We start from the raw sequence: 218,636 nt of genomic DNA on the forward strand, positions 1-218,636 counted from the left end.
CATGGATCACGTTTTATTATGAAGGCAGAATGAAAGTCAAATTAATTAACACTGCAAACGTGGGACAATCCTTTTGTCCCATTTTGCCAGCAGTCCTGTAATTTTTATAATAACTAATGATAATTAACTAAACAAAAATGTTAGCACATTATAATGACCAAACTGAAGTTCATGAATTCTTATTTTGCAGACTGAAAGTCAGTTAGAGGTTGCTATGGCTTCATTTCTCCAACAGATGTCACTGTTCTAAAGCCCTCAACTAAAAGGCCTACAGTTGGTTTTTTAATTAACTTTGTTAATCACTGTATTTCCATCTTAGCTTTATTTTACTTCCTCTATTAAACCCCTTAACTTCTCTTTTCCTACAGAGGGGCTTTTTAATGTTAGATTCATTCATAGACATTCATGTGAAACATCAGAAAGTGTCTTGATGACTTGTTAATATGATGCAGCATAGACCCCTTGCACGTGACTTCACAGCACCTGCGTGAACGGCCTTTCCGCCTTTTCGGAAGTGAAACAGAGCGTCACTGACAGATTTTTATTGTGTATTGCTACCCCATCTGAAACGCTCGACTGTTTGCCTTTGATCCATCCAGTCCAAGTTTTTTTCAGAATAGAAGCTTAAAGTGTCTGAAATAAAAAACTGTCAGTCCTTATTTACACTAGAAACATTTTGACCAACTGAACCAATTGATGCAGAGAAAAATAATCCAGTATATAAATAATATTAAATCTAAATTGTTCTGAAACATGAGCACAGCAGCACCAGTATATTTAACGTTTTTAGTTTGAAGAAATAGGTTAAAAACTATGTTCATTTATGATCGCATAAAGTGCAGCTGTTTTCCTGCATTACCTGCTGTCTTAATGTCAAATACTGACACCAACTAAACGACAGGCAGACAAAGAATGCATTTATGGAAAATAAAGATATGTCATCAAAATGTCTACAATAGTTAAGCAGGAGGGGAGCTTTTCCCAAGTCAGAGATCTGTCTCCCCCTCTGGCCACCAGCAGGAACCATCATCTGAGTTCTGATCACACCAGACTTTCATTCACTCAACAACTACAGTCTACTTAAGCACTGTACTGAGTCACGCTCAGTGCGAAGTATTGTTTCTGGCAATCTGCCTTCATTACCGAGCGTTGTATTTGGACCTGATCTTCTGCCTTCTGACCATGAATCTGTTTGTCTGCCGCCTGCCCCGACTATTGCCTGAATTTTGACCACCCTGCATCTCCTCTGAGGATTTAATGCCTGTTATTGACTCCTGCCTGCCTGACCCTGATTTGGCTTTGTGGACTTTTAGCTGCGCTAATCAACCTGCTGCACTTGGATCCAGCCGTCTGACTGTTCTTGTGACACTTGCCAGTTAAGATGTGCCAATGCATGCTTTCATTTCTAGAAAATTAGATTATTGTAATGCCTTGCTCTCTGGTCTTTCCAGAGGAAAGATATCAAACCTTCAGCAATTACAGAATTCATCTGCATATTTGCTTACAAGGACCAGTGAAGAACAGTATGAGTTTTATATTTTTTCTGGTTAGTCTCGTTTTTAATTTGTAAATTGGTAAAAAAAAAAAAATAAAAAATAAAAATATATATATATATATATATATATATATATATATATATATATATATATATATATATATATATATAAGCATTTTGATTTACATCAGCCAGAAAAGTGCTCTACAAATACAGTGTTTTTTGATTTGATCAATAATTCCAGAAAATATGTTTCCAAGATTCTCCATTGGCTTTGATAAAATCTCTTCCTTAAGCAGCTTGTTTACACTCAGACTTGAATCTGCTTTAATTTTTACATTTGTGTTTGATTGGCGGATTTATTGTGTCAAAGAAAACAAATCACATTTTTCTAAAATTGTGAATAAGCTAAGTTTATAAACAAGAGTATCTCTCAGTGTATGTGGCACTAACCAAGACCGGTTCGATGATCGACTTTGTATACGCCTTCCCAAGAGTTTGTCTCACATACCAGAGATCCTGAGGATGACCCATGTCTGTGTAGAGACACAATGTCTCTCGGCCTGCCTGTGAACGCCTCGGGATTCTCTCAGAGGAGCTGGAGGAAGTGGCCGGGGACAGAACTGTACGGTCATTATTGCTTAGACTGCTGCCCCTGTGAGAGCAGACGTTTCAGTAAAAATCTCCTCAGAATGGACAGGAAAATTCATGGATAAACAAGGAATACCCAGTAAAATCAGCACAGTTTGGTGTATGCAGATTAGTGCATAAAAGATAAAAATCAGTTTGACATTTCATTGGTCTCTGGTTTCTTTTTGAGCTTGTTTTCTGTCTTTCGTTTAACAAATCTCTGAATGTCTGGTTCTCAGATTCGTTCTGTTTGGAGGTTCTTCTCAGCACTGCTCTCTGCAGCTTCATTTTGGGTTGGTTTAGGTTACTTCTCCTAGATTTCCTAGTGTGCTTATGTAATGTTTCCTCCTCCATCTGCATCTGACGTTTTCAGGCCAGTTTACAAGCATCCTGCAGCTCCTAACAACCTTTTTAATGTCCACCATGTTCATGAGTGTCAGTAAACGCCTGGTCCATAACTGATATTCTGACTGCTAAAGTAGGTGCAGTTGGTTGACAACAGGCAGGATTTGGGTTTGATTTTAGGAAGCGTCACACTCTGTGTCAGGAGGAGAATCTGACAAAAAACCTTTCTCTTCAGCCTCAAGTTGCAGGTGAAACTCCACCATCTGTTGCCCCGCCTCCATCAGGTGGATGGAGGCGGGTCTTCTTTATTTAGAGTTACTGATCTGTGCTGGAGCTGCGTTTACACGGTAAGTGGAGACTCTTCCTCTTCAGATCTTGAGAAAACTAAAGTTTGGTTTTTCAACTTTGCCTTCACTAACTTGTTCACTAACTGTTTGTTTCCAAATGTGTTTCTAAATGTGTGGAGAAAATCTTCTTTCTCTGCAAACTCACATCACTCTACTCTTTCCAAAGCTTCATCATTGTTCGATTATTGTTTATTAAGTAAACAACAATCAGCGCTTGTTTGTTGTGTTTTTTTAAATTTCTTGGAGCCAAACTGTGGTCTTCAACATCAACGTGGATGTTGATCAGCTGACTGTTGATACATGTTAGAGCTTTCCAGAACACAGACAGAAGAAAGCGTTTCTTTCAGAAACACAAACCATCACATACCTCTGAAGTTCAAATGCTTAATTTCTGACTCCAAAACTTTCCTGTTCTTCTCAGTACAAATCTGTGTGATCTGTGATTGTGCTGAACCACAGTAGTGTAAGGCATTACTGATACCTGATGAGTAATGTTTTCCTCATTCAATGGTCAGGAACTCTTGGATTCCAACAGAGAAACCACCAAAATAGAATTTTATAGCAGAGAGACCTTGAGGTATTAGTGGATGAAAAATTGCTGCAAGATATTTTTCTGCTGTTGTTTGATCAATTTGAGCTTTTTAAAATGCAAATGAACAGAAATGAACTGGATTGGATTCCAGGTTAGATGTAACTTGTTCAACAGTGTGAAACAAAATCATCTGTAAGTCTCTTTTGGAGCTTTGAGAGGAAGAATTCTTATCTTTCATTCTTTTCACCTCATTGTTTTGTTACTGTCAGTTTTTCTTGATCTGCTTCATTTTTCCTGAATTGAAGAAACAGGAAGTTTGTATTTTCTTTGTTGAGGTGACTGAATGGAAATGTTGCTCGATCATGGAATGTTTATTGCTGCTGCTCCATGTCTCCATCTGGTGGATTGAGATTTTCAAAACAAACACAGATGGAGCAGAAAGATCTTTAATTGTTGGACTTCTTCAGTCAGACTTTATCTTCAGTCCGAGTTCATGTTGGAGAAAGCTTGGATAGAATTTATAGCATCTGTGTTGCTGCAATAGTTTAATTTGTCTCGCAGAAATGATATTCATGTATCAGTGAGCAAAAATGTCTACATTTTGAATCCGATTTGCAGCAGCATCTTCTTGCAGCTGCTTGGTCTCTTCAAAGATCCGCAGATCTCTGTTTTGATCACTTCCTTCATCTTTCTGCTTTGACCTGTTGGAGCTGACAGTCTTTGGCTTGAAGGGCTGCAGAAAAGAAGGGCTGGAAGATAATCTCCTGAAAACTAGTATAAAGACTTTCCAGTATCATGGTGCTGAAATTCTCCCATGAAATTCAGTGCTGTTTGTGGAAGAGCTAAGCACTAGGAGGAAATTGACTTTTTTTGCTGTTTGAGCAGAAAGATTAGTTGGTTTAGATGCAGCCATAAGCTGATGTTTGACTTTCACACTTCTTGGACTTGTTCACTGAACCAGCTGCATGTAGTCCTGAATGTTCCTAAATGTTCCTCTTTGCTTCTGCTGGACTCGTCTCATCCGCTGCTCTTGCTTCACAAGTGTAGCCCCGAGAAGAAAAAAGAGGAGGATTAAACAAATGAATCCCATAAATGATCAATATTATTATTAATATTGATATTACAAAGTTACTAAAAGGAATATGTTTGAATAAGTCTAGAAGATGACACAGATTTAACCAGAAGGAAATGGGTTAAGTGTAAATAACAAGGTTATTGTTGTTTATTGAATGATGTTGATTATGGGTTTACTGTAAATAACAATGTTATTGTTGTTTATTGATTTGTTTTGGATTATGTAACTTCATCAGCGTCAGTTCACAGGACTATATCTTATTTTGAAGAAATGCGGAGTGTTCTGTGGAGTGTTCTTTGGTTTTGATTGGACTAAGCTGATTGGCTGAGGAGAGGATCGAAGAAAAAAGAGAAAAGGAAAAAGGTCTGGACGTGGAAGCACGCGGGGAGGTGGAGAAGAAGACGGGAAAAAATAAACTTTCTGCAGGCCAAAGTCAGGAGGAAAACTTGAGAGTGGTTTCCCGTGACAGAAAAGGTGACGGAAAGTTTCCCGTTTTGGAGTTTCTCACTTGAGCGTGAACCGGAGTCCACGGAGCGGAGCTGCAGCGCTGAGGACGTTGGATTTTCCCCGCGACGGACGACAGGTGCTGTGGAAGGGCGGAGCAACGGCTAAAGCTGCACGGAGAACGCAGGAAGGCTTTGCACGGAAGGCTAAGGAAGTCGGTGATTTTTTTTTCAGGCCTGCAACGAGGTTTTTTCCCCCGGGGGTAATAACTGACTGTGTGAATGAGTGAGTGAGTATGGGCCCAGTTTGTTATTTTTCATGACGTGGTGAAGTATTGCAATATCTGTGTTTGAAACAAACTTTTGAAACGAACTTTTAAAACCAGTTTATGAATGTTCAGTGAGTTAAGTTGTGAAATTTACATTTACTCAAGGTTCATATTTTTTTTTCCCGTTTAAGAGGAAGAGTATAAAAACCAGATATATTGACCAATATTTTTGTTTGTTTTGAGGGTCAACTCTTTATTTTATTAAACCTGAAACTGTGTTCAGTTTAAATGGTTGTCTGGTGTCATACTTTTTAGGAAGACGTACTTGTCTACTGTGAGTTCTGTGACGTTGTAACTCTTTAGATTTAAATAGGTAACCCGATTGGGAGCTACCATAGCTCAACGAACCCAATCCCCCCCATCACGACTCCGTAGGTTACCATTTTGTTAAAGTATTGCTGAGTGATGGGGCTACATAAATGGAGGCACCGCTGGGATAAATTTTGAGTTGTTATAGTTTGCCTGACCCAGACAACCAGTAGGCCAGAGAAAGTCAACACAAAGAAATAGCTTCAAGTCTACTTTCTCAACATTGGGGTTGTTTTATTTTAACTCAAGTTTGGGTTATTATTCAAATTCAAATTAAGCATTGTGTGTAAACATCAGAGGTATCATTTACCTTAGTGATCATTAAAAGCAAATAAAATGTCTCAGTTATTACATTGGTGTAAAGGTGAGGGTATTGACCCTATACATGCCATTTTAGTCAAAGATGTCCCAGAGGACACCGATGTTGGTGTTATTGAAGAAACCTTGCAGAGCATTAAAGCTCTTGGACGTGTGAAAGTCAGAGGCAGGATGTTTGATCCTAAGAGCCAACGTTTAACGGTTTTATGTGAGTGTAGAGAACCAGTAAACACTAAAGCTATCCCCTTGGATGTGTTGGCCGATGGTAGTGAGTCCCCTTGGAGGATTTTCGGGCATTCTGAGGTTGAGAGTAACCGTACCGACCAGGTAGACAGTGATGAGTTACAGAGTCAACCACCCGACCTTAATCTCTCCTCCCCCCTTCAAGCATCCAGTCCGGAAGCTATCATTAGAGCGGTAGGGGATGTGTTGCAGCTGGCATCGAGGCCAGGCAGTGATGCGGGTACTTTTAGGAGGTTGCGCACATTCTCAGGGGTGGTTCCAACACCACTTGGAGAGGAACATTTGGAGAACTGGCTGGAACAGGCTAGGCTGATGATAGAAGAGTATGATCGGCCAGACAAAGAAAAGAAAATTAGAATAATGGAAAGTGTAAAGGGTCCGGCATTGGAGATCCTGCAAGCGGTCAGGTTCAATAACCCTGATGCTACGTCACAAGACTATCTTGATGTGGTGGAAAACACTTTCGGCACACCAGAAACTGGGGAAGAACTCTACTTTTCATTCAGGATGTTGGGACAGCAGTCTGGCGAAAAGCTTTCAGAATTTCTTCGAAGGATGGAGAGGGTTCTCAATAAAGTGGTCCAGAAAGGGGGCCTGCAACCAGCTGTCAAAGACAGGACACGTCTTGACCAGCTCATTAAAGGTGCCACTAGGGCCGACATGATGATTTTAACTCTAAGGTTAAGAGAGCGACGAAGCAATCCACCTACTTTTGTGCAGTTGTTAAATGAGATACGCATTGAGGAGGAGCATGAAGCTTCTCGGCGTAGACTGAACCCCACCAAATCAGTGCATGTCAGAAGTGCTGCGGTAACAGCAGATAAGGGAGTTGAAGACCTTAATGCCGAGGTTGAAAACCTTAAGAGGCAAGTGAATGAGCTCACTGTAAGGTCAGCCATGCCATGTTTCCCGTCCACTGATGTGTCAGAGATGATTATTGAGCCATCAGGAGGAGACAAAGGCCTCCAGGCCCTCAAGAAAGAAGTGGTTAGATTACGAAAGCAGGTTTCTGTGTTATCTGTCAAGCCTACAGTAGCTGAAGCAACCCCACCAAGCCAAGAGACTTCCTTTGGGCCTTCGCGACCTAGATCCACATCACAGCGAGAGTCCAGAGATTTTTTTTGTTATCGTTGTGGGGAAGATGGGCATTTTTCCAGCAAGTGTTCTGCTCCAGAAAATTATCCCCTGGTAATACAAAAACTGATCAGTGCTCAACGTAAGGGCAAGGCAAACCAAAGGGGCCCCAAAACTACTGCTGAGGGGAGTACCACCAATGCACATGTTAAAAGAAATGCTGCGAGCGTGCATAGTAATAGTTTGCCAGAAGGACTAGTAGGTCCACAATCTACCACTAGGGTGAAGGTTAATGGCACTCCTTGCGTTGCCCTTCTAGATAGTGGTTCACAGGTAACTGTGGTGTTTGACAGTTGGTATGCTAAGCACCTGTCACATGTACCCCTACATCCAGTGTCTGGATTAGCCATTTGGGGGCTAAGCGAGTCGGAGAGTAGTTATCCGTTTAAGGGCTACATCCAAGTTGAGTTGGAGTTTTTTGAAAAGACAAAAGGGAGGGGCACGCCTATTCAGGTGCTGGCCCTAGTGTGCCCTGACCCACGGTGCTCAGATACACTACCAATGTTGATAGGCACCAATGTAACCAGAGTATGGCCACCACCCGCAAACTGTGAAAATGAGAGCTCACATAATGTTAACACAACAAGCATTTGTGTGACAGGGCCAAAGTTGAAAGCCCAAGACACATTAAATCTGCTTCCAGCCGAGGTGAGTGACAACCCTGTGGCTGAAGTAAGGTGGGTGGGACCAGGTCCGCTGGTCATTCCAGCAGGTAAAGACCATCTAGCTGTCTGTAAGGTCACAGAGAGGTACGCGGTGGGAGACACCATTTTAATAACTGAACGGGCGTCTTCCCCAGCCCTCCCTCCAGGGGTGTTGGTGCAGCCAACTGTATTATTCTCTAAGAAGCTGGATAAAGACAAATTTCTTGTTTTATTACGCAATGAGTCCCTAAAAGACACTGCTATTCCAAAAGGCACCGTGCTGGCACGGCTGTGTGTAGCTGACACAGTGACTGAGGTCCTGGGTGAAAAAAACAGTACGTCCCGCCAGATTAACCCAGCCTTGTTTCACTTTGGTGACTCACCGATCCCAAATAAATGGAAAGAAAGGCTAAGACAGAAGCTGTCTGAACGGTCAAATGTTTTTTCAACTGATGAGTGGGATGTGGGTTTAGCTACAGGTGTGGAACATTGTATAAGACTGAAAGATGAAACCCCATTCAGGGAACGGTCTCGTCGCATAGCGCCTGCTGATCTAGAGGACATGCGCCGCCACCTGCAAGGGCTTTTGGCGGCAGGTATAATAAAGGAATCCAGAAGTCCATATGCGTCACCGATTGTTTTGGCGCGGAAGAAAAGTGGGCAGCTGCGCATGTGTGTGGACTACCGAACGCTGAATCGTAGGACAATACCCGATCAGTACACGGTGCCACGGATTGATGACGCATTGGATTGTCTATCCGGAAGCAAGTGGTTTTCTGTGCTTGATTTGCGAAACGGTTATTACCAAATACCCATGGCAGAAAATGATAAAGAAAAGACTGCTTTCATATGTCCCCTTGGGTTTTATCAATTTGAAAGAATGCCCCAAGGGATCACTGGAGCTCCTTCAACATTCCAGCGACTAATGGAAAAAGCAGTAGGAGATATGCACATGCTGGAAGTCATTGTGTATCTGGATGATTTGATTGTATTTGGCAAAACCCTGGAGGAACATGAACAAAGGCTTCTCAAAGTTATTGACCGTCTGGAAGAGACTGGCCTTAAGCTGTCTCTAGACAAATGTCAATTTTGTCGTCCCCAAGTCACCTATGTGGGACATGTTGTCTCTGAAAAGGGCATTTCCACAGATCCAGCCAAGGTGGAAGCTGTGGCTAAATGGAAGCAGCCCACTGATCTCCCTTCATTGCAGTCCTTTTTAGGATTCTGTGGGTATTACCGTCGCTTCATTAAAGGCTACTCCATCGTTGTCCGGCCACTGACAGAGTTGTGTAAAGGTTACCCGCCAACCCAGAAAAAAAACAAATCTGGGAAAACACCGGTGAAGTTTTATCATAAGGTTAATGAACCTTTTGGGGAAAGGTGGGATGAATCTTGTACAGAGGCTTTTCAGCAGATTCTGCAGTGCTTAACAAATGCGCCGGTCTTGGCATTTGCTGATCCCTCCAAGCCGTATGTCCTGCACGTGGATGCCAGTTTTCATGGTTTGGGGGCTGTATTAAACCAGGAGCACCCTGAAGGGTTGAGACCAGTGGCTTTTGCTAGTCGGAAGCTCAGTTCGGCTGAACGGAATTACCCGGTGCACCAGCTCGAATTTCTGGCTTTGAAATGGGCGGTGGTGGATAAATTCCACGATTACTTGTACGGGGCACAGTTTGTGGTGAGGACTGACAACAATCCGCTCACCTATGTTCTTACCACAGCAAAACTAAATGCGACGGGTCACCGGTGGCTCGCCGCTCTTTCCACATACAATTTCACTCTTCAGTACCGACCAGGGTCCAGTAACATTGATGCTGACTCGCTGTCTCGCAATCCTGTTGTGGAGACTGAGAATGAGTGGCAAACCATGTCACCCGACAATGTTAGAGCTCTCTGTAAACAGATTAAATATGAGAGGACCATGGGAGAGGGTACCAGCTATGCAGAGTCATTAGGGGTTTCCCCTCAAGCCATCCCAGAATGCTATGCTTTTCCTACCAGGCTAGACCTGGGTTCTTTGGTTCAGCTAAGCAGAGCAGACCTGATGAAGGCTCAAGATGAAGACCCAATGATTGCGCCCGTGAAAAAGTCACTCTGTGATGGACAAGCTTTTCTCACAGAAAAATGCACTAACTCAGGAGCATTGTTGTTGCAACGGGAGGCTAGTAAGTTGGTGTTGGTTGATGGATTGCTGTACAGAAAAGTGGAGAAACCACTCGGCACAGAAGTACATCAGCTAGTCTTACCCAAAGAGCATGTTGCCAGAGTGCTTAAGTCCATACATGATGAGTCAGGCCATCTGGGGGTAGACAAAACAGTTGAGCTTATCCGAAATAGGTTTTACTGGCCGAAGATGGGAGCAGAGGTGGAACAATATGTAAAGACATGTGGGAGGTGTATCACACGCAAAGCTCTACCACAGAGAGCAGCACCGTTGAAACAGATTACTAGCAAGGGGCCATTGGATTTGGTGTGTATTGATTTTCTGTCCCTTGAGCCTGATTCGCAGGGATATGCTAATATCTTGGTGGTGACAGATCATTTCACGCGGTATGCGCAAGCATTCCCAGCCAAAGACCAGCGGGCATCCACGGTAGCTAAGATTCTCTGGGACCGGTACTTTGTCCATTATGGACTTCCTGCACGAATCCATTCCGACCAGGGACGGGATTTCGAAAGCAAGCTGATTAAAGATCTGCTTAAAATGCTGGGGATTCGTAAGTCCAGAACATCACCATACCATCCTCAAGGTGACCCTCAACCTGAGAGATTTAATCGTACACTGTTGTCAATGTTGGGTACCCTGGAGTTGAAGCATAGGCGACAGTGGAGTCGACATGTCAGTCAGTTGGTGCATGCCTACAATTGCACCCAAAATGAAACCACGGGGTACTCTCCATACCGTTTGATGTTTGGGAGGGAAGCTCGACTGCCAGTCGATATCTGTTTTGGGGTGCCTGAGGAAAGGGGGCAGGGTTTAACTTACACTCAGTATGTTACCAAACTGAGAACAGATCTGCAGCAGGCCTACGATCTAGCTACAGAAGCAGCAGACAAAAAACAGCAGAGAAACAAGCAAGCCCATGACAAGCATGTTAAAGAGCAGACCTTGGAGAAAGGAGACCGGGTGTTGCTTAGAAACTTTGGTCTCACAGGTAAACACAAACTAAAGGAGAAATGGAAGACAATGCCATACATTGTTATTGAGAGGTTACCACACTTGCCAGTCTACAGAGTGAAACCAGAGAGGGGACTGGGGGTGGAAAAAACGGTACACCGCAACCATTTGCTACCTATTGGTAGCCTAGTCCGGCTGCCTGTTGAGGATGAAACAGACTCTGTGCAAAGACCAGTCACAAGAGGTAGGCTGAAGTTGTCTCAGAAACCAGTACAGCCAGTCAATGATGATGCACTATCTTCCTCAGATTCTGAGGTTGAGGAGGTAACCACCACATTAACCCATCCAGTAACGTTAGGAGAGTTCTTTAGACAACCGGAGTTGTTGTCAAAAGACCGCACTCCTGCCAGCCAAGAGATGCCTACGACCTCATCCAAGGAGAATTTGGATGAAGCTGAGTTATTCCCAGCCACTCCGGACATTTCTGATGTTTGTCTAGGCCCTGACCTTGGGTTAGATGGGGAAGACCAGGGGAGTAGCGACCTTCCAGTGGGAAGAGAGGAGGTGGCTGTAGAACGCTCCAAGAGGCTCAAAAAACCAGTTGTTAGACTTAGTTACGATGTACTAGGTCAACCTTCCAACCAGCCTGTGACGATTTTAAGTTGTGGAGTGCTGGTTGGCAGTGGAACTTATGGAGACTCAAGAACTCATCCTTGTAACACCTCGTGGTGCCATCCGATGGCATTGTGTTCCTACTGTGTTAACATCTGTCAGCTTACACTCTAAACTGTGTTTAGGTTAGCTGGACCTAACTGTTTGATAGGGACATCAAACATTTTAGAAGGGGGTGAGTGTAGCCCCGAGAAGAAAAAAGAGGAGGATTAAACAAATTAATCCCATAAATGATCAATATTATTATTAATATTGATATTACAAAGTTACTAAAAGGAATATGTTTGAATAAGTCTAGAAGATGACACAGATTTAACCAGAAGGAAATGGGTTAAGTGTAAATAACAAGGTTATTGTTGTTTATTGAATGATGTTGATTATGGGTTTACTGTAAATAACAATGTTATTGTTGTTTATTGATTTGTTTTGGATTATGTAACTTCATCAGCGTCAGTTCACAGGACTATATCTTATTTTGAAGAAATGCGGAGTGTTCTGTGGAGTGTTCTTTGGTTTTGATTGGACTAAGCTGATTGGCTGAGGAGAGGATCGAAGAAAAAAGAGAAAAGGAAAAAGGTCTGGACGTGGAAGCACACGGGGAGGTGGAGAAGAAGACGGGAAAAAATAAACTTTCTGCAGGCCAAAGTCAGGAGGAAAACTTGAGAGTGGTTTCCCGTGACAGAAAAGGTGACGGAAAGTTTCCCGTTTTGGAGTTTCTCACTTGAGCGTGAACCGGAGTCCACGGAGCGGAGCTGCAGCGCTGAGGACGTTGGATTTTCCCCGCGACGGACGACAGGTGCTGTGGAAGGGCGGAGCAACGGCTAAAGCTGCACGGAGAACGCAGGAAGGCTTTGCACGGAAGGCTAAGGAAGTCGGTGATTTTTTTTTCAGGCCTGCAACGAGGTTTTTTCCCCCGGGGGTAATAACTGACTGTGTGAATGAGTGAGTGAGTATGGGCCCAGTTTGTTATTTTTCATGACGTGGTGAAGTATTGCAATATCTGTGTTTGAAACAAACTTTTGAAACGAACTTTTAAAACCAGTTTATGAATGTTCAGTTAAGTTGTGAAATTTACATTTACTCAAGGTTCATATTTTTTTTTCCCGTTTAAGAGGAAGAGTATAAAAACCAGATATATTGACCAATATTTTTGTTTGTTTTGAGGGTCAACTCTTTATTTTATTAAACCTGAAACTGTGTTCAGTTTAAATGGTTGTCTGGTGTCATACTTTTTAGGAAGACGTACTTGTCTACTGTGAGTTCTGTGACGTTGTAACTCTTTAGATTTAAATAGGTAACCCGATTGGGAGCTACCATAGCTCAACGAACCCAATCCCCCCCATCACGACTCCGTAGGTTACCATTTTGTTAAAGTATTGCTGAGTGATGGGGCTACACATGTTTGAACTTTTTCCAAACTTTCTTCTTCAGCTCTGAACACTTTTAAAATATGTGAAGATGAAAAACACGAACTTTGTCTTTAAGCTGAACTCTTTGTTCCGATTCAGGTTGATGAACTGCGGTTTGCCAAATACCAGCTGTGGTGACCTGGTCTCAGCTTTAAATTCCAACCCATCCCACCTGACAGAACTGGACCTGAGGTTCAAGAACCTGTGGGCTTCAGATGTTCAACAGCTCCAGGATCTGGTTGAGAGTCTAAACTACAAACTGCAGATTCTGAAGTCAGTGGAGTATAGAAGTCTGTCCCGATTCTTCAAAATGTTTTTTTCTAAGACTAGTCTGAGGGCAAAGATGCAGAGTTTCCTGTAAAGGTGTAGCTTCTCAGTGAAGCTCTAAGGAGAATGATGACATGCTTCAGGATAACAGTCAGCCAATCAGAGCAGCAGAAGCTCCAACAAGTGAAAATGATATGAAGCTGTTGCTCTGAACAGAACTGAAGTGCTGCTCTTTGCTGCATCACTGTGTACCAGTTGAAGATGAGAAGACATTCATTCATCTGTATGTTTCTTTATTGTTTTCACAGGTGGAGGGACTAAAGTCTTTCCTCCTCCTTGTGGTCTGCAGAGATGTTCATCATCACCTGGGACTGGGAGGTGGAGAGCAGAGTGATGGAAGAATCAGAGGAAATGGAGTGTCAGAGTTGCAACAAGAACTGATCTGAAATCAGCTCCACTAGTCGCTCTAAGCATGAAATTATGGTGCTACAGCTCCCCTGGTGGAGTAATGGAGAACTGCACTTCATCTTCTCAACTTGGAGTGTTGGGAATTCTTCTGCTTCTCTTTTCCCTCATTTTGGGAGCTTCTCTTAACTTTTTCCTCGTGTAATTGCTGTCGCTGATGCACTACTACTGTTAGATTCCTTCACTTCTCTGTACCGCAGACAGGACCAGAAAGCAGCAGCATGGTTGTTGACCAAATAAAGTCCATCTTACAGCAGTTCTGGCATCATAATTCTCCATCTGTGTGCAGCTCAGCTTGGATAAAGACTTTCCTCCATCATGGAACTGAATTCTCCCATGATTTAGTGCTGTTTGTAGAAAAGCTGAGCAGAAGGACGAAGTGAACTTTTTCGGCTGTTCGTGCAAAAAACATCAGCTGGATTCAGATTTTAAGCAGCTGTAGAACCTGGAGAGCAAAAAACAGACATGCAGACTAATAGAAACCAGAGAGTTAAAAAAAGGAATCATTCATTGGAACTCTACTATAATGTAAATAATAATGTTGTTGTTGAAGTTTTATTCACCATTATTCCATACTTTTGTATACAAAAGTATGGAGAATGTCTTTTATTTTTATCTATTTTTTTCCATTATCACTTTCTTGTATATTATTTGTTACAGTTTTTCTCAGTCGCTTTAGTACAATTCTCAGATCAGAATTGAAGTTTGCAAATATGTGTGTGCATTTCTCAAAACAATTTGTACAAACAGCAAAACACTATGGATTTCTTGCAAAAGCCTGTAACTTGCTCAAAATCTTTAGTTCATCTCTGAAAACTAAGTCTTTATGTCATTGAATATGTCAGTGCCATCAGAATGTCAAGTCCTTGTGTCATTGTCTACGAACAAGACAGTCAAGTTACTTAGTCATGTTGTCAATATAACTGTGTACTTTAGAGGGAGGTTCTGATGTAAACTATGGCTAAAGTTTGGATGACAATTACCATATCATACCAACATAGAAAAAACCCACTGCAAACAGTAACACAAAGGGAAATAGGACAATATTCTGTACAACAGTGCAGGCAGTGCAGTAGGAATTGGTGTGGTCTTCCTACACCTCTTGTCGTTCCTGTATGTTGGGCCACACATTCTCATCCACATTACAGCGAATATCCTCTCTTGCAAAGCAGCGTGGAAAGAATCTTTTAGAGTGTCTTAGCCAGCCTCTGCAGACGTCTGCCGTGGTGTCATCACACGCTGCATCCATGGCAGCCAGGAGGGTCATTTGTGTATGTGGCTGGCGATCATAAACTTTCCATTTCTATGCTGAGAAAAATTCTTCAATAGGGTTACAGAAAGGAAAGGAGAGTAGCGTGAAATGAACTCCATCCGCATCTCATCAGGAACAAGTACATGTCTTCGGCCTCTTCCTCGGTTTTGCCCCCTAACTCCTCCACCACGCAACCTCACTACTCTTTCTCTTCTTCTTCTCTCTGGCTGTTGACCCCGCCCAATTCCTTGTCCTTCCATTGTCAGACATAGAACATTGTGTTGCGCTTCAGCCATATACAGTATATACTTGCCCGTTGATTGTCAATGAGATGCACCTTTGTTAGAGGAAGTCAAGTCACCTGAGAGCAATTTACCAATTCAGGACAGATTTAGACAAAAACATATAATGGAGATGTATAGAAATATGTTTGTCACATTATGACAACTTGGTCAACCATTTTGCAGTTAATGACTTATACGGTGAACTAATGACTAGGTGTTTTGAGGAATAAGACTATTGCACAGTGAACTATATAATACATTTTGACAAACATGACATAGACAGTTGATAATGTAGCAAAGAGCAGAGAATTGTACATAATCATTTGCATGGATGTACCAAAGCAATTGCAACTTGTTCAAAGAAGTGAGAAACTGCTTATATGATGTGCACAAGTGACATCATGATGTGAAGATTGAACAAATAGTTTTGGGAATTTCATTCTGATCTGAGAATTGTACTAAAGCGACTGAGAAAAACTGTTGTAGAAGTCAGTTTTTGACTGGACCAGTCCTGAGGAGCCAGCCAATTCTGGCTACCTTTGGAGGTTTCCAGCAAATCTTTAAAATACATTTTATTTAGGAAAACTGAAAGTAGCTGGAGTGGACCAGCGACTATCTCACAGACATACCACAGTATGTGAGTATGTCAATGATTTGTGATCTTGACTGGTGTCCATGGATTACATGACATCTTTCCACCTTTATCCACCTTTGTCATGGTAGGAATAACACCTCAATGTAAGGGTGGGGTCATCTAAAATAGCACAAGGGTTAAAGGCCTGGCCCAAAGTGCTAGTCCCATTCACCCATGCACACACTGTTGCCGGCTCCATGTCTAACACTGGCACCAACCAACACCATCAGGAACAATGTGTGGTACGGTGTCTTAATATCATAAACAACCTTGGGAGTATTTCAGGCAGGCAGGCAGCTCAAGCAGTGCGTTTAACCTGATTACTCCTCCCTGCAGGCGGTTCAGCCCAATTAACTCACCTGTTCAGCGTCCTACTAAAGATCCAGATGTGCGGCCCACGCTCTCTTTATACAATTCCGCGAGCTCACGTTTGTCGCCCCACCCTCCTCCCCGGCTTCCACCTGTGAGTTCCGTTAGGGGTAGTTTTACAGCCAAAGTGTTCTATGGAGATCTTGATTTTATTGAATCTGAACGGAGCCTTGTGTCAAACTAAAAGAAATATGGAAAATAAATCTTTCTTACTGCATGAGTTGTCTGACTGAAATGACACTTCAACACATTGGCGCGCAGAGTGGGAACCAAACCTGCATTTTTCCATTCAGAGGTGGACCACTCTACCTCTGCACCACAACCGCCCAATGTTTAAATTTAACCCTTGTGCAATCCTAGGCACTTTAACATTGGGAGTTGGGTCATCTAGACCCACTAAACAGTGCGCTGAACCTTTTTTCTTCAATGATTTGTGAACCTCACTGGTGTCCATGGATTACATGAAATCTTTCCACCTTTATCCACCTTTTTCATGGTAGGGAAAACACGTCAATGTAAGGGTGGAGTCATCTAAGATAGCACAAGGGTTAAATAACCCTAGTAGGGCCCTACTAGGTCTTAAATGTTCACCAACCTTAAGTTTTTTAAAAGCTTTGGGGTTAGAATCATGCTTCTGCTCCACTAAGGCCGTTCCTTCAGGCATTCATTCCATGCCTGTGCATCGATCAATAAACTAATTCTGATTTACAAGACACAAAACACACTTATTGTTGCAGCACTTTAACACCAAAAGATTTATTTTAGCTGTCACAAATACAAATTAAGCTTTTTTTTCAAGTTTTTTTTATCTTGCATGAGGTAAACATGACATACCCAGAGACTGAAAATGCTTCAATGGTACACAGAAAGCATGTAAATGTTTTTTTAAATTAGGAGGCAGTAGAATTTTAACTCCCAATTTGATTTGCAAACTTCATAAACCAACACTTTCTTCAGAATTCTCCAAACTCTTCCTGATCTGTATATATTTTTTTTCACCACTTTGATTTGAAGTTTAGGTGACATGCAGGAGGAGGCATCACTTGTCATCCGTGTACAGAGGAGGAAAGATCAATGAATGGTGGGCACGTTATGGTTCAGTCCGCCTCACAGGAGCAAGTCTGGATTGCGGGTTCACTGGGGTAGAGCTTTGAGGATGGCGTTCACCTCCTCAGCCACTGCAGTCAGAGCAAACTCAAACTGGTCCTGGACACAAGTATAAGTCAGAATTAACTGTCATTTATCTGTTTCACAAGTAGAGGGCAGCATATCATCACTCTGTCGGCTCCACAAAATACAAAAGTTGTGCTCTGACTTTATGCAGCTAAGTTTTTAATGTGACTAAATCTGCAACCAAAACTCAACTGAACACACTTAAACCTGAAGTTCCTGCTTTCTGTCTGGGTTAAACCTAAAATAATGCTATTGCAGAAATAATAAGAGGAGTAAACATCTGCTCTGGACTCACCTTGGTGCGCACCATCCCAGGTCTCTGGTCCCGCACGTGCTCCAATGTTGCAGCAATGTCAATCTCTTTTACACCTGTTGGACAATAAGACTCAAGATCATTCTCAAAAACCTTTCAAATTCTGTATGAAATGAATCCACTCTACCTTTAGCCATGCGGTTCAAAACCATGTCAATCAGGATGTATGTCCCGGTCCGGCCTGTACCATCACTATGGAAACAGATTCAGTCAGATGTATTACACTACTTTATAAAAAAAAATATTTAAATTTTTTTAACTTTTACTTGATGCCCTTTTTCCAGAAATGACTTTGAATCAACAAAACTGATCACTATGGAAACCAGATGAATGATTCTGGACAGAGGAGCTGGGATTTCTTACCTGCAGTGCACAATGATGGGGCAGGATCGGCCTCTGTAGCACTTATTCACCTTTCTATGAAAAAAGAAAAATTAAAATGAATATCAATGAATAAAACAAGATCAATAACAAAAAGCATTAGGAAGTCGCATAATTACTTATTAGGATAAATTTTGGGATCTTTATGGAATGAAATACTTTTTTTTTAGAAATGGATGGATGTATAATTCTTTTTCTCTTGCACTTTCTCTTGGCTTACTTGGGTTATTTAATGGTTGGACGTCAAATTTAAATATAGTGGTGCAGAGGCAGAGCGGTCGACCTCTGATTGGAAGATCGCATTACTACTCATTAGGCAAAATTTTAGGATCTTTTTGGAATTAAATAATTGTTATTTTATGTGGATGGATGGATGATTATTTATGAGGTGCCGTGTAGGACATTATTCAGAATTAGCATTCATAAACACATGTGAAATCTCTCACTCACACTAGTGAAATGCTTGTATACATACAACTGAAAATGTATTCATTCACATACACATGTGAAATCTCTCACATACACATGTGAAATGCTCTCACACACACTACTGAAAATGCTGTCACATACACATGTGAAATGCTCTCACACACACTACTGAAAATGCTCTCACATACACATGTGAAATGCTCTCACACACACTACTGAAAATGCTCTCACACACACTACTGAAAATGCTGTCACATACACATGTGAAATGCTCTCACACACACTACTGAAAATGCTCTCACATACACATGTGAAATGCTCTCACACACACTACTGAAAATGCTCTCACATACACATGTCAAATGCTCTCACACACACTACTGAAAATGCTCTCACATACACATGTGAAAATGCTCTCACATACACATGTGAAAATCCTCTCACATACACATGTGAAAATCCTCTCACATACACATGTGAAAATGCTCTCACACACACTATCCAAAATGCTCTCACATACACATGTGAAAATTTCAATAGAAACGGAAGGCATTTCAGTAGAAACAACGTTTTTTTTTTTACTTTATTGTTAGAAACGAAGTTGGTCGACTGAAGGCATTTCAGTGGAAATGAACCTGTGTCCGAATTCCTGCCCTGATCCCTAACTACTAAAACCCTATATAGTGCAGAACTATATATAGTTCTCTGAATTTAAAAGCAATTCAGACACCCGTGCTCAGTACTTTTTTCTTTTGGGTGTTGTTCATAACGCGCTTGACACGGAAACAAAGTGGCGCATTACCGCCACCACCTGGTCTGGAGGCGAACTACTCCTATTTAACGCGGAGAATGACACTTATTTGTCAGAGTAAAAACATAATAAATATGAACATTTTACAAAGACTATTTATGAATCTGCTGTGTTCTGATCATGGAAAACGTGACTGATTTATAAATAATTAAATTACAAACACTTTGGCGTTGATTTAATGTATTTGTTCATAAATAAACCCCCAAGTTATTTTTTCATGCCAATATTTATTTTGTTTTTGTGCCGCTGAACGATTAACGGGCTCTTGCAAGGAGGCATTTTTTTCTGTAGTTTTCTTACACCTTACTGAAAATGGCTTTGAAAATGAATCTGTCCGTGTTCCTGGCAATAATTCAACCGTTTTTCGTGAGATCAAACTGAAAACGAGCAGATATGCAGCATCACAGTACGGCAAGGACAAGCAGACATCTCAGAAGATTTCCTCTGGATGCCCTGACCAGACAGAATAACTTGTGAGTTAAACTTAAAGCTTTTTTTTTAGTTAAACTTAAACTTTAACTTAAACTTTGTTACTAATCATGCTCAAGGTTACACAGTCTGCTGGGTAAGAGTTTAACATTCTTTTTCAAGTGAGATGTGTAGTCCAATTACATGAAACACTTGTGAGTTCAAAGTTTAGAATTTTTTATTCAGAGTCAAACCATATCACTTGTTTTAAACAAAAACAAAACAAAAACTTTCATTTTTAAAAGTTTAAATGAAAATCCAAAAACCCAGCCAAATAAAAACCACGAGATTTTCCAGAATTAATAAATACTTCATAATCTAAAATGTAAGACATCAAAATAAATAGAAACATTAAAAAAATGTGATTTAATTTCCTCAATGAAATAATTAATGTTGCATTTTCCAGGGTCTTCCACGTCTCTACTGCTTTACCAACACAAAGGTGTCTGTCCTGGCCCTTTACGCTGACGGTCAGTCCGACACAAGACTGGATTTTCGGTTGACCCGCAGGACCATCGAGCATCTGGGTCGATGGTCCTGAAGTATCAGCTTCGGGTTCCTCACACTCTGGGGGGTCACAGGAGACTGACGTCCTGGTGTTTCTTTTCTGGCTGGCGTGTGGCACATCTTACAGTGTGGTAGCCAGAGTCTTTGACATGACACGGTCCACCATGAGCGATGTTGTCCACAGGACGGCAGACCGCATCCTCCAGCTGATGAGCAGGGTCACCCAGCTTCCCAGTGGGAATGAACTACCATAAGTCGCCTCTGGATTTCAGCAGCTCGCTTGGTCTTTCTCCTTCCAAAGGGTCACAAGGAGCATTGATGGCTGCCACATAAGAATAAAGGCCCTAAAAGAAAATGCAGCTTGTTATTTTAACAGGAAGCTTTTTTATTCCATTAAAATGCATGCTGTATGTGACTCTAATGCCAAATTTATAGATATTTTTGTTGGGAATCCAGGATCAATCCATGATTCACGGGTTCTACGTAAAAGCCCAATTTATGTAAATCAAACAAACCCACCTGAAGGATCCTTTTGGGTGATGGTGGGTATCCCTGCATTGCACATCCCATCATGCTGCTGACACCCTACAGGGAACCCATGAGGAATGCCATTGAGGCAGTTACAACCAGAACCACTCCAGAACACGCTCTGTTGTGAAGAGAGCATTTGGCATGATAAAGATGAGGAGGAGAGCAATATTTCTGGGGGCACTGGAAGTAAAACCAACCTTTGCAATGAAAATCATTGCCTGCAGTTCAATTCTGCACATTCTGTGCATCAGCAAAGGCGACTGCTTAGCCACAGATGTTGAGCCACAGCAGGACAACACCAGGAACATGCAGGACGAGCAGAGTCACGTCCGTCTGCAAGGACAAATCTTTGCTTTCCTTTCAGCTCCAACTGTGACACACATGACTCTAGAAGACCAGGATTATTGTTAACATGTATAAAAATAAATATTAACATATAAAACGAAATTCTAAATATGTACATCTGATATTTATATGAAAATCCTTTTGAGATTGTTAAAAATAGCTCAGATTTAAATAATACATGTAAATTATTCATTTTTGTTCATACATTTATTAAACAAATTGGAAAAACAATGGCTGCATTACATTTTAGAACAATAATTTCAACTCAAGTAAACTTAACAGACTCTCCTGTCGCTGTTCCTCCCTTCTAGCCCTTTCCTCCTCTCTCTTCTGGGTCTTTAACATAAACCTTTAACCCAGGACGACAACGATTAACCGTTTATTAAAATGAAGTCAAATCTGATCATATGTCTCTACCCATCTGGCACGAGCTAGCTTGAAAACAAACAGGCTATCTTTCTCCATCCGCAAATGGATCGGATTTTCCTCATCCTCGTCTGTCCCTACATATATGAACACATTTAAAACATGTGTTAATAACTTGTGACTACGGTTAGAAGTCACTGCTTTTTGATGTAATATCTAGCGTTTGTTTTTAGCCTTCGGCGCTAATTCGCGTTAGCGTTAGCTTTAGCATTACTGAAATTGATGAGCTTCAAAACAATCTAGTTTGTTGATTGAGTAATATAACATATTAAACACATCATCTTAAGTATTTACAAATATATTTTACAACAAATACTGGATTTTTTAATATACTTACACGTTTCGGTGGTTTTCCTTGCGCAACCGGCTGCCATTTTCGAATGATTCAGACGAATGATTATCTCGCGATAATCAGCCAACTTCCGTTTCTACTGAAATGCCTTCCGTTTCTGTCGAAAATTTCAGTATTGTATGTGAGAGCATTTTCACATGTGTATGTGAGAGGATTTTCACATGTGTATGTGAGAGGATTTTCACATGTGTATGTGAGAGCATTTTCACATGTGTATGTGAGTGCATTTTCACATGTGTATGTGAGAGCATTTTCAGTAGTGTATGTGAGAGCATTTTCACATGTGTATGTGAGAGCATTTTCAGTAGTGTATGTGAGAGCATTTTCACATGTGTATGTGAGAGCATTTTCAGTAGTGTATGTGAGAGCATTTTCAGTAGTGTGTGTGAGAGGATTTTCACATGTGTATGTGAGAGCATTTTCACATGTGTATGTGAGTGCATTTTCACATGTGTATGTGAGAGCATTTTCAGTAGTGTATGTGAGAGCATTTTCACATGTGTATGTGAGAGCATTTTCAGTAGTGTATGTGAGAGCATTTTCACATGTGTATGTGAGAGCATTTTCAGTAGTGTATGTGAGAGGATTTTCACATGTGTATGTGAGAGCATTTTCACATGTGTATGTGAGAGCATTTTCAGTAGTGTGTGTAAGAGCATTTTCACATGTGTATGTGAGAGATTTCACATGTGTATGTGAGAGATTTCACATGTGTATGTGAGAGATTTCACATGTGTATGTGAATGAATACATTTTCAGTTGTATGTATACAAGCATTTCACTAGTGTGTGTGAGAGATTTCATATGTGTTTGTGAATGCTAATTCTGAATTATGTCCTACACGGCACCTCATAATTATTTCTCCCTTGCACCTCCTGTTGAAAAACTATTATGGTTTTATTCCTTTCAGCTGTTGGCTATCACTTTATTACACCTCAACTCGTTCTGATTGGCTTATCTTTAGATGTAGTACCTGCGGAAGTCCAGGAGGGGGCGGGTGGAGGTTGGAATGCCTTGTGCCGGCCAGCTCAGGAAGTGGAACTGTGTGAGGGTGCGTGTTTCCTGGGTCTGAACATTCTTTAAGTAAAAGCTGCGCACCAAGAAGTCATTACACCAGATGTGCTCAGACACCAAGTTCACCTGGTGGAACCCAGAAAAAAAGATGATACACGCTTTGCTTCAGACAAAAACACACACAAATAGAGAGACTTTTCCAGTCACACACTTTATTTATTCTTTAACTGACAGCATTGATATGCTAAATTGACCAGGATCACAAGGCACTGAAATGTTTTCAGATTTTTTGTAACGTTTTGAAGTTTTGGCCCAAAAGTTATAAAATATTAATCAATACTTTTGGGTGTGTTTTTTTAAATCGAGAATAGGCATTAATTGGAAGTAAGCAAGGCTTTGCACAATTGTTGCTAATATCTAATCATGAAATGCTTCATCAACACAATGATAGCTTTATAGGGGCAGTGGTACATTTCAAAAGAAATGCAAATTGCCCATAAGAATGTGCTACATTGATTAGAAACCCCAAACTAAAAGAAACTAAATAAACTAATAAAACCAAATTGTTTTCATCAGAAAAGTGTCCTCACTTTAACAAATGTCCCCACAACACTGTTAGATGTGACAGTCTCCGCATCTGCACAAATACATGTTTACACACACACCTCATAGATGTGGTAGAGGGACGAGCCTTCATCAGGCCAGTAACGATCGCACTGCTTCTCTCCATCCTCAACCAGAGCGGTCATCATCACGATGACCGTGCAGCCGTTCTCCCACACCATCTTCACACAAAAACAGAAATATTCATGGTCCCAACACACAGCCTCTCAGGCAGTTCAGTGCACGATATTCAGACTGAGCAGGCTTTATCTTACTGCTGGGATTTTTCCTTTGGGTCACACTGACCTGCCAGAAGTCAGAGATGGTATGAGACAGAGGTCCCTGCGTGGCGATGTAAGCCGGCATGCGGGGGTCATGTTCAATCTGCAGGACCATGAACAGTGAAGACACAAGTGTGAGTCCTCGAAAACACTTTCTCTTCGTCAACATATTTATTCAAGGATGACTTTGGCAAAGGAAATTTTGTTAACATGTTTAAGTTTTGTTTTAGAAGGTAACTGCAGACTCACAATGGTGCTGGCATTAATGTAGTCTGACCGTGAGGGGTTGATCTCTGCTTTCAGCTTCACTCTGGAGTGATCATCTACAGGTCAGAGGACATGCTTTATTTATAGAAGCAATCAAACCGCAGAACTTTAATAAGCAGAAATAAAAGCTTTCCAGTTCTGTTCATGAAGCTAAGTCTGAGTAAGAAACTAGCTACTTTGGACTTACAGGGTACAGAATCAGGGATGCGGTTCTTCTTGGCGTTAGCTTCACTCTGAGCCACAGAGACTGTGCTGGGTTCGGCTTGGTATGAGCACAGAGCTTCCCACTCCTTCATCAGACGGTCTTTATTCCTCAGGTGATCCTCCATGTAAGCCTTCATTAGCAAGAAGTATTATTAAAAATTAGAGCTGTCAACTTAATCATGATTTTATTAGGTGAACTCAAATATTTCTCATGTTTTAAGCATTTTAAAAAATACTGTAGGTGTACTTTTTTTTTTTTTACAAAAGAAAACTCTTAAAACGGCAGATACATTTCATTTATCTTTTTTATATAGATTTGTAAAGTAACAAGGCTCAACCAACATGCCGGCAAAACACACTCAATTGTAATCAGTCAAGTTTGAAAGTTTGCTTTAAACTAGCTCATTTTCATGTGTTTTTGCACAGGCACTTTACTTGTCTGTACCCTCACTTGTAGGCATTAAAAGTGTTCAATCATCTATCATTGACAAAGTTGTCTGTTGTTTTTACGTTTGTTGGTTTTATGTCCTTTTAACACTGATAAATGATTTATCAAAAACATTTAGAGAGAAAGTAGACTTTATCAAGATGATTTTTTAGTTAGGGGTATGTGATTTTGAGCTTTTTCATCTTCTAGTTTTCCGTTTGATGCCACACTGTAATCATTCTACTGTGGAAATATTCAATGTTTCATTTAATTCAGAGTTTAATACTTTATGCTTTTTTCCATGTTTTTTGTTAAGGTTTCTTATCATGTTTTACCCTTTTGTCTTAGTATGCAGTCTACCAAAATTCAAAAATATGCTTCAAAAATGTCATAAACAAACAGCTAAAAATAATATTTCAATTAGTTATGATTTAGCTATTGATGTTAAGACTTTAAATCAACCGTGGAACCCTTGTGCTATCCTAGGCACTTTAACGTTGGGAGTTGGGTCATCTAGATCCACTACATCTGAACCTTTTTTCTTCAATGATTTGTGATCTTCACTGGTGTCCATGGATTACATGAAATCCTCTCCACCTTTATCCACCTTTGTCATGGTGGGGAGAACACGTCAGTGTATGGGTGGGGTCATCTAAGATAGCACAAGGGTTAACCCAGAAGCTGTTGCTGGCAACGACAAATAACCCACAATCTCAAAACAACCGTAACTCTTCAACCATTTAAATGGACAAGATCTCATGCTTGTAAGAACCCTGGGCACTCCAAGTTGGAGAAGAATGTAATGACAAGAGTTTGCGGTGGCAATATAAAAAGAATAACAACTGTTCTCCCACTACTAAGCCTGGTAAAGTTTCAACTCACTTTTATCTGATCTAATATTTTCTTCTGGTGGCCCTTTCACCCCAACCCAGTCTCAATTTCAGTTTGAACTAGCCTATAGCTGTGGGTCAAAGAAAGATAAAGTGATGGGTTAAGGAGAGCCATCATAACTCTTAAGAGTTTTTTTTTACTAAAAAGCTTCAAAGCTGCATTTTTCTTAGGATCAGAATCTGTTGGAATTACATTAAATGCAAAAACAGTTGAAGACTTACTTTGGTTCAAAGAGCGAGTGGTTGTTTAGCTATTGCCAGCAACGACTCCAGATTCAAAGGGTTAAATATCCATTAAAATAAGGTTTATTATTATTAACTGAAAAACCAGGTACTGACCAGAATCATGTGACCGGTGGAGATGTCCATGTTGGCCTGTGCTGGCTCCTCGCACCAGGATGGCGTGCTGCTGTGGGAGCTGGGACTGGGCTGGGCTCCATCGCTGAACTGGGACGAAACACTGCTTACCCTTGAATCAGGACCTCCTCCTACAGCACCTCCTGCCCCAATTCCAATTCCTCCTCCTCCTGCCCCTCCTCCTCCTCCACCACCTGCCCCGCTGGCTCCCCCCACGGCACCCAAAGCGGCAGCCTCCAGGCGCCCAAAGGCGCCTTTGGAGGCCATGTGCTGGCGACACAGGTCCTGGTGAGTCAGTTTGTATGTGTCACGTCGTTACAGTGTTGCTGATGCTAAAATGTTAAAGTTTCTCCTCTCTTCTGACTTTTCAAAACCTCAGTTTTCAAACCGACCCAGTTTTTCCTCACCTGGTACTCCTGATGGGTGAAGCTCCCCCCCTCTGGTCCCAGACCCAGCTTCTTTGCTGCCAGCCGGTGGGCGTGGTGGCGGAGGCAGGCGATGGTCATTCCCGCTACCACGATACCGCTAACGCAGGCCATAGCCACAAGGGTGGAAAAGAGCCAGCGAGAACCAGGCTTAACTCTGGTTGCCAGAGGCGATGCCTTCCCATCATTCTTCAGTGACACCAGAGCAGAAAGGAGCAAGTTAGCCCATCACATTCTAACTTGTTAAAAATCAAGGTAAACTTGAAGGCAGATGAGCAAGGGTTTAGTAAATATTGGAAATTAAGACTATTAGGAAAAAGAAGTATACAAGGTTTAGGTTTCAAGTTAAATCGGTCTAATTTTCTGATCACTAACCTCGCCAATGTTGCTCTGCAGAACATTTAAGCTTGTGTCAGACGCCAGGAAGTTCTTCTCAGCAACTGTAGAACATCAATTCTTATTAAAGAGAATCTTTTGCAAAGAAACTAACACTTATATGCTTTTTATTATTTTATTTTTGATATTTTTTAAATGTGTAAATCTATTTTAAACTCTAAATGTTTACAATTCTTATCCTTTAAACTGTAACTTCAAACCTTCTCTTTCTTAGATTTCCTTTGCCATCATTCGTTATTCCTTCGTTTGTGAAAATTTTTTCTTCTTTATTTCCCTTACTTTCCCTAAAAACCACCTTTTTTTTTCTTCCTGGCTCTATATATCCCATATCAAAAAAATATTTTTCCCATTCTTCTTTTCAAAGTCCTTTTTCAGACATTTTTATTACTTATCTTAACATTTTCTTTCCTCGTCCTCAACCTCCTTGTCTGTGACACAGTGGCTCTGTGGCGACCACTGTTGAGTGTTGCTGTCTTCTATTTTTCCTCAGCAAAGAAGCATCAAACTCACTCTTACTTGCTTTGTTGGCTGCATCTGCTGCTGTCAGGTTCTTGGAGTTTGGTCGAACATCGAAGGCGACGGCTTTTCCGGCTGTGCTGCAGACAAGGAAGACGTAGAAAAGACAGAAGATGAATGATGCAGAATTCCTAATTGCATCACTAAATATAGTGTAGTCTGTCAGTTTTTACTATAAACATTTTTGGCGGAAGTCTCTCCAAGTTGAAATGCAAAGAAATCTACAACCTTAATCAAAAGCACCCATACAGAGGTTCACCCATAGGGTTGCTGTGAGTTTTGGTTTGTCCAGGTCCGCGGAGGGCCATAGAGAAGACCAGCTGTATTTTAATGTGTGTGTGGGTTGCAATTCCTTTAAGGATTACGTCATGAAAATTGAACAAATGATTGTCCTGCGTGTGGTAAAAGTATCATAAAGTGAGGATAATGTAGCTTGCACCCACTTGTGGTGTACGGGTAATGCTGTTGCACAGTGTCTTTTACAGCGCACTCTAATCGTTAGTAAGGGGCGAGTACCAGCTCTTTAATGACCATCCGCAAATTGTATGTAAGGTGATATGTAAGCCCCCATAAGAAGCCTGTAAGGTGTCCACAAAAACTAAACTCTGATTGTCAAATTTTCTCATTTCTAATAGTCACACAAGGAACACACAAGGAGCCCACAAAGGACAAACACTCATCACATGAACAGCACTAAAGAGCTCCTTACGCTGTGTGCAGGATTTGGGGATGTCTAAAAAAAATCCATACATCACGCCTGCGTTTCACCTGCTTCATATTTTGTTCACCATCTTGTGTAAGTATAAGTGTTTGCTATGACCTGTGACCTGCAGCATGTCAAAAGAAAAAAAAGGCCCTTAATACTTCTGCTCTGCAGACTCACTGAGTGATCTAAGACCATGACATTTTGTGCAGGCCACCTGTAATATAGTATTGGCCATTTTTTGCATGCAGTATCTAGCCACAAGGGCAGTTGTGACTAAGGTTTAATACGGTGTCACACAGCCAACTACGTACATTTTGCAAGTATTGCATGGATGAAAATTTTTCATATGTGAATATACTTGAAAAAAATGTTGTGGTCATAATGTAAGATTTTTACAGATGTATTACAAGTGAGCCATGTTAAGACCACAGAAGAAGTATGAATAAACCACTACAATAGTGATTTAGGGTTGTGATTTACAAAATAGAGGTCTACTTAGTATTTTTTTTATTATACAATTAATGTAGGGTGAGTTCTAGAGATCTCTTGTTTTGAATTTATTTTTTGATGACACAAACATTTTTTGATTGTTTCACAAACAACAAAAGGAAAATACCACACTACATGTATGCTTTCAATCCTAATCCACCCTCTTTTTTTTCCATCTTTTCCATCCATTTCTTTCTCATTATGTTCTGAACAATATTTCTTATCAGTATGTTTTTTTTCCCCTTCATCATAACTTATAGTCTACAAATTAGCTTTTCGTTTTTCCTTCTCATATGATGTGATTCTGGAAGACGTGGAGCAGCTTTACCTTTGGTTGGTGATGATGTAACCTGCTCCTCCCTGGTTCTCATCTTTAGAGGGTGCGGCCTCTTTCTGGCTGGAGTCTGGTTCACCCACGGAGCCTAACTTTGTCTGGGCAACCGTTTTATAGGACATGGAACCTTCTGTAACCTGATGGATGCAAACACATGATTGATATATTAGGCGTGAAATCCTTTGAAATATAATTTGTTTTTTAATATACATATGAAAATGTTCACAGATGCTACAAAACATAACTGACAGCAGATCCTCCAACCTTCTTTCCTGTGGCGTCAACACCATTTTTAACTGAAACACAAACGATGTCGAGTTAATGCCCTGAACAGCAATGAGGAAATGATGAAGAGCAGCAGTGGCATCAACCTTTGTTTGGATTTTGGGTGTAGGAGCTGTCCAGCTGCAGCTGCTTCAGAGCCGCGGGGCCCTCATCCTTCTCTGCAGACAGATCTTTCAGGTCTAGGCCGTAGCGGTCCAGCAAAAGAGCCAACCTCTGCAGGGAGCGCTCTGTAAACACAAAGGAGTGGATTAATTGCAAACACAGGACAGGTCTTTATCATTCCACCGTAATAGAATCACACACACCAGAAATGCTGCTTTTGTCTTTGGAAACTTAGAATGAAGGAATAACTGTAAACATGTGATTGGATGTGGATGCAAACAAACGATTACACATTAACATGGAAAAAAATGTGTATGTAAGTTAGATCCAAAACACAAATGATCCATTTTGGCCCCAAACATTTGACAGCAACTATCTAAAGTATGAACACCATGGGTTAAATAGATCTTCTTTCTCTTTCGGCTTTTCCCATCAGGGGTCGCCACAGCGAGTCATCGTTTTCCACCTCACTCTGTCATGGACATCTTCTACCCTAACATTAGCCAACTTCATGTCCTCTGTTAAGACATCCATATATCTCCTCTTTGGCCGTCCTCTTGCCCTCCTGCCAGGCAGCTCCATCTCCAACATCCTTCTACCAATATATCCACTGTCCCTCCTCTGAACATGTCCAAACCATCTCAGTCTGGCTTCTCTGACTTTGTCGCTAACACAGGCAACATGAGCCGTCCCTCTGATGTACTCGTTCCTTATCCTGTCTAACCTGGTCACTCCTAAGGAGAACCTCAACATCTTCATCTCCGCTACCTCCATCTCAGCCTCTTGTCTCTGTCTCACTGCTACCGTCTCTAACCCATAGAGCAGAGCTGGTCTCACCACTGTCTTGTACACCTTTCCTTTGAGTCTTGCTGACACTCTTCTGTCACACAACACTCCTGACACTTTCCTCCAACCGCTCCAACCTGCCTGCACTCGCCTCTTCACCTCTTTTCCACACTCTCCATCACACTGAACTGTTGACGCCAAGTACTTAAACTCCTGCACCTTCTTCACCTCAGCCCCCTGTAACCTAACGCTTCTACCTTGATCCCTCTCGTTCAGACACATGTATTCTGTCTTACTACGACTGACCTTCATGCCTCTTCTTTCCAGAGCAAACCTCCACCTCTCTAGCTGTTCCTCCACCTGCTCTCTACTCTCACTGCAAATTACGATGTCATCCGCAAACATCATTGTCCAGGGAGATTCCTGTCTTACCTCGTCTGTCAGCCTGTCCATCAGCATAGCAAACAAAAAAGGACTCAAAGCTGATCCTTGGTGTAGTACCACCTCCACCTTGAACTCCTCTGTCTGACCTACAGCACATCTCACCACCGTCATACTTCTCTCATACATGTCCTGAACTACTCTGACATACTTCTCTGCCACTCCAGACGACCTCATACAGTACCACAGCTCCTCCCTCGGCACCCTGTCATACGCCTTCTCTAAATCTACGAACACACAATGCAGCTCCTTCTGACCTTCTCTGTACTTTTCCAACAACATTCTCAAAGCAAAAATGGCATCAGTGGTGCTCTTACGGGGCATGAAACCATACTGCTGCTCACAAATCTCCACCTTCTTCCTAAGCCTGGCTTCCACTACTCTTTCCCACAGCTTCATTGTGTGGCTCATCAACTTTATTCCTCTATAGTTGCTGCAGTTCTGCGTGTCACCCTTGTTCTTAAAGATCGGGACCAGAACGCTTCTCCTCCATTCCTCAGGCATCTTCTCACTCTCTAGAATCCTATTGAACAAACTCGTTAGAAATTCCACTGCTGTCTCTCCTAAGCACTTCCATACCTCCACAGGTAGGTCATCAGGACCAACGGCCTTTCCGCTCTTCATCATTTTCAGAGCCTTTCTAACCTCATCCTTTCCAATCTCTGCTACTTCCTGCTCCACAACAACCACATCTTCCTCCCTTCTTTCCCTGTCATTTTCCTCGTTCATCAGCTCCTCAAAATACTCCTTCCATCTTTTCTGTACACTCTCCTGGGTTGTTAGCACCTTTCCATCTCTGTCCTTAATCACCCTTATCTGTTGCACGTCCTTCCCATCTCTGTCTCTCTGTCTGGCTAGCCTGTACAAGTCCTTCTCTCCTTCCTTTGTGTCTAGCCTGTCATATAGCTCATCGTAAGCTTTCTGTTTGGCCTTTGCCACCTCTCTCTTCACTCTACGCTGCGCTTCCTTGTACTCCTGTCTACCTTCCTCAGTCCTTTCTACATCCCACTTCCTTTTAGCCAACCTCTTCCTCTGGACGCATTCCTGTACTTCCTCATTCCACCACCAAGTCTCTTTACCATCTTTCCTCTTTCCAGATGACACACCTAGCACCTTCATACCTGTTTCCCTTATAATCTCTGCTGTAGTTTCCCAGTCCTCTGGAAGCTCATCCTGACCACCCAGGACCTGTCTCAACTTCTGCCTAAATTCCTCACAAGTTTCTTCATTCTGTAGCTTCCACCACTTGGTCTTCTTTTCTGTTTTCCCTCTCTTTTTCTTCCTGACCTCCAGAGTCATCTTACACACCACCATGCGGTGCTGTCTGGCTACACTCTCTCCTACCACCACCTTGCAGTCATTAACCTCTCTCAAATGACCTCGTCTACATAGGATGTAGTCCACCTGAGTACTCCTACCTCCACTTCTGTATGTCACTCTATGTTCCTCTCTCTTCTGGAAGTAAGTGTTGACTACCGCCATTTCCATCCTCTTTGCAAAGTCCACCACCATCTGTCCTTCCAGATTCCTTTCCTTCACACCAAACCTGCCCATCACCTCCTCATCACCTCTGTTGCCCTCACCAACATGCCCATTAAAGTCTGCTCCAATAACAACTCTCTCTCCTCTGGGGATACTCTCTATGACCTCATCCAACTCACTCCAGAATCTCTCCTTCACTTCTAACTCACAGCCAACCTGTGGCGCATACCCACTGACTACATTCACCATCACCCCTTCAATTTCTAACTTTAGGCTCATCATCCTGTCTGAGACTCTTTTCACCTCTAGAACACTGTTTACAAACTCCCCCTTCAGAATCACTCCTACCCCATTTCTCTTCCTATCAACACCATGATAGAACAGTTTGTATCCTCTTCCAATACTACGTGCCTTGCTGCCCTTCCACCTTGTCTCCTGCACACACAGTACATCTACCTTCCTTCTCTCCATCATGTCTGCCAGCTCTCTGCCTTTCCCTGTCATTGTGCCAACGTTAAGAGTCCCTATTCTCAAACCTATGTTCCTGCCTTTTCCCTTCTCTCTCTGGCCACGGACCCTTCTGCCTCCCCTCTTTCTTCGACCAACAGTAGTCAAATTTCCACCGACACCCTGTAGGTTAACAGCATCGGTGGCGGTCGTTGTTAACCCGGGCCTCGACCGATCCGGTATGTCTAAAGTGTTGTGGATGGTTAAATAGATGTGATGAAAATATAGTTTAGAAAAAAAACTAAACTAAAACCCCTTTTTGTCCACTACTTTGCCTTTCTTACTGTGAACACTGATTCTATAAGCTTGTCTTTTCAACAGAATTTAAAAAATATCACGTAAATATATATTTTTAATTATCAAGAACATGTTAAAAAAAGGTATCAGAGCAAGAATGGTTATACTGACAAATATATGACTTATACAGTAAATGGGCTGGATACACCAACGATTCATGGGTCAAGTGGAGGTTGGTGTGTTTGTTTCAATTTTCTGTGAATGTACCTATTTGCATGTTTGATGATGAGATTAATCAAAGAGATCAGAGGATTTCTGATCTATATAGAAGTTTTGAAGCATCAAATAGTAAGAGGCATGAGCATTGTAGAGAGACGCACATGGCAGTTAACAATCACACTGACATTTGCAGCTCAACCTATAGCTCCAAGTCCTTAACTTGCCCAACTAAAAATAGTGCTTGCAGTCTTTGGACTGGTGGGGAAAGTGGGCAACAATTTGGAGAAACGGGAAAATTAAATCCAGTTGTCCAAGAACCTGGACTAAAAAGTGTCTGAAGACTCAGCCAGACCAATCAAGGACACAGCTGGCAGACAGAGTATGCTGGCCCCAAGAATTATTATTTTGACCTCCATGAGTTGAGTGTACTTTGCCCTTGGCTCATCAAAACATCTCTGTTGCAAAAAACGAAAAATTTGTTGTATTTGGAGGCTGATACATGTTTTCTTCGCTGGGCTGCTCCGCCACTCTTTAACCACTAGTTTTACTGCTCCTCCCTCCTTTGGACAGTGCAGGAGCTGGCAACACCTAGAGCGCAGGTGTCAAACTTCAGGCCTCAGGGGCTAGTGTCCTACATGCTTTCCAACTAATGTACCACTGGCACTTCCTACTGGCTGATTACCTGATCCTGATCCAGGTAATCAGCACCAGGTAGGACTGGGTTTTCACAAAAAACGTCCGGTTGTTGATCCTTGAGGCCTGGAGTTCAACACCCCTGTAGAGGCTGCAGCTGCGTAAAGTAGTGTACCAGGGTCACAAAAGCCTGCTCCCTAATCCCATATCATGTGTATCTGTTTTGTACTTCACTTTTCTGTAAAAGTGGGGTCTGATTTTCTCCACCTATACCCTGCCCCAAAGATAGCAGAGAGCAGATGTATGCTTCTTTTGCCACCACTGTTCTCCTCATCTATTTCCCTTTACTCCAACCTAAAAAAGAGCAGTTTTGTTGTACTCTAAGTAAGAGTAACAATAAAAGATAGTTAATTTAATTGTTTGTTAATGCAGTATTTCTTTTTTTCCCCATTTATTTAGGAAACAGGAAAACAACTAAGAATTCCAGGAATTGAGGAATAATATTTGGAAAAAAAACGTGTTGAGGATGATGAGGTTGGAATGTGCTTTTTCATCTCACCGTCTAGTCCAGACAGGATGTCGTGCTCATTCTGAACCTTCTTCTCCATCTGCTCCCGGGGAGCCTGCTTGCTGAACTGTGCAACCTGGGAAATATAATCCTCGCCATAGTCTAGTGGGAAGTCCAGATCCGAAAAAAAGGGCGAGGAGGAAGAGAGGGAGGAAGCAGCTGCAACCGGTGCTCTGTGAAGGGACAGGGACTGAGAGGGAGAGGAAGAGGATGATGAAGCCGAGGAGGAGGGCTCGGTGAGGTAAGACACCAGCAGATCCTGCAGAAGCTGCCGGTCCCGGTCCAAGGAGTTCCTTGCTGGTCCAGATCGACTGAAGGATGGATTCTCATCCAGGGAATTAAGCGAGCGTTCTTCATCGTTCTGGTAACCAAACTGTGGCTGCTACAACACACACACACACACACGTTTCCATTAACCACCAGGGGGTGCAGCTTAGTATGTGAGGCTGCAACTATTCCTACCTTTTGGTAGGAATAGGAGTCCATTAGGGGCATCTGCATGTGCACTGAGGAGCGGGGAGAGCTCTGGACCATGTAGTCCAGGTACTGCTTCATCATCGCTGGGTCTGCTGGGTCTCCTGGAGCTCTGGAAAAGGCATGGAACATTTGCACCCTTTAAAGAGTCCTGCTTAATATGACTAAAGCGGGTTTTCTTACTTTTTGGGTAAGTTGTCAGTGAGTTTAGGGCGAAGGGTGGGAACATTTCTCAGCTCTTGGCTGATGACCTTCTGTGTCACATCATCCTTCCAGGTCAGACCTAAGCAGGTGGACACTTAGATCAGATTCTAACTATAATTTGTGTTTTTCGCTGCTCTTATGAACTCACCCTGCAGCATCAGGTCCTTGAGGACCTCCTGCAGCCTGCGGAGAACTGGGATTGACACTTGGTACCGGGCAGGCTCCTGGAGAGGATCCTGGCACTGTCCGAAGAGGCCATCTGCAGACAGAGAGACACTGAACCTGCAGACTTTCTCTGAGAGCACACAAACACACACACATTCTGTGAAAACACAATATAGTCACTGTGTGTATGAGTGTGAGAGTGTAAGCCAAGATGACTCATCACGCGCACCCCCCTCCCCCCAGCCTATCATCAAACACGAGAGGGAGACACACCGTAGTCAGGCAAGTGATGTCATGGTTGTCACGGAAACGGTGAGTGAAGCACCGATTGGTTAAAAGCGGCTGACGGAGGAAGACCTTGTTTACGTCTCTTTCATTCCCCCTCCCCCCACCCCACCACCACTACAGTCCTTCCAAAAAACATGAGGAATAAAACGATGAGAAATATAAAAAATAACAATAGAAAATCACAAAATCATGTCAGAAATGCAAACATTAAACACGTAAAAACCAGCAGGTCAACTGTCAAATGAAGGAGAAGCTGTAGAGTTAATGATTGGTCATAATAAAATATTATTGTTCTAAAATAGCTGTATATTTCTTTCTTTTTTGATAAAAAAAATACCTTGTACTTGACATTTATAACACTTTGCTGATTTTAATCCCATATATGGAAGCCTTTTTTTTACATTTGAAAAAAAATAAATAATAATAAGTGAGATGTAGTGACATCCACTGCTAAGACATATTTTTGAGGCAGATTGCAAAGGTTTTCCAGCATCTTGTTGCCCTATATTTGTGGATCACAGACGAACTTCCTTTAGAAAATTTATTTATTAGCTGTAGAAATGTCTTTGGTTTTATTGCTGAGTTTTCTTTGCACAAACATTTAGAATTTTTTTTAAACAGCTTTTAAAGTCTAAGAAAAATGTTATTAGAAGATTTTAGAGCTACTTTTTTTTTTAACAAAAACATGTTAGCAAGGCTAAAGTCATAATTTTTCTAGAGCAATGTAGATTAAAATCATGACACCAAAGTTAGAAAAAAATATTTCAGGATGAACCAGATTATATTTGGTGCTTTTTAGCTGAAACTTCTCACACCAACTGTAAGGCAGAGTGGTGGAGTGTTGATATTATAGACACCATAAACATTAGGGTTTTTTATTTTTAAAAAAAGAGCAGAAATATGAATATTTGTAAGATTTTGATAGTGAAATAATAAAGTCATAATCAGTAATTCATTTATTTTAGGATCGCATTTCACAGTGTTTATGAAGTGCATCCTTCCTCTTTTTCTTTTTCACAAACTGACAATAGCAGCCCCTCTAAGACTTTCGCCTGTAAGAACAAGCTTGTCCACTCATCAGTAATGCAGTTTCACTGTTAGTCTGAGGCGCACAGGAGGACACACACTCAACACAAAACATCCTCCTCCTGTCTGAACGGACAGCTGATGAGACGGGTGCAATCAGAGCGGCCCCATTTACAAACATGCTTCAAAAATGCAATTCTGTACGAGAGAAAAACTAAGAAACTTTGTTGTGTAAAAAAATTCGGAAAAATGTAAAACTGCTCTTTTCTTGAGTGTTTACGAGAGATCCAAGAGCAACATATTACAAATGCCCCAGCCTTCTGACTAAGGGTCAAAAGTTAAAAAGAAACAAATCAATTTAAAAATATTTTATATTTTTTTTAATCCTTACACAACTCCCATGGGGGGTTAATTAAATATACAGTGTTCCATAACTCTCCCTTCTTGTTATGTCACCATGGCAACTGAGAAAACCTTATGAGGGCAGCAAACTGATCAAGGTGGTCTGCTCGCAGATTTGCAATTTAGACTTCAAAGCGCCACAGACATGACCTTTAGTCAATCTGATAAAAGAAATAAATAAATAAAAGAATTAAGATTTCGCATAAAAACATTGGCCAAAAGATTACGTTCCCCTGACGCAATCAGACATAATTACTGCATTTAATTCTTCTTAAAGGTTTTTTTTTATAATTTTATTATCATCATAGATGAAAATAACTGTTCATTTCAATGCTATAAGTTGCTGCACAGTTATCAACAGAAAACATAAAGACTCAAATGCTAAAAAATATTTTATAAAGGATTATTTGCATGAGCAGCTTATTTAAACCCGTAAGTAACTTGTAAGAGAGTTACAAATGCTAATTAACGTCTTTATAAATATCTTAATGCACTTTACTAAGGATTGTTAATGTCCTATAAGGAATCTTACTCTAAAGCAGTGCCCTTTAATTTGTCAAATGCACAGCTTTCACTCCAACAAAGAAATGCATAGGAGTGATGTGGTTGCTATGGGCCCCTCACTGCATGTGGACCATCATTTTGAACCAAAATACCTGTTACAACTTTGCTGTGGACCAATAAAGCCCGATTTGTCTTGGTGAAGTGAGGCCAAGCTAAGTCCTGGACTGCAGGAGGTTAGAGATTTGTGCGTTATTGTTTGTTTTCAATAATCCTAAAATTTTTATCTTTATCTGTATCGGAACCACAGAGATAATTGGTAGTATCAATCCAAGTGCAAGAATTGTTTGCAGATGGTATCCTTTGTTGATTTCTGCCGTTTTTCTTCCGTATTTACTCTAGTACAGATCTTCAGACTTGATTTTTACATTTCTTTTTCCTCTTAGATGAATTTATTTAGCAGAACACATTTAAAAAATAAATGAAATGACACCAGGTAAAAATTTGCAACTATTTATAAGCACAATCGCAGATTCACATCAAGAAAAATGAAGCTTTAAAAATAGTTAAGTAGAAATGTTTAGAAAATTAGGCCAGTTTTGCTTTCTATGAACTTCATATCTCTTGCTCTCAGCAGAAAGGAACCAGAATGCTGGAGATCTGATATAAATCTGGTTTCACCTTTTTTTCATTCAACATCTGCCATTGTAACAATGGCAAAGCGGGGAAGGTAAACTCCAAAATCTAACTGATGTTCCTACTCTCCCCAAAACAGAAAAGTTCATTAAAGACTAATAACTCTAAATTTACTTCTGATATTGTGTTGTTGAAAAATCCAATCAGAGTAGAGTTTTGTTGAGTAGATCTGTAAAACGTGAACTCACCATCACTGCAAAGCTGGTCCCTGGGACAGAGCTTCTTCTCAAATAAACAACCTGCAAACACAAAAATGACAACAAAAAAAAGCTGATTTGACTAAAATTGAACAGACATCAAGGAATTTCATGAACCCACTTTTTTGTTTTGTTTTTAAAAGTTTGGTTTATGATTTTTAAACATTGTCCAACAGAATTTATGGCAGCAAACAACTCAAAAAGCATGTTAAAAAGCATTTTTAACATTCAAAATAAACTTTCCACAACAAACTACATCTTTTTCCAGTAAATGCTTAAAAATTAAAAAATGTCACTATGGGGTGTTTTGAAGACAAGTCAGTGGCTCCAGGGAGGAAGAAGTTAATGGATCCAGAGATCATTACAGTTGGCTGCGTCAGATGTACTGAAGGCTTTTATGATGTTTTTAGTTCAAACTGTCAAACATAAATGTGAGACACTAACTGACTTCACGAGAGGGAAACATAATCAGAGTCACATTTAAACAGATGCAGGGAACTGTTGCTAAGGGGCTGCAGATGGAACGTTAGCAGGGACGTGCTGTGCTCCCGCTGACCTTTTCTCAGCCTGTAATGAGCTGTAGGATCAAGAAAACAGCAGCTGACCTGCAGCTCTCAGATGTTTGTCAAAGCTACAGGCTAATCCAGCAAAATCTACTGTAATTAGTAAAAATCTGAGAAAATGTTTCACATCAATTAAACAATTAAAGTGAAGAAAATTCAGCTATGAAACTGAAATCTTCATCTTCAAAGCAAAAAGGAAAAAATAACGATTCAGAAAATCTATGATCACAAGTTGAATATGATATATTTAGATAGGAAGCAAAAAATAAATAAACAAAATTAGCAGCAGCCACTCTGCACATGAAGTGACAGAAGGATGTGAGAAAGCCCACATCCCCAAAGATCTGTGGTTAGTTCTGCAAGATGTTTAGATAAAACCTACCAGCCAAGTTCCTTCAATGGAAGAACTGATGCCATTTTAAAGACATCTTAATTTAGTTTGGATTTCTCTTTTGTTCATTGACAGCATTGTGTCGACTGATGAAAATAACCAATTCCATTTCTGAAAGCATTCATTTTTTTGCATTTTTTCATACCTGCCTGAAACGTTTGCAATGCACGGTATAGGATAATATTTTCACAATATTTATAATCTAATTAAGCTATTAATAACTTTGCGTAGTTCCAACATCCCACCAAAAAAATACATTTTCTAAATTAAACAAAAATATTTGTCTAATTTGTCTGACAGTTTGTCAAAAAACAATTCTTCCTCATGAACCAGGTTTATTCAGTGTTCTGTCCTGGTCTTTTGGGGTTTCAGTAGTGTCAAACTTGTTCAGTCTGTGCTGGAGTACTGGAAAAAAAACGTGTTTTAATAGTGCTCAGTGCTTTCATCTTGATTGAGTACATGAGAAACTATTTTTGTTTTTATCATTAATCATCCAGAAAAATGAAAAGGGTTTAGTATCATCTGAGGATGTGATGCTACTATGTAGCAGAGATTCTGCCTTTAACATTGTCCATCCATCTATCTATGCATCCATCCACCCATCCACCCATTCATCTCTTGGTCAAAGCAGCCTCCATTCGATGACAAATCTCTGCCCTCTCTTCTCCACCCACGCATCTCCTACACTCCCTACTGTTTGCAGAAGGTCTCAGGCCTGTCAAACCTGTCTCTGCACTACACATCCACTGGGAAAAACCTTCAACTAAAACCTCACAAATGAAAAAAACGTACATTTCTGTTAAATTTAGCTACAAATCCCCAGAGTGGAGGAAACTGTTTCCATTAATTTATTTATTGAATTACAAAGGTTGTGAGGTGATGGAGACGAAACCAGAGAAAGATTAAGGCAGAAAAATTCCATCTGTAATCTTCTTTTTTTAATTATTATTCCCCATCTGTGGGCTTCCTATTTGTTCAAGAGGAAGAACAGAAAAGCTAATCATGCTCCTCCTGCTCTAAAAAAAACAGATAAAACTTTTGGAGCGATAAACCCTCAGATAAAAGGATTCAGTCTGAAGGATGCAACATAAAAGTGTCACCATGGCAATCGCCCTTCAACAAAGAAAGATTCTTAGTAAATGACCACACTCCACTTTTTGTAATTCTAATTTCTTCACGTCACTGGCAGTTGTAATATTAGTATTCATGTTATCATGGTCCTGCCCCGGATCACCCTAGGGGAAAGTTTCTTTAAGCTTTATCTGCTCTAGCAGGACAACAGTTGGGATGAATATCCCAGATTTCTACTGGCAATATGGAAAATGATCATTTGGAAATGATGAAAATAGAAAGATTATTCACAGTGAGGTGAGAGGTGTTGGGGAGGGTATGGAAAATGATGTGTCACTTCCTGTTTTATTTTGTAGTCCTGTCCTTCCCCTGTTTTCATTTCCAGTTCCTGCTGTGTGATCTGCTCCTCCCTAATGTGCCCCACCTGTGTCTCATTGTCTTCCCTGTATAAGCAGTGCTTCTTCACAAGGCAGTGCCAGATTGTCTTTCTTTCACTGTGAGCAATCCAGCCATTATCTCCGGAGTTCCTAGTGCTTTTGTTCCTGTTCGTATTTCTCTTTTGGACCTTCTGGACTTATAATAAAGACTCTGATTCTGCCACTCCCTGACTCCACAATTGTGTCCGCCTGAGCTGCACCTGATAACATTGAAATATTGGGAGTGACTATTTTTTATAGGAGACATCATTGCTTGTTATTTGAAAACAACAGTTTTCCTAGATCCTCAAACTTTGCCTCTATTCAAACCATCTCTAGTCATGTCGATATCAAAACTTGCTGCAAATTCCGAACCAATTCCTGAATCAGTCACGTGGTACAGCCAGGCAGCGAGGCTTCTGATGTCATCATTTTTAGCTCCTCCGTTAAATGAGGCAAGCCTCAAAATATGCTTCACGGAAATACTCCCTACACTTCTCGACATGTGACTCAAAGCCACGATACAGAACTTCACATACTGTAACTACCTCCAACAGACTTTAGAGTGAGACCATCACCAAATCTCTAGATACTTTAAGGGATCTCATACTGCAGTGATCTCTGTTTCCTGTGTTTTACTGTTCATCACTAACTGCTCGGATTAACCTTTAGTCATTCTTTCTGTCTCCTATCAAATCTTTTCACCCCTACATGACCAGAAGTACCTGCCTGTCCTCCCATCCCTGTGTGCCAGAAGCCCTCAGCCAGATTTAAATCTCGCAGCCTCACAGACTATTGACAAAATTCTCCTCTTGCTCTGAGCGGTGTGCTATCCGGGATCCATTCCTCTCAACCTGACATTTGTAGGATAGGACAGCGGTAGCAGCCAATGTTCCTGAGATGGGGCCAGTGATCCAGAAGACTGAGTTTAAACTGCTGTTCCAGATGTGAGGTTATTCTGATGTAGCACCAGGAAGACAACAGCTGTAATGAAAAAAAGGGTGAGCTACACCACATGGAGGAAAGCTGACTGTAGGAGTCCATAGCAACCATCGACTTTTCTTCTTGGCTGGGACTGATAAATATGCACTGTAATTATTTTTACTTCTAGCTAACATATCAGAGTTTGTATGGAAACCAGGGTTTACACCAAGCCTCCACCCTCCTTTTCTAAAATTTTCTGTACCACATGTCGGAGTTCCTCAAATGCCACTGGAGGCTGGTAACACAACAGAGCAGTTTCCAATTGACTTCCATGTTACAACTTACCACAAAACACCAAAGGTAAATGCAAGTCAACACACTCCGTTTTTGGCACATTGTTGGGCTGAGTGTAGAAAACTCTACTACTACTACTCCATACTACTCCATACTACTCTATACTCTGTATACTTGCTATATGGTTACATTTGGTTACATTGATAACACCTATGACACTCAACTTTCCACTGTTGACTGTTTTATTTTACTGGGAAAATTGAACATGCTCATCAGGGCTTCACAGTGTTTTAAAGTTTTTAATGGTAATATTGGTAAAGTTGGTACCAGTACTTAAAACTTTTTGAGTGACCTGCAATGTTTTCACCGTCCGAGTTTACTAGCGTCAGAAGTTGCTTTCTGCCATAAAGAAGTATTGTCTCTGGCTAATTTTTTCATGTTGTGAAATGACAAAAGTGTAAAGGTATTTTTTAATTGACAGTAATGCAATCTCCTTGAGGTTGTCATTGCAAAATTATAAAGAAAAATGCACCGCCCACTTCACTTGCTTGCAGTTTTTATAGACGTTTACAGACAAGTTTGCAAAGACAAAGTTTTTTTTTAATGATCAATATGTAGGTTTACTGAACACTCAGTTGTAAAATACAAAATAATGATAAATACATTTGAAGGGTACAGTGGGGACAAGCATGGAAGTTTAATCACAATATTGAATGTTTGAATGAAAAATAATTGAAGTTAGTGCATCAAAAAGCAGTCAACTGAACAGCAAGGTGGTGGAAGCATCATTGTGTGAAGAATATTCAGTTCAGGAGGGACTAATGTGATATAAGCAAAGTCAACAACTATTTTAACCTTTTTTAAAACAGCAAAAAGTGTGATTTTCTATCATTTAAAGTTATTTTTCAAAGAAATTAGAAAACACAAAGCACAGTCCTGAAGTCACATTTGACCCAACATTTCCTCTTTTTCTAAACATTCTGTGTAAAAAAAAGTTCAACAAGACCAAAATGTATAGGACAATCTCTGTAAATGTCCCAAAAATATATCATATTTCAAATATGCTTTTGAGCTGCAGCTAAGAAGGGCTGATCAGGTTATGTGGCTTTTTTTCTTTTTTCTTTTGACATACTGCTGCAATCCAGCCTTTCAGCTCCATTATCATTATGATCATCGACATCCGTGCTCTGCTTCATTGCCATTATCTACTCTTGTCGTGATGGTCATTTAAGGTGGAATGAAAGCGCGAGAGTGGCAGTGGAGTTCCAGCCTCCACACAGCTCAGCTGAACCTCTGACCTCCCACCTTTACTGCCTGACAGTCCAGATAACCTTCAGACAAAGCGTGGGTCGCAGGCTTCTGCACCTAGAAGAAATGCTCCTCTCAAATGCATTTCTCACTTTTTATATTCATCGCAGTCTTTTGATCCAGTTGATCTTAAATTGAATTTTGATCTTGAATTTATCTCCTCGAAGGGAAAATCCTACACATGCAATCCTAATTTTACAACTACATTTAAAACCAGAGCAACAGTCATAAAGATAATGAAAATTCTACACTGTAAGCACTCAAGTTACAACTAGAATGATGTATTCTTTTCTGCATGTCTCTCATGACGTGGCCACATTTTCACTTCCTAATTATGTACAAATACACTAAACCTATGGATTTATTAGAAATGCTTAATACTTGAATATTAAAAAATAAAAGACTCTGGCCACTTCGAAATGTCTCCATGGCAACTCTGAATACAAAACCAATAAACCTGAGATATTCCAGGTTTTATTTTTTCCTAAAACAAATAACATTGATTTTGCTGATAGAATTGTCTTTGTTGTCCCCCCCCCCCCTTTTTTTATTTTAATTTGTTGTTGGATAAGGCTACTGCATTGTTGTCAAGCATTGTTTTCCCCACTATGCACAGTTAATCTGAAACCAGGTTAAGCACATTTAAATACAGTTTTAACAATTAATTCTACGATCAAATATGGAATTGGAACTCTAGTCTTAGCTCTGGTCCATGAACAAATGAGCCACGTTCAGAAAAAAGTGAGTGGTTGTGAGAAATAAAATAATCGTTCCTCTGACGCCTCAATGTGTTAAAATGCTGGTCTGCCTCAGAGACAGGAAGTGTCTGTTATTACTGGGAGCAGACGCATCGAAGCAGTCAGGAGTGACTCATCTCTTGATGACGTGGTTTTCACCGGCTCACTTGACTGTGCTTTTTTTTCTTTTCTTATTCCTGTGTTTATCTTTGCGCTTGTTTTGTTCCAATGAGTCACTGATTTATGCCTTATATTTGGACATAAGTGTCTGCAAAAACATCAGGAAATAAATGTTGTAATAGCCAAACTGTAAATGCTTAGAGCGTTTTTTAGCTGGCTTAGGGATGTCCTGAACAGGATGGTGTCATCGGCATTCTCCAGGTCAGTCAAATGGTAATTGCCAAGGGACACTTCAGGGACTTGCTCACAGATCCGGGACATCAGCTGATCTAGGATGTAGTTAAAAAGATCAGGAGCTGCCACAAAGCCCTGGCGAACACCACTGGAGATGGGAACCAATCTCAGTCTTTGCCATTTACGCAGACACAGCTTTCTGCATTGCTGTAGTGCAGACTAAACAGAGAAACAATCTTGGGTGGTGCTCCAAGGGCTTTAGGATATTCCACAGTGAGGTATGGCAGACGGTGTCAAATGCAGCCTTTAGATCTATAAACACAATGTAGAGATGGCGATCTTTACAGAATTCATAGGTCTTCTCTATGAGTAGACGGACGGCAGAGATGTGGTCTGTTGTGGAGCGGTTGAGCACAAAGCCAGCCTGCTGGGGACGTCGGCTGCTTCTGATGGCTGGGAGAGCACGGTTGAGCAAGATCCTGATGCCCGCCGAGTTCTGCCATCTGGGCTGTACATGGTCCAGTGATGGATACGTTTCCGGGGGGAACCAGGTATTAGCAATGCAGAGGTTGGTTTGGTGGCAGAGTAAGAGGCGGCGGTTGTCGTCGTTTGTGAATGTGTCAGCAAAAGTTGTGCCGACTGGAGAGCCGATGGACCGGTCGTTGTAGAATATGGTGGCATTGGCATCAGTAAGGATGATGAGGATATCGTGCGATGGAATTTGACTAATAGCCTGGTGGAGTTGGTCAAAGAGCGCATCTTTTATGTCTTCATCTGCAACATTTGTGGGGGCATAGGCAAATATTATTGTCATCTTGCCATGTTTATGTAGGAAGCGGGCAGATAGTGTTCTGTCGCTCAGGGGTGTCCAGTTGAGTAGGGACTTCCTGATGTCCTTTGGGATGGCAGGGCCACTCCAGATGTAGCAATGGTCGCCTGCATTCAATATGCCGGTACCTGACCATCGTATTTCACAGAGTCCTGCTAGAGTCATGTTATAGCGACAGAGCTCGTGGGATAGCAATGTGGCGGCTCCAGAGCGAAGAAGTGTCTGGATATTCCAGGTAGCAATACAGGTTGTTTGACGAAGGTCAAGCAGTATTCATTGGTCAGGGGCAAGCTGAGGTCTGTTACTTTGTTTTGTTTTCTGGTCGGTTTCGTAACAAGGAAGTTTCTCCTGAGTGGATTGTTGGCCCTCGGATAGTGGAGCTGCCACCTTAAAGCGTTCCGACGAGCTGTGGGTCTATGTTTGTCTGGAACCTCGCCCAGGTGACCGGCCCGCCAAGGGTGGCCCTACCAGGAGCAAGCTCCAGACGATATTGCTCCCTGGGTCATCAGTTCACAAAAGCCCCCTTGCTACGACAAGGCCAGACCCATAAGGGGACTGAGCTACTACAAATGTATTGTTCTTAAAAAACAAAAATGGCAAAAAACCCTTCAATTATCTTTTGATCTACTTCAATATCTTTCCCAGTAGTCTTTTATTTGTGATGATGCCATTTTTAGCAAAGAAAAAAAAACAGTCATTTTCTATGATAGAGCTTCAAAATGGACCAGAGCAGGGGGCTTGTGGCCTCTGGGTTGTAGTTTCCACATCACAACTATATTCATTTTTTTCATCTGCTTCAGATTCACGATTTAAATAAAGAAATACTCAGAAATGCAGTTTTAATTTTAATTATCCATAATCAGAAAAACACTATAATAACATGTTAAAAAAAACAATTTTCATAGGTGTGGGGCTTTGATATATTCAAACTAACATTGAATTTTTTTTTACTTTTTGCACGAGACAGTCAGTCTCAAAAAAGGTTTCACATTTGTTTTGATTGCTTTTTTCTAAAAAGCTGTCTTCCTTGGATAAATTTTTAGGTTTTACCTCTATGTTTTCAGTTTTGAGCCACTCTGATTGTTAGGTACCAGGAGGGGCCAGGGCGGCCGATATTGTTTTTGATTCACTTCCTGTTTTATTTTGACACTTCCGGTTCTGGTCACTAGTTACACTCGTTGTCTTTACCTCATTGATTGTTTTCACCTGTTTCCACTTTAGTCACTGTATATATTCTTTGTCAACCCAGTCATGGTCTCAGGATCGTTTCGTTTGTTTGTACTCTCACGAGAATAGTCGATTAAATTCGAGTTATACGTATCCGCTGGCGTCCTGCGTTTGTGTCCACCACCCGACCCTGACATTACGATCCTGTCACCAATGGACACAGCGGGCGCTGATCATTCTGGAGCTGATGCCGTAACCAGGAGCGGATCATCCAGCTCCAAGCAGAACAGCTTGATTACCTGCGTCGAGGGATGCTGGAGATGGCCGGTCGCCAGGAGCAACAGTTAACCACGCTCCATAAACGCCTGGACCTCCTGGCCACACAGGTTCAGCCGTCTTCTTCATCTCACACGCCTCATCCTTCCTCCTCCTCGCCGGCTCCTGTGGCTCCTTTTCAGACTTCTCCGGCTCCTGTGGTGCAGCTGGCCCGGCCAGAAAGGTTCTCCGATGACTCTGGGAACTGCAGGGCGTTCATCAGGCAGTGTGAGCTGCACTTTGAACTGCACGGCGCAGCGTTCCCTACGGAGCGGTCCAAGGTGGCCTTCATGATATCGCACCTCACGGACAGAGCTGGAGCATGGGCCACAGCAGAGTGGCAACGTGGAGCCACGACCTGCGCATCTCTTCCTGCCTTCCTGGAGGCGTTCACCCAGGTCTTCCAGCACACAAAGCCTGGGAGGGAGGCAGCCCGGGCGCTTATGCGGCTGCGACAGGGGCCTCGGCGGGTGGCTGATTACGCCATAGAGTTCCGGACTCTCGGTTCAGAGAGCGATTGGAACCCCGCTATGCTGACGGACGCTTTCCTGGAGGGTCTTTCCAAGGAGATGAAGCCCATCTCGCACCGTTGGAGATCCCGTCGTCCTTGGAGCCCCTGATAGCCCTCGCTATCAGGATTGACAATCGCCTGCAGGATCGCAGAAAAGGACGTCGGGCAGAGGTTCCCCGTTTCGAGGGACACCCCGTGGACTCTTCACGCTCCTCTCATCATGCTTTGTCTGCTGCTCCCACAGATCCTTCGGAGCCCCTGACGGACGAACCTATGCTTTTGGGACATGGGCGCCTATCCTCCGCTGAACGTAAATGCCGGATGACGGCAGGTGAGTGCCTTTACTGTGGTCAGCGGGGTCATTTCTGCAGGGCCTGCCCAAAAGTCACCGCTCTTCATTAAGTGTGGGGACACTGACGAGTGGAGGTCCAGCGCCAACCATTTCTAGTCCTGCCTCGTGCTTACTGGAGGCTCATATTATGTTTAAGGTTGGGGGGGGTTCCCGTTCGGGCCTTATTGGACTCTGGGGCTGAGCAGAACCTCATGGATGCCGAGCTGGCCAAACAGGCGGGTTTTACCACCGAGTCGCTTCCCCGTCCGTTATTAGTTAGCTCTCTTAATGGTGAGATTGTTTCCACAGTCAACCAAATTACTGAACCAGTCCATCTCATAATTTCAGGTAATCATCACGAGTTCACCCGGTTTTACGTATTCAAGTCAATCTCAATCCTATAGTTTTGGGGTTTCCCTGGCTCTTGGCTCATAACCCCGTTATCGACTGGCCCTCTGGTCGCATCACTCGCTGGAGTGATTTTTGTCATGAGACCTGTTTGCGCTCAGCTCGACATCCGGTGGCCGATCCCGCTGTCCCAGTGGGGCAGCTGCCCTCACCTGACCTATCCAGGGTGCCTCCCGAATACCATGACTTGGGGGAGGTTTTTTCTAAGGATCGGGCTCTATCGCTTCCACCTCACAGGCCCTATGACTGTGCCATCACACTGCAGCCAGACGCAACGCTGCCCAAGAACGACCTCTACAACCTGTCGAAACCGGAGAGGGAGGCCATGGAGCGGTACGTGGCTGATTCCCTCAGGCTCAGACTCATCAGGCCGTCCTCGTCGCCTGTAGGGGCCGGGGTCTTTTTTGTTGGAAAGAAGGATGGGTCGTTACGACCCTGCATCGACTATCGGGGGTTAAACGCCATTACTGTGAAGAACCGGTATCCCCTTCCTCTGATGAACTCCGCCTTTGAGTCACTGCAGGAGGCCAGGGTGTTCACCCAGCTGGACCTGCGGAACGCCTACCATTTGGTGCGTATCAGGGAGGGTGACGAGTGGAAGACTGCATTCAACACCCCACTCGGACACTATGAATATCTGGTGATGCCTTTCGGTCTGTCTAACGCCCCTGCAGTGTTTCAGGGATTCATTAATGATGTGCTTCGGGATTTTGTTCATCACTTTGTTTTTGTCTACCTGGATGATATCCTGATATTTTCTAAGGATTCCAGCGAGCATAGGCGGCATTTTCGTCTGGTTCTCCAGCGGCTTCTCGAGAACAAACTGTATGTAAAGGCTGAGAAGTGTGAGTTTCACTCCCCTTGTGTTTCGTTTTTGGGGTTTGTCATCGCGGGTGGGGAGGTACGAACCGATCCTGCCAAGGTTAAGGCGGTTGTGGAATGGCCCACCCCTGTTAACCGTAAACAGTTACAACGGTTTTTGGGGTTTGCCAACTTCTTACGCCGCTTTATCCGTAATTTTAGCTCTGTCGCAGCACCCCTCACGAGCCTGACATCCACCTCCTCTGCCTTTCAGTGGACGGAGGCCGCTGAGGCTGCTTTTGTCAAGCTGAAGCATCTGTTCACCACCGCGCCTGTCCTGATCCAACCAGTTCATCGTGGAGGTTGACGCTTCTGATATTGGGGTAGGGGCTGTGTTATCACAGCGGTCGGGCACGGATGACAAGCTCCATCCGTGCGCCCTTTTCTCCCGCCGGCTTAACCCGGCCGAGGTGAACTATGATGTGGGGGACAAGGAGCTTCTAGCGATTAAGTTGGCTCTTGAGGAGTGGAGACACTGGTTGGAGGGAGCGACTCAGCCGTTTGTGGTCTGGACCAACCATAAGAACCTCTCGTACATCCGGACAGCTAAACGGTTGAATCCCAGGCAGGCGAGGTGGTCGTTATTTTTCACCCGTTTTGATTTTGTTGTTTCTTACCGTCCTGGCTCCAAGAATGTAAAACCTGACGCCCTCTCTCGGCAGCAAGAACTTATAGTGAAGGATCAACAACCGAGAACGGTCATACCGGCATCCTGCGTTCTAGGTGCCCTCACTTGGCGGTTGGAGAGGGACATCAAGGCTGCTCAGGCGCAGGACCCAGACCCAGGTGGGGAGCCGCCTAATAGACTTTTTGTTCCCAGGACCTGTCGCAGCCAGGTTCTCCAGTGGGCTCATGCTACGCGCCTGACCTGCCCCCCCGGGATCCGCAGGACCATCTCATTCCTACGCCGACGGTTCTGGTGGCCCAGTCTAGCAAGGGACACCCGGGAGTTCGTTTCTGCCTGCACAGTCTGTGCCCAGAATAAGACCACCAACCATCCTCCTGCTGGGCTCCTACACCCTTTACCAGTCCCGAGCCGTCCTTGGTCCCACATTGCCCTGGACTTCGTCACAGGTTTGCTGTCCTCAGCTGGCAGGACGGTCATCATGACAGTGGTGGACCGGTTTTCGAAGGCAGCTGCCTGAGCTGCCGAAGAAGCTGCCTTCGGCCGCGGAGACTGCCAAACTCATCACTGATCGTGTTTTCCGGCTGCATGGTATTCCGGTGGACCTGGTCTTGGACCGGGGTCCACAGTTCATTTACCAGGTGTGGAGGTCCTTCTGTGCAGCTTTCGGTGCCACCGCCAGTCTCTCCTCAGGGTTCCATCCTCAGTCTAACAGGCAGGCTGAGAGGACCAATCAGGACCTTGGGGCGGCCCTCAGATGCATCTGCTCTCATCACTAGACCTCCTGGAGCTCCATGCTTCCCTGGGTGGAGTATGCCCACAACTCCATGACCTCGTCTGCTACTGGTATGTCTCCTTTTGAGTGCTCCCTGGGTTATCAACCTCTTTTGTTCCCGGAGCAGGAGACAGAGGTGGGGGTACCGTCCATCCAACACCTTTACCGCCGCTGCAGACGAGTCTGGAGGGAGGCGCGTGCCAGACTGCTTCGCTCTTCCGCAACCAACAGGAGGCTGGCTGACCGGCACCGCCGCCCAGCCCCCGCCTACGCGCCAGGTCAGTCAGTCCTCCTCTCCACTGCTAATATAAAGTTGCGGACAGAGTCGAGGAAGCTCTCCCCCAGGTACATCGGACCTTTCGAGGTGGTGAGGGTGATTAACCCCGTCGCGGTCCAGTTATGCCTACCACAAACCATGCGGATCCATCCAGTTTTTCACGTGTCTCAGCTTAGGCCACACATCACGAGTCCCCTGCATCCGTCCCCCAAACCACCACCGGCGCCTCGCATCATCGACGGTCAGCCCGCATGGACCTTCCGGCGCATAATGGACGTCAGACGGAGAGGACGGGGCTTCCAATACTTGGTGGACTGGAAGGGATGTGGGCCTGAAGAACGGTCCTGGGAACCGTCGACCCGTATTCTGGACAAGGACATGCTCCGGGACACGCTCCGGGACATGCTTCTCAAGGGGCGCCAAGGGGCGCCCCTTGAGGAGGAGGTACTGTTAGGTACCAGGAGGGGCCAGGGCGGCCGATATTGTTTTTGATTCACCTTCTGTTTCATTTTGACACTTCCGTATCTGGTCACTAGTTACACTCGTTGTCTTTACCTCATTGATTGTTTTCACCTGTTTCCACTTTAGTCACTGTATATATTCTTTGTCAACTCAGTCATGGTCACAGGATCGTTTCGTTTGTTTGTACTCTCACGAGAATAGTCGATTAAATTCGAGTTATACGTATCCACTGGCGTCCTGCGTTTGTGTCCACCACCCGACCCTGACACTGGTATTTCTTCTTTCAATGTTGGTCACAACCTGGGTATTACAGCAAATCTTAAGAGTAAAAATTAAAAACTCAGGGATAGTTGGAGGCAAATTTAACTTTTGGCTTTCATTTGCATCAGTGTGCCAGTCTTTAGCAGAGTGTATTTGGCAGACAAATAGTAATGGGAATTTCAAACAAGTACACACTTTTATTGCATGAGATAATTAAAGCAGTTTGAAATTGCTGCCTTAATGAGGTTTATCTTTGAAAACTGTATACTTTTTATATTTGAGTCTAAAAAACCGGTGCACAGACTCTATGTCAAAGTACATTTTTCTAATTTGCTAATTATTTATTTGACAATCTTACCTTTAAAAAACAGTTTTGTTTGGTTCTAAGAGCATTGTTTTTGCAGAAATTAGAGGATTAAACTGAAATAAAAAGAGTTTACATTTCTAAGAAATGAATTCAAAATAAACTCACAAAAAAGCAGACGTTAGCCTAAAACAACACAATAGTAGTGGCTTTAAAAGAAAAGGTCTTTATATATTTCCAAAACAATGTAGAAATTTCCGTTTTTTTTATTTTTTAGATTTAACTACTCCATGGGATGCCGTCTATAAAGTGATAGAGTCAAATATTAAAAGCAATTCTTGAGTTTCTGCTTGAATTTCTTTGCAGGATGTCAGTATAGCCTCCCAGAACTGCTGTTTGGATGTGAACTGCCTCCCACCCTCATAGGCAATTTAATGGAGGATGCTCTAAAGGTTCTCAATAGGGTTGAGGTCAGGGGAGGATGGGGGTCACACACCATCAGTTTCTCTTCTTTAACGCCCATTGCATAAAAAAAGCATCTACTGATGCAGAAATGAGATGGTGCCTTGTCATGCAAGATGATGACTTTGTTACTGAAACCATGGTTCTTCTTTTTGTACCACGGACGAAAGCGCTCAGGTAGAAACTCCACATACTTTTCAGAGGTCATTTTCACGCCTTCAGGGACCCTAAAGGGGCCGACCAACTTTCTACCCATGACTCCGCCACCTCCTTGCTGACGTCGCAGCCTTGTTGGGACATGGTGGCCATCCACCAACCACCCACTACTCCATACATCTGGACCATCCAGGATTGTATGGAACAAATCGGTGATTTGGAAAGCACTGCATCTATTAAAAAACCTCTGGTGCGTGTTATTCTGAGCTTTTTTTTAAATACATTTTTAATATTCCTTGCAAATAGAAATGAGCGGCCATGGTGCAGCGGTAGGGCGGTCAACCCCTGATCGTAAGATTGCAGGTTCGATTCCCGCCTTGCACGCCCATGTGTCGAAGTGTCCTTGGGCAAGACACTGAACCCCACCTTGCCTCTAGTGGGAGGTTGGCGCCAGTGTTCGGCAGCAGAGCCGCCGCCAGTGTGTGAATGTGTGTGTGCATGGGTGAATGGGAATGTGACTTTAAAGCACTTGGGGCCTTCGAAAGGAGGTAGAAAGCGCTATATAAATATGCGCCATTTACCAAATGTCCCAGACCATTTAAACAATAAATAATTTTTAAGACAAAAAGTATGAAAAAAGTTGCCCTTTACCTTTTTCATCGGTATTATTATATATTATCGTGTGTTTAGATCATTCATTAACCTTTATTGAAAGAATATGGTGTATTCTTAATAAAATATCCAATTAAAAAAAAAAAATTCCTGGACCAGCCCCCATCGGTTTCCCTCTGACTAAAAATGTAAACTTAACGGTCTTAATCGACCAAAAGATAACACAGTAACTTTTCAAACATTTATGCAATTATTGTAATTTCAACAAGTTCTGACATGGAGCAAAGCATCTTTGCGCCGATACACAATTGAAAGGGGTGCAAAGATGCTTTACTCCACAATAGAGTGAGCTGATTTAAGTGTATTGTGTAATGTCGCATGTCAGCGCGAATCTGCTTTTCTCTGCTTCAGAATCTGTTTGTTGACTGCCTGAGCTGTGGAAAAATTACGGTGATTCGAAGAATGCACTCCGGCGTTAAAAGGGTTAAAAGGGTTAAAGAGATTGACGTGGTTGCTGGACTCCCATCAAACTCTGCAAAAAAATAAAAAATAAACTCACCTTCACTCAAAAAACCTTCACATTGAATAAACATTAAGAAAATTATGGAAAGGATTTCCACCTGATAAGATAGCTTTACTTGAACAAAAATAAATCACATTGGTCCTACTTAATGCACCTAGGTTGGGTCAACTTAATGTATTTAGGTTCAACCTAATAAATTTAAGTTGATTCAATTTTAAATACTACAGTTGGACCCAACTTAACTAAATATTGTTGCAACTAATTTGAAAGATGTTGGTTCAACAAAATGAGACTATGCACTCCTTAACTTCCCTGAGGTGGCATTGCACATGGAAACTTGTAAAATGCAAAAAAGAAGACGAACTCAACATGGGCGGGGTTATATGGAAGCGATTTTGTAGCATTAATAAAAAGCAAAGTCAAAACCAGAAATGCTTTTTCATTTTCAAAATGAAGCTGCATTTTTTGACTAAAAAAGAAAATGAAAAAGCAATCCACCAAAATGCTTTTCCATTTCCTTCCTCAACACAGCTTTTTCTGTCACTTAATTAAAATTAAAATTAAAATGGTATTTGACATTTCATTTTCAAAACGTTCCATGGTAAATGTGTAGCATAATTCATTTAGAAATGTTTAATTTGACATTTAAAATGGATTAATAGAAATGCTTTTTAATTTTCAAAATGAAGCTGCATTTTTTGACTCAAAATTAAAAAGAAAAAGCAATACTTCAAAATGCTTTATCATTTCCTTCCTCAACACTGCTTTTTCTGTCACTTAATTAAAATGATAAAGAAAATGGTATTTGACATTTCATTTTAAGAAAGGTCCATGGTAAATGTGTACTAAAATTCATTTAGAAATGTCTTATTTGACAATTAAAATGGATTAACAGAAATGCTTTTTAATTTTCAAAATGAAGCTGCATCAAATGACTCAAAATTCAAATGAAAAAGCAATATTTCAAAATGCTTTTTCATTTTATACTTAAAACCGCTTATTCTGTGTCATAATTAAAACGAAAATGCAAAGAGGGGATTGCATTTGCAATTTCAAATCCACCCTGCAAAACTTGGAGCAATATTCATTTAGAAAAAGCATTAGCAGAGGGGAGGCGGGGCGATGACGTCACTGCTTTCTCCGTGTGTCCGGCCGCTGACACACACACACACATGCACCAGGAGCAGACTGTGTTAGCGGCAGAGAAGACGGCTTTGAGTTGGTTGTGAACTTCTGATGAGTTTCCACAGCTTCTCAGGACTACATAGCAGCATGTCCGCCTTCTGCGGTCCTCCTCCTGACGCACCGCGGACAAGATTTTTTCTGCGGACCGCCAGCTGCCTTCGCACAGCGGAGCGCGAAGCTCCCGATGATCGCTGAAGGCGGAAATGCTGCTGCGATCTGAGAAACCATCAAATGAATTTGTGTTTCCAGTAGTGTCCAGAACAAAATAAAGACTCATGTAATTTCCACATATTTACACATTTATTTGCAGCTTCGCGCTAAATTTGCTGTTTGATGACATCTGGAGCCCCATCAACAGATAGCAGATTTCACCGTACTAAACGTTGCTGGTTGGACCAAAAACACTCACTCAGCGCGAAGCTGCAGGAGACTATCTTCATAATGTGCTTTTATTACTGTCAATATTATTATTAAGGGCCTGCTCTACTCGATCATATGTTTTTAAATCCGTGCGGTCAGACGACGCTGAAGAAGTTTGGTTGCGATTCACAGCTTCTGATTCACGAGGGAGCTAAAGGAACATTCTGCTGCATTTTTCGCATTAAGATCCAGGAATCCAGGTTTGAGCAGTCCAGGTCCAGCGGTTTGTGAACAGGACCCGGTTTTAGGTGATCTTAATGCGAACACAGACATACCAGGTCTCTCAGCGACAGCTTCCGGACACACGGAGAAAGCAGTGACGTCATCGCCCCGCCTCCCCTCTGCTAATGCTTTTTCTAAATGAATATTGCTCCAAGTTTTGCAGGGTGGATGTTAAAATGCAAATGCAATCCCCTCTTTGCATTTTCGTTTTAATTATGACACAGAATAAGCGGTTTTAAGTATAAAATGAAAAAGCATTTTGAAATATTGCTTTTCCATGTGAATTTTGAGGCATTTGATGCAGCTTCATTTTGAAAATTAAAAAGCATTTCTGTTAATCCATTTTAATTGTCAAATTAGACATTTCTAAATGAATTTTGCTACACATTTACCATGGACCTTTTTTAAAATGAAATGTCAAATACCATTTTCTTTGTCATTTTAATTAAGTGACAGAATAAGCAGTGTTGAGGAAGGAAATGATAAAGCATTTTGAAGTATTGCTTTTTCTTTTTAATTTTGAGTCAAAAAATGCAGCTTCATTTTGAAAATTAAAAAGCATTTCTATTAATCCATTTTAAATGTCAAATTAAACATTTCTAAATGAATTTTGCTACACATTTACCATGGAACGTCTTGAAAATGAAATGTCAAATACCATTTTAATTTTAATTTTAATTAAGTGACAGAATAAGCTGTGTTGAGGAAGGAAAAGAAAAAGCATTTTGGTGGATTGCTTTTTCATTTTATTTTTTAGTCAAAAAATGCAGCTTCATTTTGAAAATGTAAAAACAAGCATTTCTGGTTTTGACTTTGCTTTTTATTAATGCTACAGAATTGCTTCCATAGGGTTAACATTCTGCAGCGTTCAGGCATTCCGCGACGTTGAGCGTTCCCCAGGCCGCCGCCAGGTGTATTTGAGGAATCTCGCATAATCTCGTGATATTGTGAGGTTATCTAGGCATAATACAATTTAATGGTATCTTGTTGGAGCAACAGGATTGAAATTAGTAACTATTAAATTGATTAAGTTTATGTACAATCGACATGATTCATTCACGTATGATTTACAAACATAAAACTTTCTGGTTGAAATGACAAGTTACATTTTCGTAAAGTTTATTGGCTGGTAATTTCCTTTTTTGGAGTGTGTTATAGAATTTACATAGTGTTACAGTCCCAAAACCCTTCCAATTCATAGCCCATTACATTAATGTATTTGTGCCGTTTTTCTTAAAAAACAAAACAAAAAAACGTATCTTTTATGAAGTCATTGATCCTCTGCAAATGAAATCATCTGTCCATTAAAGCTATATAAGATATTTTCTCTCATCCCCCTTTTCAATCATTGAAAAGGGGGATGAGAAGGGAAAAAAATGGCCAGATTGATTCTCTGACTCAGCCAGATGCGCTCAGAATATCTGCGTCAGTGACGCACTTGGCATCGATGTCAACAGATGAGGCAGAAAGGCTAAAGTCCGACAGAGTTGAGATCTCCTGCTTTCAACCAGACAGATAATCACTTAAAAAAATACTTTTTTTTTGCAACAAACAAAGCAAGAAAGCGCAGCTCGTGACAAAATCAGATAATCATGGGAAACGGAACACAAAGTGCTGAGAGGCGCAAACTCTGTTCCCTCAGCTCAGAAGTCGTGATTTACGCACCGCGCCTGGCTTCTTTCCTGACCGTTATCATCATCATCATTGGTGCTCTTACCGTGTCGGGCGGCAGCGTACAGCCGGCAGGAGGCGGTGAAGAGGAGGAGGAGGTACAGAGCCGCCCGGAGCCGCGCAGACATGGTAGGACATCCAACATCCACAGAGAAGAGGCGGGAACAGCTGCTGCGCCTCTACCAGCTCTCCATTTCTGAGAGCCCGCTCCTGCTGCTGCTGCTTCTGCTGAGGGGGAGGAGGAGAAGGAGGCTGCCAGACAGAGTGAAAGTGAAGCATGAGGTGAGGGGGAGATTAAGAGAAAACAGACCACAGGGGGCGCTGTTCTGCAGAACATGCACCTGAACACATTTGCATAGCAGTTTAGAAAAAAAAAATTCCAAATCGTTTAATCATTGGATTTTGAAGAAAAAGCGTTATCCTTAAAATACATATGTATGGTACAGTAAAAATAACAACAAAACAAAACAACAAAATAATCTTTAAAAAGTTCGAAAAATTGCATGTCAGAAGGCTATTACAACGTTAATCACAACATTAAGTTAGAGCCAGAGAATCAATGACAAGGATTAATAAAAAAGACACTAATATGATATGAATGTGTAAAAAAACACAAGCAATTTGAGCTACACTTTATACTTTTAAGAAATTTGTTGTGATTTTCTCATACTCAGACCAGATAGAGACCAGAGAGAGAGAGAGAGAGAGAGAAAGAGAGTGACGGACAGACAGATGGATAGAAGGAGGGATGGATGGATGGACGGACGGATAGAGAGAGATAAACTTGCAACAGACAAGGTAAAGACAAAACTAAATCTAATACAAACCAACAAAAACAGCACAATCAACACCTTTAAAATTGGGCAAAAAGTATTCATCAAGTCACAGTTTCTGCAAGTTGTCTCACCTAAAAAGACAGTGGAGGTCCGTAATGTTCATCATAGACACATTTCAATTGCGAGAAATAGAATGTGAATAAAGGACACGGTGCAGGCTCCGTACCACACGGATGCAGCTGGACAAGGCGCCATCGAGAGCATCCTGTCCAGCTGTTGACATGCATGATGCTGCAGGGCTATTATCAACATGTAGGCATGATGTACTTATAATTTGCTGTTGACATATTTTTTTTTAAACCTATATACAGTAAACTAGGACTAGGGGATTATAGTAATATAGATTTATACATTTCTGACTCAGTGACTGAACTTTACTTGCAGGTTTCCAATGGATTCAGACTTAAGGTAAAAGTGGGCCTTAGCAATAAAAAGAGCTAACCCAGATGAATCGCTGTGGTTACCAACTAGAAATACAGTCTGGCTATGTTCAAAACATTTCCTTATTATTATTATTTATTATTATTGACGTATTATTTATTTATTATTCTTATTGACTTACTATTGATTTATTATTACTTATTATTAATATTATTATTATTATTAATGAGTTATTGTTGGGCTTTTCTAAATAATTTATATTACATGTCAAAGAGGTTTAAAACTTCTAAAAGTTTAGAAATTATTTTAAAAAATTGTTTGTAATAATTTTTTAATTTGTAAGAAGTCCTGCAACCATGCATTTTTCATTAAAGTTTGAGCTTTTAAGGCTGACTGTTTCTCTTACTTTACAACAACAAATGATGCATTTATTAATCAATATCTATATCTATATCTATATATATCTATATATATCTATATATATATATATAGATATATATACACATATATATATTATAATAAATATTTTTTTATATTTATGGTCCTGACTGTATATGTATAAATATAAATATATATAAATTATATAAAAGCTACTCAGATACCACTAAAAGCTATTGAAAGCATTGTCATGTGGGCGCCGACGACCTCACCAAGATGGCGACGCGGTCGGCCACCTTTGGCCAGGCTTCCAATCGGGCGTTTCTCCTCTAGCGATATAACTCATTGTTTTTTGCACTCCTTGATACAAAATGTGTGGGGGGTGGGGGGACATTATCTTGAGACAAGAACCAGAGGATGGCCAAAAAGTAGCAAAACGGCAAGAAAATAAACTAGAGCTAAAACATCACATGGAAAAGAGTACAAGAAGATGCAATGGCATGACAGCAGAATCGCAAAATTACAACATAAAAGGAGACAAAAAGGAAACATAGACACCTTTCATAATCAGTGTCAGACTGTGCCATAACTGTGTAACTAAATACTTTAAAGCATTAATAAAGAAATTTTAGTATTATTTTAGTCCTTATGTGCTCTTATATCTAAGTAAATATAGTTGTTGAAATGAGACGTTAACAAGTAAAATAAAAATGCATTTAACCCTTGTGCTATCTTAGATGACCCCACCCTCACATTGACGTGTTCTCCCTACCATGACGAAGGTGGATAAAGGTGGAGAGATTTCATGTAATTCATGGACACCAGTGCAGATCATAAATCATTGAAGAAAAAAGGCTCAGAGCACTGTCTAGTGGGTCTAGATGACCCAACTCCCAATGTTAAAGTGCCTAGGATAGCACAAGGGTTACATGTGTTTCAGCTACTTGGATTAATAAACACACTCAGGCTCATGGGCCTTGAGTTCTCTTTTTTCTTAGATTAATTACCCTATTATTTTGTTTTATTGCTTCAATTTGCAAATAAAATAAACTAGAATGTTATATCAGTTTTGAAGGATTGTCACTTCAGACTGTTTCCCTCTAGATTAAAAAAAGAAAGTAACTTAAAATGTAATATAGAAGTCAAGTAATACCTTACAATCCTGAAACAGCAGTACTGTAAAGTACAGGATTACTTTGGTAAGTAATTTGTAAATTAGGAAGGAATACTGCCACCTCTTCCCAGCTGATACGATCTTTTATGATCATGTTTTAGATGTTTTTTTAAAATAATTGCTTTCCCTAAGAGTGTTCACAAGATAGTGACGCATCAAAGAAGCAATATTCACAAAAGAAAATCCACAGTTCAGGTTTCTTGAAGATTTTATTTTCCAAAAGAAAATATTTTTTTTGGCTTCCAAAATTGTTTTTTCTTCTCTGACGAGATCGTCGCGACCCTGAACACTTATGCGAGGCCTTCATGACCTAGTCCACCAACAGCTTGCTCCTGACAGCAGGGAACAACTCGAAGAATCCCTGCAGGTGGAGAAAATTTACATGGAAAATAAAAAAAAAATGGTCTGCAGAGTTCAGAGAGATTCAAGCTCTCATAAAAAGTATATTAGTATTATTTCAGACTTGATGGAAGCTCGTCAGGTCAATTTCACTTTGTTATATCAGAGACACTAACATTTTTTTTAAAGTTTGCAAACTCATTAAATAAGAAAGTAAAACACAAACCTTTTTTTTTTTTTAAAAAGCTGCATAATATCCCCCCCCCCCTTACCAAGAGGGAAAAACAACCCTGCAAAATACTGTAGAGGCTCAAAATTTAAGTTTTCTCTTTGTTGTTTTAAAAAAAAATCTTAGTCCCTCAGTTACTTTAATTTCAAAGCAAAACTTGAGTTGTTTCTCTGTGATTTGGTGAGAGTAGCACTTACCTTGAAGAGGGTGGTGCTTTGCAGCACGCTGGAGGTGCAGCACATCTCCCTGATGGAGTGCATGGAAAGTTGGGGGCCGCCAATGTCCACCACAGGGATGCCGAGTCGAGCGGCCAGGATGGGTCCGATGGTGGTTCCACAAGGACTGTCGTTACGGACCATCACATCCTGCAGCCAAAGGGAAAGCGAGAAGTCTGAAAGCTGGTATCTGTTAGAAGGGGGGGCTCTAGTGGTCATTCAGGGAAGTGTCGATTGTAGAAAGATTGAATCTGGACTTTAATCCATCCCAATCACAAAATATATATATATTTAAAAAAAAACATTACAGTAAATATAAAAAGGGTTAAAAAATCTTTGAATTAATTTTTTGGCAAGAAAAAAAAGTAGCAAAACTGTTGTGGAAAAAAAAGACAAAGCTTTTCAAATTTGTCAGTGACCACAAATTACCAAAAAATGCTATGAAACAGAACAAAAAAGACAATAAAAAACACACAAAACAGCTAAAAACTTTGCTTTTAGAAAGAAGAAACAAGATTTTTTAAAAAGTATTGCTTTTCAGAAGAAATTAAATTTCAAATTAAAGGATAAAGTTCTTTAATCTACAAACAAACTGTTTTTAGATAGTAAAGTAAAAAGCCTGTTTTACATTTTTAACAGAAGCTAAACAAATTACAATACAAAGTTTTTAAACCATTTACATCTCTTTGAATAAAAAAAAAACAATATTTTCAGTAATAAACATTTCTCTTAGAATTGTACCAAAGACATACAACCTATTTCTGCCAAAATACCTGCAGAGGCACGTCCACCTGGCTGGCCACTTCCCTGATAATGGCGGCGGTGACAGCTGTGGTGGCGTAGCGCTGATTGCTGTTAAACTTGATGACGGGGCCCTGAAGGAACGAAACTTGAGAACGTCAGGTAAACGCACGACTCGTTTTGTGTCATCATTTTTTTAAAGATCCAAGATTACCTTATGGAAAGACGGTCTATGGTTTTCTTCATGCTTCTCCCTGAAAGAAAAGATCCAAACTTAAGCTGCTAAAGGACATTAATAATTCAGTGGTTGTTGTTTTTTTTAGGTCAAACTGTTCAAACTCAGAAACCACTATAGGTTGAGGCTTCAGAAAAAGCCCTCCTTCAGGTTTCGGGGACTCACTGGTAGTTGGGGTGAACGGCGTGTGCCATGTCAGCGCTGATCATGAAGGACAGCGGCGCCGCCTGCTGAAAGGAGGTGAGGTTGGAAGAGGAGGCGGCGAGGCGACTGAGGATCAGCTCCGTCAGGTGTGAGTGGGCGCCCTGAGCGCTCTCTGAGCCCACCTGCAGCAAACATGACCACACAGACTCACAATGGCACAGTTCATCTGAACATGACAGAGAGGACGGATGGAACTCACCTCCTCGTTGTCGTAAAGAGCGATCATGCGAATGTTTGGGTCTTTGTTCAGAGAGTCTCCAGAACATGATTCCACGAGACCCTGAGGAGACGAAAAGAAGGAGGCTGCAGCAGGAGGAGGACTGACAAAACATCTGAAGTAGGTTGCAGTCGCTGAGTCTGACCTGCAGGGCGCAGTAGCAGCTGTGCAGGTTGTCTAGCCGGGGAGAGAAGATGAACTCCTCGTACACGCCTCCTAAAACCTGCAAAGACACCTCTCATCATGAGAAAACTACATAAAAAAGAATGTGTTAACAGTTCAATTAAAACATTTCAATGAAGTCTTGATTCATTTTTGAAAATCTTCTTTTTTTGATGAAGAGAAACAGTTTAAACTTATTTCTGTTGCAAAGAAAAGTGGCTTTACTCCTATTTGCAACACTTTCCGTTAGTAGGATACTTTCTGTTAGGAGACACTACGTTAGTAAAATACGTTACGTTAGTAGGACGCGTGTCAAACTCAAGGCCCGGGGGGTCAAATGTGGTCCTCCATGTCATTTTCTGTGGCCCGTGAGAGCATAAAAGTTTTTTATTTCTTAAAATAAAAAATTAAAATTGGTGTGTACTTATTCATATCTAGGGGGAATTGGACTTGAAATATTGGCTATCTAAACATTAGGACTTAAACACTGTCCATATAACATAACCTGACAGAATCAAATTTAATAAGATTTCTGTTAGAGTAACAAGCAAACATATGTTTTCTATGCAACTGTAATTGTCACTTTAAAAAGTTATAATAATGTAAAAGTTATATCTGGTACTTTGAGGACAGCCACTATGCTGATGTGGCCCTCGGTGAAAATGAGTTTGACACCCCTGCTTTAGTAGGACACGCGTGGTCAGTAGGACATGTTAAATTAAATTAGTAGATCACTGTTTGTTACTTATTGTTTGTTTGTTACTATTTGTTTCAAATGAATAGACAACGTTAGTGGGACACTATTTGTCGGAAGGACACTATACGTTGGTAGGATGCTTCAAATTAACAGGCAACGTTAGTAGGACACTCTTCATTAGAAGGAGACTCTTCGTTAGTAAGACACTATTTGTTAGTATAACACTATTTGTTAGTATAACACTACGGATAATAAGATAGTAGAACAGTATTTGTTACTAGGTCACTATGGCGGTAGGACGCTTTACATCAAGAGACACCATGTTAGTTCTACACTATTTGTTAGAAGGACACTATAGGTTAGTCGGATACTATATGTCGGTAGGACACTATACATTGGTAGGACACTTCACATTAAGAGATATTACATTAGTAGGATGCTGTTTGTTAATAGTAATAGGCTAGTGGGACAATTTACTTTAGAATACACTCTGTAAGTAATACACTTTCATCAGTAGTACACGTTAACTTAGGAGAACATTTTATGTTAGTAGGACGCTTAATGTTGGTAGGATGCTTAACGGACGCCCTATGTTGGTAGGACACAATACATTGATAGGACACTACATGTTGGGACACCTTGCGTTAGTAGGAAGCTTAACGTTGGTAGGACACTATGTTGGTAGCTTCAGAATCTGTTTGGATCATGATAACTGCTTTACACAGTTGAAGAGTTGTAGTAATTGTAAGAAAATCATCATTGGAGCTGAAGCTCCAGGGTTAAAGTTCTTTGTCTTGGGGGGGAACTCACCGCAGGATGAGTGTCAGTCAGACACAACTCAAAGTCCATCAGAGCTTCTGCATCAACACCCAGCTCTGAACACAGCACCTTCACAAGCGCTGGATGATGTTTCTCCGCCTGAAGGGCAAAGATGATGAGGAAAGCCTTTCAAAACCTTTTCACCACCCACGAGTATATCTAAACAGGTATTTTAGCTTCAGTCAAAGTGATACCTGTATGCAAACAAAACTGAAACAACAGAAAAGAGAAGTTAAGATCCAAGGGGCGCTTCTGAAGCAAACAAGTGAAAGCTGGTATAGTAAGTGCGAATGCTACATCACAGATGAGCAAAACATAAGCCGGCGCGTGTCTCCGATTTTACCGTGCTGGAGGGTGAAGAAATATCTGCAGAGGATGACGATCCTGTCTCAAGCTCCTCCTGGACAGCGGTGGCGAGGATGGGCACACTGACACACAAGTCCAAAGAGTAAAAAAAAAAACAAAAACAAAAAATGCTTCTAAATGCTTTAAGCCTGCTTCATTCTCACAGGTGATTTTCCTTGTTTGGACCGAAGGAATCATTGATGTCGCGCTGGAGGTGGATGGCCAGGTGGGGGATCCTGAGCAGAGGCCTGGAAACGTGAACCAGGTGATGGACAAGCTTCCCCCCAGTCTATGTGGACAGAAAGAAAAAAAAAATGTTGCGTCTAAATATCAGACTTTCAACCAAAAAAAAAAGGTAAATTTGCTTAAAGAGTAAACATTTTTTTCCCATCAGCAGAATCTGGTACCTTGACCATAACCCGCCCAGCGACAGTGAGATCTCGATCAAACCAAGTGTTCCAGATGCCGCCTCCATAACACTCCACCCCCACCTGCAGACAACCCTGCTTTGTCCTTTTTGATCTCGGCTTTACCTGAAACACAAAAATAAAATACAATTAAAAACTAACAGTGTATTCAAATTACACCCTTTTTAAAATGTCTAAAACATAGTTATTCACACACAAACAAAAATATTGCTTTTTTTATAACACTGAAAGAAACTGTCTTTTTTTTTAAGCTTCATGTGATGTTATGGTCTGAGTACCCCGTCATACTGAAACAAGAACCTTGCTTTGCATCATGTGGGGTTTCTTGTTCCACTGTCAGAGATTGATGGTGATACAACCGGACTGATCTGCGGTGTAAAAATGAAACCAGCAGGCTGACGAGAGGAGGAGGCGGACAGGCTCTCACCCTGAGGCAGGGGCTGTCTGTGTGCGCTCCAATCATAGAGAACCCATTTCCAGGCTTGTATTGTCCCCCCACAGCGAAGGCGATCAGGCTGGAATAGTTCCTGGTCACAAAGTACTGCAGAGAATAAAAAGAAATATCATCTCTTTTTTTGTTTTTTGTTTTTACAGTCCTAAAGTCAATCCCCTTTCAGGGTTTGAAAAAAAGGAACAGAAATCCACCCCACTTTGCTGGCTGGTTTGATGTGCCATTGCTCCGTCTCCTTAAGCTCGATAAATCCGGCCTCCCGGAGGCGCCTTTTGCATTCCTCAACCACTGCAGAGGGGAAGAATAGGCAAAACTATTTTAAGATTCAACTGCAAAGTGTTTAAAAGGCTCAACTTACTCTGTACCTGTAGAGTTTTTAATCAAGCTTCTTATAACCCCCGATTTTACGTCAATTTACCTGAATTTCTTCACTAATAAAGCTCAGATGCATACATGCTCAGATTGACTACTTCATTTTGTAAAGGGGTGTGTACAACAAACAGATAGAATATAATACCGTCTGTCAGATATTTCTGTTCAGATATCTGACAGAAATGTCTGACAGAGACAGGGTTCCTGAGAAATTGTGATTAAAAAAATGACACAATATATGGTTGATCTTATCTCAAGTTCAAAGTCACCCATCAATCTTCCCTATATTACCACCAGCTCATGCGTATTCACACTGTGACATATTAGTGTTTTTAAATCTTTAATTATGTATAATTACCGCTATTAAACCTTAAGCTGTTTATTTAGTGTTGCCGAATTTAAGAACCCATAATTTAAATTAGAATTTAACCTCACGAAATGTGACCATATTGCATTCAAACACACGATTGAGGAACTGCATGTCTCTACTAGTCAAATACTGATTGAACAGAGTTTGGTTTGATGCTAACTCCAGCAGTCAATGCGTTAGTGAGGTTGTGTTTGTGTAAGTGTACCGTGATACGGAGACACTCCTCTGTTGACGAACTGCAGAAACTCCTTGGCGGCTGCCTGCACGGCCTCTTTGGAGCTCTTCATGATTGTAGACTGATGGGGAAACGGAAAGGAAAAGCTTAACCAGCTCAGCTGCTCAGCTCTGTTGCAACACTAAGCAAATCACATGGGACTATTCTAATTATAAAGCCTCCACCGACACGCTACGACAACACAATAGAAAACACTACGGATGAACATTTGACTGTCAGTAAAACATAAATAAAGTTGGAAAATTCGTTTTTTCCGACCTTTTGTCCGATAAAGGAAACACCGGCGTTCAGCTAATCTTACCTATCTCTTCTTCTCCTTGAGTATTATTCTAAAGGTCAAAGTTAACGCGATTCTCAACAAGAGAACCACACGTTCAGTCGGAGGTTCAAAACCAACCACTGTGTGAGGTGCTTACCTGCATTAACTGCACGTTCAAAGTCTAGTCTTTGGCTGCAGCGAGACAGGACTGAGTTAGCTACACATTAGCCAAGCTGACAGCAGCAAAGAGAGTAGCCCTTTCCATCTTTGAACCGTGAGCGTCATCAAGCGGCCAGGATGTGCAATGACAGTTTTAAAAGACCTCGCACTGTTATCTCAACGTTCCAATTATTTGCCACAATGTCAGTGTCAGCTTCTGCAATTAATTTGTTTTGTGCAATTCTTTTTTCATGTATCATGTATTTTATTTTATTTTTTGTGTATGTGTATTACTGAGTGGCGGAACCACAGAAAGCTTTTTGTTTTACCACAATGTAATTAAAGAAGTTCCATATGGTGGGAGATCAGTTGGTAAAGAGGAGGTCCAGCACAAGGGGAATCAGGGTTCAATACCCAGGGGCGCAGTGAGCTTCATCCAGTAAATCCTTAGGCAGCACACTTTGTGTCATTGCCTAATTATGTAGCTACAAGGGGGCCCAAGTCTTTTTTTTTTTTTTTTTTTTCTTTTTTAACTTGTCCTGTCCAACAGCTAGGCAGACAGATGAGAGCTGAGGGCCTCTTGGGTTGGACATATTTTACTTTAACAAGAGAGGTTATTAATCTTCAGACAAACCAAAGGTATGTCTGAATAAACCCCTTTTGTAATTGAGGCCAAACTTTATTAATTTCAAACATGTCTGAAAATCTTTGGTGTTGGACCGGACGGAAAAGGAAAGAGGGGAAGAAGAGAGAGGGACGTTAGAGAGAGGGGGGGTAAGGGGTGATAATAGGAGGGGAAGGGGGATAAGACCATGAAGCAGCATAAAGCAGCAAGTTTACTGGTTGTTAATCATTATGGTAAGGTTCAAATGTAAAAAAAAAAAAACAAAAAAAAAAAAGGGCGGAGCCTGTCCACACACACACTCAAATGTTATAAACACACCTGTTAGTTGCAAAAATGTCCACCTGTCGACATGTACACAAAACAGATAGTGTTCACACGCATACTTATGCCTTAAAACCAACTAGTGTGAAATATTTCAGTCATTCAGTCTGTTGAGCTAACACCTGTGCTCAGGTGAGTGTTTATGTTCTTCTAAAATGGATGGTGGAACGTGAAAAGAAGGAGGGAGAGTGCCCAGCCATCCCCACCCCAAGACCCCCACCGCACCAGCAGCGGCAGCCGGAATCCCCCCAACGCCACACGGGAACCGGCAGGGAACAACCGCCGCCCGGGCGACCAAGCCCGCCACCCAGGCCAGGGCCAGCAGGGCCGCCGCAAGGCCCCCAGAGCCAGAGAGCAGGGAGGCACGGAGGGAAAGAGGGCGCCGCCCCAGCCCAACCAGGAGAGCAGCCCCCCCGCCGCGCCGGGAGAACCCAACGCAGGGCCCCACCGGAGAAGGACGCCCACAGCCCCAGACGAGCACCCCACCACCACCCAGGAGTTCCGGGCATCCCCCCGCCCCAACCCCAGGTACGAGCCAGGACCCCCCAAGGGAGACCCACTCCGCACTCCAGGCAGCCACCCGCCCGGCCCACGGTTGGTCCAGGGAGGAGCGAGGCAGGGGCCCGCCGCCCCCGCCCAGAAGGGGGGAACCCCGGGGAAAAAAGAGGGCCCACAAGGGGTGTTGTAAATATGGCCCGACCAGGCTCGGCCACAGTTGGAAATTTGGCGGGGCCCAGCACTCAGGAGCAAGGACCAGAACCCACCCCCCAGGGACACGAACACCCCCGGCTCAGATGTAATGTGAACCCCCCCACCGCGCGGAGAGAGCACCGCCGGGCCCAGGAAGCCGGCACCCCGGGGACACAGCCGCCGTTGCAAAGGGGCCCGTACCCCCCACCAGGGAAGAGGCAGGGGACAGATGGTCCTAGGTCCCACCTTCCTTGCAAAATGTGTGTGCGTGTATGTGTGTTTGAGAGAGTGTGTGTGTGCATGTGTGTGTGTTTATGTTGGGATGTATATATTGAGGGGGGAGGGGTGTGTGTACTAAGGGGGGTGCGGTTAAAATTGGCGGGTAGGGCACTAAGGGGACGTCTCCTGATTACTCACAGTGACGTCCCCTCACCCTCCCCACCAAGGGGCCCTAAATGTCTAAGGTGCGGTTAAAATTGGCGGGTAGGGTGCTAGGAGGACATCCGCTGCTTGCTGGCAGTGATGTCCAAGCACCCCCCCTACCAAGGGCCCTACATGTCTAAGGTGCAAATAAAACCGAAAGAGGGGGGGCCCACTCCATACGGCAACCACAGGAGGGGGGTCACTGCCTAGTAAACCCCCCCCCCCAAGGCTCATCGCAGGCTAAGCCCCCCACCCCCTCACCCTATTATGAGGTTATATGAGGAAGGGGGGAAGTTGGGGACAGATGATAGACTGTCCCCCGGTGGTCAAACAGCCGTCCCCCGCCCCCCCCCCAGCAAGGGGGCCAGGCCCACCCAGCCCCGGGGCCCCACCCCCGGAGGCGCAGACACCCCAGGCCCAGCACCACCACCCCCACACAGAGAGAGGGGAGCCAGAAAGCGCCGGCCCCCCCCGGAGCAAGCCCAGGCCCCCACCCCCAAACGCCGGCCCTAGAAGAGCTCTGGTCAGGCCTCGACGGGACCGAGGCAGCCAACCGGCCGGGGAAACCGCCGATGGCCTCAGCGGAGACCCCGACCCGTCAACCCCCCCTGCCCCGTACCAATAGTGCCCCCCCCCTCCCCGAAAATGCCCCCCCACAGGACAGGGCCGACAAGACCCCCACCCCACCCCACCCCCAGACCCCGCAGTCGAAGCGGATGACACCCAGAGCGACCGGGGGCCCCAAGAGGGTTGTCCCGTCCCGCCCCAGAGCCAGGGAAGGGCCGATCCCAGCCCCAGGTGTAGACGGGAAGCCCATCCAGCGCCGCTGGGCCCCCCCCCCCGAGCAGCGCCCCCCGCCAACCCCCCCCAGCACAGGCAAAGGGACCACCCCCCCAAGCCAAGCCAGACCACCACCCCACCCCCCCACCACGCACCCCCACACCCAAGCCCAGAGGACCACGCAGCGCCCCAGGCCGCCCCACCCAGGCGCCGGACCCGACCCCCCGACCAACGGAGCCCCCACCCCCCCGGCCAGGCACCGGAGGCCCCGACCCCCACCCCGGCCCACGGCAGAAGGGCAAGGAGCAGCGACGACCATGCCCCCCCCACCCCCTAAGTCACGGAGTTAGCTATGGGAGACCAGAGAGACCGAATTCTTTCAAAGTTACTTGAACTTTGGGCTGACATTTTTTCCAAGCTGATATGATCAAGCAGCAGATTTCTGTGTTGACTTATATTTATATTTTTTTTGCTTTTCCAATTTATTAAAATAGTTTTTTTAGCAATGCAAAGAGTTATGAAAATGATAGATGCTAATCCTCCTTCTACATCGATGGCACTCATGTCACCAAGCACACAAAGTGACGGTGAAGCTGTGATTGAAACCTTAAGCCAGACTGATAGATCGGCACATACCTGCTGCCAGAGAGCCTGGACAGGCGTGCAGAACCATAGTGCATGCATGTAATTGTCGGGTAGATTACTGTCACAGTGCTGACAAATGTCTGAGTTACTGAGACCCATCTTGAACATCCTCTGTCCAGTGTAGTAAATTCTGTGAAGAGTTTTGAAATGGATTAGCTGCAGATTTGGATTTTTTGTCATTTTAAAGGTGTTTAGACAAAGTTCTGACCAAAAACTTTCATCTGTGCTGATGCTCAAATCCGCATCCCATTTTGTTGTCGGAAGTGAAATATTGTTATCTAAATTACATAAAAGTTTGTATATTTTGGAGAGAGTTTTATTCATTGAGAAATTGATCAGAGTGGTAACTACATCTGGTAGCTTTAAATCGTTGTCTCTGTATTTAAACTTTTTAGTAATAATTGATTTAAGTTGCTGATATTCCAAGAAGTTATATATTCCATGTTTGTCTTGAAGTTCCTGGGGAGTTATGAATCTTCTATTAATAATTATGTGCTCTAGTTGTTTTATGCCCCCTGCTTGCCAAGCTGGGAAGTGGATAATTTTTTTGTTTATGAGGATGTCTGGGTTGTTCCAGATGGGTGTCATTTTGCACGGTTGAATTGATGATTTTGATATTTTGAGAAATTCCCACCAGGCTGTTAAAGTGGCATTTATATTAATACTTTTGAAACAATCCTGTCTTTTAACTATTTGACTAATAAATGGAAGATCTGACAGGTTGATCTTTCCACATAACGCCTGTTCCAAGTCTAACCATGAGTTGGTTTCTGGATTATTTTTTAACCATTTTAAGATGTATTGTAATCTATTTGCAAGAAAGTAATTGTGGAAGTTAGGTAATTCTAATCCTCCACAGCTTTTTGCAGATTTTAAAGTTTTTAGACTAATTCTTGCAGGTTTATTGTTCCATAGAAAGCTTGATATGGATGAGTCTTGGACTCCCTGTGCCAGTCCCCAGCCCGGATAAAATACATAGTTGTGTCAGGAAACAGCATCCGGTGTGAAAATCTTTGTCAAACCATCTGTTCAAATGAGTGAAAGCTGATTCACTGACGTGACCCCAGAAGGGATAGGTGAACAACAGCGTATGCCAGGGGGATTGGGAAAAATAAAATGAACATTAACAATGTTGGATTAAAAGATTTTCTTCTTCTCTTATTGATGTATGTAATCTGTTAATGTAATTCGTCAAACATCTAATTTTGATTATTTGTGGATTAGTTTGACTGTGACTTTGTAATGTCATTTACATCGGAAGAATAAAGTCATCCATTGCAACAAACTAGTCCAGTTTCTTCAACCGCAAGAGCGATACAAATGATACACTAAAAATATATATATTGTACTGTGCTGCATTATGACTGTGATTTATTGAAAATGTAGTAAAAGGGAAAAAATAATTACATTGTCATTTTTAAATTCAATTAGTATGAATTTTGACATTTATGTGATAGTCCTACATAGTTTTATTTTTCAATTTCACTGATATTTCGGAAAATGTATGCTATTTGTCAAATTGGACAAGTTTCTGTGTCAAATAAGCTTCCTGATTAAATTACTTTTAATTTGTACAATCTTGATTAAAAACAGATTTTTTTGTTTTTTTTATTATGGAAAAATAAACCATTCAAATGACTTTTCTGTGTTTGAGGGGCAGGTCTCTTGATCATCTTATAGTTGAACCTCAGATCCACAAACAGTTTGGCTATCCCTTGTGCTATCCTAGGCACTTTAACATTGGGAGTGGGGTCATCTAGACCCACTAGACAGTGCTCTGAACATTTTTTCTTCAATGATTTGTGAACCTCACTGCTGTCCATGGATTACATGAAATCTTTCCACCTTTATCATGGTAGGGAGAACATGTCAATGTAAGGGTGGGGTCATCTAAGATATCACAAGGGTTATATTGAACAGTGGACCAGCTCTACACCCTCTTTAGGGTGCTGGAGGGTTCATGGGAGTTTAGTTATTCTGTTCATTTGTGTTTTGTAGATTGAAGAAACATCGGCCGTGTCTTCTATGGTGTCATATAAAGAGTTCTCTTGGAGCATGGTTATACCAACAGCATCTTGATTGGATAAAAGGTACCGGTAATGTGTTTACATTGATGGCACAACTCTTGATGTTTCTGCCATCAGGTAGTATAGAGGAGTGCGTTAATTTTTTTTCTGGAAATGATCAATGGTGTGTTCCTCCAACTCATCACTATGCTGAAAAATCCATAATGCAGGTAGTAAAACCGAAGAAAAACACACTTTTAGAGTACATGGGTTTCATTTGTTTTTAATAATACTGATCTGATCCTGCATCAGTCACACGGTTTAAAAATAACCTCTTTTATGTGATAAATGTGGAATTCGACAGTGTACTTAATTAAAAAAAAGGCCTGATTTTGAACCAAACAAAAAGGTTTAGATTTAAGATATTTTTTCCTCCTACTTAGCTGCTCAGTATTAAACAAGTCCAGGGGTTTAACAAATCAGAGTTTTCTGAAAACCAATGAACACATTGGTTTAGATAGAATTTAAACTTTTAATTGTTTCTAATGACATTTTAACAATAATGTTTAGTCTCTTAAAAACTACTGTTCCCTTTGAAAACCTACAACAAACTGAACTGTGTAAACATTTAGTAATGCAGGACTTAGACAGCAAAATAAAGTTTGCAGAAGTGGTGTACCACAGGGATCTGTTCAAGGAAATCAGTTTTTCTCAGACAACTTTTTTTCACAGATTGATGCCACTGATATCACAGTAAATGACAACATAATGAAATCCTTCATGCATAAGAAAAAAAAAGTTCTTATAAAGTTGCCTCATCCAAAACTAACTGAAAAACTGCAACATTGGGTGCTATATCCGCTTCTGATCTGGTTGAAAAAATATAATTCAGGGTTTTAAACTTTTTGTTTTTTTTAACCCATTCGTGATGTCTGCCACTGTTCTAAAAAACAAACAAAAATAAAACGTTTGCATGATTTGAAAAAGTAGTACAGATATTTGCATAACAAAATTTTCATAATTCCGAACATTTGTTTTGAAATAACTTGAGGCAAATTCCCATGAGTGAATAACACACAATGTGAAAAAATGTGAACCAATTAAACCTGAAGCAGACATAAGAACTTAAAAACTGATGCATCAACTCTTGAACAACAGTGTCAGAAAGCAAATGCAGCTTTTATTCTGGAAAGGAAAAAAAAAATAAAAAATGGGATAACCTTTTGACTTTGCATGATCACCAACAGGCACTGTTTCCAACTATTTTCTATCAAATAAGATGTAATTTTTCAGTACAAGTTTCTGCTGAAAATAACTTGTTTTGGTGGACATTATTAGTTTCAAATAAAATCTGCAAAAATTGGAGAACAGGAGGCTTTTTTTGTGCCTCAAACTTTTTGGGTGAAGTTCTCAGGAAAAACACCTTTAGCTGAAATGTTTTTCTTCTGCAACCAGTGCGACTCCTTCAGGCCCAACAGCCAGCCATCATCCTGCACACAGACACAACAGACACAGCCGCTATCAGTCTAAAATATTCAGACATATGAGAGGAGAAACTATTGATTATAATTTGGAAAAATCTACCAATATCAAAACATCTTTTTAAAACAATGCCAAAATCATTCGTTTATTGACATTTTTACAAGGATTTACAGACCTGTTCATCTGGGTTGTCAAAAGCCAGAACTAGAACTATGTCGCCAACGTTCAGCTCCAGTTCATCGCCATCTGTGGCAGTGTACTCATGTACTGCTTTTACCTGATAAATAAAAACCAAAATGGAACATATCAGTGCATTTACTGATTCATCTGCTTTTATTTTAGATCAGACATGACTAACTTTGTAGAGAAACCCTGGAGGAAGTTCACCATCTGAGCCATTGGCCACTGTACTCTGGAACAAAGAAAATGCACAGAAAAGTCCTGCTTTTTAACACAAACTTTGTAGAGAAAAAAAAGACCTAAAGAGTGACAAGTAAAGAAGAAAAGATCAGAAAATGAGATTTATGTTTTTTTTTTCTATTTGGGAAGACTTCTGGACCAGTTAAGACATGAATCAGGTTCCAGTTGGCCCCCTCTTCCAAAATTACCTCCTCATCCCCCCATTCACCCTGTCCCACATCATCATCATCCCAGCTGGGCTCTGTGTATGTCTGAGCCGCATAGTCTTGGTCATGGCTCCAGGCCTCCTCCGCCTCAGCTGCTTCCGCATCGTTCCAGCTGTGCTGAGGGCAACTCTGGTTGGTGGCGTCATTGGAATTCCAGTCACTTTGGGTTTCTTCTGTGCACTGGTCCACAACAGGCTGAGGAGTTGGCTCCGTGGCACTCTGCCCTTCCTATGTGGTTTGGGTTTGTGGGGCAATAGGAGGTTTGGAATCAAGCCAAAGTCCAGAAGGATGGAGGGAGGACAAGCAGGATAACAAAGGGGTGAAGGAAAGGTCAAAGGAATTTTGGGGTCATGATGGAAGATTGCACAGGGTTTTTAGAGGCCAAAGGAAGGAGGTTGAAGAGTTGGAGAGTTTGAGTCCACAGATGTAGAAATGAGTAAACTGAAACGCAGCGGTGGATTTCTAAAAAAAGGGCAGCTCTACAAAAACATAATGAACCCATGCTTACCCACAAATCCCACGAGGGCCCCTACCATGAAGCAGTGAGGACGAAACAAAAACGATTTAAACAATTTAAACCTTTTTGCTTTCTGTGGATGGGTTTGATTTGAAGAAAAACACCCTCAGAAACACCAGATGAGCAAAAGCCAAAATACAGGAACTCTGACATTCATGGACACAGGAGCTGACAAACTATAAAAGAGTTCCTTCATGGCCAGAAAGTGTTTACATCCATAAATGCACACTCATGCACACACAATGATTCTGTTTACATGCAAGTAAAAAATTTCAAGCAGTTTCCTTTAAATATGTCATTTTAAGCCACAGAACCTCACAATTAGAGCTACTTGATCCTTATTAGTGGTCTGATCACTCAATGATAGTTGTAGTCCATAGCAACAATACATTTCTTTCCTGTTGTGAGCTCATAAATATTTGTGGTAATTTTATTTTCTTTACATCAAAGGAAATTTTCAACGTTTTCATAGCTATGAGTGTTTTCACTTGCCATACCCTCATTATTTGCACAATAGCATTAAATTGTCAGTTTTTATCTGACAACAAAAACTTACAGTTTTAAGTGTTAAGTGGGTGAAGCATATTTTATCATCAGTTTTGATCATCCTCCAACATTAGACCCAGATACTCTCACCTCAGCCTCTTTTTCCTGAGTCCTAAACCTCTGACAACCATCGCATATCTCAAAAGGACCAACCGCCTGTCCAGTATTCACCATCTTCAGCTATCTTCTCAATTCATCTTTACCAATGTTTAAAAATGTCATTATTTGCCCTTTGTCATCTACACATTTTCCTGTCTGCTCTCTACAATCCTCAGTATCATATTTCCATCAAAGCTTGTGGAGATTCCAACTGCCAATGGGAAATTCAGGTTGTACTTCAGGAGGTGGGGGGCAAAAAGATCAATAACTTGATGTTTTGCATGCAGATGCAATTATCAATGGTCCAGTTTCATCAGAATGGTTTGCTAATGTTCTACTACTTGGCAGGGATCTTGGTGTGGCTCACTGGTGGTGGTGGTCATCGTTTATCTGTGTGGCAGGTGTGAATGAGATACTAGTCTGCTGGGCAACCATAGTGTTTTTTGGGAAAAGCACCAGAGTGTTTTGACAAAAACAAAAAAAGATGATAAAGTTCGAGCTACCAGATAAGACAGTGAGAGTCAGTGAGAGTCAGTGATGCAGATGATGGCACTCATGTTGGTGCTCATGCTGGCACGCTTACATTGAAGTAAAAAATTACAGCTTTAGAAATTCAGCACAAGAAACCAAAATATGTCAAACTCTGAATAAAGAATAAATTGTGTCCGACTTTGGAAATCCCATGGGAAAGTGAGATTTGGGGTCCATGAGCTTGGCAGAGTTTGAAGGACTTATATCTGGTGAATGAAGTGGAAAAATGTGGTTGCTGTTTCTAAAGAAGCATCATGTTTGGCACCAAGACCAAAAATAACATGCATTATTTTTCAAGGACATGGGTGATGCTTGAAAAATAAAAACACCAGCAAAAATAAATAAAAGCGGTCTTGTGATGATAGCTAAAGTTTTGAGGAGTGGGACTAAAAAGGTCCTTTGATTCTAAAAGTTTATCCCCCCCATGACTTTGAGACTGTTTTACCTTCTTTCTGAAAGCCACACAAAATTCCTCTGCCCTGGCATTAGTCCCTCTGTGTCATCTCCACTTCCTACCACCTTTTGCTGTGAGGTCATGATTTCAAACACTACAAAGCTGCCGCGATTTTTTTCAGGTTGAAACTTCTACACAAAAGGTTTTGAATGCGATTGGTGCATTTGATGTGGCCTGAATTTTATATCCTTCCAAACGCAAATCTCTGCTTTTTTCTGGATGTTGGACAGATGCAAGAAGTCACTGGATTGCAAGTCTAGTGCAGTGTTTCCCAACCCTGGTCCTCAGGGAACACTGTCCTGCATATTTTCCATGTTACCCTGCTTGTACACACCTGATTTAGGTCCTCATCAGGCTCTGCAGAAGGCTAAAAATGACAGTGAAAGGCACGTGTGTTTGGTCAGGGTTAGATTGAAAAAAAAAGCTGGACAGTGCTCCCCACAGGGTTGGAAACAGATGCATTAGAAACACCCCAGGCGTTAGGACTTATTGCCTAACCCCACAAATGCCATATTTGTAAACAATTCAGTAAATATGACCCTGCACAACTATGAAAGACCAATGTCTGTAGAACGGCAGTGGGCAGAATTTTCTCAGGATAAGTTAAGGGCAGTAACATTATATCTTGTCGTTATGACATCCTCAATGCATAGAATTAAAGAGATGCTTTTAATTTTTAATTTCTTAAACTGGGCCTTTTATAGGTTGAGTGTATAAATAGGGATCTAAAGCTCTACAACTAAAGAATCAGTTCAATCTTTTTTTAATTGAACTGCATGTAAACATGATCATCCCCATGAAAGAACTCAGCAAAAATCTCAGCTCAGAAACCAAACCCACCTTTGGTACCGGAACAGCTGCTGGTTGTAATACCTCAACATCCCAGTTCAGCAGGTTTAGCCCTGACCAGGGCTCACACCGCTTCACACAACACCACACACACATACATACATGTACACATACGTTTCTGTCAGGAAGATTTCACATGTTTTCTCTTCTTGTTCATCTTTAGACATTGTACTAAAAGTAAAGTCTCAACAGTTTTAGGACTATTTTTCTTCTGCTATAAAACAGCCTAAACTTGGTCCTCAAGATCCACCATCTTTGTTTTCCAGCAACCTCTACCTCACTCCCTGCTAATAAGCTGGTTTGGACAATCAGTCAACCAGGTTCTGATTCCCTGAACTCAGCTGACCTGGACAATCATGTGGAAGTAAGGTTGTGAAAGAGCTAGAACAAACAGGGCAGTGGATCTGAAAGAAAAAGTTTAAGCATCCCTTTCTGCAGAAGTCATAAAAGCTTAAGAGCCGAGTAGAACCGTCATATCAGAAAGTAAACCGTATTAATTGGTCTAAGATTTAGTGCTTGGGTCAGATTGATAATTAAGTAACTGTAGTTCCTCAATGTCCTGCTTTTGGGCTCATTGCTTTTCAAATTAATCTTGTTACCATTGACTCCAAATAACAATAACTAATTGTGCTGTGTTGCAATTTAAGTACTCAGGTTTCATTTATTGCTTATTACTAAGGTGTCCAACTCCAGTCCTCCAGTTTACAGTAAGTGGGAGAGTAGAACTTAAGACTAACTTGCCCCTACCCAAGTCTTGTAAATATCACATGTATCAGACAAAATCAATTGACTAAATATTCGTCTGGTTCTATTGTAAGCAGTTGCTCTTCCCGGCCAGTAGGAGCTGACATTATTGATTCTGACCTGCGGCGTCGGGCTGGTGCTCTCTTTGGTAGTGGCGGGCACCAAATCCTCATCCTCGTCAGCACAATGCTGCCTCAGATCTGGGGACGGCGTTAGTCTCGGGGGAGGCCGACTGGGAGGAAGACCGAGCTTCTAAACCATGCAGCACAGTCATGCACACATGCAGGTTAAGTTAGAAGCACAGTCAGCATGACGTTAATTGTGCAAACGATTGAAGAGTTCATTTAAATCAAAGAATGTTATCGCTTAAGCTAAAGCTCAGCTGTTAAAGGGTTAACAAAAATATAGACAGAAAAATATAGACATCTGATTCCAAGTTTTTTTTTAAAGAAAAACCTAAATTCCTTTATTTACACTTGCAAAATAAAACAAAATTTTACAGCTTTCAATGTTTTTGTTTTTAAATAAAAAATGAACAGCGGAAACAAATGCACCAGTAGATTTAATTTACCTTTGGCGCAACAGCAGCTGACTCACTGTGGTTGGCTCCCTCACTAAAGTGAAAACAATAAAAAAAAAAAAAAAAGCAATCAAACACACAAACACAAATCAGAAAAAACATTTTAGTAATGAGATTATGATCTCTGCCTATTTTTTTGTCAATGGTTTAAAAAATTCCCACAGAATTTTCCAAGTAAAAATCTGTATTTTTCTAGCTTCCAGTAATCGCTGTCACTGTTTCATTAGTCATTTCATTAAGGTATGTGGCAGTAAATTGACACTACAATCTGTAAAACCGGAAAATCTCAATACAGTGTTCCTTCGATATATTGCAGTTCACCTTTTGCAATCTCAATGTTGTGCAGATTTTTTTCAGCGCAGCAATGCATGCTTTTTTTTCTGTTATAGCGCACCGTGTTCTGCGTCCTGATTGGCTGTTGACCTTTGTCAATTAATGTCTTCCATGTCATGTCTGCTTTACAGAATGCATTCAGTTTGCCGTGTGTGAAAACGTGTGAAAAAAGTGTGAAAATGTTCATGTCTGTCTGAGAAAAATGTATATAGTGTGGTGTTACGTGTGTAATGAGTGGTTTTACAGCCTTAATACCTTTGTCTTCCTATTTCGCAGAATATTTAAGAAACGTATCTCCCACAATAAGCAAAGGAACACTGTATCCTCCAGGGAGCACAAACAAATAGCCCTAAAACCTGTGAACACATGCAGCCTTCACAGGAACAGCATGCAAGGACACGCCGCTCAGTTTACCTCTTTTTTCCTTCCCCTTTCTTTGAAATTGCAGCATCATCTCTTCTGCAGTGGTGAGCATTATAAACAACATTACACCTATGTCCTCTGCAAGCCTTTAAATCTTTAAAAACCAGCCTGAACCTACTTGAGTTCCCGCTGCTCCTCCAGTTTGGTCATGATGTCATGCAGGTTTTGGGTGAGCTGTGGACAATGAGGGAAGGTGTAAATAAAAAAAGGGAAAATTCCCAGACTGATCGGTGATTTTGCTGGTTTAAGAATTTCCAGCTCATTGGCTTTACTCACGTTGCCCATCTCTCTGTGGAACTTCTCCTGATGGTTTGCCAGTTTCTGGAATGCGTTAACATAGACGCCAACACGACTGCAACACACAGACGCAACGTTAACCGAGTGCTCTGAGCTGTGAGCAAAAATCCTGCCTCTTGGCCAGGACTCCATTGGAAAAGAGCTTTTTAATCTCAGTGGGACTTTCCTGGTAAAATAAAGGTTAAATAACAAATAAAGTAGTGTTCAGAGTCTCACCTGTCCCACAGTGTTGGGAGTTCATCCTGTAACTCCACATTGAGCTCCTCAAATATCTTCTGAGCTCGGCCCAGTTCCTCCTCCGCCTGTGAACCCACATGAATGATTAGTGTGTTTAGCACAAAATACTGAGCAGACATGCAGGAAAACACAGCAACTGAAACAAAGCGCACACAATTGTTTGAATGCAAAACCAACAGCTACACTCTGCAGACATAATAAACCTTGGTAACGTCCATCATTACTGTAATATTTTAATTTAAGCTTGAAAATTGGTATTTTCCACCTGCAGGTGACAAAAGTTGGAAAACATCTTTTGTCAAATCATACCAAGAATACCAAGAATAAAAATCCACATATGACCTCTGACCTCTATGTCCATTTTTTCACCCTTTTACAATTCAATATGCATGTTTAAACTGCAAATAGAATTGTCAATTGAGACTTGAAAATCACTTAAGTACAGATGACAAAATCTCAATTGTTATGACCTGTAAACTAACCTGCATGACAGGCAGGGGGCGCTGTTTTTCAGTTTCTCTTAAAGTTTGACAAAATTAAAATGTGATAGGTTTTAATATGAATTTAAAGCAAAACAAGGCATTGTAACATTACTTTTTTTATGTGTGATGACAAATTTTAAAATGCATTTAGAATTATAATAAACAGCCATAACAATTTAAAATCCAATTGAATTTGCTTTTATTTTAAATTTTATTTTTAAAAATGAAAGATTGAATTGTAATTGTGCAAATAAAATTGTCCACTGCAAAATGTATTTTCAAAACGCATGATCAAATATCAAATAGAAAATTGAGTATTACTTTGAATTACAGGTGAAAAAAAAAATCTTTCATAGACCTTCAAGGAGGCCACTACTTCAAATTCAAGTGTAACTTGAGTTCAAAAGTATGCAAATGCATCTACGAGAATACACAGATGTGGTTTATGTGATTTATCTGCAGACATAAAGATTTTGATGTTGCTGGATCCTTAAGTGTATTTTACAGAACTACAATGGTCATTTCTTCGTAATGTTGCAAAGACACAATCAAGCAGTTAAGCACTATTACCCCATGTTTTAAGTATCTTTACTGTTTTCAGGTTAATTATGTAGACATGAAAAGTAGTAACATTACCACCTTAATAGATATTGTGAAGTATTTGTAGGAATAATGTACACTTAAGGTAATATTTAATGTACATGATGTCAATGCACACTCAAACGTGCTCCGATTGTCTAGTTTCCTACAACATGCGTATTGAAAAACAGTGTCCATGCACATTTTTGCTCTATGTGTTTGCCAAGTCCTCTACAACCTTGACATTTTGTACGGGTCACCTGTGTGCCCTACCCAGGTTTGCCCATTTTTTGCTGACAAAGAGCCTGTATCCCCCCGTAAGGGCAGTTGTGACTAAGGCATAAATGAGCAATTTCTTAAACAAATAGCTTCTTCTGTGATTTTTCTCTCTTTTAAACTGATCTGTTAAGGTGGAAATTGGGGACTTATGGGAAGATGACATGAACCAGAGCATCACCTGGTTGTAGGAGAGATTAGTCTGAGCCACCTGGTGGGCTGATATCAAACCCTGAGCCCAGCTGGGTGCTGCCATCTCCAACAGGGCTGCTGGCTAACCATACACACCATGCAGGAGAGACAGAGAGTTAGGAAGAGGAGGATGAGGGGGAAGATGGAGAGTGAGAGAATTGGAGAAGAATTAAGAAAGAAAAAGCAAACAAATCAGCACAAACATGTTGATTCGGGTTTAGTCTGTGAGAGAATAAACATTCGTTTCTTTCAAATAAAAATGAACCCACTGCAAAGTCAAGTCAAACTGTTCATCTGATTGATCCCAAGGTGGTACGACATCAGAAACAGAAAAGTTCATCAGACAATCATCTCTGAGAAACCTCTACCTTACACCGATTTGTCAGAATGAGATAAAAATTGTCATTTGGTTCTTACATGATCTTAATGTAATTATGACAAGCCCACATCATCAATGATCCACCTCCATGCTTGACAGTTGGTTTGAGGACTTCCAATTCAAATGTATACTTTTCTTTGCTTTATGACCAAATGTGCTCACTTTATTGGTTGTTTCTACTAAAGGCCCTGTTCAAGAATCCTATGATATGTTCAAATTTGGTGCAACACATAAGAGACTCTCTCAGGTTTCATAACAAGCTTTTTTTTGTTCAGTTTTAGGCTATTTTACAATGACACGCTAATGGAATGCTGGAAAAGATTTAAGTTTTTTTTTATTTCCAAAATATTCACACTTTAGTCACATGTCCCAACAGCTGCCATGGATATGCTAATGTGTGTGTGTGTGTGTGAATGGGTGGATGAGTCTTTGACTGTAACGCGCTTTGGGCGTTCTAAGAAGGTAGTAAAGCGCTATATATAAATATACCGCATTTACCATTTTTCTAAAGCTCTGTTTTTTTAAAAACTTTCTTTAACTTTCTAATCTATTAAATTGACAGATTTAGAAGCTTTTTGCATGAACTGCTGACAATGTCACCGTACAACCTTAGGTCAATGCTTCTTTCAAAGCATGCTCAAGCACAGAAACTGCTGACGGTTACCTTAGCAATCTTGGCTTCGTCCTTCTTCTTGCTTTTCTGTAAGGAGGTGAAGTGATGGCGGGCGCTGTCAAAGTCCACCATCTTCCTGTCGCGCTTTGCTATACGAGCCTTTTGGATAAAGAACACAATGAAATCATTATTGCAGTGTTAAGTTTTGGTTCAAGTGTTCCCTAGTTTCCTGTGGATGGTACGTTCCATAATCTGCGATAGGTGAAAACCGCAAAGTAGGACTCACCTTGATTTCAGGAAACTGAGCCAGGTATGTGTCCACACAGAGCAGGGATTGGTCGGTGATGTTCTGGTGATATTCTAACCACAGAGTGTCCAGGTCCTGAAACACATAATGCCTTTTCACAATAGCAACTTAGATCAAAGCTTTGAATCCCACTGAACTCAGCTTCTCACACTGCCAGACTCTTCCTGCAACATCTCTGTACTTTTTCCTCAGAATTGCGTTTTTTGCTTGGTTGCTGTTAAACCGCATCTTTGCTCTAATCTGCAACTGACCAAAGTTTATGGAACAATGTCTTCTGGATGCTTTTGTATGCAGCCTTTATGAAACACTCTAGTCATCAGTAGGGTGCGAGTACTGGCCTGATACTGCACAAATGCCTTACACACGTGCCCATAGGAGGACCATGGGATGTCAACATGAATCATGCTCCGATTGTCTAATTTCCTAAATTCTATCAGTCAGGCTGCATGCAACAAGCACACACTTATCACGTGATCCACACTAACAAGTTCTTTGAGCAGTTCACAGGGTTGGGTGGGGTTCATAAATGAAAAATCTGTACGACATGCCTGCGTCTCACCTACTTCACCCATTATGTACCCCCTTTGTGTTGTTGGCTACAACTTATTGCTTCCAGCCTAGAAAAAAATTTGCATTAACATTTTTGCTCAACGGGCTAACGGAGTGGTCTACGATCTTAGCATTTTGTGCGTGCCACCTGCATGCCCCGTACAGGTTCGTCCATTTTTGACCCCCAGACAACTCGTATCCACCCGTAAGAGCACTTGTGAATTAGGCTTATACCCTGTGATGGGAGGATAGTAATGTGGGCTTCTTTTGCCAAACTGTGTGAAACCTGAGAATGTTGTTTAAAACACCATGCTTTTTGATAAATTCATCAATTTTAAATCTGGCAGTGTGGAAACATCTACATAATGATAAGGTTCTGCTACAACTAGAGCTGAGCGGTTGCTTCCTGCCCCGCTGGGTTGAAGCAGAGAGTCCCACAGTCTGACCAGAAACAACAGTCTCTAAAACTCTCATTCTAAAGTACCTTGACCTAATCTGTGCGACGGAAGCTCTACGCATTTTACCTCCAAGGTAAAGTCCAACTCTTTCTCAATCATCTCCTTCAGTGTGAGAGAGACATGCAGTTAGAGAAAACAAAGTCAGAATCCCAAGAAAACCACACAAATGAGAATCAAACGTGTAACCCGGAGATAATGTTCCGATTATTGTTCCAATGATAGCATGTTGGTGGTGTTCTCATGAGGTTTTATGGTTGAGAAGAACCACTTTTTTTGGCTCACCTCTGCCAGCGCATCTGTCTCCTCTTTCCCATACCAGTCGGGTTCGTACATGTCAGCCAGGCAGTCCTGCAGCCGGCGGGAAGCCTCATGCATCGCTGCGGCACACAAAAACACAAATAAACTAATTGCAATCAGAAGCTTTTAGTGCAGATTCTGCTTCCTTGTCTGTCATATTTGTCTTTTTTTTTCTTTTTTGTTGTTGTTGTTGAACACAAAGTGTGATTCAGCATAAATAAAAACTTCCTCTCTCTGACATTGTACCTGCTACTTGTTGCAGCTGACATACTGTACTAACAGCGGCACTTATAGGACAAAGGTGGATCAGCACAATGCAGCATCAGACTCACTTTTCACCGCTACCATGTAGGCCTTTAAGTCTTTCTGCAGTTTGGTGCCTTCTGTCTACAACAACACATAAAAAATAAAGATACTTTTAAAGAGAACATTTTTGCAAATAAATAAAGGAAAAAGGAAACCTTTACCAACCATTTGCTTGTTGAAGTTGGCCACCATCTCCTCAAAGGCAGCATCTCGTGTTTCATCGGCCTTACCCAGCTTCTGCAGGACCTGCAGAATGGGGGCCAAACCATTTTGTTATTATTTCAAATCCATTTGCTTTTGTTTTTTGCACAAAAATTTAAAGATTGAAGACAGAAACTGAGAAAAAAAGTTTATATCAGAGCACAAATCTGCAAGTTCCTTCAAAAAAGAAAACGGACAACTGAATAAAAAAGTTGAAACATAGAAAAGCATAAAAAATATATATAAAGACATATATGTGAAGAATTTTCTTTCATTTTTGGGGTCAAAATGTTAGGACCTTTTTGACTTTCTGTTACATACACATCCTGACATACAGGATCAAGTTCAGGTATGCTGTGAAATAGAAAATAGAAAATACAAGCTCTCTGGTCCTCTCCATTCTGATGCATCCACTTGCAGACAAATAGATCCAAAAACGTCTTTGATTTCGTCGTCTGAGCTGGCATCTGGCTCAAAACTGTACGGCTGGTTAGCTCCTATATTGTTTGCAATTTTTGTTGCATTGCAAATGTTATCTTGGTGTTGTAAGGGGCTTGGCGTTGTCATTTTCTTCCTTTTTTCCTTTAATAACTTATTGCATTTGCTTTTTATTTACCTATTATGACTTTTGTAATTTTTCATAAATTGTGAAAATACAAGTTTTATGATTTATCTTTTAACATTCCTTTTAACATTCATGTCATATTTTCTCAGCAGACATCTATTTTTAGACATTTAAAAAAAAAGCTTAAAATCAATACAATTAATAGTCTGAAAAATATTTTGTAATAAAATTCCTATTTTTGATATCAAATCTAAAAGTTTATTGTTTCAATAATGAAGAGAAAACATTGATTGGTGATCTGCACAAGTTGCTCAGCTCATCTCAGAAATGTATTTTCTGTCAGAAAAGTCTTGATACTATCTTAATGCATTGTAATTGGCATTGCAATGACACGTTTCTTCCGTTTTTGGCAGCTGAATGAGGTCAGCAGCCAATCTGATCAGATGAGCAAGAGTGTACACGTGCTCGAACCTCCGCTTTCGTCACCTCCACCACCTGCCGCCATGATCTTGTGATGGACACATAAGCCGGCTAGAACAACACGGAGGGGACTTCCCTGTGCTGCTACAGTATGTTTATAGAGGAAAGTCATCAACACCTCTTATTCTGAAAACTGTTTTTAATGTAAACTTTAAATAATTTAGAGTTAGTTCAGCAAAAAAAAAAAAAAAAAGGTATTAAGCATGAAAAAAAAGATAAGTGTTCCATGTGTTTCAAGGAAGACCTGTGAGTGTCTATGTTCTGGTCTACATAACTATATGAGGACCTTGCACATTTCGGTGTACACGGAGGACTCTTTTTCAGTTAGGGATTCATTGAATTCTCACAAAAGCAAAAGAACAAGGGATCATTAAAGTTTTCCACTAACCGCTGGCGTTTGATTTCAACCCTCCAAAAATACACACAGGCAGTTTGCAGGGTATTAAGGGTGACAAGAAGAGGGTCTGTGAGGGTAAATATAAATATACCCTGAGCCCACCCCACAGCCATGAAGCAAGTTGGGAGAAAGGGAAGAACAGGTGTGGAAGCCAAGCAGGGTAGCATTGATTAGATTGGATCCAAAACTACTCCTGGAGAAATTCACATTAAAAAAGGGCAATTTTGTTCTTTTTTTCTGTTTTTTCAGTCACAAATTGTTGTAGGTTGTTTTGTTGTTTGTTTTTCTCCATAAAAAGTCACCTAAACCCCAGAATAAATGCATCTGGTTCTCTGGTTCAACTTTAGGTTGCCTTCTCTCTAGAGAATGTTTTGAGTTTTTTGACAGTGAAGAACATTCATGACAAAAATAAGACAAAATGAATTATCCTCTCATTCTGAGGGCTTCCATAGAAGTTACAAATCCAACAATAATTCTTGCAAAAAGTATAATAAAACATAATTCTGAACTTTTATATCAGTTGATCAGAATGTAATGACATAATAAAAGCAAAAGAAAAGCGCAATACATCTTTTACATATCTGTTCACAAATGGAATCAGATATTCAATAACAGACGCAAGGTTCAGCAGAATCCAGTACAGATGTTTGAATCATTAACTCTGTCTAGGAAACGTTTTTTCATATATATATATATATATAAAGTTACATTGATTAAATCAGGTGCTCACTTTTGCTAATATTCTTGATTTTTTTTTTTATTGAAAGTATTTGTTGAGCAGTTTTCAGAAGTTTTTTGTGACTTGTGTGATTCTGCTCTAATTCTGCATCTGATAGAGATATTACAGTCCAGGGGAAAGGTGATTAAGACTTCTTTCTACCGAGAGGGGACTCCAACATCCCCAAACTCATTCCCATTCATCTGATGAGAATCTTTCAAATGTGCTTCTCCTTGCACAGCTGACTGGCATTATGTGACATTACGATCACATGTTGCTATGTGAGTGATGGTGACAAAGATCTGTTTCATGAGTAATCCAGTAAAAATCAGAGCAGCTTATTGATGCTTTTGAATCTCAGGTTTTCGCCTTTGCGTTTGCCAAAGATGGTCACTAACCTAACCATCATTCAGCAACTTTGTCTGATTTCTTGCTGAAATAGATTAGTTCATAGGTATGACAGTACGCATAGAATTCTGGGATTCTTTGTGTGGGGTAATATCTACTCCTGTCTAAAGTAAAAGAAATTCAATTTGTTTTATGCAGAGGCGAGGCATGTAAGAAACTGGCCCAAATGGCTCTTGTAGCATTAAAGGTTGCAGACCTTTAATTTATGTAAACCTCTTGCAATAAAACTACATCCATCCATTTATCCATCATCTTCCGCTTATCTGGGACCGGGTCGCTGGGGTTGCAGTCTGAGCAAAGATGCCCAGACTTCCCCCGCCCCGGCCACTTCCTCCAGCTCCTCTGGGGGGACCCCGAGGCGTTTCCAGGCCAGCCGAGAGACTTAGTCTCTCCAGCACGTCCTAGGTCTTCCCCTAGGTTTCCGCCCAGTGGGACATGCCTGGAACACCTGCCCAGACATCCAGGAGGCATCCGGACAAGTTGCCCGAGCAACCTCAACTGGCTCCTCCTGATGTGGAGGAGAAGTGATTCTACTCCGAGCCCTCCGCGGGTGACAAAGATTCGCAAACCGATCTCTCAGGGAGTGCCCAGCCACCAAATGGAGAAAGCTCTTTTCAGCCGCTTGCATTCGTGTCCTCATTATTTCTGTCATGACCCAGAGCTCATGACCATAGGTGAGTATTGGAATGAAGATCGACTGGTAAACTGCACTAGCAAAGAACAGACTGATCGGTGACATCATCAATAATGACGAAATATTGACATTCAGCTTTAATCAAGTTTTAATGACTAAGTATTTTGTAGCATTTGTGGCAGTCTAGTCAAATTCTGGCTGCTTATATAACTGTACACTACTCCGTATCACATTGATATGTCTTTAATCATCTAAGAGAGGATCAACTATTTTCTTTTGGTCAATGCAAAACTGTTTTCTGTAGCATTCAGATCTTTTAGAGAAATGGATATATATTGCATGACTTTAGTTAATTAAATCAAGCAAAACAAGGATACGCTATATATTATATTTTAGCTGTCTACTAGTAGCAGAGATGTCTAATATATTTAAGTAATGCATCATGTAGGCCTAATATTGAAACAGACAAATGTAATCAGTTAAAATCACAGTTTATCAGTACAAATACTAAGTTCAGTTATAGACCTGTCAAATGCTTTGCATGAAAACTCTTCCTCTTCCTTAAGGCCTGTACACACCGGGACGAATTTCGCGCGCGATTTTCGCCGACGTTTAACGCCTCGTGACTAAACAAAGGGCACCAATGTGAGTGTGCACACCGACGCGAAAAAATGCCACGCGTCAAAGCGTCAAAAAAAAACGCCTCGGGTTCGTTTTTTTTTTTTGACGCGTCGCGTCGAAATTTATTCGACCAATGAGAATGGCGCTTTTGCACACGTGTCTGGAGCCTCTGAAGTTACAGTAAAACACAACTTGGGGGCGCTCAAACACAAAACTGCCTTGCTGAGCACACATACCAGCGAAGAAGATAGACGCCAAGTTGCATCTACACAGCCGCGAAGAAATAATGATGTACATTCTAAAATATCCCAGAACCAAGCACCAGTTGGAGCAACTGGTGCTTGAAATATTCATGTTTCTTTGTATGATTCTAACAAGCGCGTAAATACTTGCTCCCTTCTTCTGAGTGAAAAGCGACTTTAAGAAGCGTAAAGTTGCGCAGCGCCACCTTGTGTACAGGAGTATTTTTGTTTTACATTAAGCGCCATCTAATGTCAGGGAATGAAATTGCATGTTCGCTCGGCTCATCGTCAGCGAAAATCGCCTGGGTGTGAACACAAAAAACGTGGCGAAAAACGCTGGCGAATAACGCCTGGCGAATATTCGTCCCGGTGTGTACGGGCCTTTAGTCGGGATGAGAGGTATTCGCATTACATCTATTGCAATAATTGATCCACCAAGGGGCGGTGGTCCTGTAATTCTGTATTTGAATGTGCATCATAATGGCTACGTTTTGGCTTGGCGGTTGCCATGTTAGCTGTCCGAAGAGGCCTTGTCCTTTGAATCCAATCATGTGCAGTCATATCTATGAAGTGGTCTAAAATTTTTCCATTATGGATCTTAAATTTTTTTTCAACAAAGCAGCGCAATAGTTTGGAGGACAATGCCTGAATTTTTTTTAAATCTATTAGTTTGTCAGCCACATCTCTCACAAGCATGCACACATTTTTTCATTTTTTTGTGTTTATTTTGTTTGAATCCAAGCATGCATACTTGGTTCTATGTAGAATTGTACTCAGCAACAAGCTCTTTCCACCACAAGCTTTCAAACCCGGGTATAGTACACACCGTCATATACGTCCATTAACACCAAGAAACAGGAAGTGACATTATCTAAAATTTGGTTTATGTTCAAGTTTTGTCTGTTGAACTTGCAATTGAAATATGTAGAAAATTGTTGTGAAAAAGAATGAAATGTTTGTTTAATTGGCCTGTGCGAGAGGCTAACTAACAACCCCAACAGAAACAATTGTTATATTTTGCTTGGGACCAACATGTAGGACTGGCACATGGGAAACCAGGGTTCGTTTCCCAGGGGATGCAATGAGCCTCATCCAGTGTTGGTCCTTAGCCAGTCACATTACTGCTTAACTATGTAGTCAGAAGGGGGCCCAAGTCTGGATCTCCCTGTACCTGTCCCCAGCCCGGATAAAATACAGGGTTGTGTCAGGAAGGGCATCTGGCATAAAAGTCTCTGTCAAGCCACTTGTAGTTGTATTTGACGTTAAGAAGAACCTTGTCACAAACATTTACTGGCACTAAAAATCAAACTTCCAGTTGGATAGTTGCACATTCAAACCAGTCTCTAGTTCAAACAGGCTGATCATAGAATGGAGATGCTTAAGGTGACAGAGGGAGTGCAGCATGCCAGGAGAAGGACAGCTGAAGCCAACTCACTCTCCTACCCCCTCCCAAACCCCCCTTAACCAGCCTTCAGAGGGAAGATGATACTCCGACCCTCCTTTTTGCTCGCAGCAGCTCAGCCAACAAGCAAATCATGCCTTTGCTTTTTGTCTGCAGTGTTCAACCACTGATTTCCGTGTCACACAAAAGGACAATTAATTCAAAGGAGTTGTGTGGAAATATTGTGAATTGTTTTTAGTAGTTTGAATGTGTAGAATTAATTGTAATACTTGTTATGGCAGGAAGCTAAAAATACTAAACTGGTTGAGTTATAATTTCCTACTAAAAAGAAATCCACTTGATAATCTGTTTTGTTAATGTTGTGTGGATTGGTTAGTTTTGCTTCTGTACGGCAAAAGAAGCTCCAGATTTTCAGAAACATTTAACCCAGGAGATCACTGTGGCCCGATTTTCTGCGGTTAGATGGTGATGATGAGCATCGAATGACCATTAGAGCAGCTGTGATACAGGGGTAAGGCGGCCAAACTTTCATTGGAAGATCACAGGCTTGGTTCCTAACTTATCTGCCTAATGATGTCTTGCCTTGGGGAAGACACTGAACCCCACATTCCTCCTGGTGGTTACAAGTTGGGGCATTGCATGGCAGTGGGTGTAGTGAGGGGTTTAACAACTTAAAACAGCTGTATTCATACTTTACCAATTTCATCTGTTGGTGTGTTTATTTTTTAGAATATAACACCTGCGATAAACAAGGAAAAACTGGTGTCCCCTTTAATTCACCTAAAAATAGAGCTGTGAAAGGAAAAGCATGGAGCAAGTTTTAATTGATTTGCACGGCTTTGACATTTTTCACCAAGATTCTTCTAACTGTAGGTGGCAGACATGAGCTAGTAATAGATAAAAGAAAAGAAGAAGTGGCCCCTCCCTACTTGTTCAATGTGAACACCATGGGCTAAACGTGTTTAACCCTTGTGCTTTCTTAGATGACTCCACCCTTACATTGATGTGTTAATCCTACCATGACAAAGGTGGATAAAGGTGCAGAGGATTTCATGTAATCCATGGACACCAGTGAAGATCACAAAACATTGAAGAAAAAAGGTTCAGCGCACTGTCTAGTGGGTCTAGATCAGTGTTTTTCAACCAGTGTGCCGCGGCACACTAGTGTGCCATGGGAGATGGTCAAGTGTGCCGTGGGAAATTGTCCTCATTACCTGATTTAACATTTTCCATCTCCAGGATTTCAGCTCATTGTTCATCCAAACAGGTCCTGATAAAACACTACAAAATTAGCTATATGAAAGATCATAAAATACTTATTTCTTTGTGTTTATTTGATTCTATTGAAAACATTTTGATAAGAATGACGGTACCGCGATTTAGCAGCAACTAAAGCCATTTTCTGAAAAGTCCCGCCCCTTTAACTGTCTCCACCAATCATTCTTGGATTCTTAATCACATGTCATCAGTCTGACCAATCAGAAGTGGTTAAAGTCTTCACTTCCTTGCTCTGAATTCTGCTGATAAAGTCGCTCAGTTCTAACAAAAATACAAGCTAAAGCTCGTCTTTAGCGGTGTAACTTTCCACAGAATCCGGTGTCAGACCGTGGAACAAGTGAAGAAAACCATGAAGCTCAGAGACGCTAGTCTTTCTGCATTCGGCTGATTATTTAACTACCTCTCCCATGATGCATTGGGTTAAAAGTGACAGCGTGAGCGTGTCGGCGCACAACGAGTCTCTCCTCTTATGGTCTTGAAACAACAGCGAACACAAATCAAAAAGTTTTTAAATCTTCTAACTTAGATTTTATTACATCTATTTGAAAAAACAGCTGCAACTTCCAGCTTTTTCTGCCACAATTATCATAAAAATGCATGCGAGATCATGGAGGGACTGTGGATCAATACAGACTGCTGTTATCCTTTTTTTTTCTTCTTTTTTTTTATTGCTGGTGTGCCGCGTGATTTCTGTCAAGGTTAAAGTGTTCCGTGGCTCAAAAAAAGGTTGAAAAACACTGGTCTAGATGACCCAACTCCCAATGTAAAAGTGCCTAGGATAGCACAAGGGTTAAGAATACGCGTTTAGCATGTTCTTGAATTCGCATCACATCCCCGGTGTGCTCGTAGCTTTACGCCTTCACTCTGTTACTGCAGCCAAATTCCATAGAGTTAACCCCTTTAATACCAGAGATGTCACCTGCGATACTGCGAAAAATGCTGTTCAAACTACTGGAATTCTTTGAATGTATATGAAATTTCTGTAATATCCACCGTATTCTGATATTAAAAATAGGAGCTTTGGCTTGATATGCATCAGAATCAGCTGATTTTTGTTAATTGTTTAAACACTTCACTACTCTTGTTAACAAAAAGTTAGTGAAGGAAACTGTTCAGCAATATAATTTGATCACATGGAAAATAAAATTATGTGGAAAGAATCATTTCATCTGATGCTATATCACATTTAGCATCACTGTAAAAAAAAGCCTGCTGAACCTTTTAACACTGCAGCTTTAGCTTCAGTCTTAATGTTTTGTTGAATTGCAGCAACTCTTTACCGTTTATCCAATTACAGTAATCCCAACAGATTCCGAAGCGGAGAGAAGCAAATATGTGCTGGTATGTAACCCTATACAGTAGCATAGTTTTTACAAATTCAACATAAACAAGCTGATTCCGATGCAATTTATCCTCATCAGAATCGATTGGGATTACGTTAATTGCTTAAATGGTTGAAGAGTTACAGTAGTTTGTAGAGAGTGTGTTACAGCTGCCCCTCTTTCCAACCCTCCCCTGTAGCTCCATCCCTGCTGCTACCTCCGTCAAAAAAATGACCCTGTCTAAATGATCGATCAAGGGTCGGAATTTGGTTCAAGTGATTAAAAGCAAAAGAAGACATTTACAATAACAGCAAACCTACCACAGTGCAGATTTCGGAGTTTCTTCATATATTGTGTTTCCGGAAGTTTAAGTGCATTTATTGTGGTACTTTTATCCATCACCAGCTTGATATAAACTTCTGTAATTTTTTACAGAATTGTAAGATTGTTAACTGCAGGGGAGATCGTTTTGTTCTCAATGGAGAAGATTTGTCTATGAATCTCTTCTTTCGTATTCCTCTGTTTCCTGCGAATGTAGAGAACCTCCCTGCAAATACGCTTGGTTCCTAAAAAAGCTTTGGCACTAAGATGGCGGGGAATGCGGACATGGCTTTGGACTGCAGTTGACTCACAGCACCTGCTTTGCACAATCCATTCAGTGGATAGATACGGCTGTGAGAACGTTAAATCAGCAGGCCAAGCCTTCGCTTGATGATTTGATTACCCGTCTGTCCAAATAAAACTGTTACAATACAAAATAGTATTATTGGTGTTTTACAAAGCTTGAACGAGCTCACTGGTTCAGTTCCTGATCAAAAATTAATTTAACTTAGTGTCACTTGATCTAAAATCAATTAAAAATCATAAGTCTATTTTTAAGACTTAAAGGGCAAATGAAAAATCAAACATTCATAACATGAAAGGCAGCAATTGTTTTTATTTCACTGATTACAATAATAAACTTTAACTTTTATTATCAGAGTTTGAATTGAAACTGTTCTCCGTTCTCCCCATGCATTTCTCCAGGTTCTCCGGTTTCCTCCTACTGTCCAAAATGATGCTTCATTGGTTAATTGGTGATTCTATATTGCCCCTAGGTGTGAATGTGTGGCTCTACAACAGACTGATAACTACTTCAGGGTGTACCCTGAATAAGTTGTCAGTCTGTTGTCTGCAAAACAGCTATATTGCAGTCACGCTGTATCGCTGATGTTTTTTGTGCAATTTTGCATGTTCTTTTTTTTGTTTTTAAATAGCCCAGTGTTCTGTGTTCTGATTGGCTATAGGTCTTGTCAATAGATCTCATCTGTGCCACGTCTCTTGTACAGAATATGTTTGGTTTGCCAAATTTTCATAAATATTTAATCAGAAATTTTATTATATTCTACAATACTGGACCTATTTTTCTATGGTTTGAACATTCAGAGTTCAAACAAAAGAAAGGTGTGAACATTTTTCCCTGAGAAAAGTGCAGAATCTGTGTAGTGATGATTTTTACAGATTTAAAACATCTATAATCCTTGTTTACAGATTTTAATTATTGTATATCAGTTTTAAAACATAACTGTTCCAAAACGAGGTAACATTATACCAAAAGAATAATGTCTAAAGAACGGATTAAAAACATGTTAACTCTTTAGTATCAGAGGTGTCCTTTAACTTCTAATGAGTCAGTCTGTCTAAAGGAGGAGTCATCTTAGGTGAACATAATAATCACACTCATTTTAAGAGATAAAGACTGGAAGACCTTCTCCAAGCTGCTTGATACTTTCTTTTAACATCCCCAGAACTATAGACTGTAAACCCTCCTGGTTACAAAAAGATGTTAATGATGCAAAAAAATAAAATAAAAAAACTGTACAAAAGACAGAAAAGGTGGAATCCAAGGTGCATTCAAATATTACTAATTGACTATTTGTTGTCATTTGAACCCCTATGGACTTTATCGGAAAAGCCTGCTGTTTAAAGTAAATCCAAAAAAAACGTGTCACAATGCAACAAACTACAAGCTGCTGCAGGAATGTCCTTTAGACTGATTAGACAAAACTGACAACCTATTAGGGAAAGACACATCTGAAGAATAAATGAAGTAATAGACCATATTGAATATCTTGAATCAGTCAAAGATACTACAGAATTTCAAGATTATTAAGGCGTTCTGGAATAAAATGTCTATAGTCAGAAAGTTTGGTCTCATTTGCATGTTGTGGATCTTCCAGCAAGATAACAACCCAAAACACACAGCTAGGAGGTTACCTTCTAACAGTGTTTGTTTAAATCTTTCTGAAAATCTGCAGAAGAAACAGAAAAAACAATCACCCAGCCTGAAACAATCAGAGCAGTTTGCTCAAGAGTAATTGTACAAAATACCTGATGATAGGTGCAGAGTTCTCGATAAATATTCCATAAATGGTTTGATCAAATGGGTTGAAAATACACTTTACTTGGAGAATACCATAAATATTTTCCAGGTGTGTTTTACATGTAGTAGTTGAACTGTGCAGGTGCTGCAGGTTTTTAGAATGGAGCAGCTGCATCTTAAGGGAAACACAGGCAGTTCACTTTAGGCTCACAAGGCCATCTTAAAGAATGTCCTAAAAATGGAGCATACAATTGTTGTGGGTGGGGTATGTTTATAAGGATTCAAAAGGATAGCGTTAATTGATGATGTACAGGTGATGCTTTTGTACAGTGCCCACTACGCCACACTCTAGTCCAGGGGTGGGCAATTCCAGGCCTCGAGGGCCGGTGTGTCTGCATGATTTCCAGATAGTCTTGCCCTACTCATGGCTGATTACTTGGTTCAGGTGTGTCCAGCCAATAATCTTGCCCTACTCATGGCTGATTACCTGGTTCAGGTGTGTCCAGCCAATTAGAACATGCCAGAGCAGGGTATGCTGGAAAACGTGCAGGACTGCGGCCCTCAGTGCCCACCTCTGCTCTAGTCGTTAGTAAGGTGCGCCTACTGGTTCCATAATGACAGTACAAATGCTCCACACATTGGGTGGGCATGTGATACGCAAGTGCTCCATGGGACACACATAGGATGTCCACACAAACTACACTGATTGTCTGATTTCCTCATTTCTACCAGTCAGGCTACATGTAAGGAGTATGTACTTATCACACAAACAGCACAACCAGGCCCCTTGCACAATCTGCAGGACTTTTAGGGGGTCAAAAAAAGGAAAAATCTGTATCACAATCAGTATTAAGTGTAGGTTGCAGCATACCTGTAGAAAGGTCTACAACTTTGTTTTGTGCAGGCCACCTATACGTATTTGCCGATTTTTCACCTGCAGACACCCCGTATCCACCCATAAGGGTAGCAAGACTAAGGCTTTTCTCAAACTGTCCTTGGGTTGGGCCGGTTTGGCAGTTTATTCTGACTGAACTTGGTTCATAAACCTTTTAGATCATATTATGGACAAAAATAGTAGATATAGAGTGGTTAGACAGGTGCATCTTGGAGCTTGAACACAGCAAAAAGGAAAGGCTCAATGGAACCGTGAACTCTAACAGACAGGTGACAGCACTTGTGAAGTGACACTGAGGTGATCACAAGGTATAACCCCTGCAGGCTTTTTTTTTTTTTTTTTTTTTTTTTAACTTGTCCTGTCCAACAGCTAGGCAAACAGATGAGAGCTGAGGGCCTCTTGTGTTGGACATATTTTATTCTAACAAGAGGGGTTATTCATCTTCAGACAAACCAAAGGTATGTCTGAATAAACCCCTTTTGTAATTGAGGCCAAACTTTATTAATTTCAATCATGTTTGAAAATCTTTGGTGTTGGACCGGACGGAAAAGGAAAGAGGGGAACAAGAGAGAGGGACGTTAGAGAGAGGGGGGGGTAGGAGGGTGATAATAGGAGGGGAAGGGGGGTAAGACCATGAAGCAGCATAGAGCAGGCAGGTTTACTGGTTGTTTATCGTTACGGTACGGTTCAAATGTAGTACAAAAAGGGCGGGGCCTGTTCACACACACTCAAATATTATCAACACACCTGCTAGCCGCAGAAATGTCCACATGTCAACATGCACACAAAACAGATAGTGTTCACGAACGCATACTTATGCCTTTAAACCAACTAGTGTGAAATCTTTCATTCATTCAATCATGCAAACTATTAGTGCAAAGGTGAGCTAACACCTGTGCTCAGGTGAGTGTTTATGTTCTTCTAAAATGGATGGTGGAATGTGAAAAGAAGGAGGAGGAGCGCCCAGCCCCTGCAGGCTTAAGCAGCAGGAGTGATTAGACCAGACAATAATAACTCAGAGTCCAACACATGCTGATGATCAGGTTTCCTTTAGTCACTTTTAGCCTGCCCCCCCCCCCCAAACGTTTAAACATTTGCTTTTGTCAATGAAAATTAGAAAAAATAAAAGACCTCAGTCACCCCAAAAATATATTTGATACTACAAACAAAATATTTTATATGCATAAAGAAACTAAAGATAATAATTTACATGTAGAAATGGTGAATTTTAGGAGCTCCACTGACTCACTACGAATATTGTTGTTGCTTTGGTGACATTATGCAATGGGCGGAAAACATCAGCTTTGATGTGTGTTCCAAATTTGAGATATTTTTATGGAAATCTGAGCTAAAAGAAATACAACTTTTTCCCCTTTCCTTTTTTAAGACAGGGCAGGGATTAAGAGTAGGTTAGAGGCTGGAAGAAATAGCTGGAGACAATTTTGACTTAAAATTATAAAGAAAACATGCAACTAAAAATTAGAATCTATACTTTCAACGGAAATTATGACCCTAAAAGGATTTTTTTTTTGTTTTTGAGCTGAGGATCAAACTTTTCTGGTGGTGTTATTCATCTATTTTAACACCGATCATGTAAGTTTGAACAATTATGTAGATTGAACTTCTTAAACAAACTACAAGTGGTTTTTGAACCCAACCCCCCCTGCAGTTCTGTCTGAATCCAGTTGAAATGATCTCCTTCCTGGGTTTGTGCGTCTGCGCCTCCCATTACCTGCTCCGGTCACCTCGCTGGTATCAGTGGGACTACTGCTGCTGTTTGACAGTGCAAAGTGAAGGGATCCGGTTTCATCCGTCTCCTACCTTTTCTTGCGCCCGGCTCAGCCTCTTCTGCACGTTGCTGGCCAATTTTCCGGCGGTCACCCCTTTCCCTATCTCAGCCATGCTGCGCGGCGGGCGTGCAGGGACGGGCTTCCAGGTGAGGTGGTGTCGGGGTGGATGAAGGTAGGGAGAAATGACGCTGCGGGTGCGCGTCCTCTTGGTGCCCCGGCCGTGCGTAAAACTCCTCCGGAGCGCGCAGCCTGCCCTGTACTGCCGTGCGTAACTCTAATCCCGCTGGTAGCCTCTTAAATGCGCGCGGCGTAATTCAATCCGGGTTTTCGTATGTGAACACAAAAAAAGTGGCCCAAAGGATAAAGAGTCGTGCCACAGACTCAGACATGCACCTGGACCTGTCAGGTTCGGAAAGTGATGCCGATCTGATCCGATCCCAAAGATTACCCTTTCCCCACCCCCACTCTACTCATCCTCTTAAAGGCGCAGCAGATTGTTATTATTAGCCGGCAACTGGTGGCGGCTTTACTCACGGCTCTGCAGACAGGTCCATGTTGAAAAGTGAAAGAACACCTGTCTGCATGCACACCAGGTGTCATGTGACGTCAACCAAGTGCAATTAAAAAAAATTATAAAGAATAAACACCCCACCTCAGATGAAAAAAAATATGTGACTTCAATTGATTATTTCTAAACTGATGTTTTATATTTTGTATTATATTTACAGTTTTTTTTTCTGTCACATTTTAATCCCACAGGCATGAAAGTGCACACAAAGTCTGGGCTCATTTCCTCCTCTTGCCACTAAATTTTGTCCAAGTTTATAGAGGGGTCCCTGGTTGCTAAAAAAAAAAAAGACTATACTTTGAAGAACAGGTATTAAAACTTCTTTATCAGCTCCAAATATGAGAATAACTGTGGTCTCTGGATTATTTTGCCCTCGTAAACCAAAAACTTTGGATCAAAAAGTGACAAAACACAAAACTAATTTCCATAGAATTTATTTTCAAAAATATATCTTTGTAATGTATCTTCTTCCCAACAATAACTCTCTTGAACTATCATTTGACTGTAAACAACTTTAATACAATGTAGTATTTCTTCAAATGCAGGAAGTCAAACATTTATAAGAGCGTTTCAATACAAAACCAACTATGACCAGCAAAATGTTCAGCAATATGTCTCATAATGATGCATGAATTAGTTTTTAATAAAAGAACTTTATAATTTGACTTTCCCTTAGTTTTCTAGTTTAAAATATTAAGGGATTGCGCATAATGTAGGATATTTGTTAAAAAACGTTAATTTTTAACCCGAGAAAACCCATGGAGTAAAATTTGGTCCTCTGTATTATTTGTTCAATTGTTGTGTTTTTTTTTTAATTTATTTTAAATGTTTTAAAAAAATAGGGGCTGCTGTTAATTACTAAACACAGAATAAATAAATAGATAAATAAAATTACATTTAAAAAAAAGTCCAGAAGGAATTTGTTCTTGGATTCTCAAGGACTAAAACTCCTTTTTTTTTCAAAACTGTTTTGGCTTTTTAAGGTCACTGTTTAAGGCAGAATGTCTGTTTTTAAGGACAACAAAACCTCTTGAAAAGGCTCTTAACATCAGTGTTAGGATTGTTAAAGGCCCACTTCTATGAAAATAGTGTTTTTGGTATTTTTAACATGGTCTTGTAGTATTTTTCTCATGATTGAGGACATAAAGCAATAGTCTTGATTAAAACTGTTTTTCAGAGTAGTTCAAATTTTATGCACAAGCTTCCTCCTCTGCTCCATTCTGATGCATCTACTTGTAGACGACTATATCTATGTACGTCTTTATTTTCCACATCCGAGCTAGTATCTGGCTCAAGCTGTACGACTGGATAGCTCCAATATTGCTCAACATTTTTGTTGCACCGGTAATGTTATGTTGGGGTTGTCAGGGGCTGTAAGCTAGTGGGAGAGCATATAAACCTAGAGCTCTAAATTATGGGTCACAGGAAGTGGGGGCGGGCTTACTCTGCAGAAACAATGTTATAGAAAATGATACAGGTTTATTGATTTTATCTAAAAATGTCCCAATCATAATTTAAAGACCACTGGAAATTGCTTTAAAAAGAGATTAAAAGATAATACAAGGCTGAAAGGCTCATTTTAAAATATCTAAGTGTCTTTGAAACTATTTTGTTTTTTTAAGATCAACGTTTAAGGCAGAAAATCTGTTTTTAAGGGGGCATAAACTTTTCAATAAATAAAGAAAAGGGCTTTAAACACAGTGTTAACCTGTTGAGACGCCTGCTGACGCCTGCTGAAAAGATTTGGTTAATTCATAATAACATAATAAATAAAGGATGTCAGAGCAAACCAACATATATAAAACAGACAGACGCAAAAGCAGCTCATGGTAATATGAAGGCCTGCTGTACATTTCAAATCCTTCAAACCTTAAAGGTCTGCTCTACACATCCGGGAGTACATTTGTGCTCAAACAAAATTTAGTTTTGAGGTTTTCGTCACCATAACGTCAGAGTTCCAGTTTCCTCTTGTGTTCGGATCGCGTTCAGGCTTAAATGTTGGGCTTCACCTGTTATCCTGAGCCACGGCCAAAGGGTGGAGGTGCCCAGAGCTCAGCAGTTTCCTCCCCAGCCAGTATAAAAGCTGTGCGTACCAGTGCAATCCCTCGCTGTGGCCCCCAGTGCTCCCAGTCCAGCTGTGCATCAGCCGCAGGGGGGAAAAGGACCAGTGGGCCAGTAGGTGCTGGTTCACCGCTGCATAGCAGGAAGCCAACACCCCATCCACCACCACCGTGCCCTGCTGGGTCAGAGGCGCAAACACACCTCTTTTTACGGCAACGCTGACCCGGTTGACCCGAGACAAACACCCAGATTGACCCCCTAGCACCAGCACGCACTGTCCAGGCTGGACGTCACTGGCGTACACAGTTTTGAGGGCGCCAGGGCCCGGCACTGTCCCCTCTGAGCAGTTTCCCTCGGACACAAAAAGGAGGTGGGCGGCAGTAAGTGACAGCTCCGGCCCTGCTTCTGTCTGCAGTGTGTAGAAGAGTCCGTGGGTGTCGGGGTCCTGGTCCAGAAAGGTCAAGACCTCACTGAACGCCAGCCCCCCACTGCCGTCGCTGCTCGAAGATGTCAGGACCCGCTCACCAGGCCGCAGCTCCCTGATGGGCTTCTTAGCGCCGCTCTCCAACATCACAGAGGCGTCCCCAGGGAAACAGCCTCCAGACTTAGCAGCCACTGAGTGGTCTATAGACGGACAAGAAAAAAAAGACATCAAAAAGTCATGAGATTTTCACAAAAAAATCCAAATAATTTATTAGTTACACCTATAAGGTGGAAGGGCTTTAGATGACATTGTGGTAATTGGTTGAATGCTGTATAGCATTCAACCCTTTGTTTTCCTCTTACGCTATCTTCCGCCGTTTTTCGGCACTTAACTCCTACAATTTTCAACCTATTTTAACCATTCAACTATTAAACTGTTCAGCTCTTTCAGCTTATTACTGCTATGACTTTTGGTTTTTCAAATCCTTGAACTTTTTAAGATATTCCAGGATTTTCCATGATTTTTTCTCCATTGAAATACATGGAGAATTTTTCGTGCAGAAGTTCACAGTTAAACTTCTTCTACAATTTTTCACCTATTTTAACCATTCAACTATTAAAATGTTCAGCTCTTTCATCTTATTCTAGCTATGACATTTTGTCCTTCAAATCCTTGAACTTTTCCAGATAGTCCCGGTTATTCCCGGATTTTCCAATCTTTTTGCTCCATTGGCCACACCTTTGCTTCTTTAAACAATTGTAACTTTAACAAGCAAACAAACTTCGTTGCTATGGACGTCCAAAGGTTTACTTTTTCTGATTTTTCTGAAACTGACGTCGATTGGTTCGTCATCCCCAGGCGACCCAAACATAAAATGGTTGCTATGGAGATAGAATTAATAGAAAAGCCGCCATTTTGAAAAAAGTGGATTTTCTATCAACTTAGACATGTAGCTTTTACCAATATGATACTCTCAAACAATGTGTTTTTTTGAGTCGGTTGATGATGCTGATTCCAATGCTAGCACTTTTAGCCATTTTAGCAACATCTTCAAATTTTCAACAGTTCAGCCATTTTTTCAACAATTTCAGCTTTAATGCTTAACTCCTTCTACAAATTTTGACCTATTTTAGACATTCTACTATTACAATGTTCACCTTTTTCAGCTTATTCCTACTAGGACTTTTGATCATTTAACTTTTCAAGGTTTTTCCAGTACAGTTCAGACATTTCTTCAGCAAATTTAGCTTTCATTCAGCAGTACAGCATTCAACCCTGCATTTTCTTCTGGAAATGCAGCTCCTTCTAGTTTCTTTTGTCATAATAGAAAATCAAGGCATTTTCTCTTTTTTCTTTTTTTTTCTTCTTTTTTTTAGTTTTTATTTATTTATTTATTTATTTATTTATTTATTTATTTTTTAAAGAAATCAAGGCATTTTCTACACATGAACTTGCATTGCTCAGAGGAAACATGCTCAGACACTCTTTAGTCCAAACCATTGACTGTTTAAGAGAACTGGACCAAGTGACTGTGGCGTTATGGAGTGATTTTTGTGCCATTATTCCAAGTGCAGCACTCATTATTTTTAGCATAAAACTTTGTCTGCTCAAAGAAATTATCTTGCACTTAAAACACAAAAATGCACTTGAAACTCAAAAATACATGCAATAAAAAAAAAAATTCTGGAGAGAAATTCTCCCTCTTCTGTGCCTCAAACAGAGCAGGGCACCATGTTACAAATGTGCCACAAAAGCCTGCCAATCACAGACATGGACATGAAGGTTGATGCTGATTGGTCAGAAATTCTACCAATTACCTCGTAGACTGGACCAGGTGTGTGTGCAATAATCAAACAGATAAGAGCTAAAGGCCTCTTGTGTTGGACAGATGTCACTGTTAAAATAGGGGGTTTGTATGGTTTCAGACACATGAGGTTTATATTTGTGTAAACCCCTTTTGTATTTGAGGGTTACTTTATTTATATTATTTTTGTGTGTATTATTTGGACCAAATGGAAGAAAGAAGGAGACTTGGATAGTAGAAGTGGTTGGCAAGGGCATAAGATATGGCAAAAGGGGTTGAATAAGTTGGAGGATGATTAGTTAAACAGATAAGAGGGTATAGGATTACCAGTAACAAGTTGCTGGATGTTTATCAATATTATTTTAAATGTAGATTTTTATCGAAATGGTTGGACCTGTCCAAAGACACACTCATCCACACACACTGAAATATTACAAACATTACAGATACAAACCATTTCACACACGCACAAACATAATGCCTACAAACAAACACATGTACAGCATGTATCATTCCTGCACGTATGCAACTATCCTGTTTGTGCAAAGGTGAGAGGACACCTCTGATCAGTTGTTTGTCTGTGTTCTACTGTGGACAATAGTGTTAGGAAATGTAGAATGTAAAATGAAAGAGGGGGAGCACCAGGTAACCCCCACACCAAGCCCCCAGCACAGGGAAACCCAACATCAGTCACTGAAACCTGAGTGAGAGGACCACCGTAGGAGTACAGTGGCAAAAAGCAAGGGAGCACAGGGGCATTAAGAGTGCAAGCTCCAGACCAGCCAGAGAACACTCCCCCTGTCATGCATGATCCAGCCCCCCCACTGGAAAGTGAGGACCAACCAGGCCCAGATCTCTGAGAAAGAGGACTGCCAGCCTCTGCCCAAGGGACCCAACCAGCACTGGAGCAGCTGGCTCCTCCTACGAGGGATGGGGTAGGGAAAAGAAAACCAGTGGTCACCCCCCCCCCCTCGTATAATGTATATATAGTGCATGTGTGTACATAGTTTGTTGGTGTGGGGAGTGTTTGTATCAAAAGATGTTGTCAAAATTGGCAGGTAACACTTCCTGTTTGCAGTGATGACCAACCCCCCCTTTACCAAAGGGACCTACATGTCTAACATGTTATCAAAATCAAGAGGGGGGGAGGAGCAGAGCTGATCGACAACCAAGGAGGAAGGAACCACCGTCCAGATGTAGCCCAACCCACAAGGTGCACAGCAAATGCCCCCCTCCACAACACCCAAATAAATTGCCTTCTTTAACCCTTGTGCTATCTTAGATGACCCCACCGTTACATTGACGTGTTATTCCTACCATGACAAAGGTGGATATAAGTGGAAAGATTTCATGTAATCCACACACATCAGTGAAGATCACAAATCATTGAAAAAAAAAGGTTAAGAGCACTGTCTAGTGGGTCTAGATGACCCAACTCCCAACGTTGAAGTGCCTAGGATAGCACAAGGGATAAGGCAGTTCAGCCAGTTTATATGAAATATCCGTCCCCCAGCACCCCCAGGTGTTGGCCGCCTGGCCTCCCAAGCCAGTGGGACACATCACTTGACCATTTTGAAATTAAATGTTAAGTCATAAAATATTGCTTTTCTATAGGAGCTGCTTCTCATAATTTAAAAAAAAGCCGATAACTCTCTTTTTTGCGTATTTTAAGTTTTATTTTTCTCCAAACGAAAACATGAAGTCATAGATCCTAATAATTGTGAATATTTTTTCATTTTTATTTAATTTAAGGAGTATTTAAAACATATAGTAGCTCATCTTGAAATTTAAAAAAAAAAACAAAGCGGAAAAAGAAGTGTCTGCCTCTGAGCTCCTAAAGACTTGTTTACAAATTAGGGTATTAAGGAAAGATGGACAGTCGGAGACGAGATGGAGCAAAAGACACCTGAAAGAGGAAGATTTAAAGCAGTACATTTAGCCTGCAAGTTGATGATCATGAAAGTCTTTGTTTAGATTATTGTTTATTGAAAATGGAAGTTTTCCCGTTCCTGTGCTTTCAGATTAGTTTTATAAATATAAAAGATGAGGCAGCAAACACACAGAAAAGCACTTTTTATTTTCCTCAAATTCTAATGTCATGAGAAATTAAGCCAATATTAATGTAAACTAAAAACTTGATTATTCATTATTCCTCTATTATTACATTTGTTTTGTTTAATAAAATTATTATTTTATGCCTAATTTGATGAACCTTATCGTGGATCTCTATATTTGACAGAATAATCTGGTCCTGTTTTCCTGCATCTGCTACGGTGCTGTGCTGCCACCTAGTGATCATTTTCACTTCCCCGCTGCAACTCAAACACTGGAGTCACTCAGAATGAAGCACTCATTAGCTTCTAAACTAGGAGGACTTTATGTTAAACAGCGGGGGAAAAATATTTTTGGTTAAAAATATTTTAAAAGAAAAAGAAAAAAATAAAGGAATACAAACTTGTTTGGTTGCCCCTCTGATCAAGTCAAGGACTGGGCCCTCGCAACCCGATCTGGGAGGGAAGAAGAGAAGAAAAGAAAGGGGAGACAGATGAAGCAAGAAAGGGAGAAAACAAGGGAAATCTCTGTTACCACTCACTCAAAAGAAAACCTGATTGCTATTTTTATGGGAGATTTTTATCTCTGATGCAATTTAACAAGACGATGAGACTCTCAGCATGTCGGTGCATTTACAACACATTTGTGTTATCTTTCATGCCAGCTGAACATTTTCTCAACATGGTGCCTAAAAATGCACAATGGTGAGAAAAAATCATGGAAATGCTGACCCCAGCATCTGCTATTTAGCATTCAATTTACTGACAGAAGATTTTCAGAATTTTATGTAAATCTAAACTATTGCAGAGATCCAGCCATTAAAGGTTCCATCGGTGTCTTAACCTACTTTTTTTTTAGACATTTTAAGGGCTTAATTGGATCCTGAACATCTTGAAAATCTTCTAAACTTTATTTATTTGGTACAAAATTTGATTTAAAGACTTTATTGGAAGTTCCAGCTATAAAATCATTTTTGCCACGGTGGTAATGCCTTTTTGTTTTTGGAAGGTCTAATTCTAAAATAATTATTAAATGAGAAAAGATGGTTTCTATATTATAGTGAATTTTTTTTGGTTTGAATTTATATCCGGACATTTTATATTAAAAAGAGTCTGTGCTGCAGAAACCACGCGATTTTCAACCTGCAAAGTGACCAAATGACCCAGCAACAGTTTAAATTTCAATACTTATGTGGGGGATAAAAATAAAAACCTGAGTGGGCTGCACAAAATATCCATTTTTCACCCGCAGGCAATCCATATCCATCCCTAAGGGCAGTTGTGACCATAAGGCTTAAAGTCGCACAAGCCAACGAACCAGTTATCTTGAAGGGTTATGATACAATCAGAAAATGAAGTGAGTGGCGAAGAGAAGGTTTGGTAGAGCTGGGTGTCAGTTGTAAAGCAAAAGCAGAAAAGTTAGAAAAAGTTATTGAAACCTTCCACTAAAGCCAAGGTTAAAAAAGTGAAAAAGTAAGAAAATTTTGATTGTGATGCAGAATTAAAAGAAGAGCTACACATATTGCAGCTGATCAACCATGTTTTTACCTGGAAATCAATTTTTTACTCATCTTTTTAGCCAAAGCTTCAACTAACATTCACCTACGTTGGCTAATTTAGCTACGCATTTTATCGCAACATGCCTTAAAAAAGGCTACAGTGCCCTCTGCCCTCTGGGTTTAATGCTTAAAGACTCTTTTTTTTTTTTAAAAGGCTCCTATACTATAATTTTTTATGATGCATAGTGATGTGATGAGAGTAAAAAAATAAATGTCATTACTGTTGTTATTTTCATAAGTTTAGGATTACATTTCTAACAATATGACATTTAAACTTCCTGGGATTGCAATTGTGAGAGGTTAAAAGACGAGTCTCCAACGATGAAAGCAATTATGGTAACCAGGCTGGTCATTGCAGACAATGATTCTTTTATTTCTAGGCTAAATAAATCTATTGAAAAGAAAATGATCTGCCTAGTTGTTATCCCATTATCTGATTTGACGTTAAACAACTCTGCATTTATCCAGACTTGGGACAAGCTCTCAAAGGACTGGTTTGTGCTCCCTAGTGGTTGCATCTGTCCTCTGATTAATTCACATTAAATTACATTTCTATGGAAAATAATCACACTTTTCTTTTGCTTAATAAATGATCATAGTTCACTGAACTTGGAAAAAATTACCAACCCCACACCCCTCACTAGAATCTAAAGAAGTGAGTCAACGAACAGTTGAGATTACAAATCATTCATGAAAAGATGCTCCTTATGGTTAAAGATTGAGCAGAGGAAGTCATTGTAGCAGGAGCAGGGAATATTTTTCTGACCAGGTGATTTGAGCTTATTATAATCATTAACCCGCTTTTTGTTGTTGTTTAAAAAAGCCTTGTTGCTGCTTTTAGTATATTAGTTCTTTCATTTCTTAGTAGATGAACAGTTTGTATTTCAGAAAATTTTTGTTCCTTTTTTTTAACATTATTTTTTTATTCCTTTTTAAGTGGTTGGGAATAGTTGAACAGATTTGTCTCAAAAATGTATCAGTTAAACTGTAGCATTTGTGATTATAATACTTTAAAAAATTACTTTAATAAGCTGAGCTCCCATTTAACATTTTAAGAGTATTCCTCTAAAAACCTGCTCTCTGACTACCAACCTCTCCCAAGTGAGGAACCGCCCCTTCCAGGAAGACTCTGTACAGCCAGCACCATCCTGAGGCTAACACACACACACACTTTCTCTGAGGAGCTAGTGGTGATCGGCAAAACGTTTTTTTTTTTTTTTTTATGAACACAATACGCACCTCTGTCTTTGCAAAAGTTTGGATGTTGTTTGTTTTCATGGGCAAAATGCAAACATGCTTCAGAGGCCGACTCTAGGATGACGTCATGAAATGAGTGGTTTTTCACTGAACATTTTAGTGTTATTCTGCCTTTTCCAACTTCTTTTCAAACACTTCATACATTTTTCAGATGAAGACATTCAATAGATGTCACTTAAATTAGCAAAAGAAAATCATTTAGCTTCCACCAATTTAATCAGCAAGCCTGTTTGTGTCCCATCTTTCTAGAAACAATTACTGTATAGCGTATCTGCCAGAAAAATAGGATGTTATGCAATACCAATCTTCATTGAAGCGTGTACATTTTTGCTATGGTTATGTGTGTAAATATATCATACAGGGAAGGTCACTGTCATGCTCTCGGAAACACTTTTCACTTTCAAAAGGTCAACCTGCTAACTTGGTTTTCACAACAGTGACTGGCGCTTACCTGACTTGACACTGCAGTGGATGTGAGCTTTGGACTCGTAGTAGACCCAGTCAAACCCGGCTTCCACAGCCAGCCGCGCCAGCATTGCATACTTGTTCCTGTCCCGGTCCGAGGTCGTGATGTCCACTGCCCGGCCTTCGTAGTGCAGCGACTCCTCTGAGTGATGGCCGTCCTCGTCCCAGCCTTCGGTGACTCTGAGCCGGACTTTCGGCCACAGGTTCATCACAGATATTGCCAGAGAGTTCAGCTTGTCTTTGCATCGCTGCAGAAGAAATTAACCACAAAAAAAAAAAACATACGTTATTTTTAATTTATGTATTTGCAGACAAATTCTCCCCCCAAAAAAGATCTGCTGCCCTTCATGTTAAATCGTGTCTTTCTCTTCACACTCTTCTTACAAAGAGTCTATATTTGTCCATGGACTCCCATCACTCCGGTCACTGACCCCTTCTGCTTTTTCTGTGGCTCCAGTCTACCCACAATGCAACCTTACTGTCCCAGCTCAATGTGGTGTTTGCTCTCTGTGGTGACGGGGGAGCCGTCTGGCTATGTTGAAGGACGGATGGAGCTGTGAAGGGGTGAAGAAGGGGTCTGTCAGGTTATATGGGGTGGTTAGGTGGGAGGGTGACAGGAATACAAGGTTCCAAGCGTCCCTCTAAACCTGTAGTCTGGTCAGGGTGAGCAAATAGAAACTGAGAGGGCCCATTGAAGGACTTATGGGGTCTCCTCCCACTCAACAAATCCTTCTGTCACCACAGTTATCTAATCAGATGCATTGTCAGGGTGGTGGCTTTGGGAATGCAAATGAGAGTTTTTACAATTTACAAAATAGCAATTGTCCTCAACAGCAGAAGGTTGTCTTTCTGAAATCCTCTTTTTCTGAAATCCACATGAAACCTAGACCACAAACACTTTGGTCAATTCCAGGAAGGACCCGTTTATTTTAGCTCTTGTCGTTTTCAGGCACCACTTGCTTACATTTAAAGCATACAGTTACCCTTGGGAATATCAGAGATTGGAGTAGAGTTTCCACCATTCAGGTGCCGTATTTTCTTTCTGCTATAAACATCTATTAAAAGTTACTTTTGTTTGTTCAGTTGTGCATTAGCTTCCAGTGGTTAAAATCATGCATTTTGATTCAATATAGCAAGCTCCATGAAGGTGGTAGTCCACAGCAACCATTTACGTTTTTTCATAGCTCAAGCTGGTTAACATGTGTGTTGATTTTTGTCTCTCTATGTTGGAGTAAATTTTCTATCTCCCCTTGACAACCTGCATGTACGGTATCACTACACGGCATGTTGTTGCATTCAGATTATTGTAGGCTTAAAATTTTGGAACTTTTGTGTTCCTCAGATACATTTTAACGATTTATGTAGTTTATTCCACCTTTTTGTGTAAAAGTCTTCAGCTATCTGGCTTCTATGATCTGTGCTTTTATTGTTGTTGTGGCCATATTAAAACATGATCATGGTAACAAATATCGCTTTGTTGCACCTTCCACAGATCCTAAGGCAACTACCCTTTTTTTTTTGTAAACTTCATAAAAAAATCAAGTGGTCAAATTTTAGATAGAACAATGAATTGAGAGGACTTTTCATTTTTTCTTTAATTTATTTGATACTTAATAAACTCATTAAAGCATCAAAGAAAAGATGCTTTGGACCAGACTACACGTCTTCATCTTCAGGCCCCAAAACATACAAATGAGAATTAACAATTAACATTAAACAATACAATACGATTACATAAAAGTTACAGTTATTTCACTATAAAGAAATTAATCCAAGAATTTTTATGATCGGTACATGGTAAGCTGAGATCTTTGGGCCCAACATTTGATTGAGAAAAAAAAAACATTTTTAGAAAATTGATGAACGAACTTTTCTAACCCCAAACTGTCCAGACGGGGGTGATGTTTCTTTGTTCAAACTCTGAAATATTTTAATACTTAACCCTTTAACACAGGAGATGTCGTCGGCGACACCAAAATAACACACGCTCTTTGAATGAGCATACATCTTTGCCCGTTTACGCAATTTAGATAATTCCAACAGATTATTGCGCGAAGAAAAGCTACTTTCTGCAACACTTTGTTAGCGCAAAGCCGCTTTTTTCCGGAAAAGAATCAGTTAATTTAAAATAATTGTGTAAACACTTCGACACTGTAAAGTATTGTGTATCAGCGCAAAACTGCTTTTCCGGTTTTCAGATTTAGCTGGAAGTACATTAATTGCGTAAACGCGTGAGGAGTTGTGGTATAGTCTAAGGAAGTGCTAAAGGGTTAAATTCAAGTCAACAAAATAATATATTAGGAAGCAAATAAAACAGAATATGATTTTAATATTGATAAACACATTGTAAGACATTAATCAAATAATGTTTTGATGAAACATTACGTTTTTGAATTTAAAAAACGAAAAATGACAGGTTTTAAAAATCCTGTTTAAGGGGCGCGCGTGAAGCCCCTAAAAGCACCTCTTACTGATGCAGCCTTTCATGAATCTCGGCCCATTAAGGTTCCAGACTGGGATTAAACCCTATAAATGTCTTTTTCCATGCCGCCTGTGATAAGAATAGCGCGTGGCTCGGCTCGGCGCGGGGCCACAGATGCCTTTTCACGGCGTTCAGGGCGGATTTTAGCTTCCTCTGTTTTCTCTCTGCGGTCACAGCAACGAGCCGGACTCCATAAATCAGACGATCGAATTTGTTGGTTTTGCTTTCAAGGTATACACACGCGCGGGGGGGGAGGGGGGCGTTTCTGTAGAAGCGGCTAAGGCACCAAACCGCTGGCTGCACAAACATTGGACGCGCCGCCTGACAACGCGCGCCTGTGCGCACCTTTGCGCTGCTCCGGCCTTTGTGAACGGCTCGTTTAAACTCTTTCGGTGCCCAAAAGACACAGTTTCCTTTCAAAAAATATTTTGTAATATGCACAAACTCACAGAAACGTCGCGAGGAGTGTAAAAAAGGGGGCAAAATCGAAGCAAGTACGCGTTACATTAAATTAGATCCAAGTTGTGCTCTTTCCGTTGTTTACGAACGCTCCGCAAATGATCTCGTTAAATTTGACAAGAGTCGCCGTTTCCAGCGCTGCTTTTCCTCCCCACGATCAGACAGGCGCGTCTGTGTGCAGCCCAGGAGCGCCCAGGAAAGCGGATAAAAGCCAACGTCCGTGTAATTAAAGTTTCGACACAAGCGAGGCGCGCTATTTTTGCACGCGCGCTGCGAAAACAAACACAAAAGTAACGGGGAACAGTAAAGGACAAACAGGGGGCTGTCTCCTGCGGCTTTGGAGCTAATAAATTCTGACCAGGTCTGCGACTGCAACTGCAAAGAATGTCAACATGTTTTTACCTGAGGATTTATCCAGTTTCTTTGACCCAAATCATTCTGGATTTGTCTGGTTTTTTGTCTCTGACGCAGAGATTTGTTTGCGTTAATTCTCATTTTTCGAATCCCGCAGCGCGCGCCTCGAGGTGACAGCTCCGGGCGTGCGCACAGCTTTCATTCCCCCACGTGGGTCTGTGGACACAAACGCAGCCGCGCTCGGGAGGAAGCTGCGGTCACGGGAGCCAGATATATATACTTTTATTCCTGGGGAAATTGGGAGTCAAATAAATTCCGCGCATTGGCCACATCAATGACGACGTCGTAAAGATGTTTGAGAGTCCAACAGGCGACTGTTGACTCCGGCCAGTGGGGCTAAAACGGTAAACATCAGTACGCGCTTGACCCCGGACTAACCAAATTTTTTTGTTGTTTTTATCCCACCAGGAAAGACATGACGCCAAACAGAAAGGATAGTGTTTTAATTAAGAAAAGTTGCTTTTTTTCCTTTTTTAGAATGAGGGTTGCCCTGTTTCGTTGCGCTGAAAAGCGCGGGTCACCTCCAAAAAGCACACGGTGTCAACAAGCGGCGGGATTTAGAGGACCGATTTGTGCAGACAGGCTGTATAAAACAGAGCAACTAGGTAAGAAAACATAAATCCATAAACTTCGGGGCGAAATTTTTGCTTTTTAAGGCTATTAAAACAATTTGGTTAATGAAAAGCCCGCGCGTAAAAGGAGTAACCAAGGGGTTACCTGTGTCATGAGGCGGTCTGCACCTGTGTTCTCCTCATCCTTGAAGATGATGTCGGGGTTGTAGTTGGGGGTGAGCTCCTTGAAGCGCTCGGAGTTTCGCGTGATCTTGCCCTCATACCTCCCGCTGGCTCCAAGCGTTTTCTCGGCCACGTTCGGGCTGAACTGCTTGTAGGAGAGCGGCACCAGCTTTCGTTGCGACCGCCTCTTGCCGTGACCCCTGCCCGGTCCGCAGCCCTCGCTGGCCGGAGACAGGAGCATGGCGCACCCGGCGAGGCACGTCACCAGCGTGGTGAGCAGCATTCCGCTCCGGTTCCGACGTGACAGCCACCCCCCTCCCCTCCTAACGGGAGGTCGAAAAGTCACGGTTTATTGAAGTGCCTCAACTCGCTTTATGAAGTTAGAATGGAGGAAGCGGGGCAGGACCCGCGGCAGAGTCCCCACAAGTCGCCATACCCGCTGTTTGAAAAAGCGTCCTGGACGGAACCAGCGCGCTCTTGTCCTGAGTGGACGCAGAGGCAGGGGCATATATAGGCGAGCTGAAGTTTATCTTGGCATGGAGGTTCAATGCGTCGCCTCAGTGTCGAACCTGTGAGAAAACGAGCCCCAGACAGACGCAGAGACGCGCGCGCTGCGTGGGCCGACCGCCGCGCACGGCGGTCAAATGATGTCCCGCAGTGGTTTGGTCGCTTTCAGTGCGTCGCAGCGCTGTTGGCACGACTGAGGATGGAGATCCTCTCAGCACAGATGAGGTGCCGCAAAAACAGACCGCGCCCTACTGGACCTGCCCTACGCCCCGTCCTCCCCTCCCATCCCGCCAGGGACCAGGGTGGCACGTGGACCAGCAGCCGCAACATCTGCTTAATGTCAGCCAAAGGAGGATATGTGCTCGTGAAAGCAAGGCCAAATCTGCAGAAGCGCAGGTGCGCGCCATGGAACTTTACGGAGACTGCAAACCAGAGAGGTTACAATCGATTCCTGAGTCTTATGGATGTTTCAATTGACCGAAATGGAACAGTGAGGTCCTCAAAGAAGAAGCTTGAGCTCTCATTTGGAATCAGAATCACAAGAAACTGAAAACATGAAAACTCTGTTTTTAACATCTCCTTGTGGCGTTTTGCTCTTGATGGAGGACATCAGTTAAGAAAATTAAGCTTTAAATTGTATTTTTTATTCAAATTTTGTGAAACAGGAGCAGACAAAGTTTAGTTATGTACAAAAATTGGAGGCCACAGCCTCCCTTGCTCTGCTCCATTTGAATGCACTCCTAGACAAATAGATCCTGCCATGTCTCCTCAGTCTTATGTTATGTTCTGAGTTGTGCACTTTTGGTCAATGTCTGTCGCCTATGTTGTCTCATGTTGCACTTACAGTTTTATTTTGAAACACTAACTCTCCTCTCATTTCAGGCCATTTTATTTCCTGCCCTGGTGTTTCCCTACTGGTGCGACTGTCTAATCCCCCCCCTTGTTGTTTCCACCTGTGATTCCCTCCCTCATGTCTTATATAGTCTCACTTTTTCCTGTGCCAGTGTGTTTGGTCTTATCCCATGCCACAGCAAAAGCCTTTATCTAAGATTAAAAAACTCTAATCTCTGCATCTGAGTCCAGCCCATGTATGTCTTTGTTTTGCTCGTCTGAGCTGATATCTTCAGCCGGATGTCAGCTCATACATCTGGATAGCTCCAATAGTGCTCATTTTTTTATTTCGCCTGTGAAATAAAAAATAAAAAAAGAGTGTAAACAAATGGATGGTGGGAAGTTAGGGCTGGCTTACTCCATGCCAATGGTCCCACCCACAACTTAGAGGTGAATTTCTAATTAACTACTCCCGCTCTGCAGAAACTATATCCTAGAAATTGACAGAGGTTTTTTATATTCAGCCTTAAAACGGCTATGGTTTACTTTTTTTTTAATCACATTTAGTTTTTAAAGTTTGCCTGAAATTTTTTTAATGGTATCAAGTTTTCTAAACCGGGCACAAGCAGGACACTAATTTGTGTCCTGTTGAGGACACAAATTACAAAAAACAAACCAAAAATTTCCTTTTTTTTTCTTTTTATGCTTATTTGTTTATCAACCCATTTTTATGATTCTTTTGTTTTATTTTTAATACTTTTGTTGTTTATTTGTTTATTTATTGGGTGGGGTGGGGTCTAGTCTTTTAGTATTTATTTAGTTAATTTTGAATTTAGGGGACAAGGCCTGGCATCTGAAGGAGCATCGCCCTCCGTTGTCTATATCCCTATCTTAGCGTGTGTTGTTAAAAAATAAAATAAAATAAACGTTTTTTTTGGTTTGTTTTTTTAAAGTCTGCAAATTTATAAAACATAAATGCTTATACTTTGCCCCCCAAAACTATTAAGCGCTACAACAGTTCAACTATCCTTATGAGACCAATTACAACAAGACAAGAATGACACATTTTAGGATAAAGTTGGCAAAATTATTATTGGATTACCGGTAAATCAAAAATTTCATTAGAGATTTTACTTATAAAAGATCAAATTACTCAAGATTTAATGCCTCAAAACAACTCATTATCTTACTGAAAAGTTACTAGTATGTAATCGTCTTAAATTAAGTGTAAAAAGATATTTCACTACTTCTGACAAGATTTATTTCCTACAAAAACAAATGAACCTAGTGTTAACCTGGTAAAGTCTATTATGTCGCAGAATTGACAGAAAATGTCCTTTTATTTTAAATTAAGATGTTTTTTAACCCTTTGATGACATCCACAAGCAAAAAATTACATTTTGATAATTTATGACATAAAACTAGTATCAACTACGATCTTTTGGGTGATTTAGTAAATTTATGTCCACAACTATGTTAATTAAGGATGAAGAAAAATCATGAATTTTCAGGGGAAAAAAAGCATCTTTTTACCCACCGTCTCAAATTTGATCAACACGTTTTTAACATGCTGTATTATAAAAAAATCACCAGTAACTAGTGCTAATTCATCAACTCAGTCAATAATAATAAAAACAATTAACATTTTAAAAATTCCAATAAAATTGGCTAAAAGAACTTTTTAGCTACGGTAAAAACTTAAGGTTCATTTAGAACTATAAAATTATTTTAAAAACGTTTCCAAATACTTAACCAGTAGTTAAAAAGTTAACCAGTCTCATAGTCTTGAGACAACGTGAAAGTCCAATTTCAGAGACATTCAGAAATACTTCAAAGACTTGGGAGCCACTTGAGTAAACAGTGACTTCTTCAAATAGAAAAAACTTCAGAAACATTCTCGATGCGCTGAAACACCTTGAGTCAACATCTCACGGTGCTATGAAAGGTGGAAAGAGGCTCATTGTGCTTCATCTATGTGAGCCGTAAAGTCAACCCACAAAGTATCTTTCAGCCCAGGAAGAGGAGAAGCTAAAAGGTGTCAGGAGGAAGAGTTCAGATAAGAAGAGAAGATAGTCAGATACCAATTTTGGGTTAAACCTACAACTTTTCAGAAAATGATGACAAAAAAATGCAGCACAGAGGAAATAAAATGACAGAATCCTTTAATTTATACAATGCTCATTTTAAAAAGTCACAAAGGTTGATTGGTTAAGACATTAAAAAGCGTATACGTCCATTTATGATTATATCTGTAAATGAAAGTCTGTTTAGTGTTTAATGGAAAGGCTGAATAAAACCTGATGACCTGACAATTAACAAAAGCAGTAAAATTACTTGATTAGAGGTTAATCTAAAATCCAAAAACAGACAAACAACACAACAACAACAATATCTTCAGTAGTGTGGAGCCTACTGGAGTTCTCACCACCAAAAAGGAAGTACACACTTTCTTTGAATTACTGTAACTCTTCGACTATTTAGTCTGAAGCCGCGAAAAGCAGGTTTGTGCTAATTTGCAACACTTTTTACGTTAATTGTGTAAACAATTCACTTCTGTAAAGTGAAACATTTAAACATAAAGTTGCTTGGAATTATGTTAATTGCGTTAACAGTCTAAGAGTTACAGTGACCCAAAAAGCGTCAATATCAGAGCTAAAATGCCAGTGGTAAAAAGTTCAAAAACCTCCTTCAGAATAAAAGTCAAAACGTAAGTGTTTTAAAAGCAGCTTTTGAATGTCGAAGCTCCTCCTGTAAAATGATGTACTCCCTCTAAGGCTCATCTGAACAATCCCACCTTCTTTTTCTTTGGCTTGGACGACTGGCGCTCTGCTGCGTTCGACTCCTGAACACAAATAAGACATTTTCTCCTTAATCCCGTCTGCCAATTTAGCAGTTCTTTATCAAAAAAGGGGGGTTTTGTGGGGGCTTCAGTAGAATTTCATCAGAATAACCAGAATCTCAGTTAAAGTAGCAGTAATCATCATCATCAGTTTGCTCCTTGTGTACCTGCTGGATTGAAGTTCTGTCTGTTGTCTTTTCTTTGGAAATTTTCTCTTGGGTCCCAACTTCCCTTTCTGCAGGTTCGGTCTTAACAGATCCAACGGCTGATGCATGTGGGTGACCAAACACATTTTTTTTAAAACTTGTGAAGACAACAAAAAGAACGACCACAACATTTTTCAGAAAACAACACTAAGCACTATTTTGCTTAGTGTCGACTAAGCAAAATACTATGTGCAATTGGGTGTCCTTTGGGTGTTTCTGGCAAAATGTGGAAAAAAAACTGGGAGGAGTAATGGCAGAAAGGTCAATTTAGTGCACGCAATCAGATTTATCAAGTGTGAAACAGGTATGCAGTCTATAACTAGCAAATTTTACACACAGGTGTAAACCTGCAAAACTCAGTGTTAATTGTTTCAAGAAGGAGACGCTGACTCAACAAAAGGCGACAAGGGGAGGGCTTGTTTTCTGCCCATCCATGGGCTTTGAAAGCCATAGACTATCGTGTTACTAGGGGTGTAACAGTACACGTAGTTGTACCGAACCGTTTCGGTACGGCAATTTTGGTTTGGTTCACTTTTGTGCCGTTTCGGTTTTCCTTTTTTCTTGTTTTGTTGTCCCCCCCCGAAAGTATTGTGTCAACATTGTTACACGAAGAAAAGCGTATGCCACAGGTAACACATCTAATCTGATAACGCACTTAAAACTACGTCACCCAACTGTAAAAATCGGGTCTACAAGAAAAAAAAATGTTCAAGTTAAAATGTTTGTTTTTCAGGCCAATATCACTTATCGAAAACTTTTGGATCCTGACTGCTAATAGTAGTATTATTTTATATAGCAGATCACCTACTTAGGTCAATTTTATTTATTGTTATATACAACAAATAAATGCATTTTCAGCTAAATTTTTCTGCCTTTTTGAACCAAAAAAAAAAAAAAATCAAACTGAGCCCTATGAAATTCTGAACCGAACCAAATTGAAATTTTAGTGTACCGTTACACCCCAACGCGTAACCATCTGTAAAGTTACAGATGTGTTAAGCACCAGTTTAGCACCAATGACACCTGAACAACACAGGCTTTGACCTATTATAAATCTTGAACCGTCTACACAACCAACATGACTGCGCATCAGGAATCAGCCAATTTAGGTTTGTTGCGTAAACACTTCCCTACTTTACAGTTTGCACATCAGCGCAAAGCTGCTTTTCTCTGCTCAGAATTCGCTGAAATTACGTTTATTGCATCAACGGTTGAAGAGTGACGCTAGTCGAAAAAATGTCAGCACTGGAACTCGAGCTCCAGCTGATATGGAACGGGTCATTGTCTCCATATTTTGCTCAAAGTCACACTTTACCTTGGACGTTCTTTTGTGTAGTTCCCTCCTCTCTTCCATGTCTTATGCACTCTTCCTCCCTAATCCCTGGCTGCTGCGCTCTAGGGTAGCTGACAGTGAGCTCGTTGACATAGTAACCCATTATCTGATTTACTTCTTAGAGCCACATACATACCTCATAACTTAACTTTGAAATGTCAAGATACTATTAACATTTTTTACTGGTCTGATCTTTGTAAGCATGGCAACACAGAAAGGTGTAGCTGTCGGTTTGCTAATGAGGGAACTAATAAGTCTGCTTCTTAAAAAGTTTTACAGTCACTGTCCCATTCACATGTTATGTGTAATGTTGATGCATTAAAAACAAATATCATGGAAGTTTGATGGTTTTATTAAATATCCTTAGGATGTATGGATGTTTTTGATCCGGATCGAGTCCTGAACCTTGCGTTTGGTCTGTATTCAGACTTCGTCATGGGGACTTTCTTGTTCCGGACTAAAGCTTGTAAACAAAACGATGTGATGAAAGAGCTCTTCACTCATTGGTCAGGAATTATGAGGGCGGGACAAAGCAACTAGAGGCAGAAATTATGGAAGTCCTGCGCTTTTAGTTTATTCAAATATTATATTTCGCTCACAAGTTTTGAACGTCTGTATCAACATTAGACTCAACACTTTTTACTGGCGTTTTTGGTGCAGCGGAGTCATGCTGCAGGGCAGTTACTGGCAAAAAGACAGCTAAGTAGTACACAGTGTTTATAACATATAGATTGTCAGGAAAACAGTAAGAAGCAATGTGTATCACGTTAAAAGTAGTTTTATTGAGTCGAAATTCACCCGATCACATTTCAATGAGTTGCTGTGTCTAATCGTTGTGGTGTTATGGCATTATTATAAGAGAATTCTGTTAAGGAACTACAATGTAGCTTTTAGGAGGACGTCACAGCAAAGCCTGTTGGGCACGTGCCATTTAACGAGACACAGAAAAGCACGTAGGAAGCATTTTCTTTGGTGTTAAATTAACATTCTAACAAGTAAACAGATTAACCGTTTTTTCTGTCTGATAACACGACAATCGTTGCTTTACATTTGTCCACAGTTCCTCTGTTGCTACATTCCTTCTCTGTTTACGTCGGCTACAGTGGTCATTTTGGTCCAGTTGTTCCGCTCCGGGAACGGATTGTATTCAGACTGAGGAATCTCAGATCAAACCGAAGCTCAGTCCGATTGGAAACCTACTGAGACCACCTCATAAGATGGGTCAGAGTTCAGTTCGTGGTTGCGGAGCAGGGTGCGCTTGTGTGTATTCAGACTGAAATTTTGTTCCAGATTATCAGGGGAAAACGAACTCTGGTTCACTTTAAGCATACCAAATGTGTCCAGTCTGAATACACCCTTAAACTCAGTGGTGATGACTTTTTGCATTATGCTTGAATCTAAAAAATAAATTTTAGGTTACATATAAATAATTAACACAAACGGGTATAATAATAATTAAAGTTCCTTTGGCAATGCTGGTTAAAAGTAGACCAGTGTTTATAGCTTTACGTTAATGTGCGGAGATTTCAGAAATAAAAGCAAGGCCCAGACAGACTTTTTCTTAAAAATAAACATCAAACTAACCTGGTTGTAACAAGGCCAGGTCTGGCTCTTCAGCAGCAGAACAATCCTCTTCGGACAGTTTGCGTTTTCGCGTGTTACAGTGAGTGACGACTGTGGCGTAAAGCTGCTGCAGGTCGGCGCTGAAGCCCAGGTCGTCTGAAGATCCAGACCACAGCAGTGGAAGAGCCTGGAGAAAGAATGGAAATGTTGCTCAAGGTTCTATAAGATCTGAGCTAAATATTCAACACAGAAAGGTGGAGCAATCGAGGTAAAGGGACCACAACAGGGCAACGACGCTGGGTCAAACATTGCCAGACACTTTAAACTTTGCTTAAAAGCCGATAGAAAATGCACTTTGCTTTTGAGGTTTTAGACAACAGAATCATATAAAAACAACTCAAAAAACAAAAACACTCCCGCTCTACAGAAACTATGTCCTAGAACAGGGGTGTTAAACTCATTTTCACCGAGGCCCACATCAGGATAGTGGCTGTCCTCAAAGAGCCAGATATAAATTATACATGTAATTAAATGTAATGAAAAATAAATGCAACTACTCCTTAATGTTAATTAACTCGTCTTTTTTTATTATAACTTTTTAAAGTGACAATTACAGTTGCATAGAAAACATACGTTTGCTTGTTACTCTAGCAGAAATCCTTTTAAATTTGATTCTGTCAGGTTAGGTAGGTTATATAGACAGTGTTTAAGGCCTAATTTGTAGTTGCCCAATCCAATATTTCAAGTCCAATTCCCCCTAGATTTGAATAAATACACACCAATTTGTATGTTTTATTTTAAGAAATTAAAAACTTTTATGCTTTCGCGGGCCACATAAAATGACATGGCGGGCCACATTTGGCCCGTGGGCCTCGAGTTTGACACGTGTCCTAGAAAAAGACAAGTTTTTTTATTTTGGCTAAAAACTGCATAATCCTAATTAAAAGACCACTGGGAGCGCTTTAAAAATCTTTCAAAAGATGGTACAATAGTAATCTGCATAGAAGTAATTATATAATTTCAATAACTGCCAATAAGACTTTGAACGTTTGACTTATCTGTCATGTTGTACTCTCTGAAAAGGCTGGTTATTGCAGATAAGAGATGCATCACTACCTAACATCTCCTCTGACCAATTGCCCAGACATTCAGGGTAGTGTAGCCACATCACTTTATCTGATTGTTTTGTTTAAGTCTTAGTCACAACTGCACCTACGAGAAGAAAAACAGGTTGTCTCTAGGCAAAAAAATAGCCAAGAATGTACAGGGCACACAGGTGGCCTGCACAAAATATCAAGGTCGTAGACTACTCAGTGAGCTCATAGAGGGCTGGTCAACCCTGGTCCTCAAGAGCCACAACCCTGCCTGTTTTGTAGTTCTCCCAGACAAGCTTGCTGCTGATTAAATGACTCAAGTTATTCCACATTTCGATTGACTGAACATATCTGATTTAGGTAGTCAGCATCAAAGAGTCAAGGGAAGGCTGGACACATGTAAGGTTGGGGCTTTTGAGGAAAAGGGTTGGTCAGTCCTTCCAAAGAGCAAACATGTTCATTTCCATTTTTTCTACAGGCATGATGCAAGCAACAGGTCGTAGCAGCTTTTGTAACATGCTGGGTCAAGTAAGGGTGAAGGAAGTGAAAAGCAGGTGTGTTGTACAGATTTTTCATTTTTTTGACCCTGCCAAATTCTGCAGATTGCACAAAGGGTCTGTGAGTGATGTTCACTCCATGTTGCCTCCTATTCTAAAACCTGATTATCAGAAACGAGGTAATAAAACAATCAGGGTGTAGTTTGTGTGGAAATCCTACAGGCATACTCTTATACTATTAACAACTACAGTCCAGTCCAGTGTAAGGGGACAATACAACAGCATCACCCATACGTCATAAGTGCTTGCAATTTATGTTAGCCTTACAAATACTTGACGATAGATTTAACACACAAACAACAATGGTATTCCATTTTCAATGACATCCCTTGAGGTGGCCATACAATCCTCAAGGGAATTGCAAGCCACACCTGCACTCCCCCTCAAGATGCAACCGTTTCTCTCTATGACCCTCCACAGGCCCAGACAGCCCAAAGACTTGCACCACGCGTACTGGTCAACTCCTGTACAAGTACGAGTAGCCTTTAGCTAAATGTACCCTATAATCTGGTGTGCCTTACGTAAAAAAATAGACCATTCATTCTCTGTTGATTGATTTTGCACCTTAAAATCTGATGCATTTTATGGTCCAAAAACATACTGTAAGATATCCATGTAATGGATCATCAATTTCTCATGTCTAATGAGGCTGTGTACAGTCCTGTTCAACTTCAACTTCAAAACTGTGCATAACTGTAGTCACAGAAAAATCTATCTGCTTGGAGACAGTCATATACCCTTAACCCTTAACATGCTCTCACATAGGTTTATTTCTAATCTTCTGAGACAACTGCCTCCTTCACTTTCTGAGGTGCATGCCAAGTGTGGTACACCACATGCCACCAAACAGCACACTGACTACTTTATAAAAGCAGACTGAAATATTACACATTTAAAGACACCTCTGATGGTAACTAGCTGACACATCTTAGCTTAACATGTCCTTATGGTCAAACTATCTTCAATCTGTTCTAGGTGTATTGGCAGTTTTGTCCTGGTCTGTTTGAATATATTTGTCATTAGAGTGTCGTACTATTTTTTTCTCAACTTAAACTTTTGTCAGTTTTAAAGTTATTTCAATGACCATTGTCATTGAAATCTTTAAAACTTGAAATCTTTAAGCTATCTTTAAAACGGAGCAACAAAAATGAATCATCAGTATTTATCAACAGTGACTGTTAAACTAAAAGGTTGAGAATCTGACATTTTATAGGCATTCTCCATGAAAACCCCAGGCAGTATATTTAGGTATGTTTGTTTTATGGCCGGACTGAAGGAGTCACATGTCTGAGATGTGATGCAGAGCTGCCATAAGCCTCCAATTAAAGCTAGATTACTGACAAGCTCACCTAAAGTGAGACTAAAAGGTAAGATTGACTTGTGAGGTGAGTTTGAGGTTGACATCATGTCAACCAAGAAAAGAGCAGGTTAGTTCCTGCAGTACAACAAATGTGTAAAGGAAAACATCCAAAAAAACATGTATATTTTAACTTAATTCCCTCAATCCTCCTCCCTCCGATAGAGAGGACAAACTCCAAATTAGCTCCTCAAATATTGACTGGGAGAAATTGGTGGTCTGCTCCTTGCTGACAGGGCCGAGGGGCTCCTAAACACACTTTTGGTCAGGTTTCGCATTGATTTATTTTTGTTATTTATTTGTTTAAATATCGTAAAAATAAATGTATGCTGTGCTGAGGCTTGGTTCTGCTTTGGGCACAGAGACACCAATGTCCACGCGGGACAGAAAGCAACAGAAAGCTGACCTTATTCTCCCTTCACATTCACCTTTTCCTTCCTCCTCCTGCTGCCTGGCAGGAAACCAGTTCATTTAGATGGTGGGATTTGAAACGCCGACTTCAATTTGTTGGGTCCGGCGGTCCCAAAGCGCTAAAATCAACAATACATTTGATAGTTTGGACACTGGGTTTAACCTTGTATGGAAGTCTGATATTGCCACATAAGGAACTTGATCTTGTCTAGAGTTTGTGCAATTGATTTAATCTGTTTCAAAGAAATTGATCCTATAGAGTCACAAAGGTGCAAAATTAGTTTATTTAAAAAAGGTACAATATTCTGCTGTGCTTTTAGTTGATGACTAGCTCTTCAAAAGATATTCCACCTTATGTAAGTTCATGCAAACATTAACAGATTTTAGCATTTAACAGCTTTAGTATAAAAAGTACAATCAAAGTACCATTTTAAGAAACAGTGACTTTAAAATTTATTGAAGCTTTTTGAAGTTGCTACCAATTTGTTAAAAATTAAACACTTTGTAGTAGACCTGCACAATAGATCTAAAATGTGTCAATATCACGATATCAACTTGTGCAATACACCTATCGCAAAAGACAATATAAACTGTGATAAATAGTTACCGGTACCTTAAATTTTTTACACACTGCACAGACAGAGAAACCATTATATTTAAAAAATGTTTTTAAAAAAATAGAAAAAACCTGGCACACACCGTCTACATCCTTCTTAATTGTTGTCCATTTTAGTTTTGGCCAGTACTACCAGAAAGGTAAATAATTGTTCCCTGACCAACAAGTTCTTACTCGTCTCTTATGAAGATAACTTGCAGTTTAAGTTAAGTTGACTTTTATTTAAATAAAACAAAAATTGAAATTATGTATTATTTTTTTGTTTTCTAATTTGCTCGTGTATTGCAAGTCATATCATCATCGCAATATTGATCACTAATATTTCACATTTAAAGTTTTGGCCATATTGTGCGGCCCTACTCCATCACAAAAGTAGTTTAGTGTCAACACAATCTACTCCACTACAACTACTGAAAGCAAACGTATGTCATTCAACAAATAAAAGGTCATGGAAAAAATGACTCAAGGGAGAGGAAAACTAAGGTGCACTACAGATTGAAGTGTAGAGGTTTTTTTTTTTGCATTCCATGTTTTTCAGACAATATGGCGCACTCAAACTCGTTTAATTTTCTCAAAAAATGACTGTTTGCCCTACAATCTGGGGCACTTCATGTATGAACCCTGGTTGTGTTTACTGACCTGGAACCAATTTCTGAGATACATGGTGCAAACATTTAAAAACGTTTTAGTACAACTTTGGTTAACTACATAGCATAGGATTTTTGGACCATTATGGCTAAATGGAAGAGTGATACATACTTTACATCAACACAAACTAAAAAAGTGTTTATTTTGCTTTTTTTATTTCATCTGTTACAACTGAAGAATGTGTACTTATTGTAGTTCAAATTTGACTTATCTCTCATGTTGTGCCCTCACAAATGCTGCATATGCGCACATGAATCACAAAACAATTTACTAGAAAAAACTTCCCATTGACCCCTCTGACCAGTTGCCTATCTCTTGGTCCCTCTACAGTGAGGCATAACCACCAACTGTGCAAGTTCTCTCACTTAAAAAGATAAAAGAGACCTGCAATTTTCCTCTTAGGCATACCTCAACTGTGAGAGACAAAATAAGATTTTTTTTAAATAAAATCCCATTGCCTGATTTTTAAAGAATTTATTCGCAAATTATGGTGGGAAAATAAGTATTTGGTCACCTACAAACAAGCAGGATTTCTGGCTCTTACAGACCCGTTAGCTTCTTCTGCAGGAGGTTCCTCTGTCCTCCACTTGTTACCTGTATTACTGGCACCTGTTTGAACTGGCTATATATATACACAAGACACCTGTCCACAACTTCAAACAGTCACACTCTAAACTCCACTATGGCCTAGATCAAATAGCTGTCTAAGGACACCAGAAACAAAATTGATGACCTGCACCAGGCTGGGAAGAATCAACCGTGTGAGCAATTATTAGGAAATGGAAGACATACAAGACCACTGATAATCTCCCTTGATCTGGGGCCCCCCACAAGATGCGATTATCACAAAAAGTTCACAAGAACAGTTAGTATCCCAGAGCCACATGGAGGGACCTAGATAATGACCTACATAGAGCTGGGACCAAAGTAACTAAGGCTACCATCAGTAACACACTACGTCACCAGGGACTAAAATCCTGCAGTGCCAGACGTGTCGCCCTGCAAAAGCCAGTACATGTGCAGGCCTGTCTCAAGTTTACTTGGAGGATCCAGAAGAGGATTGGGAGAATGTCTTATCGTCAGATAAAACCAAAATAGATTTTGTGGCAAAAACTTTACTCTTCATTTTTGGAGTTACTGTAAATCACAGGGGTAGAAATATCATGCTTTGGGGCTTTTTTTCAGCAAAGGGACCAGGACGACTGATCCGTGCAAAGTAAAGAATGAATGGGGCCGTGTATCGGCAGATTTTGAGTGATAACCTCATTCCATCAGCAAAGGTATTGACAATTATATGTAACTGTGTTTTTTGGCATGACAACGATCCCAAACACCCTGCCTGGTAACAAAAGGAGTGGCTTTGTAAGAAGCATTTCAAGGTCCTGGAGTGAACCTGCAAGTCTCCAGATCTCAACCCCATAGAAAATCTTTGGAGGGAGTTAAAAGTCCTTGTTGTCCAGCGGCAGTCCCAAAAAAAATCACTGCTCTAGAGGAGATCTGCATGGAGGAATGGGACAAAATACCAGCAACAGTTTGTGAATACTTATGATGACTTACAGAAAGTGGTTGACTGCTGTCATTGGATTTTTCTCTCATTTTGTCTCTTACAGTTGAGGAACCTATGATGAAAATTACAGGCCTCTTTTATCTTTTTAAGTGGGAGAACTTGCACAACTGGTGGCTGACTAAATACTTTTTTGCCCCACTGTAGGTATTTTGATTAGGGTAGTCATATCATATGGCAGATTCTTTTTCACTGAATGCCCCCTATAATCGGGTGCGCCTTCAGGGCTCGACATAGCCATTTGTCCGCTGGCCCGGTCCTGTTTTTCGAGCAGTGCGGACCACAAGACTTTACTTTTCACTTGTCCGCTCGGGCCACTAAAATATTTAACGGTTTATATATTCTTCACCTTTTTCAATAAAGTAAATTTTGCGAAAACGTGTAGATTTACCTCGTCTTCATAATTTAGTTTTTCTGCTAGTCCTGTGTTCAGACTTCAAGGGTTTCTATGGGAAACCTTTGATCACTTCTCCTTCTCTCCCGCCTGCGCGCGCTGGGCCTTCACTGCCGAGCACCACGCGGCACGCGCTCACTACTTTTTTTTTTCAAACTTTATTGATTGTAACAATTCAATACAAAACAATGTTAAACAGCAACAACGAAGGCACAAGCCAGTGGGTTATTATTACATTTGATTATAAATCCGACACCGTCACTGAAGAGAGACTGAAGCATGTCAGAGATGTGGAAGACATGGCAGGAATAGATAGGAATATGTTGGATGGAGTAATGGGTGGAATTAGTAGTATGGACAGCAAGATATTTAATGAATGCATTGAAGATGAAACTGTATCCACTAAGCTTTAAGCTGAATGTCAAAGAATCAAAGGCAACTCCAAATAACTGAATCTCAGACTCAAATGCAGTAGAATGTTAAACTACTTAATTTTGTTTTTCTTTACAACACTGTAAGCAGTAAGTATTTCTAGTTAGCTGAATGATCTCAGTTAGACCTGCACAATATGAGGAAAACTCGCGATATGCGATATCAGAGATTAAAATTGCGATAACGATATAATTTGCGGTATATAAACAAACAGCAAAATAACCAAATAACCATTCCCAGTTTAAAAATTGTACTCCAAATGACCCACGTTGACATGGGTTACAAACATCTAACATAACAGGGCTCCATCTGATTGATCAACAATGTGAAGGCGTCCATCCGATTGGTCAAATGCATTAAGGGATTTATTTGATTCGTTAAATGGTTCAAGCTGCCATTAGATTGATTTAACACATTTAAGGTTTATGATTTATTGCGATATTTGCCGTTAGAAGCACCATGAAAACTTCTGAACTAGTGTTACCTACTACACTGCAGTGCTCTCTTCAAAACATCTGAAACAGACTAGAGCAGATTTAAGTTTGATATGGTCTATTTTCAGTCATTGAAAAGTGTAGAAATAAGTGATGTCACCAGAATGCACCAAATTGTACCATATTAAAAGTTTCCGGGGGGGCATGCCCACAGACCCCCCTAAAGTTGCAAGCACCTGCGGAGCGGCGGGTCCCGCTATGCGCGGTGTCGGGCCAGTAACTTTCAGGCAGGGCCAGTAAGTTTCAAAAACTACTGGCCCTGTGGGCCAGTGCAAATTTCTGGGCTATGTCAACCCCTGGCCTTATGTCTGAAATGGGCTGTTCTTTCTCCATTTATTGATATTGTACATTACAGTCCAAAGATCATGGTAATAATACCTGAAAGGTACATCATAGTTTTAGTTTTGATTTAGCCCATTACATTTTCCTTCCCCTCAAAAAGTTTTGGTAGAAAACTTTAAAACAGCATAGGATAACTTAGATTTTGTTCATTCAGATAAAAGCTGTTTTTCTATTAAAAAATAAAAAAATCACGCTTTACAGCTAACTTGAAATATCTAGTGTAAGCAGAGATGAGTTACAGTTCTCTGTATTTAAGAACAGCACAAGAGAGCCCCCAGGGTGTGAACATGATGACGAAGGGGTCGCTGACCAGACAGGAAAGGCCAGACGAGGAATAAAAAGGTGATTACAGCAGGTCATCCACCGCCTGCCTGTTCTGTGGAGCCAAGTTATGGACTGTAAAGTTGATCCTGTCCCCTGTAGTAGCACAAAATCTATCAGGAAAAAACTGCTCACCTGGGGGCCACCTCCAAGCTCCATCCTCTCTACACAGTAAATTATCATATATGTGGGGATAGTGGTCAGACGACAGGGGAGCATTTGCAACCTGATGGTGTTTTACTATTATTAGCAAGTAAACAGCTCTGGTTTTAGACAAGCTGCTGTTGTTTGGTAAGCGAGGGGGGGGGGGGGGGGGGACTGTGCTGGTGCCAGGGAGTCTCACACTCATCCTCTTCATCATCCCTGACTTCTGACCCTGTGTATGCTCTCCTTCGTTCCCTCATGAACCACGTTCACTCATTGTGACTCGCAACTTTTGAACCCCAAAACTGTCAAGGCGATCTTCTTGAGTGTTAAAATGATGAACATTTGCTTGGTCCAGGTAGGACAGTGACAAGGCTAGGACCATTTGGTCTTTCAACAACCGATTTGGGGGTTTTAGGCTTTATTGCTCTTTGAATCTGTACTAATTTAATGTTGTCTAAATGTTATTTTTCAGTTTAATGCTAACCTACAGGTGCCAGAAGAAGAAAGTTAGCTTGTTAAACCTTTTAAGGCCCCAATGAAATTTTTTCTTTTTTTCATCCTCTAGTCACTTTTGTCTGATGAGGAAGGACATGTATAAAGAAAATTAAGTTTAAAATTGTATTTCTGAATATTTATTCAAATTGTTGTGAATCAGGAGAAGTCTAAGAAAATACTTAGCTTGGGCCACAAGCTCCCTGTTCCACTACATTCAGAAGCATCCACTTGTAGACGCCTAAATCCATGTACATCTTTGTTTTTCCTAGACTGAGCAAGCATCTGGCTTAAAAATGTAGGGCTGGATAGTTCCAATATATCTCCATGTTGGTTTCAACTGTAATGTTATGTTGGGGTTGTGAGGGACTGTAAGTAAGAGGGAAAGCATGTAAGACATGAGATGGGTAGTATTAATGTGATTCTCCATGTCAGAATCCATTGAAAATACATAAATTGTGTAAAAAGAGCGTTTGTTGCTTAGCAACATCTCTGGTGTTAAAACCTCAAACTGCTAATGAAGAAAGCAAGGCATAAAGTCCCATTCAAAAATGATTTAAACTATTGGTTTCGTTGGTCTTTTAACTATGTTTATGCCGTATTTAGCCAAAATTTTCACAAACTGTCTTTTCTAGGACATAAATTAACTCCTGCTGCTGTGCAAACACTGTTTTCATTGGAGTGGGTTATTAGCTTATTAAGAAGTAAAATTATACCCCAATTGTCAGCCAAATTTATGTCATACAGGATCTTTGTTTAGTTTTGATCATAAAACTTTGCTATCTAACTGCAGACATGTATTTTGGTCACATGGGAGTGAACTCTTCGCTCAGCATTTGCAGGTCAGACAGGCACAAATGTAGGATTACTGACCCCATACAAAAGGGATGACAGTCCCTTTAGTCCTTTGACACGATATCAATGGACACAGTCGTAAACCAGGGCAATGTGGCTGTATATTAGGGCTTTAATTTAATCCTAGACTGCTCACTGCTCTGGTGTTAGCTTCTTTGCATCATTTACCTTTCACCTGCTCTAAATGAGCGCTCAGTGTCGTCATGTCTCCCTTCTGGCTGGTGACACCGAAGGCTGCATTTATGACCTAAAGGTTTACATGGCTTCTCCATCTACAGCTAGGCTGCTAGAGGCAGCTGCAACCATGGAAACTGGTTGGAAGCTCTGTTGCAAGGAGTATCACAGACTGCATCCTGCTGCCCTCATGTCACCCAGCGTATCCTAATGTTTTTACGGGATGCAGAGCTCTGCCGGTCCAGTCTGGGTCTTGGCCAGAAGGCCAGAAGCTGAACAGGGGGAGTAGCCAGTAGGAGTATCCAGGCCACAGAAAACCTAATTACAGAGCAGGAAGGGGACAACCCTGTGGAAACTGCAGCTAAAACACGGCATTCTGGAGTTGGAGTTGGTGGAGTTACAGTAGGATGTTTTGCCCTTTGTGAGCTGCATTCAAGCTAAGGACATATACGAGAAATGCATTTGAAAATAAAATTAAACAAACAAACTGAGGCATCCTGAAGGGTTTATTGAATGAGCAATAAATTAAAATTTTTATTTTCACAATCCTTTAAAAAAAAAATCTCCATCATGGATTTTTTCAGGTGATGTCATTGCATTTCTGACACAACCCTTCAAAGGACTAAACGTGGGGACAGGGGTTCGATCCTGCAGAAAAGCACGAACTGGATTTTGGGCTTAACATTGCTGTCACAGTTGGTATGAGAAGGGCGGGGGTTGAAAAGCCTTCTGCTTTACTCGTTTATTTGAAGACCAAGAGGGAGTTCAAACAACGGGAGGAATTTACACTTAAAAATTTTTTTAGAAATCAGTTTGATTCTAAAACAAAATGGAAAAAAAATCCTTACTTCTCACGACCGTTTCCTCATTGTTTGACTAAATTTTTGCCAAAGTGTTGAGTTTCAGATATGTGATTCCACACAACTTTGGTACACAACAAGCCCAAAATATCAGTCCTACGTTGCCGTGCATCAGAAATTTTATTAGTGTTTTAGAAATGTTCTAACCTCCATTTTCTTTGCGCTGCACTTCCTGTGCAATGTCACAAAGGATGTTTTCAGACCCTATGTATACCCTGAACAGTTGGCCAGTTCATTGCAGGGCAACACTGAACATGCTAAAGCTACAGTGACATATCCAACTGTTACGATGGGAAGGCTTTGGCAGAATCTTCAAGATTAGTTGCCGCTGCCTGATTTTTTTTTGAAAAACCGTTGGCTTGGTCATGAATGCAGTCAGTCAGGCAGGGCTGACATAATTACAAAATTGGGCAGCAGTATGATGCTTGTACGATGTGTAAATGTGTACGGACAGCGGCCATCCACATCAAGTGCCACTAGCTGCCAGCCCTCTGGTAGCCCGGGGGTAAATAAACTGTCCTGTCGGAGCAACACTCTGTGCTGAAACCACAACCATACCAAACAACTTCTTCTTCTGCGCCCTTCTTGTGTGCGTTGCTCTTCTTCTTTAATTTTTGCAGCAGGCACAATGTTCTGTCTTTGTGTTCTCAGCATGAACTGCAGTTTGTCAATGCCCAGGTCTTTGAGTTGCTGGGGTGCTATCAACGCTTTGATGAGTTTGTGCAGCATCAATGCCGTGTCTACATTTGTATGCAAGACCCATGGTGGCCGGGATCGCCAGACTGACGTTTGGTCATTGTTGGGCCATGTGAACAGCCCTCCCTCGTGCCTACATGTCTACTGTACGATTTCTAACAATCGGATGGTGGCAGTGGGACGACATCCCGGGGTAAGGGGGACGGCTGGAAGTTGGGGACTTTGGGGACCTTGAAGACTCTCCCATCAGAAAATTGTCGCACTGCTGCCTTGCTGCCTACCGACCTCCAAATGTGCCGGGCGGCGACTGACCCATGCCAAAAAAACTGTTCAGTCGGCGTAAAATTGTAACTTTTCTTAAAACCATCCCAGCCACTGGCAGTTAAAAATCGGCTGCCTCCTGCCTGTTACTAATACTGTCGCATGGCCGAATTTGCTGAAAAACTTGCATTTAAGACGCTGCTCAGTGGCATTTTGGTATGTGACCAAGGTTTAAACTAGGTTTTAACAAGCTAAGCTCAATCAAAACATGAGAAACCCCTTACCCTATAATAGTGTAGCTGTCCCCGGTGACAAGAACTAACCATAAGAGTTCCACCTGTTTACGCAATTAACGTAAATTCCAAAGCATTCTGAAACGAAGAAAAGCAGCTTTGAGCCAACATGTTACATTTCACTACTGTAACTGTATCAGAGCAAAGAATCAGTTTTAGCATCAAAATCCACTGGAATTCTATTGATTCTGGGAATAAGTAAACCAATATATGATTGAGGATGATCAATTATACTGTAACTTGTTATATTCTAAATTGTTGCTTCTCTAAGGTTTTATTAGATGCCTTTTCTCCTTGAATTTGTATTTCAAGGCACTAAAATGCAGAATGCTCCTTCTCTATGGAGGCGCTTGTGCTTAAAAATTTAAACTTGGGTGTTACGATATATATACTACGTTGACAATACTAAATATAGCTTCCGTTTTTTGGTTGTCTTCATTAAATGACGTTGTTGAATTGTCAATCTGAGATGATTTAGCTAATGTTAAAACAGCATAGATTATGGTTGGCTTTTTGAAGTCTTATCAATAGAGTTCATGTGAGATTTGTAAAACTATTTCATGTCAGACAGCTTCGTCTTCGTCATTCTGCAGATTTTAACACCACTTGTCCGTTGCTGGAGGTTAAAGATTCTCAGCTACCACATCTTATTGACTGTCGTGACATTTTGGTTTGTCTGACTCAATGCAGTTTTGATAGCGACGGACGGCTGTCAATTCACACAAAACATTGTGCGACAGGATGACCAAAAACACTGAAATAAGAAAATGTATTACCTTCATCTTTACTCAATTCAAAATCAGCTCTACGCAGCCTCACCCACCTACCAACCGAGCCAGGAATTCCTCAAGTCTGTGAGATAAGGAGCAGCTCACTGCTGATTATTAGCACAGCAGTCAATGATTCACTGAAGGAGGAAGAAAAGAAACTTTCTACCCTTACAACCTCACATTAATCAATTTTCTGTTTTCCACCTCCTAAAGCAAATCTAAATCTAATAGTTATACTTTGAAAAAAAGTTCTCGCCGGCCTAATTTGTTGTGTTTTTTTTACATATTTCCTCACAAAGAATTCCCACCCTAATCCCCAACTACTAAAAAACGACATAGTCCAGGACTATCTAGTGCCCTGGATTTTAAAAGAAATTCGGACACCATGATCACTACTTTTTATTTTTTAAACGGCGAATATTGTGTAATTGGCTTCATAAAGTGAAAAACTAATTTATATGAACTTTTTGCCACGATTATTTATGAACCCATTGTTGTGAAGATGAAAACGTTGACGGTTTATCGAAAAAATAAATTTAACTACAATTTTTTTGCAAAAATTGTTCAAACGCAAGGCTTTGTGGTCTATATTTGCCAGTCAGACTCTTTTTTTGCAGAGCCGTCTGGCATATTTCTATGGTACTAGATTTTGGAATTGTGGATTTGGACAACATTCACAAGACTTGCAAGGCTTCGACATTTCTCACGGATCCTCTTCCAACTGTAGGTGGCGGACATGCATTAGTAAACAGTTGAAAAAGAAAAAAAAGGAGCCGGTTTAGCCCGTGCTGGTTTGCGGCGCCTTCCGTCCGTGAAACCCAGGTTCAACTCCGGGCTGCTCCCTGTTCCCTTCTCTACTTCTGTGCCGGTCCCAAGCCCGGTTGCTTTGAAAGGGTTGCGTCAGGAAGGGCATCCGGCGTAAAACATTGCCAAGTTTACCATGCAACTCGCTGTGGCAACCCCTGATGGGAAAAGCCGAAAGAGAATCATCAGAAAAAGAAAAAGAAAAAGAAAGAAAAAAATCCCTTCCTGCTTGTCCAGTGTGAACACCATGGGCTTAATCTGCGTTTAAAGGCCTGTTCACACTGGACGAATTTTGCGCTTGATATTCGCCGACGTTTAACGCCTCGTGACTAAACAAAGGGCACCAATGTGAGTGTGCACACCAACGCGAAAAACGCCACGCGTAAAAACATCATTTTTTTAAAAACGCCTCGGGTTTGTTTTTTTGGTTTGACGCGCCGCGTCAAAAACTATACGACCAATGAGAATGGCGCTTTTGCACACGTGTCTGGAGCTTCTGAAGTTACAGTTAAACACAACTTGGGGGCGCTCAAACACAAAACTGTCTTGCTGAGAACACATACGTAATGGCGAAGTAGATTTACGACAAGTAGCGTCTACATTGCCGCGAAGAAATAAGACGAAGAAGATGCACTCACTGACGGACATTCTAAAATATCCCCGAAAACGCTCATGATACATTTTCAGCTCTGGTACCAGTCGATAAAACTCCCCATGTTTTTCTCTTCTCGTAACTATGGGATGTACCCAAAATCGGCGTCTTTTCCGGCGTCTTTCATCATTCAATTGAACAATTATTTCTTCATTGCTGGAACTGGAACTGGAGCTACTGGTGCTTGAAATATTCATGTTTTCTTTGTATGATTCTGACAAGCCCGTAAATACTTGCTCTCTTCTTCTGAGTGAAAAGCGAGTTTAAAAAGTTGTGCAGCACCACCTTGTGTACAGGGGGTATTTCTGTTTTACATTGAGCGCCATCTAATGTCAGGGAATGAATTTGCATGTTCTCTCGGCTCATCGTCAGCGAAAATCGCTTGGGTGTGAACAAAAAAAACGTGTTGAAAAACGCTGGCGAATAATGTGCGCCGATATTCGTCCCGGTGTGTACGGCCCTTAAGACTGCACATTTAGCAAGTTCTTGAACGTGCCTCAAATGACCAGTGTATCTGTAGGTTTACATGACTAATTATCCCCTGTTTTTACTAGTTAAAGACCCACCCTAATGAAAATTGTGTTGGTATTTTTAACATGTTCTTGTAGCAGTTTTCTCATAATAGAGGACATATATAAAGAACATTAGGCTTTAAATTGTGTTTGAGGATTTCTTCAATTGAATCTTAAGTTAGGACCAAAGGAGAAAATACAGTTGGAAAAACCTTGTATGTGTGACGTAAAAGCTACTGCGGTGCGGCCACAAGCTTCCTATTCCACTCCATTCTGATGCATCTACTTGTAGACAAATAGATTCGTACGTCTTTGTTTTCCTCGTCTGAGCTGCCATCTGGCTCAAAACTGTCCAGCTGCATAGCTCACCATTATGTTGAGGGTGTGAGGGGTAGTAAGCTAGCAGGACAGTGAGTAAACAAAGAGATCATGGGAAGGGAGCAGGCTTATTCCACGAAAACGTTTTGTTTTTTGGCTAAAAACAGTATAATAATAATTAAAAGACCACTGGGAACGCTTTTACAACAGCTCAAAAGATGATTGGAGTGGGACTTTACTAGTTAACTATTTTTCTAGTTGACCGTTGCACTGGTTTTGCTTGTTGACCAGTGTGTCATACAGATTTTTTATTCTTTGGGTCCAGTGCATCTTGGAGATGGGCAATGATAGTGCAATGGGCCTGTTATTGCAAGCTATTGCACTCACCTTGCTTGGAGCCTATCTCTTGTAAATTAAGAAATGAGAAAATAAGAGCTAGTTTGTCATTTTAATTGTAGAAATTACTCTTTAGTCACAGCTTTCTTTGTGCCAACGACAGGAAATGTCTTTGTTTAGCTTCACTTTTTTTTCAAATGTTGTTTTGAGGTGATTTGTAATTGGTTTCATTGAGGAGCAATATCAGTCAAATTAAATAGTTTACATTTCTTTTTTATTCTTTAATACCTGTGTTACCTCGTAATGCTTTGTTTTCCTAATTTTTATTTCATTTATCTCAAAAGGATTCATAGCAGAAAAAAGCTCTTTTAAAAACTCATTCGCAAAAACACAAAAATGCTGCTGAAAGAAATCCATGACCCATATAATGATCGAAAAGGCTCCCGTTCATCAATAAAACAATCGGCATGTGTGTTTTGTCTTTGTACATTTAGCCACACTGAACTGTTTCAAAAAGCGTCCAGGAAACCAGCAGCCTCTGTGGTCAAACTGTTCAGACGCTGCCTTGCTCTTTACTTAGATCCTCTGGTTGAAGCACACAGATATTAGGATGTGACTCTTGATGCACAGAGAGCAACATAGTATTTAATTTTTCCGACCATTTGCGCACATATCATTACAGTGCCTTAACTGGAGATGGGAGAACTTCACATCTCTATACGTAAAAGAGAAAAGTCGAGCTGAAGCAGGAAACCAAGCAATTTGGAGTAACGAATGCCATGTTTGGAAGCTGTGGGATTTCAGCTCAATTATGTGATTCTGTGAGTGGTTTTGGTCAGAAGTGGCCACTAATTGTCAGATGCTATTATGCTGCAGTGTGACTGCTGTGGAGCTGTGAAGCAGGAACAGGAAGCGGGCACTGCTCCAAGAAGATGACAGTTCAGTTCAGATCTGACAGCTGTGATGATGCCGCGAACCCAACGCCGCAAATGGGGAGGCGTGTGGCACTGTGGCACACAAACAGGCAGACGGGGGCTTGAGCGCAGAAATGCGAGATTCAAAAGCAACCTCTGTGACACACGCAGGAACCCCAAGCTCTGAAAACCAGAAGTGTGCGTCACTGTCTGCTCTCTGGACGATCTAACATGTCTCCATGAGCTTCAGCCACTACATCTGCAGAAAATGAATCATCAAACGGGCCAGTCAAAAAAAACATCACTAGTACCACAGTACACAGCCTCTGAGCAACTCTGGTGGAACGAAGCTGTGAAGGAAACAGATTTGTTGGAATGCCTCCAGGACGGCAACTTTACAGGTCCTCATTGATGCCATGCAACTGTCATTCAGTCTGCAGGAAATAGGAGACTGTGCCATTTCAGCAGGTGGCGCTAAAAGTCAAATTTTACTTGGCTACAAAAAACAAGTTATCAAGTAAAACAAGAAAGTAACAATATGTATTTGGGAAATATTTAGAGTTTCCGAGTAACATTAGTGGAAGCTACAGTTGCTGAATATGATTGTTTTTTTGAGGCTTTTGAGAAGTTTTTGGTTTTTCTTTTAAGATGTCTCTTCATTAGTTACAGGCTACACAGACAGTGGTCTACAGTTTGCAGTTGGGATGCAGGCTTTTCTAGACATTAAGAACTGAACTCTTTATCTGTCCTATGATGTCTTTACACAAGGGTTGTTTGATAGACTTTCATTAGAGCAGGTGATCTTTGGTGTACTAGGGGTGTAACGATTAATCAACTTAATCAATTTATATTCCTATGATCCAACAAGTTGAAAACATCTTGGGCAAGATGTTAAGAATCAATCTTGGGGAAAAAAATCGGAATGACGCGTATTAAGTTTATTTTACTATGAAGTAAAATGATCAAGTACCATTACAGCAAACAACACATTTATAATAATAATAATAAATTTTATTTGTTAGGCGCCTTTCAAGGAACTCAAGGTCGCCGTATGATGGCAGCAAAAAAGATTAATCCATCAATCAAGTTCAATGTGTGGAAACACTTTAAATTTAGCAAAGACGTGACCATACAGTGTGGTAGAATGTTCTAAAGTTCCATTTGTATTATATTGATGTGGAAAAACAACAGTGGGATGAACTTTATGAAACTAAATTGTTAATGAATTTGCCATTCATTCAGTTTTTAAGTCAGTTTTAAGGCACATCGTACAAAAGCTTAGACAACTAAACATGTGTTGAAAGTTAAACTAGTTTAACTTTGACCAACCAGGGACTCGGATTCCATTTTTTATTAATAAATATAAGACAGTAAAACAAAAAGAAAGAAACAAGCAGTTGAATCCAAGTTTTAAAAAAATCCAAGTCCAACAATCCAGTCAAAAGAAGTGCCAATCAAGTTAATGTTTTTAAATGTCCTGCCAACAAGGCACGAAGTGAAGGTGCTTTCCAATGTATTGTCAGAGGACGTTAACTCAAGGTAGCTTGTCAATTTGGCATAGTGTAAACTGACCCAAATTCTTTCTGCCCCTTTTCCCTCCGGATCGGCCTGTACGGATTTTGTGTAGGAACCATTAGAACGTGATATAGATTTTCTCTTAAATTATAACTGTCCAAGTAAGGGCTTAAAAAAAAATTGGATGCCCACGTCAGTCTCGTCAAACTTTTAAGGTGCGACAGATAAATGCAAAAAAATACTAACACTAAAACTTGTATTTAAAAAAAAAAAAGATTACCTTGAATTATTATTCACGTAAACCTTCAAGTATATCTATTATTTCATCAACTTTATTAGCAGCATCCTTGTAACATTAGACAGCCGGTTGATGAATATTATGCAATATAATAATGGTTTGTGTGAACAACCGTCCAAATAAATCCATATTTGGAGTAAAGACTCCTGGTTTTTATCTGTTAAACACAGTTTTCTTTTTCTATGAAGTTGAAAGCCCTTATTTTGTTTCCTCACTGGCTCTATTAAGCAAGAAGAAAAATAACACTTTCCAAACATGTTTGTTTTTGTTAACTTTGCTTGAGTGTGACAATGTAGAAGTTGGTGCTGCTGCTTTAAGAAGGTCGTGGATGTATTTTTTTAAAAGTGACAGAGCGACTTGACATGATGCAAACAGCAAACCGCTGCCTTCATCGAAGGCTTTCAGAGTTCACGTTTACAATTTTTACTCTTAAAACCCATAATACCGGAGCTATTGCCCGTAGATGGTAAAGAGAACACAATCTTTAAACTACTATAACTCTTCGACTCTTAATGCAATTTAATGTCATTCCAACTGATTCTTAAGCTGAGAAAAGTAGTTTAATTTACTACTGTCATTTCTACCAGAAAATGTTTCATATCAGTGCAATGCTGCTTTCTCAGCTTCAGAATCCATTGGAATTATGTTAATTGTGTTACCCGCTTAAAAGTGACAGAATAATTTAAGAGTAATTTAAAGAACATCATCAGTGGAGCTAAAGCTCCAGTGGTAATGAGAAAATCATTAATCTAGGTTCTTGTTGGCATTATAAAGCTCCTGAAAACCAGATTTAAACCATCAAAGAGAAGACTGGCCCACACCTCGAAGTGGTCCTCGTGAAGTTAACCAAACAAAAATATGAATGTTTGTCCATCTTCACTAAAAGAAATCCTGAAAGAACTTTACCTGTGCAAAAACTTTTAAAGAAACCTGAACATAAATTTAATTGTGACCCGTCCTCGCTTGACGCATTCAACACCATGGTCCCCACAAAGATACATACACAGGTATATACACACACACACACTATCTACCTCTAAATTTAGGTCCAAAAGGAAGCTGATGTGATGCTCTTTTTTTCTGTCCTTCAGCTCTGTGACCAGCTTTAGCCTGTGTCCAAGTTCAACCAAGCTTGGTGTCTGTGTGTGTGCATTGGTGGGAAGTGAAGACCTATTCAACAAATGTAAATGTTGACCTGAGTTGGGCAGGGTGTTTGTGCTGATGGGGAGGTTCTCTGCGTGGAAAACTTGCTCCTCCTGTCATCATCACCCCCGTTCGCCGTCCCTCTGCCCTGCACTAGTTTTTGGTGTGGTTGGGGAAGGCCACAGAAACTAACTCCAAACTACACTTGTGGAGATGGTTAGAGAGATTAAGCGGAAAATTTTCAGAAGATTTTTTTTGCCCTCCTCAGCTGTCTTGTAAATATCTATAATCTATAAATGTCAATGAAGTTCAAGGTTGGGAAGTGAAGACCTATTCAACAAATGTAAATGTTGACCTGAGTTGGGCAGGGTGTTTGTGCTGATGGGGAGGTTCTCTGCGTGGAAAACTTGCTCCTCCTGTCATCATCACCCCCGTTCGCCGTCCCTCTGCCCTGCACTAGTTTTTGGTGTGGTTGGGGAAGGCCACAGAAACTAACTCCAAACTACACTTGTGGAGATGGTTAGAGAGATTAAGCGGAAAATTTTCAGAAGATTTTTTTTGCCCTCCTCAGCTGTCTTGTAAATATCTATAATCTATAAATGTCAATGAAGTTCAAGGTTGGGGAGAAAGAAGTTAAACCAACACAAATTTGCGGTTCTTAGCTCACTGATTCACATTTATGTACTTTTTCTTATCAAACACAAACTTTAAGTTAATAAAAAATAACCTTTTAAAAGATTACAATCTAAGAAAACGCAATGCAAAATTTGAAAATATGTTTCACTTTATGATAGCAATCTAACCTGGTAGCTTTCTGAAAATGTTGCCATGGAAACGGACATGGGTAGCGACCAAAATAGTCATCAGATGGAAGGGGGAGGAACCCACTCTCAGGTATGCATCTTTAAATACTAGACAAATACCACATATGCACGCTAAACGCCTCTGTGATTCACACAGACAAACAGCTCCCAGCAGTGTGTGAGAGTCCGTTTGATGACTTCTGGTGACATATTCCCACAAAGTTTCATTTGAGTTTAAGTTGGAGTCTAAAGGAGGCCTTGACGCCACTTGGTGGAATTTGCCACGAATGAGGAGACTTTGATCCCTATTTCTCTTCCTCTGACTGTCCCCCCCTCCCTCCTCATCCTACTACGTGATCCCCAGAAAAAGCAGAAAACAGAGGCTCCACTGTGACTCCTATATAGATTTTCCAGCACATACGGATGCAATTCTTTCCATTTGTTCTTATTAAACAATATAAAAAACAAGGTTCCTACAATGACTTTACTTAAGGGTAGAACTTCAAACTTATTTCTGGGTACAATCAAAAATGGTAACAAAGATGCTGCAACATGTTAACTTAAAAAAGTTTAGAGAACATGCAAAACCAAATCTTTAGTAGAGACAACAATGTTTTTATGTATTTTTACAACTTAAATTTACAGATTTAGTTATTACTATCATTTTTATTTTATTTCAATTTTAGTTTTGATATAAGTTGCAGGGTTTTTTTTGTTTTTTTACAGATGTAAATGTTAAATTTAGAACATTTTTACAAAGAAATTTCACATCATGTTTAGCAACTTGGAACACTGCCAAACATAAAAATGTATTATTAAAGTTATTTGATATTAAAAAGACAATCAGGAGAAGTGCTATGCTTAAGGTTTCACCAATAGAGAAATTCCTTTCAGTTAGACCTCCTCCAATAAAAATTGTGTTTTTGGTGAATTTAACATCTTATTGTAGCATTTCCCTCATGATGGAGAACAAAAATAAGGAAAATAAAGCTCAAAATGGCAGTTCTACCTATTTCTTCATTGAAATTGATGAAAAAAATAATAAAGATCGTATTAGTGACGTAGAAAATACGCTGGGTGGGCCACAAGCTCCCTGCTCTGCTTCGGGGAGGGGAAAGGGGGCGGTGTTGCTCCTCGCCATTAGTCCAGCCCCTAACTCAGAGGCAAATTTTTAATGAACTACTGCCGCTCTGCAGAAACTATTTCCTAAAAAAAAGACATTTTTTCTTTTTACTATTGACTAAAAACTGTATAATTATAATTGAAAGACCACTGGGAAAACTTTGAAAATAGAACAAAAAGGATGATGGGACTTTAAGGAAAGTGCAGGTGCATCTTGCAGTTACCAATAGGCTCATATGAGCAGCTCAAGGATACATACATAAAGGTGTTGTATGTCGTGATGAATGTTTAGTGAAGGATTCATAGGGCCAATGTAAGTTGCTACAACAGGTGATGCTGTTGTTCAGTACCTTTTACTTACCCTTGCATGTTGTTTAAGTGTTCACTATGACTCTTCGTTCACAACATGCCCGTAGGAAAAAATATACATGAACATATTCTTTCTATGGGTTTCACCAAGCGATCTACAACTTTGATATTTCCACCTGCGTTCCTCGTGCAAGTTTGACCATTTTTCACCTGCAGACAGCCTGTATTCACAAGTAAGGGCAGTTATGAATAAGTTCTACAGATTTTCAGAACTTAGGCTTGTGGCCACCCAGTTATATTTCTTCCCCAAAGGATCATAGTAATACATTTTTTGTAGTTTGGTTTGCCCAAACATGTTTTCTAGGTGGTTGTTTTACTATAAACACTTTAATGTTAACATTGATTGTGTTCTACAATAATATTGCACACAAGACACAACAAATTTAAAGGAAAAAAAAGGTCCAAATGTTGATTATGTTGGCATTAAAAACAGAAAATATGTAGGTAAGAACAGAAAAATATGCGTGAAAGGGATTTCCCATTATCTATCAGTGCTTTGGTTTAAAACAATTATTATTTTGAAAAACATTTGTGCCGTTTAGTTGCATTCTGATTTTAATAAGTTACATTTTAGTGATAGAACAGCTCAAAAAAATGTTTTTTTAAATTGAAGAAATTAAAAAAGTTGTACAATTAACATTTTGACATTAGTGAATACATTTTAAAGCAAAAAAATTACAATGTTTCGTTTTCCAAGTGTAAAAAAGCTAAGGTAGGTTTGCATTCAAACAGAATTCCAGCAGTTTCTTTGTTGTAAAAATTGAAGAAAGAAAACACAAAAAATTGTAAATGTAAACTGACAAAAACGTCAAAGAATTCAACATGCTGATCTTTGCCTCTCCTCTAAAACTTACAACAGAGATCTAGCAGTGCTGAAACTCAGTTCTTTCCAAACGCTCAAAAACTGAACACACACAATAAGAAATAAAAGGACTCGTCCGTGTTTGTCTGAGAATTGGAAGAGAAAAACATGAAACTGTGAAAAAAACGTGTGTTCTCACCTTTGCCAGATAATTCTCTCTGTAGGTCTCCTCCTGGAAAACATCCGTCTGCAGGCGTTCTGCATTTAAACACCAACGACGAAAGGTTAACCAATCATATACAGCTGAAGCCTTAACTGCAGCAACAAAGGTCCAACAGTTAACTTAGAAATGTGAAAAAAAAACTTTCTAAATTTAGCAGGGAAAAAAATCAAAATGTCACAAGATTTAAATGTTTTTAGCAATTTACCATTCAATTCAGTTTTCCAATTCAACAACATTCGATTAAATATAAATGTATCTTACAAATTTCTGTTATGAAGCAATAAAACAAGCTGTTTTCACATTTCAAAAGCTTGAAATTAATTATTGAAAGAAATATCATTGATAATAATACAAATTATGATATTAAAGGGAACAGAATCTCTTTTTTTATCTGAAATAATACAAGACAAGACTTTAAAGAAGAACAATTGAGGAACTTCTTAAATAAAATTAATTTGAGTATGTATTTCCTGGACCATAGGGAAGACCGGCAAGCAAGGGGTTGATGGTTAGTTTTTCAAATGAAAAGTGTTGCTAATTCAAGTTTGCCTTTTTATCTGCAAGACAAAGCCTTTACAGTTTAACACGACAGATAAATCAAATTTGATTCCCTGCAGCTCTCAATATCACTCTTCCAGCCTTCTGACTACAGTTCCCATAATGCCCCAACAAGCTGCGTGACTTCATAGTTAACCAAAGTCGTACTCAAATATTTTAACAGCTTTTTGAGTGCTGCATACCACAGAAAATTGGTTCAAGGTCAAAAATCACAACTAGAATTCCTACATAGGAGCTGTTGTTGATTTTTAAGAAAATCAGGGATTTACTCCTTTAACAGTGGTCGTTATTTGACTACTACAGGTCTTAAATCGACTGCACAACTTCTATAATTCTGACCGATTCAGAAGCAGAGAAAAGCAGTTTTGCTCCAATATGCAACACTTTAAAAGTAGCGCCAGAACTTGTTGTAATTACAAAAACTACATAAACTGTCAAAGAGTTACATTAGTTCCAAGAGTGGGTTTTATTGCGCCTCGCCACAACATTGATGTGAGAGGGTTAAGTGCGCTCTATGGTCTAAAAAACATGGTTAGTAATTTTTATTAAATCCACCTACATTGTGGATTCCCTTGTGTTTGCACCAAAGATCCATTGATGGAACATCAGTGTCAGAGGGCAAATGAAATGAAACAAACTGAAGCTGCAGAGTCTCTGCTGATTGTCTGAATCTTCTGTCTTACAAGTAAGAAGGAAAAAAAAGGCTTTTAATGTGTCTTTTCAGCTCTCAACAAGAGAGAAAAAATTTTAAAAATTCAATTTTTGATTGTAAAATGAATCTGAAGACCACTTGATTTTCTGTTTAACAATCTACAGCCAGAAATTGACTTCCTGCTGCGGCTGAGCTCCCTTTCAAATTAAAAGATGCAATCTGTATGCTTCTCCCCTAATTGACATTGTAGTGCTCTGGATTTTAATTTATTATAGACAAATGCCTCCTCTTTTTTAAACAGCAAATATGACATCACCTTTAACCAAAATAAAAACCAAATAAATATGAACATTTTACAAAGACTATTTATGACTCTAAAGATGAAACTCGGATGATTTCTAAAAAATAAATGTAAATACATAATTTTTTCAAGTGACAAATGGTTCTAACGCATTGCATTGTGGTGTATATCTGCTAATCAAGTGAGCATCGATGGACTCTAGTTTTTGCAGATACTTATAGCAAATTTCCAGGATACTGAATTTCAGAATTGTACATTTGGAAAATACCCAAAAAATGGCAAACCACTATATTACTTCTCGACTCACTACTTAATGAGTCGTGTATTTTTTTATATTTGATGTCCTACTTTAATTCTCTAAATGTCTGCAGTAATTTCTACTTTTTCTCTAAAGTGATTTCCACGATTAGATAAAAAAATTTTAATCAGAATCTTTGGGTTGTTGAAAGACAAAAACTAAAACTGAGTTCCACTATAGAAACAATAAGTTTAAGTAATAAGTAATTACTTAATAAGTAATAAGTAATTCTTTTCCTCTTACCACTGAAGTAAAAAAACAAAATAGTACACAAAAACACATTTTCCTGGCTTTTCATATACAGTAGGGCAAAAAAGTATTTAGTCAGACACTAATTCTGCAAGTTGTCCCACTAAATAAGTTGAGAGAGGCCTGTAATTTTCATCATAGGTATACCTCGACTATAAGAGACAAAATCAGATTATCTGGATTTTTTTTTCTCATTTTGTCTCTCATAGTTGAGGTATACCTATGATGAGAATTACAGAGCTCTCTCATCTTTTCAAGCAGGAGAGCTTGCACAAATTGGTGGCTAAATACTTTTTTCCCCCAGTGTATTTGTGAGATCACAAATAATCCTGGATCCCGGATGTCATCAAACAAAGCTCAAAGACATTTTCATACCTCTGCTAAGTGTGGCTCCATTCTCCTTGTAGTCCTGGATCTCTGCGTCTTTCCTCACCAGCAGACGTCCGAGCTGATCCACCTGCAACTGCAAGAGGCGGCTCATGCCCAGCAGGGGGCGCACCAGCTGCACACACACCTGAGATGCAAAGAAAGATGTATGTTTAAAAAAAAAGATCACAAAAGTTTCACCTGCTAAAGTTGAAGTCTGTTCGCACCAAAGAGACAGGAGCTGGACTGCAGTGGAACTCCCAGTGAAACGGAAGCCCGGCTAGCTCACTTTTCAGCCTCATGATGAGGCCGTCTGCCGCCAGTTGGGTCACGGTGATCTTAGCCCCTCCATCAGCTTTGCCGTTGCCTCCCAACAGACAGGGTTGCGCCACCTCGCACAGGTGGGAGAAAAAAGCCGTGACCGACGCTCGCAGACGCCGGTTCAGCTCCTGTGCTCGGCTCTGGGTGGCCGCCGCGTCCATCGTCTCCTCCCACACGCAGCGCATGTCCGTCAGCAGGACACGGTAGGACGCTTCGCCGAACCAGCTTTTGGACAGAAACTGGCATCCGTCTATACAGATCGGGATCCAAGGTCGCTGGAGGAGGACATCTTCAGAAGAAGCGCAGCTGGTGTCCATCACTACAGACAGAGCAGAGTTTCAAAGGATGGATGCTGGGAAACATGGAGCAGGAAGTTGCCGAATCTTTTCAGACTTTACAGCACCAGAAGCCTGCATTTTCTGTGTCTAACAGGTTCAACATGTGATGGCTTGCTCAGAGTTTGTTTACATTTGGGTAATTGTCCTGCACAAAATCAATTTCTACCCTCGACCCACTTCAATGAAAACTGTGTTTTTGGTGTTTTTAACATGTTCTCGTGGCATTTTTCTGATGATAGTTGATATATAGAAAGACAATTAAGCTCAAAATTGCATTTCAGAGTATTTGTTTATTTAAATCGTTGTGAATAAGGAGCAGACAAAAAAATTATAGTTTAAAAAGAGATTGTGTTTGTTACATAGAAAATATGCTGAGTGGGCAACAAGCTTCCTGCTCAGCTCCATTCTGATGCATCTACTTTTCTTTATTTTCCTTGTCCAAGCTGGCTCTAAAAGAAATTTCTGTAGTACACAACATTCCAAAAATGCGTGAAAATGTTTTAGCATGACTTTGGTAAACTATGGAGCCGCACCGCTTGACGAATTGTTCAAGAATTGTGGGTACTGTCAGCAGAAACTTAAGTAAGCACAACATATTGAACAGAAAAAGTGAGAGTATTGTTTTGTACTTTGTATTCCAACTGAATAATGTTGACAGTTTCTGTCAATAAAGTTTGACTTAGCTATTGTGTTACACTATCTGAAGTGGCCAGTTATTGCAGAGAAAAATATTACAACACAGATCAGTAGAAAAACTTCCTATCAAACCCTCCCACAAGTCACCTGTGTCTTAGCCCCTCTAGGGATTCTGGGTATTGTAGTCACATTTCATTAACAGACTTCTTCAAGAAAACGTGGATGTAGATATCAGCATCCAGAACCTTAAGACCTTGACCGGAACCGGATATACCACCATATCGTTAAAAAACAAACAAATTTCAGTTTTAAGCTGTCATCAAAGCTTTTTCTATAATTCTAAACACGTTTCTGTTATGCTTACCGTTAAAGTTAGTCTAAGTTGTACAATTTCTGCTTTTAGTCGAGGATCCCAAGTACCATCTTGACTAGTTTACTATATAATTCAGTGCAATATAAAATAACATCCTTTTAATGACAATCTGATGTGTATTTTTCGTTGTTTGTTAGTTCAAGCATTAGGCTACCTTTGCTTTTTCTAGCATTTTCTTTATTTTGCATTTGAATCAAGATAATGATGCACTTAATTTGTTCATGTTTAACACACAGCATTTCTGGTTAACTTCAGGTTGTTATTCCTTTGTCACTTGAGTAATAAAGCGTTTCTTTCTTTATTTTACACACAATATGTTTACTAGCAGAATAAGAAATCACTGACGTCAAAATTCTGTCCCCCAATATCCAGAATTAATTTTCCTTATGGATTTAAGTGTCCTTTTATGCTTATGGTGGGAGTATTTACTAAGAATTTGCTTTTTTTTTGTTAGTGGGAGGATGAATATGTAGATGTTTCTTCACAGTCACAGATAGTTGGTCCACTCTCATGCAAAGTGCAGATACGTTTAATACTACTGTAAAGTGTTCATGAGAAAAAGCCTCCAGAATAAAATATTTCTAAAGATAAATTTTCAAAATACAGGTTTAGGGAAAGCATAAATTAGTTGCTGTTTTTGTAAGGTGATTCCAGTCAGCATCAATCCGCTGTGTCATTTTTTTTTAATCACTCACCAGAAAGGAATCCAAAATTTGCACTCAGTTCTGTATCAGCCGCCTTTTTATAGACGCCGCATAATCACCAGCTTGCAGACCGCGGCGGCAGCTCCTGTTTGCTGGGAAATAAAATAAAATAAAAATCTCGTTAGGGAGTCTAAAAAGAAAGCTGAGTCACGCAAACTCGGAGGTCATAAACAAACAAAAGCAGTGACTACAAAATGTTTACAGACTTATCAGGCTCTTTTAAAAGGGAGATCCGGGTCTCTGCAGTAGTAGACACAGAGACCCACCAGATAGTAAAACCTACAACTTTTAGTTTTCCGACCTTTCTTTTTTAACATAAAAAACGAAGAAATGCTTATGCTTCCGATAAAATAACAAACATAGAAACACCCTTTAATTTGTATACAATTCACTCGCCATTCAAAACTAAATGACCCCCTTACTTCCGCGCCCGAGTTTAAGTTAAGAGTTGAGAACGTACTTTTCTGCCTTACCACAAGAGACGGTAAAATTCTTAGGAATAAATGGGTAAAATCAGGAAAAAAGGCCCGACATTTAAATAAAAAAGGCCAACGCGTCAAAAAAGGAGCAGCGCTGTAGCCGGTTGTTGACACTTAGTGTTTGTGTCCGGAGCCGACGTGCAACACGAACGCTGTGATAAGGTTCCGCCTAACAATAACACCAAAGATTTTTATTCTTTTTTATCTTAACGATACCTCCACATTAGCCTTGCTATTGTATTTGAATTAAGGTAAGAAATAATTTATTTGTAGAAATTAGAAATAGTTTACATTTCGCCAATCAAATAAAGTCAAAACAATAATCTTTAAGTGAAAATTATGATACAAAGACACAAATATGAAAACATATGTAAAAATATATATATGCAGAATTTTAAATTCCTTGTTATAAAGTTTCTGACACGTATGACTAGGATGGTACATGTAAAACAGTGACTTTTAACAGTTAATATGGACTTAAAATCTTTTTTGTCTTTTAGCAGCTTCCTGTAGAGGTCACTACAGCAAATCATTTGCAGGTATGTATCCTCTGCAACCTCTTCATTTACACCAACCACCCTAATGTCCTCCTTCACTACATCCATGAACATTCTCTTTAGTCTTTGTGTAGACTTTTTTTCTGGTAGCTCTAATCTCACCGACATGAATAAACATTGATAAGTGGAAAAATGTTTCAAGAGAGAAGATTTTAAGTCCAAATCCATGACTCAACTTCAGGACAACATCACCTGCATGAATGAGAAACTTCACCAACCTAATCTCTGGTTCGGTGGAGTCTCTTTGTCTACACTTGTACTCTGCCAGGACAAGGACAGAGTGCAGATGTGTGCTTTTTTGTTTGCCACCACACTGTCTCCTATCCCCCCTCATGTACACCCCCCTTTTTTTCTCCCTTTCTAATAAGATGCCTCCAGTTATTGTTGGCTGTGTTACGTATTTTTAAAAAATATTTTCAATGCTATTAAAACTGTGTGTATGGTTTATAATGAATAAATCAGTGAGTTTTTGCTGGCTTTTAAAAGTTTTACTGGAATATCCAACATAAAGCAAACTTCAGCTCTTAAGCCAAATGTGTTAAACTCAAGGCCCGGGGGCCAAATGTGGCCCGCCATGTTATTTTCTGTGGCCCACGAGAGCATAAAAGGTTTTAATTTCTTAAAATAAAATGTTTCTTTAGTTGATTACATATTATTTAAGTGTAGCTGCTTTTGTAATTATTCAGTGTTTGCAGGTCTTCTGTGTGTTTGCTGACAAATTGTTGTCATCAAACCATCAGTTGGATGCAAGGCTGTGTGCAGCCTTCTTTGTAAAATGTTACAAAATGTAACATTGTAAAAATGTCAAAACAAAATGTAAATGTAATACATGATCTATGCAGCTCAGTTTTATGTTATTTCTCTTTATTCACTTGGACAGTTTGATCCTTCATTAATGGAGTTATGTGGGTTTTAATAAGCGGTCCAAATATAAAAGGAGTTCTGCTAAAGTAACAAACAAACATGTTTTCTTTGCAACTTTAATTGCCACTTTAAAACAGTTATAATAAATAAATAACGTATTTTTTAACATCAAGGAATAGTTACATTTATTTTTCATTACATTTAGTTACATGTATAAGTTATATCTGGCCCTAAATTGAGGACAGCCACTATGCTGATTTGGCCCTCGGTGAAAATGAGTTTGACACTCCTGTGTTAAGCCAACAGACTATTGAACCAATAAATAATAAACCGTGCAAAACAATCACTGGTGTCAAGCCAGTAAACAATCTTACCAGTCACACTGGAAACACGTGTTGGTTTTTTGGAAAACGAAACTCTGAAATGTCTCCGCCCTTGGATGTGGGTGAATAAATAATGGATTTAAAGTTGGCAGTGATGATGATGGATTTCAGCGTATTTGCTTAGTTCCCGTAAAGCTGAGAATGCGAGTGAAATAAAAATTCGGGAGCCGCTGATTTGACGCAGCAGATCCGAATGACGTCAGTCTAGGATCCAGAGTGTCAACAAAGCTCTGTGTCAGGCTGTTAAGGGTGATATGGAGGAAGAAGAAGGACCGTGCAGCTCCACAAACGCCACCCAGGTGAAAGCCCCTGTGGAGAGGTAACTGACTTTGGCACCACTGATGAATTGTTTCCTGATGCTCCACAACCCTTAAAATTCTGAGTAAGCTTCTATTCGCAGGGAAGAAAAAACAGAAGTTGAAGAAGACGACAAACTGTCGCTTCTCACCTGGAATATTGATGGACTGGATGGAGAGGAGCAGCCACAGAGAGCCAGAGGGCTCTGTTCATACATCCTGGAGTGAGTCCTTAGGGCGTTGATCATTTAAGGAAGTGGTCCTCAACCCCCGGGCCGCGGACCGGTACCGGTCCGTGGGCCCCTTCCGCAGACGGATTGCAAATGCATACGTTAACTATTTACTTAGTTTGATTATTTCCTTTTTTGTTTTTCCCGTTACTGACGGAAGTTTTATTTAGAAAAACTACCAGATTCTGTTCACCACATCTGTGTGTTTTAACGCGTCACGTGACTATAAGCAGCTGTTTGGAATGCAAAGTAGGAACTCAAAGCTAAAAAGCATACACACAAACAATAAAACGTATTTGGAAAGTTTCTTTGGGGAGAAAAGAGGCCCTAAAACTCCGTCGTAAAGAAGAGCCTTCGACTTTAAAGAAACTTTAAGCTGCTGTTTACAGACAAAACCTGGAGTTTTCTTCCAGTTGTTCTTGTTCCCACGGACCAGAAGCTGCGGCGATTGGGTCTCGAATGTTTCACACATGGAAATAATAAAGTTGCAGACATTCATGTTTATTATTATATTTAGAAAATACCAGTTTTGCGACGGTTGTGTTATTTTATTTTTGCTTTATTTATTCATCACACCTTAGTCGAACGTGGTAAAATAGTTAGCGTCCGGTTTGACGTCTTCATCTTCATCACAAAATTTAAACCAGCAGAAAACATTTGACAGAGGATGAAGATTCAGTCAAATAAAGTTGCTGACCTGAAGATGCTTCTGGTCTGAGGAAACGTTTAAAACGGAGTTTAATGGTAAATTAGGCATCTTTAAACTTTAAAACGTTCATCTGTTAAAAATAAATACTCAATAAATCATGTTTTGAAAGTTGATCTGAGACTTGGTTGACTTCTCAGTGTTAAAATAATATTTTATGAAAGGGAAAAAAAACTGGAATGTTGCTTTATTGATTTTTTACAAATGAGAAACAACTTCTACAAATCACCAATTTTCCTGTACCGAATCCTCGTCATCTGTACACACTCATCAAGCATCTTAGCATCTTGATGTGAAAAATAGTTTTTTTCAAAAAACCAGAAGCTAAAAATGATCAAGGTCAATCTTCTGCTTGGTTCAGACCGGTCCGTGAAAATATTGTCTGACAATAAACCGGTCCGTGACTTGAAAAAGATTGGAGACCACTGATTTAAGGCATCTATTAGTGAATAAAATTTGTTTCAGATATTCTCCCGATGTGGTGCTTCTGCAAGAGATGGTCCAGCCCTACATTCGCTTCATGCACAAACGACTGGCCACCAACTACACTTTCATTGAGGGTACAAGCAAACAGTCTTGCACGGAATGAGATCCTACCAGCAACGTGTTGGTCTATGAATACATCTGTATGCTCATACTGGCAGGGGGTGAGATCGGTTACTTCACCACAATGCTCCTGAAGAAGACTCGCGTAACACTGCTGGACAGTAAGATACTTCCTTTTCGGTACAGTCGCATGATGAGGAACCTGCTCATTGCTCAGGTTTGTGCAGAATTGTCTGTGACAAAGTTCTATTGTGTGAACCTAACTGCTTTTAATAGATTATTGTAACTTTTGTGTGATATTCAGGTGATGTTCAGGGGTCAAAAGGTCTGTTTGATGACATCTCACTTTGAGAGCTGTAAAGATAACTCAGGGGAGCGGATGAGGCAGTTCAACGCAGTAATAAAACGGATGAGTATGGCTCCTGATGACTTTACAGTGCTGTTTGGAGGAGATACCAACCTGCGAGACTATGAGGTTTGAGCCGTCTTTGGAATTTCAGCAACAAGCGTGTCCTGTTCTTTAGTCCAAAGGTGCTGCAGCAGTTTCAGATCCCTAACTGCTTCAGGATTGTTAATTGAATAAAGACTGAGTCCCTGATTGGTTGCTTTGGAGAATGTAAAACATTTTTTAAGGTTTCTTGCTATGTTGACTCTGTATAACCTCACCAAATCCCAAGCTTTCCTTAAAGGGCAAATTGGCATTAAGGACCCACTATGATGAAAGTGGTATTTTTACGAAATGCACTACCTCTCATAGCCAGTAGGGGCTGTCTCCAAAACGTTTCTTGCTTTGTATAAACTTGCAACAAACTGAATTCATTATACCGTATTTTCAGTAAAAAAGAATAAATTAAAAGTACCCAAATTGAAAAAAGCAATGCAAATACAAAAATGTCTATAAAGTCTAAGCACATTACAGAGGCTTCATGATTGATCGTTTTACTGTAGGTAGCCACAGTGGAAATTCCTGTAAGTATCTGTGACCTTTGGGAGCAGCTGGGAGAGCCAGAAAAGTGTCGCTACACCTGGGACACCTGGGCCAACACAAACAAGGAGATGCGCTTCAAAAATCGCCTTCGCTTTGACCGAGTATACCTGCGGCGGGCTGTCAAAGACGGGGTCCCACGCATGGAACCCCACAGCATGGCTTTAGTCGGGCTGGAGAGGCTTAAGTGTGGCCGATACACCAGTGACCATTGGGGAATCTACTGCACTTTCTCCTTTGAGTAAAATTACACTTTTTAAACATTTTTATTGTCCACCTTTACTTACAAACTTTCAAAAATATGTATTCTTTTGTCTTGTTAATGGTTGGTTAATTTGCTTGATTGAGGTGGAGTTTGTATTAAAATCTCAAAGTCTGAATGCTTCGTTTAGTATAATTTGTGGTTGAATTTGTGGCAAAATCGACACTTATTTAATAAATTTGTGGTAACATTTGTTAGGCAGTTCATTGTCTTTCCTTTTTTTTCGGTGTACAGAAATTGAACTATTTTTTATATTACAAATGTAATTAATAGAAATAAAGTTTAGCCTCAAGTACAAAAGGAGTTTATACAAACAGACACCTCGTGTATCCAAAAATTCACAATGCCCGATTGTAACAGTGAAATATGTCCAACATTAAAATTAAAGTTGATTTTGCACAATTTAGGCCCTTTCAATTGCAATTTTCCATGAAGTAACCTAAGTGTTTTTATTGTGATTTGTTGTGAGTTATTTTTGTCTTTGTGCTTTTAGTTGTTTTATTTTTTTTTGTAAAGCACTAACAACAACCTTGTGAATGAATTGCAGGTCTGTTTGTTTGTTTTTTTCAGACCACAAAGCAAAACTTTAAAATTTTTCTATACCGATTTCTAAAAATCATTGTCATTTTTTCAGCCCAAACCAAACTGTAACTTTTAAATAAACGACACTACATGTTTTTGGGGGAAAACATGTTAAGAGCAAAGCAACAAAACAAACTAATGGCACTAGAATCTTTTTAATGACATAGTTGATTATTTTGAAACACTTCAAATTGGAAGCTACAAATATAAAACAATAGAAAAAAACCCAGACCTTTTCTTACTGACATATAAATATTACTTGTCGAAATAACATTTTGTCAATTTTTTAAAGGTTTCTGAACCAGTTTAAATAAGCTAAGAGGCAATATTTTATACTGAAACAAAAAAAAATATCATTTTTTTTAGGTATAGATAGGCCTGTCTGTTAAAAAAGCGTAATTCAAATAAAAATAAATGTATTGAGAAAGTAAAGAAAATTTAATTGCTTTAAAAGTATGTTCATGTACTGTACCTATTCGAAACATTAAAAAAAAACTGCATCTCTGCAAGCCAGCCCTTTAAGGTGTCACGCGGGCATTCTTGTAGCCTAGGAGAAGTTTTGTTTACTTCCGGGTTGTGGTCACCATACACAACAATTCGTCCACAGCAACCAAGCTAAGCGGATTAAAGACCCGCTGTGATGGCAGGAGACTCGGAGGACGACATACCCGGTAAAAAAAAAAAAAAAAGACAGCGCCTTTGTTTTATTTGTTTGTTTTTACCTCTAACATCACGGCTAAACTGTTTTCACTTATTAAAGTAGATGTGGGTAAGCGGTGCGAACGCGGGTTAACGTTTCTGAGTTAGCTCGGATGCTAACCCTAAATTGAGAGCAATGTGTTGTCCGGAAAAAGCTGTTGAGTTTTTAGAAAGTTAGCTAATTTTTTTCTAAAACAATTTTCTGCTTTGGGTGGTAATTTTATATACATCATCATCATCAAAATGTCTTTCCACAGCTGTATGTATCAATTATTCGTGTGCTGGCTACATCTCTGGTTTTCTATGGCTATATTAACCTCTTGGAGAATTTTGTGGTTCCTTCTTCTTCCTGTTTATTTTTTTTTTAATTTTCTAAATCTCACAGTATTCATGAGAGAGCGGCATGACCATTTTCCAACACCAAACCTATCACAGTTGTTTCAAACGTGCTTAATTTGAGAAATTAGTCATTGTTTTCACCAAACACCCCACATTCTGTTGGAAGGACATCCATCCAGTTGAAAGTTTTGATGTTTCTAAATTTGGATTTTCAAAATAAGAGAACACAGAAAGATCTGCTTGTCTGCATAAATAATGTGTAAAAGAATATAAAGTACAGCCAGAAAACCAACACAAATCAGTAAAACTACTTTAATTAGTTTTTGGATGCAAGGATTGAATGTTCAGAAATTTTCTGTTAGGTGAATGGTCCACAGGAACTGTAATTTCCTGATTTTTTTTAACGTATCGGTAAATTAATTGATTGTTTTTATATTTAGCTTTTTTGTTTCCCTTTTTTCTTATTTTAATATGATTTCATCTAATTTTAATAGACAAATATTGTACATACAGACCATCACATGACCATCACACTTCAATCATGACACTGATTATTATCTCCCCAGAAAGTTGAAAAAAAACTATCTAAAGTTTCAAATGAAATCAAGCTTCATCCGTTTTAACAGTATTATTTCTTTCTGAAAAACAGAAAACATTAAGTTTTGTTAGCTTATTTACACCTGTGTATATCATATCTAGCCATAACTATGAGTAAAATAACTACATTTTCTTTGTGTTACATTTTCACTAAATAAATCATCCAAAACAATATGTTAATAGAAAAATGTATAATTTACACACAATTAGAGTGTTACAAAATTAGTCTCATACCAAATAAGGTGAGGCACTGTTCCTGGTGAAGAAAGGCAAAATGAACAGTTTATGTCCAAATCCTTTTTCATATTAGCCCAAAAACAGTGCTTGACAGGGTGAAGTGTATGAATAATTTTGAAAAAAAAGTCTTTATTTTATAGGTGACAAAATATTTGTGGGGTACCACCAAATTTTATCCCACTTTGTTGCCGCTATGTACACGTTTAGATTGTGTATATACTTGTTCCACCCACATGCCTATTATATTATTATTAGTAGTATTTTTTTATTGATTAAATCATTACAAAGCATAGATGCTCAAACTATTAACATAATACGAAGTTTCAATGAGTTTTTAATTAATGTTTTGGAGCCAATATGTCACTAAAGGTCACCTAAGGACAGGTTTGTACAGTAAAACCAATCCAAGTAATTAACAGGAAGTAAACAGGTTTTTCAAAATAAGATTTTCCTAACGCGATTGATCAAATTTTTTTTTATTTTTAAAGGTCTGTTAAAGCTAGAGTCTCATTGATTTTTCCAAAGGCATAAACTTGAAATGTGGGTAAATTGTGAGGAAAATAATGATGAGTAAAAATGAATCCGAGTTAAGCACAATTAAACATTGATTTTTTCTTTCTTTTTATTGCAGAATCGGGGGCGGTTTTTACTTTTGGAAAGAGCAAATTTTCCGACAATATTCCCAGCAAATTTTGGCTTAAAAATGACGTCCCCCGCAAGATAGCCTGTGGCGATGAGCACACCGCTTTGATAACAGGTAAGATCTGAGACAGTTCAGGAAATTCTGTGTTTTTTTTCATAATCAAGCAAGCAATTTTTTTCAGTTTGAGCTGATATTAGATTATATTAGACCTTGTGCGATTGAGTTTTCATTCTTTTCAGGAAAGCATGAGCTCTTCTGTTGCATTCGTAAATCTGAACTGTGACACATTTTTGCCAAAAAAATTCAACTTTATATGAATTTTTGGGGCAAATGATGAGATTTATTTTCTTAAATCTGTGCTTTCCTTGTAGGTTTGTACCTTAAAAAAATGAGCGTAAATTTCAAAGTTTCAAAGGTTCTTTTCAAATCTAACTCAAAGAGGGAAAGATACGTGTTGGCAGATTGGATCTGAGGATGAAGCTGATGCCTCTTCTGCTTCAATCCATGTTTTTCATTCAAGGAAGCTTCTTTATGTCCACAGAAAATGGAAGACTCTTCATGTTTGGCAGCAACAACTGGGGCCAGCTCGGTCTTGGCTCCAAACTGACTGTCAACAAGCCCACCTGTGTCAAAGGTAAATGTGAAAGCCCCCTCCTCAATTCTAAACCTGCAAAGCTGCTGAATTCTTGCTGTGTTTTAGCCCTGAAGTCGGAGCGGATCAAGCTGGTGGCCTGCGGACGGAACCACACGCTCATCTGCACAGGTTTGTCGCCTGTCCAGAGCATTTCTGCTCTGCTTCAGGGCGGCGTTTGGTTGGATGTGTTTTTTTTTTTTTTGGTTGCAGCAAAGGGACAGGTGTACGCGTGCGGCGGCAACAGTGAGGGGCAGCTGGGGCTTGGCGACTGGGAAGAAAAGACATCCTTCCAGAGAGTGGAATTCTTTGACTCCCAGGGAGCGATCCAGATGCTCGCTGCCGGATCCAACACCTCCGCCGCCCTCACAGGTCATTCTGACCACGCTTCTCTCTAAAAGTTCTTTTGTCTTACTCTGGATTTTTCTTCAGTTTATTAATCCCTAACCTTTTTTTAAACAAGGCTAAAAAAACAAGTATGTGACAATATAACCTTTCAAAACAAAAGTATCTGAATTCAGATAAAATGTCTTATTTAAAAAAAAAATCTTAGTTTTATTTTTAAATGTTTTTTCAAATCTCATTTTGAATTATTTAGAAGTTTTTCTGCTTATGACATTCTTCACAACTATGTCACATTTATATATTTTTTAAATTACTTTTAACATTTGACTGAAAATAAATAGAAATGTCTAAATTATGGTGTATAAATATTTTTCTGTCAAAGATCTGTTTAAATCCAAGTGACATATTTTTTTGTGTAATTTGTAATAATCTGAACTTGAAAAATGACTTTGTAAGTAAATAGGATCCAGAAAAGTCTGAAAATTGTTGTTTTATTGCTGCACATCATGGTAGCCTTTGTGCTGATCGTTTTTGCTCTTCCGCCACAGTGAGCGGGAAACTCTTTATGTGGGGTGACAACTCAGAGGGTCAGATTGGTTTGGGCAAAGAGAGCCAAGCTTCTTCGCCACAGGAAGTCGGCGTGGGACGGCCTGTCAGCTGGGTGTCTTGTGGTTACTACCACTCCGCCTTTGTGACGGGTGAGCCCCCCTCAGCAGCTGTCCTGCCAGACGTGTGATTATAGACCCACTCTGCTGTTTGTAACATGTGCTGGTGTCATTTTTCTGATAAAGGGAGTCAAGATCTAAGAAACTTGTGAATCAGGAGCAGATAAAAAAATGTGGTTTAAAAAAAAGAGCTTCTTGCTATTTTTGTTGCTCTGGTCATGTAGGGGTAGGCGTGTGAGGGGCTTTAAGCTAGCGGGGGAAAAGGTAAACAGATGGATGACGGGAAGTGGGTGCAGGCTTACCATGAACCAGCAGTCCTGTCCACAGCTTAGAATTTCTAATAAATTTCCGCTGCTCTGCAGAAAACATGTCCTAGAAAACAGACGTTTTTTTTCAAATTTGGCCTTAAAACTGCCTGATTAAAAGACTACTGGGTTATTTTGTTTTTTTTAACCATGATTGTAATTTTTCATTTGCATTTTCTTATTTATAATTTTACAATGAAGAATTTATTTTAAGTTTATTTTTGTAAATCTGTAATCTGTATATATTTCAAATGATTTTCTATCATACATTTCTTACATCATTTCTTAATTTTTGATGTTGTATTTTTTATTAACTGATCATTTTTATATTTTCTAACCTTAAGTTTTTTTTGTTTTTTTTTACCGGAAAAATTTAACACTAAAAATAGTTTGGTTGATTTAGTTTTTACAATTTTTACCAAAGAAAAATTATTTGTATGAAGTTAAAATTGCTCATATAAGGGTATAATGATTTGCTAAATTGTTTTTCTAAGATCTAAGTATATCTAAAACAGTTTTAAATTATGAACGTCACATGGAATCTGGGGTGTGTGCAGCTGTTACTTTTTCCCTTTTTCTTCAGTGGACGGAGCTCTGTACACGTTCGGGGAGCGGGACAGCGGGAAACTGGGCCTCGGCACCGAGCAGCTGTCTGGGCATCGGGTCCCTCAGAGGGTGAAGAGCATCAAGGAGGCGGTGAAGCAGGTAGCCTGTGGGGGCGGCCACACGGTGGCGCTAACAGGTGAGCACGAAGCAGCCTGCTGAGATGGTCACTCATGAAGGGGGGGGGGGGGGGGGGGGGAGAGATTTATGTTCTTTTAACTAACTTTTTTTTGGTAAATATTAATGGTATTATTCTTATTTTTAAAGACAGAACTCTTAAATATTTCAGTTTAATTTAATACATAAATCTAAAATATTTTTTACTTGCGTTAGTTTTTCATTTCCCCTCTTAAAAGTCAAGCTTTTAATCACATGGCACCATTTTTTGTATGACATATCATTATTAGTTTAGTTTTTATTAAAATATTGTAAATTATAAAGTTAAATCATAATTGTCCTGTTTACATTTTATGAAATTTTGATTTATTTTTTTTTATAAATCTTTTATTGTTAAAAACAATTCTTTCATTTTTGGATTTTAAGATATTGTAGTCTCTTTTTGTTATTTTTTTTAATTTTCTAATTTTGTAAATAGAATTACTATATTCCTTTTTTAAATAATTACATGAATTATAATCTAATCTAAAATATCACATTTTTCTTTCAGTGACTGAAAAGGATACAAAATGTACAAATTAAAATATATACATTTTCTATGTTATATTTTATTATCTTTTTAGATTTTTTGTCTGTTTTTTTTCATAGAATTTTCATTAAATTTTGATATTCCAGTTTTTATTTTTGTTATTTTGAAATTTTTTAATTATTTATTATTTTTCAAAATTGTTTAAACCGTTTCTATATTCTGTTTTTTAATTATTGCATTCGTTAAAATATAATTTACGAAAGGGGGATAGTAAGCTTTTATTGACTGAAAAGGACAAAAAATAATAATTAAGAGATAAAATTATTTTAAAAAATGTTAAACCATAAAAATAAAAAATATCAGAAAATAAAAAATATTCCTTATACAGACTTTTTTGGGAGTTGGATTAAAGGCAGATCTTGGAAAAAAACTAATACAAAATGTGGGATAAGTCCATCTTTCTGGGGTGGTTGTATTTGTTTGTAAATGTTTTCTTTTATTCTCAGCTTTTGTTAAATATTTTCTATATCCTGTTTTTTTTAATTCATTACACGAATTGAAATCTCATTTAGGGTCAAAGGACAAAATACTTTGAATGAGTTTTACAAAAAAAAAAGATAAAAGGAAAAAATACTTTTTTTTAAGTCAAATGAGTCAAATGAGTCAAATTAAAGGTGGAGCTTTGAAAAAGTGAATCAAAGTGTGGGATGACTCCATCTTTCCAGAGGAGGTTGAGTCACTTCTGTGTTTTTCATGGTTTTTTCAGATGACGCTGTGTTCACTTTCGGCCTCGGTCAGTTCGGGCAGCTCGGTCACGGCACGTTCATTTTCGAGTCCCGCCTGCCGCGGTTGGTCGAGCATTTCAAGAAAGGGCGAGTGTGCCAGGTAGCGTGCGGGGAAAACCACACGGCTGTGATCACAGGTGAACACCCCACGCCCTCCTAGGAAAAAAAATCCTAATGAACCGTCTGATGACCGAAAAACTAAACTCTGTCCCAGACGATGGTTTGCTCTACACCTTTGGAGATGGACGACATGGAAAACTGGCCCTGGGGGAGGAAAACTTCACCAACCAGTTCAAGCCCACTTTGTGTCCGCGTTTCCTTGAATGCAACGTTCAGGCGGTGGGTGTCAAGCATGGATCACCTTTTGTTTTTCTCCATTTTTTTGTACTTTTTTTCCCCCTTCTTTAAAAAAAATGGTTTAACATTTTTCAAAAATTGTGCTATTGTGAAGTTTGGGTTTCTTCCCTCTATTTACGTGTTTTTTGTTTTTGTTTTTGTTTTTTAGCATCAATACACTCTTAATATTTCAGATGCTCTCTGTTTAGAATCTCCTGCAGGAGCTGACGCTCTCACAGAGCTCGTTCAATTTAAAGTTTATGTTGAGATTCGCTGCTCGAGTTTTTCCCAAAGCCTCACATCAGGCGGGTTCTGACCAAAAACTGGTCTTCGGTTGGAGTTGAACCTCAGAAACTGCAGACGGTGGAGAGGCATCCATCCTTTCTGTGACTCTGAAGTGCCTTCTCCACCCAGGTGTCGTGCGGCGGCTGTCACATGGTCGTGTTTGCGCGACCCAGGGGCCCCGGCCACGCTGACGTGACCCTAGAGGACGACGACGTGACACAGGACCTGCTGGAGAAACCGTACGTGGACATGCTGGGAGACACCAACAGCTCCTCCACCCTCCAGAGGAGCCTCTCCGCACGGGTTCGCAGGAGGGAGCGGGTAGGGTGTTTCCCGTTAGCATCAACACAGCAAATCCTGAGGAAGTGTTTAAATTGCTCCCCCGCTTCCTGTCAAGCAGGAACGATCTCCAGACCATTTTGGTGCCATGTTTCGTACGATTTCCGCCACGATGCCGGCCTTGCTTCAGCCTCCACCTCCTGTCTTCAGCCAGACCATCCCACCCAGACTGCCCCCACCCGAACTCAGCCACAGAAAAGTGTCGAACGGCGACAAACGCCACCGCAGTGCGGACTCTAGCCAGCAGGGTACCAAACACATCCGTACATCAGCAGTAACTACGTTTACATTTTGAACTGTTTTTTAATCACTTCTTTTTTAATTTTAGTTATTTCTGTATTATTTATATAATTAGTTTAATTATGTTTCGGTTTGACTGTTTTCTAAACTGGTTTGATTTTGTTTGTTTGGGGAATAAAATCATCCTTAAATGTTTTTTGAAAAAAAACTTAGCTACTATTTTATTTTTTTGCTAACGCTATGAGCAGTTTTTCATTGTATTTTATTTTGAAATCTTATAGTGTTTTGCCAAAGACAAGTCCTGCTTCGATCATCTTTTGATCTATTGTAAAAGTGGTCTTTTTATTTATGATTTTGTCGATTTTAGCCTAAATTTTCTAGAACAGTTTCTGCAGAGCAGCAGGACTTCATTAGAAATTTTAGGGCGGGACTGTTGGTTTCAGAGCAAGCCCACCCCCCTTTCCTTTCCTCTTCGCCGAGAGTTTTCTTTCTCTCCCACTAGCTTACAGTGCATTTTTTTCTTCACAATCTCCTTCAAGCTGCATTTTTTTTCTGTCTTTTCTGTCACGATTTATAAAGAAAAAAATCAGAAATGCAATTTTAAGCTTAATTTCCTTTATGTATGTCCTCCATGACATGCTAGAATGCTAACAGAACTTGTTATAAACACAATTTACATCAGATTGGATCTTTAAAGAAAACATAAGGTTTTAGAGAATTAGTCATTGATTGTGTGTTGGCGGTACATTCATGCTGTGCCTCGTTTCAGAGCAGACCGAGGGCGAGAAGGGCGACACCGTCGAGTCTGTGACGGACACCGACAGCGTTAAAGGTCTGGGAGAAACGACAGACTTCCTCAACATGGTGAGACCTTCCGGAGTTCATCCTGACACTCTCTGCTGCTCCAAAACGGCGAGAAAAGCCTGACCTTTTTCAGCATCTCTTTTTTTTTTTTCTTCTTGGAAAGACTCACGTGATGAAGATGGACCCCGGAGATAAAACACTGTCTCTGTCTCCACTACTGAAGGTGACTCCCACTTTAATGCCAATCGTGACATCATTGTCATCATCTCCAATTTATCCTGGCTTTCCTGTCTTTTGGTTTTTCATATTTGATCAGATCTAAATCATTTGATAAAGTTAAAAAACTGCAGATTTTTTTTTTTAAATCTAACAGTAGTTAAATGAAAACTGCAAAAACAACTCCTGATAGTTCAACTCTTCTATTTTTTTATATTTGACTTTAGTGACATCTAGTGTCAGAAAATGAAAACTGCAGTCAACGTTAAATTGGAGAACAGTTTTTCTGCAGATTTTTTGGGCTGATTCCATTGACTGTTTAAGAGAACTGTGATGAGTAAGCGTGACATCCTCCATAGAAAAGTCGGCTCCAATGAAAGGAAGTCAATTTAGGTGCCTTTTTCTGGCATTATAGACGCTGACATCTCGGAGCCAGTCACTAAGCAGTGATTGGTCCAAGTCAGTCAGAGTCAACATTTTTATGGGAACCCCCCTCACCAAATATAAATGAGATTTTTGGAAGGCCACACCCCCTACCATTTGAAAGTGAGCTCCATGAAACCTGTCAATCAAACGTTTTGAACGGTCAAAATGAGACCGCATACTTTTATTGAGGCATCTGATTGGTCAGTTTAGTTAACTACAGAAAATATATCATATAGAAAAAATGATTATCAAGAAGATGTAAATAAAAGAGTAGCAGAGCAAGAATGGTTATTATGAAAAATATGACTGAGTAATCGCTCTTTACTTCTCTATAGAAATCTATAGAATTTCAGCGTCTTGGAGCCAGTAGGTATTTCCTGTTTGGAACATGAGGGGAGAGGGGTCCAATTCTCATAAACAGTCCAATGGTTGATTCCAAACCGACTTTTTACATTTTGCTTCTTTTCTATCATTTTTATTAAAATTTCTTTTGGGTTTAAGTAATCAGAAATAACCTCACGCAAATGCCTGATGAAGAGAGCACACTAGACTTTTTTTTTCTTTTTTTTTAACTCCTGCTCATCCCTTTTCTTTTCTAATGTCCACCTCTTTTCCATCTCTTCTTTGCCCTCTTTTGCTGGGGAAAGTCAAAGGGTAAGCATGATAAGACTTTAACAGAGCAGCGTCAGAGAAAGAACAGGCAGCCGCCTAATCAGAGCAGCTTCTCTTCAACATCTCCGTCTCGTAAGAGTGGCGGGGAGGAAGGGCGCCGCTCGCACGCTCCGCTCTCTCAAAGCGAGCAGCGGTGGAAGAAGAACAAAGAGAACCTGATGGTGGGGGTGGAGAAGCTGCAGGGGAGGTCCAAGAAAATGAAAACTCCCAGCGTCAGCAGTGCTGCAATGTCCGAGTCGCATCCCAGAGCAGGTCAGGGTAAACGACAGACGAGTGGCGTCGGCAGGAAACAGAATCTAGAGGCCAGAAAGAGTCCAGAGAGCAAGCTTAAAAAGAACAAACGGCCTGTAGAAGACGAGAAGAGCTCAGCAAGCTCCAGACCTTCCTCTGAGAAAATCAACAAACCCAAACAGGGAGTGGTTTTATCCAAAAAATCAAAGAATGAGAAAAACCGAAAAGCGTCTGATAAGGAGGAAGAACCAGACGCTCAGAAGAAGTCAGACCTTCATATGCTCGCCACAGCCGCCTCACTTGCAGCAGGAGCCACCTTCATCCAAGAAATGGTCTCAAGGAGTGGCTCCAGCTCGCCCTCGCCATCTGAGAGCCGCCGCCGCATCCTGCAGGACAGTGAGACAAAATCAGGGAGCAAAGAGTCCGACCTCGACGGTGCCGAGCCGAGCCGGAGGTCCTCCGTCAGCATCAACGTGATCCCTGCGCCGCGCAGCCCCGAACAGAGAACGAGTCAGGATGAAGACGAGCTGAGTCTGGACCAAAGTGAGGAAGAGACCAACTCTGCAGCAGCACAGGAGGAAGAGGACGACGAAGAAGAGGAAGAAAGTGGGAGAAAGAGCCCTGATATTAGTGAAAAGAATTCTGCAAGTTCTGACAAGGACACAGTAGATGAAGATGATGATGATGATGATGATGAAGACACTCTTCAACCAGAGGAGGCAGATGAAGAAGAGAAAGATGAGAGCGGTGCTGAGGAAGAGGAGGAAAGAACAAGCGGGGCAATTGAGACCGAACCAGAAAGTGAGGAGAGAGGAAGCACGAGCAGAGAGGCTGAGGAAGAGGACGAGGAAGAAGAAGAGGGCTCGAGTCAGGAGACAGAGAGCAAAAAAAGAGAGACCGAAACTGAGGAAGAAGAGGAGGAGGGGGATGAAGGGTCAGAGAGGGAGGAAGAAGAGGAGGATGAACGTGAGACGCTGAAGTCCTCAGAGGAGAACGACGAGAGCGACGAAGATGAAGAAGAGGATACCAAAGAGGATGACATGGAAGCAGAAAGTGAAGAGGAGGAGAAAAGTAAGGACGAGGACGAGGATGAAGACGAAGAGGAAGAAAGTGAAGAGGAAGAAGACGAGGAGGAAGAGGAAGAAGATGAGGAGAAAGAAAGTGAGGAAGAAGAAGAGGATGAGGAGAAAGAAAGTGAGGAAGAAGAAGAGGATGAGGAGAAAGAAAGTGAAGAAGAAGAAGATGAGGAGGTAGAAACTGGGGAGGAGAAGGAGGAAGAAAGTGAGGGAGAGAAAGAAGAGGAAGGAAATGAAGAGGAGGAGCAAGAAATTGAAAACGAGGAAGAAGAACAAAATACAAGTAGTAATGAAGAGGATGAAGAAGCTGAAGAGGAAGAAGTTTCCGATACTGATGAGGAGGAAGAGGAGGAGGAAGAAAAAGAGGAGGAAGAGGAAGAAATCTGGAAGAAAAAAAAGTCAGCAGGAGCAAAGAGACAGAATGTTAAATCTGCACCGGGACGCAGAGGAAGGTCGGGAGGTAAAGGGCCGACGGGGGGAGAGGAAGAGGAGTTCTGGGATGATGTTCTGCCCCAGTACCTTAATCTGAAATAACCCCGTGTGTCCTGAAGTGAGTCTTTTGTGCCACTTTTGAACCCAAAAAACAACCCAGTTTTGTTCTGTTGTTGGTATTTTACCCCTTTTTTTGTCTAGAAGAAACTTTTGGTTTTGTTTTTTTTTACACCTAAAACTTTGATGTTTTTATGTTTTATTTTGGCTTAACATCAATCAATAGTTACTAATTGAATTCTAAGGCAAACATATCAGAATTGACTTTATGGGCCTTATTTTGGTCATTTTCCATCATTTCCTTTTTTGTTGTTGCTTTCTGCTGTGTTTTAAAACACGCTGGTTTTAGTTTTTGAGACAAAAAAAAGCTTGTTTTCTTGTGTCTTAAAAAACAACTTTTTTCTCCTCTTTTTTTCTGTGAAATGCTCGAAATCTAAAATCTTTTCTGTACACCTCTCCAATTCCCTGCCTTGATCTTTGGCAAACTCCCACTTTTCTAGAAATTTCCTTGTGCAGCTCCATGTCTTTTTATTTCCATTTAAATTCAAACATTTTAAAATGATTTTATTTCAGTCAGTTTTGCTAAATATTTGTTTCCCCCCCCACACTTTGTCTTTTGTTTTTCTTTCCAAAAAGAAAAACAATGAAATGACTGCATCAAGCTATTCTCTACATTATAAAACACATGGCTTTTATCTTGAAAAACGTCAACAGAAACTGAAGGGTAAACTTAAATGAAGATGCATAAAATCTTTTAGAAAATAGAACATATAGACATTTGTAAACAAAAGTTTCTGTGAAAAGATTTTCCTGTCCAATTCTATTAGCTTTGGTGCAGCAGGAGGATTTTGGCTGATCTGACAACGGGTTTGTCTTTTTTTTTCTTTTTCTTTTGTGTCTTGTTTGTGTGTTTAGATTTTCCCATCATCCTTTGCTGGTGTGTAGAAAAGCTTGCTGCCATTTGTCTTTGTTCCTAGTTTCAGCCTTTAGTTCCTCTAGTAGAAGTGTGGTAGCGCCTTAACTTATGAACCCAACAGTCCCACATCAGGAAATTCCGAGTGATAAAAAAAATCAAAATAAACTATTTGTGTTTTTGTTGCTGACAGGATGTGGTGGAGACATGCAGACCAGTTGAAGATGAAGAAGAGGAGGATTCGGAGGACGATGATGCTGAAGAAAAGGAGAAAGAAACGCCGGCGGAACCCCAGATCAACAGCGTAAACATGACGCCCGACTAAAACCAACTCTTTTCTTCTTTAGAAGTATCCGTTTGCAGAAATAACACGATCCTTCTTGCAGTCAGAGGCGGCGAGGGCGGAGTCTGAGGAGATGAAAAGGGAAGAAATGCTCAGTGAGGATAGTCCCGCAGCTGATCCCAGCGAGCGCTCCGGCTCAGCTGGTGAGGAGAAGGCAAAAGAGGATCCTAGACCAGCCAATGGGGCGCAAGACTCTAACTCCAAGAGCCAATCAGGCTCCAATAGGAAGGTACAGTCATACCGATGGCTCCATCAATGGGTTGGAGAGATCCTGCAAGCCACCAATCAATACATAAAACATAACAAAAATAGAAAATTAAACAGGAGCTTTATACATTCAGCTTATCTGTATAAGTAGGTATAGTCTATATGCTCACTTCGACTTTAATCTTGCAAATTTAAGAGAAAAATCATACATTTACGACTTTAAATCTCGTAATAATCCTATTTTATTTTTTGGTGGCCCTAAAACTTTGTTGTAATTTAGAGACAAAGTGTAGTTAAAATATTCTTCAAAGTGGAAGAGAAGCATAGAAAGAAAACGTCTTTTTTTTGTCCTCAGCTCTTACTCTTCAGGCGGTCGTCCTCCTCCAGGTCCAAGCAAGTCCCAGCTGAAGGTCCGGACAAACCTGTCCACGGAGAGCCTCTGGGCTCCACCTCCAAAGGGCCACGTTCAGGAGCCTGTAGCCTGTTGTGACCAGATAAACAAGTCTGCAGGTGGACTGTGGTTCTTAGAAAGAGCCTCATTAGGCGTCCTCACATGCAGCATCGGTCTGATGGTTCCTGAAGGTTTAGCACATTTCTCACCTAACTGGGCCTTAAAAATGCACAAAGGCGTTTTCAAGAAGCCTCGCTGTTTATCTGAAATTTTTACTCCATTTTTCTTTTTCATTTTGGACAATAAACGTATAAAACTATGCTGAAGATGCATGTGGACAGTTTCAGAAACAGCAGAATGAGAGGAACGAATTTACTGTGAACCAATATTCTCACAATTTTATTCTTCGTCAAAATCCCACTCTGATCACGTTTTGATCTGTTGTAAAATCGTTCTCAGTGGTCTTTTAATTAGGATTATGCAATTTTTAACCTATAACGAAAAAAACCTGTCGTTTTCTAGAACACAGTACTGCAGAGCGGCAGTAGTTCATTAGAAACTCACCTCTGGGTTGTGGGCGGGATCATTGGTGCAAAGCGACCCCGTCTCCAGTTCCCATCACCCCTCCGTTTACGTGCTTTCCCGCTGGCTTACAGCCAATCCCACCTCCAACCTAACATCCTTGCAATAAAAAGGGTGAGCAGCATCGGAGCTATCCAGACGTACAGTTTGGATCCACATGCCAGCTGGGATGAGTTCATGGATCTAGTCGTCTACAAGTGGATCCATCAGAATGGACAGAGCAGGTAGCAGGAAGCTTGTCTTTGTAGTTTTTACGTCACAAATACGATCTCCTTTTTCTAACGTCATTTTTTCATCTGCTCCTGATCATCAGACATTTTGAAAACACCAAAAACAACTTTCATTGCAGTGGGTCTTTTAACGATTAATTTTTTTGTTTGGATATGTGGAAAAATTCAGGAAGAAACTTATATTGATATTTTAATCATTTTTACTGTTTATTCTATTTTAAATTAGAGATTTTTGCAGCCTGTTTTTGTTATCAACAGCTGAGCCTCTGTGTGTGTGTGCGCGTGTGTGTATCTAACTTTCACAGTCTATATTTATTGGTCCCGAAGCACATTTGCACTTTTTCATCTGACCACATTTTTATACTTTAAAATAGAGATTTTGTGAAAACAAACTGTTATATTTTTATCCCTTTGATTAATCTGAAAACATTAAAAACTTTTGATACGTAATAAATACAGCCTGTGCCTCTTATTTCTTCTTTTCAAAAGAACACTCTTCACAAATGAATAATATTCAATTTTAATTTTGTTGATAAGATTTGGAAAGTAAACAAATGTTGGTTTATAGGTAAATAAAGCATGAAAAGAGAAAGACCCCAAACTGATAATTAATAATATATACACATATTTTGCATTTCTGACAATTTTGATATTTCTGACAATTCTATTTTGGTCACCATTTGAATATTTAATCTTAGTAATGCATATACTAAAAAGATCACTTTAAAATGTCTTTAAGTCGTTTTATTTTGAAAAGTCAGTGGAATCCACCGTTTGTCCAGTAGAGGGCTGCCGTGAGCCAGTAAAACTGCTCAATTATTTCGGCGTCTTCGACTGAGGACGTCATCACGTAAACAGGAAGTCCTAGTCGTTCCTTGTTTTTTTTTTTTCGTGAAACATTTTTTCTCTCTCCTAAAAACAGAGTTTCTAGAGGCTGTGACAGAAGTCAAGAATGGAAGATTTTCATAACGGAAACGAGGTTTGCTCCTGAAAAGGAATAAATTGTTGTTTGTAAAGTTAAGATAGCACCAAGCTAACAAGTTGGATTGTTATCAACGCTCGTTACTCCTAAGTTATCACAAAAAGACACGTATCAGTACTTCTATTTTATGAATATTTTTTGCAAAAAAAAAGAATCGAAAGTATTTCCTTCTTTGTGTTTAAGAATTATTTTTTTTATTATTGTTTTAAAATCCAGGGCTCTTTTAACTCCGAGGAAACTGATGGAATCGTCAAAGAGGTACTGATAGCCTAAGCATGATATCTTTTTTGAACACCAGATTATAATATACGGTGCAACCTAAGTTTTATTGTTTGCGTTATATTTTGAATTAAATGTGATGCTTATAGTGATTTATGTGTCTGAGGTACAGATTTGTGAGAGAAACAATTTAATGAAAAATTAATAAACACTTGAAATAAGACTTTCCATAAAATTGACTCCCATTAGTTTATTAACATTTGAATTAATAAATAAATCCGTAATTTTTCTGTAGTATTATATCAAGATAAGGGTCACTTTGTGTGTTTCTTATAATGAATTATTTGGGATTACTGCCAGCATTTTTCATTATTTTTTCCACTGTTCGTCAAAACTCAACAGACTTTTTGGAAAAGGAAATGTCAAGTTTAAGTTTTCCCCACTTTTAAAGATAGAAATGACTTTAAAGTTAACTTTGGCGTTCTGCATTCGCCGCCCGAGGTGAAGCAGCCCCCTGTGTGACTCTCGCATGACTTCAAGCTCATAACACTGCCTCTGTTTCAATGAAGTGCATCGAGAACGTGGTGGGAGGCGACGACTACAGCGCCAATTTGGTGAACAAATGGACGGCCGGCATCGTGGAGCGCTGCCTCACCCAGCTGGTCAAACAGGGGAAGCCGTACAAGTATATCGGTGAGAGTAGAGTTTGGTGAGAGTGTGTGTGTGTGTGTGTGGGGGGGGGGGGGGGGGGGGGACGTCAATCACAATAAACGTAGAACTCAGAAAAACGGGAGTTTCTATTTTGCACAGTGACGTGCGCTGTGATGCAGAAGACCGGCGCCGGACTTCACACAGCCAACTCCTGTTACTGGGACACTGCCATGGACGGTAAGTCACAAAGGCTTTCATCTACACAACAGTCACTCACGTCTGTTTGTGTTGGACCACAAATTCATTCACAGAAGAACAACAACAACAAAAAAAACAATTAAAAACACCAGAAAGTTGTTTTCAAAGCACAATTTCAAATCAGTTTCTTTATAAAGCCCCAATTCACAACCAAAACATTCATCCAATCATAGATTTATCGTATAAAATCCTGGAGCAGCAATGACATCAGCTCTATCACCCCCTTGGTAATTGTGTGTACCGGTAGCCAATAGGCTCAAAGCCCCACCCCCATGTCAAAAGACTTAACTCCAGAAAGAAAAATTGTGCAGTGAAACTGTAACCCTAACCCTAACTTCCCCGTTACCCGGGGAAAAGGAATTGTGGACTGAGTAAATATAGATATTCTTTGTAGGAATGTGGGTGTGGTTTGCAAAAATCTCAGAAGCCCAAAAATTTACTTTTGCACATAGACCTTATGTCTGGTCAGCCCCAGACGACCAAACATAAAATGGGGATAAACCCATCAGGAAAGCCGCCATTTCCATTCAGAAAAAAAAAGTGTTTTTTTTCCCCCCATGTATCTGATCTGGGAAGTTCTGACCAGGCTGGCAGAGGCAGAAGGGTGGGGGCAGGTAACTGGATTATGTTCAAGTTTTCAATATTTCCTTAAATTTAACACTTTTTCCCCCGACATTTTCACCCACCCCTCTTATTTTCAATATTTCCCTCAAGTTTACAAAGTTTACTTTTAAGTTTAGAACTGTTCAAAAAATCTTTTTAATTTGGAATCTGGTTTAGTGTTCACCAGATATTCTGATTTTAATTAATTTATTCTCAATCTGGCAACATTATTTTGACTTTCTTTATAGGTTGGATTTTATAGTATATCCTCTTTTCAGATTAGTACATATATTGAATTACACTGGAAAGATGTAAAACCAGGGGAATGACACTCGTTTAAAGAGCAGCAGGATGAAGCAAAGTGAAAACGCATTTCAAAAGGAGGCGAAAATTTGGGACTGAAGGTCAGAGGATTGCGTCATTGTTGTAGAAGAAATGTATTTTTCCTCAGATCTGGTCATATAGGAGGACTAGAAGACTTTGTTTTTTGACAAAAAAGCAAATAGATGAGGTAGCTTATTCTCTATAAGCTCCATCTCAACACTTCAAGTACAAATTCCTAATGTCCACTTTTCCATGAGAAATTTCACCAGAAGTTTTCACCTGATTGTTCTGTTTTGCTGTTTTGTTTGCAGGAAGCACCACCGTAAGGTGGGAAAACCGCACCATGTACTGCGTGGTCAGCGTGTTTGCGGTGGCCGTTGCCTAGAACCCAAAGGCCACCCATTCAAGACACAGGCCCCACCAAGAGGATGCAATTAGCTACTCCAACCAGCAGGGGGCCACCAAGTGCCACAGTTTTCATCACCACAGTTGAAACCCAGAAGCCTTTATCCTCATGTTCTCCTTTTTTTTCCAACTCCATGCCACAACTGGAACCTACATATTTAAAGAGTGCAGTGGAGAACTTGTATCATGTTGAAGCATGAAGAGACTTTTATACCAGATCATCAGGAAAATAAATAAACCAGTTTGTTTGAATGCTTCCCGCTTTCTAAACTTTTTGTCCTTAACATATTCAACTATGACTTTTTTTTTACGATATATTGAAAGATTGGATTCCTTCCATTGAGATGAGCAGGACTTTCTCTGAAATGTGTGAAGATTGACTTTCTTGTTACCTTTGTTGACATGGAGGGGCATTGTGCATGTTCCACATCTGCTAGGCCTTTTATTCTGAAAGTGAAAATCTCCTCAGCCTAACATGTTTTCTGAAACCGAAAACCAGATGATACTTTAATGATGTAAAGCAAAAACTTACTCAAACAGGAATTAAGCCCATGAAACATGAAGTAAAGACATTTATCTTCAGAAACTCCTTAAAGATCCACTCTGATCATCTCTTGAACTAATATTGATGTATTGTTTGAATAAAGAAATACTCAGAAATGTAGTTTTAAGCTTAATTTTCTTTATATTAGTCCTCCATCATCAGAAAGATGCCACAAGAACATGTTAAAAACACAATTATTATTGGTGTGGGTCTTTAAAAGTTAAATTTACAAATGATCAGATAAACTGCTTTAGTTTTAGTTAAGCTAGATAATAGACTTTTTAAGGAAGCCGGAAAAAGTGAAAATGTTTTTTTTTTTTTTTTTACCCAGAATTCATACTAGATTCCTACAAAAGGACCTTTATTTTTTTAATTCTGAGAATTATACATGAAATTAGACTGAGTAATTTAATTTGAATTGATTCATAATTGAGAAAAAAAACAAAGGGATAAACTGTAAGCGAAATAAAGATAACTCTTGTGACATATTTTCCATTTGTAATTAGGACTTATATCATCTGGGATTCATTTTGTTCCACATTGGTGGCGATAGTCAATCTTCATCCGCCTCATTTTTTTGTCTATTCAATCTGAATTTTTAGTTCAACCAAAGTTCAAGAATGTATTTAACTTTATGTGCAAATTTATTACATGTACATGTACACTGGTTCTTTTTTTTTTTTTTTTTACTTTTTAGTCCCAAAATCTAAGGAAATTATCCTAAAAGGAAAAATAAGAATATGCACAGCTCCTCTCAGTAGCTGCTTTTGTTTTTAGAAACCAGTCTTTCTGCTGCTGCTGATTGATTCTGCTAGAAAAAATGCTCTTTACTGCAGCTTTTATTCCCTACAAATTTTTCATTTAATTCACTTCATTATTTTTCTCTCACACGTCCACACACTCATGCACGAGTTCATTTTAAATCACAAATATGAAAACTACACAAAGATGATGCAAATCTGTCACCTTCAAGTACATTATTAAAGCGTTTCTATACAGTTCTCTTTTCTTCATGCACTAATACAAGGCTGAGCTGGTATAAGCTAAAACAATCCTTTTGGTTTACTCTGTAGGAACATCACTATGACAACATACTAAAGGAAAGCACCTGCAGCTTTTTCATTGAATCTACGATTTATTATTTCTCATAAACTGCAGTTTGGTTTGAAATTAAAACACAAAAAAGATTTTTAATAATTGGTCATTTGGAGATTTTTTGGGGTTTTAGCCCCAGTTTGGTCACCACATTTTTCCTTTTTTTTTTCCCTTTTAATTTTTGTTAAAAACCCAAAATTCAAACTGGAAGTACTTCACTTCTCTAATCTACAATTTTTAACCCTTTTTGCACAACTGTGCTGGCCACAAACAGAGAGACGTGGCATTTGAAAAGAAAGAAAAAAGGAGAATTCATCGTTGGGAAACCAATCGTTGGGAAACCAACGATTAAGAAGTACGAAGCCTGAGCGGGTTCATTTCCCATCTCTCTCTCTCTAAGCAACAACCATTGCTACCACGACTGTGGTGATAGGCAAGGAGGAGCTCTGCTTCAGTGATGAAGAGCTGTCGGAAACCCCTCTACCGCCTTTAGAAGTTCTCTTTGTTGAAGATGAACTTGACGCCAGCCTCTGTATGAGAAATAGACTCTTTCTCCAAAGATTTGCCCAACATGGGAGGACCGCAGAGGAAGACGCCCACTTTGCTCCTGCAGACGCAAAAACACCAACGTTAATTAGCAAAACTGAAGCAATGCAGAGGATTTTCAGACACCTGGCGAAGAATTTCTTGCTGTAGTTCAGGCAAAGCTTTGATTAAAGTATTTATTGTTCTCTCTGAGTTCCTGCTTTGCTTTTTCTGAGAACATTTGGTAAGAAGAAAGTAGAAGTTAGAGAACAAGCCATTACTGGGCTGTCATAAATCTTACAGGTATGACGTTGTAACCGTTGCCAGTTCAGAATTCATTTTACAAGCTCTAAAAGGATTTGTTAAGCTCAAAGATTTATCATTAAGAAAATTCTCCAGAACTTGGAGAGCGTTTGTGGGTTTGTTGAAGAGGTCATGACCTCACCCCGGGTGCGTGGATGCAATGTTGGTGAACTCGTTGTCCCAATTTGGTTTCCCGTAAAGAGTCTTCTGTTTGAGTCCGGTGATTGGATCGTTTTCATCTTCGTGATGGACGCGTAAATGAGCCGCCTGACGAAGAAGCAGAGTATGCATTAGAGGCCATTTAAAGCTCTGGAAGTCTGTGATTTCACCTGAAGGGGGGCATATACTTCAAACTTTATAGGTAAGATGAAGGGTTCAGTATCTTGTATCCCTGGAAATTATAGACAGTGTAGGGGAACTGGTGTTCCTAGATGTTAAGCCTTAGTCACAACTGCCCTTGCGGGTGGATAATGGCTGTTGCCGGGCAAAAAATGTTCAAAATTGAATGGGGCACACAGGTGGCCTGCACAAAAGATTAAGGCTGTAGACCGCTCGGTTGAGCAACACAGCACAGTTTTTTTGACAGGCATGCTGCGAGTGACAGGTCATAACAAACACTTATACAACTTGCAAGGAGGAAATAAGGTTGAAATATTCAATTCAATTTTATTTATATAGCCCAATATTACAACAATAGTCATCTCAACGGGCTTCATACCAGCAATTGTATAGTATTCATAAAATCATAAGGATTATGAAGTCATACAATTCAATAAGTAAATTCTAAACTAAACTAACTAAACATACTAAACTAAACTGGGCATCCCTGCCCTTAGACTCTCCTTATGGCAGGGATGCCATATAGATTATTTACTTTTTTAACTGCCCAAATCTAGCCACAGGGGTTGCAAGCCAGTTGCCTCTGTGCCGGTCCCAAGCCCGGATAAATAGAGAGGGTTGCGTCAGGAAGGGCATCCGGCGTAAAAATTGCCAAAATAACCATGCGAATCATCCACAACACTTTAGACATACCGGATCGGTCGAGGCCCGGGTTAACAACGACCGCCACCGATGCTGTTAACCTACAGGGTGTCGGTGGAAATTTGACTACTGTTGGTCGAAGAAGGAGGGGGGGCAGAAGGGCCCGTGGCCAGAGAGAGAAGGGAAAAGGCAGGAACATAGGTTTGAGAATAGGGACTCTTAACGTTGGCACAATGACAGGGAAAGGCAGAGAGCTGGCAGACATGATGGAGAGAAGGAAGGTAGATGTACTGTGTGTGCAGGAGACAAGGTGGAAGGGCAGCAAGGCACGTAGTATTGGAGGAGGATACAAACTGTTCTATCATGGTGTTGATAGGAAGAGAAACGGGGTAGGAGTGATTCTGAAGGGGGAGTTTGTAAACAGTGTTCTAGAGGTGAAAAGAGTCTCAGACAGGATGATGAGCTTAAAGTTAGAAATCGAAGGGGTGATGGTGAATGTAGTCAGTGGGTATGCGCCACAGGTTGGCTGTGAGTTAGAAGTGAAGGAGAGATTCTGGAGTGAGTTGGATGAGGTCATACAGAGTTTCCCCAGAGGAGAGAGAGTTGTTATTGGAGCAGACTTTAATGGGCATGTTGGTGAGGGCAATAGAGGTGATGAGGAGGTGATGGGCAGGTTTGGTGTGAAGGAAAGGAATCTGGAGGGACAGATGGTGGTGGACTTTGCGAAGAGGATGGAAATGGCTGTAGTCAACACTTACTTCCAGAAGAGAGAGGAACATAGAGTGACATACAGAAGTGGAGGTAGGAGTACCCAGGTGGACTACATCCTATGTAGACGAGGCCATTTGAGAGAGGTTAATGACTGCAAAGTGGTGGTAGGAGAGAGTGTAGCCAGACAGCACCGCATGGTGGTGTGTAAGATGACTCTGGAGGTCAGGAAGAAGAAGAGAGGGAAAACAGAAAAGAAGACCAAGTGGTGGAAGCTACAGAATGAAGAAACTTGTGAGGAATTTAGGCAGAAGTTGAGACAGGGTCTGGGTGGTCAGGATGAGCTTCCAGATGACTGGGAAACTACAGCAGAAATTATCAGGGAAACAGGTAGGAAGGTGCTAGGTGTGTCATCTGGAAAGAGGAAAGACGGTAAAGAGACTTGGTGGTGGAATGAGGAAGTACAGGAATGCGTCCAGAGGAAGAGGTTGGCTAAAAAGAAGTGGGATGTAGAAAGGACTGAGGAAGGTAGACAGGAGTACAAGGAAGCGCAGCGTAGAGTGAAGAGAGAGGTGGCAAAGGCCAAACAGAAGGCTTACGATGAGCTATATGACAGGTTAGACACAAAGGAAGGAGAGAAGGACTTGTACAGGCTAGCCAGACAGAGAGACAGAGATGGGAAGGACGTGCAACAGATAAGGGTGATTAAGGACAGAGATGGAAAGGTGCTAACAACCCAGGAGAGTGTACAGAAAAGATGGAAGGAGTATTTTGAGGAGCTGATGAACGTGGAAAATGACAGGGAAAGAAGGGAGGAAGATGTGGTTGTTGTGGAGCAGGAAGTAGCAGAGATTGGAAAGGATGAGGTTAGGAAGGCTCTGAAAAGGATGAAGAGCGGAAAGGCCGTTGGTCCTGATGACCTACCTGTGGAGGTATGGAAGTGCTTAGGAGAGGCAGCAGTGGAATTTCTAACAAGGTTGTTCAATAGGATTTTAGAGAGTGAGAAGATGCCTGAGGAATGGAGGAGAAGCGTTCTGGTTCCGATCTTTAAGAACAAGGGTGACACGCAGAACTGCAGCAACTATAGAGGAATAAAGTTGATGAGCCACACAATGAAGCTGTGGGAAAGAGTAGTGGAAGCCAGGCTTAGGAAGAAGGTGGAGATCTGTGAGCAGCAGTATGGTTTCATGCCCCGTAAGAGCACCACTGATGCCATTTTTGCTTTGAGAATGTTGATGGAAAAGTACAGAGAAGGTCAGAAGGAGCTGCATTGTGTGTTCGTAGATTTAGAGAAGGCGTATGACAGGGTGCCGAGGGAGGAGCTGTGGTACTGTATGAGGTCGTCTGGAGTGGCAGAGAAGTATGTCAGAGTAGTTCAGGACATGTATGAGAGAAGTATGACGGTGGTGAGATGTGCTGTAGGTCAGACAGAGGAGTTCAAGGTGGAGGTGGGACTACACCAAGGATCAGCTTTGAGTCCTTTTTTGTTTGCTATGCTGATGGACAGGATGACAGACGAGGTAAGACAGGAATCTCCCTGGACAATGATGTTTGCGGATGACATTGTAATTTGCAGTGAGAGTAGAGAGCAGGTGGAGGAACAGCTAGAGAGGTGGAGGTTTGCTCTGGAAAGAAGAGGCATGAAGGTCAGTCGTAGTAAGACAGAATACATGTGTCTGAACGAGAGGGATCAAGGTAGAAGCGTTAGGTTACAGGGGGCTGAGGTGAAGAAGGTGCAGGAGTTTAAGTACTTGGGGTCAACAGTTCAGTGTGATGGGGAGTGTGGAAAAGAGGTGAAGAGGCGAGTGCAGGCAGGTTGGAGCGGTTGGAGGAAAGTGTCAGGAGTGTTGTGTGACAGAAGAGTGCCAGCAAGACTCAAAGGAAAGGTGTACAAGACAGTGGTGAGACCAGCTCTGCTCTATGGGTTAGAGACGGTAGCAGTGAGACAGAGACAAGAGGCTGAGATGGAGGTAGCGGAGATGAAGATGTTGAGGTTCTCCTTAGGAGTGACCAGGTTAGACAGGATAAGGAACGAGTCCATCAGAGGGACGGCTCATGTTGCCTGTGTTAGCGACAAAGTCAGAGAAGCCAGACTGAGATGGTTTGGACATGTTCAGAGGAGGGATAGTGGATATATTGGTAGAAGGATGTTGGAGATGGAGCTGCCTGGCAGGAGGGCAAGAGGACGGCCAAAGAGGAGATACATGGATGTCTTAACAGAGGACATGAAGTTGGCTAATGTTAGGGTAGAAGATGTCCATGATAGAGTGAGGTGGAAAAGGATGATTCGCTGTGGCGACCCCTGATGGGAAAAGCCGAAAGAGAAAGAAAGAAGACTTTTTTAACTGCCCAAATCCTGCAGACTGCACAAGCAGCCCGTTAGTTAGTCCTTGTGTGCAATCTGAAATTAGACAATCAGAGTAGTTTGTGTGGACGCCCTTTGGGTGTCCTATGGGCACTAACGTATCACCTGCACACCCCATGCATGCTGCATTCACGTTCAGTCAGTTAGAAGCTAATATGTACAACATATGAACGACTAGAGTGTGGCATAAGGACATCGTACGACAGCTTAACATTGCATGAGACTTAAAATAGCCTTACAAATACTTGATGATACACTTACCATACACACAACAATCGTACGTTCCATTTTCATGACGTCCCTTAAGGTAACCCTACAATACCCATGAGATGCAACTAGTCTTCTCTTCGACCCTCCACAGGCTTGGGCGACCCAAAAACCCGTTTGGGGACATGTAAACTTTCAGCTAGCCTCATAAAAGTGGAGCACAAACTTCTCTTAGGGTTTTTGGAAGGTGGTAGCAATCACTTGCAGTGAAGATTTAGACCTTAACGATGGCACCACAGTTTTTGATACCTCTTTCTCCTTCCAGCGGGTGAGGTAGATGTTGTAGCTGAGGAAGTCAGCCATGTCTTTTTCTGCCATCTGACGCTCCAGAGACTGAAGCAGGTCTGCAAACCACTCGAAGGCTTCTGTCTCCGGACACAGCCAGTAGAAATAGATCTGTGAGAGAAACCAGTTATCAACAACATCTTCTCAGACTGATAGGATCTCTTCAATCTTATAGATATACAGTGGGGTAAAAAAGTATTTAGTCAGCCATCAATAGTACAAGTTCCCCCACTTTATAAGATGAGAGAGGCTTGTAATTTTCACCATAGGTAAACCTCAACTATGAGAGACAACATGAGAAAAAAAGATCCATAAAATCAAACTGTCTGATTTTTAAAGTTTTTTTTGTAAATTATGGTGGAAAAAAAGTATTTTGTCAATAACAATAGTTAAAATCAATACTTTGTTATAAATCCTTTGTTGGCAATGATGGCAGTCAAATGTTTTCTGTAAGTCTTCACAAGGTTTTCCCAAACTGTTGCTGATATTTTGGCCCATTCCTCCACGCAGATCTCCTCTAGAGCAGTGATGTTTTGGAACTGTTGCTGGGCAACACAGTCTTTTAACTACCTCCAAAGATTTTCTATGGGGTGAAGATTTAGAAATGCTTCTTACAAAGCCACTCCTTTGTTGTCCAAGAGTGTGAGTTTGGGATCGTTATCACGCTGAAAGACCCAGCCACGTTTCATCTTCAATGCCCTTGCTGATAGAAGGAGGTTTTCACTTAAAATCTGACGATACATGTCCCCATTCATTCTTTCCTTTGCATAGATCAGTCGTCCTGGTCCCTTTGCTAAAGAACAGCCACAAAGCATGATGTTTCCGCCCCCATGCTTTGCAGTAGATATGGTGTTCTTTGGATGCAACTCTGCATTATTTTTCCTCCAAACACATCGAGTAGAGCTCTTAACAAAAAGTTTCATTTTGGTTTCATCTGACCATAGGATATTCTGTTCTGGATCATCCAAATGCTCTTAAGCAAACTTTATACGGGCCTGCACATGTACTGGCTTTAGCAAGGGGACACGTCTGGCACAGCAGGATTTGAGTCCCTAGTGGTGAAGTGTGTTACTGATGGTAGCCTTGGTAACTTTGGTTCCAGATTTCTATAGATCATTCACTAGGTCCCCCCGTGTGGTTCTGGGATTTTTGCCCACCGTTCCTGTGATCATTTTAACCCATGTCAGGGTTCGACATAGCCATTTGTCCGCTGGCCCGGTCCTGTTTTTCGAGCAGTACGGACCACAAGACTTAATTTTTTACTTGTCCGCTCGGGCCACTAAAATATCTAACAATTAATACATTTTTCACCTTTTACAATAAAGTATATTTTGCGAAAACGTGTAGATTTACCTCGTCTTTATAATTAACTTTTTCTGCTAGTCCTGTGTTCAGACTTCAAGGGTTTCTATGGGAAACCTTTTATCACTCTTCTCCTCCTCTCCCGCCTATGCGCGCGGCTGTCACTGCCGAGCACCACGCGGCACGCGCTCACTCATTTTTTTTTCAAACTTTATTGAATGTAACAATTCAATACTAAACAATGTTAAACAGCAACAACGAAGGAACAAGCCAGTGGGTTATTATTACATTTTAGGCAGATATATTTAAACTGACACACATATCAGCGCGCCCCCTGGTGGTTATTCACCGCGATGATCATAAATCCAACACCGTCAATTCAATTCAATTTTATTTGTATAGCCCAAAATCACAACAACAGTCGTCTCGATGGGCTTCGAAGTAAAACATGAACTCAAAAGGATCATGAATACAAAGAGTTCAATAGGAAAATACAAAAATGGACTAACAAACTGACTAAGCTATACTGGCATCCCTGCCGTCACTGAAGAGAGACTGAAGCATGTCAGAGATGTGGAAGACATGGCAGGAATAGATAGGAATATGTTAGTAGTTATTAATTAGTAGTATGGACAGCAAGATATTTAATGAATGCATTGAAGATGAAACTGTATGCACTAAGCTTTAAGCTGAATGTCAAAGAATCAAAGGCAACTCAAAATACCTGAATCTCAGACTCAAATGGAGTATAAGGTCAAACTACTTAATTTTGTTTTTCCTTACAACACTGTAAGCAGTAAGTATTTTCTAGTTAGCTGAATGATCTCAGTAATTTAATTATGGCCCGCAGCAGTCATAGACTGCAAGGACCATATTGTAACTGGTACGAGGGTCGAACACTCAAAAAGTCCAAAACGTCAAAAAAACGCGTCAAAACGCCAAAAAATGGGGTCAAAAGTCGCCCAAAGCACACAACGAGACGACAATTGTGTAACGCAACAAAAATACACACACACACGCACAACACCCCCACACAAACGACAAATTTGTAGTCGCAAAAATGATGACAAAAACACAATAAAGCCCCAAAAAGCCCTCAAAGAACGGGTTTAAAGCCAAAAAGACATGCCCAGCCTATAGTAAAAGATAGGCCTCATTGAAATACATAGGCCACCTGACTGCAAAAACTTCTATATTGTTTCTGCTTTGTTTCATTATTATTATTATGGCCCGCAGCAGTCATAGACTGCAAGGACCATATTGTAACTGGTACGAGGGTCGAACACTCAAAAAGTCCAAAACGTCAAAAAAACGCGTCAAAACGCCAAAAAATGGGGTCAAAAGTCGCCCAAAGCACACAACGACACGACAATTGTGTAACGCAACAAAAATACACACACACACGCACAACACCATCGCACAAACGTTAAAATTGTCGTCGCAAAAATGACGACAAAAACCCAAAAAAGCCCCAAAAAGCCCTCAAAGGAAGGGTTTAAAGCCAAGAAGACATGCCCAGCCTATAGTAAAAGACAGGCCGCATTGAAATACATAGGCCACCTGACTGCAAAAACTTCTATATTGTTTCTGCTTTGTTTCATTATTATTATTATGGCCCGCAGCAGTCATAGACTGCAAGGACCATATTGTAACTGGTACAAGGGTCGAACACTCAAAAAGGTCCAAAACGTCAAAAAAACGTGTCAAAACGCCAAAAAATGGGGTCAAAAGTCGCCCAAAGCACACAACGACACGACAATTGTGTAACGCAACAAAAATACACACACACACGCACAACACCAACGCAAAAACGTAAAAATTGTAGTCGCAAAAATGACGACAAAAGCATAAAAAAGCCCCAAAAAGCCCTCAAAAGACAGGTATAAAGCCCAAAAGACATGCCCAGCCTATAGTAAAAGACAGGCCGCATTGAAATACATAGGCCACCTGACTGCAAAAACTTCTATATTGTTTCTGCTTCGTTTCATTATTATTATTATGGCCCGCAGCAGTCATAGACTGCAAGGACCATATTGTAACTGGTACGAGGGTCGAACACTCAAAAAGTCCAAAACGTCAAAAAAACGCGTCAAAACGCCAAAAAATGGGGTCAAAAGTCGCCCAAAGCACACAACGAGACGACAATTGTGTAACGCAACAAAAATAGACACACACACGCACAACACCCCCGCACAAACGACAAATTTGTAGTCGCAAAAATGACGACAAAAACACGAAAAAGCCCCAAAAAGCCCTCAAAAGACGGGTTTAAAGCCAAAAAGACATGCCCAGCCTATAGTAAAAGACAGGCCGCATTGAAATACATAGGAAATCCTAACCGCAAAAACTTCTATATTGTTTCTGCTTTGTTTCATTATTATTATTATTATTATTCCGCTTTCTTATCGCGCCTTTGAGCTCAAATTTGACCCCCGCCACATACCCGAAAACTCACCAAAATTGGAACACACCTGGGATAAATTGAAAATGAATTTTCGGCAAAGAGAACGTCACCCCCCCCACGACGATGACATCACGGCGAGCGTTCCCGTAAAAAAAATGAATGGGCCGAAAATTGCTTATGGGGCCAAAAAAAAATATTTTGAAATACAGTTACAAAACCAAAACACTTGTGTTGGAGATATCCCAAAGAAGTTATAAAATCATTATGGGATGGCCACACGGCCTACGGCTTGGCGGCCATTTTGTGGCGAACTCAGAGAAATGGCGATTTTCGTGTTTTTTCACAACATTGGAAAACGACACTTTTGTTCAAGCGATTTTCACGAAATCGGACACACATGCCACGACCTTGATTCTACAATAACCAAAGAAGTTTCGTTGACCTTTGACCTTGGGAAGGGGCGGCCATCTTGAATTTTCATAAAAAAGCACATTTAGTAACGGATACAAACGAAAACTCGTCCTAGGGATTTTTATCGATCTTTTTGAAACTTCTCGGGCATCAATGGCAAGCTACTGTGGACAAAATGTTGGAATTAGAAGTTGTAGAATTTGAAACGCGTGCGCGTGGCTAATTCGCAACCGTCGCCATTTTAGCTAGCTCGCACATATTTTATCGGAATAGCCTGAAACTGAAATATGCGATACCCTGGCCCACACTGAACAAAACGATGTCACATACGACAAAATCGATAAAGGAATGTGGCCGTGGTAAACAAAAAACGATCGCAAAAAAAAGTGCTGACTCGGCAAAAAAAAAAAATTCGGATTTTATTTTTAAGAATCGGCTAACGAAACCCAGATAACTTTGTCGGGTATATCCAAAGAAAGTTTTGAAATAATTACGTGATGGCGACACGATCTACAGTTTGGCGGCCATTTTGTGCCAAAATCTGCCATTTTGCGTTTTTTGCGATTTTACACAATATAGAAAAATGAACTTTTTTTCGAGCGATTTTCACGAAATTTGACGTGCATGTCCCTAGCGTAAGTCTACAATCACCTTTGGAGTTTCGTCGACCTTTGACCTCGCGAAAAGGCGGCCATCTTGAATTTTCTATAAAAAACACCTTTACCACCAGATTCAAACGTAAACTTGTCGTTGGAATTTTCATCGATTGTCTCGAAACTTTTTGGGCATCAATGGCAAGCTACTGTGGAAAAAATGTTGGAATTAGAAGTTGTAGATTTTGAATGGCGTGCGCGTGGCGAGCTAGCAAAGTGGCGCAATGTTATAACTCCCATGCATTTCAATACAATACAGTGAAAATTGAATGCATGCATTAATGCCTGAAACAGAATACATTGAAAAACACTGGATATGGACATATAAGGAATGTGGGCGTGGTTAGCATAAAACCACTGTTGCTAAGGACAACAAAAAGTTTACTTTTACCGATTTGTCCGAAACTGACGTCAATCTGTTCGTCCTCCAGAGGGGACCAAAACATAAAATGGTTGCTATGGAGATAAAATCAACAGAAAAGCCGCCATTTTGGAAAAAGTGGGTTTTTTATCAACTTATGACATGTAGCTCTCGCCAATGGAGGAATGTGTTTTTCTGAGTCAGTTGATGATGCTAATCGCTATGCTAGCACTTTAAGCTATGTTAGCATAACTAGCATAGTTAGCATAATTAGCATTTAAGGTATTGTGTTTTTCTGAGTCAGTTGATGATGCTGATCGCTATGCTAGCAATTTTAGCGACGTTAGCATAGCTAGCATAGTTAGCATAATTAGCATTTTAGGTAATGGGTTTTTCTGAGTCAGTTGATGATGCTGATCGCTATGCTAGCACTTTTAGCCACATTAGCATAGCTAGCATAGTTAGCATAATTAGCATTTTAGGTAATGTGTTTTTCTGAGTTAGTTGATGATGCTGATTGCAATGCTAGCACTTTTAGCCACATTAGCATAGTTAGCATTGTTAGTATAATTAGCAAATCCAGCCTTGACTAGCTTTTAATTTGCAGGCTGTGAGGGCGGTGAGGTCAGCGGTGGTGCGTAGAATTGGGCGTGGAAGGCGGGTTGCGTCTGCGGGCCATACAACGCCGCTTGCGGCTTTAATTATTATTATTATTCTTCTTGTCCTATAACGGCGTCTTTGAGCTTAATTTTGACCCCCGCCACATACCCGAAAACTCACCAAAATTGGCACACACCTGGGATAAATTGAAAATGAATTTTTGGCAAAGAGAACGCCACCCCCCCGAAGTCGATGACATCACGGCGAGCGATCCCGTAAAAAAAATGAATGGGCCAAAAATCGCTTATGGGGCCAAAAAAAAATATTTTGAAATACAGTAACGAAACCAAAACACGCGTGTTGGAGATATCCCAAAGAAGTTATGAAATCATTATGGGATGCCCACACGACCTACGGCTTGGCGGCCATTTTGTGGCGAACTCAGAGAAATGGCGATTTTTCGTGTTTTTTGACAATATGGGAAAACTACACTTTTGTTAAAGCGATTTTCACAAAATTTCATACACATGCCAAAAACACGATTCTACAACTACCAAAGAAGTTTTGTTGACCTTTGACCTTGGGAAGGGGCGGCCATCTTGAATTTTCATAAAAAAGCACCTTTAGTAACGTATACAAACGAAAACTCGTCCTAGGGATTTTTATCGATCTTTTTGAAACTTCTCAGGCATCAATGGCAAGCTACTGTGGACAAAATGTTGGAATTAGAAGTTGTAGAATTTGAAACGCGTGCGCGTGGCGAATTCGCAACCGTCGCCATTTTAGCTAGCTCGCACATATTTTATCGGAATAGCCTGAAACTGAAATATGCGATACCCTGGCCCACACTGAACAAAACGATGTCACATACGACAAAATCGATAAAGGAATGTGGCCGTGGTAAGCAAAAAACCGTCGCAAAAAAAAGTGCTGACTCGGCAAAAAAATTTTTTTTCGGATTTTATTTTTAAGAATCGGCTAACAAAACCCAGATAACTTTGTCGGGTATATCCAAAGAAAGTTTTGAAATCATTACGTGATGGCCACACGACCTACGGTTTGGCGGCCATTTTGTGCCAAAATCTGCCATTTTGAGTTTTTCGCGTTTTTACACGATATGGAAAAATGAACTTTTTTTTGAGCGATTTTCACGAAATTTGACTCGCATGTCCCTAGCGTAAGTCTACAATCACCTTTGGAGTTTCGTCGACCTTTGACCTCGGGAAAAGGCGGCCATCTTGAATTTTCTATAAAAAACACCTTAACCACCAGATTCAAACGTAAACTTGTCGTTGGAATTTTCTTCGATCGTCTCAAAACTTTTTGGGCATCAATGGCAAGCTACTGTGTAAAAAATGTTGGAATTAGAAGTTGTAGATTTTGAACGGCGTGCGCGTGGCAAGCTAGCAAAGTGGCGCACTGTTATAACTCCCATGCATTTCAATACAATACAGTGAAAATTGAATGCATGCATTCATGCCTGAAACTGAATACATTGAAAAACACTGGATATGGACATATAAGGAATGTGGGCGTGGTTAGCATAAAACCACTGTTGCTAAGGACGACAAAAAGTTTACTTTTACCGATTTGTCCGAAACTGACGTCAATCTGTTCGTCCTCCCGAGGGGACCAAAACATAAAATGGTTGCTATGGAGATAAAATCAACAGAAAAGCCGCCATTTTGGAAAAAGTGGGCTTTTTAGCAACTTATGACATATAACTCTCACCAATGGAGGAATGTGTTTTTCTGAGTCAGTTGATGATGCTGATCGCTATGCTAGCAATTTTAGCCACATTAGCATAGCTAGCATAGTTAGCATAATTAGCATTTTAGGAAATGTGTTTTTTTGAGTCAGTTGATGATGCTGATCGCTATGCTAGCACTTTTAGCTATGTTAGCATAGCTAGCATAGTTAGCATAATTAGCATTTTAGGTAATGTGTTTTTCTGAGTCAGTTGAAGATGCTGATTGCTATGCTAGCACTTTTAGCCACATTAGCATAGTTAGCATAGTTAGCATAATTAGCATTTTAGGTAATGTGTTTTTCTGAGTCAGTTGATGATGCTGATCGCTATGCTAGCACTTTTAGCCACATTAGCATAGCTAGCATAGTTAGCATAATTAGCATTTTAGGAAATGTGTTTTTTTGAGTCAGTTGATGATGCTAATCGCAATGCTAGCTCATTTAGGCACATTAGCATAGCTAGCATGGTTAGCATAATTAGCATTTTAGGAAATGTGTTTTTCTGAGAGAGTTGATTATGCTGATCGCTATGATAGGACTTTTAGTCACATTAGCATAGTTAGCATAGTTAGCATTATGAGCAAATCCAGCCTTGATTAGCTTTTAATTTGTGGGCGGTGAGGGCGGAGAGGGCCGCGGTAGTGCGTAGAGTTGGGCGTGGAAGGCGGGTTGCGTCTGCGGGCCATACAACGCCGCTTGCGGCTTTAATTATTATTATTATTACGTTTCTTCTTTCTTACGGATCCGTTGATCGCAAATTTGACCCCCGCCACATACCCGAAAACTCACCAAAATTGCCACACACCTAGGATAAATTGAAAATGAATTTTCGGCAAAGAAAACGTCAACCCCCCGAAGTCGATGACATCACGGCGAGCGTTCCCGTAAAAAAAATGAATGGGCCGAAAATCGCTTATGGGGCCAAAAAAAAATATTTTGAAATACAGGTACGAAACCAAAACACGCGTGTTGGAAATATCCCAAAGAAGTTATGAAATCATTATGGGATGGCCATACGACCTACTGCTTGGCGGCAATTTTGTGGCGAACTCAGAGAAATGGCGATTTTCGTGTTTTTTCACAATATGGGAAAACGATACTTTTGTTTGAGCGATTTTCACGAAATTGCACATACATGCCACTAGCACGATTCTACAACTACCAAAGAAGTTTCGTTGACCTTTGACCTTGGGAAGAGGCGGCCATCTTGAATTTTCAAAAAAAAGCACCTTTAGTAAGGTATTCAAATGAAAACTCGTCCTAGGAATTTTCATCGATCTTTTTGAAACTTCTTGGGCATCAATGGCAATCAATTGTGGACAAAATGTTGGAATTAGAAGTTGTAGATTTTGAAACGCGTGCGCGTGGCGAATTCGCAACCGTCGCCATTTTAGCTAGCTCGCACATATTTTATCGGAATAGCCTGAAACGGAAATATGCGATACCCTGGCCCACACTGAACAAAACGATATCACATACGACAAAATCGATAAAGGAATGTGGCCGTGGTAAACAAAAAACGATCGCAAAAAAAAGTGCTGACTCGGCAAAAAAAAAAAAAAATCGGATTTTATTTTTAAGAATCGGCTAACGAAACCCAGATAACTTTGTCGGGTATATCCAAATAAAGTTTTGAAATCATTACGTGATGGCGACACGACCTACGGTTTGGCGGCCATTTTGTGCCAAAATCTGCCATTTTGAGTTTTTCGCGATTTTACACAATATGGAAAAATGAACTTTTTTTCGAGCGATTTTGACGAAATTTGACTCGCATGTCCCTAGCGTAAGTCTACAATCACCTTTGGAGTTTCGTCGACCTTTGACCTCGGGAAAAGGCGGCCATCTTGAATTTTATTTAAAAAACACCTTTACCACTGGATTCAAACTTAAACTTGTCGTTGGAATTTTCATCAATCATCTCGAAACTTTTTGGGCATCAATGGCAAGCTACTGTGGAAAAAATGTTGGAATTAGAAGTTGTAGATTTTGAACGGCGTGCGCGTAGCATGCTAGCAAAGTGGCGCACTGTTATAACTCCCATGCATTTCAATACAATACAGTGAAAATTGAATGCATGCATTCATGCCTGAAACAGATTACATTGAAAAACACTGGATATGGACATATAAGGAATGTGGGCGTGGTTAGCATAAAACCACTGTTGCTAAGGACGACTAAAAGTTTACTTTTACCGATTTGTCCGAAACTGACGTCAATCTGTTCGTCTTCTAAAGGGGACCAAAACATAAAATGGTTGCTATGGAGATAAAATAAACAAAAAAGCCGCCATTTTGGAAAAAGTGGTTTTTTTTATCAACTTATGGCATATAGCTCTCACCAATCGAGGAATGTGTTTTTCTGAATCAGTTGATGATGCTGATCGCTATGCTAGCACTTTTAGCTATGTTAGCATAACTAGCATAGTTAGCATAATTAGCATTTTAGGTAATGTGTTTTTCTGAGTCAGTTGATGATGCTGATCGCTATGCTAGCACTTTTAGCCACATTAGCATAGCTAGCATAGTTAGCATAATTAGCATTTTAGGTAATGTGTTTTTCTGAGTCAGTTGATGATGCTGATCGCTATGCTGGCACTTTTAGCCACATTAGCATAGCTAGCATAGTTAGCATAATTAGCAAATCCAGCCTTTACTAGCTTTTAATTTGTGGGCGGTGAGGGCGGTGAGGGCGGTGGTGCGTAGAGTTGGGCGTGGAAGGCGGGTTGCGTCTGCGGGCCATACAACGCCGCTTGCGGCTTTAATTACGTTTCTTCTTTCTTACGGATCCGTTGATCGCAAATTTGACCCCCGCCACATACCCGAAAACTCACCAAAATTGCCACAGAGCTGGGATAAATTGAAAATGAATTTTCGGCAAAGAGAACGTCACCCCCCCCACACTGATGACATCACGGCGAGCGTCCCCGTAAAAAAAATGAATGGGCCGAAAATCGTTTATGGGGCCAAAAAAAAATATCTTGAAATACAGTTACGAAACCAAAACACATGTATTGGAGATATCCCAAAGAAGTTATGAAATCATTATGGGATGGCCACACGACTTACGGCTTGGCGGCCATTTTGTGGCGAACTCAATGAAATGGCGATTTTCGTGTTTTTTCACAATATGGGAAAACGACACTTTTGTTCAAGCGATTTTCACGAAATTGCATACACATGCCAAAAACAAGATTCTACAACTGCCAAAGAAGTTTCGTTCACCTTTGACCTTGGCAAGGGGCGGCCATCTTGGATTTTCAAAAAAAAGCACCTTTAGTAACAGATACAAACGAAAACTCGTCCTAGGCATTTTTATCGATCTTTTTGAAACTTCTCGGGCATCAATGGCAAGCTACTGTGGACAAAATGTTGGAATTAGAAGTTGTAGAATTTGAAACGCGTGCGCGTGGCGAATTCGCAACCGTCGCCATTTTAGCTAGCTCGCACATATTTTATCGGAATAGCGTGAAACTGAAATATGCGATTCCCTGACCAACTCTGAACAAAACGATGTCACATACGACAAAATCGATAAAGGAATGTGGCCGTGGTAAACAAAAAACGATCGCAAAAAAAAGTGCTGACTCGGCAAAAAAAAAAAAAATTCGGATTTTTTTTTAAAGAATCGGCTAACGAAACCCAGATAACTTTGTCGGGTATATCCAAAGAAAGTTTTGAAATCATTACGTGATGGCGACACGACCTACGGTTTGGCGGCCATTTTGTGCCAAAATCTGCCATTTTGAGTTTTTCGCGTTTTTACACAATATGGAAAAATGAACTTTTTTTCGAGCGATTTTCCCGGAATTTGACGCGCATGTCCCTAGCGTAAGTTTACAATCACCTCTGGAGTTTCGTCGACCTTTGACCTCGGGAAAAGGCGGCCATCTTGAATTTTCTATAAAAAACACCTTTGCCACTGGATTCAAACGTAAACTTGTCGTTGGAATATTTATCGATCGTCTCGAAACTTTTTGGGCATCAATGGCAAGCTACTGTGGAAAAAATGTTGGAATTAGAAGTTGTAGATTTTGAACGGCGTGCGCGTGGCAAGCTAGCAAAATGGCGCACTGTTTTAACTCCCATGCCTTTCAATACAATACAGTGAAAATTGAATGCATGCATTCATGCCTGGAACTGAATACATTGAAAAACACTGGATATGGACATATAAGGAATGTGGGCGTGGTTAGCATAAAACCACTGTTGCTAAGGACAACAAAAAGTTTACTTTTACCGATTTGTCCGAAACTGATGTCAATCTGTTCGTCTTCTCAAGGGGACCAAAACATAAAATGGTTGCTATGGAGATAAAATTAAAAAAAAGCCGCCATTTTGGAAAAAGTGTTTTTTTTTATCAACTTATGGTATATAGCTGTCACCAATGGAGGAATGTGTTTTTCTGAATCAGTTGATGATGCTGATCGCTATGCTAGCACTTTTAGCTTTGTTAGCATATTTAGCATAGTTAGCATAATTAGCATTTTAGGTAATGTGTTTTTCTGAGTCAGTTGATGATGCTGATTAATATGCTAGCACTTTTAGCCACATTAGCATAGCTAGCATAGTTAGCATAATTAGCATTTTAGGTAATGTGTTTTTCTGAGTCAGTTGATGATGCTGATCGCTATGCTGGCACTTTTAGCCACATTAGCATAGCTAGCATAGTTAGCATAATTAGCAAATCCAGCCTTTACTAGCTTTTAATTTGTGGGCGGTGAGGGCGGTGAGGGCGGTGAGGGCGGTGAGGGCGGTGGTGCGTAGAGTTGGGCGTGGAAGGCGGGTTGCGTCTGCGGGCCATACAACGCCGCTTGCGGCTTTAATTGTATTTAATTTTTCAATTATTTAATTTAATTAGGTAACTAAAGTAACTAAAAAGTAAATGTAACTTTGCAACAGTAACAAAAAGCAGAACCTTAAGGCAGTCAGGGCAAAAAAGTCAATAAAACTTCTTAACTATTGATTAGGAACAAATGTGAAATAGCAGTGATTAGAAGCAGCATGAAAACTTCTTAACTAGTATTAACTACTACACTGCAGCGCTCTCTTCAAAACATCTGAAACAGACTAGAGCAGATTTAAGTTTGATATGCTCTATTTTTAGTCATTGAAAAGTGTATAAATAAGTGCTAGATGTCACCAGAATGCACCAAATTGCACCATATTAAAATTTTCCGGGGGGGCATGCCCCCGGACCCCCCTAAAGTTGCAAGCACCTGCGGAGCGGCGTGTCTCGCTGTGCGCGGTGTCGGGCCAGTAACTTTCAAAATCTACTAGCCCTGTGGGCCAGTGCAAATTTCTGGGCTATGTCAACCCCTGCATGTGGTGAGATTTTGAGGTTAGCCATAGATGGCGGGAGATTATCAGTGGTCTTGTATGTCTTCCATTTCCTAATAATTGTTCCCACAATTGATTTCTTCACACCAAGCTGCTTATCTAATGGAGATTCAGTCTTCCCAGCCTGATGCAGGTCAACAATTTAGTTTCTGGTGTCCTTAAGCAGCTCTTTGGTCTTGGCCATAGTGGAGTTTGGAGTGTGACTGTTTGAGGCTATGGACAGGTGTCTTTTAAATAGATAACCAGTTCAAACAGGTGCTATTAATACAGGTAACAAGTGGGGGACAGAGGATCCTCTTACAGAAAAAGTTACAGGTCTGTGAGAGCCTGAAATCTTGCTTGATTGTAGGTGAACAAATACGTATTTTCTGCCATAATGTACAAATAAATTCTTTCTCATTTTGTCTCTCATAGTTGAGGTATACCTATGAAGAAAATGACACACTCCTTTCATTTTTTTAAGTGGGAAAACTTGCACAATTGTTGGCTGACTAAATACTCTTTTTGCCCCAATGTAATGTCATAAAACAAGAGTTTTAATGTTGAGTTTGTTAAAACCCTTGTGCTATCCTAGGCACTTTACCATTGGGAGTTGGGTCATCTAGACCAGTGGCGGTTCTACACTGACTTACTCCCTGGGCGAGTAACCCCACCAGCGCCCCCCCCCCCCCCCCCCCGCACACATGCAAAATTTGACAACAACATCCTGTTGTGTTCCTTATATTCTATTTAGCCATTTTACAAAAAAAATGCATGACTTTTCTAGCCTCGTATTACAGCGGGGGTCAAACTCAGTCACACAGGGGGCCTAAGTTAAAAACACGCTTAAGGTTTTGGGCCGAAGAAGATAAACATTTACTGAACACACTAAAGCTAAACTTTTAAACCTTTTAAACTGAACTTTTTGAACATAAATATGAATAAAAACAGGAACACAAGTTAAACCTTAAATAACTTGTAATATTTTGCTCTCCATAGAAATATATTCTGTCAAAATTATACAAATATGAACATGCTTCTGAACAAAACAAAGAAAGCCTGGAAATATTAATAAGAAATTACAAATCAAATAATTCCGTTTTTTTGTTGCTCTTTTATCATTTTTTAGAGCATTTTTTTTAGAGCTGGACTCCTGCTTCATTTTTAGCAATAATTTCTTAATGTGTGACGTCCTGTGTGTGTCTTTGTGAAACATATCAGAGGGATTAGATCTAAAAAAAAAAACTTATTGTGATTGATATGTTTAGGTCTTATAAAACATTAAAGACTAAATCATAGAACTCATCAGTGGGATTATTCAAAAAATATTTGGCATTTCCCTAATTTTGTGCAACACCAACAGTAGAAATCCTCCAAAAAACCTCAATCCATAAAAAATGGTCTGCGCTCATCCCCCCTCCCCCTCCCCTTCCCTCTGACACACGCGGCTCCGTCTCTATGACGGGAGCCGCAGCTGCGGCTCAGAGTTGATTGTCAGATAGAAAAAGACTCCCCTCACACCTGTTAGTGTGATTCAGCCAGCCACCGGTGAGTTGCGCCCCCCTCTCGAGTTTTTTGACTTATGTTCCAAAGACTGCCGCAAAGAGGTGTGGCCGCAAATGTCTTGCAGCAGAAGGCGGTGGTCACGTGCGTGTCGGGTCTGCCGTGTCAGAGCAAGGAATTGTGGGAAATAATCCCCATTGCCTGCTTTTGTCGAAATTTGGTTGAGCATGGGTGTTTGTTCTGCCCAATTCCTTTTCATGGGCCTGTTTTACGTTGTTTCACTCTGAGTTATTTCATCTTTTTTTTTTTGTTTTTTGTTTTTTTTTTGCACCATAAGTGTGAAGAGCAAATAGGATGAAGACATTCTTAACAGTCTGATGTATCAAAATAAAAGTGTTGAGTGCCGGCAGCTGAAGCAATTTCAAATTAAAAGCTGCAAGCTTCCTCTTTGAATATCGTTGACATCAATCGTAGCACAACACTATATGTGCGATCGTAGCACAACACTATATGTGCGTAACGCACGCATCGGGCACGGCAAATGCCGCCCCCCACGAAGTGCCGCCCTGGGCGACCGCCCACATCGCCCATATCAAAAACCGCCACTGATCTAGACCCACTAGACAGTGCTCTGAACCTTTTTTCTTCAATGATTTGTGAATCTTTCCACCTTTATCCACATTTGTCATGGTAGGAATGACACGTCAAAGTAAGGGTAGGGTCATCTAAGATAGCACAAGGGTTACAGGGAGACAAAGAAAAGGGTAAACCCAGGTCAACATTTCCCTCACCTTCTTAGTAAAGACCCCCTCGTTGTTCTGGATGTGCTTGTACCACACGGATTTGAGGATAGAGGCAAACGGAGTGACTCCGATTCCTGCGCCCACCAACATCACGACCTCATAACGAAACACGTCCTCGCTGGCAGTACCAAATGGGCCGTCGATGGCCACCCTGGGAAGAACATTGGCTCATTATGGTGCCAAGTTTTGGTAAGTTTGTACCAATTTGCGATGACAATGTTCAGTTTACATAATAATGATGCAGACATAATTCAAAATCATATTTCTTGGCAGTTTTTTTAAGCAATAGCAAGAGTACAATCACCATCAAATTTAAAAACATTTTCATCTTATAAAAAATATCTATATATTTTTTCTGTTCTTTTCAGGTCAGTTTTCATAATCCTGTTTAAAGCTTGTCCCTTAGGTATTTGACATTGGTTTTTCAAGAAAATTCAGTACAATTTTTGTCTTCTTTAAACATTTTTTTCTGCTCAAATCTTTGGTCACATTTAGGGGTTTATTATAAATGCTAATAAATTTATAGTTTTTGTTTTTTGCTCAAAAGAATCTAATACACATTTTTTATTTTAGCTTTCTGTATTCAACCAACCTAAATATGCCTTTTTAAACTGTAATTTCAGTCTTGTTTGGAGGTCTGATCCCAGCCTGTGCATTTTATCCAACAAATATTGTTGACGGCTTCTGAGAGCAGAATTCAGCAGGACTTTATTAGAAAGCTCTAAATGCTTTCAAAATACTTCAAACTGCACAGCAGAACTGTGTATTTTCAAGGACTGTTCTCATTGTATGATTTCTAAGAGCGCCTCCCTGCTACTGAGGCGAAGGACAGACGACAAAAAATGAACAATAGACGCCCCGCAGCTCTAAATGTAGCAGCTCTTTGAAAATAGAAAATGTGAGACTGGTGCGGGTGGCAATTGAAGTACAAGCAATTTCAGACACAATTTTTCTATTTTAGTCAGCCATTTTCACAGTGTCATACTTGGGTAGTTTCCAAGCCTCCTGAAGTTCTGATTTGTTCCCTCCACAGGCCTCGTACAGCGCCTGGGTCCAGTCCCCAACGATGCGGACGTGCACACTAAAGTAGTCCTCCTCTGGGGCTGAAGTGAGGGTAAAGGGGTGCCACTCCAGCCGGGAGATGGATGGGCACTGAATGAAAACGTACTGTCCCACCTCCATGTGAAAGCCTTTTTTCTTCATCTGCAGCTCTAGAGTTTTGGAGGGATGCATCACCACCTGAAGACTCAGAGCAAAATGCGGACTTTTAGGATTTTTGTTAGGATCCAAGTCAAAAGTATATATTTTTTGTTTCACCTGTGGATAAAGTACGACGGAGTTTTAGGGCCACCAAAAAATAAAAAAATAAAAATTAAAATTACGAGATAAATTTAGGAGATAAAAACTCGTAAATTTATGAGATAAAAACTCGTAAATTTATGAGATAAAAACTCGTTAATTTATGAGAAAAAAACTCGTAAATTTACGAGATTACAGTGAAAGTGAGCATGCAGAGCAGCAGGTGAAAGCCGTGCAGCCGCAGAGCAGACCGACTAAACTTTGTTGAACAGGTGAGCTGAATGTTTATTGATAATGTTCCAAATATCTGGAAGCTCATTTGTTTGATTTACGATTGATTAAAGTTTTATTTATTGATGGTTGGTTTGCAGGATCTCTGCAGCCCGATGAAGCCATCGTCGGTCTCCCTGCAGCTGTCCCCTTGAATCCTTTCTTCATCCACCAAAGACTAGATCTCTACGTCTGTGTGACGCTTCCGTCACACAAAAGGAGGAGCACTTTTTTTTGGCATTTTCAACGTTCTAATGCTAATATAAAAGACTATTTTCATTCCTCTGTATTATTTTATGCTGAAACGGGACATTACATCTGGAGGAGGGGGCGTATGTAACACTGTTTACTTCCGCATTGGTGTTGGGATGACAGGTTCATGACGTAATGAGACAAATGAACTTCAGGATATGTAAATGTAAAGGAAAATAAAAGCTGCAGTGATCCCTTGCATCCAAACGTGTCTCTGAGCTCCTTATTTTACATATGAAACTCCGCTTTACTGACACTGAACCCCGGAAAGACTGCTACACGATAAATAATCTTATTTTGAGTCATCAAAATGTTCAAAATCTCTTTGTTTGAAAACCTATAATCCGGAAATAAAGCTTCACAAAGGCTCCACATACTTCATCTTCAAGCTAGGCTCCGATAAACGGACAACTTCGGTGTTTTCTCCTTAATCTACGACTTTTTTTTACGACTTAAAATCTCGTAAATTTACAAGATAAAATCTCGTAATTTTAGTTTTCTTTCTTTTTTTTTGGTGGCCCTAAAACTCCGTCGTAATAAAGAATACACTAATTGCATTAATTTACGGTTGCACACCTTGGTGATGACCACTTTCTGATGAGACCTGTAGATGCGCACAAGCCTCTCGCACACATAAAGGAACATGGGACCTACCACCCACTTCCACGTCTGAAAGGAAGCAGAAAGGTAAGATCAGCAAAATTTTGCAGGAGACACTTCCTCCTAAAGCCGCCAAGATGGAAGCCTCTTCGTTTACCATGGGTGGGTTTCCGGCGAACGCCGGCACGGCGCAGCCCGACTCATTTTTGCCCCAGTCTTCAAATCTGTCGGCGCAGACATCAGGGTCGTTGCTATCGAGGCTTCTTGAAGTCTGTCCTCGGACAATACGTCTGCAGATACAACACAAGGTGGTGAAGGCGGGGTACACCCTTCAAGGTTTCAAGGATTCAAGGTTTAGGTTTATTGCCATTTGCACATACAGTACATTGAACTTTTTGGCATCTCTCAGGTCAGGGTGAATATAGAGCAAAGCCAGTCTGTTGCAGGGCCACGCACACAAATTTCCACCTAGGGGCAATTTAGAGTCATTCAACTATGAAGCATGTTTTTGGACTGTGGGAGGAAGCTGGAGTGGAGTGGACAGAAAACTCACGCATGCACGAGGAGAACATGCAAACTCCATGCAGAGAGGTCCCGGATGGGATTTAAACTGAGACCTAACCACTGCTCTTCAGTTAACTCCTTTTGGTATGTATATAGGACATTTGGGGGTTTTCAATGATACCAAATTTTAAGGGGCGGGGCTCTAGGAACAGTAGTTTTTTGTGGATTAAAACAATTTTGACTGGACAAAAAAAATGAGCTTCTGGTAGTCATGAGGACTACTATCTGTACAAGAAAAGGCATTTAATCAAGTCAACCCTTTTCACAAGCAAGTAACAGGGATCTTACCCAAAGCCGTGGAACACCAAACCAATGAAGAAGATGACAAAGAGATGGTGAGTGTACCAGAAGACCTCAAAGTAGGACCTGCGGATGACTTCCATGGAGGACGTGATGATGAGGATGAGAGCCAAGGTAATGACTACACCCGTCAGGCCGGCAATGGTGGTGAACATGACGATGGTGGGGCTCTTCATCAAAACACAGATTACGAAACAGGTTTTTATAAATAAAATTGTATTTTTTTTGGGGGGGGGTCTACACTGCCTGTCAGCCATGGGTCACAAGCACGAGTTTGATTCCTAGTTCCTTTATTGCTTCTAATTTTACTTCCCTGCTGAAAAGGGCATGACTTTTGCCTAACATCCCACATGGAGCAAAGCAAGTTGTGTCACCTTGAAGTTCCCCTAACTCTCAAAGGGTGTTGATACAATACTGTCACTTGACAACAAGATGATGTTATGATTACCAAGAGGACAAAACTGATGTCAATTTGGATGTTAGAAAGTGGATTTTGGGTGCATTTTAAAAGAGCATGAGCGGAAATATAACCTTTTTAAGAATTTGATAGCAGTCATCTTCTAAATTCCCATTTTTGCCCCCTAATGGAGAACCTTTTGAAATATTCTATAACTCACGTTACAGAAAAGCCTAAACCCTACTGAATACTAGGAGCTAGAAACCAAAAAGGCTGACTTCCAATTGTTAATATTTAAAAGAACATCCCAAAAAGGAAGACTCTCTCAAGGTGGGGTGACATGAAATATAAAGGTTGTAGATCACTCCGTGGAGTAAAATGTTCATGCACAAGTTTTTCTACAGACATGCTGCGAGCGACTGGTCAGGGTGAAAACACTTATACAACACAAGGGTAAATAAAGGGAAAGTAAGTGAGACACAGGTGTGTCATACGAATTTTTCACTTATCCAACCCACTACGAATCTTGCGGACTGTGCTAGGAGTCTGTGAGTCCTGATCAAGTAATAAGTGCAAGCTCTGTGCCAGCAGCTTTACTGTTAGAATTTAGAAAATTAGACAATCCCAATGTAGCTTGCATAGACATCCTACATGCGACCTATAGAACACCTTGTGCGTGCAGCATTTGCGTGTAGTCAGTGAAGGGCCAGTACGCGCACCTTACTAATGACTAGAGTGTGGTCTAAGGGCACTGTACGACAGGATTACCTGTACGTCATAAGTGCATGCAGCTTACATTATCCTTATGAAGACTTCATGATACACTTACCACATGCATTACAATCATACGTTTGATTTTCATGATGCCCCTTTGGGCATGTGATGCACATTCGAGAACATGCTAAACACATATTCCTGAATGCATGTTTAGCGTATGATGTTCACACTGGACGTTATCAACCCTAATACTAGTGCATGTATCTACAGTCAGAAGAGGCTTTGTACAAAATGTTAAAACAGTGAAAATCTTGCGAGTCTCACTCCAGGCTTATGGTTTCACAGCTCTATTCCGATACATGAAAACATGCCGTCATAAAATTTCTGACGGGCACAAACCGCTATTATTAAATTCTCCTTCGTGTTCAGTTTTCAAACAGTTAGCACATCCATAAATGAAAAGGAATGCTATTCAAACGTCACTTCCTGGATGGTCAAAGTTCCACCTGGTTTAATTTTCAACGCGCATTAAATTGCCGTGCATTTTGTACCTAGAGCTCAAAAACTGTCTTACAAACTTGCAAAGCATCGTATGAACACAAGAGTTTTGCACCCAAAAGCCTGAAATTTGCATATACATAGACATTCCAAGGGAAAATGGTTGCTTGAACGCACCAAGGCCAGTGTGAATGTAGCTTGAAACCTGTCTGTGCACCCCTTAAAATCTGTCTGCTCCTCTCCATGAGGAGAGGCCAGACAACCCTACAAAAACCTGCGTCACAGGCGCAACAAAGGCTAACAAAAATAAAAACAATCTTGAAACCCCAAAGGACGAATCTAGAAACCAAATCCAACGGTTGAAAAGTCTTCAGGTGTCTAGTCTCAGAGAAGGTTTTATAAGCTGTCTAAGGGGAACACTGCTCCTTCACAAGTTAAATTAAAATTCACTTGACTTAGAGATCTGGGATGCTGCTTACTCTTTGTTTGTCAAGAACCATCCATTTAACCATCAAGGCTAACATCCAATTTCCCTTAAGACAGTTTAATATTCTCTTTTAATTCAATGCATCCTGAAGCAACAGAAACAGAAAATCAAACTCTATGTTTAGGGGAAAAAAAGCTTTTAAAGCTGTCCTTCTGAGCTGTCCAAAACTGATGTCCAGAAGCAGAAGCTGCCTTTTTTATGGTTGAATCAGAGTAAAGGGATCTGTCTGTAATTGCTTTGAAATAAATTACAAGTTGGAACCACATCCTCTTTTTGTATGAGCAGTTTCTCGAATGGACAAATAAAATCAGGCCTATACTTCCAGAGAGGAAGTGTTTGTGTTACTTTAGTAATAGTCTTTTGCAAATATATTTAGCAACTAACAGTTGGGATTTCACAAAGTTTGGCAACACAGACTTGAAGCGGTAAAAAAAACAACCTTTCTAAATGCACTTGTGACTGCTAGATAAACACAAAAAACAATGTTTCCATGAGTCTTGTTTTGTGTCGTGATAAAAATATAAATAATCATCTCACTGTTTCGTTGCTCCTTATTGGGTTCAGGAAGGACACATTCTCGTCATTTCCAATTTCAGACAGAATGAAGGGCAAATGGCTGTGGTTGCGATTCAGTTGTGCGTCCATGAAATACTCAAAGTTGAACAAGTGTGCAATGATGTGCACCGCTGCAAAAGGGAAAGAAACAAAACAAAAACAAAAACTGTTAAAGTCATTTCAGAAAAGAGAAAATCAAAGTTTTGTACATTACAACCTGCCAGTCAGGATGCTAGGAGGTTAATGCTCATGCAAGTAGTGACATGATGTAATCCACAAGCCCCAAAAATGAAGAAATTAGAATCTAAATTCAACTAGAAATAAGGTGAAGGTGGAATTGCACCAAGGTTTATCTTTAAATCCCCTGACAAATGAGGTTAGACAGGAATCTCTATGGATTGTTATGTTTAGATGATATTGTAATCTATATTGAGAGCAGGGAGCAGGAGGAGGAACATCTAGAGTGGTGGGGGTTTGAATGACGGAACATCTGTGTTTCAATGAGAGGGACGGTGGGGTTACAGAAAGCAAAGGTGGAAAAGGTGAAAGTATTTGAGTACTTGGGGTCAATAGCCCAGTCTATGTAGGAGGTCTAGAGAGGCCTTGAGGTAGAACAAACAGGAACTTCATCGTTGAATCTAGGACAAGGGTCTGGAACCTGAGGCTCCGCAGCCACATGTGGCTCTTCTATCCCTACATTGTGGCTCTTTGGCTTTGAAGAAAAAAATAAAAAATAAATTTTTAGTTAGTTAAGCTAAATAAATGTTCTTATATTCTGTTGCACAACAATGTCTAGTTGCTGCTTTTAGTCAGCGTTCCTGAAGTATACAGTTCCATTTACATGTATAGATTAAAAAAAAAAAATCAGGATTTTAAACTAATGCACACATCTTTATTTTTGATAGTAAAATGTTAAATGCTCACCAGTCATGACAGAAAATGCCATGTTTGACTTGATTTTTTAATTCCATCTGTTCACGCAGGAGGATCTTATTTGACACAAGGTTGTTTTGAAAGGAACATGTTTAAATATTGTACATATTTAAAAGTTACCAGTTATAAATGAATGGCTAAATGGCCCAAAAACATCAATAGTGTATTTTTTAAAATGTTGAGGTCGGACGGTGTGGCTCTATCTGGGTTGTGGTCTGTAAGAATCTGGACCAAGTGGCTCTTTTACCGTTAAAGGTTGCAGCCCCCTGATCTAGGAGGACATGAGGGTGGTTGGTGTGAGGGAGAGAATGTAGAGGATAGTATTAGATAAGGGCGGATGATTCACTAAAACAACATCTAAAGAGGGAAGCTGAAAGACAAAGAAGACGAAGCTCGGCTACAAAAATCCATAAAGGATTTCTACACACATTTTTCCATCCCAGACACCAAAAAACCTTACGGTTGCCATGGACCCTGACCTTTAAATCCTCCTGTTGTTGAATTGTGGGTTTGAAAGAAGGCCAGAAACCATAAGCCATGACCGATTACAGGCAACGGCAAGGGTTAGGGCCATATTACACATTTGAACATTTGTCTGCCATAAAGCAAGTGAGACCCCACTAAGTCAATAAACATGCTACATCTCAATTAGATCATGGATTAAAAAGACCTGCTTTTATATATATACATATATATATATATAAAATATAATGCTTTTTAATTATGCACGATCTACTACTCCATGCCATCACTTTCACAGTTTTTAAGTTGTTTTTTTCTTTATTTTCATGTTCTTGGTGCCCCCAGTTAGCAAACAACACAAAGGCAAATTCCCCCCCTTATCCCTTACTACTAAAAAATTACATAGTGTGGGACACCGTGCTCACTGCTTTTGAACATGACGTCACAGATTTAACAAAGTGAAAATCGAATCAATGTGAGTGTTTTACAATGACTATTTATGAATCCACTGTGTTCTGATGATGACATTTTTGATGGTTTATTAGAAAATACAAAAATGTTTTTTTTTGCTAATATTGTTTAAATGCAATGCATTGTGGTTTATATTCACCAATCTAGTGAGTATTGATGCACTCTGGTTATTTGCAGAGACTTTTGGGAAATTTCTAGAGCACTCGATTATGGAATTGTAGATTCGAACAGCACTACAAAATGGTGCACGCACTACATAGTGCACTATGTAGTGAGAAGTGAAGGAATTCAGACATAGCCAAGTGCTGACAAAACTGTAGTGTTTAAGAAATACACACAATTTAACCCCTTCATGCCACATGTGGCTAGTTTGCCACATATCATTCAGGACCCCACTTAGTTTACAAAAAAATGTTGAAGAAAGTGTTTTAATATAATTGAAAATCAGACATGACGGGCTTAAATCTGTCTAAATGTATTTAAAAAAAATAAGACATTTGTTTATTGAACGGGATTTCTATGTTGCACAATGGGTGAAATCACCAGTTGACTTCATTCATTAACTTGAAAATGAAATTGCAAGAGTGGAGGTGGAGCACCCCACAGCTCTATCCTGCACCCCCCTTTTTTTAACAAAACAAATGGACTTGGGGGTGTTTTCTTTCTTTTTTTAAAGGGGATGGGGGCATTACCTGTATGGAAGGCAATCATGTACGCCACCAGCTTGTGGAAAGTGAGATTACGGTCGAGTTGACGGGCTGCTGTTCGACTGCAGCACTAAGAACAACATCAACAACAGAAAGTAATTATTAACACAATAATTACGATTACATAGAGGATTTCAGTCAGGAGGTAACGTTCCATCTCAAGGGGAATGTTTCCATAGATACCTGGATGGAGCCTCTGAGGAACGAGAGCAGGTTTCTGCAGACCGGCAGTAGAATGAGCATGCAGTTGAAGTTGAGGCAGGCGGCAGGAGCTCGAGCCCAGGAAAGGGCGTGCTGGTGAAGAAGCATAAAGTAATTTAGAGAAAAAAACCTGAATGGAAACATTTCAAACCTTTTTGTCCTTTTCTTTTAACTTTTTTTTTTTACATTAGTTTCTGCAGACTTTCATCATTTTGGTCACATTAACTAGCAATGCAAATGTGTCCTCTGCAGAGGCCATTTCTAAACCTGAATATCTCCCGACCACGGCATACTACTTAATTAACTCATTTTGGTACCTACAGGGGACATTTGGGGCTTTTCAATGATACCTATTTTGTAGGGGTGGGACTCTGGGAATTGTAGTTTTTGGAAGGTTTAAAGAAAATTTAACTGGACAAATGTATTTTCTCTGGTAGAGGATAATATAAATTTTAATTAAGCCTTTAAAACAATAAAAGATTTTAAAAAAGGAGGTTTCCCCTTTTGATTAAAATCTAAAATATGATACAAAGATGCAGAAAGTAGCAGATCAGAGGTTGTTCCTCATCTCTATATAGATTTCAAACAGAAAGTCGTCCAGCTGTGCAGAAGCCCTCAGACCAGCGAGGGGTTCACAAACAAACCGTTCCTTTCTCACAGATTTTTGGCATTCTGGGAAATCTGTTTAGTCTGAGTCTTCTTTGAACTAACCCCTTTCATCTCTCTGTTTTTCCATCAATATTTTAGTCACCGAAATGGGTTTGTAACTAAGTTTTCTTCTTCTCGGCTTAAGCTAAACTGTGCTATTTTCAGGATCATGTGATCTGTGATTGATAGATGTTAAAGAGCTGGTGTCTGTGTTAGATGAGTTTAAACTAGTGTCAAAGAAAGTTTTAAACTCACAAACCATAAAAAATTTAATAAAAATCTGAATTCCCTGCAGCAGAAATAGTTCTGTTGTTGTCAGAGGCTTCGTGGATCGCCTCTGTATTATCCTGCAGATGCACAGGTAAATTAAAGAGGAAGTGGCTGATAAAGTGAGTGTGCCGCTGAGCCCAGCTGCTCATGTGAGGCCGTTGCTTTGGAGGACTTGCTGACAGCTGTGGCTGCGTTTAAGAGGAAATGAAAAAGACCAGCATTTAAGTTTGGATCCACCTTTTGTAGCCCAGAAAGGGGCCAAATGATGAGTGAGCCCCACTCACCCCCAGCAACACCCTCGTGTAGAACCACCTCTCCACCAGGAAGTTCATGTAGAACTGGACGAACAGGTATGCATTGATGCCAAGCCACACCAGCTGCAACACGAGAAAACTGTTAAAAATCGTTTGATGACACAAAACTCACATTTATGTATAGATATATGTATAGATATAAAACGTAAGATGTATTTTGTAAAAATATCATCTCAATTTTCATTTTTTGTGGCTGTTTTGAGGGAAAAAGTTGGTCTTAGATAAGGTCAAATGATTTTGAATAAAGTCAAATTATTTTATGATTTAAGTGGTAAGCTGCATGGTTTCAGTTCTGGTGAAAAAAATTTGCTCTCCAAAAAGCTGCAGAAACAGGTCAATTTTGCATGCAAATCACCTTCCTCAAAAAACTAAACTCCCCAAAAGCTTGATCACAAATTGAAATAATTTCTCAATTCAAAGCTTGAAAGCCGATTTTTAGAAAAATAAGAGATAGAAAAGAACTTACAATGACGAAGATGGAGAGTCCCTCGTTGGCGACAAAGTTCCCCATGATGAAGAGCACTAGTCAAAGGGAAGCCTGGAAGTGATGAAGCAGAAAGAGGAGAGCAGAGGGCGCCTCTTATATACCTTTTTGTTTGCAGAGAGGAAGTGGTTGCTGGTGACTTTCCAGAGAGGACTAATGGCTTCACCAGTAGATTTTTATTGGCACCATAGCGACAAAACATTTCAGATCAACCTCATATGCTAAAAACGATCTCTGATGCTCATTTAGATCATCGAAAGGGAGATGTGGAGAGGCTTGAAGATGTGTAACAAATATTTTAAAGTGAAAGTCTTTTAAGGACCCACTCCAATGAAAATGTTTTTTGTGTTTTAACACGTTCCAGTGGCATCAAAACTGTACGGCTCCAATATTGCTCGCCATATTTGTTGCACCAATAATGTTAGGTTGGAGGTATGAGGGGCTTTGAGCTAGTGGGAGAACTTGTAGACAGAGAACTCTCAGCAACAAGGAGGGGAACAGTCCTGCCCAAAAGTCAATTTCTAATGAATTACTGTCATTCTGCAAAAACAATCTTCTAGAAAACAACACAGGTTGTCTGATTTTGGGCTAAAAATGTCATATTCCTAATTAAAAGACCACTAAGAAATGCTTTGACAATAGATCAAACAATGATTAAAAATGGGACTTTAACAACCAATGAGCAATCAATCACGGAGGATAAAAAAACTGTTTCCACATTTGTTCGACTTTTCAGGACCAATACCCTCAATTAAGTAAAATTCAAAACTTTCAGCTTAAAAGTGGATTAAGAAACGTTTCTGCTCAATTACTGGCTAAAAAAAAGGGCCCATCAACAAAAATGGTAAATGTTTATCATCTCCTTTTTTACACTGCAAGAACTGGCCCTTTACAAGTGAGAAAATAAAAAGTTACCCCATCATTTTGGTTAAATAAGCAGAACAAAAAATCTGCCAGTTAGGTTAGAGAAATGGTCTTATTAAGATTTTTAGTTCTAAGAAGAAAATTTAAGTCACGAAAACATGTTTTCTCAAACTAAGATTATTAAGTAATTGGAAATCCTTTTTCAAAAGATTATTTTTCCTTGAAACAAGATTCTTTTTTTTGTTTAAGATTCAGTTGTTGCAGTGTAAGCTTTTACCGTTATTTAAGATGCTTTAAAAATTGAGCCTAAATGTGGATTTTCTTCAGTAATGAGATTATAAATTGATTTCAGGGCTACTTTGTTTGCTCCAGTGAAATATTTTCATGGGTGTGTGTATGTGTGTGTTTTTTATCTTTGAATGGGGCACCTTGAATTAAGAACTCTGTAAAATCATCTAAATGCTCTAGAACAAAGCTTATGCTGAATAAAAGTATGAAAAAAATCATAGGGAATGGGGGCGAAGTATAGAATCATAATTAACCTGTGTGTTTTGAATCAAAACAAAATCCAGCGTTTGCGGTTGAACGCTCACAGACAGGAAACGAAAGGATGGAGTGTTTTGGAGGGGTCGGAGGTCAAGCCTTGCAGCTGCAGGTTCCGGGTAGATAACCGGAATGGCATGGTTTAGGAGGAACTGCAGGCTGATGGTCATGAATTTAGGCGGGGGGTAGCATATTTCTTAATGTGAAGCAACGTATTAGCACGGCACATTTCCTGTTTCTGGCGGGGTGCACAAAAGAAAAAAAAACACCTGAAACTGAAATCACCTAAGTTCTAAAAACTGTTCTTTTGGACAGAAATGAAACAGAACTCTTAAAGTAACTTCAAAAGATGGCCTCAAACATTACATTTCAGTGTTGATCTTTCATCTTCTTCATTTCCTGCCTCATTTGTCGATCTACGGAGGCTCACTGGTTATCTCCAAAGCTGCTTAGAAAAGTTCTTGAAAGCTCCAGGACTTAATCTCGGTGGCCTGAAATGACTCAAACATTTTTTCCTTTTTTTTTTTGTTTGCTGCATATGTCGCATTTTGACATATTCTGAGAACGCTCAGTGAGGCTTGAGGGGTTTATCATAAGATGTTGGTAAACTCCTTTAGCCCATTAGTGATCTGCGGTTGAGATTATTGGTTCTGGGAAACAAATTGTGGGCACCAGGGAGGGTCCAGAAGGATTCAGAAAAGGGGTTTCTGGGGGAGGTTATTAAGATACTTTGAGGCTATTTGTGCGCAATTCAGGTCAGTTTTATTTTTTTTAAATATCAAAGGAAAAGCATTTCTAAAGGTTCAAGGTTCAAAAAGTTGATTTCAAACTTCTTTCAGGCTTTAAAAAAAAGATAATGCAACCTTTTTGTGTCTTTTTCAAAGCTGCATTATTTTTTTAAGTTTTGACCTTTGCAAAAGGTAATTTAAAGGTTTTTTTTTTAAGGTAGCCTCTTATTTTTAAAGTAGGGTTGCTTTGTGCACAGCCTATAACTGACTAACTTCCTGTTTTCCAGATGTTATCAAAGTGATTTCAAGGGCTCTTTTCCAGAATTCTTGTGCGATCCCTTAGTTGCTGTATGTTCTCACTAAAGTCACAGACTTTAAAGAGACATTTACATAACTGACTTTTCCTTTTTCACATTTCCATGTTACCAGATTTTCTCCTCTGTTTGTTCGGAAGAATTTTGAGAACAATAAAGCTTTTACAGCTTTAATCTTATGCCATAATTCATAGCAGGACTTAGAGAAAATGCAATGATTTTCTTTGTTATGGGGGGTGGGGGTGAGTTTCTATCTGGGTTTAGTGCTTCTGCTTTCACTCAGCACAGAAATCCAACTTTCACTCCAGATTACAGACGATTGTCTCAGGGACCTAATATCAGTGCTTACATCACATTGATTGGAGATAGATATTAAAAAGCTGTGTGTGACATACAGTTGTTCTGAAATCTTTCCTCTTGCACAGGAAATGAGAAAGGCAGCTGTTCGGTCTCTCCGAAATTGTAATATTACTGCTCGCGTTTGTGTTCTTAAGCTTCAAAAAGATCTCTTAAGATTTAGATGAGCATCTTCATGAATGACGGCAGGATTTTTCTGCAACTTGGCAAGAAAAATACAAAAAAATAAAGAGAAAAACACCTAATTAACTGTTGAAGTGGCAGGATTTTAAAGTATCAGACATTTTCAGGGTTTAAACAACTACCAACTAATTAAAAATAATAAAACGTTTTTGGGGAGCATTTTTGTTTGAGAGAAATCTCTTAACTAATGTGAAATTTATGGAAAAATATTTGTTTTGCCAACCTGTGTCTTTTAGTTATAAAGTTCTAACTAGTTTTGTTGTCTGCTGCAAATTTCTTGAGCGCAAAATTTTGAGGAAATCTTTTAACTTGATGCATTTTTTCAATACCTTGTTAAAGTTTTTCAAATGTTCATTAAGGTCAGGGCAAGACCCTGAGATGTTATGGAAATGACGGGTTTGAGAGTCTGTCTGGGTTTGTGATGACACCTACTGATAAAAAAACAAAAGTGCAGCTCAGAATTTACATAACCCTTGTGTTATCCTAGGCACTTTGACATTGGGAGTGGGGTCATCTAGACCCACTAGACAGTGCGCTGAACCTTTTTTCTTCCATGATTTGTGATCTTCACTGGTGTCCATGGATAACATGAAATCTTTCCATCTTTATCCACCTTTGTCATGGTAGGGAGAACACGTCAATGGTCATCTTGACCCCATAGGGTAGCACAAGGGTTAAATCCCTTTCAATAACCTTTGACCTTCATCTGTCATTTGTTGGAACCCACGTTTTTCCTTTTCAACTTCACATCAAAAACATAAATTGAGCATAAGAACATTTTGAATTATGTCAGAGTAAATCTAAAAGAATAATAAAAAAAAATCATAACTAAAAAAGCTTTGGACATGACATTCAAAACATAAAAGTTGTAAAAATTTCTCAAATTAATAAATTGCAGTTAAGAAATTAAATTTTGTGCACACATATTAGCATTTGTGGCCACAATTTGTTAATTTGTGCCCACAGATTAGTATTTTGAGGCCATAAATTAGCATTTCATTATCAATTTACGCAATTTTTTAAATTTAAAATTTTTTTTTATGTCTGCACAATTTAGTGTTTTGTAGCATTCTTTTGTCATTTTGTGGGATGTGGAAATTTTGTCTATATGTTAGACATGTATGAGGAAATTAAGAGTGGCAGGGAAGTACATTAGAGCAGTGCAGGACGTGTATAAGGGCTGTAAGACAGTGGTGAGGTGTGCTGTAGGGATGACAGGAGTTCAGGGTGAAGGTGGGATTACATCCGAGGGATTACATCATGAATCAGATCTGAGCCCCTTCCTGTTTGCAATGGTGTTGGACAGGCTGACACATGAGGTTAGACAGGAATCACCATGGACTATGACATTTGCAGATGATATTGTGATTTGTAGTGAGAGGAGGGAACAGGTGGAGAAGCTAGAGAGGTGGAAGTTTGCCCTGGAGAGGAGAGAAATGAAGTTTAGGCGCAGCAAGACGGAGTACATGTGTGTGAATGAGAGGGACCCAAGTGGAAGATTGAGGAAACAGGAAGAAGAGATAAAGGAGGTGAAGGATTTTAGCCCAGGAGGGTCTAGAGGAAGACCAAAGAGGAGGTTAATGGATGCAGTGAACAAAGACATGAAGGTAGCTGGTGTTAGAGGAGACGATGCTGAAGACATATTTAGATGAAGGAAGCTGATGTGCCGTGTTGACCCCTGAAGAGAAAAAACAAACGCAAACGATTTTTTTCCCCCGCACAAACAAGCATTTTATGCACACATATTAGCATTTCAGTGTATTCAAATTGTAATTTGCCTATTTTTGCACACAAAATATTAGTTTACATGCACAGAATGCTGATTTGTGTGCACGAAAAACTAATTCCTGGCCACAAAAAATTAATTTAAGGAATCAAATTTTTGTCCTTTGAATGTCATGTCCAGAACAAAACAAAACAATAAAAGTTGAAAATTGATTTCAGCAAGATGTGTCTTTGACATGTTGTCTTCTGATGTGTCATTGTGTTATCACACCAGAGGATTGCCACTGAAAAGTTGGGAGAAGTAAGAAAAAAGGCAAAACGGTTATATGAAATCAAGTAGAGGGCTTCATGCAAAGTTGCATATGAAGGTTTGAAGAGACGATAGAGAGAACAAGAACATCTTTTAATGAACAACATTTAGAAACAAGACCCTCCATTGATTAAATTAAAAGAAAAATTAATTTCAAAGATAGTTTTATGTTTTTCCACCAAATGTTCCGTTTGTTTTTAACAATAGATTATTGGTAAACACACATTTTTGGAAAAGCTGGGTATCAGTGAGGCATTTGAGTCATTTGAGAGAGGGTCATTCTAACCCTATAATTTCTTAACCAACAATTTTCAGTTTTATTTAGTCATTCATGACTGAAAAAGATGAAACTCTTAGATTGGATTTTCAGAGTAAAAGCCTGAGTGAGAAAGTCAACAAAAGAGATGCTATCAAACAGAGCAAAGCCATGTTTTTTTATTTGAGTCATTTGTGAGTTTTTTTGTTGTTGTTGTTTTTTTTTCTTTTTTTAGGAAAAAAACGGGGTGCAGTTACCTATATATGTAGCCTTTTTCCTAAAAATTAATAAAGAATGGTTGCATTAATCTCATCTGACAACTGTTTTCCTTCTGTTTCACATCTTAAACAATGACAACTTAAAGAGACAACCAGCTAAAATAATCTGTAAATGAAGCGCTTGCTGTGACCACCGACATGCGTGGGTGGAGCTTTGTGCAGTGGTTCATCGCCGTTTACAGCATTTCACCAGCAGGCATGTGGCTGGGGTTGAGAGAAGAGAATATGTTTTATTCAAACTGAACAAGATTGAAGTTTAATAGCAGAATGACACACAAGAAGTGACAGAATGAGTACAAGTAGTTGCAGCCTGTAATAGACCAGATCTGTCACTTTTTATGAGACTGAGTGGAAAAAAATAAACCAATGTGGCCCATTTTTATTCCAAAGCACTGATGCCTATTACTTACATTTGACTTTTTTTCTGCTTCAAATAAACCTTAAAATAGGACTCTCTGATTAAACAAGATATATTGATACTGAGTGACACACACAGGGATTGTTTCTTAGTTTGTTGTTATTCATGGTTTTGTCATGTTTTGTGTCATTCACAGTCACACAAGTTCATTTTCCTCATGTTTCTTCATTTATGTTACTTATCTTTAGTGTTTTTGAATGTCTGGTTTTCCGTTTATCCTGGTCAGACCATCTATTTATTTTCCTCTTTGTTTCGTGGTTGTGTGAAGCTTTGATTTATTTCATTCTTATGGTTTCCACTGTCAAGCCTGGATCCCAAAACGGACAATTCCTGAGATACACAGTAAACTGAGCCCTAACTTTGATTTTTTTTCTTTCACACTAGATGAACTCAGTGTATTTTTTTGCATGTACCTAACTTACCAAAGTAACTGAAAGTATCCTAAAATAATAGTAAATCAAGCAAGTAAAAAACCAAATACCCCCAATATTTCCTCTTTAACCCTTGTGCTATAGCAGGCATGGGCTCCAGCAACCCCCTGACACCAATTAAGTGGGTCTAAAAGAAGCATGTATGGAGGAATCATATCTAACAGAGTTCTTCTTTTTCTTACAAAATATATAAAAATAACAAATGTAATCAACTTTAAGAAGAAAAAGTGATACTTTGTTTAATATAAAAAAATACCTTGCTAGAACTGTAAACTATTTTGAAATTTGTCAAAAGTTAACCTGGTCCTCGACCATTCTGGTATGGATATCATAGGTCTTATTTGCATATTTGGTTTGGCAAAGGTTTTATGTTGGATGCCCTTCCTGACACAACCCTCTGTATTTATCCTGGCTTGGGATGGGCACAATGAAACCCTGGCTTGGGCCCCCTTGTGGCTACATTTATATTTGTGAGCAGTTTTTCTGGATTCATGTAAGATATGAATATGGGCTTTTGATGGATTATCCGTTTGCAGGTAAATTATAGTTGTATGTGTTCAACCAGCCGGATGAAGTCACTCATTTATTCTTTCATTCCAATTATGGAAAAAAATAATCTTTTTTTTACTTCTCCCAATATCAGATACAAAAACCTGGGAAGGAGCCCTGAAGTGTGACATGCCTGCTTTAAAGTGTCTGATACCTCAGAATCTTTCAGAGTGGCCAAACCAGCTGTGGTTGCACACATGAAAAGCCCAGACATCCTGACAAATCAGCTCAAATCTGCATAAGAGGTGATGTAATGCAGCTGAGCGGATTTCAGCATAAACGTTTCTCACTAAAAGCATTGTATCACAAAAATACACGGCCACGAGCAACTAGTTTCAATTATTTCTATATTCTATCAACCTCCTCTCCTTTGCTCCACCATACCCTCTGCTTCTCTTTTTCAGGCATTAGCTGCATTTCACTTTCAACAGTTTTCCTCTGGGACCTTTGGATGTTTTTTTCATCCCTGACTGACTGCATTTTCTGGTCAAGAAACAGACACTGAACTAGATAGCAAGAAGGTATTTCTCCATGAATGTTTTTAAGGTGAAAGTGCTTTGGAGAAAACCCTGTGCTGCTAGCTGGAGCTTGTTTGGTTGGCCTTCTGACTTTGATTTTTTTAATGGTTGAGGACTACTGGTGTTTTCTGTTGGCATCATTTCGTTTTTGATTTCCAGGGCTGCACACATAATTCATTATTATACATTTATATTACATACATTTACAAGCTTTCCTGATTTTATTAAGATTTGAAAACTGTGGATATTTGAAATCAAACATTTTATCTTTTCATCGAAGATTTATCACAAAATATAATAATTATAACAAAAATACAATATAATACCATAACTGTATGAATGTAAACTCCCAGATTAAAGTGAAAGCACTTCAGGGGAGTGTCAGCTATTCCAATGAAGAAGAGACAAATTAGAAGAGTAGAATGAGAGAATTGAAAATCATTAGTAATTTTATTAATTGCTGTTTCAGTACTCTGGTGGAAAATTGTTGACGGTTTGCTTGGAGGAAAGTCGAGAGGTAACAGTGTATTTTTTATAGAAAGTGAATGTTAGACGGTTATGGTTATTTAAGTCACAGGGATCCAGGGAGAATGTGACCGGTTGAAAGACACTGATAATAGCCATTTGGGGTGGGAAGAAGGAAAAGACAAAGACTATTTATGAATTCTTTATGAATTCTTTCACTACTGAAGTTAAGGAAGACAACAATCAGCTTCTCACCCATGTTAGTTTTGGACAACCCCGCAACTCGTGAACAAGTTAACCAACAGAATCCTTCAGTTTCAATACCACTGCAGTCAGTGCAGCAAAACCCCCTAGCTTCAGTTCAGTGGCAGGCACTATCTCCATCTTCAAGACTAGACATAACATTTTACCCTTTTGAAAACACCCATGCTATCCTTAATTCCTTCCTTCAGCTCTGCTGTTATGCATCCAGGCTGCTGGGAGTCATTCTTCACTTTCAGTTTTTGCTCTCTTTCTCCCCAGCGGACCCCCATAACTTTCCTCTCTTTTTATTGTCTCACAGCAGAGGTTTTGACGTTTTGTTTCGTTGTCTGACTGTCCTTTTTCTTTCCTCCAGACTTCTACCATCAATGGACGATGGTTGTTCTTATTCCACCTGGTACTGATAGACGTTTCTAGAAGGGGTAATACTCCACACTCACCTACCTGTGTGCCTAAAATGGGTCATTGCAGTGAAAAATCTTTGATGCAATTGGAAATTGAACCACTTAGCCACTGGAAAACGGTTGCAGTTAATTTAATTTTGTAAGAAGAAGTACATTTGAAGTTTTTCTTTGTTCGAGGGCCAGTTAGTTTAACTGCTTGTCATTTCAAGACGACCTAAGCATCATGGGTATAACAGGTGTGGTTCTTTCCAATGACGCTGCAGTAAATGGGTCACTTTCCTCAGGCCAAAGGCTGCTGTCTCCTTGGCTGCAGCAGGCAGAGCTGTCACTCACACACAAGGTCGGATGTGATTTGGAGCTGGGGCACGGCAGCATATGGTAAAAGATGAAATCTGCTGAAGGGGTTGAATGTTACAAATATGATTGCGCAGAGGGTGGGATTTAGACAAAAGGCCCTCCATCGAGTCCAACCTCCTAATCTGAAAGGAATGGGATTAGATTAAATCTGTTGCAAAGCGACTGTGACATCCAGCTGACCCATTTCAAAATGCATAATCGAAGAGTGCAGAGCGTTGCTGCTGCTTGTTAAGACATAGATCCCACACAGGTGAAGTTTGTGGATCCACAACATTCCATTAAGGCTGCCCTCCTGAGAGCCACTTCACTGTGCTGTCACCCCCCTCACTGTCAGATGCACAGGAATTACTGGCGGCATCGACAGGAAGAGGCTGAACAAGTGAAAATGTCCTCACACAACACTGAAGTCACTTTATCCACTGGTATTTTAATCAGAAAAAGAATTTGGACTAAGCATTGCACCTGCAGCTTCTGCTGTTTTCATGTACAATTCTGAAAGATCTATCCTGAAGGGTTGGGTTTGTCCTGACCTTTTGGGAAAAGTATATTTCATTAACCTTATACAACTATTCATGTTATACATGCATTTCTGAGACCCCGATATCATTGGCATTATCCAAATTGTCCCTAAAAACCCATTGAAAATGACGGTCCATGGTTTCTGTCCTGTAGTTTATCGTCATTCCACTAGAGGCAGTAGATGGATTTTTACTGGTAATTTCAAAATGACTGCTTCCATGAACTCTCAAAAACACTTGTGGTGGTAAAAAGTTTAGCTAATTTTCAAAACAATAAAAATAATTAACCGGTTAATGTTCATTTTTGTAAATGACTTGTTGTATTGACAGAATAAAAAATGCGTTGATAATGAATTCTTTATATTACACCTACATCATGTTAAAAATGCAATCTATATCTCATAAAAAAATGATAATGCTAAATTTGTTGATTTAATCAAAGCATTTAAAAAAAACTTCTCTATTCCAAAATAATGAATTTTCTGTCAATTATTTGATGTAGTGGGCTTTACAGGGCTTTTAACAGAATCCCACATTGTTTTTCTTGTTATCATCACTTCTGTGGCCAACAGTCAAGTTTAGGAGAGATCCTTCATTGCATCACATGAAAAGGTCTTCTGCATCAGAGCAGAATCTCTGCTTCCTGCCAGAACCAGTTGTTTGTCCATGGAACTCTCTGCCTTGGCATGCTTCAGACATTTTCTGTCTGGAGTGCTTTAAGACACCGTATTTTCCACACTGTAGGGCGCACCTGGATATTAACAGCCCTGTCAATTCATGATATATTTTTTAATTTATGTCATACCAAACTATTAAAGACCCACTCCAATGAAAAGTGTGTATTTGGTGTTTTTATCATGATCTTGTAGCATTTTTTCCCATAATCAAGGACATGTATAAAACAATTCCATATTAAAACTGTTTTTCCGAGTATTTCTTTACTTAAATCGTGTTTGATCAGGAGTAGATGAAAACCGGATATTTGAAAAAGCTCAGATTGATGACACAGCTGCTGTCATGGGCAGGCCTAAATCTCTCTTTCTCCACTTTAATTCTAAATCCTTCACTTGCAAAGAAATAGTTCAATGGACTTTGGCTCTAAACTGTACGGCTGGATACCTCAGATACCTGCTTCCCATGTTTTTTGCTACGCCAACGTTAGCTTTGGCTTGTGAGGTGCTTGTTGCTAGTGAGAGAACATGTAAATGATGGCGAGAAAATAGAGCCAGAGATTAGTCCGTCAGTCAGACTTTATTAAGTACTTCACATTAGAAAAGTTGACGGATATCACCACAACAAACATTACTGTGGCTATGCTGATTTTCAACCTTGTTAGAAACACGTAAAATAAAAATCTGACACGGCTACATGTTTCCCTCCTTAGTGTATTTATAATACCAGTAACTCCCAGCCGTGTTTGGAACTTGTAAAAAAACCAGACTGACATTTTAACAGAGCGCAGTGTATCTCTCAAAATCGCTTGTATCTCTCAAAATCGCTTCAGCATCTCTAAACGCAAACCAGATTATAAGACAAACTGCTTTTTTTTTTTTAAATAAAATTTTTTTTTTTTTTAAGTGCTTCTTATGGTGTGGAAAAAACGGTATTCATCCAAGTTTCTGAAGTTTTGTATTTTTAGTACATCATACCTTGTGTCAAAATTGTGTTCTTGCACTTTTGAGAACTATTTTTTTATTTATATTCATGAAAGTTTGAAGTGTGATGACAAATATTTAACCTAATCTCAATGTCAACCTTTATTCACCAGTTGATGTGTACGAACCGTTGTCATACAGAATAGTGAGTAAAAAAAAGTTCCCATCATGCACTTAGAAAAATGTCACAATATCTGAAAAAGTGAGCAAAGATGTCAGCAGAATGTGTTTCCCTTTGAGAACAATTGTAAAACTAAACCAGATATGTGGCTGGCTGTGGTGCAGAGGTAGAGTAGCTGACATCTGATTGAAAGATTGCAGGTTTGAATCCTGCCCACTTGTCAAAATGTCCCTACATTTCTTATAGTAGCTGCAGGCTGGCGCCAGCATTACGTAGAGCAGCTGCCATCAATTTGTGAATGTCTCTGGCCGTGGGAGAATGGTACAATCCAAAAGTTTACTTTTGCCAATTCTTCTGAAATGACATATACCTGTTTGTTACTCCCAGGCAACCGAAAACATACAATGGTTGCTATGGAGATAAAACCAACAGAGAAGCCAGCGTTTTCGAAAAAAGTGATTTTTCATAAATTTGTTATTTGCAGCGCTGACCGGGGTGGCTGGGGCAGAGGGGAAAAATTTAGCAGCACCTGTGGGCCAAGTGGGTGGCTGCCTGGAGCGCGAAGCGGGTCTCCCTTAGAGGGACTTGGCTCGTACCTGGGGTTGGGGCAGGGGGATGCCCAGAACTCCTGGGTGGTGATGAGGTGCTCGTCTGGGGCTGTGGGCATTCTTCTGTGGCGGGGCCCTGCGTTGGGCCCTCCCTGCGTGGCGGGGGGGGCTGCTCTCCTGGTTGGGCTGGGGCCACACTCTCTTTCCCCCCATGCCTCCCTGCTCCCTGGCTCTGGGGGCCCTGCGGCGGTCCTGCTGGCCCTGGCCTGGGTGGTGGACATGATCGCCCGGGGGGCGGTTGTTCTCTACCTGCTGTTGAGTGGCGTTGGGAGGTTCTGGCTGCCGCTGCTGCTGCGGCGGGGGTCTTCGTGTGGGGATGGCTGGGCACTCTCCCTCCTTCTTTTTACATTCCATCATCCATTTTAGAGGAACATGAACACTCACTTGAGCACAGGTATTAGCTCACCTTTGCACTAATATTTTGCGTGATTAAATGTTTCACACTAGTTGTTTTGAATGCATAAGTATGCATGGGGGAACAGTTGTTATGGTGCCTGTCAGTCTCCTCCCCCTCCCCCTCCTGCTCTGCACCTGACTCCACCAGCTGAGACCTATTCACCTAATCACCTGCTTCAGCTCTTAAGGAGACTCAGCCTCAGTATTCGACGCCAGTTCGTTGCCCCTTATGGTGACTAAACCTGGTCTCAGTCTAAGTTCACGTGTTCAAGTCTTGCCTCCTTTCTAACTGATCTTTCCCTGCCTCAGGATTCCAGCCTTCAATTGTCTCCTGTGTGGAAGTCAGTCCGAGCCCTCCAGAAGCCCTGTGAAAACTTCAAGCTCAGTAAAGCCGCTCTACTACCTCCAGCCACGCCACAAGCCACTGTCCTCGCCAGCTTTTTTCCAAGCCATCACCATCTCTCCTGGAAAGAAAATAAAATCTCTTCCTTAACTCTCACCTACCATTGTCCTCATTCTGGGTTACAGCATCTGGGTCTGTCCATCCTACAAGTCATGACAACAGTATTTGTATTGTGTACATGTTGACATGAAGATTTTTGGAGCCAACAGGTATGTTTGTAACATTTGAGTCTGTGTGTGGACAGGCCCCGCCCCTTCTAGATTTGTATTACATCTGAACCTTACCGTATTAATAAACATCCAGTAGCTTGTTGCTTTATACTGCTTCATGGTTTTATCCCCCTCCCCCTCCTATTATCACCCCTCCTATCCCCACCCCTCTAACATCCCTCTCTCTTCTTCCCTCCTTTCCTTTTCCGTCCAGTCCAACACAAAATATTTTCAAATATGATTAAAATGAATAAAGTTTGGCCTTGATTAAAAAAGGGGTTTATTCAGACATACCTCTGGGTTGTCAGAAGATTCATAACCCCTGTTGTTAAAGTAAAATATGTCCAACACAAGAGGCCTTCAGCTCTCATCTGTTTGCCCAGCTGTTGGACAGGACAAGTTTGAAAAAAAAAAACCAAACAAACAAAAAAAGAACAATGTAGCAGCAGCTACCCAAGTTAGAGCGGGTGAGGAAGGGGACCCAAGGGCGGGTAGTGTTTGTGACTTTAATTTGTATTTTTTTGTGCTAGATTTTTTAAAATGATTATTTTATTTATTTCTTATATTGCACTTAATCTATACTATTTTTATTTTATTTTTGTTTTTCTAAATGTATTTAATTTCATACATTTATTTTTTTCATATCCTTTCTAGTCCTAGCGCTTAGTCCTTGTTGGTTTTCAGCTGGTTTCCAGCTTGGTTATTAAGATCATTTTTCATGGCAATTCTCCCACAAAAGGAGATTGTAGCAGAATGGTTAAAAATAATAATTTGGAGATTGTTCTTGCAGTGTTCTCTGTCCACTCTGAAAGTAGATGCGCAAGTGGCTCATCTTTTTAGTTTCTGGCTCCTCTCCCTACTACCCCTCTCAGCCTTTGTGTTCTTCTTTTACTCTGCTCGCTCCTCCTCCTCTTCTTGTGGAGATGAAAACCTGCTTGGCAGCCTCAGTCTCACTGCCTTAAGGAGCAGCCATCCTTCGCCATGGCTGCCAGTCCAACCCCCAAACATCAGCTCTCTTTTAAACACCTGGCTGCCTTCGTCTCTCTGGACTGCTTGATGAATCATTCAGTGCAGAATGCTCTTTGGCTAATTTGAGTCATGCCTCTAAGCTTCAGGGAGCAGTCATGCTGTCCTCATTGGTTAAACATCAGCGGGGAGTTTTGTAATGAACTCAGAGCAGTCTGATTGTTTTGTGTGTTGTCTTTTTCAGGTCTCAGCTGAGCAGAGCGGATCTGAAAGTGAGTTCTCCTCACAGTTCGTAAGGCTGGAAGCTGTGCTGCAGGGTAAAGGTGTTCTGGGCATCATTACAGTCAGATGGATGTGACTCACACTGCAGATCAGCTCCAAAATGCAAAAAGCTCAAGATTAAGTCTGTTCTTAGACGGTGATGATGATTTAATTGTAAATATATAACATAGTATAAAATTAAAAGTGTAGATTTGACCCATCCCCTGGGGAAACAGTGAACAGCAGACGAGAACAGTTTAATGGTTTAAACCCCCATTCCAAACCCTTAATGCTGAGCGTCAAGCGGGGAGGCATTTTTAGAGACTTTGGTATGACTTGTCTTTGGATTTGAACTCACAACTTTCAAACCTTATCTGGGCAGACACTCTACCACAACGCCACTGAGCAGGTGATGATGTCAGAAATGCTGTAATTCGTCAACGAAACCCCAAATAAAAGCATCTAAAAACAATTGGAGAGGCTTTACAACTGCCCTCATGGGTGGATACAAGCTGTCAGCGGGCAAAAAATGGGCAAACCTAGCGGCCTGCACAAAATGTTAAGATCATAGACCGCTTTATGAGCCTGTAGAACAAAAATTTTTATTTACATTTTTCACTACAGGTATGCTGCAAGCAACTAGTCTTAGAGAAAACGTACAGATCAGTCGGAAACTTGAAAGGTGCAGCATTCACTAGGAAGGTTTAGGCGCTGATGAGACAGGATATTTCTTTAGCCGTTTGGACTCACTTCCTCTTTGCAATCACACTATTGCTTCCTATGCATTTCATATGCCAACATCAATCTTCTGCTTTTCAACCACACACTCACAAACTCATCCATTTAGATCCACCGATTTGGCCCAGCCTTTTATTAATGCCAACTGCTTAGCCGTTGATAAAAGGGCTAAGGGTTGGGGGTAGTAGACCTGTAAAAATTGAGAGAGTCCTTCAGAAATTATTCTTCAAATTCATTCAGTGGTGCAGAACAGAAAAGTGGGTTTGTTCAGTTCCTGCAATGACATTAAAATTCTGCACTGTTGTCTTTCTACTAATGCATATGAAATTGTGCTTCTTTTCATGGAGCAAATGCTGATTACACAAAGTAAACATATTTGGCTACAAGTTTTTCTGTGACAAAAGGCCTGTGCTGGTCATGCCCTGCAAAGAGAACAAGGCACGATGGATGCAGTCAGTCTGGATGGACCATATTTTTCTGAATTGATTTATTTGTAGAGCAGCTTTGCACGTCCATCCATGCACATCAGTGGAAAAAATCAAAATCAAAATCAAAATGCAGTTGCTAATCTGAGGAAAAAAGCCTGTAATTACAAAACAAACAAAGCGTACTAATGAGGTATCAAATGATACCAAAAGAAAAAAATCCAATAAAATGGTACTATTGGGCAAATAGTACCATTTTATTTAATTATTTTTTTGGAGAAGAACGGAGCTGGAAGAAGGGTTAGGACAGGCTATAAACACAGGCTAACAACATTAGCCTGATGGACACAAAATCCAGGACCATGAAACCCTGCAATCTGCATCTTGGTTGCACGTAAATGTCTGGGAATAACATCAGTCTTTATTTTGTCGGGACACAACTGGAAACACAAATCCACGTGATTGTTTGAACAGTTTCTAAGGACTGAGCGACATTTATTTCTGCTTCCCCAAACTCGCTGTGTGAGCTGGCGGCTCTCCTGAGTCCTGCAGCTGCTAACCCAGAGCGGCGGGACGGCCCGCAGTCTGAATTCTCCCACACATAACAAAACAAAAAAACGCACACGTAACAAAGCATCCTCCTCCCATCAGACACAAAGTTATTAATCCAGCTGTTCTGCTCACTCGGGTGCCAGTGGACCGAGTGAGCATCGGGGGCAAGCGCTCCTTCCCCGCATCTCCCAGGGCGTCCGCAGAGCAGCTGGTCGGTCCCTTATGAGCTCCAAAGCTTTCTCTCAGCGAAACACCGTCTATGCATGACGTAAACCAGAGCAGTAGTGACACACGATCGGAATGACCGTTTACATGAACAACGATCGGATAAACGATCGGTATAACCCACCTATCTTGATCGGAAAGAAAATTTGATCCGAACGAGTCTGGCCGGGGCAGAGTATTCCGAACGGCGCGTTTACATGACGCATTTTCTTTCCGATCAGGCGTTCTATCCGATTACTTTTGCCCATGTAAACACGGCTAATGACAGTGTGAACCCCCAACCTTATAAAGTAACACGTTAAAAAAACAGTCTGACACCACTACATGTTATCCGTGTTAGCGTGTTTACAATAACACCCAACCTATTATGCGATCGGGAAAAAAACAGGCTGGAAGTGCTACAAATAGCGTTACTGTAACGACGCACACTCCCAACCTTGTAAGTAACGTTTAAAAAAAAAAGCAGTCAGACACTCCTACATGTTACTAAATTCAGAATAATATAAAGTGTATACCAGTTTAAGTTCATTTTTTTAACATTTTTTTCTATTTCACAATAAAACACAAATCATTTCTTCATCTTTTTTCCTACCTATCTCTCTCTATAGATTCTTTCTTGATCTTCAAAG

At 40.3% G+C, this 218,636-nt stretch overlaps 11 protein-coding genes and 2 long non-coding RNA genes across 39 annotated transcripts; 6 read left to right on the forward strand and 7 right to left on the reverse strand.

Moving 5' to 3' along the window:
• Positions 1-2,710: 2,710 nt before the first annotated feature.
• LOC105355564 (uncharacterized) lies at positions 2,711-14,031 on the forward strand. Its single transcript, XR_002875020.2, has 3 exons — positions 2,711-2,817; positions 13,143-13,316; positions 13,619-14,031. It is a non-coding gene; the product is annotated as an uncharacterized LOC105355564 (long non-coding RNA).
• A 3,008-nt stretch (positions 14,032-17,039) lies between these two features.
• Positions 17,040-56,925, reverse strand: ptprnb (protein tyrosine phosphatase receptor type Nb). 7 transcript variants are annotated; one of them, XM_023964496.2, is made up of 22 exons: positions 56,654-56,925; positions 38,164-38,214; positions 35,046-35,156; positions 34,877-34,976; positions 34,682-34,805; positions 34,211-34,601; positions 29,331-29,471; positions 29,209-29,255; positions 28,954-29,096; positions 27,425-27,510; positions 26,894-26,958; positions 26,501-26,707; positions 26,076-26,363; positions 24,403-24,550; positions 24,198-24,271; positions 23,974-24,051; positions 23,730-23,849; positions 23,024-23,190; positions 18,164-18,217; positions 17,928-17,992; positions 17,783-17,856; positions 17,040-17,520 (listed from the first exon to the last, which is right to left on the reverse strand). In XM_023964496.2, the coding sequence occupies exons 1-22, from the start codon at positions 56,733-56,735 to the stop codon at positions 17,449-17,451; spliced, it is 2,688 nt and encodes an 895-aa protein (XP_023820264.1). In that variant the 5' UTR covers positions 56,736-56,925; the 3' UTR covers positions 17,040-17,448. The 7 variants fall into 7 exon arrangements, with proteins under 7 accessions (XP_023820264.1, XP_023820246.1, XP_078789781.1 ...); XM_023964478.2 differs by having other exon boundaries at positions 26,076-26,378; XM_078933655.1 differs by having other exon boundaries at positions 27,431-27,510; positions 29,224-29,255; positions 56,654-56,924.
• On the reverse strand, positions 20,050-22,158 carry LOC144984803 (uncharacterized). Its single transcript, XR_013648633.1, has 4 exons — positions 22,036-22,158; positions 21,125-21,314; positions 20,916-21,045; positions 20,050-20,740 (listed from the first exon to the last, which is right to left on the reverse strand). It is a non-coding gene; the product is annotated as an uncharacterized LOC144984803 (long non-coding RNA).
• LOC144990526 (uncharacterized) lies at positions 46,538-49,933 on the forward strand. Its single transcript, XM_078944049.1, has 4 exons — positions 46,538-46,986; positions 47,031-47,383; positions 49,315-49,438; positions 49,542-49,933. Exons 1-4 carry the CDS (start codon positions 46,538-46,540, stop codon positions 49,795-49,797), a joined length of 1,182 nt encoding a protein of 393 aa, XP_078800175.1. The 3' UTR covers positions 49,798-49,933.
• A 2,641-nt stretch (positions 56,926-59,566) lies between the features above and the next one.
• dnpep (aspartyl aminopeptidase) lies at positions 59,567-65,990 on the reverse strand. Of its 2 annotated transcripts, none has more exons than XM_023964581.2 (15): positions 65,852-65,990; positions 65,406-65,496; positions 64,658-64,746; positions 64,435-64,548; positions 63,987-64,112; positions 63,744-63,868; positions 63,578-63,662; positions 63,226-63,333; positions 61,702-61,779; positions 61,539-61,619; positions 61,301-61,461; positions 61,115-61,154; positions 60,933-61,034; positions 60,142-60,309; positions 59,567-59,737 (listed from the first exon to the last, which is right to left on the reverse strand). In XM_023964581.2, the coding sequence occupies exons 1-15, from the start codon at positions 65,855-65,857 to the stop codon at positions 59,687-59,689; spliced, it is 1,425 nt and encodes a 474-aa protein (XP_023820349.1). In that variant the 5' UTR covers positions 65,858-65,990; the 3' UTR covers positions 59,567-59,686. The 2 variants fall into 2 exon arrangements, with proteins under 2 accessions (XP_023820349.1, XP_023820352.1); XM_023964584.2 differs by having other exon boundaries at positions 65,737-65,877.
• A 5,620-nt stretch (positions 65,991-71,610) lies between these two features.
• Positions 71,611-97,409, reverse strand: bin1b (bridging integrator 1b). 15 transcript variants are annotated; one of them, XM_020708131.3, is made up of 19 exons: positions 96,846-97,394; positions 83,665-83,745; positions 83,526-83,580; positions 83,179-83,273; positions 82,963-82,998; positions 81,869-81,964; positions 81,634-81,741; positions 80,580-80,672; positions 79,041-79,126; positions 78,804-78,879; positions 78,646-78,701; positions 78,519-78,563; positions 77,763-77,805; positions 77,312-77,443; positions 73,960-73,980; positions 73,434-73,679; positions 73,184-73,237; positions 73,001-73,102; positions 71,611-72,833 (listed from the first exon to the last, which is right to left on the reverse strand). In XM_020708131.3, exons 1-19 carry the CDS (start codon positions 96,924-96,926, stop codon positions 72,732-72,734), a joined length of 1,608 nt encoding a protein of 535 aa, XP_020563790.1. In that variant the 5' UTR covers positions 96,927-97,394; the 3' UTR covers positions 71,611-72,731. The 15 variants fall into 15 exon arrangements, with proteins under 15 accessions (XP_020563790.1, XP_011481454.1, XP_020563802.1 ...); XM_011483152.4 differs by lacking the exon at positions 82,963-82,998 and having other exon boundaries at positions 96,846-97,402; XM_020708143.3 differs by lacking the exon at positions 80,580-80,672.
• Positions 97,410-97,800: 391 nt separating this feature from the next.
• LOC101170159 (indian hedgehog B protein) lies at positions 97,801-111,654 on the reverse strand. Its single transcript, XM_078933856.1, has 4 exons — positions 111,529-111,654; positions 111,076-111,415; positions 106,990-107,251; positions 97,801-100,067 (listed from the first exon to the last, which is right to left on the reverse strand). The coding sequence occupies exons 2-4, from the start codon at positions 111,373-111,375 to the stop codon at positions 99,388-99,390; spliced, it is 1,242 nt and encodes a 413-aa protein (XP_078789982.1). The 5' UTR covers positions 111,376-111,415; positions 111,529-111,654; the 3' UTR covers positions 97,801-99,387.
• Positions 111,655-114,575: 2,921 nt separating this feature from the next.
• nhej1 (nonhomologous end-joining factor 1) lies at positions 114,576-148,055 on the reverse strand. 3 transcript variants are annotated; one of them, XM_023964607.2, is made up of 8 exons: positions 148,031-148,055; positions 145,748-145,848; positions 143,612-144,024; positions 143,394-143,532; positions 140,937-140,995; positions 118,393-118,558; positions 115,437-115,534; positions 114,576-115,272 (listed from the first exon to the last, which is right to left on the reverse strand). In XM_023964607.2, exons 3-8 carry the CDS (start codon positions 144,020-144,022, stop codon positions 115,207-115,209), a joined length of 939 nt encoding a protein of 312 aa, XP_023820375.1. In that variant the 5' UTR covers positions 144,023-144,024; positions 145,748-145,848; positions 148,031-148,055; the 3' UTR covers positions 114,576-115,206. The 3 variants fall into 3 exon arrangements, with proteins under 3 accessions (XP_023820375.1, XP_023820372.1, XP_020563854.1); XM_023964604.2 differs by lacking the exon at positions 148,031-148,055 and adding an exon at positions 146,230-146,366; XM_020708195.3 differs by lacking the exon at positions 148,031-148,055 and adding an exon at positions 146,217-146,355.
• Positions 146,227-151,265, forward strand: LOC101169669 (tyrosyl-DNA phosphodiesterase 2). Of its 2 annotated transcripts, XM_078933885.1 has the most exons (8): positions 146,227-146,486; positions 146,736-146,774; positions 148,279-148,358; positions 148,440-148,559; positions 149,737-149,831; positions 149,916-150,034; positions 150,122-150,292; positions 150,766-151,265. In XM_078933885.1, exons 3-8 carry the CDS (start codon positions 148,294-148,296, stop codon positions 151,045-151,047), a joined length of 852 nt encoding a protein of 283 aa, XP_078790011.1. In that variant the 5' UTR covers positions 146,227-146,486; positions 146,736-146,774; positions 148,279-148,293; the 3' UTR covers positions 151,048-151,265. The 2 variants fall into 2 exon arrangements, with proteins under 2 accessions (XP_078790011.1, XP_023805515.1); XM_023949747.2 differs by lacking the exons at positions 146,227-146,486; positions 146,736-146,774 and having other exon boundaries at positions 148,136-148,358.
• An 893-nt stretch (positions 151,266-152,158) lies between these two features.
• On the forward strand, positions 152,159-166,375 carry rpgrb (retinitis pigmentosa GTPase regulator b). Of its 2 annotated transcripts, XM_078933660.1 has the most exons (16): positions 152,159-152,317; positions 154,150-154,275; positions 154,703-154,795; positions 154,862-154,924; positions 155,006-155,164; positions 155,686-155,835; positions 156,691-156,849; positions 158,123-158,278; positions 158,356-158,480; positions 158,892-159,083; positions 159,163-159,349; positions 160,111-160,205; positions 160,309-160,368; positions 164,362-164,472; positions 164,555-164,740; positions 165,074-166,375. In XM_078933660.1, exons 1-16 carry the CDS (start codon positions 152,287-152,289, stop codon positions 165,206-165,208), a joined length of 2,028 nt encoding a protein of 675 aa, XP_078789786.1. In that variant the 5' UTR covers positions 152,159-152,286; the 3' UTR covers positions 165,209-166,375. The 2 variants fall into 2 exon arrangements, with proteins under 2 accessions (XP_078789786.1, XP_078789792.1); XM_078933666.1 differs by lacking the exon at positions 160,309-160,368.
• Positions 160,831-163,430, forward strand: LOC144984630 (uncharacterized). Its single transcript, XM_078933677.1, has one exon. The coding sequence runs from the start codon at positions 161,618-161,620 to the stop codon at positions 163,298-163,300; it is 1,683 nt and encodes a 560-aa protein (XP_078789803.1). The 5' UTR covers positions 160,831-161,617; the 3' UTR covers positions 163,301-163,430.
• A 367-nt stretch (positions 166,376-166,742) lies between the features above and the next one.
• Positions 166,743-170,027, forward strand: LOC101158002 (dynein light chain Tctex-type 1). 2 transcript variants are annotated; one of them, XM_078933887.1, is made up of 5 exons: positions 166,743-166,900; positions 167,120-167,161; positions 167,692-167,815; positions 167,953-168,010; positions 169,270-170,027. In XM_078933887.1, exons 1-5 carry the CDS (start codon positions 166,874-166,876, stop codon positions 169,394-169,396), a joined length of 378 nt encoding a protein of 125 aa, XP_078790013.1. In that variant the 5' UTR covers positions 166,743-166,873; the 3' UTR covers positions 169,397-170,027. The 2 variants fall into 2 exon arrangements, with proteins under 2 accessions (XP_078790013.1, XP_004066510.1); XM_004066462.5 differs by having other exon boundaries at positions 166,744-166,900; positions 167,933-168,010.
• Positions 170,028-170,744: 717 nt separating this feature from the next.
• cybb (cytochrome b-245, beta polypeptide (chronic granulomatous disease)) lies at positions 170,745-202,073 on the reverse strand. The gene is made up of 13 exons (XM_023964523.2): positions 201,952-202,073; positions 201,456-201,548; positions 200,236-200,346; positions 200,038-200,122; positions 197,462-197,610; positions 194,814-194,995; positions 194,119-194,251; positions 193,938-194,030; positions 192,526-192,779; positions 191,529-191,691; positions 176,401-176,547; positions 171,973-172,097; positions 170,745-171,609 (listed from the first exon to the last, which is right to left on the reverse strand). The coding sequence occupies exons 1-13, from the start codon at positions 201,994-201,996 to the stop codon at positions 171,492-171,494; spliced, it is 1,698 nt and encodes a 565-aa protein (XP_023820291.1). The 5' UTR covers positions 201,997-202,073; the 3' UTR covers positions 170,745-171,491.
• Positions 202,074-218,636: the final 16,563 nt, after the last annotated feature.

The sequence above is a fragment of the Oryzias latipes genome, chromosome 2, assembly GCF_053564925.1.
Source record: "Oryzias latipes strain Hd-rR chromosome 2, Olatipes_Hd-rR_3.1".
Taxonomy (NCBI): domain Eukaryota; kingdom Metazoa; phylum Chordata; class Actinopteri; order Beloniformes; family Adrianichthyidae; genus Oryzias; species Oryzias latipes.

Coding starts and splice junctions, on each gene's coding strand:
- ptprnb (XM_023964478.2), bottom strand. CDS start 56,735: ATGTCTGCGCGGCTCCGGGCGGCTCTGTACCTCCTCCTCCTCTTCACC. Junction 34,602..34,681: donor ACTCCTATTCCTACCAAAAG/GTAGGAATAGTT, acceptor TGTGTGTTGTAG/CAGCCACAGTTTGGTTACCA. Junction 26,379..26,500: donor TCACCCATCAGGAGTACCAG/GTGAGGAAAAAC, acceptor CTGACTCACCAG/GACCTGTGTCGCCAGCACAT.
- cybb (XM_023964523.2), bottom strand. CDS start 201,996: ATGGGGAACTTTGTCGCCAACGAGGGACTCTCCATCTTCGTCATT. Junction 194,031..194,118: donor TCGCCGGAAACCCACCCATG/GTAAACGAAGAG, acceptor GCTTCCTTTCAG/ACGTGGAAGTGGGTGGTAGG. Junction 191,692..192,525: donor GAGGCTTGGAAACTACCCAA/GTATGACACTGT, acceptor TGTTCTTCCCAG/GGTGGCCATCGACGGCCCAT.
- rpgrb (XM_078933660.1), top strand. CDS start 152,287: ATGGCAGGAGACTCGGAGGACGACATACCCG. Junction 152,318..154,149: donor CTCGGAGGACGACATACCCG/GTAAAAAAAAAA, acceptor TTTTTATTGCAG/AATCGGGGGCGGTTTTTACT. Junction 164,473..164,554: donor CGGAACCCCAGATCAACAGC/GTAAACATGACG, acceptor TCCTTCTTGCAG/TCAGAGGCGGCGAGGGCGGA.
- LOC101170159 (XM_078933856.1), bottom strand. CDS start 111,375: ATGCTGCTCACCACGCTGGTGACGTGCCTCGCCGGGTGCGCCATGCTC. Junction 107,252..111,075: donor CAGACCGCCTCATGACACAG/GTAACCCCTTGG, acceptor TTTCTTCTGCAG/CGATGCAAAGACAAGCTGAA. Junction 100,068..106,989: donor CCACTGCAGTGTCAAGTCAG/GTAAGCGCCAGT, acceptor GTCCGTCTATAG/ACCACTCAGTGGCTGCTAAG.
- LOC144990526 (XM_078944049.1), top strand. CDS start 46,538: ATGCTGGAGATGGCCGGTCGCCAGGAGCAACAGTTAACCACGCTCCAT. Junction 47,384..49,314: donor TAAATGCCGGATGACGGCAG/GTGAGTGCCTTT, acceptor CTCTCTCGGCAG/CAAGAACTTATAGTGAAGGA. Junction 49,439..49,541: donor GGCGCAGGACCCAGACCCAG/GTGGGGAGCCGC, acceptor CGGGATCCGCAG/GACCATCTCATTCCTACGCC.
- dnpep (XM_023964581.2), bottom strand. Junction 63,663..63,743: donor CCAAACAAGGAAAATCACCT/GTGAGAATGAAG, acceptor CTTGTGTGTCAG/TGTGCCCATCCTCGCCACCG. Junction 59,738..60,141: donor AAAGCACCACCCTCTTCAAG/GTAAGTGCTACT, acceptor CTCCACCTGCAG/GGATTCTTCGAGTTGTTCCC.
- nhej1 (XM_023964607.2), bottom strand. CDS start 144,022: ATGGACACCAGCTGCGCTTCTTCTGAAGATGTCCTCCTCCAGCGACCT. Junction 143,533..143,611: donor GTCCAGCTCCTGTCTCTTTG/GTGCGAACAGAC, acceptor TTTGCATCTCAG/GTGTGTGTGCAGCTGGTGCG. Junction 115,273..115,436: donor ACAGAACTTCAATCCAGCAG/GTACACAAGGAG, acceptor ATTTGTGTTCAG/GAGTCGAACGCAGCAGAGCG.
- LOC101169669 (XM_078933885.1), top strand. CDS start 148,294: ATGGAGGAAGAAGAAGGACCGTGCAGCTCCACAAACGCCACCCAGGTG. Junction 148,359..148,439: donor GTGAAAGCCCCTGTGGAGAG/GTAACTGACTTT, acceptor TTCTATTCGCAG/GGAAGAAAAAACAGAAGTTG. Junction 148,560..149,736: donor CTCTGTTCATACATCCTGGA/GTGAGTCCTTAG, acceptor AATTTGTTTCAG/ATATTCTCCCGATGTGGTGC.
- LOC101158002 (XM_078933887.1), top strand. CDS start 166,874: ATGGAAGATTTTCATAACGGAAACGAG. Junction 167,816..167,952: donor GAAGCCGTACAAGTATATCG/GTGAGAGTAGAG, acceptor GCTGTGATGCAG/AAGACCGGCGCCGGACTTCA. Junction 168,011..169,269: donor CTGGGACACTGCCATGGACG/GTAAGTCACAAA, acceptor TTTTGTTTGCAG/GAAGCACCACCGTAAGGTGG.
- bin1b (XM_020708131.3), bottom strand. CDS start 96,926: ATGGCTGAGATAGGGAAAGGGGTGACCGCCGGAAAATTGGCCAGCAAC. Junction 83,581..83,664: donor CCAACTTCAACAAGCAAATG/GTTGGTAAAGGT, acceptor GTGTTGTTGTAG/ACAGAAGGCACCAAACTGCA. Junction 78,880..79,040: donor CTCCCAACACTGTGGGACAG/GTGAGACTCTGA, acceptor TGTGTGTTGCAG/TCGTGTTGGCGTCTATGTTA.
- LOC144984630 (XM_078933677.1), top strand. CDS start 161,618: ATGGTGGGGGTGGAGAAGCTGCAGGGGAGGTCCAAGAAAATGAAAACT.